The following is a 227,562-nucleotide window of genomic DNA, read 5'->3' as shown; positions in this document are numbered from 1 at the left end:
GTGACCCCAAAGGTGTGAAATCAAAAGTCAGATGCTGTGTTGGCATTCGTCACACCATTAATGGCAAGTTACCTCTTTGAAGTAGAAGAGGCTGCTGATCATGCCCATTCATGAGAATATGCCCGTCTCTACAGCTTCACAGTCAAGTGTACGGCCACTCATAAATGTGATCTCATAAATTTTCTCACAGTTTCAGTACTTCTAAGTTCAGAGTATGACACAGAAGTTGTGATGGCATCACATGCAAGGGAGGCATTAGGCATACCTTAAAAGGGAAGGAAAGAAGTGCTGTCCCAACGTTAAGGAAGACTCTGATATGGAAAGTGGAGAGAAAGGTTGTAAGAGAAAGGTAATAACCAATGAGTGGCACCAGATGTCCTGGTGCCACAATGTAGTAATCCATAGATGGAAGAAATCACTTTAAATTTTCTGGGAAAGGATTTTGTATTCAGTAAAAAGGTTTTTTTTTTAAAAAAAAATATGTTTTTCATTGATACTCTTTGTAATTGTTCCCATTTAGATCCTTGTAGAGTTCATAAGCAAAGTTTAAGATATTTCCTTCTATGTCTTTTGCTGTATCCACTGTCTTTGAGTACTGAACACACTCTGCAGTGATGACAGCTCTTGAAGTAGCTGTTTTGGAAGAGACATTAAACCCGTCTCCCTCTGTGGGTTTCTAGTCCTTTAAAGTTTCACAGTGAGGCAGTGAAAAGCTATACAGTAAAAAAACATGCAAGACAGGTAAAAACCTGCACATGTACTTAGCACAGTTTTGTAAGCAGAGGAAATGCTCTTTCTGCAACTGTGTTCATCTGCTGAGTCTGTTACTTCAGTCAGATAAAGGGGCAGAGCTCCCAAAGGAGATTAAGTTCCTGCAGGTTTTGTGTAAGCAACCTGTTAGGTGAGGAAGGCTTGTGGGTGCACCAGCTTGAAGGACCAGCAGTGGGTGAGCCAAGATCTTGCTAGATGGTGTAAAATGCACATGGGAGACAGTGTGGGTAAGTGCCCTGTAGAAAATCTCTGGTCGATGCATTCAGCCGATCACAGGAGCCAGATCAGGAGGAAAGCAGGCATCGCTCGTGTTGCAGGTGATGAGATCGCTTCTTAATGCCATTGTTTTGGAGCCCAGCTGTGGATTTTCTGTCACTCATCGTGAACATCGCCCCTTTGCCCTGTTGGCCTGTGAGGGGGTTGCCTGTGGCATTAACTGACCTAGTGAGGGAATCCTCAGGGGCTGCTCTCGGCCTCAACCTGTCTCTGCCTTTCCCCTGCCAGCCTGTTCCAGCTATTAGCCAGGAACCACTGGAAAGGAGGGCCTGAGAAAAATATTTCCTGCTGTCCGGCTGTGGTAGTGCAGGGCTCCCTGGCCAGGAGGTGGGACGCCCAGCAACTGCATAGCAATGAGCAGAGGCCATTCCAGCCTGGACCCCAACGGTCTGTTTGAGTGCCGCTCCTTACGTACATGATTTTCCCATAAACAGTGATGGTGATCTGTTGCTTCCCAGGGGAAAGGGAGAAGCAATGTCGCTTTTTCCGCTCACAGCCTGTCTGGAAGGTCACCTGGGTGAAAAAACCCAACTATCTGCTTGGATTTCAGGGGCAGCTGGGTCCGCTGGAGGTGAAGATGGCATTATGGCAACTCCCTAGTAGATAGTTATTTCTAAACCAGAGGAATTTGATCTTCCCAAAATGCTCTCAAAATGCTTAAAGCACCCATTGTGTCAACTCACAAAAGCACTGTTTCACAACACAGCACTGGCATGCTACTAGCGGTTGTAGCAGGCTCTTCCACATGGGCAGGGTCTGTGCCAACGGGTCACTGCAGCCATGGGGGCTGCCTCCAGCATCTCGCAGCACACTCCTGCTGTCTGCCTGCTTCCCCTTCAGCACCCTGAACCAGGTTCAAATTGCCCAGCGTTATGCGTGTTGTCATCCACGCGGTGGTTTCACAGTCACCAGCATCTCTTGCACATCCACGGTGATGTTTCCGATCCCGTGGGAGGTCGTCAGCTGCTGACTGCCCCTACCAAGTGTGCACCTTCAGGCTTTTATGAAGGGAATGTTACAAAAATGCAGCCTACTGAGTTCAATCCTACCTTAATTCCTAACCACACAAGCCAGAGACCCAAATTACTGGCAGGAACAAGAGTGCTTTGCCAAGATCTCATAATCTCTGTGGAAGAAAAGCAACAGACCTAGTGAGGTACCAAAGATGACAGTCAGACTGGTTTAGCAGGTAGGGATGGTGACATTCAGAACATTTCAGCTATAACAGATACACAGTTTCCAAACGGAAGGGAAGATTCTATGATTGTGAAATGGAAATTACAATCTAGCAGATATGGCTACAGCTGTGGGAACTTGTGTCCCAGATATGACCTTGGTGATCTTCTGTGAGGTGGTGGGCTGTCCTCTCACAGCCAACGGAAGCAGGAGAACAGGCATTTCCAGAGATAGTGACTGGCTGGCGGATGGTGTTATGGAAATTACGCATGCCAACCACCATAACGGTGTTCGTCTCTAGGTTTCCACTGAATCAGTAAGTCAAAAAGAGATTCTTCTATAAAGTTCTTCTTATTAATAGCACTACAGCTTGAGCTGGGTGCCTCCAAACAAAGAAATCCCTGGGCAATTATAATCTCAGTTCCTCACCCTTCACGCGACAGTTCAGACCAATAGTAATAGTAAGGTCTGGGGTCATCTTGCTTTTTGTTGGTCTGATTTGCTGCTTTGTTACTAAGTGGTTGCTAAGTGGTCATCTTCTTATACACTATACAGTGGTTCTTTTTGCTGTTTCGCATCCTTTTAGTTCAATTTTGGCCAGTTCTGTAGTTAGCTATTCGGCATGTTCTAATACAGTTGTTACAGTTCATATACCACAACCTATAGGCTTTGGCTAGCTATTAATGTTTAAGATACTAGTGCTAAGTTTTGACTAACTTTTTCTACAACAGTCCTCACTTTGTTTTTATTAACATTCCTGTTATCATATGGGAGCAGAATATCTATATTCTCTAAGGTGTGAGCACAGTTGAGTACAGCAAATGTTACAATACTGAATACAAACAGTATTGAAAAGATCATTATAAAAATTACTAACCCATAAAGAATTTGTTTTGACCAAGCTCCTAAATCTGGTGCCTAGGAGGTGAGCCAAGACCATACTTTTTGGAATCCTGCTAAAGTGTTGTCCAGTTGTACTTTTATGCATTAATTTAACTTGTTCCCACAACTTCTGGACATCGGCTGAAATCCTTCCACTCTGGTCAATGTACATGCAACAACTGGTATTAATAATTGTACCTACTCCCCCTTGTGAAGCTAACAAAGTATCTAATGCCATTCTATTTTGCAGTTTAATTTTGGAGAGTTGTGAAACCTCTTCTTGTAACACCGTAATTGCATCAGCAGTATTATTGCCAAGAATTTCTATTGCCGCTTAAATGTTAACTAAGACCTTTTCTAATTCGCTCACTCCAAACTAGGGAAGAAACCATCTAGCAAAGGGATGGGATGTGGTCGGCCTTTCAATTAGTGGATTACTACATTTGGTCCTATGAACAATTGTTTGTAACCATGGTCCTGATTCAATAGACAAATTTGAGAACAGAAATATTAGGAGTACAAGGTACAACAAGTTCCTGACCTATCTCTCGGTAATTGTGAACTCTCTTACCACATATCCAAAACCCACTCTTTTCCCTCAGGTACAGGCCAGGGTGTATTGGAAAAGTCCCCAAGTATTCCTGCTATATCTATTTTCATTGTTTACAGTCATTAAAGTTGCCCATAAGGTTAGTACCATTGTATAGGAGCTTAAAATGACTGGGAAGAGCCTGATGTTTTACACATGTTGGATATTTGCTCTTTGGTCCTGGGATTACCACTTCCCATTGTTGTGAATCAGTGGGGTCTTGATGGAAAGTAGTTATTTGGTATAGGGATCCCTAACAGGGGAATTCTTGAAGCTGAGTGACCTGGGAGGTGGGTACATACATATCCAACAGTATTCTTGGTAATTGGGCCTACGGCTTGTGACAAGTTAAAATAGAGGTTTTCTCTCCACTCATAATGGGGCTGTACGGACTTAGATATTCCCTTTACCTGTGTAATAAGCACAGCAAATGTTAGTAACTTTACTTATAAAGTCTCCATAATCTCTTCTATAAGGGTGCTATATATACCAAGATGGGTAAAGACCCTTATTAACACTCAGATGGTCCACTTGACCAGGTGTCTGGGGAGTCCCGTGTCCGAGTAGCTCTGGAAAAGAACCAAAAATAACATGAATTCTGAACTCCTTCATCCTTTGGAAATTCAAATGGTTTCAGTCTCCAAAGTAGCAATCATGATAGATTCCTCCATTGCTGGTCATTGTTCATTTACTAAATGATCCTCAGGTAGCAGTTTAACATGTGAGTGGTGCATCCAGGCTTCCTTCCCTGGAACCTTTACAGCAAAGTAAGAACTTAATAAGACAGTATGTGCCCTCCCACCCTGCCCCAATTGGGTTCCAGTTTAGACTTATGGGGAAATACTTTTATTAAAAATTTACCCCCAGGCTGCAAATCATGTACCTATATCTCTGGAGGGGTGAGTTGGTTCCACTAAGCATGCTCCCCTTTAATTTTGAAACTTTCTTGTAAATTTAGAACATAATATGTTAAAATCTCATCTCCATTCAAAAGGCTGGTTTTGGTTGGGATGTAAGTTCCTGGTATAGCTGAATGTCTCCCAAAAAGAACTTTGGCTGGTGATAGTCCTAAGGGTTGCTTTGGGGCATTCCAAATGTCCAATAAAGTTCAATTTAATGCTTCTGGCCATTTTAACCCATATGTGTGCAAATTTTAGCTATTCTCTCCTTGGTAGTTGCCTAGCCAGTCTTTCATTGCCCATGTAAGTAGTAGGACAATGCATCTGTGAATAAAACAAGATCTGGGTTTTATAAGGGGAGATCCGTGAGATCTGCTCATGGTCTACTAATAGTCTGGATTACCACATCACATCGGTGATGCGCTTCCCCTTCTCCAGGTATTGTTAGTAGTGTTGCTGGGTTCAACGTATTACAGCTCTTTAGAGTCACATTATTATTTATTTAAAATATGTATTTAAAAGAGTTAGTTTGTATTTATGTGCACTTTGTGGAGACAAGGCTTATGCCGTGTATTGCTTGAGAAGTAATTCAACTTCATGTGGCACACAGATCGTAATAGGTGCCCTAATGCTAAGGATTGACTTCTCCACTATTGTAGCTGCAGCTGCCACTGGTCTAATCCATGTTGGAGCTCCAGCTGCCACTGGATCCAGTTGAACAGAATAATATGCCATAAGTCTTTGATAAGGTCCTGATTTCTGCATTAACACTCCACTAGCCACCCCTTTTCATTCATGTATATACAGATCAAAAGGTTTTGTATAGTCTAGAAGTCCTAAAGCTGGAGCCAAAGCCTAGGCCCCTTTTACAGCTCTAAAGGCATTTTCCTGTTCTGCTCCCCATGTAATGGGTTCTATTTCTTCATTTTTTGTGGCCTCTGTCAGAGGTTTGGTTAATTCCCCTAATCCTGGTATCCACAGTTAGCAAAATCCAACTGCACCTAAAAACCCTCATAGCTATTTTTTCGTAACTGGCAGAGGAATTTCAATTACAGCTTTTACTCTTTCTGGATCTATTACCCACTGTCCTTCCTTTATAATGAATCCCAGATATTTTACTTCCTTTTGACACAGCTTGAGCTTGAATGGAGATGTGCGACGTCCCTTGGTTGCTAAGGCAGTATGTAAGTGTATAGTATCTTTTAGACAGTCATTGCAATTTCTACTAGCTATTAGTAAATCATCTACATATTGCACTAAAACTGATCCACCAGGTAACTCAATATCCTTTCAATCTTCTTTTAACATCCACAAAAATATGGTGGGAGACCCAGTAAATCACTGTGGAAGGCGAGTCCATGTCAACCGTTGTCCCTTCCAAGTGAACGCAAGCAGGGTTGGCTTTCTTCAGCTACAGGAATATTGAAGAATGCTGCGGTCAAATCAGTCACAGTAGAACACTTAGCCCAATGCAGTATTTGCAAGTGTACAGTAGAGGGATCTGGCGCTACAGGGTGTGGGACAGTAACATACTGGTTAATTGCTCTTGAAGCTTGAACAAATCGAAACTCAGGATCCCCATGTTTATCCAATCTGGGTTTTTTTACTGGTAACATTGGGGTATTATATGGGGATTCACACACTTTCAAGATTCCTCGGGCAAGGTATTGATACTCAAGGTATTTGAATATTTTCCTCTGCTTCCCGGGGATAGGATACTGCTTTACAGCAGAGGGCGCGCCTCCCTTGGTTTTTACGGGTATCGGTTGTGCCGATTTCAGCAGTCCCACGTCAGCTCCCGATTTATTCCACAATTCCCTGGGCACTGCTTCCAGGGTTTTTGGTATCTCTAGGTGGGGATCCTGGACTTCAGATATTACGCGTACCTCTGCGATTGTCAAATTGGTGCCCCTGGGTGATAGATGTAATTGTACATCCAGGGTTTGGAGGAGATCCTTTCCTAATAAACAGTCTGGGGATTCTTGTGCTCTTACAAATCCTCCACACACACCTTTATTTCCTATTGTTAATAGACACTGCTTACTTAAAACATGTTCTCCTTTTCCCGTTACCCCTTGAATTAATACCTTGTCCTGTGATACAGATCCCTTCAGTACAAGATTTAAGTGTTGCTCCTGTGTCAACTGAAAATTCAACTTCCTTTCCTTCTATTTTCCCAATTATATGTCTCTTATGATTCAGCCAAGCTTTCCACATCCCACAGACTCGAATTTCCACAGAATTTTCTGAGTCCCCTGCCTCCAGTCATTGTGGATTACTTCGTGATTTCTGTCTTACACCTCCCATGTCCAGTTCCCTTTGAGGCCCCCTCGGATGAAGCAGACATTCTCTTTGCCAGTGACCAAGTTTACCACAGTAATAACACTTTTCCTCCCAGTTATTTCCAAGTTTTCTCATTCCTTTTTCAAAACTCTGGTCTGACCTACCTCTTCCCCTGTTTTGTTCTTTTCAAGGGGGAAATCCCCTGCCTCACCACCTTAGTTGTAAACCCTGTGCCAGTGTTGCCACTAAAAGACTAGCTTCTTGTTGCTTGTCCTGTTTCTTTTCCTTTGCAAGTTCAGTTCTATGTTTTTCCTTCCACCCATCAAACATAAACACTGCCACACTTTTGTAATGTCTCCCCTTGCCACCCAGGCATATGTTCTTTAAAATATTTCCATCTGTCTGGGACAGCTTGATCAATAAATGCACTTGCCGCTAGCTTATTAAAGTTCTGCGTGGTCATTCCTCCGTATTTTAATAAAGCTCACCATAATCATCCCCAGTAGTCACTAGGTTGTTCATCTGCCCTCTGCCTACATTCCTGTACTTTCGTCCAGTTCACTCCCAATTCTCCACAAGCTCTAATAGCTTTCACTAAATCCCGAATCGCTGTCTGACAGTTGGCTCTGTCTCCTGCATTATTATAATCCCAATTTGAATCATTTGCTGGCCAAGGATACATATTTGCCCCAGCCCATCACGTCAATTCTTCATCCTTTTCAATTATTTTATCCCTTTCATCAGATCAAAATAATTCCTTCAATAATATTTGAGTATCCCCTCATGATGGGTTATATACAGTACAAACGTTTGAAAATAATTGGGCACAACAATCTGCATCTTCCCTCGATCTAGGCACTTTACTCCCCCACACAGCTAAATCTTCTGCATTCCAGGGTTGATTAGTAAATACATGCAATACTGGAGGAGGAGCATTATCTCTCCCTGCTGCAGGCTGCATCACAGCTGGATTTGGAAGAACATTAGCAGAAGCAGTAGCTGGAGGAGTGGCAGAAGCAGTAGCAAAAGATGGGTTAGAAGAAAGTGGAGAGAGGGGTGCATAGGGTGGAACAGATTCCACAAGTATATCTGTCAGATCACTTACTACTGCTGCAGCTAGGGTTGTAACCTGGGTTCTCTGTGAACTTTTCTGACCACCTTCTTTATGGTGGTCATATGCCCAGTTGTCCCATACATACCAAAAATCTATTTGATAAGGTTTTTCATCTTCCAGAATATGTTGTAGTAAAGTTCATTCCCTTTGGTCAAAGGATCCTTCACAGGGCCAGCCCCCTCGCCTTCAGTCCAGTCATCACTGGTCATTCCTCCTGGCACAATGCTATTGCTCAGATTTTTCTATAGGCTTGCAATGCCATCTATTTTCCTCCAATTTTCTAGTACCTCGACTAAGGGTGTCCCCTTCTCTATGCTGGGCATGTTCCCCATATCTCTATGCCAGATTCATACGCCTTATGCTGATCAGGCTGCACACACCTCTCCTAGCACGCTTCTGAGCTGGGACTTGAACCCACTCAAACCCAGAATGTTCAGAATTTTAATACTCACTAGGCAGTGCCTTGCATCCCCAGAGTTCCCAGGTGAACTCACCCAGTGTCAGCAGCCGGACATTTGAAGACAAGAGGGTCCAATGTCCAACAGTGGTTGCCTAGAATCCATCTGGGTCACCAAACTGTTATGGAAATTACGCATGCCAGCCACCATAGCAGGGTTTGGCTCTAGTTTTCCACTGAATCAATAAGTCAAAAAGAGATTCTTCTATAAAGTCCTTCTTATTAATAGCGCTACAGCTCGAGCTGGGTGCCTCCAAACAAAGAAATCCCTGGGCAATTATACCCTTACAATCTACGTTCCCCACCCCTTACGTGACAGTTCAGACCAATAGTAATAGTAAGGTCTGGGGTCTTCTTACTTTTTATTGGCTTGGTTTACTTGCTGTTTTGTTACTAAGTGGTTGCTAAGTGGTCATCTTCTTACACACTATACAGTGCTTCTATATGCTGTTTCACATCCTTTTAGTTCAATTTTGACTGGTTCTGTAGTTAGCTATTCGACATGTTCTAATACAGTTGTTACAGTCTGTATACCACAATCTGTAGGTTTTGTCTACTCTAGCTATTAATGTTTAAGTTGCTAGTGCTAAGTTTTGACTCACTTTTTCTACAACAATGGCAATCCAACACAGCACTGGGATGTTCTCCAGCTCACACTGTTGCCAAACAAGTCTTATAAGAAGGTGATGGATTTCCAAAGATTTGCCAGTTTTATAGGTACCTTAGTTTCCAGGAAAATACAGTGTGGCATTATGTAAGTCTTGCATAGCTGGGTCATTAAACCAACAAAGGAAGAAGGCTCTTAGTGTGTGTAGGTGAGAAAGAGAGAAGATAACAGGTTTGCATGGCATATTTTATTGAAATAGACATTACTAAAAAAAGTAGCTCTTTGTAAGAGCTTCAGAAGCACCTGTAGCCATGGAAAAGCTACAGGCATGAGCAAGGCAGCAGGATCTGCATTGCGTGTGTAGCTGGGACCCACCTCAGGCTGCCCAGCGGTGTTGGGTGGCCAGGCAGATCCCTGCCTTTGTTCTGCTCCTGGTCCATTCTGCAGGCAGGGTCACACAGGAGCCTTTGTGTTTGACCCAGCTATTTTAGAAATGTTCTTCCTTTGTGTCTGTCTTGTGACACAAGATGGTCCATTCAATTAGTTCCAGTCAGCAAAAGTTGCATGTGATCAACGTGAAGAACCATGAACCAAAAAAAGACTCTCATGAAGAGAAACACACTATGGGAAGGAAGGTGCCTGCGGCTAGTTCCACTAAGGCACCTGCACCCACTTCCCTGCAAACACCACTGCCCTTCTCACTGGCACTTTTTATTGCTGCTCTTTTATTTCTTTCTGGCAGAGAAGCCAAATTCAAACTGATGGCTCAGTGATCTACCCTGGCACCACAGTGGATCTGTCTTCGTCAGATTTTCATATTGGTTTTGATGGGAATAAAACTAACAGTTGCCCAGGACCATAGAGGAGTTGAGCTGTACAACACATCTAACATGACTATACAAGGCAGAAATGTTTTAACCTCTTCTTGGGGTGCCCACAAGAGTGTATGTCCCTCTGGTTGGGATTACCACGTTGTTGCATCCCCCGATGTCCTATTTGCTTCCAAACAGGGGTGAGAAAAGATACGTATCATATTCTCCTCGGCATGCTTCCTAACATTTTGGTGTGATTTCACAAAAACTTCCCTAGATCCACTCCTGACTAGGCACAAGGATTGGGCCAGACCGATAGCAATGGGATGCAGGAGGTGGAGGCTTTGCCTCAGGGCTTCACAGCCATCAGAACAGGGCACTAAGGTTGGGAATACTAACAATGAAAGCTGGAGCACAGCTGTTGCTTCTCTAGAAATTAGTAAGTGTTGCAGTTAAATCCAGCAACTGGGACTCAGGGGTATTATGAGGATAGGCACAACAAAGATGCAGTAAGTGGATTATCTGAAAAGTCCTCACCCCCGCTTTTTCCTCCGAGTTTCCCATTTTTGTTTAAATTAACTATTTTATGCCATATTTTTAAATGTGGCCTAAAAATGATGCAATAGCACTGCCTTTAGAAAGGGGAAATAACCTGTAAATTATGCTCACTACTTGGCATTCAGAGCTCTTCAAACAATACCTGTTTTGATAGTTGACCTTGCAAACTGGGGAAGACAGAAGTAAGTCACAAAGATTCCTGTGGGTTAAACTATTTTCCAAGCTGATTATGAAGCTTAGAGCTCAAATGGTCTTTACACAGAAACTCACAAAATACCTTTTCTTTTTGAAGGGTTATCACCACCTAATTCGTTTTACCTCTGATTTCGCATTAGAGGTGTTGTTTACTCCTCTGCTGCTCAGAAAATGCTCAGGAAGTGTGATATTATGGTCCACCCCACAAGCTCCAAGATACAGCAGCTTAGCACAGCATAACACTGCCATCTGTTCACCACGGCTGGGCTTTGTTAACGAATGTTGTTTGAATGTTTAAGAAGGGCTTTCCCTGACATTTTATTTATTCCTCAATAATCTCAATCATACTGCCAGTGATCGGGTGAAATTCTCATTGACACCGTTGCCTGGCTGCTACCGATGCAAGATTTGCCCAAGAAATAGTTGCAAAACCATGAATGCAATGTTAGGCACAGGGGCTTGTGCCGGCTTCCAGAGCCTTTTTATGAGCTTTCGTGAACAATTGATAATTAATTACAGTTCCCTGGTTTACTTTGCCCTCTGCTTATTTTTCAGGGGTGAGAGCATCTGTGTTTAGATTAAAGTGTCGGAAGGCAATGGATAAAAAATGTTTTTCATTAAGATTAAAAAGCAAATATCAAAGAGAAGTCATGGCAAAAATAAAAGGGACTCTAAAAACAGTACCTACTGGCTTAACTGATCTACACCTCACATTTGAGGCTGAAGCAGACGCTTGTTGGTATATACCCTTGATATGGAGAGCAGAGCTAGAGGAAGCACAGGGAAGGGCAACTGAAATGATCAAGGGGATCGTCTTAAAGTCATCTTACAGGAAGCAATGAGCGAGGCTGGGACTCTGCAGAGGAGGTGGCCAAGAAAGGACGTGTTGGAGATTTACAAAGCTTTGGCAACAACATCCAAGCAGAAGAGCTGTTTGCAAGTATTGCAACATCAGCATGGGAGAAACTGGAGGAAACTAGTAGGCGATTGGTTTAAAACAGACATTCTTTATACAGACAGTCATGAACTTCTGTTGCTGGCAGCTACACAAGGCTGGGGGAGTCAGACAGTATCAGCAGGTTGAAAAGGGGTTAGATGGACAATAGGTCCGTGGATGAATACTAGAAGGACTAGACCAGGACACACTCCTGAACATCTCCAGCACAGCAGTGCTAGATACAGCAGAGAAAGGGGGCAACTGGCTACAGGAGGTGGCTAGGCTCATCTGCTCTCTCTTACTAGCCTCTCCTGTTGCCTCTGCCCAGTCAAAGCCGCTACATGTGTTCATGCATACCCACTGACTTCAGCCCACTTCTTCTGATAGAGAGGTTTCTTTGCTTCAAAAAACTACTTTTTTTTCATGAACAGCCTTCTTGTCTACAGTGTAATCAACAATCTCTTGAAGACACTGACTTCTCTGCTTCTGCATCAGAAATGTCCAGCCCAAATTCATCTTCCTCAGCCAAGGTGATTTCCCAACCATCCCAGATGAGATCTTTCATGCAACAAGCACTGGCTGTGGGATCAGTCTGGCCACACAACTCTATGACATGTACTTCAATGCTGCCCATGGTGAGAGATGGGAAGTCTGCAATAAACAAAGACAGGGCTGAAGCCTCTTTTGTAAGCGGTGGAGCCAGGGAGTGATCTGAAACTGTCCTGGTGCATCACAGCAGCAGCCCAGCCTGTGACACTCCCAAGGATGGGGCAGCTGCAGCAGTGAGATTTACTGGTGAGGAGCTGGGACAGCTCATGACAGAACAGAACATCAGCAACTTATAGCTGCACGCCTCTGGGCATGCTGAGTGCCTGCCTGAATTGTGTGCCCAGGGTGTCAGGAGTAAGATGGCCTTTGGTGTCAGACCCTCATCTCCTGCTCGGTGAGCTGAAATAATGATCATGGGAGATTCAGGCACAGAAGGAAGGGAGTGCAGATAAACGTTTGAGTCAGAGTAATTTAGCCTAACCTAGGGGGCATGGGGACATGCACATCTTTGCTATGGATAGGGCCAGGCCACCACTCCAGGAGGTCCTGACCACCTAGTGATTCACACCAGGCCAGCAAATACACAATAGCTTCAGTCCAGCTAAACACAACTGTTACAGCTACAATGGGGATGGCATGCCCAGACAACGGGCAGCTTTGCTGCTCAGTAGAGGTGTATTTTAAAGCTTTTTTTTTTTAACCTTGATATCTGCCAATCTATATGAAGTAAAGATCTGTAAGAACACTATTATGTGTTTTCATATTTATTTTTCCTTCACCAATTTCCAGTTTGCCTTTTTTTTTTTTCTCTTTACCTATCAGGCTGACAAACCCAAAGCTGTATTGTATTCTCCATCTTATATGTCAGGCACCAGGTGATAAAGATCTGTACACCAAATACAGAGGCTGTGCAAGCATAATGAAGGGAATAATGTAATTCTGTAGAGCTTTTATTATCATTTCTCATGAAAGCACTGTACTTCATGACACATGGGCTACCTTAGAGTTATTACTTAGGTGAGGTGAGCATGTAAGATTGATTTGTACAATGTCATCATACTGTGATGACATTGATTCCATTACCAGTATTTATTTTCTAAGCTTTTCCATATACAGGTCATTTACCTTTTTAAACTACCATAGCAAATGGAAGGGCTGTGTTCAGTGCCACATCCGCAGCTGTACTTGGGCTCCCCCTTCTCCCTGACAGAGCATACACCCCCTGCCTGAACTCCACCAAGTGTTTCACATTATTCTTTCAGATGTGTAATGCTCTGCGTTTTGCTACAATGAGATCATTTTCTGAATTAGTAAGGGAAAAGGAAAATGTACCAACATATGTTTTTGTGTGCTCCTAAATCCTACTTAAAATTGATTGAGCAGACATTTAAAGACAAATGCAAGGACCTTTAGCACTCTTCTCCAACTCTGTCAAAGGATTAACAGAGACCGCCACTAGGCTGAGACTTTGTATGATGTTATATTGATTTTTTTCACAGCTGAGCTATATATTTCCAAACACCAGGGTTTCTAATGCAAATGCTACAGCCTTTCACCGTAGCAACTTAGAGGAGCAATGCTATGATTTTAATAAAGCTGTCAGATTAAGTGACTGCGTGGTTACACCATGATATTAATACACGCTCTTAACTGTCAATTAGTTAACTGGCTAATAAAAAGAGCCTAGCTTATAGGATTTTACTAATGAATATAATGCTTTGTTTCTGGGCAAAACATATGCTTTGGATATATAATTAGAAAAAGCCCCCCTCTCTCTCCCCCATCGAGAGAGCATGTGCAGCTGAATAAAGGAGCTCATTATACCTGTGAGGGGTCAAAGTCTGTGGATCTGTAGCTTATGGTATTATGACAGATTACAAAATCACTCTATTATGTTAGTCAATCTGTTTCCAAGCACAAGCTAGCAGGGAGCAGGGCACTAGAACCTCCCAAGCAGGGCGCCCATTGGCTTTCCCCAGCGGTCTTATGATGGGTCAGCTGGCGGTGACACCACCTCTGACAACTCACATGTCAGACCTTCCCTGTCTGACTTCTGCCTTTGTTATCACAGAGCCTCTTCACCGACAATCAATCCCTGCTTCAGGTTGCAATGAACTCCCAGTAAGAGCTGAAACAAATTTGAAATCTGTGGGTAGCCATCACTTGTGCTAATGAAAGGGAAAAGCAAAGCACTTATGCTCCAGCTGACCTCTCTCAGGCTCTTGCCTTTGAGAAAAAAAAAAATAAAAAGTTTTTAAGTAGAGAGGGGAGCAGCTAAACAGCAACAGCTGAGAGGAAAAGCAATGGTTTCAGCTTTAGTGTGTGTGTTGGTTTAAAAGGAAAAAAGTAATTCATATGCAGGATAAAGAGATTTCAGACATGATAGAGATCCTAAGAAATATTTGACTTTCCTAATCTTTCAGGGAAATGATTCTGCTGGAAAGTCTTATTCAGTCAACTCAGCATAAAACTCCTTGGTACCGAGGGGAAAGAAAATCCTCTTGTAGTCGAAAAACCCAACAGTAGTCAACACTGTGGGCACATACATTTCTGACAGACTACACCTTTCCGAGATCTGACTGAAGATGGGTGGTTCCACCACTGCCTTGGGCTGGTTGTTTCACCCTTGCACCAGTCTGGCAGCTGCACCAGGGCCAGGAGGGTCCCAGCGCTGCCAGTGTGGCACAGAAAGTCCAGGGGGGTAAACCAGAACCAACAGGCTGGCCTAGGTAGCCCCCGAGGACTGGAACTAACAAAGCCACATTTGTGCACCCTGATCTCTTGATTGTGGTGCCCCAGAAGATGCAAAGTCTGACCAAATCTTTCGCTGCAACTGGGACTTGTACAGGCTCTGTCATGTGGGATTTTGTCATGTATAATGATGAGGTCAGGCTGCAACTTTTCTGACAGGTAATTTCTTTCCTCTTCTCAGCTGCCCTTATCATGAAACTTGGAACTCATCTCTCTCTGCATCTTCTCCTCTGAGTCCAGTTTGATTAAGTTTGCCAAGAGATTCAAAAGCTAGGAGGGCATAATCTGCATTCACACCCCGTAAGCACGCAAGCTTGCTTTCCCCAGTAAGCCAAGCTCAGAAATGTGCTTGCCCTGTTATTCACTGAGGACTTTTTTTGTTGAAATACCATGTTGAGAACACACTTTTAACCATTCCATGTTTACACTGAGGCACTGAGTGTCACACAGCAACAGCAGCAGCAGCAGCAATAGCAACAGCAGCAATAGCAGCAGTTTCTCTCATGGTTAAAAAGGGACCTGTGTTAGGGCTGGCCCCAAAATGGAGGAGTGCTGCCATGCAGATACCTCCATGCTCACGCTGGATTGGGGTCAGCAAGCATTTAAGGAGTGTTTTAGCTCTCCCTGAAGCAGACACAGGGCTCCCAGCCGCTGCACAGTGGACTGCCCAGACCTCCAGGGACCACAGCAGGAGCTTCGACACCAAACCCACACAATGTCCCTCCTGGAGCCAGGTGCCACTAGAAGTACAGCACAGGACAGACACAGCATCAGGAGGAGCCACAGCCCCTGGAGGACACAGGGTGGCCAAAAAGATATTTTTGTAGGATGATGTTGGACACCATCCTGCCCCAGCAAGGAGCTGGGCACAGGGTCTGACACCCAGCAGTCCCTTCTCAGCACCTTCCTGGAGGTGCAGGGTTCACTTTCAGGGGTGGCCCTGCAAAAGCAGGTAACTGAGAAGTTCAGCATAGACTCACCTTGAGGCAACTGTCTCTAGATGGCCCTGCTTGAGCAGGGGGAGTGGACCAGATGACCTCCAGAGGTCCCTTCTGCCCTCAACCATTCTGTGGTACTGTGAGGAGGACCAGCACATATTTGATGTATATAACAACACTGAGATGTGGATTCATTTCATAGCTTGTATGAAGTAAATGCCACAATTCTGGAATCAAACCACCGTTGGAGTGATGATGGATGAATCTTCAAAGCCATCCTGTGGGCTCACATAGCAGCAGGAAATGGAGGGCTGAATGGCTGAAATGCTGCAAGAAAGCACTTGAGGGAAGAGCCAAGGACTTGGGTGAAAAGCAGGCAGAAGCAGTCGCTCACAGCACACAGTGAAGAGTTTCTTCCACCATGCAGACTCCAGGAGCTGTGCCAGCTCTCCTGCCATGGGCACACATCTGTGAAGAGGTGGACCACTGCTGGGACACCCAACCCTGAGCAACCCATGCACTGTTCTGAGCTTCTGCTCTCCCTCCGTGTGCCTGTCTGTTTCGGCAGAGATTTCCTCAGCATCGCAGCTCCCTGGGCTCTCCTGGTTCCTGGTCAGTGAGCCCCCAGGCTAGTGGCACATGGCCATGGTAAGTGGCTGTGGTTGTTCCAGGACCTGTAAAACCACCAACATTAACCTCTCCCACCAGCTCCTCCTGGATGCATCCCAGAGCTTCCTTGACTTGCTTGGTGTTCACCAAGCATTCGTGCTGGCTCTGCTTCTGGTAATAAACTTCACGGCCACTGCAAAGCACCCTCATAATTTTAACTTTGACACTTTCAATATCCCTCCAAATCAGCTAGAAAAGCTCTGAAGTAAAATATGGGGTGAAAAATTAAAGTAGGAAACCTCTTCCTTTCTCTTTGTACCATTGGCTCAGGCAAGGAGAGGGAGAATTTCCTATAATCAAGCTTTGATTTTATTATAACAAGACCTGAAGGGAATTTCCCCTTTATCAGGGAGCAGCCTTCCCTGGCAAAACCAGAAAGTCAAAATTGGAGTATTCAGAACAAAGAGAGGTTTTGAATAAAAATTCCCAAATTTTTAGAAAAGATATGGGGGGGGGGGGTGGTCCTATTAATCATCTCAAATATCATCTGTCAGTCTCTTTCTCTTGGAGAGAGTATCTGTTGTATTTCAGGAGCTAGCTTTTCTTCTCAAATACATTCATAGCTTTTCAAACACATTTATCCTATTTCTTTGCAGAATGTACAACATTACCAGTCATACAAACATCTTGTTAATCCCCAGAGGCTGAATCCAAGCATGGCGAAAGTCAGTTCACTTCCCTGGAAATCAGCAGAGCGACATTAGCTTACACTGGGCCACACTTTGGCCCATATGCTCTGATGCATTTGGCTAGAAGCCGAGGAGTTCATGACTTTTATATGTTTCAACAAAGGGCGTTGAAAAGAGCTTTTGATATGGTTATTTGGTGAAAGAGATCAAACGTTTCCCCTTTGCATTAATCCTTTTCATGTTTTCAGTATATAAACTAATTTTAAAAAAACCTCATCCTGCAGGTGTTCAGGCACATGCTTTGAGAAATAGTTATTCGGGGCATATGTGCTACTGGGGCAACTGCAGAGGAGAAATGGCAAAGGTTTAGGAAATCAAGAAGAATATGAACCAAAAATTATGAGTCCTATCCATCATGCCAGAACTGGCAGGCACAGTGGAGATGGGCTCCTGGACTAGAGATGACCCACAGGGCAGCTCTTATGCTCCTCAGTCGGCATTGCTCTTATGCAGTTGCCACCCCAAAGCTCATCCCTGTGAAGCTACAAACACCCAGGGCACGTGTATCAACAACACAAGAGATGTATCAAAGCAGCCCCATTTCACTAGTGTATGAGCAGTGCCAGGCTCCTCTGCCCGTCTGGGACTCAGCCTGCCTGCTCCTGGGTGCGGGCAGGCGTGGGTTTGCCGGTGCGCGCAGGAAGCCAGCAGCTTTCCCCCCCCCGCCAGAGCATCCCTCCCAGAGGGGACGAGGGCAGAAAGGCTTCTGCTTCCACAGGGGCAAATCTTGGGTGGGTCTCTCTGAAACTGGTGGGCGCAGGAGGGTTTGCCCCAGGGTCAGGAGAGGCCGAATTCACTTACCTACCACTCAGCACTTGTTTTCAGACCTCTGTGGCCCCTTTGTGAGCCTTGGATGGCACTTGTTTGTACGAGCACGGCTATTGTACGTGTGTGCCAGGCTTTACTGCTGTTCTTGAAAGCTGCCCCCAAAATGAGATTTACTTCTAAGAAATAATAAAACCCAGGCAGGCAATCATACTCTCTTCATCTTTCCTGGGTTTTTGATTTCTTTTTAAATGACCTCTGAAATATTTTCCCATTAAAGCAAGGTCTATTTTTAAGCTACCAATGTCATTTAATTAGTCATTTTTCACAAGAGGCACATCTGACTGGAATTTATGCTCTTTTTATTCCCTTTTAGCAGCATACACATTTTTTTCTATCAGTGAGTAAGATGGAGTCTCTTAGTCCTAGGTCTAGCAATCTCTACTTTTTTATCGCTTTTCCCTCATCTTCCCCCTCAGATGCTAGAAACGAGTACAGTAGACAGTCTGTGCACCCCCATTTCACAGATCATCTGACTGGAGCATACAGGAACTAAGACATAATGTGCTCTGAAATCAAGAAGATGCACTTAGCAGAAAAAGAAATGCATATATATATATATTTAAAAATCTATTTTAGGCATTTTTATCTGTCACTTCTATACGTGTGCATGTTGTCTTATGCCTATTGTCCCTTTGGAATGAGTTTCCAGTGTAAAAGATTAGACTTTTGTAGTATCAGACCATTAAGAGAACATGCAGCTTAATTTCTGCCTCAGTCACATAAAGGATGGTGCTGTTCCTTTACTCAGCACTCGCAGCTGGGTCAACAAATTTTGGGGAAAGAAACGTGCAGATCTTGAATTGAAATGTTCATAAATACAGACTGTAGCAGAGAAGAAAACATGGGTTTGCCCAGCGTAAGTGCCTTCAAGAGCTTATACTGATTCAGAATAGTTAGTTCAAATGCAGAGCATGTGGGTCACATCCTGGCATCCTCATGCAGAATGACCATGCATCTGAATCCCCGTGACACGGCCATTTTGCTTACAGACTTCTAGGTAACAGCAAAAACCTTGAGAAGGCAAGAGATCAGGCAGAGGCAGGTACATCTGTATATGCTTTGTTTTTTTCTTGAGGTTACCTACCTATATGCAAAACCGCTGGCTGCTGTACAGCAAGGTTCTGCGGAGTGGTCACCCTGCCTGGGGATAAACCCCGAGTCCAAGGGAGAAGCCTGGTCCCTGTCCCAGAGCTGTAGTCCCTCTGCATCATCATGAAGAACTTGTGGTTTTACTTCTTACCTCTTATTATGGAGGCTGCTTTCACTTGAACTAAAGTAAGTGGACATCTGTGTGCACAAGAAGCAGAAATTTACTCCTGTTACCAGTCACTGGGGGCCAGCTTTCATACAACCTGCCATGGAAAGCAAGAGAGAAGCTGTTGTAATGGAACTGGGCATGGAAAGCCCCTTCACTGGTTTCATTTTTGGAGCGGTTCCTCGCTATCCAGCTGTTGTATGAGACAGCTGTGCACTCCCCAGCAAGTCTGGCGCACGCAGGGCACTGGGTCAAAGCAGTCCCTGCTACACAGCTCTCTGTGCATGCTGATGGCATTGCTTCTCAGGACTCTCTAAGCCTCTACTCAGAGACGTAAAGCCAATGATTACTGTTATCATTAGTGCCCTGGATGTCTACTTACACAGCAGAACCTCATTATGCTATGTGCTGCACAACCCACGACAAATACCTGGTGCCTGTGACCCTCCCTCACGGACAGGCAGCTGGAGCGTTTCTAGCAGCCCCAACAGCAGCGAGGCTGCAGGCCCCTGACAGCAGCCATACGGGGAGAGGAGCCTATGGACGAGCAAACTGCAAAGGGGGGCCAGGTGCTTCTGCAGAGCAAATCAAACCTGTCAGTACTTCTTCAACCTCTAAACTGACACCAGGTGGGAGAGAAGAGACACGCTGAAGTTTGCTTACTAGCTTTGTGGGCAGCTTTTGCTTCAGCCCCGTGTCCCACAGGTGTGTAGGACCAGCCTCTGCTCGCTAATGGCTCCAGTACCCTTCAGCCCTCTGCAAAGCTCAAGGAGGAATGTTACTGGGAAGAAAATCTCAGTGTTTTTAGGTATAAAACTCTTTTTGGAGCATCTGGGTACCAGTGAGAGATCAGCAATGCTTCCTAATAAAAAGCCACAATCTGCTTGTGCTGCAAAATAGCAAGTGTTAAAGTGATTCTGCTGCAAGATTGTCTTTGCTCAGCACTTTGGGAGACAGTCTATGTAAACCTGCTTTCATCTCCAACAGTCTCTTTTGTCCTCTAAGGCTATGGACTTCTCTTTGCTTTCTGACACTATGATCATGAATCTCTGCTGTTCCTCACAGTCAGCTGAATAACGCTTCCTCAGGGAAAGCTGCCATAGACATTTGCATTATCATGAGAACCCATCTCTCTCATCTGGTGAAACTGCAGAAAGCTGCACCCACCCTGCTTGAATCAGGATTGTGAGTATTAAAGATAGAGCAGCAACCACAGGGTATAGAAACCATTTCTGAGATGGCAAATGTTACTCCATCACATTGCAGTAGTACAGAGCCAGAAGAACCAGTAAACATCACAGACTCTAGAGCTGGGAGACATGACACCAAGGCCTGGGAGAACAGGAGAACCTGAAAGGTGTTGACTGTAGATTTTAGAGCCCAAAGAAACAGTCAGAGAAGCTGAGGATGGTCTGGTGCAGAGCACCAGTCAGGGATGTCAGGATGCTCACCCTTGTGTTGACCCTAACAGCCTGTGGTTGAGTTGGAGCTGTGGTTTTCAACCTCAGCGGTGCCACACATTGCACTCAAGGGGTCCATGAGAGGTGACCAGGAAAAGCAAGTTCACATACCCTGTACAGCACACCTCAAATAAAGCAAGTTCAAAGCCTCACTAGTGAAAAAAAGGAGACTATCAACTGAAATAAGGTTGACAAACATGAACTAAAGACCATCTGGATGCTGAACTTGACCAAGTATTTTCAAAAATACCTTACAGTTGAAAAAGAAGGAATATTATTCAGAAATAATAAGTCTCACAGGAGCCCAAGTCCTGCATTCAAAGTAGCTTGGCTATTGGGATGCTACACTGTACTGTGGGCCAGTGGGTTTGACCACACTTCTGAAGGCTGGATTTGGACTCCCAAGTCACTAATGGGGACTCAGACATCCTAGCTGTTGCCTCGTGGATGCAATAGATGTGGGAAGAGCTGTCACAGGGTAAGATGCTTTGAAGTTGCAAGTGTAAAACCAGGCTGCTGGGCTTTGGCATGGCCCATCAGCAAGTCAGAGTCCAGCAGCTGCCCAGTGTGCGAAGATGCAGCAGCACTGCTGACAGCAGGCTGAAGCCAGAGGCTCCAGTCCCTCATGTTACCATGAATAAAAATCCAAAAGGCAGGAAGACCCATGCCTCCCAGAGAAACTACGCTCTGGCAGGTCCTGTAGCCTTTCAAGCAGTGAAAGACCCATTTTATTTAGAGAGCTTATAGCTGCTTTGCTAAACCGAAGGGTGTTGTTATATTTACTACATTTTTCATTCCTTCTCCTAACAGCACTGTTACCAGCAGATAACAGACACCATTTCTGGTGGGTAGTGAACCTCCTGCCAATGTCCTCTGGTAAGATGCTGCTGTAGGACTACACAGGGGAAGCTGGGTGCATGCCTTTTGTAGAGTGCAGCTGGCTAATATCATAAACAGGCGAGGTTGCCTTGGCCATGCCAGCCAACAGGCAAGCTAAAAGCCAAGGAAATTGTTCCAGGAACAAGAAAGAAAATAAAAGCTTAATCTTAGTAAAAATATAGTCCCTGAGCACTGGCAGGGTCAGGGTCAGATTGGGTTACGTGTTGTATAAGCCCCCGTTATACAAGCCAAGGCAGGGCAGGAGGCTTTCCCAGGACTATTCAATCCTGCTTTAACTTGCTCGGTTTCACTGTTGCTCCCTCATTCCTTCCTTCTCACTGTCCCTTCTCCTGATGCTTGCTTGGACATCAAACAGGTCAGTCCAAGTGCTTCCATGGTCATGATTTAGGAGAACACGCAAATCATTCGGTCTTTAAATAAAATATGAGTCTGGGAGCTTATGAGTGGACCTAAAGTAACTCATATGAGTGACCACAAAAGGCAGCTCCTTACATGCTGCTTATCTGTGTAACTAACAAAAACCCCGTATTAGGCACTAGGGACAGAGCCTGCTACAATGCAGAGCCATCAGACCCAGGGGCTGGATGCAAGCATCGCTTAGACCTGTGCAGTCTGGACAACAACAGCAAACAGTGCTGAGGGGACTCCTGATAATTGAGAAAAACATGTACAGTTTCATAGAAATAACATGACTGTTATTTTCATCCCCTGATCAACTTTAAACCAGCTGTTGAGGACACTCTTTTCCTCTTGAAGTATGCATGCTCCTCTCAGGGCACTCTATCCCATTCACCTTGAGATTCTGCTTTTCCATGAAGAAGTGTCATATCAGTGGTGAACTAATATCTTTGCCAACACTCACCAGTCCTCTCTTTGCATCCCAGTGCTCACCCTTCAGGCAGATGAAAGCATCTTCAGGCTATTTTTTCTTTTTTTTTTTTCAGTGCAGCAATGCAAAAGCAAGGCTGATCCTTCTAACAGACTTCCAGAGTGCATTTCCTCCTCCAGAAATAGCTGCCTTCAATCCTTCAACTTTCCCTTTACCAGATCACTTTTGAGTCTCTGTTCTATCACCGGGAGAAAAGCAGCATTCATCAGAAGAAATGATGCACTTTCCAGAGTCAGAACCACAACCTCCATTGGAAAATCTACTCCAGAACAGTGCAAACACTACTTTTGACATTTTTTCTCATTTCTACAGGTTTGAGTAATTGCTCTCAATTCAGCCCACTTCTGTAATACTATGAAGCTCATCTCTCTGGTTTTACTATTCTAAGTTTGACTCCAAGACCCTAAAAAACTGCTGAAATATATACTGGCAGCTCATCATAGTCTTCCAAAGAAATACAGCATTGCACTGCAAACAGAAAATTCACTGCAGTTTTTAGAACTATGGAGAATATATGGATGCCCTAACAAATACAACTTGCTTCTTAATGAACAAGAAGGGAAGGTAATTATCTAAGGCAGTCTTTTCATGACAGAGGGAAAGAACAAAACAGTAACCAAAACCCACTGACTTTAGAGACTCCCAGTTGAGGCTTGCCCCTGTAGTAGGAAGAGCACACAGTTTTACCTGGAGACTGAAGAGCTTAAACTTTTCAGACCTGTCCAGTATTACACAATAGAACAGACTTTCTATTATACATTATACAATACCAGACAGGTATAAAATACCTGTATCACTCTCATTTCCCTGACCCCTCCTAGAGACTCTTTTGATCTTCAGTCTTTACCACATCTATCTTAGGACTCTTGCTTGCAAAACCAAGACACCTGCTCCTTGCAGTCTGTTTCTCTTCCAGCACAGTAAACTGCTACTGTTTCAAATGCTTGGAAAAAAATTTTGATTTAAGTCCAAAGGAATATTCTGATTGCCAGTGGCTGTTCTCTCTGTCTTAACCTAGATCAGTTTGACATAAGCCATTTACTTCATGGTTAACCCCGGAAAAATCCTGCAGGGAATATAAATTCATGCATTAATCCTGCTCACCAGTTTGGTTCCACTTAGGTTTGGATGAAGGAGGTGCCGCATTGCAAACCCGACTCAAATTTACTGCTTCGAATGCTTTAACAAAACACTACTCTGGAGCCCTTTGTGATCCTCACACAAACTCTTTATTGCAGAGGAGAGAAAGAGACACCACTGTAAGTGCTGAGCATTACAATGAAACATAAAGCAGCATTAAAGTTGCTCTGTGCTTAATGCTGCAGTTTAAGCAGCTAATCTTGTTTCGGTTGAATGGCATGTTCATTACAGCAAATAAATCAGTAATGTGTAGGATTATTGAAGAGGAAAGACATATTAAACCAGTTTAGGGCATCATATTGATTTTTTTTAATTTTTTTTTAGCGTCCAATTTAGCTTGGCGTTTTTCAACAGTCAGTTCTAATAAACACTTGTACAGCACAGATTAAGCAAGTGGGAATGCTGCCCAGAAAGAGTATTATGAATAACTTAAGGCACTGGTTTAATTGCAGCAATCCATGATACTTACTGTGCTGGCACCAGAGGGGAATTTTCAGTATTGAAAGTTAAAATTTCAACCAAGCTACTAGCGAGTTCAAAGAGCTTTCCAAAATTTTCACCTCAGATGGGAGTAAGGGAAGATTTCAGAATTCATTTCACTATTTAACTTATTTCCACAACTCATTATTTTTAAAAAAGAATTAGCAGTTTACTTGACACAACATTGTGTCCCTGCCGTCCTGCCACCCAGTTGGCCCTATTCTGCCTAGTCCCGTTTGCAAGGAAGATACACAGAAGTGAAAAAGCCCAAACCCAGTTCTCGCTTCAAGCAGCAGGCTCCTTTCAAAGCTATACTATTACTATCCTATAGAGTATTCCCATATTCCTTCCCCATAGCACCAGTTCCCTGGCACTATCCTTGCCACAGCTCAGAGAAAGGAGTAGGAGCAACTTGATCCAACTTTGCAGGTGGCCCTGCTTGAGCAGGGACTTGGACTAGATGACCTCCAAAGTTCTCAAAGTAGGAGTGACAGGAGAAACACTAAAGCTTAGGTGAAAGAGCAAAGTGCTCCCCCATGTCAAATGGCCTCCCCTCAGCAACTCGTCTATGTCCACGTCCACTGATGACATTTGCAGTAAGCAAGCTCCCATCCCGCACACCATACACCAACACATCGAAGTAAGGATTCAGCAGGAAACAGGGGTGGCTAACTTGGTTTTTTGGGGGGAAAAAATGCAGCTTTTTCTTCTGTGTATAAGGCTGAAAGTAACAAAATCTCCCTGCAAAACAAAAACCTCCCTCTTCCCTCACCTCTAATCTATGCAAGGTATGAAGGTCCGTCTTCGCCCACTGCGCCTCTGGAGAAGCATGCGTGTTCATCAGTGCTCCCACACGCTCACTTTAGCCACCACAAGTCAGAAGCACCCCAGGCAGCTCCTCTGGCCCCAGAGCAGATGCTGGGGGCAACCAGTTTGGACCAGCACCATCTTTCAAGCAGAGCAGATGCAAAGAGCTGAAGCTGTGTGCCGTAGCAGAAGACACTGGTCTGACAGCTCCCTAAGCTCACACCCAATCCCAGGCACAAATCATTGCAGAAACCCTCCTGATGGCCAGCAGAGATGCTGGTATCTCTGTATTGAACACCTGTGCTTGGAAAAGGTTATCACACAACCAACTCTGGTCATCAACCACATCACCTCCTGTTTTCATCCTTTACATGTTATTTTTGCCTTAGATTAGACCAGGGTCTCGAAGATAGCAACCGCATTTCAACTCTCAGCACAACACAAGGCTACTAGTTGCACAGGTAGCAAGAGACACTGGTCACAATGCTAGGGGAAGCAAGTTCCCAACTGCAGAATTTACTGGCTCCACTCTTTCAATGTATAACTTTTTACACTGGGAAAAATACAAAAAGTGCATCAAGATCAAGCTAAAACTGCTTACACCAGTCCCAGAAGGAAAATTCACAATAAAATATGAACAAAAATTGGTAAGTTACCCATACATTCTGATTAGGAGTGCAGTGACTTCGCTAATCACACAGCTTATCATTCCAGAGAAACTCTACATTCAGGGCATGAAAACTAATGTATAAATTAGCAGAACTGCAAGAAGATTTGATGGTACTTGATGAACTGGACAGTAAGCACCAGAAACAAAACATTAGGAAACTGAAGCCATTTTGTGATTGTAGCAGGCATTTAATAAAGATGGAAAAAAGTAGCCATTGCACAAAAAACCCTATTTTTGGTTTGTTTTAAAGAAAAAGTACCCTGTTTAGTGCTAAACAGGAGTCCTCACTCAGGTTGGAATAGAACAGGAGTTTTGTAAAGAGCCTCTGAACCAGGATTACTTCAACACCACCCACAGCATCACACAATTCAGGTACCCTCCCAGAAGAAAGCAGTTGCTTTTAAGTAACTTGGAAGCAAGTCCCTGTTGCCATCCCACTACTTGCTCTCATTCCCAACCTGCACAGTCAGCCCACGTGAGTCCCATCACACACCAGTGGGGGACCTAGGCTCAGCTGCTCCATCTCCCTGCTACCAGTCCCCAACCTCACCTCCACCAAGGAGCCAGAGTCTCCCTTTCCCAGCTCAGCTGCAATCAAGGCCCCAGTTGAACCCCCTTTTACTCACAGTCTTTCAATCACCTGCGAACTTTAGCAGCCTCTCCCTCCAAAACACTTTGTTCCCAGTGTGCTTACAGACCCCCATTTCCACCCTCAATTACTCTCTGAGCCTCTGCTCCACTCACTGGGTAAATCCCCTGCTCTCCCCACTTGCCTTTCTCCTGTGCTTATTCCCTTTCAAGTCCCTCTCCCGCACACTCAGGCAAGCAGAACCATTCCCAGTTTCCCAGCTGAAGCCGCACCTCACGCAGTGGCATTACAACTCTCCCAGCCTTCCTGGAAGCCCCTTGCAAGTGATGTCCTGAGATTTAAACTCACCATCGAGATATCCGCATCCAACCACTAGTGCACAAGGCTACCACCATCAGGTGAGACACCCAGCTCTCTCCATGGTGAGGCACCACACTGCCATTTTTAAAGAAATCTTCCAGCTCAACAGCAATCCAACACCCTGCCTGCTGAAGCTGAAAGAGTGGCCAGTGCAGGCAACCAAAAGCCTCCCCACAAAGACCGCAGCTTATTCCCCACTAGCCTTACTCTCGCACACCCATCCAAGAAACTCCATTGCAACTAAACAGGAGCCTCTGCATATACTTCAGTAGGCTCTGAGTAAGCTAAAACTCCACCTTCTCTCAGCAGTTGCAGTTCATCTGTTCTGTAATTCAGACAGCACTGCTCTGAAAACATCTTTCCAATGCTGTTTTCCTGCAAATGGCATAATGAGGAATAATAAGCAGGTGCTTCTGAACATAAACCTAGAACAGCAGGAGTATAAAACTACTACAAATGAAGCAATTAAGTCACCACACTGTTCATTGTTTATTGACAATCTTTATTAGAGCTGACTTTCCGTGTTTAGAGGTTTCCTAGTTAAGTATAAACATGAATCAAAGTGCTACCCCACAGTAAGAAATCTTTATTTGCACAAAAAGATACAAACAACTAGTATTTCAAAGTTCATCCTGTTTAGTACATATAATACCAAAAAGGCAAAAAATAAATCAAGATGAAAGACTAGCAGCAAAAAGAATTCTAGTTCTCCTTCAACACAGTCTGTGTGCTTCCACATTTCTCTAGGAAATAGAGTATAAAGAGAATTCAATCAATTTATATATGAAATATCCTACCAAAAATATAACACTGTGTAAAGAAAGTTAGTAGTACAAAGTTTGGTGGGAAAAAAAAGGAGAAAATAGTAGATGCAATATTAAAAATCTCAAGTGTAAACTTTACTGCTGCTTTAAAATAAAAACCAACAAAAGTCACATGAGTATTTCCATTTGGCTTAGCAGCCAGGAAAATAAGAAAAGCTGATTTTTTTTTTTTAATTTTTTTTAAAGTGCTTAACCACCATATCCAAAAGTAATGACTTTCAGACCTACTTAACATGAATGTGCTCAAAAAGCCACTGCTTACAGTATAAAAGCTGTCCTTCTGAAATGCTGCACATACAAACTGGCTTTATCTGCACGAATGAAAGATTGCTTTGAACAGCTCTCAATCATATGATGTCCCAAATCAATGTAATGCTATTAGAGTAGGCAGCTGAATAAGTCCCAGAAAGTTGAAGTTTAAGAATAATAGATATAAAAAAATAATCTTTTTTTTTAAAGGCAGCATGCCTTTCCCAGCCGCAAAAAGGTAACTTTATGTAATAAGCAAGAGAAACAGAGTTTTACGTTATTGTTGTAAACTATCTAGAACAAACTGTTGACCTAGTAACTCACATGTTTAACAGAGGGAGATAAATACTTCTTACTGATAAAATACAAAAAGGCAATCATATGGGTGGGACTAACTGCTAACAGTATTTTACTTAGTATTAAACATACTGTCAACTTGACTTTAGAACCAACAGTATGTCCCAACTCAAAAAAAAACCCACAAAAAAAACCCCAAGAAAACCAATGACTTGAAGAGCTTTAAGACTGTTTTGTTACACTGTGATATATTTATTTGAGCCTTAGTGCAAAGGGAAAATTTAACATTGTAGGCTCCAAAGCAAGTCGAATACATAAAACTGCTTCATGGAGTTTTTTGACAGACATCAAGACACACAGATTGCAAGAGAAATTTCATTTTTTAGCTGTAATGGCCATTCATTTTCATCTCAAGGTTAGAAAACAAATTTTAAAATGGGAGCAAAGACTCTAGCATTCATTAACCTCAAGTACAGCTATAAATCATTTCAACCCCACCAGTCTCCTGAATCAGGACTAGCAAAACCAAACTGAACTGTTGGTATCGCCGCAGCCGTTGAATTGTGCCCACAGCCTGACAGTAGCGCTATCCATCCCCACAGTTATTGTATTAACTTCTCCATCAGCTTTGGAATCCTGCAAGCTTGAATTTGTTTACATTCATCTATTTCACAGGCCCAATTTTTTTATACTATTTCTTGAAAGTCATCAATTCCAAACACGGTATCTTCACTGTCCTTCAGGACAGTTTTTAAGTTAGAGAACCCTCTGGTTCATTTACCAGTAAAACACATTATCTAGAAAAGGTAACTTTTCCCCTACAAAATTCCTCCGTATTAAGCCATAGCAAGCTCTAGAACAGGAAATTCAGCATCTCCAGTGACTGGACTTTACCGCACTTGTCCACAAAAAACAAAAAACCAACCATCTTCATAATTAAAGCGGAAAGGAAATAACACAACAAACAGACAAACAGTGAAGCATCCAGTTACCTAAGCAGACATCTAAAATAAGCCTCTGAAAATGTAACATTTGAAAAGCAATTATTTTAGTGGTTAAAGTGTGCAAATGACTAAATATGTTGCCTGTTTCTGAGAACTGAATACTGTAGTCATCAATGATTACTGTTCAAGTCTAGCACTGGCAGTTCTGTTGCTTTTGTTGCTGGCTTTGGACATTATATATTAGCACTTTCTCTGAATATTTCATGCTCTTTGCCTTATTTTTTTTTTTTCCAACAGATATCCTGACTTTGGAGTAGCATAGGAAAGATGGGAACGTTTTCTTTTTTATAGGTCTTCTGTCCATCTCAAGGATGGTGAGACTGAGTATTAGGTGGAATTAAACATAACGTTTCAAGCAGGAACATCAAATATTATTTCAAGTTTTGTCTATGAAAACCACCTCAAAAAGATGTAGAATCTCAGGTTTCTGTGAAACAAATACGATAAATATGGAAAAATACCATGCAAGGAAAGTGTAGTTATTCTATGAGAAGTACAAAAGCTTAGAAACAGAAAAACACCAGCTTTAGCTCGAGATTATAAAAAAAAAAAAAACACCACAGATTTTTCAAAACCAGAGTCCATACAGTGTCACACAGCCCTGCCTTGTCATGTTTGTTAATATCCTCGCTTAGAAGTCAGACAGCATTTTGTTTAACTTGTGTTGCTCTGTATCATTACACTAAACCATAATTAACTCCTCTTTTGTGCCGGCCTCATTCCAACACAATTGTACCCACTGTATACCAGCAGCAGTTCTCAGGTTTTGTTTTGCAGCTCAGCTGTATTTTTCTTGGATGTTCACAAGACTGGCATTTGACTGGATGCGCTTGGCTAGAAAGGGAAAAATTATATGAAAATTAAACACAAAGAATTCCACAAAACTAGTCTCTCCACTCCCTCTATTTATCCGACACAGACTTGCAAACAGCTTTCTGTTCACGTCCAGAAACTTTAATGAAAAGATATGGCTGAAGCTCTTTACTACCCTTCTTGAGGGGACAGCAGCAAACTAATAGTCGCTATTAGCGCCGTCAGCACAGCTGCAGGCAGATCTGGCTGGGCCCCTTCTCCCACAAGAGCCAAGCGAGTCCCTGGCACCACCCAACTCTAACAGTGAAATGCCAGCACCATCACTTACGCAAAATGAGTATCCGTTTCTTCTGCTTTGAGTGAAGGAAGCTACTAAGATAAAAAACAATAGGTAGGAAGAGAATAAAGGATGAAACTGCAATCACTGGGACTGTATCACTGCAGGGAACTGAGCAGTTGAAAGTCCTGCTCCAAAGCTTCCGAGTGATGTTCATCTAAAAGAGAAACATAAGCAAGCCATGAAAGTGAGCACATCCATTTCTGCTGTGCAGCATGGCAAACACTCAGGCCTCGAGACATTCAAGGGTTCAAACATGACCTCAGAAAACTACACTTTAACAGATCTCCCCCCAAAAGCCAGCAAATCCCTGGAAATATACAAATAGACAATTTAAACAGAGCCAAGATTTCACATCAAAACTTTCACAAGTTTCAAAAACATACTCAGATACACTGTAGACATTGCCACATGCCTATTTCCCAGAGAACTCGCTGACAGCCTGTGGGGACAGGGCTAATCCCATACTTTCAACAGCACTCCTTTTGCCCAACCACTTAAAACCCCACAATATAACAAAGCTTTTTCCAATCATATGTCACCAATGCTGAGGACCCCTAGAAACAGCTGCTGTAATAAGGAATCAATTATTACACCAGCTAGAACAATAGCAGTAAAGCTTCACATTAAAAGCCAGAAAATTAAGAGTTGGGTTTGGTTTTTTTTTAAATCCATCCCCTTCACAGGAACAAGAAATTAAAGTGCAGCTACTCAAACTGGAATGCACTCAGGTGATCAGGAGATTCAGTCACTCTCCTATTGCACTGACTGAGGAGAGGACAGCCCCACCAAGCTAACTTCTCCCCACGGGACATCAGCCTGCCAAGGGCACTGCCACTTGTACTGTCCCACACAGAAAGGGAAAAGGCAATCCCTAGCAAGACAAGTGCAAATAGCTCAGATTAATAAAGACTTCCCTGATGAGTATTAATAAATACTTACTGCATCTTCCACATCGATACACAAGTGGGCCGAGTGCCCAGACTCACCACCTTGCCTGTTCATCCTTTGCAAGTTGTTATACAGGTCATTCAACTTTTTGTAGGTTTCGTTGCAGTTTTTACATACTTCTGTGTAGTTATTTGGTGACAAATAGATGGTTTGTCCCTAGGGTTATAAAAGAGCATTCACACAGAGTTTTAGGGCATTATAAAAAAACCTTGAAAACTAGAGTCAAGTTTGAGCCAAAACCCAGATTTCTAGCATCCTAGATTGAGTAGAGGCCTAGACAGACAACTCACATGAGAATGCAGGAGGAAAAGGGACCAATTCTAATTCACTAAGGACAGGATTTGTTTCCCGCAGATTACGTACCTCAAACTGCTCCCTGAACTAGCAGCTTTTTTTTAAAAAAAAAAAACCCACTTATTTTTAAAGTACCAGTTGCCAGAAGGAGAAAAAGAAATTACTAGTAATTAACTGTTATTCTGGAGCCAGAGATCAAGTTCCTTAATGCTGTGTTTTGGTGTTCGTTTGCCCGTACCTAACACATAACTGTTGTTACTGCTGAGCTGTACTGACAGGGACAGACTTTGCCATAGTAAGTAATCATTTTCATTTGTGGCCTTCACCACCCCTGAATGCAATACAACACACTTGAAAGCAAAAGTACCATCTCTAAAGATATTCCAACCCAGTAATGGTTGTATCAGCTACCACTGACCACAGGGTTAAGTTCTAGCTCAGACACTTGAACTGATCAATAGGCCAGTCCACACTGCTCCCAGCCAAGGCCTGTAAAGGCACATTTCCTAGAAATCATTAATAATAATTTAAAAAAGCAGGCAGTTTCCTCAGATATTGTCTCATACCCAACATTTCCCATTTTTACCACTGAATGATCCCAGAACTTGGTCAGTTTCTGATTAAAATTGAACACATGCAGTTTCTTAGGTTATTTAGGGCATTTTCTTTGAAGACAATTACCACATTTATTTCACTATGTGAATTACATTGCCTTTTCAATACAGACAAACTGTGTCTACCCACAATTTTACTAGTCAAAACAACTGTTACAATGATTTAAGGTACGGGTTCTTCTAAACTAGTCTATATTATCAAAAGGGTGTTTAAAGATTGAATTGTTAAGTCAAAAGACAACAGTTCTCCAAAGAGGCAGAAAAAGAGACTTGCAGCATGCAGACATGCTGTTTCTTACTATATAATTATCAACTATTGTGAATTCAGAAATTTTGATGTGAAGTAGCACTGCGATTACATACAAAATGAAGTCAAGGTGACTATCAATTAGAATTAATTTTAGGCTCTCAATTTGTAAATATCTGCATTTTACAGATCATTGCTTTATCTGCCTAAAATTCACAAACTCACCAGCAGTTTATTTGCCTAATACGTATCTGCGGTTTATTCAGCATAAATAAGATTTTGCTAGCAATTAGAGGATTTAGTGCTTCTCTTAAACACACAGCATAAATACCTGAAGGTTATGTTCAAAACATGTCAGAGATTTATTGAATAAATCCAGGAACTCTACAGTTGAATTTGATAATCCCTCACTGCTGTTCTTTAAACAATCTGTCAAAGAGAAAGAAAAGCATCAGGATATCGTAATTTCTAACATTTCAATAGCCAACAAGCCCCCCAGACACTCCACTCCTGCAAAAAGAGCTCTCCACTATAAAAGACAGGTCTAGTCAACACTGTGGTTTCCTTATCTGCCTGCCATTGATGTCTTAGACCTGCTGACCTAACTCTTCATCGAGAACATATTTCAGAATTAATTGTCCTTGATTAAGTGAAAGATGAAGACTATCATCAAGAGCTTTCTGAAGAGGGGGTCTGAATTATCTTTGGACTTTAAGATAAAACAAGACATTACTTTTATTTCCTACCCTGCAAATCTGGCTTTGCCCAGCAACAGTAACAGCCATTATGGGAAAGCAGAAGCACCAGCAGTGGAGATGAAACAGAGAGCATCCAGGAAACAGCTCGACCATGAACACAACAGCAGAATCAGAGTGTAGGTTATTACTGTTTAAGAAAAGAGCTGACCATTTCGCCAGCTTTGAGGGGATATCTGGGACTTTCTTCCCAGTCATAGGCTTAACCCTACCATGTTACAGCTTCCATCCATTCCACCCCACTTCAGGTGCTCTAACCAGACAGACCCTGGAAAACAACAGTGGTTTGGGAAATTAGATGTTCACCAATAGCACCGTGAGAGCAAGCCAACATCCTAGAAGAATCTCCTGAAAGAAGGAAGCACTGTCAGCGTTGAGGGTGAGCATTCAGGTAAGACACTGGGCAGGCAGCACACAGGTTACAAGCTAAGCATGGCAGGACAACACAGTCCACAGAGCTCCTCCTGTACTGTCTTTCCAGCCCTCACAAATGAAAACAAACTCTTCCGGGCTCTCAAGGGGCTCTGCAGCAAACCCAGCACCTTTAATACTCAACTCCATGGTGCTATTCCCACTGTTTGTAGTGCACCTATTAGCGTAGGGTCCCACTTCCCACACCAGGGCAACAGCAAAAAGCCACAGTTTAGCTGTAAGCATGGCACAGCAGCACGGGGACAGTGAGATACAGAGAGAGACTTGGACACCCTCCACCCATAAAGTGAAATCAAAAGCATGGCTGTGGAGGCAGATACTGTTCAACATGTAAGCATCCCAGAGTTACCAACTTCATTAACAAGGAAAAGTTTCTTATGTAAGTTTTTTTTAAAAAATAGGAAGATGAAGAAAAACAGAAGAAACCGCAATGAAGCTAAGGAAAGTCTCCAGCAAGGTCTGTAGAACACAAAGAACACTAGCAAGACTATACTTTGAAAGGATAGTCTAAAAGAAATATTTATACAACAACTAAGTTTTCTGACAGACTAGTGCCCTCAGATTTTGGCAGTATCCCTTACGGAACAAAAAGCTCTTGTCTCCTTCAGTGGAGTGGCTCTAATTTAGGATTTTTGTGTTATCTACTGACTGTATTTAAACACACGCATACAGTTCTGATCTGTGCAAATTTTTGGGGCTAAGTCATAGCAGTAGCATGAAAGCTGCAGAACGAGTCACATACTTGCACAGTTGGCTGCCTCCCAGGTTTCGTTAAAGAACTCCGAAAGGGTCACAACTATCTGCAGCCTGTCTGAGGTCAAGATGCTTTTGGCACAATTGTGGCTCTCAGAAGAATTCTAGAAGAAAGAGGAAACAACAAAAAGACCCAATCAAGTGTTAAAAATACAAAGGGAAAATTTTGAAACCTATTTTAGGCAAGCACAGCTAAACAATCACAACACATCACGTCGATACTTCCAGAATAGGCAGAGCAGAATTGACAGAACAATAAAAGTCTTTTGATCTTCCAAATCATACTAGGAGCAACACAGCTTACTGCACATGACCTCTGAAGACCTACTAGGACTGCATGCAAGTCAGTCAAAAATACATGACTGCCAATGAAAAAAAAAAAAAGGCAAGCAGAGACACAGGGCCCTCTCTGCCAGGTAGCTCATAGTCATCCATTTCTGGGCCGTTGCCCCAGGAGCCAGCACAAGGCATCTGCAGCCAGAGAGGAGGACAGGGTCATTCTCATTAGATTGAAGGAATATTTGAAGGAACTGAACCAGTGGACTGGCCTCAAAACAAACAGGAGAAAACCTCCAAATGCACTGTACCAACCTACTGTATCAGCAGCAAACTTCTCCCCCTCCCCGATGCAGCAATACCAGGAACACAGTCCTCTGCAAAGTGGTGCTTGCAGCCATTTCCCCAAGCCTACGACCAGGCTGGGCTCTCGTCCCTCCCAGACATAGGTACCAAGCTCATCTATCTTATTGAGCCACCCAACGCACCCCATCCTCAAAGCAGGCACTGGCACAACTCTTACAGCAGCTTATTCTGTGGACCATGCTCATAAAAAAAAAAATGCAGAGCAACTACGCAAGCAGTTACAGAATAAACAGGAAGTATCCCTATCAGAATTCAGAATGTTTTTCTCCTTCAAAGCTTTATTTTCTCACTCAAATCACTAATACAAAACCATGACCTCCAGTCAGCTGACTCCTGTGCTCTAGCTCCTGGTTTCTGGCTGCTAAATTGACTTAAGCACTTCTCAAAATTGCCAAAGCTGCCAAAAGCCTCTTTGATAAGTGACGTGGGACATACAAGAAAATAATCTCTTTAATGAGAAACATGTTCCTTAGAGCTTTATGAGAGATTCAGCTTCCACCTCTCTTTTTTTAAAACAGGTTTATTTTTTAAATAAGAAGTTTCCCTTGGAGATTCAACTGCAGAAGTTGAATATTGCCACATCTGGTAACTCCTACATTCACCCACTTTCATTTCTACTAACTTACAAACAGATAGGCAAGAAAGTTGTATATGCAGGAAACTCTCTGGTTGCTTCATGACAGCCTTTAACTGTGAAACCTCCTCACCAGCTGGACTCCTGAGTGCAAAAAAGCACTTTCAATCCAAAACTGAATCAAGTAAACCCATATCATTCCTTAAATATGTTTGCCTAATTTATTCTTTAATTAGCCGAGTGAGGAGGATTTTACATTTCAGAGATGTCCAAAACTTAACTTGGCTGCTTCTTTCACATGGCACTATAACTATTGTAGGATGGCGAAGATAAAAACATCAGATATCTGATTACTTGTGATCACTGATTGAGGTTGCAAGAGGTCACCTCCTTTATTTATTTGGCTAGATAATCCATGCACAGAAGGAAAGCCAAACACTAATGCAGATGTTTCTTCCAGACCACATAGTGGACCAGTCCCCCCAGGCTGCCAGCACACAAGCACAGCAGCTGCAATGAGTTCATACATATTCTAGGTACCGGGATATGTTTGGCAACCTAATCCTAGCCAGAACAACATGCTGAAAACACCCAAGAGAATTACATACACAATTTCTCACTTCCACATTACCTAGTCACTGGCATGAAACAGCTTCCCTATGAGAAACAGACCACAGGTTTGCAAACTAAAACACAAGACCAATGGCCCTGGCAAGGACAAATATCAAATAAACGCCCATGCGCTTTTCCAATACAAGCCCTGGGGTGGTGAGGGGAAACAGGCAGACAACGCAACAAAACCAGAAATACTTCTTCACATGACAGATAACTAAGCTGTGAAGTGGTTTGCAGCAAGACACTGCGGCACCAGAAGTTTACCCGCGCTTCAAGAGCAGCAGATTTTTCTTGTCAATGGCAATTCTAAATAGATTCAGAAATCCCAAAACTGAAGCACAATCCAGGGGACACACTGCTAAAAACTTGCTCTCTGCTTGTACTCTTACCAGGGCACCCACTTCTAGCCATCATCAGAGAACAGACAAAGGTCCTTTGGTCCAATCTGCTATTGCCATCCTCGTATCATCCCAGGGACTTTTACAAACAGATAAACTGGATGACAACACGCAAAACTAGTCATGAACCACCTCCAACACTACAAAATGAAAAAAAAAAGACGATCAAGCGTCTGGAGGATGTAAACAGAAGACCCAGCTTCAGTCAAGGTTTCCCACTGGTGGGGTCCAGAGACTCCAGCCAACACTCAGGACTTTAGTTTGCTGCCACACACTCCTATCAGTTTTGGAGCCAAGAACACTGTGACAGGGCTCCCCACAGATGATGTACATCACTTGACACTGCTTCAGAGACCACCAATTTTCCAAGAAGGGCCAGGCGACTAAGCTCTGGCTGTGTTCCTCATTAGTGCTATACAACAACCTGTGAGCCAGAATGCTACTTTAACCATTGCTACATCAGCAAGAACAACTCAAGTTTTTCCACTTGCACTGAGGAGCAAAGCTTTTTCTGCAGGTGGAGCTACTTGCCCCAAACCATGCCAGGAGCTGGCTGCATGGACCACACCACAACACCAGGCAGCCAACAAATGCTCCCAACCTCTGCTAAAACGCCTTACACACCCGGTGGGGCTTACTGCCTGGGAACTGACCTTCGCAGGATTGAGATCCGCTTACCCAAAACATGGGTGCCCCGCTGAGCACGTAAGTGTCACAGGTCACAGCACCAGCCACACCCAGGCCCGGCCTAATAACACACCTCTCCTCACCCTCCACGCAGGACCGGGGTGCGGAGCCGGACGAGACACCGGCCGTCACGCCGCAGGGAAGGGCGAAACAGGTGGGACCCGCCTGCCTTCCCGAGGACCCCATATCCACTTGCGTACGGCCCAGCTACGCTGGGATACAGAACTTATGTGACTGGAAGCCTCAAGGAAAAAGCCCAGGCCCCCCCAACCCGGCACCGGTGCGGGCAGGGCCGCAGGCTCGCCCCCGCCCCGGGCAGGCTCGCAGCCCCCCTCGCTCGCCCGCCCGCCCGGCCCCGCGGACGCACCCCGACGGCGCGGGCGATGTTGCCGTACTGTGCGAGGAGGTGGCGGTAGTGGCGGTGGCAGGCCTGGCAGAGCCGCACCGGGCGGGCGCGGCGGCCCAGGCAGCCCGTCAGCGCCGCGCTGCCCTCCGCGAAGGCGGCCAGGAGGCGGCGGCACTCGGGCTCCAGCTCGGGCAGGTCGCCGGGCAGCCCCGCGCCCCACAGCTCCTCCGCCAGCGCCTCCGCCTCGCCCAGCGCCTCCAGCGCCAGGGGCCGGTGCGCCTCGCCGGCGGCGGGGCGGAGGGCGAGCGCCAGGGCGGGCAGCAGCTGCAGCAGGCAGCGCAGCGGCGCCATGGCGGCCGCGCCGAGGAACCGGAAGCGCCGCGCTGAGGAACCGGCCCGCCTCCGCCGCGGGGAGCCGTCGCCCATTGGCCGAGGAGGGGAGGGGAGGGGAAAGGGGCGGGGCCTGGGCGCGAGAGGCGGGAGGGGCCGCGACGGCGACGGGGGGGCCGCGATGGCAGCGGGGGCGGCGGCGGGGGTGGCGTGGCCTTTTCCCGGGTCCGGGTGTGGGCAGGGGGCTGTCCTGCCCGGGGGTGTACCTAAGTCGGGACACATTCCGCTCCGCTCCACGAGGAGCGCGGTTTCTGTGCCATGTATTTCAGGTAACACTCTCTTCATCCGGAAAGAGGACTTAAAAGTATCTGTCATATGGAAAGTGACTTTGAAATGTGCTGAAAATACAGCAACAATTGGAAAAAAAATCCCCAAACCAGAGAAAAAGTTGATGAGGGAGGAACAAGCCACATCTTTCTGCAAACAAAGTATTTCCCATGTTTCATCTCAAGCTGGAGCCCTCTATTGGTACCTGGCCCCAAACCTTCCCATGGCCACTTCTGCATAAAGCCCCAGTCACCAAAGGAAAACTCTTCCCAGAGTGGGAGGAGTGAGTACAGCAGCAGGTAACCCCCTCAGCAGGGGCTGTAGTGCCAGGCTGTCTAACACCTCCTCTGTCTGGCAGGACCCTGACCCCGTGCCCGTCCCATCTGTCTAAGGCCCTTTCCAGCCATTTCAATGGGCTTTTGACCAAGTCTGGGTGTCTTAGTGCTCTGGTCAGACACACATCAGAGAGACAGAGCAGAGCCCTGCAACTCCCTGCCACGGTGCCTTCGGGAAGAACAGAGCAGAGCGGGAATGGCCCCGTCCGCTTCTTGTGGCTGATGTGGTAGCGTGTATGTGGCACTGGTGGTGGGAGGCAGTGCTGGCTGACGGTGGCGTGACGGTTGTGGCTGCTGCCGGGAGTTCAGTGCTGCCCAAAGCAGCTCTCCGTGCACGCAGCTGTACCCAGCTCCACCAGCTCCATGTCACCTGGCCCACCTGGCGTTAGCTGGTGCCACTCGTGCAGTAAATGTCACAGCATGGCAATGTCCAGGATGGATTTGTGCTGTCAGGTGAAAACACAACAGCAAAGGTGATGATAAAGATGCCATCAGGCAGGCAAAACACGCCCAACAGAGAGCATCTGACTGCTCTGAGCGGGCTGAACACCTCAGCTCTGAAGAAATGGCTTTCAAAACAATGGATGAAAACAAATGAAACCCATGTCACAGGTATGACACAGAGAAATGATAGAGTGTGGTCAAAAATGTACCAGATTGCCTGTACTTGCAAACTGATCAGAGCGAGGGCCCTGGTTTGGGTGCCAGACCTTCCCTGAGCCCTGCTGCCCTGTCTCCAAGCATGCCTCGTGGAGATTTTGGCTGTGGCCCGCCAATACCCCCCCCGCACAGCGCCTGCTGGTTCGGGGACCGCGTCTGGCATGGCCACCGCCCTTGGACGCCTGAAGCTGCTTAGCAGGACGCTTGCGGCCGGGTGACTCCAGGGCCAGAGGATGACCCCCTCGGTTAGTTCACTAGCAGGGGTGCAGCCTAAATCCCGAGAAACTTTTGGGCAGCACCACGCCGTCAGCCGCAGCCCCAAGACGGGGACAGGGGCCACTTGCCGCCCTGAAGCGACCCTCGAACAAGGCCACAGCGCCTCGTTTGCCCGGCGCAAGAGCACGGGGGGGCCCCCCACTGCAGCCCCACCCGCCCGGGGCTGGCCGGCGGGCAGGCGGGCGGGCAGGCAGGCAGGGGCGGCACGGCCAGCCTGCCCTCATCCCCCCAGGAGAGGGCAGCAGCGCTCCCGCGCATCGCCCCGCCGAGGGGCGCGGGGGGCTGCAAAGGGCCCTCGGCGTGTCCCACACCGCCCCGACAGCATCTGCATCCCCGGGGAGCGGTGGAATAGACGCCCCAGAGCAGTCGCTCGCCCTCTCCACCGGGCTCTCCCTCCCGTGGGCCTGCACGGGCACCGGGAGGACCGGCTGTGGGGGCAGAGCTGCGTCTTCATCTCCGAGGGTCAAGGGGGACGCGTTTTCCCACGTCTTGAGAGAGTTAAATATGCTCCTGAGAGAGAATGTGTTTTCCTGCGAGTGGAAAACTAGTTTTGGGGCAGGGGGGGAGGGAAAAAACGGGGAGAAAAGGGAAAATTTAAAAAATTAAAGAGGGGGAAGAAAAAATATAAGAAAAAAATGAAAATAAATATAAAAATAAAAAGTTAAAAAATTTAAAATTAAAATTAAAAAAGCATAAGAGTTTCAGATAAAATCTCTGAGGCATAACTGGAATATAAACATTTCTGGCATTAATAAACACATTGCTGCAGACGTCTAAGGAAGATGTCTTGTCATGAAGTACTTCTCCTTTTTATCAATAATAAACAATAATCAAAGCAAAATTAGAAAGTCACTAACTTTTTCAGCTGTAGTTCAGAAACAGGGCCTGAAGAAGGCATGGGCCTCTTCTCTGATAATAGATGAATTTTGTTACTAGGCAGAAACCAGCATTTACTCTAACTGACAACTCAGCTGTCAGGCAAACTTGCTTAGTTTTCTTTATACGAGCGGTGCCATTACCTTTTTTGCTCAACCTCATCAAAGGGGTTGTACTCACGACTAAAGCAAGCAGGATTTGGCCTTGACCAGCAAATCTCAGAAAGAAGTCTTAGAATAGCAGAAGTCTTGTGTGATTATATAGTCCTAATTATTCCTGAAAACACATTCAAGAATTGCAATACCTGCCCTGACTACAGGAAAAAATGTGTATCACTCAGCAGAAGGAAGAGTCTTACCTTAACGGTGTCGAAACAGAACACAGCAAATGAAAATTGATTTCCTCTGCCATCTTGTTGGATTTGTGGAGATGGCAGTACAAACCAGGGAAAATGAGCAGTTTAAAGCTGATTCTCCCCTCTGTTTGTCTCCCTGTTGCCTTTAGTGCTCTTTCTCCTGATTCATACCACTGTGAGCTGAGAACCTAACCCTTTTTCTCAAGTTTGCTTGTTATCTTCCAAGGGTGATGGCTTGGATAAAGTCATCCATTCAGGAGCCAAACCAAAGGGCTGGAAAAGGAGGGACAGAGTGTAAATGTCAAGGCAGTGCCAGAAAATGAAGTGATAACCTGAATGTAAGGAATAAAGAGGAAAAGAAGTCAGGGATGTCTGGGAGACTGGATGCTTGGGGAGTGCGATGGCCTCAGGAAGGGAGTCTGGGGCAGACAGCAGCTCAGAGAGAAGGAGGAAAAGGGAGAAGGGGCTCTTCCTCCCAAGCTGAAACTGCTGCCCAGGAGACAGACTGCTCATCATCTGCAATAGGGGCCAGCAGGAGCAGGGAGGTGTGAGGGTTGTCCACGGAGAGGTGTCTCTGGGGTTGTGGAAATGGCAATCATTTTTTAATCTTGACTAATTTCATTGCAAAGAAGGCAAAAGCTCAACATGAGCAAAGGATCAGCGTATTATGTCTTCCTTGCACAACCATCCCCTGCCTATGGAAAGCTTTTCTTCCCCATCTCCATCAAGTCCTGCGGGTCCCTGTTAATTCAAAGGGCCAGCGCTGGCTCCTTCCTGTGCTGTCGTGGCTGATGTCAAAGCCTAACAGTGGGTCACCCAATTCAATGACTGTTTTCCAGACTCCACAGAGCATCAGAAAGCAGTCCAGAAGACAGTTGCACACCAGTAATTAATTAAGGGCATGCACACATCCCCATCATACCCAAGAAAATGAACTTGTGAGGAAATAAATATGTTAAATAAATTATCAACATGCTGACGCACTTTTGGTTAGTTGCAAGTGAAATTCATCCCGACAATACTGTACAGCAGTCTGAGCCAATTCTTATTTTCAGAAGATTATGTGAGCTTTGTTTAAAAATGATTGACAAACACTTGTCTAGCTGCACTATTTCTGACCAGCCTGAGCCACTGTGCGTTCTAGCACTGTCCCGTTGCAGCATTATTTTTCTATGTGCATAGTAAAGAATATGAAAGCCTTTTCACTCAGGGCAAGAACATAGAATCACATCTACAATAAACCACAAAGAATGAGCAAAATAGCAGGTCAGGGGGAAAAAAAAAAAAAAAAGCAGTTGATTTACAATCATTTCAGTCTTTAATTCAGAAGAACCCCAAGATTTATCAGCGGCTTTGCAAATCAGATGCCAAATCCCATTCTTCAGCCTCAAGCCCTTGGGAGCAATAACGCTGCATTGGCTACTAGGGAATCAAGGAAGGTCAGACACTTGAAATGTGAAGATACACTCATGAACATCATTCTCTGGGTGAGCACAAGAAACTTACTATCACCAACTAAAACTTCTGGAATTTTAGACTAACAGAAAATGGCTGTCAGTGCCTCATACAGAATGCTTTTTAAGAAACACTCTGCAAATTCAGGGTTTATTCCCTGAATTACCAGATGGAATGAGGAAGGACTAATAGCATCAAAGTTTTCCAAAGAGCTGTTGACTGGATTTACTGTGCCTGACTGGCCAACTCGACCAGGATCTGCAATGTGTTCGTCTTGGTCAGTTACGTGGCAAATTGTGAAGCAGACGATTTGTTCATCTAATCCAAACCATCAGGTTCTCATTTTGGAGATTCATGAACCTCCTCCATGTCACAGTAAGGTTTAATCAGAGTTAGATGCCATCTAGTACATCCAGCTCCTCCTTATGACTAGCTGGTTCACTGGAGGGGGGGCTGAACCTCCACCCAACATCCTCAAGGGATCAAAGGTTACTTTCCTGACCACCACTGTCCCCAGAGACCTAGCCAGGACTCACCTGCATTTTTCCATAGCCACCTGCTCCTACAGCTATTGTAGCCTTTGGTGGATACTCAGGCCACCTTCAGCCAGAAGGAGCTGGGTGGAGGAGTCTTGGATACTGCCCTGTCCCTGGGGCTAAGGTATCAGAAGGAACTAAAGTGACCTGTGATGGTGAGCCAGAAAGCCAGCAATAATTTTCCTGTTTCCAAACAGATATAGAGAGAACACCGAGACAGGCCATCCATCAGCTAGCGCTCTTCTTTATTTAGCACCATTTCACTTCTGAAAAGGGAAAACAACCTCACATCTTCATACACAGGTTTTTATTTTCTGTAAGCATATAACAGTGTAATAGCTTGAGAAATCACAGATAATGCCATATGATCTTTGCTTAGACCTTAAATGTTTGCATATAATACTCCCTATGCATCCAATGCACAGAGAAATGTTATTTCCATGCACCTGTCAGAATTTTTGCTGTGGAAAGGAAAAAAAAAAGTACATTATCTTTTTAGAATCATGACTCGAAAAAATTAATTGACAGCAGGCAATCATGCCAGTCTGAAAAGATCCAGCTTGAGATAAGTTTAGGGGATTTTTTCTGTTTGGTTTTTTTTCAGAATGCTGCACTTGAGCAATTGAATGATACCACATTTAAGGTCCTGGGTGGCATGCCATTTCCTTACTCATATGCATCTAATTAAGTCTTAATTGTGCCATTCGTTATGAAATGAAAGAAGAGCTGTTAAACTGGATATCTTTCATGGCAGTAAAACAGGATGAGACTGATTGAAATAGTTAATGTATAGAAAAAGAACAAAAGTATGCAGTGGGGAAAAAAAAAGACTTTTGAAGATAATGATGTTTAAAACACAGCAGAAACATTAAAAGCAGCATGATAGTGAGATTACCACAAATAACTTCTTGGTCAACACAAATAGTATGAAAGGTACATTCTTTTTATAGCTCACTGGAGTGTGGATGACTGTCCATGCTCAGAAATACCCAGCGAGCCAAATTCTGCTTTTAGTTACCCTCGTGTCAGTGTAGTATCGTCCTGGTCTCCTCTTCAGAATGAAGCAACCCAAAACTGTTCTCTTTTGTACAGATTGTTTCTTGCTACTTGTATTGCCACAGAATTTTATCGAGTTCCCAAAGCACAGGCCTAAAACACTGCTCATAAGGGAAGAGAATGGCCAGGCTTCAGCAGACATTGGATCTGCTTGTGCACCACCCATCAAGTTTCACTCCTTGTATTGCAGCCCCCCTCCAGACGGATCAGTGGAGGACACCCCCCCAGCAGTCCCACAGAAGCAGGAGTCTTTCCCTCCTGCACACACATGGCTGGGATTGGAATGGTGGTGCAGGAGCTGATGTGAACATCTGAACTAATCACCTGAGCTAAGGGAGAACATTTTGACAGGTGTCTTCGCTTCAAATACATCTGTCCTGGTGAGTTCTTTGCTTTACATCTCTTCTTTGCATTGTACCTAGATACTTCCTTTGACCCTCAGTAGTAGAAAATGATCTATTTACTAATATAATTCCCTAGTAAAAGTTTTTCCTTTCCTCTCTGGACAGAGGATCACAGCAAGATGAGCCATAATAGAAGATAAGATAAACATGACAGGTTATTTCAGAAAGGTATCAAAATTTAAGGACTGATTATCCTACAGAGTTGCAATCTTACCTGAAGTACTCCCCATCTATGTTGATTCTGGGGAAAAAAAGCAAAAAAGAGTCTTTGGCACAATTTCAGGCTATTATAACAGCAAGGTGCCCGCTGGTGAGGAGTTAGCAGAGACACCACCAGGGGGGACAGCCTGTGGCGTGGCGGGTGAAGTTCACCATGGCTGCTTCTCACCCGGCTTCAGCCAGCCGCAGCCACCGCACCCCAAAATGGGCCAGGGGCTCTGAGCCCCATGCCACAGGAAAGCTGTGGGCTGGCCAGACTGCGGCTGTTGGGAGCTATGAGGGACTTGGGAAGAGCCAAGGGTTGTTACCGCTCAGGGTATGTCACCAGCATTAGTCCATTGCGGCTTCCACAAAGGGCCAAACTTTCTCAGCTGTGAATTTGCAAGTCCGCTCCGCGGAGTTCACTGAGGTTGCATGCGTGCAAGAAAGGGAGCACGCTCTGGTCAAGAGGCTATAAACATAATATTGAATACCAGATGGCTTTCCTTATGCTAGCAAGAGCCAACAGCCAAAGGCTACAGGCAGTTGAAGACTGGTGAAATTTTGTAAGAAGTTGCCGTCACACCTCACAGTGTTCATTGCCGTGTTTCAGTCCCGGCCTGCTGCTGTGACCTGAAAATCACTTTCCCTCTTCCAAGGGTTCACATGGAATTTATTAAAAAAAACCCTACGAATAGTATCTCTGATGTAAATATCACATGTGGTGAATGCATCTTACTCTGCTGGGATGATATTTACGGATGTTTTCTTTTTAATAGCTTCTTTTTAAAATTCTTTTTCCCATCGCGAGTGTTTTCATTTACAAAAAACATGTTAGTTCCCCCACACACAAAAAACCCCCGAAGCAACAACAGAAAAAAAAAAAAACAAAACACATAATCCATTCCCAGTCTTAAAACTGATCTAATACTGTGTACTCGATCTTTCTCTGCTGGGAGGAACTGTACAAGTCTACCTGCAGAGCCAGTGCAGGCAACCTGGCCGTCCTGGTCACAGCACGCCCCTGAAATCTCTGGCTGGCAGGATTTAGCCCTATTCCATATTCAGGGGGACAGTCACACTGGTTCCCACAAGCAAATCATCCTCTGAGGAAGGGAAGTTTCGGTGGCAGAGGAGAGGTCAGGCTGTGGGAGTCTAGAAAAGAATAAAATTTGATTTTCCTACTCTTCCTAGACTGCATTAATTGAAGTGTTTGAAAGAGGGGAGTTACTCATTCAACATGAACCTGTGAATTCTTTAGCAACTCGGGCAAGCCTTTCTCAGCACCAAAGTAACGGGTTTGTGATTGTCTTCGACTGTCTGACATGAACTGACGTCCCACCATCTTCCAGCTATTCAGAGCCTGTGTATCTTTGTCCACAAATATAAAAAAGAATAAGAAACGGGTGATTCTGGGCATTTCCCACGGCGTTTTCAACATCTTCGTTCTGGCTGAAAGCTGTGGGGGGGACAGGGATGGGGACCTGGCGAGTCCCCAGCACCGACTGGGGCCAGTCCCCGTCGACAGCCAGACACGAGCAGTAAGTAACCTCCCTCCCGAGTGCCAGGTTGCGAAGCGCCAAGCCCGGGGTCACGCGTGGGGCCCCCCACCCGTGCGAGCTCTCCTCCCGCAGCCCTCCCGAGCACCTGGGGGACGTCGAGCCGGGGGGGGGGGAACGGGACAGGCGGAGTGGTGAGGGTGGGTGAGTGCCCGGACGGACGGCCAGATGGACAGACTTCAGGTGTGCCTTTCCCCTCGCTCATGGCTGTGTCTCGACGAGGACAGTCCTGGGGCTCACCCCCCCGCAGACCTCTGGAGAGCTGCCGTGATTTTTTTTTTTTTGTCTCGGAGCGCGGAAATCTGGAGACCAGACCTGGGGCTCTTTGGGGTTTTTCCAAGGCAGGTATTCCCCTCCTCGCCGCAAGCCCTGAACTTGTCCCAGGGGAGGCTTAGACAACTCAGAAGAGGACAGGACAAGAGCCGATGAAACCCAGCACCCCACGGGTACACGCGCACTCCCACGCCCCCCCCCCCGCACACGGGTGGGGAGCTCAGAGCGTCCCGCACACGGGAGCCGGGCACAACTGCCCAAGACACAGGTGAGGTTGGCGCCGAGGGGAGAGGGACTGGAGCCACCGGCAGCCAAAAAATCGAGGCAGCAGCAACCTGCCGGCGCCGGCAGCTGCCCAGGCAGCCTTCCCGAGGCTGGGGAGGGCTTCCCACCCCCCCGCAAAAAAAACCCAAACACCCCCCCTCTCTCCTGGGGAGGGCAGGGCCGCAGTCAGGGGCTGGGGAGGGCTCGCTCGGTGCCGTGCAGGGGGTCTTGGATGTGTCCAGGCTGTCCTGCGCCCCTCGGGGAGCGGGGCTGGGGGGGGGCCCGGGGGCTGAGAGCCGGGCACAAGCCGTGTCCCACCCGGTCAGCCCCGGGGGGAGGGGGGGGGCTTTTTGGCATGGGGAGGGGACTTTTTTTTAGGAGCGGCCGCGCTTGCAGCCCCGGCGGTGGCTTTGGGAGCGATGCCGACCTCTCCTCCCCGACCCTCCCCGGCCCCGCCGCCCCCGGCCCGGCCCGCCCCGCCGCCAGGGTCGCCTCCCCTGCCCGGGGCCGCGCTGGGACTCGGCTTTTTGTTATTTTCACCGAGCAGATATTAATTAAAAGAAATACATGATTAAAAAGTAATGAGTTGAATAAAAATTATCTCCGCTCATTTTCTGATTATGTTAATTGTTAAAAACCCTTCAATCACGCTGTTGCAGTCAATGGGTTTTAATGTGAAATTAGTGGGCTCTTGATAACTTACAGTCCAGAATAATCCTGGAGGTTTAGTCATCATTCCTAATAACGAGATGTTACTGAGAACGGAGATTTTACATGATTTTGTCACATTCAGCCCTTCCCCCATGAAAGGGTCTGCCTTTGTGGCACACAACTTCAATTTTCATGCCTACGACTACTTTGTTAGTCTTAGCCTGTATACTGCTCCATTATACGCCAATTACATATTTTATGTGTCTGTGTGTCGTCTGAATATAAAAAACTGCGTGCCCGATACAAGGATAGAAAAACAATTTTGTCCCTCACGGATTTCTAATTTTATTTTCCCCCTCCAATTCATCTTGAATCTTGCGGCTGTTTCTCTGTTCTGATTAATTATCTCCCTAAGAGATAAGCACAGGTTTATACTGAAAGTATTAAAAGTAATTAAACTATTAGGGGGGAAAAAAATGAAAATATTTGGAACAGGAGTTAGGATGCTACGGACAGGCTTAAAGACTACGGGGGGGGAATAAATATGGAGAGTTTTTCCGATGGGTGATGGCAAAGAGCCCGGGATTTGAAAAAACTTCAGCCCCGCGATTCGGAAACGCTGTGAAATTCCCCTCTCACAGAGGGACGAAATGATGGCCCCCAGACCACTGCTATGTTAGCCAACGTGCTTCTCCCCTAGAAATTCGTTTAAGAAAGGTTTCATTTTCATGCAGATAACTAAATGTATCCTTTTCTCTTCGACAGCCTTGAAAATTTGCATCTAAAAACGGCTCCTCGCACCCACCTAACAATTTAGCTAAAATCTCGAGCGCTGCCAGCAAACGGGCTCCTGCCTGGGAGGGAAGGAGCGGGGCGGCCCCGGGGAGCGGCTGCGGGCAGCGGCCCGCGCTGCCAGCCCGGGACCTGCCCCGGCACCGACGAGCACACGGCCGGCCCCTTCAGGGCCACTATTCTAGGTTAAAAATGAAAAAAAAAAAAAAGGGGAAAAAAAAAAAAAAAGGTGGGGGGGGAAGGCAGCGGCCAAACTGGCGCTGTTTGTGCGTGTGTGTGCGCGCATAGCCACGTACTCCTTCCCCCCGAGACAAAGTGCTGGTGCTGTGCATCTCTCTGTCACCGCAAGGATATCTAATTACTGCTGACAGATAAGAAAAGACGTTTTCGTGCGGACCGAGGGGGGCTGGAGCGGGGGCGGCAGAGTGCGGGGCGCATTCCCGGCCCGCCCTGCACAGATTTCGGCTGGGGAAAAGTCTCCGCCACGGCGACTTGGGCTGCTGCTGGTTTAATATTGATCCCCTATTGCCGGCGGCGGGGAGCGGGTGTTTGCTTGCCTTGCGGGGGGGGTGGGGGGAAGGTCGGGCCGGATCCCGTACCCCTGGCTCCTTTGGGGTGGGGGGAGCCCGGCCAGGATGGGGCCCTTTGGGTGCTCCCCCCCCCCGGGAAGCAGGCTAGGGGCAGCACCCCCGTTCCTGCCCCCCCTCCCCGGGGCACGTCCCGGGGGCGCCGGACCTCGGGGAGGAGGGGGAAGGTTATGTCCTAATTTGTTGTGAAGTGCTTGGGGGTTCGTTGTTTGGTTTGTTGTTGCTGGGCTGTTTTGTTTTTTTTTTTTTAACTCGCGCTCCTCGTAAAAAAGAGCCATTTGTTTACAAAGCCCCACTGCCCCCATCTGAGCCCACCCCCGGCAGGGCTCCCCAAAGGAGGGGAGGCGGGGGGATCCCTCCGTGCCGGGCCCCCTCGCTGGTTCATTTCCCTATTTGCATCCGCTGCTAGCTGAAGATCATTTTAATAAATAACAATGAAAGGGGAGCGCATCTAGAGGGCTTGTCGGCAACATTCAAAAGCCAATAGAGTTTATAATTCTACTCTATCATTTCTTATTGATTAGAGTAATCAAGATAAAAAGCTAGCCGGGCTCCGAGAAGTTCAGCGGCATATCATTAAAGATAAGAGTCAGTTAATTCTGGCGCAGGGGTAATGGTGCCGGCGATGAAGAGTTCATTTGCATGAGATGCTGAGCCCCGTAACAAGAGGACAAAAATCACTAATTAGGACTGCAGAGTGTCTCGAGTTCTTCAAGCACCCTTTCGAGATGAGGGATGATGCAAAGAGACCGCACTTTTATGTAAATCCAGGGCAGGACACCGCGACCGGGGTGCTGCTCCCCGGCAAGGATTGCCGAGAGGGGCCGGGCCGGCTCCCCGGGGCCGCTCCGGGGCTGGCGGCCGGGCCGGGCCGGGCCCCGGTGTGAGGGGCCGCCACCGCCCCGAGCCCGCGGGACACCGGCTGCCCCGAGCTGCCCGGGCACCCCGGGGGAACGCGGCCGCAGTAGCAAGTGCCGGGCTTGTCCCGAAATCGGGGGGGGGGGGGGGGGGGGTACACACGAGAAGAAGCAAAAAAGAGGAGAAAGAAACAACCCCGCAGCTTTGCTCAAAGGTTTATTCGTCGGGTTAAAAAAAAAAAAAAAAATAGAGTGAAAAAGAAGCCTCGTACCAATGAAAAATAAAAAGCCTGCACTAAGGTACCCGTGAGCCTGCGGGCAGCTACGAGGTGCTAAAAATTAGGGAAAGCGCTTCTCGACAGCCTGCGAGCAGAGCCCGCACCTCCGCGGGCAGCGGGGAGCCCCCGCCGCCCCCCGCCTCCCGGGACGGCGGCGGGAGCCCGGGGGGCCTCGCCGTGGCGGGACGGGCTTGAGACCCGTCTCTCCCTCCCGCAGCCTGCGGGCCCCCGGACCCCTCCTTCCCCACGGAGCACGAGTGGGGCCAGCGCCCCCTCCTTTCACCGTGGCTACCGTCTTCCCCCTTGTCCCCCCTCTGGCCTTGCCCCCTCTCTGCCCGCACAGAGAGGCCCAAACCCGAGCAAAGCCCCTCGGCTTCTGGCAGCCGTCCGGGGAGGAAGGACATCCGTGGGGCTTTGGGGAAGCTCCCCGCGAAAGCCGGGGGGAGGTGCGGGGGGGCGCAGCAGCGGGCTGGTAGCTATAAAGTTGTTTACTTGCCCGAAAGACACCAGCCGCGGGAGGCTTGGCAGCTGGCTATTAGGGCTAACTTTGCCCCTCGCTTGGCCGGGGAGTAAAGGATTCATGGCCTTCTTTTGGCTAATCGTAGGTGTCAGCGTGGAAAGCGGCAGTGTTCGCCGCCTCTCAAAAGTCTCACTGTCTCCCTCGCCCCCAGCAGCTCCGCGGTCAGCCCCGCCACACACTGCCCTACACGCACACGCAGGACCAGGTGCCCCTGGCTTACATGCACCCTCACAGCCACCTCTCACTTACTCCCGTGTTGTTCGCGCCTTTCTCCCTCCACACGTGTGCTCTCCCACCCGCTGCCTGCGGTGTGCCCGTCTCCTGCCCACACACACGACCCATGCTCGCGGGTTTGCGCGTGGACACCCCTCTCCCCTCCGTTTCTTGCACACTCACCAGTGAGTGCACACACGCATGCGTGGCACGGATTCCCCGCACCTGCAAAGCCCCTCGCGTGCCCCTTCTTGCAGGCGTACACCCCTTTGCACGCCCCAGCGCATTCACACCGTCCCTACAAGCTCACCTGCTCACATGCCCTCAGACAGACAGACAGACACCCCACTTCACAAACCCCACCACCCCACCCACGCCCCGACACCGCTCGTCCCCCCATGCATCCCTGGAGCCAGGGCCCGGGCCTGGTGTGGAGGAGGGTGGCGGGTCTCCTCCCGCCTCGCCACCCCGTCCCTGGCTCTTTGGACTTTTGTCTGGCTATGTGGCTGAAGGCTCCTTTCCCCTTGTTCTTCCCATAGAGAATAAAGTCAGTCTGTATTTAATGGTTATGGCGGATGTGAGGAGGATTTGGCAAATGAAGAGGCCTTTTGCTCTAAAATATTGTTCCTTACGTCGTGTGAGTCTACCAACCCACCACGACCCCATATTCTTCTCTGGGTGTCTGACTCGAATGACAAACGAGCTGATTTTTTCAGTACATCGCTGGGAAATGTAGTGAGTGATAATAGAGATTTCTCTTTCATTTTTTACGCTTGACTTGGTTATTGTTGCTTTTCTTTTCCCGTGATTCCTTCTGAGGATTAGCTCTGACTTCCCCACTATTGGCGGTCAAAGTGGCCCAAACTCTGGATGACAATTGATGGGGATCAGGGGATTGCCCATTCTGTGCCTGTAAGAACTGATTTGTGCCAGAGAAACTCATCAAGTATAGGGGAAGAATAAAAAGCATTTGGGGGTAAATGTATTCATTGAGAAGGGTTCTTCCAAATTGCTTCTAAGTTTTCTTAATGAAAAGTAACGCTTGCAGCAATCAACGGCTTTTTGACGGATTACAAACCTGGGTAGGACTATGGGGCTGCATTTAAAAGTGCCCCAGCCTTAGCATGGGGGCAACTTGCTCACAAAAGTGTAGGAACGAGGGTCAGGCCGCAAAATACAAAGCTGAGGTTTGATGCGTGTAGGAGTAATGAAAGGTGCATTAATTTATTAACATGGTGCGCGCAGGAAAAGTGAAAAAACAGCCCGGTGTAAGAAGAATCATTAACTCTCTACCCCAGGGACCCACCCAAGGCTCGCCATTTACATCAAAATAGTTATTGTATCGAGAGAGAAAAAAAAAATCCCGCAGCAGCAACAGTCCGTTTAAGAGGTGGAGAACAGGAAGGAAGAAAAAGAAAAAGAAAAAGAAAAAGAAAAAGAAAAAGAAAAAGAAAAAGAAAAAGAAAAAGAAAAAGAAAAAGAAAAAGAAAAAGAAAAAGAAAAAGAAAAAGAAAAAGAAAAAGAAAAAGAAAAAGAAAAAGAAAAAAGAAAAAGAAAAAAGAAAAAGAAAAAAGAAAAAGAAAGAGAAAGAGAAAAAAACGAAAATAAAAGAAACAGAAAAATAAAGGAAGAAAAGAAAAGAAAAGAAAAGAAAAGAAAAGAAAAGAAAAGAAAAGAAAAGAAAAGAAAAGAAAAGAAAAGAAAAGAAAAGAAAAGAAAAGAAAAGAAAAGAAAAGAAAAGAAAAGAAAAGAAAAGAAAAGAAAAGAGAAAAGAGAGAAAAAGACGAAGGGAGGAAGAAGAAGAGAGGGAAGAGAAGGAGGAGGAGGTGTCAGCGGCGGTACAGGGCCGGAGGGAAGGGGCAGGGGCGCGGCGGCCCCATCCCGGCCCCATCCCGGCCCCGCCGAGCGCCGCGGCCGCCGCCGCTGCTGCCGCCGCCGCTCTCCCGGGGCGGGCGGGGCGCGGGGCCGGTCCCGCCGCGGGGCGCTGGGCAGCGGTGGCGGGGCCCGGGGCCCGGCACCGTCGCCGCGCCCTCCCCCCGAAGTGTGGCTTCGGGCGTTTAAACATCGATTTTGTTAATTAGCCTAATCATTAAGGGCCGGGGAGAGCGGCCCGGGGCGGGGGCCGGGCGGGAGGTGGCATTCGGCGGGGAGGGAAGGCTTTGTCCCGGGCTGGGTGAGCGCTCCACCGGCCCGGGCTGGGCCGCACTTCGCCTTTCCTGGGGCTTTTTTGCTTTCTTTTTCTTTTTTTTTTTTTTTTTCCTCTCGTATTTTTCTGAAGCGGTCGAAGGACACAATGAGAACAGCCGCGAAGTGAAAAGGGTTAGACCGGGAAGGGGAGCCGGGAGGAATCTCCAGCCCTTCCCCGCCTTCCCTTCAAACCCGCAAGGCCAGAATATTAACTTTTTTCCCCCTGCATCTTGTCAATGCTATCATGGCTTTGATGGGAGGGTCTTCAAGGTGGCACATTTCTGAACTTAACCCCTTTTCAAACTAACTCCCTACCTCCCTTGTTAGTGCCCAGCTCTGAACTTCTGAAGAGTATTTTTGTGTGAGTCAGGGTTCATTCACTCGGGGGCTTTTGTAGGACTTTCTTCCTTTCAGCCCTCAGTGTGTTACACCAATTAAAGGACGACGTGCTGTAAATGTAATGGGCCGAGCAGTGATTGTTTTTGACAAGCAACAAAACACATAGATCCACCCCTTAGATTAGGCCGTTGAAGGGAGGTTCATGCCGGTCAGTTTACTGAATAGTTCATGAACTGTAATTCTGAGGGCTTGTGTGAAAGAAAATGTCTCTCTCCCTTTCTTTTTTTTTTTTTTTCCCCCTCTAAAAAGAAGAAACACCGAGCATCTAGGGGGAAGGGGACGGCTGGGAGGGTGAGGGGAGTTGGAGGAGAGCTAAGGTGGCTTTGTCTTGTCATTTAGAAAGAAAAAAAAAAGAAGCTAACAGTCAAGCCACTTTATGTCACTAAACATGTCAGCCTCCTTTGCAGAGATGCTCCTCTCCGTACATCTTTAGAGGCAGCCTTCAGCTGATAAACTGCTAACTGCTCCCATCCACGCAGTATTTTTATCTGGCCCAGCGCTCCCTCATGGCTGGACCAGAAGCCTTGATGATTCTGACTTCGTTTCACAGGAGGAAGAAAATGTGGATTAGAGTTGAACCTTTGAGGAGCAGAAAGCAAAGAAAAAACATAGTATCGTGGGCCTGTTCTTCTTCAGTCGGTGGGGGGGAAAAAGGAGGGAAATCCTCTATAACCTGAAGAGGAGCTGAGTCAAAGGGGTTTGGGAACGGAAAATGATCTTTCCCCAAATGTCCAAGGGCCAAAGGGGTGCTCGGCTTGTTGTTCATTTAAGTCAAAGCAACCTGGATATTCCCAGGGAAGGGGCAGGCAGTTACAGGCTGTGGAAAGAGCAGGAAGAAAGAGAGGGAGGTTTCTTCTCGAAAAGAAGTGAGTTCCTTCAGCCTTTCCTATGAAGATTATCCTGGGCACGTCACATTCTCTTTAATCCCAGAGGCATCTGCGGTCCTGCAGCTGCACGGGTATCACGTGCGGGTTTCTGAAGGGAACCACAATAGTGCAACTCTGTCATGACAGGGTGGGAGCAGATATGACACCAAAATGCCTTCAGAGCCCTTTGGGAGAGGGGTATGCCTTAGCATGCGACCCCAAAAGCCAGCCTGTGGGGTGATCTCTGGGAAGAAAGCTACCTCTGGAGCTTCTGCTGAAGAAACCCAGTGCGATCTGCTCTCCGCTTTTGCCTGGACATCATTTCACCCTTTAACTGATAAATTAAATAAATAATCTGTCTTGCTTTCAGATGCACTGTTTCTCTAGGGATCTTTTAGCGACTCCCAGGGTTTGCTAAATCCCTGTTAATTCCTGCAGGGCCTCAGCAAACCCTGATGACACTTGCAGAAACGATGGGGCTAGCTCTCTCTCAAAGATCCAGAACTACTGCCGTGCAATAAGCAGATCGCAGCCGTCTGGGCCTAGGCAGCAGCGCATAGCAAATTTTTCTAACTCTTCTTCGCTTCAGTTCAATACAATGGGACCTAATTCCTGCAACACTTTTTTTGGATGCAGCAAGTTATTTACACTGGTAATAAGCGTACTGTATGCGCTGTAAAATTTGTACTTGTTACTGCAGGAGATTAATGAATATGTGAATCACAGCTGAGGAGTTTAACTCTCATTGACTTCATTATGCAGAAGGTATCAGGAAACAAAAAGACACGTGTGCTAACCCATAAACAGAAGTACATCACTAATTCCAGTCTGCAGGCCCCACTAGAGCAGACTTTACATCTGCTCCCCCAAAAGGACTGTGTGCTGCTCATGCTGGCACACAGACCGCAGTCATTTGAGGCCGCAAATGCCACAGGAGATGAGGATTCTGCATGGACGACAGGCAGATACCAAAGGGGAGCTGGCTGACTCAGGGATGTGAAACCTGCTCCTGAGGGAGGCAGATCAGCGAGGACCGAGAGATGCCACTCACTGCATGCCCTTGCAAGGGAAAGATCACCGTCTGATCTGCGTTTGATTAGTAACAATGCAGAAAGCTGCCAAATACTATGGTACACACAGAAATACGTAAAAGACCCCTCTCCTCTATTTCTCACCCTTCTCAGCAGCGGGGGGGAGAAAGCTCCACCTGGTAAAATGAGGTAGAGGTATTTCCACAGACAGAGGCTTCCTGAAGAATTTCTTCTTGTTGTTCCTTTCCAACTAGAACTTCCCAAAAGACTTAGCCTGGGAAAGCTAAGGAAATCCTCTTTTTCAGCTTGGGAGAGAATATTCAAAACAGCCAAGTAAAACAAGTTATAAATTTGTAAACATTTCTGTCATGCAAACAGCCTGTTCTGGTTCCATAGCGGTAGGGCGATTCTCATTTGGGAGAGAAAGCATAACCCACACAGGGGTTGCCAGTTGTACGTAATGTAGCCGTCCTAAGCCCGTGCCAAACAACCTTTCTGCTATGCCAAACCATCCCAGATTTTGTGTAAATTTATTACACCAAGCACACAGCAGCTGTTTAATTGCAGAGAATTTAGGACAGGAAGTGAAGAATAAATCTGCATCCAATTGAATCCACAGCATGTAATTATCTGGAGCACAAATGGGTAAATAACTAAAACTAATGTGTCTAGGAAAATAAAAGCACACATATAGACACATATTTGTGTGGGGAATGGAAGTGTGTTTCATTCAAGTAAAATGACTCACTCGCAGCATTCCCTTGATCTGGCTCCAAGTGTTTGCAGCGTGCCTTGCGATTCTTGCCTGAAGAGTGCTACATGACTTCAAAGCACGGTAACTTTTTTCCAGGTGTTACAGGATATTTTACAGCAGCAGATCTCCATGACCTGACAACTCAGAATAGTAGGCAGGAGGAAATTAGCCTGTAAATTCATCACAGAAATTAGTGGAGATTTGTGCTGTATCAGACTGGCCGTACTCTCTTGCAAGGGATGTAGAGGAATGAGAAAAGGCATCCACTTTTACCAGTGAAGAAATTACTGTGTTTGTGGCTTCCACAGAACTGGAGAAAATGAGGACCTGGAAGGATTCATGTTTATGTATCTCCTCTCAGACATGAGTACAGCATTTTTTACACTTCCTTCAATTCTGAACTTTTCCTAAGGAGAACAGAGGAGTGTGGGTGTGCTTTCTCAGAACAGATTTTAATTTTTCCTGATTGCTGTGAAAATTCATCTTTGAAAATGGACCAGCAAAAAAGTATACACTCAATGAAGGCAGACAGACTGCAGTAAGCTGCCCCCCCAAAAAGTGGGGGGAGTGTTCTGGCTAGTAGGTAGATGATTGGCAAGTAATGTAATCTCCCGGGGAGCTGGTTTTCAGATCTCCTCCCCGAATAGATGTCGAAAGCACGGTCCTGCTCACCCAAGTTAATAGGGTATGAATACAGCACTGGGTAGCTGCATGCAGCAGGACAGCTGTAGTCTGAAAAATCTGTAACCGAGATTTAGTCATAAATGCAGTATCCAAAAAGACTACCTACTAATCCGCTCCTTGCGTTTTCCCTCTTGTCCTCTACATAATTTTCCAAGCTTGCATAACCATTTGGACACTCGTGTTAATATGTATACCCATTCCCAAAGCTATGAGCCACTTTTGCAGTCTTCTTAACCCCCAGGATTTCTCAGACAACCCACTGCAGGGGAAAAAAAGTTCTACTGAACTAATCATACACATTCCTTTTGGTGGCAGAGCTTATTAAAGATTTTTAATTTTTATTTTTAATGGAGGTATTTTTTGGAGATGAAGTAAATGGAGGGGATCAAAGCAATTTTTCATTACTGGGTGGCTGAATGATGGTTAGTGAGACTAGAGGAGATTGACTGTTTTGTAGAGAGATTAGCAGAATTCACATCACTGTTGAATGAAAGGTAGAGGAGGCAGAAACCCTAAACAAGTGAATTCAATTACTTCTGAAAGGAATAGGGTAAATGAGGATTCTCTCTTTGGGTTTGCTCCAGCAAATATTTCTGAGAAGTTTGTTGAAGAATACCAGTCATCCAAACCCTAAGTTTGCTATTATGTAAAAACTCCTCACTTTGTGGCAGCTTGTGATTTGGAAATGCTTCCCTTGTTTTGTGTACACCGTTGGCGTGTCACCTCTTCATTTAATTTCGCTCTCAAATTACACCACCCAGCGCAACTTGTTTGGGTTTCAAAAGGAATATAAACCTGATCCCAAGCCCACCGGAGTTAAAGAACAGATCCTCCCCAGCTTCCCTGGATAACGGCCCCGGTGGAGGGAGCATTGAGCTGCCCATGCGGGCTGCGGGCTCTCGGCAGGGCGGTAGGCTGGGGTGTGATTGCTGGCGCTGGGAGGGATGGCTTTGGTGTGCGCTGGCACAGCCTGTGACAGCCTGGAGTTCACGACCTGGGGAGTTTGGATTTTCAGTTTGTTTGCTTTGTGGTGATTTTGTGGGCAACATGGCACAGTAGGAAGTGACATTTTTTCCACGGACTGTTAGAGTAAGGTCTGTTGATTAAGAAGCGGCATGTTCATTGCCAGCCTGTATCTCTGTTGGGTCTGCCTGGAAGAGGAGAGCCCCCCCCAGGCACACAGCACTCTCCCCTCTTTCCTGCTGCATTTGAGGGTGCTAAGCCCAGAAGGCCTCTCAGCAACCCTGGGACCTTCAGGCACTGCCAGTGCAAGGACTAGGAGCTGAGACAGTGGCTCCTGCAGGGCTAGGTAAGGAGGGGGTACCCCAGGGACCCCTCCTCCCTCATCCTGATGTGCCAGAAGGCATTGCTGAACAGACACAGAGTGGAGAGAAACTGATTTTCAGATGTTCTTTCCATGCAGAGATTCCTCCTTTCCACACCTGCTGGGCCCCTGCTGTACCCAGCATGGTCTCTTAGCGCTGCAAACCTGACATACCCCCATCTCCTTCATACCTCCCACCGGGCCTCAGTCTGTACCTGCCAAACTCTGTTCCCTCCCCTGTGGGTGCCTCTGCCCCTCCCAGATCCCCCAGCTCATGGGACACATTTTTGGTCCTACCAAAAATCCTCTCCTCAGTTCTGGATGCCATAGAAAAGCCTCACAGTCTCTTGGCAGTCAGAGTTACTGGGTGAGGAGCTGTACAGGAGCAAGGGGAAAACTGGTCTCTGCCCTACTCTGTCTCCTAGGTCATGCCCTCAGTTTATCCTATCCCCTCCCAGTCTTTCCCCTCATCCATTCTCACTGCAGCAGGGGGGGTTACCTTTTATTCTCTCTAACATAACTATAACTTTTGGCTGTGTGTTTTGGGGAGGTAGATGGGGATTATGTCGATCAGAACAAGGTAATCTCTGAGGATCCATCTCAGCTTTTTTTTCTTCCTCTCTGGAAAATTAAACAAAATTTTCTTCCCGAAACAGAGTTTAAGGTCTTACACACACCACAGACCTGTCAGGAGTCAGGAAGGCAGCTTCTTCTCTGCATCAGAATATAAGAGAACTGCCCTAACCATGCATGCTGGATTGACCTCAGGTGCAGGAGAAGGTGAGAAAGGGTGGCTGTGTAAGGAGCTGTCTTCCCATTTCCAAGGTCTGCTCTTGGAGAATGTGTCTTGCTCTTCTCCCAACCCCTACAGCAAAAAGTAACACCCAGAAAACCAAGTTGCCAGGAAAAACAGCTCACTTAGCAGAGCAGAAGAGCATAGAGGAGTCAGATCTGCAGCTGGGGGAAAAGGGTGCTGTTCCATGAAAGTAAATGAAGCTGTGCTGCTTTCTCCCAGCTGATGATGTGACCTACAGTCCTTAGCTGTGTAATACATGTATATTTGTGCCATGTACAACCATGTGGCAGACTCCCTCATCGGGTATGTTCCTGGTTGCAGGAGGAGTTCAGAGGACTGAAAGAAAGTCTTGGGCTTCCTTTCTACATCCTTTGTCTAATAAATCCTTAACCAGCTTCTTCCTTACTCCCTGTCTATTCTATCCCAACAGCTTTATTATTGCAGAGAGCTCATATCTTGCCAAATTTCTTACGCTTTTTTCTGGTGCTTTACTCAGCACAAATCCTCTAATAGCTTGCCTAAGATTTTTTGCATTCTCCACATATCTAGCAGTTTCAAAACTCTTGTATAGCTCAGGATTGAGCTATGAGGTATTTAGGATCATCAGCTTGTACCAGAACCATCACTGGATAAGTTTTCCCACATTTTACATAATTTTTTCTTTAATCTCTGTCACAATGACAGTTCTCCAGTACTCATGGATGAGTACATTTGCCAATGGATTTTCTGGTTACCTGACATGCTACATCCAAGGTGGAGTCTTTGGGAAGAATCTACATTTCTCCAGCATATCTGATTCTGTGTCTAGTAGTATTTAGGACATGCACCAGAAACCTTTGAACCTGAACATGTTATGGAAGTGGAGGGACAACCTTCTCTTCTAGAGTACCTCTCTCGAGCAATCTGGCTCAGGGCAACATTTGCAACTGACTTCCACCAGGCAGCTGGGACAAGGTGTCTGTAGTGCCTTTCTTATTCCAAGATGTGGGTGTGACTACAAAACTCCAGCACTTTTCCCATTTCCAGGCAAACTGCCTCTCTGAACTCCTGTTTACAAAATCTCTGTATTACTTAGACCATTATTGATATTAGATCTTCAACTTTATAAATTAAATATTAAATCTTCAAATTTACATATCCTTTGTGGTTTTGTTTCAGAGCAACCTCCTGTTTGCAGGGACTAGCATCTGGGCCTACAGGGGCTATAAACTCCCTAAACGGTTTTAAAATTGGATCTGCCAAGACAAAAGCAACCATAATTCTGAAAGTGGTTAAGTCTCACATGCCACTGCTGTTGGTGTCTCTTTCTCACCCAGTTTATGTAGCGGCTCTGCAATATTGGCAAATTCACAGATAAGTCCTTCATAGTAAATTCAGAGCCCCACCAAACTCTGCACATCTGTGACTGCCTGGGAAATTGCCCGGTCCTGTGCACAGCCATATTTTTCTTTTTGTTAGAGAAAACTCTCTCTCGTTGGGTTCTGTGTCCATGAGAAGGTGCCTCTTTTCAGAGCAACTCTCATTTCAGGAAGCTCAAGTTCAGTGGCAGCCTTAATCTGATCCCAGGCTGGTTGTAAATGCAGTCTTTCTTACCAGCAGTTTCTGAGTGTGCCCAGAGCCATCTCGGCACAGCAGACAGGCTGAGAGGGACCTATTTTGCAGTGACTGCTTCCAAGATCACTCAGTGTCAGCCAGAAGCCGGCACTTTCAAGTGCTGCTTACTGACACAGTAGAAATGCTGTCTCCTGCCCTTCACTCCTGCTCTTTGCTTCCACTGCCACTTGCCAATTCTTCTTAAAACCAAGTATGAAAACCAGACTGAAACACTGCAATATCCAAGGTGTTATCCCTTCACAACAGCGACCTCACCTACTATGGCATTATTTCTTTCATCATGTTCTACTTTGTACCGAGGCATGCACTGTCATCTCCCTTAACCAGACCTGTGGATGACATCCAAGTTACTGCTGAAGACACCTTTAGGTCTTCAGTGGTCTGTACAATGCCTTCTCCCCAGACAGTATGGGGCAGTTTAATGGGTCAGTGACTCTAAAGATGAGCCTTGAGTCTTCATTGTGAAGTAAAACGAGTGACTTCAGGACTCAGAACCATCCTTGAAGCTTTACCAGAGGCACAGCTTCATAGACTTTTGCATTAACTAGAGCCATTAAAAGATGTCCTGACCCAGCACTCACCCTTTCTCTGTTTGCTACCCATAACTCACAACTGCACAGTTAACATGTCCTCTGTCTGTGTCCGTGTTAGCAAGAACTTTGGCTCAACAGAGAACTGAAACAATTATTGGCCTCCAAATCTACACTGTATGCAGCCTGGGCGGTTTCTTTCATATAACATTTAGTCAGCTTCTCTGGACCAAACACTCCATCACACAAGTGGATGGGATGCTTAAAGCATGTTCAGTGAGCATCTGAGCTTCCCAAGTAGTGTTCTGTGAGAGGAGATGAGCTCATACACACTACAGCTGCTCTGTCACTGAGCCAACCTGCAGCCAGTGCGGGTCATCACAAGATTAGCTTCAAAGCTGCACTGCTGCTCCAAAGCAACCTGCTTATGCAGGTGCCGGCCCTGATGCACAGCAGCATTCACTGCCAAGGTTTCCCAGATCTCAAGGCACATCTTGGATCCTCCTCAGGTTTCTTTTACTAGCAGAGCACACTGTATTATGACACCTTCTTCTCCTACTAGCAAGGTCACTCATGCCCTACAGATCAGATACTTTCAGCTCATCTACTTCATCCATGCAACATCTGCAAGGGTGGCAGTCTAGATCCCACTGTTTGGAGACTGGCCTTTCACAACAAGCCATGGAGCAGGCTGCATGGTCCCCGCCATGGTCTCTCTTCACTTCAACCCATGCCCACCCAGTGACCTGTATGCTCAGCTAGTGCCCACTGTCCACAGAGCTGGTAACCCCTCACACATTTGACCACAGCCAATCCACCTGCCTAAGATGCCTAGGTCAGCAGCTCTGACCCTTGTACTTCCACACTTCAACTTTCAGGTCAGTTAGCTCACCTCTTCCCCTTCAAAGCTGAGCAAGAGCTTTCACTGGGTACCATCAGTTACTTCATTTTGGCCACACTCCAAGCTATCCTTAATGTGGTATTTCGCTACCTGCCCCCCTTAAATGAGTAGTTAACAGGGCTGCTTCCCTTAGCAACCATTTTCCTCATCACACAAATTGATTGTGTCATTCCTTCTAACCACTCGGAAGTGCCATCAGGAGGATTCCCATCCCGTGTTATCAGCCTCTTGCCCATACTCACCGTGTCTGCAGTGCTGAGGTCCTGTCTCTCTCCCACAGTGATGTCCCCTTTCAGCATACAGCTGCACCCAAGCCCCACGGCAAATTCCAGCACCTCTCAGAATGGCTCTGGCCTCCTTTCACTGATCTTTGCAGGCCAGGCCAAGTCCAGCTGAGTCCCTCTAAACTGGTCCATTGCCAAAGTATCTTGGCAGCCCTTGCTGGAGGGGTGCCAGGAGGGAAGGCTCCTCAGGTTCCCCCTCAGCTTAGGTAGATTCTCCCCTTCTCTTCTCCAAGATCCCTGCTGAGCCCCAGCCTACTAGGCTGGTTTCTGGCTTTGTACTGTGTGCCCTGGTTTGGAAATGGAGTGGACAACTGAGTCTTTTTTTGTTGCAGGTAATGTTTCAGACCCATTTAGTTCCTGGGAAACACTGTTGCTGTCTATCTTCTCTGACATAAAGGTTCTGGGCATACCTCCTCAGATCATTCACTGCAATATTTTTTTTGGCAGCTTCTTATATATTGGGACAGGTTGTTTGACTTCTTCCCTTTTGGTTTCTGCAGTTGTGACAGTGTTAGGTAAGGCTAGGCAATAGAAGTCCTTTGACAGCCTTAATTCCACATCAGGTTTCTGACTTTTGCAACTTTCTGATTTCCTTGTGCTGTTGGTATTTTTAGCTTTTTTAATCCTCACTGCTGTCCTGCTCAGTTAGTAACCTCCAAGCTTGCCAAAGATTCCTTGGCCTCCTCTGTCCCCGGAAAAGCTGCTGGTCCTCAGCCATCTGGTTACTGGTTCCTTATTCATCTATTTTGAACTTGTTCCAGCTTCTGCTGCCCCCAAAAAATTTTACCTCCAGTCTCAGGCCATCTCCCAAGCCTTTCAGCAAAGCCTTCAGATGTTGCTTTAATCCCTTCTGCAAGGTCTCATGCTCTTTTCTTGGGTCTTTAGACCTCATTTTAGTCACTTGTGATAGCCTCCATTTCTGCAGGTTTTGTTCACAGAATTCCACAGGAAGTCTCAGTGCATGGCAGAGCACAGCATTCCTGTTTTCCTTTCTCTACTGGAAACAGCTCATTTGATATAACCTAGAATTGCATTTGCCTACTTGGCAACTCTATAACTTTAGTGTCTCATGGTCAGAGTATGGTCAGCAATAGAAGGGGGTCTTTTTTTTCCCTTTTGCTTTTCTACGTAATGAACTTCTGGCTTCAAGCAGAAATCCTTCCAATTCATCCTTAAGGGCATTTCACATAATTACAAATCATTTTGATCCTATTTGTAAAGGCCATCAGCTCTTCCTGTTTGATATTCCTGTCTTTCTCTGTATAGTTGATGATGCTGTTTTACACCCAGATATATCTTAAAAATATAAACCTTCTTGAGAAACTCCAGGAGTGATTTTCCATGATCTCATAGCTCCTGTTTCAGTGTAGCCAACTGTCTCCTCTTCTCTAGTCAACTTCTTTTCCACTTCATAGCTCTCCAGTGACTCTTCATTCCACCCACAGGTGTTACATGTTGGAGTCTCTTCACTAGAAAATGCTTCTGATTTAGCTACAGCACTCAGTTTCAAGGTTGAGCTTAACTCAGATGACACTGTTGTCCAGATCACCTTTATACACCAAGGAGGGGAGTAGGCATGTTGAGGGCACAGTTCCTCTTGTCTTGACACGAGAGTCTGAAAAAGGTCAAAAGAACAAGCTTTACAAGTGTTCCTTTGCCTCCCTTAATTAGTAAAAGACACTTGTGAAACTAAAACAGGACCAGATGCCTAAAGTTAGGTGGAATTATCTACTCTCTAGATACCTGAACTTTCCCAGAAATTCCTTCCATGACATTTTTAGTGAAAATGGCAGGGAGAGAAACTGCACAAACAGCCAAAAACAGGTTCCTGGACATTCAGAGAATTCCTGCAGTTTTGACTGGATGCTTTTGACTTGTCTCCTGTACTGATTCCTTCCTGTGCCATTTTAGGAATTTTTCCCCCTTCTCAGTCCCTTATGAGTGCTGTTACATTGAACATAGTTGAAAAGTTATAGTAGTAGTGCACCTTTTACCAGCCTTCTCAAAGCTGCATTAACTGTGAAATCACTGTAAAATTGTGTTTGCAATGATTTGTGTTTGCTTTGCTCCCAGTCAGAGCCACCAAGGGAAAAAAAAACCCACATGAAAAATCCAGTAAAGTTCCATCACAAGGATACAAATTTGGGCTGCAACTCCAGGAGCATCAGCTGAGAAAAAAGCATCTGTAAGTTCCCTTCTCATCCTTCATATGCTTCTTATAGATACAGCTACAAGAATCTTCTCCCACCCTTGAGATTTCATCCTGTCCATACTCTCAACAACATCTCAATTAGTAATGCACTCCTTACCAGTGGCTTTGTACGAATGCTGTTCAATATTGACAGAAAATTCATTGCAGGAGTTCTGAAGTTAACACTGACACCAGCTCTCCACCCTCACAAGCATTTTAATATGGAAGCTACAGTGTTACAAAAATATGTCTAAGCAACACAGACCCTGTGTTCACCTTCCCGGAATGACTTCCTAAGCCTCCCAAAGATGCCACCTTAAATTTAGGAACCCTCCTCTAGTCGGAGACCAAAGCTCTCAAAGCCACAGGACTGCTACTAGAAGACAAAAGGCGGTAGGAAAACATATAAAAATCCACAGTAACTCTTGAACAGCCACTACTGCTCCATAATAAAAGAATAATAGTGTGTGGCCCTCTTATAGCACTTTATCTGGAGATCTCAGTGGCTACACAATGGGTGAGTTAGTTTGTCTCTTAGCCTAAAAGAGAAAAAGGTCCAAAACAGAGCTGTGGGAACACAACGCCTCTCCAGGTCAAATCACAATTCTCTAGGAGCTCTTCAAAGTATGGAGAAAGCCTTACTCATGGAGTATACTTTGCTCCATCTCCCTTTTGACATGAGAAGAAGAATGCAGAAAAGCTGAGGATCTCATGGAACATGTTAGAGGCAGCTTGGCATTTCTTTGCTACTGTTTCTGTGATGATACTTGCTTTTAATATGACACATTTTGCATGTTAAAAATGCTAAGTAAACAAATTATTTTATGGGAGAGCTTGAATTATAAACTATATATTTAATAAAGTACTATCTACTGCAGTGTACAGAAAGATATAGGCAATAAGGCAGATGTATGCCCTGCGCTTATTAAAACTTATTTCTAAAATGTAGTAATTTTTTCCTGGTATTTCACATTTGAATTCTTTTTGGTAGAGAAATTCATGCTAATGTGAAGAAGCTTTTTATCAGAATATGAGGTGCAAGAATAAGAACAAGATTTTTTAGTAGCTTGTTGGTCTTTAAGGTCCTGGAACTGTATATAATTTATCCTGATGAAGACCAGTCAATTAAAGTATTATTCATCCAACTGTTTTATTTTTCAATCATTCTAAGACATTTTGTACCACGTGTTGCATAGGATATAATCCTCTGGATAACCAAACAGCTCTTGATTCCATATTTTTTGAAAACCTCAAATCAATGGCTCTAGGCAATAGGTTCCACAATGTCAGATCTGGGCCAGAATTGCTTTAACATAAACATTCTAGACTGCAGTCACCCTTGTCTTTGCGTGTCTCCCCTGGAAGGTGATGGCTTCCCATGTTCAAACAAAACACTTCTTCAATGCTAGGTCACTTTCTTCATTACAACACTGAACAGGCTGGACTTGCTGTAATCACTGTCCTTGACATAGCGTATTCAACGTGTAGAGAAAAATGTCAAAACTAAACCAGTAAAGACCTCCACACAGCCAATTCTCACATTAGGTTAAAAAATATACATGTTAAAATGCCAGGACTGTCTAACGTTTCACTTGAAATTCTCCATAGCAACACCACTTTGGTACTGTAGTGGGAAAAAAAAGAGTATAAAAAAAACCATCTAAGTCTTCAAAAAGGCCCTTCAACTTTAAAGTGAATGTATTCGTGGAGAAATGAAGGGTCTGTTGTGCAGATGGCTGTTTGCTCTCATTGCTAGAAGCAGACAGTCTTCGGTTAGGAGGGAAGGGGAGTCAGATAGCGTATTACCATGCAAAAGCAGCAAGCTCTGCCTATGATGACTGCAATATTAACTCCCAGGGCTTCCTGCGGCTGAGAGGCAGCAGCGGCAGCAGCAGCAGCAAGTTTCACTTGCCCCCTGCCCCCCACCCCCAAGCTTCCAGGTTCAATAAAGATTACATCATGGAAAAAGTATGCCATGTAAGCCTGAGAATCAAAGCCGTCACAATTGGCGGCTGTTTAACTGTAATGTCGCTGAAACACATACTCCCCCTACACGCACACACACTTTCCCCCTTACCCCTCCCATCCCACCCTGAACCCTCTGCATCTCCTACGATTAAGGGTAGTATTACTGGGGAGAGGAAAATCTGATCAAAACTGTCGACCGCCAACTGCCGATTTTCTATGGATTCAATAAAGGCCACCTTAACGATTTCCCTAATTAATGGATGACATCTTTGGCTGGAGGAGAGGCGCTGTATTCTACTCTGCCTTAGTCTTTGTTAACCTTCTAATTAACTTTCGTAGGTCACCCAGGTCTCCCAAACCTAAAAGTGAAGAGAGCCATTGTGCTAGGAGCAGTAAACTTACTTTTTCTGCCTGGGTACTTAAAAGGGAGAACGATTACAGGCAGGGAAAAATAACTCCATTTAAACTCTTTGTGACTGCAGAGAATGCATAGGTCCCTGCCTTAGAAAATAATTGAAACACCTTTTATACCAATATTTGCATGCATAATAAACCAAATTAGCAAATATGCATCTAAATTCAGCTGCGGTTTCAAATTGATTAGGGATTTGGAGGGTTTTTTGGTCTCTTTTTTTCTTTTTGGAATGTGAACTTCAGTGGGTCAACAAAAGGAATTGGATTTCTTGAGCAAATTGCAACTGCAACAGCTATCAGCTTTTACACGGCATGATCTCCAGCAAAGACTCTGGGCTAATAGTACACACACACGCATTCTAATACTATAATATTAGGCCAGATTAATCCCTGTGGTAAAACCATTGAAGTCAATGGAATTGTATCAGAGATGAATTTGGTTCACTGCCTTTTGTGGAATCTAATATGAATTGACCATTGAGCTGGAGGCATCAAAGATGATAAATGCAGCCCTCTTTCAAACAGTCTGATGCAACCCAAAAAAGGGCAGGCAGAAGGCATTTAGGATGGGTGGCCTTTTCTTCTGTCTACAGCTTTCTCAGGGAAATTCTGCCCTCATTCACGCCCATTGACTGAAGTCAATTAAATTATTTTAATAAATTGTAATTAAAATTCACAGTGTACAATGAAAGATTGAAACTTCATAGCCCAACTTGACTAATAAAGCTGAAGTTAATTGCTTCTTGAAAGTAAAGATTGAGAGTGCTTCTTTGGCTTACGGAAGAGACATGAAATTAATTGTTCCTAGTTTTCACTAGTCAGCAGAGAACAACAGAGCAGAGTAGAAGAGAGTAATAATTGCTCCCCAATATAAACATACAGATGTACATCCCTGCACAAATATCTGAATGTGCAACCCGTATTCCTGGACAGAATGTACTGAGCATAAGATGTATACTGAAAAAAAAAAAAAAGAGAAAAAAAATCTAGGACAGAATACTTTAAGAAATTTTTGGATTAACTGAGGAGGAAGCATGATACGGTCATTAAAAGAGGCCTGATAATCAGGCTATCTCCAGTCTTATCCCTCACTGCCATTGGTTCACAGTGGAAAATGGTCGCTTCGACCTTGATTCATTTTCTCCATCTTTAGAGGAATGATGTTTCACCAAAGCAGCATTTAAAAAAAAAGACCTTGAACTGATCAGGTCTGAAAGCTGTAGACATGCAAAATGCAACATGCCAAACCAAAAGACTGAGTTTTTGAACAGCCAAATTCCTTTTTTAATGGTTTGATTCTTCTACCAGGTACACATTTTCTAATGGAATAATTGACATGTACGGTGGCATCTACTGCTTCTTTGCTCTATTCTCCAGTCAGGTGGTACAAAGTATATTAATCATCCTCCCAATTTTCACTTGTATGTCCTAGGAACAGCCTGGCAGTGGATACATAACTCTGAGGAAATTTGAACCATATCACCTTTCAAAAATATCTTCAGTTAAACACTCCCTCTATATTTCTGCCTGCAAGGTCCCAGAGGAGGTTGGCATCATGTGGGTTTGATTGCTTGTTGTGGTTCAACCCCAGTCAGCAACGAAGTCCCACACAGCCACTCGTTCACTCCCCCCTGGTGGGATGGGGGAGAGAATCAGAAGGGTACTTGTGAGAAAACCCGTGGGTTGAGATAAAGACAGTTTAATAGGTAAAGCAAAAGCCACGCATGCAAGCAAAGCAAAACAAGGAATTCATTCACCACTTCCCATCGGCAGACAGGTGTTCAGCCATCTCCAGGAAAGTTGGGCTCCATCACGCTTAACAGTGACTTGGGAAGACAAATGCCATCACTCCGAACAACCTCCTCTTCCTTCGTCTTCCCCCAGCTTTATATGCTGAGCATGACATCATGGAATATCCCTTTGGCCAGTTGGGGTCAGCTGTCCCAGCTGTGTCCCCTCCCAGCTTCTTGTGCACCCCCAGCCTACTCGCTGGTGGGGTGGGGTGAGAAGCAGCAAAGGCCTTGACTCTGTGCAAGCACTGCTCAGCAATAACGAAAACATCCCTGTCTTATCAACACTGTTTTCAGCACAAATCCAAAACATAGCCCCATAGTAGCTACTATGGAAAAAATTAACTCTATCCCAGTGTTATAGAAGAAATCTGTTTAACTGTATTCTCTCTGAACAGTCTCGTTTAGCAATAGTGGCTTAGCATTAGCAGCTAAAGTAGCTGAAGCCTTAGGCTGCAAGAGCTGACTGAGAGTAAACTTTTTTGAGAAAATTTATGCTGCTAACAATGAACTAGTTGAATTTAGCAGATACAACCAGAATGAGGAAGATAAAGACCAAGGAGACAGTTTCGAGAATATAGTAACTTCAGAAGAAGGCCAGACCACTGACAGTAAAAATAAATAAGAAATCAAGAGACCACTGACCAGAATTAAGTGATTGGACTTGGGGTTGGAGTTGGGGATCCGGTGATGGGTGGAAAACGTATAATTGAAAGGCATGAACTGGGGTAGGGTTCCCTCTCCAGAGGCACCCACCTTGAGCTGTAACCTAAGAACTAATAAAAGACTAATTGGAAACCTTCACTTGGACTTGACATTCTCAGTGGGATCCTAGGGGCGGACCCTGTTACAGTGGCAGGTTTGTGTTAATCCATAAAACCCACTCAAAACCAGCACATTCTCTACTCCCTATTCCATACATTTATGTCATGCTCAGGTCCCACACTATCCAATACATCCTCATTAACCACACCCCCTCCCATCCTTTGATATAATACACAGATATCATTCCCTTAGTCTTTGGACCACCCCTGTAAAATGTCCATAAAATGCCATAAAATGTCCACAAATGTCTACAAAATGCCCATTCATTTTCTCAAAAAATTTTACTCTCGGTCAACTCTTGCAGCCTAAGGCTTCAGCTACTTTAGCTGCTAATGCTAAGCCACTATTGCTAAATGAGACTGTTCAGAGAGAATACAGTTAAACAGATTTCTTCTATAACACTGGGATAGAGTTAATTCTTTCCATAGTAGCTACTATGGGGCTATGTTTTGGATTTGTGCTGAAAACAGTGTTGATAAGACAGGGATGTTTTCGTTATTGCTGAGCAGTGCTTGCACAGAGTCAAGGCCTTTGCTGCTTCTCACCCCACCCCACCAGCGAGTAGGCTGGGGGTGCACAAGAAGCTGGGAGGGGACACAGCTGGGACAGCTGACCCCAACTGGCCAAAGGGATATTCCATGATGTCATGCTCAGCATATAAAGCTGGGGGAAGACGAAGGAAGAGGGGGATGTTCGGAGTGATGGCATTTGTCTTCCCAAGTCACTGTTAAGCGTGATGGAGCCCAACTTTCCTGGAGATGGCTGAACACCTGTCTGCCGATGGGAAGTGGTGAATGAATTCCTTGTTTTGCTTTGCTTGCGTGCGTGGCTTTTGCTTTACCTATTAAACTGTCTTTATCTCAACCCACGGGTTTTCTCACAAGTACCCTTCTGATTCTCTCCCCCATCCCACCAGGGGGGAGTGAACGAGTGGCTGTGTGGGGCTTGGTTGCCGGCTGGGGTTGAACCACGACATTGCTGAGGAAAGACAATTAAATGACATGTACAAGATCAAGATACAGAAAAGTACACCTTCCCTCCCTCTGGGAGTCACTGCCACTGGGCAACTGAAGGATGAATGGAGGCCCAGGGCTCTACTCTGCTCCTACCGAACACTGCAACTGGGCAATGTTTTACCTGACCATTCAGAGGACATACATTTTTGCAGAGAAGTGATCCCACATCAATGGTTAAGTATTGCCCTTTATAACTTAATGAAAGCTTTCAGGGTCCCCACTATCAGGCTCTGCCTCAGAAGGAGTATTTGTACTAAAGCAAGAGATCTTCAGAGAAGGATGTCACCGCTAAGGTTCTCAGGAAAACTGGGTTCATTATCAGGCACCAACACAAACCTCCCATGTGACCTGACTTTTAATATCCATGTGAAGATTGAGCCTAGTGAGACTGGGTGCTTTAAGAGTCAGTGGAAGGAAAGATGTCATAACAACTACTAACACAGAAGTGCCTACTTTGGATGTCTGGTACAGGAAGGATGAACCATGCTCCAGAAGAGTTTTCCCCCAATTGACTATGACAAGTCCACATACCAAACATGAACATTTGCAGTTAGTACTGATTTGTGGTCAGATGAATCCCACCTTCAGTCCCTCTGCACTTCTCTTCCCCATTTGTGGGAAGGAGATAATAATATTTCCATTCTTCTATCTTTTGCCCTTTTTGTCTTCTTAAACAGTAAGGTCCTTAAAGACCTGTCTGGGTTTACCTGGCAGGAAGTAGACAGCTACTTTAGGCTGTCTACTAAATTGGTACTTTTACAATGCAATTAACCTCGTCCAAAAGTCAAAATCTAAAAAGGATCTGAGGAATGCATCATAAAAATGCCCTTTTCTCAGCTGAAAGGGAGATGGAGATAACCAATTGTGCAATTCAGATTTCTAAAGTCAGGTAAAATTATTCTTCTCTGCTTGTTTATACAAAGCCGACCACAGCAGAGGGCTCTGATGAAAATAGTTTGGATGTCTCGTAATACTGTTTTAACTGCCTTTGCATCTTAAATAACCCAATGACTAATTGAAAAAAACTGGTTAACACTAGAATAAATCAAAACACATTTTCCTCAGTAATGAACATAACAGACTCTTTAAATCTTGTTATTTCAAACTAAATAAATTATCTGTGGAAATAGTTCACAGAAACTGAAACATTATCTCTCTTCTTGACACAACTCACAGGGTTGTGTGTACCCAGAACTGGCCTTAACTTTCTGACTCTAACATTAAAGTTGTATTTCACAGCCCGTGAAAGAGGCAGCATCTGCAGGGTGATGCCTCCCTCCAGCTCAGCCTAACCTTTTCCAGAGGAAATCAGATATTTTTACCAGATAGCCTTGCAGAACCTGGCAGTGTGCAGTTAAATTAAATTATCACAGAATCATAGACTCACAGAATGGTTTGGGTTGGAAGGGACCTTAAAGATCATCTAGTTCCAACCCCCTGTCAGGGGCAGGGACACCTTCCACTAGATCAGATTGCTCAAAGCCCCATCCAGCCTGGCCTTGAACACTTCTAGGGAGGGGGCATCCACCACTTCTCTGGGTAACCTGTTCCAGTGTCTCACCACCCTCACAGTAAAGAATTCCTTCCTTCTATCTAATCTAAATCTACTCTCTTTCAGTTTAAGACTGTTACCCCTTGTCCTATCACTACACTCCCTGACAAAAAGTCCCTCCCCATCTTTCATGTAGGCCCCCTTGAAGTACTGGAAGGCCACTATAAGATCACCCTGGAGCCTTCTCTTTTCCAGGTTGAACAACCCCAACTCTCTCAGCCTGTCCTCATAGGGAAGGTGCTCCATCCCCCTGATCATCTTCATGGCCTCCTCTGGACCTACTCGAGCACATCCATGTCCTTCTTATGTTGGGGGCCCCAGAGCTGGACACAGGACTCCAGGTGGGGTCTCACAAGAGTGAAGTAGAAGGGGAGAATCACCTCCCTCGACCTGCTGGCCACACTTCTTGATGCAGCTCAGGATACAGTTGGCTTTCTGGGCTGCAAATGCACATTGTTGGCTCATAGTTTTCTATCTACTAACACCCCCAAGTCCTTCTCCACAGGGCTGTTCTCAATCCACTCATTGCCCAGCCTGTATGTGTGCTTGGGACTGCCTCGATCCATGTGCAGGACCTTGCACTTGACCTTGTTCAACTTCATGAGGTTTGCATGGGCCCACCTCTCCAGACTGTCCAGGTCCCTCTGGATGGCATCTCCCTTCCCTCCAGTGTGTCGACTGCACCACACAGCTTGGTGTTGTTGGCAAACTTGCTGGGGGTGCACTCAATCCCACTGTTCGTGTCTCCAACAAAGATGTTAAACAGTGCTGATCCCAATACCAACCCCCTAAGAATGCCACTTGTCACTGCTCTCCACTCAGACATCGAGCTGTTGACCACAACTCTTTGAGCGGGACCATTGAGCCAATTCCTTATCCACCAAGTGGTCCACCTGTCAAATCCATGTCTCTTCAATTTAGAGACAAAGATGTCATGTGGGTCAGTGTCAAATGCTTTGCACAAATCCAGACAGATGACATCTGTTGCTCTTCCTTTATCCACCAATGCAGTAACTCTGTCATAGAAGGCCACCAAATTTGTCAGGCATGATTTGCCCATATTGAAGCTATGCTCGGTTATGCTCAGTTGTCATCCAGAAACAACAAAAGTGTCATACAAATAACCATAAAAAGAATTTACAGGTAGAGAGTGTAAACCAGGGCTCCTGAAATGTATTTAATTTGTCTTCTCACAACACAAAAATGATCTTTTTTAGGTCAAACTAGTAGCAAAGTCCTGGGCACATAGCTTATTGAATCCAGTTGCCTTGGCAAGACTGGAGCTGGACCTCAGGAACTGCAAATGTTCCAACTCCAATATTGTTGACTGGACTAGAAATTCTACCTTGACACCTTCTCAGCCCTGAGGGGTGTAATGAGATGGCTTCCCAGACCAGCAGGCTTGTATGGGTTTTCTCTGTCCACTGAACTTTTCTGTGGAGGAGCCCATGGACTCAACAGAAACAGAGATGTCAGCCTTTGTCCTTTGCAACTTTAAGTGAGCTCAGCTCTCAAAAGTCACTCTATACAAAGCAGAGCAAGACTGCACATTTGTTACTTCTTGGTGGTTTCCATACCAGATGTGTTTAATTTACATGAAAAAAAGATAGTGTCTCTTTCCCTGCTTGGCACTCTGGCAGAGGCAGCCTGGGCTCTGAGAAGCAGTAGACTTGATCACCTCTGATCTCCTCTATGCTCTGAAGCAGTCTTGTCTTCACACTCAGCTGTCTCCACACTGATGTTACACATGTTTATGCAATGGGGCTGAGAAGATGGCCCTGCTTGGGGTGAGCACAGTGCAGCCCAGTGCAAATGGTATCCTGGTCCGTACCATAGCATCTGCATGTCTGATAGACATGAAAAATCAACTCTACCCTGTTGCCTAACTTGTGCCAGCAAACACAATGCCCAGTGGAAGGATCACCTCAGTAAAGTTTCGATGCAATAGGCCTGCTTCTCTTGGAAGCCAAAAGCCATCCATACAGTTCTTGTGATATAAAAATACACATCTCATGTTCTTATTTCTCTACAGGCCCCTTTACATTGTCAGAGCTTTTGAGGATGAGCTGGACTAGACTTACAAAGCAGTCTTAGACACAGAGTGACTGAGCTGCTCAGTATTGCCCAGTAGCAGAGATTTAGGGAAAGCAAAGGGTTTATCTTCAAATTCAGGTATTTTAAGTGCCTCCAGGTTGATATAGGCACGTGTATGTTGATCTTGGGCACTGAAGCGAAAACCAGGAGTTGAACGGAAAGCACTTTGCTCAGCCCTAGCAGGAGAGCCCATTGCTGAACACTGGACTCTCTAGGTAGGGAGCAACTATGACAGGCTCAGGAGGCAGGTCCATCTGTCCAAGATGTAAATCCTGATACCTGAGAAGTTCTGAGGGTTTCAAGGGGTTTATATGAATGAAAAAGAAAAGAAGAGAATCTATAGATTCTTCCCTGGCTGTTGTAGTTTTATGTGAAGAGTCTCCTGGATATTTTCCAACTACACCAACTGAGGCAGGACTACGGGATTTAGAAACCCTTATGACCACACCTGAAACTAGATTCATTTGTCAAAATGTTTTGTACATAATGGCACTGCTGTCTCTCCAGTTCTCTTTGCCTCACTGTGAACTCTGTTGTCTGCCAGCTGTGGTGCCAGTCCCTTTCTCCCCTGGTTTCTTAGCTTCTCCTCACTGTTGATTTGGTTTCTCTTATTGATTTTTGCAGCTCGAATCCTATTTTAAGAGCTTCAGGTTTCAGCTGCCAGCTCAACAGAGAGTTACTGACCTCACTGCATAGCTGCTTCTGCCTTTTACACCTTGTGCACTCTCCAGTTACCTTTTGGCTGCTCTGATTTCTTTTTATTTGTCCTCCCTCTAGCCCATCAATCCAGTGATAGTCACTCTTAACTCTCGTCTCGGCTTCCCTTGTTGCTCTTCCACACCCACTAACTACTAACTCTGCCAGCCTCTACATTGCCTTATTTCATCCAGGCACATGGTCTGGTGAATGTCTCTGGATCCTTGTGTTCATTCTCTGCGTCTTTGCATTTATCTTTGGAAAAAATATCCTTTCTTCATCCACTCCCTGCTAGGGTCCCTTCAGCCACCTCCCATCCCTACTCATTCTTTGATTAGCACTTTCCTTCTCCAGACTCACCAGCACACTCTTTCTATATATCGCCCTCTTCATCTGTTTTCAAATAAGCCTCTGAAGTCTCTGCAAAAACAACCGTCCTCTACATACCATTATGCTTTTCTCATCTCCTTTACCTCTTATCCTTTCAAATGACTAGTTTACTCCCATTCTCTTGAACTCACCTCTCTGACACTCAGCAGTCTGGTTTTCAGCCACTTCACTCTGCAGGAATTGCTCTCTCTAAAATCACTAATGATGTCCTTCTAGTCAATTCTAACCGCCTCTTCTCCAGCCTCTTTCCCTTTGATTTTTCCAACACCTTTGACATATCAGACCATTCCTTCCCTGGAGTTCCCCACAACTCAGCTGCTCTGCTGAAAATTGCCATCTTTAGTTTTAGGAGAGCTTGGTAGCTGACAGCCAGAATAGCAAGAATAGGGGCACAATGTAAAGGATAATTCTTTGTATTGTCTTCTGCACACTAATGAAGCTCCTCTTAGGAAACCATGAAAATTTTAATGGCGTACCCAACAGTAATGAAAACCCCAGCACAGGATCTCTATGCTTCCTATAGACCGCTATGCCAGACTTAATGCATAATAGGAGAGATTTCACCTTTCATATATTCATAGTTTTCTTGGTGGATTCTTGTAAGGAAGAAGAAGGAGAATAATGAAACCAATAATTTCAAAACCTTTCTACAGATCTGTTGTTTCAAGGCTCTCTCTGTTTACTAATAAAATCAGATATGGATTAATTCTGAACTATATACAGATACACCATATAGACAGAAAGAGGATCAGCTTGAGAAGGCAGCAGAGTCTTTCCAGTGTCGGGTTAGCCGAAAGCCAAAGTACATTTACAGGGTAAAAGCAAATGCAGTGGCATAGTGAAGGTCACAGTCAAAGGTTCAGGGGAGTGTTAAATCTTACAGCTCAGCAATGAAGCCAGAGGCTCTTCTCAAGTTAGGCTATACTTGCAGAGCTACATGGATAACATGAAAGATATTCCTACTGTTTGGCTTTCACTTTTCTTTTACAAAGATAGTTCTACTTGAAAAGTGGACAGAATAAAATCCATAACCAATTTATGTGGACCTTAAAAAATCAGAAGTTCGTGCGCAGAGTGCACAGAGATGTGACACATGAGAATTATCATGAACTTCAAATCAAACTGCCACACCCTGTACCCTTCTACCCTGGTTTCAAGCTTTGTTTGACTACCATATAGTCTGCAGCAAAGCTGTGGATGACAAAACATGTTGTGTTTCCCATTAAAGCAAAAACAAGATGCAGAAAATGATGTTTAAAAAATCAGGGGAATAAACTTTAACTGTTGGATGCACTACTCCCTCCCCCGTGTGTCAAAGCAATTAGTGAGAGTCAGGTCAAAGGATCCGCTCTGCAGAAATGACAGAAATAGAATCCAGTGCGAAATGTCCCCCTGCAAAGACAAAACATATGCAAACAAATAGCAGGTAACTAGGAGATCTGATACTATACCACCGCCAGGAGGAGAGGGTCAGCAGTTACATCTGGTAATAGCCTCTCTCTTTTGTTTGGGGATCACTATTTTCCAAAAGAAAAGTTAAATATTGATTAAGTGATATCTCAAATATCACAAGATTATCAAACCAATCACAGGGATTAACTTTCCAAAATGCTCCAGTATAACCTCAGCTGCAGAAACTGTGCCAACTTGGTAATGGCTATTAACATCTGTATGCACAAGAATAATCCCCTGGTTTTGTTTCATTTTTCCTCTCTCTCTCTCTCTCTCTCTGATTGCTCCTATATATTTTATTGGTTTTCTAAGTGTACAGGATGTACCACTTGGGAACTTCATTCTGCATTACCTGGTGGGACCTGCTTAGAGTCAGAGGAAGCCAAAGGTTATTCAAGGAGGACACAAGACATCTAGTTGTGTTGCCCAATTTCACATGAGAAAACCTTCCCTTTAGAAGAGGGCAGGGGACTTTGCCAGTCATGAAGTCCTGTATGGATATGTTGACTTCGATCACACCAGCATAGTCTCATTCCCCGATAGCACTATCTACCTCAGGATTGAATGTGCTGCAGAAACCTTTGAGAACAGCATCAGACAGCTGAGAAGTTTATCTCCACTAAATAAGAGCACCAGCTGAGTCATCCAGCACAGTCACAGAGTCCAGGCTGTTTGGTAGCTTTCTATCCCCAGAGCCCACTCTCACGTTCACACTGATGGGGACGGCTCACTTTAGCTTCCATTTTTCCGCTCTCACTCTTCTCTTAGGGGGAGAAGCAACTTTAAAGCATGGGAGAGACAGACAGAGAGAGCATGACGCCCTATAATCCAACAAGTCAACTTCCCGAGCTCAAACATGAACTGATTTTTTTTTTCTTCCCTCGCCTTATAAAAAAGAAATTGACTTTTGTTTAGAGTTTGTGAAAAGTGGGACTCGGGGCCCAGTCAATGGGGCTCCCCGCAGCGCGGGCTGAGTGGAGCCATCTCGAACCAGTCAGCCGCGGCACCAATTAATCCGCTCTTTGTCACAGCCCCGGCCTCAGCAGCAGCGGCAGCAGTAGCAGCAACACATTTGGCCATTGTTCAGACCTTCATGCAACGGGATTTACCCTTTCAAAGAGGCAGTTTTGTCCCAAAGAGTTCGAGCGGAAGTTTCTCACTGACAATTTGCCCCAAATAGATAGATTTGTCAGCAGCAACTTTTAAAAGCAAAAAGCCATGGAGGAAAAAGGGGAGAAAAAGAAGTGTGGGGGAAAGAGCAAGTGCATCCTTGTCCATCCATCTGTCTGTCTGGGGGTCTGTCCTGAGCAGGTGGGGTGGGCGCAGGGCCTGAGGTACAGAAGGGCGAAATGGCATTGATGGGGGCTCTTGTTCATCTCAAGGCAGATGTAGCAAGGGAGCTAACAAGCTCCCAGGCTGTTGTATAGCTGCTCTGACTTCTGAAAGCCTTTCAGGGAACTTCTTTTACATGGCATTGTCATGCCTACTACACAGCACTGTGCTAGGCTGGCCAGGGTTTCCCAGCCTCAAATACTCCACCAGCAGCTCAACTCTGAGAGCAGCAGGCCTCATTCTCTGTGGTCTTGCCACCAAAATCTACATTTAAACCAATACAAGCAGGTTTTTGTACACAGGCTGGTGTAGCTTTTCCTATGCAATGGGGCCCATATCCCAGGCAGAAAAAGGTGAAACAAACCCACAGGTATTTCCTGCCCCCACACTAATGCCGCTGTGCTCCTTAGGGGCACACTCCTCTTTGGACTTCACAACTGTTTGCATGAACGGAGGGTCGAACCTGCTCCGTTGCAAACTGCAGCCATTCACATGCACTGCTGTTGCTCCCACCTTCAGATCATAGCACTGCCCAATATCCCTGGCTCACACGTGGGACCTGCCCCTCCCCACAACACCTCCCCACATGCTCCAAAACCAGAAAGGGAGAAAGCGCAAGAAACTCTCTCCCCAGCTTGGGCTCCAGCAGATCCAGGTCCATATACACACAGCCTCTCCCAGCAGCATGGAGACAGCCTTGCTCTCACATTGGAGAGCAGCAACTGGGAAGTTCCCAACCCTGTCAGACTAATCTCTCTTAATAGCACAAATTTTGGGAAAAATGGAAAATGTACGTCTAAAATCTCACCCGTGACTCCACCTTCTGTTACACCCAGTGGGCGGGTGGCAAGGAGGTGGCTAGCAGGTTTCTGTGAGCACCATGGTGCCTGAAACTAGGCCCCTGCTTTTCCCTAGGAAAGGCTGGAAGAGGTTGTTCAGCCTGACATAGGTTGCCCTTTACATACAAGAAACTATCATCTCATCACCTAGACAGCAAGTATAGCCTGCCCTGCCCCAGAGGCCTTTGACCAGCAAAAAAGCCAAATTCACGGGAGAACAAGTAGTTCTGCTGTAGTCACAGTGCTTATCTACTGCTATGCAGGCAGTTTGGCTTCCCAAACAAAGCTGAAGAAACCCAGTTCGTTGAAGTAGATCTGCTGCAGCTATCTGACCAAAAGGAGATGCATGAGAAATGGAAGCAAGGCAGCTATACAGCCCTAAAACTTTGCAATGAACTCTGGAAAATCCATTGCCGGGTGACAGCCAGTCCAGCTATTCTGTCAGACTACTTTGTCTCGCTGTATCTTAAACGGATTTGATCTACATTACTCAAAGAACCTCATTGTTTGAGTATTGCCCAGCCCACTGGTGTTTATTTGATGGCCTTCCCAAGCCATTTCCTGAAAGACACAAGAAAAATGAAGGCCAAGTTCAAACTGACATCAAAAATGTCACCAGCCTGCTTTATATCCACCAAGTTCCCCTAAGCCTGCTTACACCTGCTCTTGGAAAGGAAGAAGGGTACAAGTGACTGCAACCTAATAATAAACCAGCCAGAAGCAGGGCTTATTTACAATTAGGTTAGGGCTATTCCAGGTGAATTTGTTTACAGCAAAACCAGAACACACTGAGCTAAAACTGAAACATTGGGCTCCAGGCTTGAAGACACCAGTGGATGTCACATGTTCTAGGTAGCTTTCAACACAGCAGACAAAGAGGTCAACAAACAGTTTCAGAGCAGCAGTGTCTCAGTTGCAGCAGGCAGGTGTAAGACCTAGGACCTTCTCCATCTGCAGAGGAGTTTTAAGAGACCATAAGGGCAGGTGAGTAAGGATGGACACACCTTGCAAGGCACTGAGACAGGCTAAAAGTCAAGTGGTACAATTACAAATATGTTCAAATACAGTTTTCTCCAGGAAGTTCAGGAGAGAGACATGCCCATGTGCCATCTCTCCGGTGGAGGCCTCACTCATTCAACTCTCCTGGAAATGCACGAGTAAATTAACACTGCTCTTCTCTGGCATGGGAAGAACGCTGCTACCAGGGTCAATGGTATTCCCTAGGAAGCTTAGCTGTCCCACTCTTTATTCCTTTAGCATGACTAGCCCTGGTCACCAAACAAATTGATGGGGTTCCCAAGACCAGAACTCTTCTTCCTCCTCGAGTAATGATTTTGCTTGTGATTTCCAATAGAAGAAAAGTCCAACTACTGGATATGAAGGAAAGTATTCTACCAGCTACCATGTGTTTACCATGTGCACAGAAAAATAAACAGAAGAAGAACCCATTTGCTCTGTTTGTCTGTCAGGTGCTGAATCACATCAACCTCATGCCACCAAAAGTTCTAGGTGGATTTGAGCAGCATCAGCCAACACTGACTGCAATGACGATATATAGAAAATGTCAATAACAATCAAACAAATGCTCCTAATAGCACAAAACTGTTAATCAACCATACAGTAGATTTCAAACAACTTTTCATTGTGTATTTTCAGCCATACTGCAGTATTTGGATCACTCTTGGGATTTCCTAAACATCGTGATTTAATAGTCTCTGCACTTGCAATTGGAATAAAAGCATTGTTGAGCAATAATCTATGCATTGGACTTCTACTGCTTTAACCAAGTGATCTGCCACACAACTTTGCTTACCAGTATCAGCACTACCACATAACAGAGTAATTATGAAAAGCAGTTAATGTAAGCATTACTAGTTCTTATTACTCCACATACACCATTCCATGCTGAATTGCCATCCATGTCAATCCTCAGAGTTCTAGATTCAATGCTTCAATACTTTGTGCTCTGTATTGCAGCACAAAGAACTAAGTCACAAGATAAAGCTCTGACCTGCATTTCCCATCACACATTCCCCTGATTTATATTCCTTTACAAGAGCTACTCCTCATGGAAAAGAGGGACATACAGTTACTGGATCACATCTCACCAAAGAGATACCCTCTCCCATATTCAAGCACCTGTGATTCCCTAATATTTATGGTGATACAATGTTCTTGTGACAATTGCAGCAAAACTGCATCTGGCAAAATCACATGAGGACATGAAAATAGCTGAAGTCTCTTTTAAGAGTACTTAGAGCTTGGAATCCCTGGGTCAGAAAGCACTCCAGGCACCAGGGGTTTGTGAACCACCAGAATACATTGCAAGTTCAAGGGCGTGCTTTGTATTTGAACGGTGAAATCTTAGTTGAGGACTGACAGGACTCTTCAGGTCAGATAGGCTGCCTAAGACTTTGATTGTTCTTGACAGATTCTGCAGATCTTGTGCACACCAGCAGTCCTGTCAAGGCCATTAAACTACTACCTATTTCATATTTACAATGGAAGACCACAAGATCAGAATCTGCCTCAGTGGTGTGTTTTTATTGGACTGCATTTTCTGTTCAGGTAGAACAAGTACAAATAGCTGCAGGAGTTATATCATTTCACAGAGGAACACAGCAGACCTCTGCTTTCCTCTTTTCTTAGAAGTAAGAGTGCTAGATTTTGTTACACAGGCTCAGGCCATGGTTTCTAAAGATCACCATCCTGGGATCATCAATGTCTGAAATCTCAAAAGGCAGAAGACTCCAACCAACCTCATAATACATCTAGCTAGTTGCAGAGTGATGCATACCGTGCTCTTCTTTGCTCGGACTTGCCAGTAATTGCTCTACCTGCAAAGATATTCTGTGACCTATATTTTACGAAGTAAGAGATGAAGCAAGCATGTCTATAAATGTCAGAGACAGTCATAAAACTATCATCTCTTAAAAATCTATCCGCACCAACTGACTCAATACTTTCAAGCAGCACTGAATGAGATATGCTGACTCAATGCTGCATCTGGAAGTATTTATTTTTGTTGGTTCTAAATTTGTTTCCTGAAATAGATACCACAGATCTGGTCTCCAGCCAATATCAAGAGATATAGCTAAATTGAAGTCAATGGAGCTGAGCCATTACATTGCCATCCAGAAGTACGGCCCTTCCTAAGTGCATTCTTTGCTGCCACTACACAGTATTTTGTGCAATTGCCTCAAAGGTCAGCTTGTTAATAGGCTTCTACAGCAAAATTTGGGAGGCCAATCTACCATAGAAATGATTACGCTCGAAGTGCAATCAATCAGGGTCACAGCTGAGGCAACTGTTTCCTACGCACACACAAGTGCTTAGGACATAACCATAGCTATTCATTTAACGTATCAGTAAAATGATTTTTAAATGTCACAGCATAGCTCCAAGATGTATTTATTCCCTGTAGTCAGCATTCCTTTGTTGGCATTTTAAAACTGTTAAAGTACAGACCAAATCTTATTTTAAGTTTTCTTTTACTGAGATAATAATATATTTGCCCTCGTATTCGGACCTTTCACTAGTTTTATACAGCTGTGTCTCTACCAGCTTCAGTATTGATACTGTCTTTTGTGTTCATGTCAGGAAAACCAAAATGAGGCTGTTTCTCTCTAAATTAGATTGCAGCTGCTGCTACATCATTGGCTTATTACGACACTTTGATTTATATCTAACTAGCAAACTAACAAATAAGTCAAGTTACTAACTGGAGCTGCTTTGTTAAGCGCTTGTCTCGCATTGTCTAGATGGGATCAGGTACCAATGTAGGCGTATAAGCCAAGCCTGACATATCCCTTTCAAAGGCATACGTGATTAATGGGGCATTTCATTGCTGCAAGTGAACTCAGGCTTGTTCCACCCCTGAATACAAGTATTGAGAAGAAGTGCCACAACTTACGGAGATACTCTTTTCTCAGTTATCTTCCTTAGGTATAATTTTCCCTGCTATTCTGCACAAAGTGGCTTTGCTAACACACACTCATCAGATGCATGTGTGGAAATAGAGCTATATGGTCACTGTTTCAATGCAGTCATTAACTTATTTAACCAAGCGTGCACACACACAAGGGAGAAACTTGCCACTTTTTCAGTGGCATCTGTGGGGAACACGGGCCTTCCCCAATTTTCTGCAGGATGGATTACTCAAGGTGGAGGATGGGCTGAGAGATACTCAAGCCCAAAAGCCCCCAGAGGTAACTGATACGTTCACTTGGACACCTCAGCATGCGGAGGTCAAACACAGGGTGCCACCAGCCCAGGAAAGTCATCCCTGGCTGCAGCGGAAAGGTGGCTTTGCTTTACAGATGATACATAAACACGAGGAAATCCCTTCTGTGCCAGGAGAGGGGGAGCATTCACAGGACAGTCTTTTCACTGGGTCATCTTTCTGTGCCTTGGATTTTCACATTTTGGAAAAAGGCGTTTTTTTGCCCCGCCTGGAGAAAACTCACAGCATGAAGCTGTGGTGGTTTGGGGTTTTTTTTAATTAGCCAGGGCTCTCAGCACAGCCCTGCAGCCCTGGAAGGTGCCCAGCCTCAGGACATCCATGAGATGGCATCAAGATGGCCGCCAGGGCAGTTGACACACAGCGTCCTCAGCCCCTGGTGTCAGCCATGTTGGGTGCGATGGCCGAGGCAGGGCATGGAGAAGGCCAGCGCCACCATCGCTGGGTGTGGGGCCCTCCAGGGAAGGGGTCTGTGAGGCGGGGGCTTCACAGGGAAGGCTCGATACCGCAGAAGAGTTCGTTAGGTGCATTTCCACCACCCGCATTGGGAGCAGCCAGAGCTGGGCATCACGCACAGCCATGTCACAGGCCAGGAGCATGACCGGGCAGCCAAAGAGCAGCACGGTCCCTTCAGTGGCCTTTGCGGTGCCGCTGCCCATCCATCTGCCTGCAAGTGGATGCAGAAAGGGATTTGTGGCTGTGCTGCAAAAACACGGACTGTGACCTACAAAGATGTAAAGGTGCCTCAGACTTCAGGGGGGATTTAGCAACCCAAAAGAAGTAAACCAGGCAGGTATTTATGCTGCAAGGGTGCTGCTGTGCTCACCTCCCTGCACGGGGCCACCTGGGGCGCTGAGGGACACCCCCAGCTCTTCCCTGGCACGTGCACCAAAGGAGGGGAGTGGAGATAGCTTCTCGAGCGCCCCAAAGCAATAGCAGCTCCCTCTCCCAGGTGAAAATATCTCTATCCTTTCCTTCCTTATTGCCTTTCCAAGAAAATGGGTATGTTAGATTTGCCTGATCTTACCCACCTGCTTCCCATTGAGAGAAATGGGTGAAAACAACACATATTTATATTCTGCTGCTACATCCATAGACCTCTGGCAGCTTAAATTTTTTCCTCACCTGACCTCCTTCACTTTTTTCTTTTTCCTTTTTTTTGTTCAATTAAGATCTTTTGGCTCCCCATCCAAAGAGCAGAGAAGACGAGTGAGGTAAAGGCTGAAGGAGTGGTGTACTTGAAGATGGGTCACACGTTGGATTTTTCTTGCTGCTAAGACTCCTACATAAGAAAAGGTACCTGGCAAGAAACTGTGGCACAAAGCTGAGAAATGTCACTATGTAATTGTAGTCATAGTCCAGAGTCCTGAAGGAGATAGGGTGAAAAGGGAACACATGCCAGCTTCTGTAGCAGGATTGATACTATTTTTACTTCCAAGGCATTACAAGAAAACAGTAAATTTCATTACTATATTAGCATCTTCTCTATATCTAAGACTGCCTAATAAACAAAATGCTAAATACAATTGTGGTTTCACCCGGCAGGCAGCTAAAAACCAGAGCTGTTCGCTCACTCCCCCCCAGTGGGACGGCAGAGAGAATCAGAAAAAAAGTAAAGCTCATGACTTCAGATAAAGACAGTTTAACAGGACAGAAAAAGAAGGGAAAATAATAATAATGATAAAAGAATATATGAAACAAGTGGTGCACAATGCAGTTGCTCACCACCTGCTGACTGATGCCCAGCCAGTCCCGAGCAGTGGGACGCTGCTCCCCGGCCAAACCCCCCCGTTTTTTTTGTTCAGCATGACATCATATGCTATGGAATATCCCTTTGGTGAGTTGGGGTCAGCTGTTCTGGCTGTGTCCCCTCACAGCTTCTTGTGCACCCCCAGCCTCCTCGCTGGCAGAGCAGCATGAGAAGCTGAAAAGTCCTTGACAGTGTAAGCACTTCCCAGCAACAACTAAAACATCATCATGTTATCAACATTATTCTCATCCTAAATCCAAAACACAGCACTATACCAGCTACTAGGAAGAAAATTAACTTTGCCCCAGCCGAAACCAGGACAATGCTGGTAAATGCTAAATGGTAACAATGGTAATAATGATAAATACTAAATGCTAGCTATAATTTCCTGCCTTGTTGGAGCTGGACTACTTTTCCACCAAATGAACATGGAAACAGCTTTGATAGAAGCTGCAGCGAGAAGCTGGAGTGGAGAGAGAGCTCTTCCCTTTACTCTTCGAGGATGCAGCCTGCTTTCACTTTTAAGGACTGAGATATCTCTGTCCATCACAAAAACCCCAGGAAAGGCTCTGCAGAGACAGAGGACAAACCTCAGCTGGTGCAGGATTGCAAAGCAATACCAGGCACAGCCCAGGGGACAGGGAAGGGCTGATGATTTGCTCCCTCCCTCAGTGCCCCACAGCCCCAGCTGGCGCAGAGCCAGCTTTGGGTGTCTGAGTTATGTTAGTGGAGTTTTGGGTGCAGAGGTGGGTAGTTCGAGTTCTTTTTCTCTCTTGGCAAAGCCCGGTGCTGTACGCGGGAGAGAAATCCCTGCTTGCATTTATAGCAGCCTGTCTCAGGTGTGGCTGGAACCTGTGGACACAGTTCGACCAACCTTTGCAGTGTTTTCCAGGTGTCTTTGACTTTACAGGGCAAAGAATTGTGGCTGCTGTAGGGCCAGAGATCTGCCTCGCTAGTGCAGGGAATGCCCAGGGCCAGGTTTGGGCCCTGCTGCCATTTAATCCTCCCTCTCTGCTTTGGCCTCTGGGCCCTGCTAATGTAGCATGGTCATCTCCTTCCCTGTTGCTTTGAATGAACTTTAGCCTGCCTCCCTGGAAGCAGATTTGGAGTGAAAAACTGTCTGCGTTCCCTGATCCACCAGTTTCTTTGCTTTCTGGGATCTCCCTGAGCAACTTCCCAGCCCTCTGGACAATGTCCCTCAGTGTTAGGCAGGACCAGGCTTGTCCTGGTTCAAGGCTTCCTTCTGTGCCGTGGATGTGCTGGTCCCATGGGGAGCAAAGAGCAGAAGGTCACTGGGATCCCAGTGCTGCCCAGAGTCATGCAGCCCTGCAGCACAGGTATAGTATAGGCACAGGAGGAATCACCCATGACCTGGGACAGAAGGATGGAAGGACGAACTATGAAGTACAGAAGGACAGGGACAGTGTGTTTGAGGCTGGGCTGAGCACCACATTCCCTCAGGATCACAACCAGCAAGGGGGCAGTCAGTTGTGATGCATTAACACCTCTCACCGGTGGCAGGGATGAGAAAGCAGGGACCGAGGGACATTCGAGCGCTTCACAAGCTCCTCAGCAACTGCCGGTCCTGCCCTCTGGTGCCACTGCCCACCCCAGCTTGCATCCGCAGGAGAGATGCTCTTTCCTCCCTTCCCAGATGCCCACTTCTCCCCCCCCTCCCCGCCCTTAGGCTGCTCGACCAGCTCCCGCCTCACAGACAGTTTCCAACAGGAGCGGGAGAGCCCGGCAGCCTCTCGGTGAAACCAGAGCCTCTGAGTTGGGAGGGGGTCCCCCCTCTGGCCCCTCGCCGCGCCCCTGCACCCCACTGCGGGCTTCGGGCTGCAGAGGCGCGGCGAGGTCGACGGTGCCCGGGGCTCGGAGCAACCCTGCGGGGCAGGCGGGACCCTCTTCTACCCGCCCGCCGGGCCCGGTGTGGGTGGCAGGAGGAGTGACCCTCGGGCACGGCCGCCGTGCAACAGGTCCCGGTGCCGGGGAGGGGGAGCCGGGAGCCGCCGGCTGCGGGGCTGAGGCGACCCCGGCTCGGGGCACGGGGAGACGAGGACTTTTCCAGGCTGGGGCAGGACAGAGCGCTCCCCGCTTCTTCTGAGGGCGAAAACAAATCCTCCCGCCCTGCTCCCCCTGCAGCCCCGCCGTGCGCCCCCGGGAGCAGCCCAGCCCCGCTCCCCCGGTGCCAGCTCCCGCGGCAGGAGGGGCGCCCGGCCGCCTGGCGGGTAGGCTGGCATCCCTGCCCGCCCCGGCCCAACCAGGCTCGGCCCGGCTCGGCTCGGCTCGGCCCGGCTCGGCTCGCAGCCCCGGCCCGCTCCCCGCCCGGCCCCGCCGGCCGCCGGCAGAGCCGCTGCCCGGGCCAGGGCAAGGGCAAGGGCAGGGGCGAACCGCAGGCGGGCCCCACCTCGCCACGGGAAAATGCAAAATAAACGGGATCTTGATCCGTTCTTTCTGCTTGTCTTTTGTCTCGTCTTTTTTCTTTTCTTTTCTTTTTTTTTTTCTTCTTTTTTTTGGGGGGGGGGTGTCCCTTTTTATGACAGCGAGGGCACAAGGCGAGTGAGGAGGCGGAATCATCTCGGCAGCCGCTGCATTTTGTGTGGAAGCCGCTCGGGGGTTCATTAATATCATTAGCATTTAACCCCCTCCCTGCCCCCTCCCCTTCCCAGCGCAGGGTGACGTCACGCGGCGGCAGGAGTTGGGGGGAAAGCAAGGGAAGCTCAGTGGGCAAGGGGCGTCCCTCTCCCCTCCCCGCCGCTGCCTGTCACAGCCTCTCAGCCGATATTATAGGGGCCGAAGCCTGGAGCTCAAAGCGCAAAGTCAGCCAGTGTAATGAACTTCTGGAAACCTTTCCCTTTTTATACCATTCAGTTTCTGAGAGGCAGAGACAGCCTCCTCTGACGCCTTTTCCCCCCTTCCATTATTTTTCCAGGCTCTGATCTCCCTGCTCGCTGCACCGAGGCGCTCGGCGCAGAGCCCCGCTCCCCATCCTACCTTCTCCGAGTCTCATTGTTGTCCTGGCTGCTGTGGCTCTCGCTTGCCTTCCAGGAGCGCGGTGGCGAGCCCACTCGCACCCCCCTGCACCCTCCCGGGGTCCCGAGAGCACCTGCTCGCAGGGGGGCAGCGGGTGGCCGCCGACTTTGGGTCATTTCGTTTCTTTTTTTTTTTTCCTCCTTTTTTTTTTTCTTTTTTTTTTTTTTTCTTTTCCTTGCCGCTTCCCCGCAGCGTGTCCCCGTCCCTCGGGGAGGACATCGCCGGGGAGCGGGGCAACGGCGAGGATGTGCCGGCCCCCGCGGCGGAGCCAGCACTGAGCGCCCGAGGGAGGCACCTGCCCCGCGGAGCCGCCGCGGGGGGGGGAGGGTGGGGGGGGCAGCGCACCGCCTCGCCCCGGCGCCGACACTTCGCCCCGAGTTTAACGACTCCCGGGGGCTTCGAGCATGAGCAAGCCGGCGGGATCAACAAGTGGGTAATAACGCGGTGGAGGCTTCGAGCAGCCTTTCCGAGACGGGCTGCAGCCTGGCCTGGGGGGGCGGGAGGTGGAGGGGAGGGAGAGGAAGGGGTGGGGGGGTTGCGGTTTGGGTTTGCGCACCCACCCCCCACCCCCCCGCAATTAAAAAAGAAGTGTATATTTCCATTCGGAGTGGCAACGAATTTATAGGCTCGGAGTTGCCCCGGTGGAGTTTGGGCCCGGGGCTTACAAAAAGCCGCTTTCCAGCTGCCTACCCCGGGTTTCCGCGCCGGGAACCGGGGGGGCAGGAGCCCGGGGGCAGCGAGCCCCGGGAAAGGCAGCGGGGAGCGGGCTCGTCCCGCCGGGGCGCGGGCAGTTGTCTGCGGGAGTCCGGTACCGGGGCGGAGGGACGAAGGTTTGGGTTTAAAGGGCATTGCGGAGTTGAAACGTGCTGCTTTTCTCACGGACTTTATGCGATCTTCTGCGACATAATCATTTCTTTTTAAGAGTTTGAAACTCCGGTCACTCAATTGCACGGAATCGCGTAAGCAAGTCTGTGAAGGAGGATTTAAATGCAATACTTTGCACACCATTTCCAGTTACAACAAATAATCCTGCAACGAGGAAAGCAGAAACAACTTAAAAGTCACATTTTCCTTAATCCTAAATCCATGCACCTCATAACTGGGGAATTTAAAGCATGACTAACCGCTCGTACAGAACGGCTCAATCCGCATAATCCCAACGGGACTTTCGGAGTTTGTAATATGGATGGAGTCAGTAACAAAGGGGGGAAAAAATACCCAATCCAATTTAATGTCTGACAAGTGATGGATCGGACAGTTATTTCCTCTCCGCTCCGGCGGGCTCCCGGGGTTGCGGAGTGGCGGAAAAAGGGTGGCCGAGCCGGGAGGGACCCGCCACCGGCGGTACCTGCCGCCGGCCGCCCCCCGCCAGCCCCGCGGCCTTCTCCTTGCCGCTGCCCTCCATTATTTTGACCCGGGTCCGCCCTTTGTCCGCGGGGGCCGGGAAGCCGGGGACGGGGACGGGGGATGTTGGGGTGGTGGTGGAAGGGAGGGGGCCGCGGCGGCGGGGCCGGGGGACAGGCGGGGGCCGCGGCGTGGAAGTCGCGCGTGGAGGAGGCGGGCGGCGCAGAGCCCCCGCGCTGCGGCCGAGCTGCCGCCGGTTCGGCGTGGTTTGCCTTCTATTCCCGCGGGGCTGAGCGCGGCATTTTTCGGCGCCAGACACCCCCCCCCCCGAGGGGAAAAAAACCAAACAAACAGAATAGTAGCGGGGCCGCGGTGGAGGTAATAATCGGGCGGGGGGGGAAGGAGGCAGCGTCAAAAAAAAAAAAAAAAAAAAAAAAAAAGTGGCGGCGGCCGGGGCTGCTTCCCGCCGGCTGCGCTGCCCAAACTGCCCGGTAAGTGCGAGGGGAGCCGGAGCGGGATCGGGCCCGTGGGCAGCCGCGCCGGGACGTTGTCGGTGCCCCTGGCAGGTTTCTGAGTGTCGGGGAAGGGTCAGGAAGGGCCGGGGAGCCTCTGCCCAAAAGGCCGGCGGAGCTTCTGCCGGAGACATTTTGCAGAGGAAGAAACCCGCAAGGCGGGACCGCGCCTGCGGCCGCACGGTGCTGGGCGACCCCCGGCCCCCGCCGCCGCGTTCGCTGCTGCCTCCGACCCCCCCAGACCCCCGTGCACCGCCCGCAGGGGACCCCCAAGCCTGACCCGGCCAGGCCCCGCGGGGACGGGAACACGCGGGGCTGCGGGGCCCGAGCCCGGCCGGCCTCGGCAACGCATGCGAAAGCCCGACCCGCTGTCCCGGGGCCTGGGCGCCCGTCCCGGGGGTCCCGGGGGGCTCCCGGACAAGGGGTCTCCCGCCTGGCTTGTCTGCCCGCCGGTGGGCGTCTAGCGGTGTCAGCTGCGATGTCTGCCTGGGTGGTAACAAGACCCCATCCCGCCGTCCCCAGAGCCCAGCCTAACTTCTTTCAACAGCCTCTGATGGTAATTACAGTAATCGGGGCTGCCATATATCCTTTAAGCAATTATGACACACAAAATAGCCCCCAAGGACCCCCTGTCGTGGGATGTTCAAAACTGTTTCCCAGCTGAACAGAAATCCCATTTTCTTAGCGCTAAACTTCTGAGACGAAGCGGTACCTCGGGGAACCGGAGCGCTTTTAAACCGCGTTAATCAGTTATCTCATGACCCCGTGTCAAGCTTACATTTTTTTCTTCCCACCCCCCGCCCTGCCTCTTCCCCGTCTACTTATTTCATATTTCGCCCTGCACGAAAGTTTTCTCATAACAGCCCCCGCGGGGAGGGGATGGGGGGGTGGGGTTGGGAGGTGGCGGGGGGGCAGAGAGCGGCCGGGATTGCGAGCAGGCGGCGGGACGGAGCGGGGGGCTCCAGCCGCTCCCTCCGCCGTGTCCCCCCTCCCCGTCCTCCGCCTCGTCGGGGGTCGCGGAGCTGATCGGGCCGGCCGCGCCGCTCCGACGGCTGGAAACGTGGTTATTTGGGTTTGGCGAGGTGCTCCAGGTGCTCGGGTTTTATAGATGGAGTATGTGGACGCGTAAAGGGTACAGGGAACATATGTTTACATGCAGGGTGTGGGTATGTACGTATATAATTTGTATGATTTTTTTAAAGCGGCTCTCAAACTTAAAATCCGTCTGGGGAAACCTGTTTTGTAAAACTAACCCAAGTTCCTTCCTTCGCTGCTGCCCGCGTTTAGCGCCGACGAAGCCGCAGGCCGGCCGGGAAAGCGGGGACCCCTGGGGCTGCCCGGAGCCCCAGGCGGCGGCTCCACGGCGGGCCCGGGTGCGCGGCCGGGGCTGGGCCTCGCTGCCGAGGGACGGGGGGGCGGGGGGTCCCCCGGCGGCGGGAGCGGCGGCGGGCCGGGGTGCGCGGGGGCAGCGCGGCGGGGCCGGGCTCTGTACCGGGATGCACCACTGCTGCACGTACCGCTTCAGTGTCTCTCCCCCCACCCCCAGTCTGCCCCTCCTCCTCCTCCTCCTCCTCCTTTGTGTGCGTGCGTGTGGACCCTCTCTCTCCCCGTGGATGCGAAGGGCTGGAGAGGGAAGTCGAGCGCTTTCCCCTGTTGGCATTGTGCGATATCCGAATTCCCATGCTACACTTTTTGACGGGTCACTGGTGCCCCAATAGGCAGGTGGCAAGGAGGGCTTGTAATTACACACTCCCAGAAACCGTGCCTTGGCCTCAGCCCTCCTCACGGGCGCCTACCTGCAGCTCCAAAGCCGCGGCTTGCTCGCAGGCAGTGGGGCGGGGAGGGGGGGCTTCCTTTCGCTGCGCTCCTTATTAATTGCGTAAAAGTTTTCTATTCTTTAACCTCTCTCCCTCCCTCCCACCTTCCCTCCCTCCGCCACCCCTCCCTCTCGCCGTCCCGAACCTAATCCCCGTCCCTCTCGCCGTGTTGTGTATAGCAGCTGTCGGGTTTCATTTAGGGGAGAAGCTGGCAGCTTGTGCTCATTGGAGGCAGTCAAACGAGTTTCAATGGGCAAAATCATTAAGTTAACACTTTATCTAATGTCCCCATTGTCTGCCAGCAGTCATTGTCTTAGAGCCTTAGCCTAGACATGTCTGGAAGTATCTCGGACTCCTAAATTCTCTAGGGAGAGAGAGGAGCCCCTGCGACCTGTTTCCATGCCCCCCCCCCCCCCCCGCCCCCCCCAGCACCGCTCCGCACGCTGTCGCCTTCCCCCTTCCAGCCCTGTCTCCCCCCAGCCCCCCAGCCGGGGCTCTTCCCTGAGCTACTTCCAAACAAAGATAGCGGCCCCGAGCGCTTTCCGTCGGAGTTTAGAGACCAAGGTTGGGTGAGAGGGACTGAATCTCCAGCTTAAGTTCTGGTAGGAGGGAAGAAGGCTGTTTGAGGCAGAGAAAAAAAAAAATAAAAGGAAAGGAAAGGAAAGGAAAGGAAAGGAAAGGAAAGGAAAGGAAAGGAAAGGAAAGGAAAGGAAAGGAAAGGAAAGGAAAGGAAAGGAAAGGAAAGGAAAGGAAAGGAAAGGAAAGGGAAGGGAAGGAAAGGAGGAAAGGGGGAAAGGGAAAAAGGGGGGAAAAGGGGAAAGGAAAAGGGAAAAAGGGAAAAAATAAAAATAAAAAAGGGAAAGAAAAAGGAAAAAGAAAAAAGAAAAAGAGAAAAAGAAAAGAAAATAAAAGAAAAAGAAAAAAGAGAAAACAGAAGAGGGAAGGCGGAGAAAGGGCAGAAGCCGAGCGGCGTTTTGGCGGGTTTCTTGAACCGGGCGGCAGTAATCTCTGTCCGAGTTTTCACAGCGCCTTCAGAGCATTTGCAACTCTAGGCAAAGTCGGTGCGGCAGCAGCGCCCGGCGGAGCGGTGCGGAGCGGTGCGGAGCGGAGCGGTGCGGAGCGAGGGGCGCTGCCCGCCCCGCGCCCCAGCCGCCCGGAGCTGCCCACAAAGGGGAGGTGGAAAGTTGTGCTGCAGGTTTTGGGGCGAAGAAAATGGCACGCCTCGTCTGCGGCAGGAGCCAGCCCCCTTTCGCTGGGGTTGCTAGGGAGGAGAGGAGGTTACTTGGCTTCCCGGTCGTTTTATTTTGTTTTGGTTTATTCTGTGCCTCGGTCTCCTGACTGCACTCCTGCCCAGGGAAAGTGCCGTCCTCTGTTTGCCGAGCGCCAGAAAGCGAGGGGAACGCCCCCCGTGTCCGTCCCCCCCCCCGCGCCAAGTCTCCCCCCTTCGCATCCCCACTTCTAGCAGGCAAGTCTGCTGCTCCCGCTGCTGTAATCTTCCCTTCCAAAATGGGTCTTGGCGATTATAGGAGATCCAAATAAACGTAGCGGGGCATGAATAATGCTCATTGTAGAAAACTGACACTTGCTCAAGGAAAAGAAAGTTGGCTATAAAATCACTTCATTATTTGCTTGTACTGCGGCTCTGGGGCTAATCCCTCCGGAGGTCAGATTGCTGAGCGCTCGCTCTCTCCCTCTCTCCCTTCTCTGCTTTCAGGTCGCATTTTAGACATCCCTTGCAAAGTGTGTGGGGACCGCAGCTCCGGGAAACACTATGGGGTTTACGCCTGCGATGGGTGCTCGGGATTTTTCAAGCGGAGCATCAGGAGGAATAGGACCTATGTTTGCAAATCGGGAAATCAGGTACCAGCCGCAGCGCGGACCCCTCACCGCCTGCACTTCTTACCCCGCGATTCCCCAGGGCCCCGCGTTGCCCCCCCCCCCAGCCAACAGAGACACCTGCGGCAGTAAGATCCAGCGGCCACGCAGCCTCACTCCCACCTCCCCAGGGGGTCCCCGGCCGAGGCCGGGCGGTGGGTGCCCCCACCCCCCCCCCCGCCTCCCCCCGGCACGTCCCCCCGCCCCGGGCCGTGCGGCCGCAGCCCACCGGGGGTGGTGGGGGGGATGCGCAAGGGGCGGGGGGGCGTGCAGCCAGCTCACCGGCTAATTACACGAGGAAGCGGGGGACAGCCCCTCGGTAAGCCACAATCCACAGCCGGTCCATGGACAACCGCCCCGCAGCGCGGGAAGAGGCAGCTTCGCTTCTTCCCTTTCCCGCTCCGGCCGCGCTCATTTCCACCCGCGGACCGTCCCCGCGGGGATGCGGGGCCGGGGACGCGCCGGGGGGGGGCGGGGGGGGCACCGGGGACCGGGGCGCCCCGAGGGGGCGGTGCCGTCGTCGCTGTCTCGGGTGCTGAAGGCGGCCCGGCCCGGCCCGCCCCGCCGCGGGACCAAGCGGCACGGCACGGCACGGCACGGCACGGCACGGCACTGCCCCGCACGGCCCCCCTCGGCCCTCCCCGCCGCGGGGCCAAGCACCCCGGCCCGCCCCGCCCCTGCCCGGCCCGCCCCGCCGCGGCCCCCGCCGTCGCCCCGAGGGGCGGCCCCCTCCGTGCCTCCCGCCGCCGCGGGGAAGGCGCCGGGGTCGGGCGGGGTGAGCGTGCAGCCCCCCCCGGCCCGACGGCTGGCTGTGTTACAGGGAGGCTGCCCGGTGGACAAGACTCACAGGAACCAGTGCCGGGCCTGCCGGCTGAAGAAGTGCTTGGAGGTCAACATGAACAAAGACGGTACCTGCTCCCCCTCTCCCAGGGCCGGGGCGGCAGGGTGGCCCGGGCCTTGCTCTGAACCGGGGAGCGGTGTGTCACAGCAGGGTTCCCCCCCCCCGGCCCCTAACGACCCCCCCATCCCACGGCAGCCTGGCCCATTTCTCCCGAGGCACTCCCTTGGGCGGGAGGCACGGGGCCGGCCCTAAAAAACTGCGTGGAGGGAGGGAAGCCCAGCAGAGCAGCGTGGGGTACCCGTGGCGGGGCCCCGCGGTGACCCCCTGGCCTCTCCTTGGTGCCCCACAGCGGTGCAGCACGAGCGGGGCCCCCGGACGTCGACGATACGGAAGCAGGTGGCCCTCTACTTCCGCGGGCACAAGGAGGAGAGCGGCGGTGCCCCACACTTCCCTGCCGCCGCCCTGCCGGCACCCGCCTTCTTCACTGCCGTCTCCCAGCTGGAGCCCCACGGCCTGGAGCTGGCCACCGTCGCCGGCACCCCCGAGAGGCAGGCTCTGGTGGGCCTGGCGCAGCCTACCCCAAAGGTCAGCCACTGCCCCGGCCCCCCGCGGGCCTGCAGACCTCGCTGCTGGGGTGCCTGCAACCCACCAGCTCCTTCCCGCCTCTGGGGTAGAGGTGGCAAAGAGGAAGGCTGGAGGCCTTGTGGGTGGTGGTGGGGACTCTTTTGTTGTGCCCCTAAAAGCTCTGAAGATCCGAGGAGCAAGGGGTAGGAGGCCCTCTGCAGAAGGGATAGGCAGAAGGACCGACTGATAACCTGCTCTGTACAAACCCCGTCTCTCCTACATCCTTACACCCTCATGGTTGCAGAGGGGCTCCTCCTGCCTGGAGCCCATTCACAAGTCATTTTAAAGCTTGTTTCATGAGGATGAGCTGCAATCACTGAGTTTTCTTCAGCAAAATGCCCATCTGTAGTGGTGTAGTCCAGAAAGTACTATCTGTACTGACCAAAGGCTGCAGCTTGTCCACAGAGACACAAACGTGTCTAAGCTGGCTTTGTGCTTCTTGGCTGTGACATTTCCCGAGCAGCCCAGTCGAAGCACTGCTGTGGCCTCAACTGCACAGGAATTAGCCATAAGATGATGTTTTTCATTAACCTGTTTTCAATGACATTTTGCATATTTACAGCACCTAGAAGATCAAAGAAGAGACAACTTAAATAGTTCTCTATTTCCAGAGTTGGTAGCTTGGGAGAATCCATCATGAACACGATCACAACAGACAGTTTTATATTTCAATTTTGGAAAATACTGAATCAGAAATTATTTAGCAAGAAAACAGCACATGCTTGAAAACATAACTTCATTCCAATCCTGCATACCTTTTAGGTAGTTATTCTTAGCTCTACACATCTGCTTACAGCTTGTTATGATCAGGGAGCTAGATGAAGGTTAAGGCTGAACGAGTACTTACTGCTTTGCTGAGCAAGGCTGGAGTGCTAAATCAGCTTCTGAAGCACAGGTTACAAACCACAAATTCTTAATCAAATTTGTATTCTTCTAACTCTGCTACCTGAGCTGTGCTATTGTGTAACAGGTTAAAGGATGACACTGCATTTTGGTAATATTTTTCCCCTATGTAATAATTTCATTCCCTCTTCAACCTCCTCCGGAGAATGGTTTCGGTAGTTCAGTTCATCCACATGGATGAGCAGCAGAGAGCAATTTGGAGTGAGCCCACTGAAAGCAATGCCCTCTGCTTGCAGAATAAGAGAGCACACTCTGTATTGGGTATGAACGTGATGCACTGAATGGTGGCTGTAGGGGAGAGGAAGATGAGGCTGCCTTGGTGACATTGTATGAAGTTGCTTTATTTTCTTTTTGACATTAGTACCCACATGAAGTCAACGGTACCCCTATGTATCTCTACGAAGTGGCCACCGAATCCGTCTGCGAGTCAGCAGCCAGACTTCTGTTCATGAGCATCAAGTGGGCCAAGAGTGTCCCAGCCTTCTCCACCTTGTCCTTACAAGACCAGGTAAGGCACGTGCAGTGGGAGTGGCATCAGCCTGGCCTGCCTGTTAAAGAAGGCTCAGAGCTCAGACTGGGTCCTGAACCTTCAGACCTAGACCTTTAAATCCATAATGGACTTCAGCAGTTCTGAAGTTCAGTGCAGTTTTGGTCTGTCCCTGAAAACCAGGCATTGATTTGGAGACTGCTTTCCTGCAACTTTTATTTCACAAAGCAAGTGAAAATCAAGCCAGAAAAAGATCTAATATAAAGTGGAGGATGAGTTCTAGAGGAAAAGTCACCAGACTCCAGACCAAGCTCAGCGTGCCAAAACTGCTTCTCTGCTTGTGGGACAGCTTTCTCCCCATAAAACAGGGAACAGCATCTTACCTTGCTATTTTGGGATGAGAAGTGCTTAGTTAAGCATATAGCCTCAAGATATGACAGAGGTGATTTCTGAAGACCTCCCCTCCCTTCCCCTCCTCTCCTCTCCCCTCCCCTCCCCTCCCCTCCCCTCTCCTCTCCTCTCCTCTCCTCTCCTCTCCTCTCCTCTCCTCTCCTCTCCTCTCCTCTCCTCTCCTCTCCTCTCCTCTCCTCTCCTCTCCTCTCCTCTCCTCTCCTCTCCTCTCCTCTCCTCTCCTCTCCTCTCCTCTCCTCTCCTCTCCTCTCCTCTCCTCTCCTCTCCTCTCCTCTCCTCTCCTCTCCTCTCTTTTTACACAGCCAACATTTTTTCTTTATTCATGTTGACTTCAGTGAACTTACAATTACATCAACATGGTGGAAGCAGAATTTGGCCAGCCCTCAATATTTTTCACCATTAATTAAAATCTACTCTAATTTGTCTTGTTTTCCTCTATGACAATTTGCCTTTGCCTCAAGTAAATCATATGTGAACCATACGAGCTGAAGCAATTTCTTAATGACTTGATTCTTGATGAAGACTCAGTGTGCTTTGTATAATGCACTAATTTAAAAAAAAACCTAATCAGATAATTATAAAATGGAAGGGAGGAAATCTATGCAAAGCTCCAATCATAAAAGACATCTAATACTTTGATATGATTGAGCTAATTTCCCCAAATGGTAACTAGAAACGTTGTGCCTTAGATGTTACGTAGCAGTCATCAGAGGAACTAGTTCCTTTCCATGGATGCATGTTGCAAGTGTTGCAGTTGATATGCAAATACATATTTTGAACTGAAAGAAAAGAGCTTCTTAGGAAACTGATAGTGTTTTCTACCTAAAGGTAAATCATGACGGTCACAATGTGATATAAAGCTAAGGTACATTGACATGTTCCTTTTCTAGCACCAGACTCATGTTTTCAAATCCTTGCTGTGAAATTAGACTAAGGGGGACACTGCTCAGCTCTGGCAGCAGTACTGCTATGCAGTGAGCATGAGGGGAGCAATGAGATAGGGCCCGGGAGGTTACACATACCGTTAGGAAGACAGCAGTCCCAGTGCAGCATGCTGCTCTCTGATGTCTTCTGCTGCCACTACTCCTGTGGAGCACTGGGTCTGTCATACCAAGCAACCAAAGAAACAGGCCCAAATATCAAGGACAAGCAGCGAGCGTGCCACTTCAGCAGCAGCCTCAGCACATGGGAAGAGGCTGGGTCCATCTCTAGACCAGTGATGCTCACAGGATGTTCCTTAGGTGAAAGCTTTTTTTGACATAATACCAATGCATTTCCCACAAGGTCATCTCTGTTAGTGTGCAGAGGTGGAGTCAGCAGGATCTGGGAGCAAGGGAAGTCTCCATTGCACATGACCAACCATGTCTCAAACAGCAAGGCCTGCTTATCTATCATAGATACCAGAGTGTTGCCGTTATCTTTAAATAATCCACTGCATCTTTCACTTTCACATCAGGGACTGATGTTAGTTAATTACATATTAAAATCCCAGCCTTTCCTTAACATCACCTTGAGTTGCTGTACCTCATTGTCAACCAGCTTCCTCAAAAGACAGCTGCTCAGCTCTAAAGCTTGGACCTGGGCCTCTCTCTGCATGATTCCCCTGTCATATTCAGGAGAGCTGGAGAATAAATAACTCTGATTTTCATCACTTTATTTCGTAAATAATCAGGCAGTTCATTTTTATAATAGTGCCATTGCGTTATGTAATTTGACAATGGCCTGGCTGTAAATGTCTGCATTTCTCTTTCTTTTTGTATCCCTGACATCTGCCTGAGGAGAGTCAAAAAACCTCTTCCTGGATTTTGCTTTTGTTTGTGCTCTTCCGAAAAGGCAGGTGCATTGTGATTGCAGCACTTTGTGACAGTTTCATCTCGAAGGCAAGGAAATAAGTAGCAACCAATTTGCTGCCAAAACACAAGTCTGAGGATTGCTGTGTCACTAGCCTCAGCAAAACAGAGGCTGTGTCCCTTCCCCAGCTCCATACAGCTAATCCCATTGTGGATTGGAAGCCACACAACAAAAATGCCATGCTTCAAGTTCTGCTGGCCTGCACACTTGCCCAGCTTGTCTGTAAGACAGGTTGGTCCAATGCAGGTCACCAACAAAAGGTTGTACTTACAGGATGGGGTTGATTAAGAAGCAAAAACCAGTCCTTCAGGAAGCCTGGTATTTCTTGCTTCTTTGAAGAAGGAGGGCTGAGCATGACTTCATCATGAATTATTTTAATTGGTGGTTTTACAGACTTATGCATAGGCATGAAGAAAGATTCAGCTATTGGAATAGTCTCTTATTTCTAAAGTCTTCTGACTTTAAAGACTTAGTGGAAAAGAACATATGAAATAGATATCATCCAGGAACCACCGTTCATTACCATTGTATCTGCATGAATGAATGACAAAAAAAGTTTTACAAAAGCAAATGAAAGGCTGGTGAATCATTTCCTATGTCATAAAGAAACCTGCACACCCATCAGGCAGGATTATCTGGAGGAGGGGCTGGGTTCGCAGGCTGCAGCAGTTAGGAGACTTACAAGCAGGTTCAGCAGCTCTCAGAACAGAGCTGAGACAGGCACCGCACCTAGACACCCCCCCCCCCCCCCTCATTTCATACAATAACCTGGGCAGCTTCCAGTACTATAAAATCCAATTTAATTATTTCAAACAGTAATTGTATGCAAACAGAGACAGAAATACTTTTCTGTCAGAATTTCCTTAGGATCTCCTTGTAGAAGTTCTGCAAAGCATATGGCACATAAAGGCACAAAATGGGCATAAGCCTACAGTGCCAAGCTGAGAGCAGAGGTTCAGAGAGCTCTTCCTCCCATTCTGATCAGAACAGGGTGGTTTAAAACTCATAATACTGTTAAGAGTTAGCACATAGATAAAGGATTCAGTTTTACTGTATGCTTTCTGTATCATCTATTACTTTCACATATCTGATTCCAAGGAAATAATAATTCATGTGGTACAACATATTTTTTTGCTTTGTTCTTCCTTACAGACTCTTATAGACTTAAAATACCCTCCTTCCTATTTTCCTAAGAAGCTAAGCTGCTGATGCTTTCATGGATCACAGCAGTATTAACGCTTGTGGTTTGGTGGTTTTTGCTGCATGCGTTTTGGGCAATCTGTTTTCACTGCATGGAGCCACCAGATGATACCTCCTGAGTCCACTACAGTTCCCACCCCTCCAAATCTCTCCCACTCTACTGAGACACATGAGGTCCCAGCAATGTGTACACACCACAGCATCTCCTTTAGGCCCTGAACTTCAGCTGAACTGGGGTCCCGCCAAACCCTCTCTTAAGAGTTGGTCTGGCCCACAGGCCATAGATGCCCTCAAGACTAGACATGTCTGTTCTGGCTTTGCCAGTCTGCATTACCAGGAGTCTTGTTTCCTCTTCAGATGCACCACTGCCTCTCCACGGAAATCAAAGGCATTGCCTCCAAACAGAGAAAAACGCATCCTCCATACAGCCAGGCAACATACAAAAATTGCAGAGAACTAGCAATGCTGTCAGCGTAGGTGCTTGGATACTCAGTTCTCTGAAACAGCTCTTAGGGCCTGGAATTTCTGAGTCATTTTAAGCAAAAAGCAGGAAAACAGTTGACACTGAGAAACCATATGTGTGTCTAGATGCTGTGCTTGAAAGAGCTAAAGACTTGCTTAGTAAGGAAGGAGTTAAAAGATACACATGTGCTCTAAAGCAGCGCTCCCTACAGAGTGATGTAGTTTCAGGACATTGTCCAGGCTTTTCTTCACAAATCCTGCCTTCCTGAGGGAAAGGATGGTAATCCCTAGAGAGCAATAGGAGAGCACTCGTCCAACTTGTCCTAAGACAGCTCTATGTGCCGATGGGGAGGAAGAGAGAGCCCACCCTGTGCTGAGAAACAGGCGAGTGTTCCTGTGGTGAACAAGCTCTCTGGGGTGGGAGTTCTCACTCTCCTTTCTCTTTCTCCTCCCTTTTGGTCCACAACATGGTGCACAGTGAGTCAACCCTCAGTGCTTTTCTACAATGCATAGACTTATTTCTAGACACCTTCTCAAAAAGCTAAGAGAAGAGCTAACGAATGCTGTGGGGAAAATACCATGACAGGCATTTAAAGTAGTTTTTAAAATAACAGAAATTTACATATTTAAATTGTTTATAAATCTATAAATTATACACTATGTTATATTGTACATCTATTGTATGACAGCTGATGCTTTTGGAAGATGCTTGGAGAGAACTGTTTGTTCTAGGAATAGCACAATGGGCCATTCCAGTTGATGCTAACACTCTACTGGCTGTATCTGGTAAGAATTGCACAATTTAATGACTTTGTTAGAAAAATTACCATAAAAATACATTACTGAAAAAAAGAACAACATGTAAAGAATAACAAATTCCTACTGAACAATAGAGCATACCTGTCATTTATAAATCTATATTTAAATGCAAATAATGTTGTTTTGTTGTATTCATGACTGCTTGCATTGTCATTTAAATGCAAATTACTGTGTTTGTTATCATCCAAGAGAAGATTTTATATTAACTTTCATACAATATAGTCAGTTTACATGGAACCAGATAGACAAGTGTGACAATAGAGTGGATATTGATACAGAGGATTTTGTCAGAAATCAATATAAAATAAAGCAAATGCGTTTAATATTATTTATTTCATCTGTTTCTGTTTTAGGCATGAATGGTGACAATACAGATTCTCAGAAGCTGAATAAAATTATTTCAGAAATACAGGCTTTACAGGAGGTTGTGGCTAGATTTAGACAACTTCGGCTAGATGCTACCGAATTTGCCTGTCTCAAATGCATTGTCACTTTTAAAGCTGGTAAGCAGAAAGAATCTCTTGCTCGTCTCACCTGATAACTATGAGGTTGCTACCTTAAAGCAAAAATTATGTTTTGAACCAGACATAGCTTTGTATCATCCAACAGGTTTCTCGGAATTGAATTCCAATAGTCAGTGTTGCATTTTGAAAGGCTGACAGTGGAGTGCTGGGGAACTAATGGGAATGTTTAATTTCCATTGATAGCAGTAGCTGAACTGTTTTGACCCATCCAAGAGTCAAGCTGAACTAGTAACTGATATGCTTTCCAGTGCCTACACACAGTGGTTCCGAACTGAGGAGTTTCCGAAATGCTGCCGCCATAGCAGCCCTTCAAGATGAAGCCCAGCTCACTCTGAACAGCTACATTCACACCAGGTGAGTGGTGTCTTTGCTCAATACTTCTCGCAGGTGTAGGGGTAAAATCCTGCTCTCACTGTAGTGAAGGTGACATTTCCACTGACTGAAATGGGGACCAGGCTGTTACAGCAAGTATACATTGGCTGTCAGCCTGCTGGGATTTGGCATTCCCTGATGAAACAGAATCATCAAATAGGTTGGAAAAAAACCCTAAAATCATCGAGTCCAACCATTAACCTAACACTGCCAAGTCCACCACTAAACCATGTCCCTAAGTGCCACATCTACCAGTCCTTTAAATACCTCCAGGGATGGTGACTCAACCACTTCCCGGGGCAGCCTGTTCCAATGCTTGACAGCCCTTTTGGTGAAGAAATTTTTCCTGATATCCCATCGAAACCTCCACTGGCACAACTCGAGGCCATTTCCTCTCATCCTATCACTTGCTACCTGGGAAAAGAGACCGACACCCACCTCACTACAGCCTCCTTTCCTCGCTACAGCCTCCTTTCAGGCAGCTGTAGAGAGCAATAAGGTCTCCCCTGAGCCTCCTTTTCTCCAGACTAAACAACCCCACTTCCCTCAGCCACTCCTCACAAGACTTGTGCTCTAGACCCTTCACCAGTTTCGTTGCTTTGGATGTGCTCCAGCACCTCAATTTATTCAGACAAATGGAAAATCACTAAAAGGTGAGATCTTCCCCTGGGAAGTGATACCTGCTGTGGAACACTTTGCAGTTCAGAAGGCTACATTTCCCTCTACATTTTATTCCATTAAATACTGCTAATAGTGATGCTCAAAACCTCACATCACACAGCTGTATGAGTGCTTTTCACCCAAGATCTCCAATCCCCATATCATTTCCCCCATTTTGCAGACACAGAAATTGGGACACAAGGAAGTTAAATGGCTCTTCCAAGACACTACCTTGAGTCTGTTCTCAGGTTGAAATTAAAACCTCAGAACTTGTGAATCCCATTTTGGTGCTGCAGCAGAGTGATGCGAATCATTGTTTGGGAAGAAAATATTCTCCCTTGTCTCATTCAGGATAAGTCCCATGGGATACAGAACTTTTTAAAACCTGCTGTAAAAGCTGTAGCTGTTGTCCCATGAAGTATACAGGGGTGAGCCCAGGAATGCACAAAATGTACTATGCAGAGTACAACCCCACACTCTAGAACCGCTGGTTGTGAACAGATCAGTAGCTGCCTCCTATGGACCACTTCAGAGTGGTGGGACTGGGGAGAAGCCTGAAGAGTGCACCTAACATCTGCAAGAGCTGCCCTGGTTGGTCCAGGATCAGAGCTGCGTCTTGTAACGTCCATGTTGAAGTCCTTTAGCTGCAGTGGAGATCCATGAGACTAGCACAGTGGGAGATAGAGCAGTGGAAGAGAAACTTTTATACTATTTTCTTCCTTCTGAAACTTTAATCTGTTCTCCTACTAGCTCTGTCTAGCAGAAGTCAGCTCAGTATCAGAGATTAGATGGCAGCAGTCTCTGAAGCACTTCTATTTAGTCTAAAGGGAATGACCTGTCCGGGGGCCAGGAGCAAAAATGCAAATACCATCCAGTTACGGCTAGTTCAGAGCAAAAAGAGTAACAGCTGCATAGCAACTCTTCCTGTTCTTACAGAAGGCCTTTCCCATGAAGATTGTTCCCTGGAGACGGAGTGAGACAAGGCCTGTTAGAGAGAGAAGCCAGGGAGGAATGGTTTTACATAGACACGGTTTCCATTCCAGGCATGGCAACTTTTCCATGGCTTTTCTGCGTTGCTGGAAATATTTAGCTACTGGGCTAAACAGTATCTGTTGTAAGAGATAACCTTTTACAAGGAAAAAAGTGCAGTCCACTGACAGGACTGTCACATTGACTCCAGTGGGATAGGGCTTTCAGCTTGCCTTTCGCCCCCAGGCTTGAATTTACCTTCCTGACAGTGTTAACAGCAGTATCAGCCCTTTGATCTCAGTGGAGTCTCTCTCAACAGGACGAAAGGGAGGGCAGACTGGAGAAGCAGAGTATTTCTCCAAACGACCTACTCCTTCTTTTAGGGAGACCACTGTAAGCAGACGTTTGAGGATCATTGGTGTAAAGTCAGTGTAAGCACAGCTACAATACATAGCCTATGTTATGTTGGCTTCAAAAGCTGGGTGAAAGGATGGAAAACATTCCATTACACAAACACATTACCTGGTGATAAAACAGCTGCTTTAACCAAAAAAATTTGTCTCCAAATTTCAATTGGTATTCAATGTGTATGGCAACCAAAAGGGGTCAAAATGATTACCATGACAATCCAGCTAGGATTAAATTTCACTTTAAATGACAGGGTATGTATTGTAGGTCAAGCTCGTCCCTGAACTGCATCTAGAACATAGTTGTTCTATGAGGGACAAGTCAGAGTGGATCCTGTCTCCGTATTGCTACTGCTCTGAGGGAATAAACAAAGAAGCTAACAAAACTCAGAGACATTGGTCTATATTCTGCTAACTTCTATTAAGAGAGTTTTCCTTAGGGTCAACCTTCTTGCTCATGTGAGTACAAAACACAGGGTTTTAACACAGGTAGCACTCATCTGCACAATTTGTTGAATATTGGTGGTTTCTATAAAGTAAAAGACTTTCTTTGAAAAAATACTTAAAAACTTCAGTAACATTTTTTCTCTCTGTCTCCCAGGTATCCCACACAACCCTGTCGTTTTGGAAAACTCTTATTGCTTTTACCAGCTTTACGTTCGATTAGTCCATCTACAATAGAAGAAGTGTTTTTCAAAAAGACCATTGGGAATGTACCAATTACAAGACTGCTTTCAGATATGTACAAATCCAGTGACATATAAATTACCTTAAAATAAACAGTCAGGATGGACAGTTTGAGAAGAACTTTTATCTATGGAGAATAAACCTCAACTAACAAAATCTACAGGAAGCATAAGCCTGGGAATGTTTAGCCTTTAAACCCATTGACAAAAAATACCCCAGTAGATATGATTCTGCTGCTCTGAACAGAGTGATTTAGATCATGGAGAGAATGCTTTGTTCTACAGAAAAAGTGAAAGTGGTTGGAATTTGGCTGCTATTCCTGTTACTACAGGATGAAGGCAATTCAGATGCCAGTCATAGTTAACAAAGACTCTGCTATTCTCTCATTTAACTGGCAGATCTGAGACAAAATGTGAAAGAAGGTACTTTAGTTTGTTCAGTATTTGGAACCGGGTGACCAAACTTGGCTTCTGTTGTAACATGAGATGTGGCCTTCAGAACTGTTTTAAAAGTAGCCTATGTTGGGAAAATGTTTTTAATATGATAGGCAACGTTTAAGACCAGGTTACCAAAACATTGCTTCTGCTATAATACATCATGAAGTGGCCTTCAGAACTGATTAAAAAGTAGCTTATGACAGCAGCTCCCTTCTTCCTGCAAAATGAACTGGTGATCCTTGATGCGGATGTCACCACAATTTGTTTGGTTAACATCTCAAAGACAGAAGAGCTTTATACGCTTCCTCCCTGACCTTCCCTCCTTCTTCTTCCACACACACTCACATTCACACACACACCTGAAAAGATGCAAGTCAAGAAAGGAAGACTAAAACAGCAAAACCAAATACAATGGAGATGACCGCTTCAGTGACCTGCTGGCTGTCCCGTTGGCACAGTGCTGAAACCAAAGGCAACGGTGGCCAAACTCTTTGTCAATGAGATGTGCAGAGAAGTGAAATGACTATTAAAAAAAAAAAATCAATGGAAGGAATTTTATTTCAAAAAAAGAAAGGTTGTTGACTGATCCAATGCTAACAATTTCCAAAAGTCTCCAATGCCTTTTTAGAAAACTCCAGGTTCTAATTTTGAAGCCTTGTTCGCCTACACCCTCTTACACACAAAACCGTTATAAGCTGCTTATTTGATGTATGAAAAATGTAGAAAAAACATTTAAAGATAGCTGCTGTACTTTTCAAAATTTGATTTGTTATTAGGAACTAGCACTGAGAAAAATCAGCACTTGGACTATCATAGAATGAGTAAAACTTTTCCTGTACAAAGTGGATTAACTGATTTGTGAAGTTAAAAAGTTGTACTCATTGTATTTACAAAGAATAAAAATATATTGAATTTAAATTACTTTCCACTGTTCTTTTAATGCTTGTCCTTCTATTTCTGAATTAGTTTCTTCCACTGTAGCCTACTAACCATGGAACAGAAATGTTCTCTACTAAAATGGATTGCCTTGGATGCTGTGGGATCTCCACCATTAGAGGTTTTAAAAAACAAGTTAGACAAACATTAAAGGAATAGCTTAGGTGATCCTGCCTTTGAGCAAAGGGACTTTGAGGTCCCATCTAAAACTGTTTTCTGTAATTCAAATATACACCTGCTGCAAGGTTTCCTTCTCAAGGAGCTGACACAGAGCTTTTTCTAGGACACAATACTAAACGGATCAGAGGTCCAACCTAGTAGAAGTCTTTTGTTTCACGTTACTACAGTTTTTAATAGCAGTGAATCGTGCAGCTAACAAAGGGTGATGAGTATAAAAACACTGCTTCAATTAAAAAGATTCTGAGGTTTTATTAATGTGTCCAATTGTGTAATCACACCAAAGAAAGAGGTAAGCAACTCCCAACGCACAGAACAAGTGGGCAGTAGGAGAAGGGAAATATACCGTTCATATGCCAATGAGTGACCGAAGAGTCATGCCCGCTAAAACGACAGCTGGAAATGTACCGTGTATATCAATGGCTCATTGGCTTTCAGTGTCAAGGAATACAGATCACAAGGGAAATCCTAGCTCTATTGACTCCAAGCACAAAAATCTCACGCGTTTCAGAGGTCAGAGTTTTCACCCCAACTCTCTTCCATTTGCAGTCTGCTAGGTCTCACATTCTAGCCTTTCCAAGACAGCCAGACCATAACGCAGTCTTTTGACGAGTCAGGTGAAACAAAAGCACGGACTTCAAAACATATTCTATACAAACTAGCATGGAGCACTTGCGAATGCGTTTACCACAGGGCATAGTGCATTCTGAGAAAGAAACTTTATGAAGTGTTCCTCCTGTACCTGCAATAACCTTCAACAATTTTCTGCTCTTTACGCTAAAAAGAACTGGGCAGAAAAATCAATTGTGGTTCTTCACTCTGTGACAATTCAGTTTATGAGCTAAAGTTGAACCCAGTGCTGTGCAGAACCCATGACAGAACACTCATTTCAGTAAGATTTATGCTGCTGTCCTGGAACAGCAACAAACATGAACTGCATCCACGCTGCAAGGCAGCCACACTCCGCAGGGTGCTGAAGTCCCAGTCCCTAGATCACCCAGGCTGGAAGGCGCAACAAGAGAGTACTGACTTTCTCCCTGTTGCAAAGCAGGCAGGCAATGGGTGCACACCCACATCTCATCCTCTTACCTGTGGGACCTAGACCAGTTGCAGAGCAGACTCACAAGCTGGGAACAATGCTCAGATCCCTGTGGTGTAGGCACAGCTAATCTAAGACCACATCTTCCTCCCACTACTGCGGATTGCAGAGAAGCAAAAGCAGCTACACTACACGAGAATTAAGGTCTCTAGTTAGCCTTGAAGGACTGAAGGGGAGGTGAAATCTGAGTGCATCGCAGATGTCCTGTCAAGTTCAGAGGTTAACACTCCCAAGTCCTCAGTTTGGAAATAGGAACACTTTAACATCAAGCATGCAGCTTTTCCCTCTTCAGCTTAATTCTTTTTTTTTTCCCCCCCACAGCAGATAATACAGATTGTGTCATCATATTTTAGGGATAAGATGGGACATTTACTTTGATTTCTGAAGGAAACTTCTCTCAGAAAAGAACATTTGAGAAAAGAAAAAGAACACTTTCTATGTATCTAAACCCAAATAATAAAACTTCATATACATTTAGCCCTTCTTCCCCCTTTCTAAGAGTAACTCAACTTTTAAGTGTGATACAACAAGCACAGGGAATTTTAGGATTGATTTTACATTGTCAAAAACTTCTTGAAAACCTAGACTGTGTTGAAAAGCTAGACAGCTCTGAGCTGCAAGTGGGCTCTGTCAGTTTTGGTCCCTGGTTTCATGAATAGGACTGCTGAAGAGATTCAGCACCGTCTTTGTTAAGTATGAGGGGGAAAGAGCAATTATTTGAGCACCTAACCATTCGGTGTAGCTAGTCACTAGTACTACATATAATCCAGTCAGCCACCACTGTTTTCTCAATTCAATCTTTTACATCCAGATTTCCATAAGTGAGGCTAATGGTCTTAGTTAAAGGAAACAAATAGCTTTGCCAGTAAGTTTGTAGGATGTTCTCAACAGTGATATAAAATGGAAAAAACAGTGGCATCAAGTCTAAGCCAACATGTACTGTTACCAAATATCACAAAACACTGGATCAGAGTGTTACTAGTGTTCTTGAATCTGTTTTCAAGAGCATCTGGTTAGGTAACTCCCATGTCACATTTGGCAGCACTAAGAAAGCTTCTCCAGCCATAGAAGCATCTAGTGAGAAAGAAGACTTCAAGTGTTGCTTGTGAACTGCAATTCAAGCATCAACCACCTGCATTTTACCAGTGGTCATACAGGCACAACACTACAGCTTCTCCTTCAACATGTCTATGATCTTACAGCCATCTTATATAACTTCATGTCCCTAATTGTATTTGTAGAACAGAGCTACTTTAATCTAGGACTGAAGTTATAATATATTATAGGTTATGTGAACATGCCTTTCTCCGTAGGATGGTGTAATTTTCACTTGCTAGTTTGATGCTTCTCATGCCAAGTAGAAAGGTACTCTATTCCCAAACTTATTGAAGCCACAGATCTGTTGACTGCCTACTGTGATTGGGGTTCCAGCTTCAGTTTCACAACACAGGAACAGCCTTCAGTATCTTTATACGTTCTTTAACACTTGAGCAGTGAGTGCCAGCATCTAAGGGTATTTAGTGCTGGCTGTTAGTAACACAAGACTACATTGCAGAAGAGCATCACAGCAAGGCTGAAACACCAGTTCACTTAGTATAGTCAAGTCCCTGCTTCTCAGAAAGCATGAGATACCCCACTCAAGGTCAAGAGTGACAAAACATTTGAAGTGCATTTTCACTTTTATTTCAAAACTTTAGACAAGTTACTTTAGTATATAAATTTGATTTTTTCCTCTTACAGAATATAAAGATAATTCCCTCATTACTTCAGTATAAAGTGTTTTACAAGCTTGAAGACAATTGCATAAGTGTATCTCACACAGGGTATCAGAAATAAAGCAGTCTTTCTACAGAAGTTCAGACAGATGACTACCTCAGAAACAGCATAGCAGTTTAGTCAAATACAAGTGAACACGTGACACTACAACTGTGCAAGTTCAAGTAAGGCCAAGTCAGTAAACATTGTTAAGTCATTGCAAATAAGAGTGGAAAGGTTTGTGAGACATTGCAAGGGATGGATGGTCTCATAATATAATACTCTTAAATCAAGGATTCAGAGGGATTTACCTAGAAGACAAGTGAGTTCTTTAATGCTATAAAGCATATGCAAAGACCAAGCAGTGTACTGATGTTAGTGGAGACTTCGTGCCTGTTTATCCTCAGCATGCTAAGACAAACTACAACCTCTTAAAACCAAGCATAAGAAGCACTAATGTTTGAGAAGACAGTTTCAGAACTCAAGTATGCCTTATTTTGGATGGTGTATAGTTTTTGTCTATTACTTCATCTTGTAAGAACATGTGAAGACAGCGTTCGTTCTGTGCCAGTGGGTGGCCTGCAACCCTGGAGAAGAAAAAACATGCATTAGTGCTAAAAAATCGAGTCTACGTGCAGCTAGCCAGCAGAGCAAGGTTTTATACCAATAACCCATGGTTCTGCACTTCAGCATAGATCCCACTTCCAGTTCACTGTTGGTGACTAGAATGATGTCTGGCAGCAAGATTTGTCATTCTGCCCCAGATGAAGTTAGTCCATAGGAAGCCTGAGCTACCTCTGATCATCTGGAAACATGTCATCTGTCACCTGCAACTGAGGGGACTATCAAAGTGCCCATCCCAGCATTAGGAAATCTAGAGTTAAGCAAACCAAGCGTATTTTTACAGGCCTTGATGCCTTTAACACAGGACACCCTTCCAAAGGCTGCTTAACCCCTGAGTTCTCAGTTTAATTCCACAGCAGTTAGTCCAGACACAGTTAAAGACTTATTCATTCCACCAGGGGGTGTGAAGGTCTTCTGAAAGCTGACACTACTTAAGAGCAGTGACATACCATGGTCACCATTCCTAGCATGTACAAGCAGCACTGATGCACAGCCAGAGGGTACTGGCCATTCTGTTAATTGCAGATGTCTTTAGATACGAGACACAGGAGACAGAGCTTGTCTGCTCTAGAAGAGACTTAGATTTAGTTTTGTTCCACATATAGCCTGAGCCACCATCCTTTTAAGAGTAAAGAATCTGAAATTGAGTTTGAAGACACTCCCAAGCTTGGCAGAAAGCCACAAGATATTGCATTTAAATCCTTAAAATACCATGCAGCCTTTTGGTAAAAATCCAAGAGAATTAGAATCCCTGGAAGCTGATCACTTACAGATATGAAAACCTAAAGCAGTATGGTTTGAAAAGAGTTATATCCAGTTTGGTCAATCAAGACAGGCTTCTTCCTTTAAGAGAGAAAGTTCCCCCATCCTCCCTAGGGCAGCTTATGTCAGCCTTATAGCCTCCATACCTGTCAGAACATTTCTAGTCTAAATGGAAGTTATCTAGTTGAACACGTGTAATACAGTCAACTCCACCAGTACTTCCAAATACTTTTGTGCATCTTCTCCAAATGTATCCATTAGTGCTTATTTCACCACAGGACAGACTCACTTGTTGCTACTCACTTGTCATTGAGGGTGTACTTTAATGATGATTCTGAGCTCTCCTATTCAGCACTGATAGATTATTTCAAGTGCAGTCATAAAACCTATCAATCTTGCCAAGTTCTAGTAAATGGACACCAGTCTCAAACACTAGTTCACAAGGAAAACAGTCTAGGATAACTAGTTTGAGTTTCTTACCCCCATCAGACTGAAGTTGCTGGCCTTGAACTTCAAGAGAAATATATGCAGGACAAGATGACGAGGCAGCAGCATATTCCTTCTCCCTTTCAGGAAAGCTTGCAAATTGGTGACTGAACTGCAAGACTAGATCTGATCTCTCTGATTCAGCTCTTGGTTTCACATGAATACCTCCCTCTGCATTGACTTTTCCTCAATATTCTTCACTAAGGTGACCCTTACACATAGCAGCTGCTACTTCAAGAATTTTTCATGTATCCCAAAGTCAGGTTCAGGCAGACAAGAGTACTGCAACATAGCCACACCTGTGAATGTCACTCTAGTTAATGTTGATGGTGGGGCCAGCAAGTCAGCTCTCTTGGGCCAGCTTAAGTAAGCCACACTGCTGTGTAAGCTTCTCAACAACATCGATCTTAACACTCCTGGTTATCAAGAACTGGCCTCGGTGCACAAAGATCTTTTTTGGATACTGTGATACTGGTTATCTGAGGGACTGTTCTCTAGTTCTAGAAGCAAAGACCAGCTTTGAGAAAAATTACCTTCAGGTCTAAGTTCAATAGTACTCAAAATACTTGGTAGAAGCCTTGAAGCTTCTACCTAGTTCAAAGTACCTTGTTTGATGAGACGGTCATGCCATTAGAATAAATTGATGAAGTTGAACACCTAGTTGTGCCTGAGGAGCCTTGTTCCAGCTGTACTCAAGTCTGCCACTACATGAATATCTACATTAACAGTCTGCTTTTATGTTTCAAAGGAGGAAAAAATTGACCAAGAAGTTTTACACTTCCACAAGATCAACATATTACTTGCTATAGGACTGAAGAAGTGATACAAGCAAACTGGCCACTCTGTCAGTTATACTGAATTTTTCAGAGACTCCAGTTAAGATGACTGTTTCACTATGCTTCAGAACATACAGCCCCCTTCCCCCACATATTGCTAGACTCAGCATACAAAACTTTCAGTAAGTGCATGTCTTCTGCATTTAATGTAGAGTCCCAAGCCTGCATGGATAAAAGTTGTACTTTACAGTCATGACTGCCTTGACTGTACAGCCTTAAAAAACCCCCCGCTTTCCATCTTACCATAAGCACATCTGCCTTCATGTAGTGTAAATGCAAAACTAAATGTCTTGGAAATTCATTCCACTTGTCTTGTAACAGAGGAAAGAGCAGTCAAGCATTTTACCTGCTCAGAACCATTAACAATACCTCTAAACTGAGCTAACAAGCAACTATGTGAAGAAAAACTTAAGAGATTTCATGTAGTCACACTTACTTGCACAAAACAGATAGTTTTAGTAAGCTAGTCACTCGCAACTCCAAGACACATGCCTGAAATGACTAACAGTAACTGATGAGCAGATTCTGGTAAGTTCTGGCTTCACTCAGACATCCTCTGTCCCTGTTAAACAGCATTACTATTGAACAAGATTAGAATGCTAGGGCAACTGACAAGCTTGAACTTTCAAAGGGAGCAGTCCCAAATCTAGTTGGTCTGAACAGTGCTGGCTCTAGAGACCAGAGCAGCTGGTTAACTGACAATATTCCTTCTTACCCACCGTCTAGATCGACATTGTTAAAGAGACTAAAGTAGCTCTTTAGGTCAATATACAGAGAGTGATTAGTAGTGTCAGATGGTAGAAAAAGAATCGTAAGATTTTGTTACTATAATTTCTGCTTACTCTTTGAAAGGTAGTGACAAAATCCAAAGTGTCTATTTCAAACTATATATGTGCATACCTCAGGTAGTGTTTTTACATCTTCAGAAAGATTCTCATGATTAGAGAAAACATGCATCATTACACAAGCTGATAATATCTCCCATCTGCAATCAAAGTAAACTGCTGTAAGCCCACTGTAAGATCCATTGTTCACCCAGAGGAGGTTACCTTTTCAGAAATGAAAAAGTAGAACCATTTTGAACACTATAATTTTAGTAGTAATTTGCATAAATTATCACCACCAACAACATTCATTTCAGTTGTTCAGGTAAGCATTAAGATATCCAAACTAAACACTGGATGAGCAGTGTTAGTATATTCTACTGCAGGATTATGTGAAAGTCATTATTCTGAACCTAATGCAGCTACCATAGTTAGAGGATTAGTAGCTTTAATTCAGTTTTCCAGAGCCGAGTTCTGGGTTTGTCTCCAGATAACTAGACCCAACACTTACTTGTTTATGAATTGTTCGAGAGCCTGCTTCCTTTCCTCTATAAAGGAATCATCAAATATGCCATCATCTCCTCGGAAGGGGAGCTGACGGAGAAGAGCTTTTCCTGGTAGAGGTGGTACCACGACCTGAAAGATTTAGAAAAGTGTCCTTAAGTGCAGCCTGTAAGCAAGTTGATACATGTCCTGTGCCACCTCTTCCTCCTAGAGGACCGAACTCAAGCACATCTCTAGTGAAGTAATAAACATGACCAGAGAAGAACAGTATCTGCCCATAGAGGTAAACTGACTACAAGTAGTTTAACTCAAAACCATTAAACAGCCTCTAGCATTGTATAACTGGGGTTTGCTGAAAGACTGACACAGTGGTTTAGTTCTGGACATTTTCAACCACAATATCTGCTCTATATGATATATATGCTTTATAACATAATGATAACATTTCAGCATCACTACTCTTTATGTCTATGAAAACTTTACCTTTCATTTTACCTACCTTGCTTTCCCTTTCTAGTTCATTCCTTAGCCATTCAAAGTCACTGTATCTTCTTCTGACTGTAGATTCTTTCAATTTGAAGATTGGTAGATTTGTCTGAAAACAAGGACATATTGATTAGACAAATTAGAAGTTTTGATAAGCAGAAGCAAGAAACAAACTGTTAAGTTACAAATTAGTTCCACTTAAGCACCAACAACAGTATTGAGAAACTCAAGATACAGAAATACAGATAAAGCTTTGTAAGCTACACAAGTAAGCTGTGCCTCAAACTGCTTAACAGTGGGCCTTATTTATATGGCATCCTAATTACTGGTATTTTGCCACCATATCACCTAGCAGAATAGCAGATTTGCTGGCCACTTAAGCAGATATTCCTAAGGTTGCACAAGCATCTGCTGTTCTTACTGTCTCAGAAGCTGGATTTCCAAAATATATGTACAAAACTGGAGGGGGAGGAAGAAAGGGGGGGGGGTGGGGGGGGGGGGTGGAGAAAAAGTCAGCTTAATCCACAGGCTCCTTTTATTGCATTCAAGGGAGTGTTTCAGGTACCAGCATAGGACATTAACCAAGCTTCCTGTACTTTTCTGCCACCTGATAAAACATGGCCTCCAATATCTTTAAAAGCAAACCCAGTAAGTCCTACAGAAAATCTATTCAGGACAGATAAAGCTGAAGATTTGAGAGTACAAGCTGCCAAGTTTGGAGAGCTCCAAAGTCAACAAGGCTGAGATGCAACACAACATTCAGTGCTGATGAGATCAGACTGTTTTGCTACAAAGTTAAACCAGGCAGAGCTTGATTAGACAGAACTTTCCTGAACAAGGCTAGGAGTCAGCAGGCAACTCTAACACCCTTGAAAGAGACATCAAATGGGAGTCAGGCTATAATGCTGCACAAGACCATGTTAACTACCAAGCACCCTGATACATGTCCTTACACTAACTTGTGTGAGAGCCAGTACTACTTCTGTACATTCTTGGGGTGCAGTGTTATCCCATTGTTGTAATCCAACTCGCATGTAATTTGAAGACCAGACATTGAGAGAGCACTCTCCTAATGACATCCCCAGAATGGAAAGCTCCAAGACCACAATCTGAAGCTTAAGTGTCATTGAGATGGCAAACTAGGTAGAGTGTTACAAAAATGTCTGTAGGAGTTATGACCTACTAAAAAGCAAGACAGAGTCTGTAATTGCCATATACAGCCAGCAGTAACAGAATAAAGCTTACTGTTGTCAGATGGAATATTCACTAACTGTCTTAATATACCTTTAAAGACTCTTGAGGAGTACCCTGGAAGCTGATGGTCACATTGGACTGCTGTTATGCCCAGTTTTCCTGTTGTCAGAAGCACAGTAATCATTCTCAGCTAGTGTCTTTGTTGGGTTTTTTTTGTTTGGTTGGTTTGGGCTTTTTTTTTTTTTTAAGTTGTAAGCCACCTCAGAATCATAGAATGGTTTGGGTTGGAAGGGACCTTAAAGATCATTTAGTTCCAACCCCCTGCCAGAGGCAGGGACACCTTCTACTAGACCAGGTTGCTCAAAGCCCCATCCAACCTGTCCTTGAACACTTCCAGGGAGGGGGCATCCACAACTTCTCTGGGCAACCTGTTCCAGTGTCTCACCACCCTCACAGTAAAGAATTTCCTCCTAACATCTAATCTAAATCTACCCTCTTTCAGTTTAAAACCATTACCCTTCGTCCTATCCTTACACTCCCTGATAAAGAGTCCCTCCCCATCTTTCCTGTAGGTCCCCTTGAAGTACTGGAAGGCTGCTATAAGGTCTCCCCGGAGCCTTCTCTTCTCTAGACTGAACAACCCCAGCTATCTCAGCCTGTCCTCATAGGGGAGGTGCTCCATCCCCCTGATCATCTTCACGGCCTCCTCTGGAGTCACTCCAACAGATTCATGTCCTTCTTGTGTTGGGAGCCCCAGAGCTGGACACAGGACTCCAGGTGCGGTCTCACGAGCATGAAGTAGAGGGGAGAATCACCTCCCTCAACCTGCTGGCCACACTTCTCTTGATGCAACCCAGGATACAGTTGGCTTTCTGGGCTGCAAATGCACATTGCTGGCTCACAGTCAGTTTTCCATCCACTACTACTCTCAAGTCCTTCTCCTCAGGGCAGCTCTCAATCCACTCATTGCCCAGCCTGTATTTGTACTTGGGATTGCCTTGACCTGTGTGCAGGACCTTGTACTTGGCCTTGTTCAACTTCATGAGGTTTGCACAGGCCCACCTCTCCAGACTGTCCAGGTCCCTCTGGATGGCATCTCCCTTCCCTCCAGTGTGTTGACCGCACCACACAGCTTGGTGTTGTTTGCAAACTTGCTGAGGCTCAATCCCACTGTCCATGTCTCAATAATTTACAAATTATGAAGTACAAAACAGTATTTTGTTATGAAATCTCTTATTGCTAAATACTTAAAAGTATTCAAGCTCTCCTTCCCAGGTAAAACACTTGATTGTACTAGCAACTACAAATAAAATTGCACTTAAGACTATTATGTCAGAAGTCAGGCTTCATAAACAAACACTCTTGTCTTGAGGATAAGAATACTCTACTCAAGAGTGAATAAAGCTAGGTCCCCTGGAGTGCATGAAGGAGATTCCCAGAAGTACTGGATTATTTTTCTCTGATTTCAGCTATTGGCTTTTTAACCAAGTTCAGCCTTCAACATTACAACATCAACTCTTTGTCAGTGTCTCGGGTAGAAAGTCCTTTACAATATTTAACATATAGGCTCTCACCTGCAGAAAATATTCCATTCTCCTCTCAAGTTACTTACAAGAGGGATTAGAACTGAATAAAAGCAGCTAAAAACCAATGAGTTCCCAGGTCTTCAGGAACTCTTTTCATGCTTCTGGGCATGAAGTCTATAAAGTTAATCTCTAAGCAATTTATCAGGCTTACAGGTACAATGTGAGGGTAGAAGTGCCAATTGAGCTCATTTTACCTTCTACATTCCCTTTTGAACTTTTGACATGCTAGCCTAGCTAGCACATTGAAGAAAAGGACAGTTAGAGTACTTGTTTTCACTTCAAATTGAAAAAAGTCTTCTCCAGTTTCGATCATAAGCTCTAGAAATGTTCAAATTGGATTTAATGGGAGCTTTCTAGCATGCTTTTAAGAGGCTTACAAGTCACAACTTGACAACTACATGGTAAAGGAAAGTGTGTGTCCCCTGTCTCTTGGTCTGGATATGAATTAGAGCTACCTGGTGAGATCAACTTCTAAACCTCACGTTTCCTAAAATCCAGAAACAGCAGCAACTCTCCTTCCTCTAGAAATTAGTACTGATAAAGCATCATTCTTTAGATATGCAGCTGTTAGAAAGGATCTTTTTAAATCTAATTAAATTGATCTATTTAAAAAAAGCATTGAGAATCCTGTTTTACACTGGTTAATCTATAGGTCCCTATTTTTATATATTCACATCTGAAGTTACTGTATGTGCCTTTCTCATCCTGGTTTCAGCTGGGATAGAGCTAATTTTTTCTTCTTAGTAGCTCAAATAGTGCTGTGTTTTGGATTCAGTATGGGATTTGGTATGAGAAGAATGTTAATAATACACTGATGTTTTCAGTTGTCGCTAAGAAATCAAGGACTTTTCAACTTCTCATGTCCTGCTGGAGTGCAGGTACACAAGAAGCTGGGAGGGAACACAGCCAGAGCAACAGACCCAAGTTGGCCAATGGAATATTCCATATCATACAACATCATGCTCAGTATATAGATGAGGGTTGATTGGGAAGTTTGCTCTCACTTCTGAGATTGCAGTTTTGGGATTTTCTCTCCTCTCGGATCACTAGCCAGGAATGGGCTGGGCATCAGTCAACAGGTGGTGAGCAACCACATTGTGCATTACTCATATCTCATTATTATCATCACTATTATTTTATTATTTTATTTCAGTTAAATTGTTTATCTCAACCTACGAGTCTCCTTACCTTTACCCCTCCAATTCTCTCCTCTGTTCCCTGAGGCAGGGGGAGGTGAGCAAGTAGCTGCATGGTGTTTGGCTGCTGGCCAGGCTTAAACCACAGCACTCATTATTACGCTGTTTGGGCAGACCACTTTCCTTCAGTTGAAAGGAGTTTCTGCATGTCCTATCCACGGTAGATGGAGGTAGTAGATGTTTTTCATTAAGCAAGCCAGACAGCTGCTGAAGCATGGGCTATCACTGGGCAAGAATTTGGCAGAAGGAGACAACCCAAAGGTGTCAACAGAAGATTTCAATTTCTATTGGAGCATCAACTTCAAGACCATACAGCATATCAAAAAAGTTATGTTGAGAGTTATCCTTGTTTAATCACTGAGGTGCCAGTAGCTATTCTGAACACTTAGTGCTTTGTTTGCCTACTAGAAGAGAGATAAGAGTAAGGCACAAAACCTGAAGTTAGTCTTGTTTCATTTTTAAACATTTCTTCCCATGTTCATTCAGCATTATAGCGTCAGCTTCCTGGCCTGCTGATCCACAAAGTCTACTGTCATGAAACTCATGACCCAGTTTGGCACAGCCCCTGGAGCATAGCTCATTCCTCCAGCATAATTACTGGCAGCAATTGTTTCTTCTACAGTATAATATTTACTCTCATTTTTATCAAAAACATTTTCAATAACTTCCTAATCCAAAATCGTGCCTCTTAGCAGTTTGAATGCAAGCCCTCAGCCAGAAAGGATTATGCATTACGCAAGACATTAGACAACCAAAAGTCAGACTTGCAGATAAAGAATTATTCCAGAAGGATGAATAAACCACATCTGCACAAATCCCACACAGCCCCAAATCCTAAGCATAGGAAGATGCTAAGACAAGACAGATTCTGTCTAGCACCGCTTCTCTATCAGACTATATGTAGACACGCATTAGGCTTTCTCTGGCTACTGTCAAACTGCGTCTGTATTCTGCTGGGTGAGTTAATGGCCGAGCCAGTACACTGGAACAAACACTGTCAGAACTGGTGACAAGTTAAATTACATAGTTAAACAGCAGATGACAAACCCAGACCCTTAAGTCACTCCTGCATTCCTCCACTCATATGCCAAACAGGTTTCTACAGTCATTTGGCTAGTGGTTCAACAAACTGGTAACGGGAAGCAGTGGTGGCCTGCTAATACATTTCAGGGCAAAACCTGTATTCAGAGTAAGCGTGTTTCTTCAGCTACATTTATGTTATTATAACATATTCAAACTACAAGTCCAACCCCAAGCTCAGGAGGTTCCCAATTCACCTCAGCAGCAAATGACAGTCTTAAGACAGTAGTTTGGATAACCAGGTAACAGTCGCAGCTAGAAGACTGTCAGTCCCTGAGCTATGCCCAGTTAGTTCAAAAATTGTTCATGTATAAAAGTGAGGAGATTTTCACAGGCAGAATGCAAGTAGTTTGAGTACTAGTCAATACTGTCCATTCAGCCTGGGATACACAGCCCTCCAATGCAGCTGTTCTGGTATACAAGTTACCTTAAATGCAGGAGGAAAACTACAGTACTTTATTTTAAATACATCAGTTTAGAATTCTAAGTAATTTTAAGAGTTCTGTATCTAGACTAGATTAATTTATCCAGTGAGTGGAAAAAACCTTGTGAATAGCCGGACTTGCTCCTACAAATTTGTTTGCAGGTATAAATTGAATGCAAATAGCAGTTGGGTTCCTTCAAAGAGCACACTGACACTCCACAAGATTGACTCTGAATGTCACTGCAGCCCAGTCCACCCCCACAACTGCAGAAACTCCACAGCTGTAGTTGTCCAGGATAGTTTGAGGTAAATTTGATTCATTTCCTCATCTGTCAATGTAGCACTCAGCAGCAGCACTGCATTGCCCATGTCTCCCACTCCTAAGTGACTGAGAATAAAGCTGCACTGTTGCCATAGCACCTACTTTGATGTTGTCTTTTCAAGTAGGTTATGGTAGCCTTGATACAACTCTATTTCCATTAAAATAGAGTGAAAGAAAGCACTCAGCTCACTTTTGATAGAAGTTTGCGGCCTTGACTCTTAGAAGCTAAATTCAAGCTTCTTACTACCTCTTCATACAAGCTGTAATCTTTGTCAAGAGACTACACCCTTTGGCTACATTTACAGTCAGCCAATGGAAGCTCTGGGGTATTACAGTAAGTAGCATTCAGGGTGGATAAAAAAGTATTACAGTTTTCTTAATGCAAGAGCCTGCTGTCCTTTAGTACAAGAAGTTGGCTGCAGCAGTCCACTGTTACTGCATAAACCTTGCCAGTGGTTTGTTTCCTTCCCAACTTGACTTAAGCAGCTACCTCCCCATTTCCTACAATTATAAAAAGCAAGAAGGCAAACATGCTCTAAACTTCAGTTGCCAGAAGTTTAGATTTTTTTCTGAAGGAAAACAAAAACCTCTTTCCCCACTGGAAAAGGTCAGATTAGAGGTTGCTATTTTTCTAAGTTTCAGTCCTTTTGATCAAAGCAGAGCTCTCCTTTTATCACTTGGTATCCAGATCTACTTGAAGATACATTACATGCAAAAATTCTAAAGTTAATAGAACACTGAAAAAGCTGATCATATGTACACACCCAAGCTTTAAACAATGCTGACTTCAGCTGTACCAACTATAGAGCTTCCCACTTCACAGTACTGAGACATGGAGCCAGGATGTTTTCCATCTTAATGACTAAGGCAGTGAAATCCTAACAGCAACACAACAACAAAGACTATCAGTCTTTAGCCAAGAGTTAACCTTTGTCAAGTCCAATGCCTTGATCCCAGAGCTGCTCTATGAAAATTAGTGTAGGGATGTCTGGGTTTTTTGCCAAGCAGCATCTATCATCACCTAATCAAGTTCACCAACATCATGAACACCTGAATTAGTGTGCCATGGTCAAAAGGCTCAAAGTAGGGTAAGTCTAGAAAAACAGATTGTTTAGTGATTCTTTATTCTTCAGGTTCCATGCTCAGAAGCCAAAGGTAAAAACAGGAGCCCACTTTAAGAAGGACACATTCAGGCAAAGGTTTTTACAACACCCAGACAGAATTAGTAACTCTAGATAATTATTTTACGGTTAGCAAGCCAAAGCCTCCTTTGAAATACCAAATAATTTTTGGGAGGAGAAGGGATTGTTACTTTTACACAATTGCAAGGTATAACTGCCATATGCTCTGGTTTGGCCTACTGTAATGTTCATTCCATTCATTCCTCATTGAGAATGACTGAAGAGGGATCACATTAAGTTGATGCTCTAGAATCATTAGCTGACATCTACCAGCTATGGTCAAATGGGGCCAACAAAATTGCAGTGAATTGCTGCAATCAATAGGTTTTAACCAGGAACAAAAGTTTTAATGGGCTTTGCAAGATAGAGACAGTCCAGTATCCCTACAATACACAAACATGCAAGAAACAAGACAGAGAAATAGATAGAAGTGTACGAAGTAGCAAAAAATTATCTTCAGATCTCCAGTTTTATTGGAACAGCAACATCCACATTCTTAAGTAGCCACCTAACAGCTGCAGAAAGGCTGATAGTGCCTGTTCATTAATTTGTAGCTTAGGCCCATAGAAATAGTCTCTGAAGCTTTATTTCCAGGTATAGAGGTGGCTTTAAACCACTTAAAATACAGCTTCATTTCTTCATTTTCTTCTGGATTTTAGAGTAAACCTGCTATACACTAGCTTATAGTTAAACTTTCAACATTGGCTTCCTGGCCAACACAAACTATACTGTCACATGCCCCAGAAGATCACCCCATGACAGAAGTTTTCAGCTGGATTTTAAAGAAATAGCCACAGAAGGAATACGTTCATGGACCTGTCTTCATTTGGTAAAATATTTGGTTTTTACACTTTGACCAGAAGGTTAGGGCTTCTCCATCCTTCTCGCATCAAAAAAGTTACAGCAGCTACAACAACTTCAGACCCTTCACTTAGTGCTATAGCTTCATAGGGCATTCAGGATTATGTACTTGCTAAAACAGCCTCCAGTAATGCAACTGGCATTGCATTACCAAGTGAAAAAACTTTAAAGAATAGTTCCCCTACAGTTAGAAGCTCATAAATCTACACTGCATTATTTATTTCCCCAGATGAAAAACAGTTGAGACCCGATTGCTCTGAAGTTCAAGCTGACACTTTTTTTGGCAAATCATCTAAAAATAAAGATGTGTCAAAATACTCTGGCATCACATGCCTACCTGGATCACAGCCATCTGTCCTACAAAGATTAGTCATTGTTCCATTTGATTTGGTCTGTTCAGCACTGTACTAGAGTGCACTCTTAATACATGACAATGAAGGCCTGCATTGTATGCGCAGAAATAAAAAGAGTCCAAGTCACCAGCTAAACTAATATACTAATAAGAAGCACTATTCAGACTTGGTTACTTTATTTACACAGTAACAGACCTCAACGCCAAACTAGTTCAGTACCTTTGGACTAGGTTCTTGAAACTAGTTTAATCAAAAACCTTTACAGAAAAATCAGCTGCTCAGACCAAATACATGTAATAAATTTGTAAATTCACTCCCCTTACTTCAGAAGTTTCTTTCATCTAAGCCATTCCACTTCTGTCTCCCTAGCCAATTTCCTGGGAAGTTCTTAGCCTTCCAGATGTCCTTTTCTGAATTACTGATCAATGGAACAGTTAATGTTTGTAAAGGTGCAGTACCTGGGCTGTAGAACAGAAAAACAAAGTCAAAGAATAAAAATTTACTGATTCAGGTGAAGAGGAGTCTAAAAATATCTAACTGGCAGCAGTGTCTAGAATAGGCTATTAGAAGAGCAATTAACTACAGTTAGAGCATACTTGCAGTGTGATGCAAGATTTGCAGTAGTAGAGAAATAGAGAATTAGTGCTGATTATGCATCCCTAAACACATCCACACTGAGTCAGTGTTTAGTCATTACTCCACCACAAGCTTTACCGACTAGGAAACTGAACAATGCTGAAGTCAACTATGTGTACCAGCAGATTTGATTCTTCTCATGGTGGGAGAAGAGTCTGCAACTTCAAACCCTGCCAAACACAGGAAGAACAGGAAATTTGGTACTGTTGAAGGACAGAACATTTCAAAGACACATTCAACTGATCAAGACTACCACTTTGCAAAACCATAGCATAAGACAAATGCTTTCTGGGCAAGTTATACTTTCCGTTCATTTACCATCTTACTCTGACTTGATCACAGAAGTCAGACTCAAATCAGTCAGTCACTCAAGTCAGACTACTATAAATATGCTGAAATGCAAATACTGTATCCAAGCTAGATTTTGAAAAAAATGGATGAAAATGAGAACAGACTTTCAAAAACAGCTGAAGTTTAGCAGGACTTTGATATACTTCCCCAATCCTTTGTAACCAATACTATTCTTAACACTGCAGGCACTTCACAGCCTGTGTCTTCATTTCCTTCCCCACACTGGGCCTATGTAGTCAAGCACCTCTCCTTAGGTCTACAGAAGTCTTTCTGCAGAAGATACAGGAAAGGTGACTGCTGCCTTCAAGAGCACTGGTGTCACCCAAGTGATGCATTTCACAACATCTGGAAGCACAGCAGCAAGGCGTTACCTTTCTACACCACAAGACAAGCCACTGAGCTGTGGAACCTTGAGAAGCTAAGGTGTGCCTTAGTGCTGAGTTTCATCATACTGATTAGAGGCAACAGGCCATTCAACATTAAAGAATAGAATTCAGAAGACAAAGGCTTTTTGTTTAACTTCAGTTTGACTAAAAAGAATTCTTTAACTACTTGGACTAGTAGCTCCTGTATCAGGTATTTTATTTTAGTTCTAACTGTCAGTTTGAATATTAATGACTTCTCTGCAAGTTTTCACTAACCATAAACAGATAATTTAACCTTCTACTCTAGGTGACAAACCCAACTAAAACAGGCAGGATAGAAGTCACTTTTACTTCTACAGGAACAGTAACAGATGAAATAGTGTTAACAAAGGGATATTTTCCCAAATGTAGCAAGTTCTTGTGTTCCTCTACACTTTGTTGACAGTATTCTAACCAATGTGCTTATCTCCTATGGCACTGCTTTTGCAGCAGGTGTATGGCTCAGAAGCGTGTCACCAATTGCTGGGATCAAAGTTAGCTTGTAAAGCTTAAGTCTTGTCTCCTTAAAGGATTTAGCAACTGAAGCTGTTGCACAGAATCTATTTGTGCAAAGATGTTCCTGGTGACGCACTTGCCAGGAAAACTATTTGTCTCAACTACAGTAAAAGTCTAATGATACCTGGAACTGGATTGAGGCCTGCAGACATGCTGCAGGATAGTAATATGACAACTGTCATTTATTCTACATTTGCTTCCTGAAATTCAGAGAGAGGACTGGCTTACAGCCCATAAATAGTAACAGGTATTCACATGCCCTTGTTGAAGAGTGTTGACATTGCACAAGCCCACCCTGAAAAAGCATAACAAGTAGAAGAGAATCACCACCCCTCTGGCAGTAGCTCCTAAGTGAACAGCTAGTAGAGACTCCCAAGAAACAGCATATGGCATGCAAGGATATTTACACTGAGAACTTAACTGTTGGTTCACACTTTTCCTCAAGAGGTAAGGGCAGTGAAGCAGTTTGTTGTATTACTTTAGCAGGCATCCTAGTTGATTATGTTAGTTTTAATCACAGCACAGTTGCCATACTGTGAGCATCTAGATACCTCTAGATGAGATGACTACTCAATCAAGTCTTATTTCACTAGAAAAAGCACTTGGAGCTTTATACCCTACTGCATTGTTCTCCTTTTTAGCTTACCCTAAGCCTTCACACAAAGGATAGCTTATAATGGTACAAACTCACTTCCTGATGCTGCTGATGGAAAGCAAATTCTCAAGTACCTTGTCAAGAACATGACCCACTCAAATTTGCTATTTTAGCACTGCAGGATGGCATTTTCTATCATTTACCACTACTGAACAAGACATTTGACTGTTGTTGCCAAGCTGCACTGTAGCAGCATACCACCACGTTGTGTGCCTTATACTGGTTGCTACAGTGGAAAGCTTCCTGTCATCACCTTGTCCAGTTTGCCAAGAACAGAATGTTATTTAATCCAAGGTCAGGCTCAGAAGGTCAATACTTTGGCCAGCTGGCCATCTGTGAAGTAAGCTGCCCCACTGGAAGTGCTGTATAGGTTGTATCTGCAGCACTCGGAGAGCTTAACTGCTTGTGAAAGTATCATGCATTTACCACAACACACAGCCATCCTACTAGCCTGCCCAGAGACACACACCGTGAAAAACTTTCCCAAGTACTGAAATACAATTGACTTGCTTATCCAGTACTACACTGTTGAGCAGTCTACCCAAAACTTGTGAGTTCCCCATTAGGCTTTCCAACTTCCACCAGAAGTTGATGAGTACAGCAATACAAGAACTAAAGCATGACGTTGTTCCACTTGTTGCTTTCCAAGTAACAGATACGCTTCAGCTGCAGTACCAATAGAAAGCTTGCCAACAGAAGCTTTAGGGGAACTCTGCATATTTCACACAAGTACTTTTTGCAAGATTTTTATCAGACATCAGTTCAGGAGTCTGCTAGCAAGCTCAGTCTTCCCAAAAAAAAGTTCAAACTTTGAGATTCAGACAAAGCAAAGACAGAATTACCCTTGGACTGAGTTGGCAAACCCCATGACAATGATACAAGTTTAATTGCTTCAACACAAACTTGAATCTCAGTGTCCTCTGGCAATGTTTCTGGCTTAGCATGGTCTCCAGTCATAACATGAGGCTATCCAATAGCTTTTACCAGACCTTGACAGCAGTTAAGCCATCCATTTCTGTATCTATTAACATTTTAATGTTGTGTTAGTTGAAGACATAGCTTTCCAGGTATGACCCAGGTAACTCACTCCATCTCCTCAGGTTTGTTCAGCTGCCACTGCTGGGGGAAACTGCACATGTTAGCTCCTACTTTCTGTGACCACAAGCAGTTGTCAAACCACAGAGGCTAGCTGATAGCTCCTGTCTGCCACACTCGAAGCAGCAGCTTATACTAGCTTATATACTACAAGGACTACCTTTTAGAAATACAATACTACAGCAATTCAAGTTCGAACTCTTCTCCCATGCTGAAACTTGCATATTAGCAACATGGTCTGGATTCTGCTGAGAAGCAGTTAATTGATACAAGTTTAGACAGCGAACATAATTCTGCATGACTTGTATTACCTGCTCTGTAACCTTCTAGCATACAGAGACATAAAACTCAATTTTACAGTTCATCATAGCTATGAATGTATACAGCACGGATGCACTACGGGTACAGTAGAAAGGGAATGATCATGTATTATAAGAAACAGTCCTGTATACAGGCATGCACAGATGCAAGTTAGGAGGGTAAAGGATGCAATGTTTATATAGTAGTTGGACTGAGAGGAAGAATAGAAGGTCACTACTATCATAGCATATGCTTGTTGAAATCACTTCTACGTCTTCATTACAATAGGAATCCGGAATTTTCTACCCCAAACAGCACATGGGCTAAGAGTAATCCACCTCAAAAGCTGTTTTTCTGCTTTCCTTCCTGAAGAAATTCAGTTGGGGATGTAAAAAAAATTATTTTCCAATCTGAGCAAATTTGGTCTAATTCCCAAGGCCATATCATGGCTAAGTCCCTTTTGTATCATCTTCCTTGGTTCCAGCAATTCCAAATGCTCAGTCTCACAGAAAGAAAAGTCATCAGAAACTTAAGGCACAAACACTTCCCAGCAAGGTAGAGTTACATCTTTCTGCTAGGTGGACAGTTAGGGTCCTGATAAGGGCAGTGTAACACAACGTAAGTCGTCAAGTTCTGGTTTGTCCTCACACAGAGACCAAACACAGGCTACAATTGTTTCAGTTTATTCTGCCTGCCCTGTGGACACATCCTGAAACATGAGAATAGCTACTGGACATGTCAATTTAGGAGCATCAGAACTAAGGAAGTATCCTCCCTAGTAGCTTTAGATAAGTGTTGATTTTGTTTTTTTAAGTAAAGTCACACTAAGCTGAGAACATAGACCTTTAGTATCAGAAAATCCACACAGGATTTCAGTCTTGTCTGAAGAATTTTAGCAACCAAGGCAGCAGCCCTCAGCTAAAGCCTCTCCTGCCATGAAGGTATGCATGTGCACTCCATGGTGCCCAGTGAAAGAACTCATATTGCAGAGAATGTGTGCAAGGGGTGAATGAGGCTTCTTCCCCCTCTATTACTGCCTGAAATAACTGACCAGGTTTAATCAGCTGTGACAGAGTAAAGCTGTATGAGGTAGTAGACTCAGACACAAGTTATAAAAGATAAAATTGTAAGAAGTCATCTTTCTTAACCCAACTTATCCCTGACAGCACAGACTAAAAGGGTGCCCTGCCTCAAGTCCCTACCAGCCACATTCAAGGACGATGCCACAGATACTGCATTTTTCTGTCTACTCCTCCAGGCCCTGTTTATTAAACTAGAAAGATCAGGGAACATCGTAATGATTTCACATAGCTTTTCTGAAGCTTAAGACTACTAGCCTTTGGGTCAAGTCAGTGAAGACAGCCCTTACAGCTAGGAAGGAGTCTAGTGCTACTAAGAAAAAGTATTTAATAGCACACAGCAAGAAACAGGTCTATTTATTAGGCACTCAATTTACATTTCAGGTACAAAAGAGGAAGCCCTCCCCCATATACACTCACCTTATCACTTCAGTTAGCTTTGATCCAGCACATGTGCCCACTAGACTTATTTACACATTCACTACAGGTTTTTGAGGCTGCTAGAATCCTGAACTTGACCTCCTTCTCATGGCAGATCCGCCCATATTACTGTACCTCAGACAGCTGAGTCTGCCCTCTTTTATTTACTTACAGACAGACAAGCAACTGCTCAGAGTACAGCAACATTTCAGTCTTAACAGCAATTGTGCACAGCAGTGCTGAAAGAGCAGTTGCCCTTTGGTTATCTTCACTGAGATGTGTTGTCTCAGCTACCGCTAGACCAGGAGAGTTATCAGCTCCAGTCGGCTGCAGAAGCTGGGCCTGCTCAGGCCGAGGATGAAGTCCACTGCTGCTCAGCCATCGCCGCCCCACCTGCCGAACCGGCCCTGAAGGGCACGGCGGCGGCAGCCCGCCACCGCCACCCCGGCCCGGGGGACACCCCCGCCGCTTACATAAGGGCCGGCCGGAGCCCAACACCGGCACACAGGCTCCGCATTCACCTTCTCCAACCTTATATTTTTGCTCCCGAGGCGCCGGGCCCCGCCGCGGGAGGTGCGGGCACGTCCCCCGCGGAGCTGCCCGCTGGGCGCCACCGGCCCGGGCCAGGGCGGCGGGGCCGGCCCCTCGGCGAGCAGGAGCGGGGCGGGCTCCAGCGCCCGCCGCCGCCGGGCCGAGCCCTCACCTTGACGCGGATCTCGTAGGTGGTGAAGCGGCCGCGGCCCACCCCCACCGTCTGCGGGTTGCCCACGTCGATCTCCAGGAAGTTGCTGGGCGGCCCGTAGGCGTCGTTCAGATTCTGCGGCTTGCTGATCAGCCGCCGGGTGTCCGCGATCGTCTCGGCCATGGCGGAGTGCGGCAGGAGGCGAACGGGTGAGCGAGCGAGCGAACAAGCGAGCGAGCACCGAGCTCCGCCGCCCCGCGCCGCCCGCCCTCTTATCGCCCCGCGGCCAGCTGACTGCCCGGCAACGCGCACCCACGCCGCCGCCGCTGGCGGATGCGCCCGCCGCCCGCGCGCAAGGCATGCTGGGATTTGTAGGCCTCAGGGGCCGCCCGCTCGTTACTCTCGGCGCGGCCGCCTGCCCTCCGAACTACGGATCCCGGTGGGCGCGGGAGATATGGCGCGGCCGGCCTGGGGACCGCTCTCTGGGGCCCGCCCGCCAGGCGGGCGGTGCCACGGGCCGGGCCGGAGCGGACCGGGCCGGACGCACTCTGTGGGGCTCGGCCCTCCTCCCGCCGGCTGCGCGGGGGCTCCCCGGGGCGGGGGGGGGGGGGGTGGCTCGGTGGCTCGGTGCAGGCGCTCCCCGGTGAGGCCGAGGCCTCTGTTGATGCGGTCTCACCGATCAGGAACATAAACAGACAGCGGCGGTGCGATTCAGTCAGCGCAGCAGCAAGCTAGCCGATTTTTTTTAAACTAGAGAACGTTTTAACAACATATGGCAACAACAGGACATAACTCCTGGCTGCGACTTTTCACGTGCAGTCCATAAAAGAGGGTTCTGGTGACGCCACGTTCTATGTCTACACAATACTTTATCCAGGTAGAATGAGACTGTAGGAAAACTCAGTTACATTTTTTTTTCTTAAAAATTTGTGTCTAGGCAGTAGGCAAAATAGCAGGCTGTCCACAAATCACATCCAAGAGGTTCAAAGTTAACATCTGGCAAGTTTGGGTAGCGGTTGTCTATGTTAAAAAGATAATCAGAAAGCAGAGATGAACCCAAGGTACAAAAATAGACCATCCACATAACCAGCATGCTATAGGTGGTTTGCTTCGTAACTTTTCTGTGAATTTTCTGCTCATCACTCCTCCAGTATTATTTCTCCCCCTTACAAGCGCACCTTCCTTACATCCTTTCTTTCTGCTGCTAATAGCCACCAACTATTCACTTTATAAAGAGAAATGAAGCTGACATTTTTACAACGAGGGAGTGAAAGGGAGCCTTACCTGAACTGTACTAGTTATTAAACTGGTCTTGCAACAAGGCAAGAAAAAACTCATTAATTCTACTGAGATTACATGTGCATGCATCTGGATAAGCTTTTGTTGTTACACAACCTATGCTGCCACATCTGACTGCGAATATGAAAATATGGCACAGCACTGGTATTGTCTTAAGTATAATGTAGTCTGCCTCCTGGCCAAGCCTGATTTCATTACCTATTCCAAAGAAACAAAAAAATTGCCTAATATTGTACATTTGGGAAGTTGAGGAGCCTATGATGAATCAAGAATATAACTTGTTCTCACACTGGGTAAATAACTAAGAGTGAGGCTTAAGTTGAATGCTTTTCTCACTGCATACCATTTTAGCACTATTGTTCTGCCTGCTTTTCCTCACAGAGATAACTCATGGTGGAGAGCTGTATGGAGGCAATCTACAGGGAGTGAACTAGTGCCCATGTGTCAATAGCATTGGTAAGTAGGGTTACAGTGATTTGGTGGTCTTCCATCCCTGTTTTTTATACTGAGGTCAAATTCAAATCCTCTGACCTGCGAGACAAAGGGGAAGATGCCCTGCTTCATGACTAGCACCCCTTACATCATGTGAAAGCATGCATGCCACACTGGCTAATGAGGCAAAGAGAAGGAGTGAAGGTGGGGGAAATCAGAGTCCTGTGAGACTCCTTGTTTCTTTCCAACCCACAGAAAATGCATTTGTTTATTTTGAATTGTGTTTCAGATGGTTTTTACGATCCATCAGGCTGGAGTTACACTATCTGTAGTTGTTTCTGCTTGCTAGAAAGCTTCTTCTCTCAGGAGAAGAGGTGATCATAAATTCAGAGAAGCAAGTTTTAATTCTGTTTCTGACATGAACTTTGGGCCAAATTTCAAATCTGGAGGAAGAGAGGTCAGCTGTGTTTGTAGGTCCAAAGATTAGATGCAAGAAATCAAGCGTTTAGAGTAACAACCAAGAGTTTAGGTACTCGTGGGTTTGTTATTACACATTATTTATTCAAGTATGACACAAAGATTTTCTGTCATAACTTCAAGTGGCAGGATGAATACCAGAGTCTCACAGCATGAACCCACAGAAAGCAGGTATTAATGGATGATTAATTCTTAAATTTGGTATAGTAATACCTCTCAAGTAGCTTTTTGTTTGTTTCTTTGTTTTTAAAAGAAAAGGTCCCATTTAACTGAAAAGGAAACGAAATCTCTCCATTATCCAGTTAGGACTTTCCAGCCTTCTGACAAGTGCCCAGGTTAACACATTTTATTCAACACAGGCATATTTTGTCAAAACTTGTGGGGAATGCTGACTCAGGATAAGGCAAAACCCACAAGGCATTGAACAAATTGTGCAATGCTTTATGTGGAAAAATTACTTCCTGATCCCTGCACTAGCTGACAGTGCTTTGAAACATGGTGTTTGAATATGTGCATTGTGTACTTATCTGCCAGATAAAAATATTAGGATTATAAATATAATTTGCAATATCCACATTTTATATATATATTTGTATTCAGATTTGACTATTGCATTCAATTCCTCTTCTCCCTTTTTACACAATATTAGCCCTTTCAACAAGGGATGATTCTCATAACACGCTTCTAGATTCCTTAATATTTAAAATGTCCACCTCACAGCATTAATTTCTGTGAACTCTGTGTTCTGAGAGATGCTGAGTAGTGCCCATGTAGCTGGAAAACTGCAATGAATGTCTAACACATTTAACTGTTTGAACTGACTGAAATGCAGATAGTGAAAATGGCTGTAAGTCCCTAAGTCTGGGGACATTTATGAAGCTTTATTAATCTAAGGCTTTATAAGCAATGTAGACTATTAATAGCATACTTGATTATCTCAAAATAGAGGAAGTTAATACCAAGTTTACCCCAAAGGGTTTTGATATAATCCTAGGAAAATGGCTTTTGATGAAGACTGTGTTGATGAAAACTAGCCACAAAATCCGTTTTTGTAGAGTAGGCTGAATGGTCAGTTCTATGTAAAAAATTTGAGCGCCAAAGATGTTTCCCATGGTGGGATTATCTTGGAGCTTTGCAGGCAGGTAAAACTTGCCCTCTTTCTGCAGAAACTCAGAGAGGGTCTGGCAGAGACCCAAAGACCCTTGAACATATACATCCCCATAGGGTTCAGCACATCAGGATTTCTAAAAGGAGTGTAGTTTATACCACTGGAGGCAAGAGGGGGCCTCTGGAGGGGTTTTCTTATACCCCTGATTTCTATTCCTGTTAAAGACAACCTGTACTTTTGGCTAGCTGGCAGACTAATAATGCAGCTGTGTTGAACAAGTGTCAGTTTAATTTCTACACAGTGGCAATGTCATATTTTTGGAGGTGAGCAAAGGGACAGGTACAGGGAATGAAGTATACAAACGTACTACAGAACGGATCTGTATCTGTTACAGGATGTTAACCATGCTAATCTACAGAAGTATACTTGAAAGTCCTGTTCTTTTAGGTTAACACCAAAACATGTTTTTTCCAAGTGCTTACAGCCAATGCAGATTCAGCTCCTGGGGTGTGCCATGCTGTGTATGGTGGCACTTCAGAGTTTGCCAGTGTATAGGAAGGCTCATAGCATTGCAGAGGGTTTATTCACTTAGGTAGAAGATGTCAGAATAGACCCAAATGGGAAGTTTTTCTATGCTGCCTTGGATAACAAGGTTAAGAAAAAAACGGTGACAATTTAAATAAATCAGATGTTTTTGCTGAAGATTATGCTGTCATTTTCTCCAATTATTCTTGACATTTCACCCATTCGTATTGTGATCTGAGTTAATAATGGAAGAAAAACCGTCTCTTGTTGCCTTGTTTATTCTTTGTTCTCAAGGAGATAAGCTGTTTATAAGGATAACTTATTTGTTATTTAAATCACTTTTACTGAAGTTGTTTGTTTCCTTGTTTGAGTTTCTAAAAATATTGCAACAATTGTGATGCATCTTTGAGATGTCTATTCAATTCACTATGATTTGTACTGGGAATTCATTCCTAAATGGGCACAGGTGTTGATAGCTATAACGTGCTAGAATGAGTCAAAACCAATAAATGCTCAATAAAGGAAAGATGAAAGAAAATGCACTGAAAACAGCTCTTTTAAGATGTGATAAATTGGCATTTTAGTTCATGACTTAATTAGGTATATAGCACTGAAGATGTGTCTGGAGCAACTACATATTTTAAAACAGCTGAACATGTTAAAACATAACTTCAATCACTGTTAATATTTTCAGGATCATAAATATTATTTTTAAAATTAGTAATACTATTCAGGATATAATCAACTTTTGTTTGCAAACTGTTCTATAGTGCCCTGATGCAACATTTTGCTATACTTTTATAAACAAAAGTTGATGAATAGTCTATGAAAATTTCGTGCTCGCTTTCTCATGTTGCACAGAAGTGTCATTCTAGAATAAGACATAGGAATTCCGACGTTGCAAAACAAAAGTCAGTTAAAGTATTTGTTTTGTGCTTTTACCATGAGCAGACATTTTGTATCTATTTCTTTCACAATGCACTCCACAGGCAACATTTGAAGCCCCATCCTGACCTTTGGGTATGTTTTGGATGGGAATGGCTGGCCAGCCAGCGAACAGGCAAGTGTTACAGTCAGCAATTCCCGAGTGCCAGTGACTTTCCCGTGGAGCGCAGGCCTTTTGCATTGTGCTTTTCTGTCAAAAGAGCTTTGTAGTCATAATGGAGGTGGTTGGGTAAGACAGTTGGGTACCTACCAAAGGAGGCAGGTGGTTGGTGTTCTCCCGAGGAGCGATCAGGAGGCCCACGTGGGTATCTCAGGTGATACTGCCAAGAACAGGCTTACCGTGTGCTAAGCATGCACCAGACGTACGGGACTGATTCAGCCTCTAGTTTTGTATTATCTTCAGGGAAATCTGCTTTTACGTTAACGTATCTTGCTGTTGTGGTTTAAATGTATGTTCGTAGGCATAAAAGTGGTTGTACTTCTAATGTGCAGATAGGCTGTAACTCTGGCCAGGAATATTTGTCCTTAGTGTTTTATGGTCCATGCTTTAAAAGATAAACAACACGAACTAGAAATCATCGACAAATGCACATTCAGTTGCCAAAACTCCTCAGTGACAGCCAAGCTGGCCTGAAAGCTGCTGCATCGGATGCAGCCACGAGGCAGCACGATACAAATCACAGGCGACAAGCAAGGTGTTTGGGAAATGTGAGTGCGCGGATAGGGCACTAAGGGACTATAAACGGCACCAGCGTGACACTCGGCGTGTCTGTGAAGGGCGGTTTGTGCCGGGCGGCCGCAGCGGCTGCGCGGGGAGCGCGGCCCTGGGGCGGGCGCGGCCGGCTCCCCGGGGGCTGCCCCACCGCCTGCGGCTTGGTGTGGGGGGGGGCAAGGGGAGGGAGAGGGGAACCGGGGACCCCCGCTGGAACGACTCGCCCGGCACCGGCCGAGGCCCAGCTGCCCCGCAGGACCGCGGCCGTTGCCCCGGGGGGCGGCGGGACTCCATTTCCCAGCGCGCCCCGCGCCCCCGCCGCAGAGGCCGGGCCGGGAAGATGGCGGCTCCCGTGTCGCCCTTGGTTACTGCGCGCTGCCTGCTGCGCGCTTCGGCGCGGCGCGCCGCCCGCCTGCTACCGGCAAGGGTCGTCGCCCTCCAGAGAGGTCAGTCCCGCCGCGGGAGGGGGCTCGCCGGCCCTGAGCCCTGTCCTGCCTTGCCCTGCACGCAGTCGGGCGAAGGGAGGGTGGGCGACAGGCTATGGGGGCACCGCGCACGGAGGGCACCGTGGGGTGGCCGTGTCCCTCGTCGCCGCGCCGCCGGTCTCCCCTCCGACGGAGGAGGGGCCGGGCCGAGAGGAGCGGGGCCTGCCGGCGCGAGGAAGGCGGCAGCCGGCGGGACGCGCACCGGCCCGGCCGCACTGGCGTGTCCCGGCCGTGTCCTCGCGTTCCCCCGCCTGGGCCGACCCACCCCCCGGAGGGGCCCCGCGTCCCCGGGCGGCGCGGCCGGGGGTTGGCGGCGGGGGATCCGTGAAGGGGGCCCCGTGGCTTCCCGAGTTCACGGTGCCGCACAGGGCTGCCGTGCGCTGCCTCGTTAAGCGCACGGCGTGGCGGCGAGCGCGCTAGCGTCTGCCAGAACTCCTACTGTGCTTTAGGATGTCTGAGGGACTTTTTTCCCTTAAGGATCCTCCGATGTATGCGACAGCTGAGCTCCATCTGGCAGCCTTGCTTTGAAAGGCCGTACAATACACAAATTTATGGGGAACTAGGTTTTGTTGACTTGAGGCTTAGGTTAGAAGCAGAGGTCTGGTGAGAGCTACTCATCCTCTGTCAGTCTGACAGAAGTGTGAGGATTCAGTTGACGTCAGGTGGGTCCCAGAGGTCTGAGAGTCAGTCAGCAGATCTAGGAGGATTGACAGATGTTCACATGCACATGTTACATTGTGATTGTACAATACTTATAGCTCCAACGGAAAATAGACAAGCGCTGTAGTTGTGTATGTTTTATTTGATATTGGACTAACACACTAAATCTATGTAGATTGCTTTTTATAACCAACCTATTACCATTTTTAAAAAGTTGTCAGAGCAGATCCAGTGGTGTTAGGAATAGTTCTTCAGCTTCCACGTTAAAGGGATGGTAGTCCTTACGTATGTTATTTGAGGACATCTGCAGGGGTGGGCAGCCATTATTGAATTGGTTTATAATCTTGTTTTTATGATCACTGGTTTATAGTCTTTTCTTTGTTTTTGTGATTTGCTTTTCACACTTTTGTACCTTTTCCCTTAATTAAAAGACTTCACAAATAGCATTTGCATAAAGTTGAAATTTCAATGATAAGCTTTTCTGTCTTTTTCTACTTTAATCTGTAGGTCAGATTGTTAAATGGCGTGTGTATGGAAATAGTGCAAGTAATCTTATTTCAGAATAATGTCACAGGCATGTGTGCAAAAAAGCAGAATTTAGTTCCAACTCATATGTTTCTCTAGAAGCTTAAATACTGCTTCATGTACTGCCCGTAGTGGACTGTAAGAAGGCTAAATCAGGGTTCAGTGATTCATTAAGGTCATGAAGATGGGAGGACAGGCCAAGTTCTTGTTCTTGTACCTTAGCTGTAAACTGTCTCTTCTGATTTGAACTGCTCACTTCAGCAGGTGTGGGTTTTTTTTTTTTTCCCATTTGTTTTATGTAATATTGGCCTAACATTTTCAATTTGTGCCAATAACTTAGCTCTTTCACCCCCTCCCCTCCAGTATGGTTCGTTGGACTTTGCTTTTCTAAGCATTCTATTAAGCGTTGGAAAGTAAATATTTTTTTTCAGATGGCCTCCTCTGCCATTCTTCTCATTAAGCATTGTAAAATATTTTGAAAGGAGCAATTGTTTGGTGTTATTATAGGACTATAAGTGTATTTTCTGCTTTATAACCAACACATGATCTCTTTCCTGAGAAGCTTATATGCCAAGTCTTCGTTCTTCTTGCAGGTTGACGCATGTGCTGAACTTACCCAAATCCTTGTACACCATGGGGCAATTTACCTATTTGAGACTGATTCTGCAAAACTTGTACATATATTTAATAAACGAGAAAAGAGAACCTGATTTTTATTATCTGCAGGTACTAGCATGCAAAAAAATTGTCTTTTCTGATCCTTTGCTACCTTCAATCCCATTCTCCTGCAGGAAAATAACCTTTGGAGCTACAGCTGTACTGTTGCCCTTCCCCATCACTGTGGTATCATATAAGAAGGAAAAATTTTGCAGCAGTTCTGTTATCAGCTTAATTATGAATTTAGTGAGGTCTCTGATACCACCATCTGCCTGTTGATAAAAGTGCCCTCTAACCTCACAGTCATTCTGTTGTGGCTTCATTGTGACCCAAACTAATATTCTGAACTTCTATCTTGGATTGTTGAAAACAGGACAGTTTTTAAAAGTTGCTTTCTATAACCTCCCCACCTCTGCTACCACCCCCCCCCCCCCCCCCCGGCGAATTCCAGTGTTTGTGAAAAGCTCTCAAGGCAGAATTCTGTCTGCAGAGCAGTAATTGATGTGATTTCTGTATGTTGCCTTAACGCTAGTTTAGCAGAAGCTGTTCCAGCTTCTTGATTGTGACTGCAGCAAAGGTGGCAGTTGGTGATTTTTGGGGTCGTTAACTTTGGCGCAGTTTTAACCTCCATGAGTTTGGTTTAGATGCAGTTCTTGAACTTAGTTGGAAATATTTTTTAAGACAAACAGTAATTAATCATTACAGCAGTGTCATAGGAAATAGTTAATTCTCCATCTCTTATGTCTTCAGAATATATTTTCTTCAAAATATGCTGTAATTGAGCACAATTCTTGAGTGTAGTTTAGGGGTAACTAGATAAATTTATCTTCCCTTATAATTCGAAAGATCAGTGTTGTCTTCCGGACTTAAATCTCCATGAATGAAAACTATTTCTAATCATTCCTATGAGGGAGTGGTTTGCAGCATACATACAGCACAAGGATTAAAGGTGGGGTGTTTTATTTCATTGTCAGTCTCCTGAATGCTTGTTTTGACTTTGTTTCCAGAATACACATTTTCACATGTACAGTATGTGAGTGACCCTCTAGTGAGGTGAATATTGTAATATGAAGCATGACTTACCTTTTGCAATAAAAGGAGTTCAGTTCCATTTGCTTGATCTTTGCTTCTTTAGCTGGATATTATCTATCTGTCATGGTTTTTCTTTTTCATATCATTAAAAGTCTACAATTCTGATTATGTGTTTAAAAGATGTTTAGTTCAAGGGCAGTAAGAGATCTTGCAGACCAAATCTGAATTAATCTGTGGAAGTACAATACTTTTTCTCTCCCAGAAGTGAATAATCTTAAATTCACATGCAATCTTTTTGCCTTACTTGAAAACTCACAGATTTATAAATTCAAAGATGTCAGTTTCTGCAGTCATGGAAAGATAGCAAAGGTGAAATTCATGTCAAGGAAGCCCAGGTTCTTTTCCTAGGCCCTGAAATATGGGGGAGACAAGGACCTGCTAGGATTTTTGTCATGGTAATTATCTTCTGACAGATTTTAGATGTCATAGTTGAAAACCTTACATAGTGAATTCCAACTACTTAGGGAAAAAAGAAGGATTATTAGGGTGAGTGATGTTTATCTCAGTTACCCTTCCATGCTCTCAACCTCCTGGCTGTTGTCAAGATCACAACCCAGCTTCCATTTCAGATTGTCTTCTTACATAAGTCTCATGCGTGCCTCAGCTCTGACTGTTGCTTTCAAAAGTGGTGTCATTGAAACTCGCATGCCTTTTTCCTGTGTCATCCCGGACATCAGTTCTAAGTGGCAGTAGGAAAACTTGATAAAATAATGATTATTTTTTCAATTTGTTGGTCTTTTCCAGAGCAGAAGGTCCCTGGAGATAACACTTCTTATATTTTTATGTAGGCACCTGTTTTTGCAGTGGTAAATTAATGCTAGTTTACTGAAGGTGTCTTAAGTTCCCCACTTTAAAGGAAATTTTTATAATTTCAGATTGACATTTTCATCAGCCATTTATACATTAAGTTTTTTTGGCTTTGATGAGTTTTTCCCCTTGGATTTCTCCAAGGGAAGACTTTTTTGTGCGTATCACTAGGTCTTCACTGCAGCTTGTTCTGTGATCCTTGGGTAGGCAAGCAGAAAGGCAAATGCAAGCAGCTAATTTTATGTCCTGAAATAAAGTGAGATTGCACTTAAATATGTATGTTTTAGGAACAAGATTTAGTAAAAAGTTGCAACCTGGTGGCAACTCTTAAAGAAGCGTGGAATGTCAGGCTAAATGTGGAAACATCCAACACTGACCTGCATGCTGGAGGCAGAAAAGATAGGTTATGCATAAACTCATGTCTGTAGTTTTACACTGTTTAGTGTAAAACTACGTGAATAATGAATTGACACTGCCCTTTTCTATAGTTACATTTGGAACGCTACATAGAGATTGAAGGTGCTTTTTCTGTGTGTGACAAAGATTTCAGAAGGGAGCTAATAAAAATTGAGTAACAGTTTATGTAATACAAAGATTAGATAATGAAACAGGAAGAGATAAATGAAACCCCATCCTTTGCATTATGGAGGAGAAGGCTGTAGGACTGTGATTAATGCTCTGAATCATAGGTGTTTCCTACTCTAACAGTAGTTTCCTTGATGTAAAATTATGGAAGATAGTTGCCTGGTATTCCTCTGCTATGTATTAAAATTTCTGAAGTTTCATTTTCCTCATCAGCTCAGGAATAGATTACTATGGAAGCATAGTTGTGTGAATGATTATGTGAATGATTTTTCAATCTATCCCACAAAATATGGGTTGGAATGGAAGACTCCAATTTTTTCTGTCTCTTAGGACAGTTTATCACTTGAATATCTGTCTTCTGTTGACTTACCTCTAAAACCCCTACACGCTTTTTAAGAGCTTATGCCATTGCTTTGCAGGTACAAGTTTTGAGTTTATCACTTACCAGTTACTGGGTGTCTCCGGGTAGTGTATTATAGTGTACTCCCATCATACTTAAATCCCAGTGTTCAATATTATTTTAGGAGAACAGTAAGTAATTTGTCCCATGACACCCTCTGTCATCACTTGTGCATACTCTCCATCTCTGCCATGTGTTAGTGATGATGTATTTTCTTCCACTCCCATGTGTAGGTACCTGTAATCTGAGACAAAAAACGTGCTTCGGAGCAGTCCTACTGGTGTGCTTTGTCCATGGCCACGAAAGTCATGAGCCACAAACCCTTTCTTATTCCTAAATCACCTTTTATTTTTTCCAATCTTGGGGTAAGCAGTAGGAACTGGTGGCTTTGTAGGTATAATGGGCACTGGCTGTCCCTCACATTGGCGATCTTGGAGCCATCAAGCTCTACGTGTTGTGAAGGCACAGATAGTTTTGAGGTACAGATCACAGGTCTGAGGTTGACTTTATGTGGAAGTGAAATGGTTGAAAACAAGATGAAAAAACTTTGCCTTTTCCTCTTCCCTTTGGAGGTGGGTCGGGTATTGCTGACCTGTTCCTGACAGATTTTTGTCAAACTTATTTTTAAAATTCACTCCCATCAATTAAAGTTTACAACTTCTAGACTATTAATTGATTTCACTGCCTTAATTACAGTTATTAAGGTAACTGTATAAATATGGTTTAATTCCTTTTCTGAGTACCCTGTGTGTATCTGGAGATAGCTGTGTGCTTTTCTTTATTCTTCTCTAAAGATTTTACTCAAATTTTTGCAATAACAGACTTTGAACTTGACTCTCTTTATGTGATCTCTTTAGGGATGAGCTAATTACTTTTAATTCATAGCAGTAACTCAATTCCTTCAGGGCAGGAGAATTTGGTGTAATTATTGGCTGCAGATGTAAACGGTGACTGCCTTGCTTTGGGAAACTAAGGTGTTACTTGCAATAAATAAACATAATTTGATCTAATTGTTCAGTTTTATCCTCTTTTATAACTATATTCATTTTATGCTTCTTATAAGAATTTAAAACTTTTCATGTGCCTGTTACAACTTCTCTGTGGGTTGTGACCCATGGTTTGACAAACAGTCCTTTAAATCATCTTCTATTCTCTGATTTAGTTCATATCTGTCATAAAATAGGATGTAAAAATTGAAAAGTGTGTTCCAGGGCAAACTATACCAATATTGAATAGAATGGGATTTTTTCATGTGTGCTTATATTGCCCCTCATATATATACATTGGAGTACTTGTGGCTTTTTACTTCATTTTTCCTCCAATAGTGTTATGATGGTGTCTCACTGTCAGTTTGTGATCCGTTGTAGCCCCCAGATCCTTTTCTGTAGAGCTGCTCTTTAGCTGGTCATTCTCCCTCTTCAGTTCAGTTATTTATTTCCCCTAAGCACCATACTTTGTCCCTGTTGAATTCCATCCTATTAGTATTAGATTCTTTGTCCATTTTATCAGAATTGATTTGCCTCCCAGGGTGTGTGCAGCCCCCTCCTGACTTCTCCTTACTCGTGTTCCCAGTCCATGTACTTTATTTCGTCATATGCAGGTTGTGAATGGAAATTCTGGATTGCACCAAGCTGACATTCTGAGCCTGCTCTGAAACTCTACTGCAAATATACACCTAGTTTAACTGTAGTAATTATTCATTACATATAGTTTTTCTAGCTGTTTTTGTACCTGCTCAAAAGTAATTTAATTTGCAACTTACTTTCCTGCTTTATTTATGAGGATGCTATGTGACCCAATGACAAAACTGTTACTGCAATGAAGATATTTTTCCTCTGCCCACCAAGCGTGTTACCTGGTCAGAGAGGTAGACTTGTTGATCTCACCCTGTTCCTGAGGAGCTGGTGTTGCCTTTTATTTGTTATGTTGTTATCTTGTTAGGTGCTTTATTAAGCAAACAAACAAACAAAACCCAAACCCCACCTGCTTATACTAGTTCCAGTATTTTTGAGTGTTTTGAGGTTGTGTTGACTATGAACTTCTTTCTAAAGACAAATTGTTTTATTTTCCTAGTGTTTTGGAACCTCACCTGCTTTCAATGAAGCCTCAAAGAAAGCTGTTAGAGGCCATAGTCTTGCTTAGGAAACTTACCTAAAACATTTAGTGATGAAATTACTTAGATCTCACCATGTTAAAAATATCTAACTATGTAGTCTATGATATGCATTTTTCCTACTCAGATCTGTTTCTTTTACTATTGCTACAAAACATGTTACGCATGATTATACTTAGCCTTTTAAATGACAGCGCAAGCAAAGAAGATATTTAAAAGACCTTTTCAGTATATTCCATATTTAAGATTTCTGATCTTACCAAGTTAGCAAGCCTTCTTTGTAATATGTATGTTCTTTCCTTTCCTAGCTATATCTCATTTTATGCCCGGCAATTCTGACTTTTTTTTAAATATAATTAAATAGAATTCCTGCTTGGGCATAGCTTTGTCTCTTCCAGGCAGAAGATAATGCCAGCAGACCAGTCTGTGGCATTGCAAGGCTTCACAGCTATTGCCTTGCTTATTGTGATCTTTGCCTCTTTAAACTTGCTTACAAAACTCCTATTTTGGTCTCCTGTTATCTGGCTTTTAAATTCTTTCTGTCTAGTTCAGCCCAACTCTCTCCGAAGGATTAATCTATTCAGAGAAATGCACTTTGATTGAATTTTTAAATGGTTTTGACCCAATTTGCGGGGGGGAAAAAAAAAAGTCAAAACTCCCTTGCAACAGCTCATCCAAATCTTACCAGTTCTCTCCAGCTGGGCTTTTTTGTGTGTGTGTGTTTGTTAATAATAAAATTGAAAGTCAAAACATATTACTAAAGGTGTTTACTACTAAAGTTAGAAGTTGATTTAATAAAAAACGACAGGGTAACATACTCTAGTGGTTGTATAGGTAAGTAACGTATATATGTATTTGTGTAAACTATTAAGAAAGTGTGGTGTTTATGAACATAAGAGGATGCTTTTCAAAACTTCTCTGTTAAAAATCTGCTTTTCGTTTTACAGCATACACAGCTCAGGCAGATGAGAAGACAGTCCCTGGTACTCCTACAGATGCTAATGCCAGAGCCTTATTGGTTTGCAGTGGACCTTTAGAACATTACGACTTTCTGATTAAGCAAGAAGAGCTGAGGAATGATGATCAACAAAGAAGAGTTGTGCAGCACCTGCAGAAGTTGCATGAGAGCCTTAGAGGCTACAGCATCAGTTCAAAAAATCTTCTCTCAAAGGTGAGGTTTATAATGATAAAAATATTTTTTTGCAATTATATTTGCTTATAAGAATGTGCTTAAAAATATATAAATTTTTATCATTAACATGAGTTATTTTTGCAGCTAGGTATTTACAGATCATTATTTGTGTTTGGATCTCTGTTCTTTCTTTTTTGGTTTGTAAAATTCCAGGGGTACTCTAGAAGCGACCAAATAAAATATTACTGAAATAATTCTGTAAGAAAATCTGATCTGATTTTGGTTGTGTCCACTGTCTTCCCAAAATGTCATTTGGCTATAGGAGAGAGGGGCCTAGACCAGGTTTTAACTCTCAAGCACTGGTATAACACGTGTGTTTGGGTTACACATACTGAACATTGGTGTTTCTTCTAATAGATCTTCCATGAATATAAGTGAAATTAGTCATCAGAGTCTATGTAATCCAAGCTAAAAGTTTAGCTTTGCAAAACATAATATTGATCAGACATGACTTTTTTTAAAAAAAAGTCCATTCTTTCCAGTGTTGTTAGTCTCCAGCTGAGGTAAGGAAAGAGGGCAGAGGTGTGATCTGCACCCCAGTTCTGTTTTGGGGGGCATTACAGCTCCTTTTGAAAGTATTAACAAAAATTTAGACATACCTTTGTTGCACAGCGCCTTAGCAACCATAGCACCTTGGCATTAGTAATGCTAAGAGCCTGCTGTTGCAGCTCTGTCACTTTTCCCTGAAGCTGTTGAAGCAGTGTTTTCCAGAGCCTCTGTGGCAGTATTTTTCATGTCTTGTTCTCATGCTGTTATTTTCAGATTGTTGATCTTGTGGCCTTGCACCTGCAAATCTTGATATCATTGTTATGGTGGATTCTCATGGGAAGCAACTAGAACTGGTGTGAGAATCCCCCCTCAGCTTTCCTTGCCTCTTGTTTTGCAGATTTGAGTTTATATTCCCAGAAAGCCAAACATAGTGCCCAGCAAAGTAGACAAGACCTTTAATTACTTGGTAAATATTAGGCAATCATAGATTTGCACAGAAACTGAACAACCAGTGAATATGCTTCATTTACACCTGATTAACATACTCCAGGCAGCTCAAATAGTCATAAACATGGTGATCAGAAACAACAAGAAGAGGGCATTTGAGTCTGATAAAAGTATAGTGCTGGGAAAAAAGCATGGCAAAATATTCATTGCCACCATCATCTTCACTTTCCCTGCCTGCACTGGAGAGACACCTCCCTACCCCTAAGAGGAGGATGTCTGAAAGCTGTCACCGCTCTTTCCAGCCAGCCACTGAGTATTTTTCTTTTTCCTTGTCTTTCTCTTGCACTGCTTCTAGTTTTGTTTGTTGTTGTGTTGGTTTTTTTGTTTGTTTGTTTGGTTGGTTTTTTTCTGGTCAGAAGTAACTTTCTCGTTTACAGTCAAGTATGCCATCAGCTGCAGACCTTGCTAATAAAGCTCCATGTCAGCCTTTCTAACTGTACTGAGCTTTTTACCTAACCATATACTCCCCATTACAACCCCAGATTCTCCTATTACCTGGCACAAAATTTGATTGTGTTACAAGCTTAAATGATGTAGCACGAGATCAGGGGAGCCAAAGCCTACAGGGCTCAAATGCTTCTAAATGACATGCTGTCCTCTACTAAAGGCACCAAATGACAAGTTACCGCTCTAAGGCTCTTGAGATGTGTATTAGCTTAAGGGCATGAAGAAAGTAGAGAAGAGAATGCTGGTATGGGAACAAGTATAACACCTGTAAATGGCCTGTGTTATACCTGTAAATGTGCCTGTTTCAAATAGGCAAGTGTAGCTGGGTGCAGAGCATTAGGACACATGCTTGCCTAACAGACTGTGTCCAACATCCCTTGAATGCTTTAAATTCAGATATGTAGCTGGAGATCATGTATTTGCTAATCATATGCTTGACTGGAAATGCCATAAATGTCTTTCTGCCTCCTCATGAAAGGAAGCAGGCTAAACACCTAGGAAGGAGTTCTTTTTTTATTGAGATACAGTGTGAAGAAACCTGAATGTGAAATAATTCCATGGAGCAGAAGTCAGGCACTCTGAAAGGAAAAACATAAGAGTGGTGAAGTACAGGAAGTGAGGTGCTAAGGCAAGACTGCTCCTAGAGGGCAACAAGAGTGTCTTTGGAAGTTCTTTTCTAGAAGCGGTTGACCTGATCATCCTTATGGGTTCCTTCCAACTTGAGATATTCTATGACCCAGCTTTAAAAATGGAGTTTGGCTGCACGATCCCCTGAAGTCCCTGCCAACCTAAAGCATTCAATGATTCTAACTCTGATGTGGGAATTGGAGCCAAACAATGGTTTGGGGTATATTTTTGCCTGCTCTGGCTGGTGGGTCAGATCATCACATTACTTACCTTTTTACTTTCAGGTTTTCTTTAATTAAAATGTTTAAAACCACAAAACCAGTGTAAAAAAATATAGCTATAGTCTGAAAACTGTATGTTTATGGTAATTTAAAACACTTATTTGTATTTTATGTGGGTGTGTGCCTGTGGATCCATGTTGTCTTGATGTCTTTGTAGGCTAACTCTTGAGTCTAAACCAGCCTCCTGATTCAATTTGGGAAAATACCAAACAAAAAATAGAAATTTCCTCTTTCAAAAATGATTATTGCTTATCTTTGGTCTCCAAAGCAATATGGCAGCGTGCCTGAATGAGAACTGTCTTTGTGTAAGTGTAAGGAGATCAAGCTGGATTCAGCTTGCCAAACTACCTCTGTAAGGGTAGTCTTGCAGGCCAGAGTTTTGTATCTTGAGGATGGTGGATCTGAAAAGTTTGACCTTTTTTTTTCATCAGTCTGGGCTTCGTTTTAAGCTTTGGTGTTGGGCTCTTTTAAATCGCCTGTCTCAAAGTTGTCTTTAGACACTGTACCTGGACTGTAAAAGAGAAGGTCACTCAAAAGGAAGCCAGTTATCTGGCTTGCTCCTGCATTATCTTTTGGACATACTGCTAGACTTTTATTCATTTTCATTCTTTAGAAAAGATGTTATGATGAAGGCGTTCATCTTACTGTCAAACCTGAGGATCAGTAGACTAAAGCATTTTGATCTTTTCTGGTAAGCTGTTTTGGATATTCTGTTCTAAAAGTGCTGCCTTTGAGAATAGTTTTGAGAGCTGACTTGTGTTAACTGGAGTGCCCTGAGTCATTATAGTTGTTAGAGCAGGTGTTTTGTAATGGCTTTGTAGATCGAGCATTATGTCAATTTGCTATTTACTGTTTCTTTGATTGTGAAGCATGAATAGGGAAGAAAGTCTCTATTGCAGAGAACAAATACCAATCTTATTCTATTTAGGAAATTGTGATGCTACTTTGTCCCTGTATAACAGAGCTAATCGCAGTAAAGCCAGACTGACTGACTCTTCCTTAAAAGGAAAAAGTCAAATGCCATTTTTTGGGTTGAGAATGTGGTTTTCACTAGTTCCTGTAAAGCAATACTCCTTTTCATTTAACATTGCTTCAATTCCATGCTTTAATTTTAATCCAGCTTTTAAAAACTGCTGCATGGCTCACCGATACCTGGGGACTAATGCCACAGTCAGTGACAAGCAGATGTAGAACTACTTGCTATTGCCATGTGTTGTTGCAGTTTAAGGTTTTTCTTCTAAAGCTTGATATCTCTGTGGAAATCTTAAGATCGATAACCAGGTTGAGCACTATAGTGCTGTACCATACATCGAAACCCCAGAAAAGGGGGAGAGCAGTGAGTTTTGTGTAAATCTGTTAAAGCCTGCTAGCTAGTGTAATTAAATCATGATTCACGATGGAGAAGATGTCACAGCAACTTTGTTGTTCTTCAGCTATCTTTAAGGAAGTTATTCACCAGTTCAAACAGACCTCCTTTTGAGATAAAATGACACCAAATAAAGTATGGTTTAAATTCTAGTGCAGGCCAGATTTTGCTTTGGCAAAGTTGTAATCAACCTCCTTAATGAAGGTTTTCCCCAGAATAAGTCACATGTGTGAATAGGTAGTTGGTAAAATCATAGTCATCAAGCACTGTACCAGCTGTAGACAGTGGCACCATATGCTTGTCATATGTCTGCATCTGTCAAGGAGTTTTTGAAGTAAGCGAAATACGTGTTTTTCTATGATGGACTTTCAGGGTAGGGATGCTGTTGCAGAGTTGGTTCAGTTTTGAAGAGTAGAACTAAGTCTTTTAGTGCCAAGAAGAGGTGGTGAGTACTGCTCTCTGGAATGGCCTGGGTTTAATGGGATTTGTGTAGGCTTATGAGTGGCAGCAGTTCACATAACTAGTAGAAGGCATCTCCAGGAAGTAATACTGCTGTAGGGTGCAGGTGAAGCCTGTATTCATGGATAGCTCATTGGCACTCTCCTCCCATGAAGGCCTGGTACTTTGTAACTTGGAATATGCTAGGAAGTGAAAGATAAACCTTATGCTATAGATGTTAAGTTTTTATGATAAACGATTAGCATTGGTTTTGCTTAACGTTTTATATTTAATGAGTTTTAATAGATGTAAATGAAACAGATGGATGTATTTTAAATTACTTAAGGACTTTTGGAAGTAAGTCAAGCACTTTAATTAGTTGCACATAGTAGTTTGTAGATTGACTTTTTGCTTTTTCAGGAGGTTTCTAGCAGCTTGACTAACCTACTTTTTAGTATGAAATTTCCTGCTTTGAAAAGAATCTACTGTCAGGTTTTAGAAATAAAAAATAGTGGTACTTGGCATTTCAAGCATGCTCATTTTTCCTGGCTCTGTCATTCAAGAGAACATGGTTGAGAGGTTGCAGTGAAGAAAAGGGAAAAGAGAGAGAGAGAGAGAAGCCTTTCTCTGTCAGCCTCTTCTGTAGTCTGATATTCCTTATTTTATTGCATGATCTCTTCTGTGAAAGAATTTCAGAAGCCTTTTCTAGAATAAGTTATTCCAGAAATAGAAACTTCTTCCACTTCTGAGCCATTACAAGAATGGTTTGCTTTGGTTTTAGTTTTGTTCTTCATTTGTCACTTGTTATCTAAATAGTTTTATTCACTAAAAATATGGTGAAAGTAGGATTAGGGAACAAATATTTATATCAGATACAATAGAAGCATTTCAGTGTTTATCCAGGAGACTTGCATTACTTCACAGGCCAAAGCTTTTTGAAATCAGTAGTCGGTGGGGGGAGGAGTACATGACATTAGCCATTTCCTTTATGATAATAAAGCTCTGGTTTTTTATGATGTAGGTTTTCTGCAGCATCAGCATAGGATGAATTTGAGGGGGAAAAACCAGTTAGTCTTGCTGAAAACCAAGTAGGCTTCTGTTTTTCAAAATTATTACTCAAATTTGAACAATGACTTTGATCTTCAACTTGGTGAAAGCATGGCCTTGTATGCTGAGATATTTTGAGATCCTCTGAATTGAAGTTCAAGGCCATAAGGGTTTGCATAGACATTTGAGATCTCTAGCTTTTCAAAATAATACGGATTGGGACATCTTAAGAGCTGTTGAGTTGCTGTACTAATGACTTGAAATAAGCTCAATTATAAGTGAGGTCATGTTTTGAAAAGAGGTATGAACAATAGTAAACACCATTCAAGGCCTTGAAAATGTCTACAGCTACAACAACAACCAAAAAGGAGGCCTGTAAGTGTAGGAGAAAGAGGCAGTTTTGTTAGTGTCAAAAAAAAAAAATCTGCTGTTGAAGACTTGTCTCTTGAATTTTGCATATTTTAATTAACTACTTTAGTACTGTCATGCATTTTCACTTAAAAGTTTTTCAAATCAGAGTGTAAATATTCCCAGGAAATGAGTTACTTGCTTCTGGTGTCTGAGGTGGGAAGCATGGGAGAAGGTGGGAGGACATCGCACATTATTAAAGCTAATTAAGAAAGAGTAGAAAGTTGTCAGAATGAGGGAGATGTTTTGACCAATATAATTCCTTAGATGAGGTAGGATGTTGATTGATGAAAAGTGAAGTTTAAACAAAAAAGAAAAACGGGATGCAATAGAATCAGAGCAAGCCATGCAGTTTTGAAACAGAAATGTGTAAAAGATTTTGGTAGTAGAGGAGACAATTCAGTTAATGTGGGGGCACTAATGTGTGTGTCCTCTTGTGGAATTGTAAATATTTCAGCAGATGAATGATTTTCAAAGGAAGGTCTAAGTCAAGCGATCTATAAATGGAAAGAAGGCTCCTGCTATATCATGTCCTGATGATGATGAAACTTGGTGAAGCACTTAAGTTATGTTTTCTTAAGTTATTGCAAAGAATGTGATGGGAATTAAGAAACTTGGAGGACTCAAGGGATTTGATACATTTGTGGTGATGTTTGAAAGGATGTGGTGAACATTCAAAACATACATCTAAGGATTTCAAAATTCTCCCCTTCAAACTCAAATTTTGTGCATCTGTTTAATATCTTTGGTTTTGTGCATTTTAAATATTAGCTTTAACATCCTTAAACTTTTTGTTGCATTGTTGCAAAAGCAAATTTATTGTCAACCAATTGAACATTATTATACCAAGAACTCAAATTGCCTCAGGATAATACGGAAGTGAAGAGCAAGGAGAAGGTCATTTATTCAGTTTGTCTTTCTACATCTCCTACTTTTCTCTCTTCTCTCCCTGAAATAAACAAGACTGTCCTTATTTTAGGGTGACTGGAGGATCTTCTGCATTAGATCTCCCCCCTCCTTCTTTTGGAGTGTGTTTCAATAGAACCAAGATTACTCTTCTGCTTTTTCGCCCCCACATACCACCGACTTTCTTGACTGCTTGCTGTGCTCTAAGTTGAACCAACACCACTGAGGGGATTTTATCAGAAATCCTGTTGGAAGTTGCTCTTTTTCTTACGCAACTTCCAGGCTTCAGAAGATGCATGAGAATAATTTAAAAAAAAAAAAAAATAATCCATTTTATGATCATGCAGAATAGCTTGAGACCAGTAGGATGTCTGAGTTTCAGTATTAAAAGTCTATTGATGAAGTTTACTTTTTAAAAATAAAACATATATTAAAAAAACGCAACCCAAGAATAGAAAAAAAAAAATTCTTAGTGTTATACAATACCTGACCAGATTGAGGAAGTGAGTAACCTAAAATTGTCAATAGTGTCACTTCTGGTAGAAGTATACGTAAAATATTTCCTATAAACTACTTAAATTTTTATCTTCTTTGAGCAATTATTCTGGCATTTGATTTGCTTTTAGAGATGATTAGCTTCGGCAAATATGTTTGGGTCTGCCACAGTATCTATCCATTTTTTTTTTTTTAGCAATTAGATATCACCCAAAAGCCACTGTCTTCACAAAAAAACAAATTCAATTTTTTAGATCAACCAGCAGTTGATTTAGACTTTTATGGAGCCTAATCCATTATATTTGTTTCCTTTAGCCAAAACCTTTTTCTGTAATGTGTTTTCTAGAAATGGTAAGTATTGGAGTGAGAATAAAATACGCCTAAAAAGACGAACTTCAAGATGGTTAAATGTAATTAATAAACACTTTGCAATGAAAAAACCGTATAAAAATGTAGGCATTACTACTTGTTCTGGTTATATAACCTTGACAAAGACAGGTAAAGCAGTACTGCAAACACTGATTTGTTTTTCTAGCTTTGTGTCATTCCTTGTAAAACTGAAAATCACATTAATACAGCCATTTTATGTAATAAATTTAATGTGATAGTCTTTTATCTGGTTAATCTGAAATTAAAAATAAAGAAATCCTCTCTTGTTTGGATTTTGTTTCCGTTTCTCCTTTCTTCACTGTGTAACTTGGAGCATCAGTAATTTTAATGAGTGCAAGCTCTTAAAAAGTACACACTGAAAAATGTTCGTCAATTAAATTGTCTTGCAGTGCTTTCAAAGCACTAGCAAATAGTTGCAGCCTTGTCTATTAATGGAACTGTTTCAGAACATCTGAAACCCTGTTCAGCCACAGATTGATGATACAAATTTTTGATTATCCTATTAATACAGCTCTAAATTAAATCTATAAGTGGGTCTTATATAAGAGCTATGCTTGCATATTTTCTGAATAAACTGGTACTATAGACCTGAGACATTATCCTTCTACCTTTTGGTCATATATTTCCTTTCATATTTAATTAGTGTTTTGCTACTGACTCCCCCATTTTTTTAACATGGCACTGTATTTTGAAAAGTGCTTTAGATTCAAGTTGTTTAGCAATTACCCAGCTCCAAATGAGACCACAGGGTTGCAATTTTAATTTTCCTGTGTTTTGGCTCAGTTCATAGAACTCTGAAAGTGGAGCACTTTAAAATAACCAAATATTCTTCTGCGGTGTTTTGTGGATGTCAGTTCAGTTTCGTGGGTTTGATGAGAGTCGTAAGATTTCAAGTTTTTCAGAACCAGTTTCTTTTTAAAATTATACTCGGAAGTGGCTATGCACAATGCTGGGGAGGGGAGGACTCTCTCAAATTTAAAGTCTTGATGTTATTTCAAATTTTTCCATTAAAATACATGTTTCAGTAAAATAGAATAAACCATCAGTTGTCATAACATATGTCATGAGTAATATTAATAGATTAAAAATTCTGAAGCAGTATTCGTTCAAGATAAACGTAACTCACTTGAAAAAATGATTAATAAAAGACATACTTTGAAAATAACCTTTTATATATACATATATACACACATGCATATGTATATAGGTATATATTTTCGCTGTGGCTCCACTGATTCTAATCATATTTAAACCAGAGATAATTCTGCATTTAAGATTCAAAGTGAAGAGAAGGGGGACCTACAGTGCTCACTGGCTTTGCAATACTGATTTTCTAAGTCCTAATGGTTTATATCTTAAGCAGAGCTGCTTTAATAGGTATATAGTGCATATATCTGAATACTACAATACTGCTTAATTTTATATCCTTTTTCCTAGGACTGTTTGTTCAAATGGCTTAATGAGGAAAAGGATTTGTTTTAATGATGATGGATTGGGAAACATTTAATCATTTTATATGTGTTCTGGTAAAAAGCCTTGTGTGCTAGAACTGGAGATGAGAATATTTTCACAATGATCTGAAAAAAAAAAAAAAACCCAAACCCTGCATGTGTGTTTGGCCTCTTTTGTAGAATTTGCACAAATATAGAATGAAGGTTGCTTACCAATTCTGAGCTAACGATTTATTCAAGGTTACACTTTACTAGCTAGTGCTACTTTGGTAGTTAAGTGTAGCTATTTTCTTACTTTGCCACAGCAATGTGCTTGCTTTTATTTTACCCCATATTCACACTTATTATTTTTCTCTTGATTTGCAGCTCTTTGCAAAAAACAAACCCCCAAAAGGTCTTTATGTCTATGGAGATGTTGGTAAGTTTCAGTTGCATCAATTCTAATGGAATTTTCTCTAAATGCAAGTTTATTCAAATTCTGAAGTGTCTAAAAGCTTTATATTTAGGTAGTGTTACTGCTTTAATGAATTTTTCCGGATTAGTTTTCTTCTATGTTACGATGTTATTTAATACAATTACACTCTGAATTCTGGAAGCTGTTGGATTGGACTACGTTACCACGTGTAGTTTTTTTTCAGTGTTATCCACTTGCTGATATTTAAGAATGCAGTTTAAGAATTTGGGAGGCAATTGAGGGGGCCACAGACAGAATTTATATATTCTAATTGCAACAATGCAGCATGGAAACATACTTGCTTCTCAAAAGGAAATACTAAGGATGTTTTCTGGATGCGTATGGAGCTATTTGTGCAACCTCTGGGCCATCTCTGTATGGATCAAAATTTTAAAACAGAAAAGTAACAATGTTGTTGTTCCAAGTTTTTGAACAGAAGATACAAGCAGTCTGGTCTTGTACTTATTCTGCAGAAGAGTATAGTTTCATTAGTTCAAAGCTAATGAACAGTCATTATTGTAACCAGTACATACTGTTCTTAAATTAACTACCTGTTTGGTGGGTTTTTTTGTTTTTATATGAAGGCACAGGAAAGACAATGGTGATGGACATGTTCTATTCTCACTTAGAAGTAGAAAGGAAGAAGAGAGTCCATTTTCATGGCTTCATGCTAGATGTACACCAGAGTAAGTGCAGACACAGGTATTTACAAGAATTTTATGAAATATGGTATCTATAAAACAGTCTGTCTCATTCTCATGTTCATATTAATCAGTGTAACTTTAAGTATTTAAGCAAAAAAAGTAAAAAATAGGAGAGACATTAAAGGATTTTAGCATTGTTGTGTCATACCAGAGTAGATATTAATTGCATATTATTTCTCAAGTATCTTTTATCAAAGATTCTGTATATCTAATTGTATAAGACTTGGTTGTCTATTTAGGATTAAATCCTTAACTAAATGTTTTCCAGTTGCCAGTTAGCTTACATACAATCTGAAGATGACAATTGCTAAAACTGAAGGTTTTAAGTAAAGGTTAAATTCAGTCTGCATTTTGAATAAGCAATAACTGAATTGGGTATAAATGCCAAGGAGAATGAGAACTCTTCTGGTTCTATCAGTAATTTATAGGAAAAAATAATAGGAAGAAGTTCACCCTAAGTTTCAGAAAATTTTCTGACAAGGTGAATAAGGTACTTTGTTTTGATTGAGATACTGGTTTAGATATTATAAATTTGCTTCTGTTTCTAAATTCTCTGTCTAAATTCTATGACCTTAAAATACTGTGAAATTGTTAAATAATGCTAAATATTAAAAAAAAAAGTAATTTACAAGTATTGTGACAGCTGCATTTTTATTGGGTAGCTTTCATCAATGTAAGAAACTTCTGCCACTTTTAGTGCCTTCTTTTTTATCATTGTTGGGTCATTGTTGAGATTTTCTGTTTCCATTTCTTGTCAGTTGTGCTTAATCTTAACAAAAGTAGCTTCTTACTGCAGGATCTTTGTTTTCCAAATGTTTGTTTATAGTCAGATGAAATACAATCCATAAGACAGTGAAGTATGGATGTAACAATCTTACTTTGTGCCAGTATCATCTTTGCATTTTAAAAACTGTGTTGCTATGTTGTGAGTTCTTTTAACTAAATGCATTCTAAGTATACCTTCAGAGCATGCAGTGCAAAGAGCTGTGCCATTGTTTTGTAAACACCATAAGGGTTTTTCATACTCGGAGAGAGGATTAAGACAGAAAATGCCAAAATACAAAGTAAAACTGGAACTAAGGTCATGAATTGGAGCAAGATAAAACTAATTTATATCAGTTTTTAAAAGATAAAGAATAGGTGCATAGCATTAAAGGGTTCTCTGATATTTGTTTTACACATTTCTAAACAAGAAAATACAAATCACAGAATCTGGGAGCTTTTAATAGTTGCCTGAATGTAGTCGAAAACTGTTTGTCCTCTTGAAATTGGACTAAATTTGAAGATTTCTTGTTTTTACTGGACTGGGTTACTTTTTATTTGGTAGCTAAGTAATTTTGTTCTCCCTATCTTAAAAAAAGAAATAAGAAATATTTATTCTTTTCTGTTTTATCAACTGAGGAATACATCGCCTTAAGCAGAGCTTGCCAAAAAGAAAGCCAGGATTTATGACCAAATCATACGACCCAATTGCACCAGTAGCAGAGGAAATAAGCGAAGAGGCCGCTCTCTTATGTTTTGATGAATTTCAGGTAAGAAGTCAGAGATTACTCCTTGGCCTCAAGGGAAACATCATAAAATTACTTTTAAAGTATGACAACTGTTACTGCTACTACAGTATTTGAATTACTGGATAATAGTGAACTGTAGAAGTTGAAGATTATAAGTCATTTTACAGTTTTGAAAATGGTTGGTTTTTGTTTGTTGATTTGTTTTTTTCCTGGGAGGTAAGATGCAAGTCAGCAATGTAAGTCCCCTTATGGTGCTTTCATTTACCGGTCTGGTTACTGGTTATACAAGGGGTTATTAGAGTTGGGTGACAGGCTCATGAGTATTTTGGGGCAGGGACCATCATCCTATACTGAGTCTGTACAGTGCCTGGGTGGGTAGTCACCTGACACTTGCTTGGCATGCCTGGTCTTTGCTGTAGTTCATATAATGTGGCAGAATTGTCTCAGTGTGATTAAGAACATGGAAACAACATGTCAAATTCAACTTAAACTCTAGGAAAGAGTTATTTGAGCCATTAGTATGGCAATGCCAGATCAGATCAATGTAAGTAACATTTTAAGAAACTTTTGTTGAATTAAATGTGAAAATTAAACTCAGAATGATCTTTGCCTAAGCTAACTTGGTTGATTCATTTGTTTTACACAGCTTGTGAGCTTTGTTTTACAAGCATGTCACAAATCTAAGTGTAGAACTACTTTGTAAAAATTTTTAGGAGAAGACTAGAGGTATTGGGCAGCTCTAATCAGCTGAGATTTCTAATTCAGAGAGAAAATGCAAAGCAAGATAAGAACAGATCTATGTTAGTTCTCAAGTCACCGGTAGTAAAAGAATCCTCTATTAAGTGTAAATTGTCTGCATTATGCTCTTAAATTAATACATTACCAAAATGGATAGATCAATTTGTATCTTCTAGCTACTATTTTACAAGCCTGTGCACCTGAGAAAATAACTAGTTTATGACCAGCTCCCATGAAGGGGATTTTTGTAGCTGTAAAGTAGTAGGTATTTTTGTTTTAAGTTACTCTTGTGTTTTGAAACAAGGGGTAGTCCTTTGTTCTGTGTTTTCAGAATGTGTGGAGTCATTACAATCTCATTTGAAGATGTTTAATGAAAGTTCTATTTGAGATATATTCTGCAGTATTTCAGTATGTTAAAAGAACCTGATCTGCTGCTAGAGATTGTTAATTTATACCAATGACTAAGGATAAATTATAGATTATCAAATTATGCAGCTAAGTACACGAACAAGTATGAGAAAGGCACTGTATTGTGTTTTGTCCCATGTTAAACTTTGATTTCTGTTTAGTATGCTAATGAGTGTAAGACAATAGAACGTTTTCAAATTCTGTCTTGAGGCACAAGATAAGAAAACAGTATTCTTTTGAAATCTTGCTTCCTGTGAAAATTTTGTAGAAGTGGTGGATTAATTATGTGTTGGGAGTTTTTCAGTTATGAGCATCAAACATATTTTGGTAGAATACTTTCCCTAAAATGTGTAAACTTTCTCAGAACTGTTTCAAATTATTATGCAAAAGTTTATTGCCTCCTTTTTAACTAAAAACCTTCAGATTGTGGTGTGGTTTTGTTCTTTGCCTTTAACTTTGGCAGTTTGCAGTAAAATGTATAGCAACCGAGTTTAAGAGTGGAGATAAATTCTAACTAAAATTCTCATGGTTTTCTCAGAAAAAAAAAAAAAAAAAAAAATCATAGTCTTGAATACTTTCTAGATACTTAAAGGCATATATGCAGTGGGAGTTATGTTTGCGTATTCCAGTCAATGTACGTGGTATTTGTTGATACCAGTCCAAGTAGGAGGCAGGTAGATGTCTAATGAACATGCCCTTCTTTCCTCTTATAAAAGAATTCTTAGTATTTTCAAGTTCTTCATTCACAGATGAGATCATTATCTATGTCTCCTGTTTGTTTTAATGTCAGTCTTCTCCTATCATCAAAACCCCCCCAGTACTGTACAAGTTTTAAAATGGCTTTAACATCTAGTGGTTTGTTTTATGTGGGTTTTTTATCTATAGCTTTTCAACACCCTTTTTCATATTTTCTGTTTGAGTGTGCTTGCGCAAGTGAACATGCGAACTTATTCAAGTGCTGCTGTTTGATCATTTAAATTGTGCTTTTTCTAGTGAACATGAATACCAGGCTTCTGAAACTTGCAGTATAAAATTGAAATACAGAGAGAGTTGTATTTATGCTATGAAGAAATGGGAAGGTTGTTGGGGGGACGGAGAGAAGTGTTAATTGTCTTGACATTAAATGCTCAAATGGTACAAATAGACATCTTTGCTCTACCGTGTATTAGTGTAAATACCTGCTTTTCTGTATAGATGCCCATTCCTTTCATTTCCTAGTTTAGCTGTATTTCCAGACTGTCATATTTCCACATTTTAAGGGGAGAGACTCTGGTAGTTTTTGTTTCCAAATTGATTGCTCCCCCTGCTGACTTGCTTGAGGTACATCAATCACTTCAGTTGTAAAAATCACCTGTGTTTTTGTCGGTGGGTCACAGTTGGGAAAGTAATACAAGAATTATATTTTAAAGTGTGTATCTAGACACTGCATTCTTGTGTGAATTTTAAAAATCTACTTGTTCTGGATGTACAAATGTTCTAAATTCACAGATTTCTGAATAGCTGTATTTCTTGACTGATTTTCTGAGCATGGAACCATTACACAGAATTTGCCTACTGAAGAGGAGTCCCAGCTTTCAGAAATTCTGTAGAAGGCACTGAATTTGGGATAAGAAACCTTCTGCTTAAATAGTTGTAAAGTAGTGCAGTGACTGGCAGAGCAGCTCATGTGGTGACACAATTAACATTGATAATAAAGAGCCATCTCTAATTCAAGATGTTTGCAGCTCCTTTCCCCAGTGGAGATAATGGCTAGATTTCACTGTGATCTGATTCACCCGTATTTGAAGAACTGCTGGATTAAAATGAAACTGGAAAGAGCTGGAGACTCAGAACATACACTGCTCTGTCTTGCAAACAAAGCTACTGTCTGTTTTGACAGATGGAATGTCAAGTTGGGTCTGTTCTACTTTGACGAAATACTTGTGTGTGAGGGAATGATAAGAAGACTATTGAGATTTGCTTGAAACACTTCGGGTTGCTTTCAAATGCCTGTTGGAAAAAAAGGAGAATAAGCTGAATTTATTTATTTCTCTTAAGATCAGACACACAGATGAGTGATACTGTAACAGGGACAGCACAAAGTAACATTAATGCTCATATTTTAGAGGAAACCAAATGCAGAACTTCAAAAGATGAAAGCATTGCTGAGGTTGCACATTCCTCTGTCAGTGGGCTAAAGCAAAATAGAAGTATGAAGTGAATCTTGTTGCAAAGCCTGGAGAACTGTCGAACAAGTGGAGAGTTGATTAATTGATGTAGAAAAATATTTCAGTACTTTTAAAAGTGATTTTGTGTGTTCCAAAATATTGTCATATTAAAAAAAATAATGACTATGTCTTAAATGTTTCTTTCTGCAAATACTGTGTGATAGCCAGGACCTTAGTGATTGGCACTAAGCAGCTTCTGAGTTTGTCCATTCTGAAGCAGGTGTTTTATCAGCATTTGCCTGAGCTGCAGGCTCTTGGGTTATTAAAGCATTGCTACTTCTTACTGATCTTTGTCATACAGTTACTGTAAATATCAAAGCCTTTTTTTTAATCATGGAAGTCTTAAGCCATTCTAAAAATGTGTCCTCATTTTGAAGAAAAACACTAGAATTAAGCCATTCCTAATTACAATTTTGATGTTTCAGAACACAGAGTTTGGCCAATAAAAAAGACTAGTTATTGTTTAGTGATCAGATAACTATGCACAGGTAATTAGAAGCTCTAACTTTGGTGTGTGACTGTAACCTATGTTAGTGAGTGTTGATAATGAAAACGGAATCCCTACTTCTTGGTAAGCTGAATGATCATACAGTGTTGGTCTTTATGTGCCATTGGTACCACTTGGACTTAAAGCAAACTACAACTTAGGGAGTTTTTACTAACCTGCATGCTATTAAAAGCCTCTAATAAAAATTAGGCTCTTATTTTTGTGCTAATACTAATTGCTGATAATACATGCTTATGTTTGTCATTCATTACGTGGAACTGTACCAATCAGTGGCTGACAGAGTCTCAGGCACTTACACATGTAAATTAACTATTAGTCTAGTGTTTTTTCTGTTTTTGTTTTCTTTTTCCTTTTTTTTTTTTTTAACGTGAGTCATAATGGAAAGCAGCACTAGGTCATAAAAATCTTTTCTCTTAAATGCTAATGAAATTTCTCCATTCTCTCCATTAGCAGGCTCTCCTTATTGGTAATTTGTAGCTTTTGCTTTTGTTCCCTGTTGCAATGAATGCTGGATACAGTAAAAAACATGAGAAATGACAGTGCTTTAGTTACTGTCTTCTACCCGCTTTACCTTGTAGGAATTTTCTGTCTTTGCCAAGCTGTTTTAGATAAACAGAGCTCATATTTGCATCCCAGTTCTCAAAATGGCTCTTGCTTTTTGACAGAACTTTCGAGATTTGTGGGTGTTTGTTTTTTTTTTTTTTTTTGTGATGGAGTTGAAAACATCAGATTTCCTCATCAAATTAATAAGTTCTCATTAATAAGAGAGTGTTATTGTTTTCGTTTATGTGAGCATTAATATTCTTTCCCTCTCTTGTTTTCTAAAGGTAACATGCCTTGTAGTATCTTTAAAGAAGAATTTGTATCTAAATGATTTATATAATACATTTTTAAAACTTGGCTATTAGGTTTGCTTTGTGATACAACAAATTCAGTTATCCCTGAAATGCTCATATATGCTGATTCCTTCTGTGTCTTGTTTTTTAGGAACAGGGAAAGTTCCTAAATTTTAGTACTCAGAAGAAATAAATTAGCAATAGATGGGTGCATAAGCAGATACATTAGACATATAGTACAATAGTGAATTACTACATGCTTTTTGGAATATTGGATCTTAGTGATCAGAGATATGCAAATCTGAGGGGTGTGTTACTGATTGTGTAGAAGTTTGTTTTTGAAAAGCAAACCAATTTCCATATTAATGCATTCCATAGAAGAAGGAAACTGGTGTTTACATATGAACATTATTGTTTCCAAGCTGGCTGTCAGAAATGTAACTTAAGTCTTTTACTGTCTCTAGAGTAGAATTAAATTTTTTTTTTGCTGCCCAGAAAGGTCATTTAGAAATGGAGCAATGATGGGAGGGGTGGAGTGGTGGTGTAGCAGGGGAAAAAAGTCATACTGGTTAAAGTCTTTCTGTAGATGTATTACTATCACAACATACACATCTAAACTGTCAAGGCATAGCAATCTGTCAGTGTGTTGAGTAATGAGTGTGTATGACTCTCAGCATGCTACTGCTTTTTTATTTCCTCAGAATTGGGGTCTGTTTTAGTAACTCAAAATGCAACAAGTGACTATATAGTAATCAGAGGGAATGCAGGAGGAACAAGTGTAATGATAATAAAGTTGGTTTACTTATTAGGATTGCTCATCTCAGCTCATGAACTCCTGTGAAATATAAAATGCTGTTGTAACAATGGGGGCTTTTTGTTTGGGAAAAAAATTTCATTTTTTTCATTTGTACAAAGTGGTTTCTGGTTTGTGTTCCTCTCTTTTCTTGGTAATGTAAAGCAAGTTAGTTTAGCTTAACTTAGATATTTAAAGAAATTTTACTTTATGGCTTATGTTTTAGTCTTTTTTCTTTTTTTTTTTTTTTTCCCCTCCCCAGTATCACTTGTCCCACCCATTTTTATTTTTTGTTAGTATTTTGTGCCTGAAGGTTAGAAGAGGCTGACTGTGCTGGAAGTGACTGCCGTGCCTTTTGATTATTCATGGACAGTAATAGAAGGCACTTAAAAAGAACAATGAAATTGCTTATTTTTGTGATGGGCCATCTGTTGAATTGTTTTTTGCAACAATCACACAATAGTATCTATGTCATATCATTCTATTTTCAACAGCAGCTGATTATGTATAGTTGGCTACTTGTCTTTATTTCTGAAGTCCCATGACCATTTAAATTCACCTCTGCAAACCTTTGCCTCAAAGGTAATAGAAATGTAAAACAGCTGGCGTGTATTTTCTTTCTGTTTTTTTCCATGTTGTTTCTATTTAATTAGGCCTCTTAAATGTTTAGGTCTGTTTTCTGTGTCTCCCACCTGTAGTTTTATAATAGAAGTTAACATGGAATCATTTAGCAATTGGTAAAGAAATGGTGGAGTTCGGCAATAAAGAATGGGCAAGTTTTGAAAGACTGTGGTACATTCACTGCTTATTAATTATCCCTTTTATTTTTTTCCTCACCAAGCAATAATTAGAATCTTTCTCCATGGCTTTCACTAACAAGCATTTTTCCTAGCTATAAAGCCACTTGCAGATCTATTGCAGCAGAAGCTGAAAGCAAGATGAAACAAATGTGTTGTCTTCTACAGGTCACTGACATTGCTGATGCCATGATTCTGAAGCAGCTTTTTGAAAATCTGTTCCAAAATGGGGTTGTCGTTGTGGCAACATCTAACAGGCCACCAGAAGGTAAAAACAAACATGCTATTAAGTATTATCCAAATACAACAAATCTCAGTATCCTACAAAACAACCATATTAAAATCGTATGGTATTTAATAATAATAATCTCTCTAGTCTTCAAGAATCTAGGATACTGCAGTTTGTCCCCTGTTTTTTTGTGTTCTTAAGGAAGAAAGTTTTTTCACTAAGTCTTACTCCTTTCTTCTCTCAAACTCAACTCCCTGCAACTCCCCCCAGATCCTTCTGTGTTTTCTGATCTTCTCTACTCTATCCAAACCAGTGGGAGGGTATTTGGGGACAGGAGATTTGAAGAGGGGTGAAATACTGCCTCTGTTCTGGATGTATTCCAGGGTAGGAAAAGATCATATTCTGCAGAAGAGAGGAGAAATAAGAGTACAGTCCTTCCTGGTTTCTAACTTGGAAACTTGCAGAGTTGATCCACCAGCTCAAAGGAGAATCCCTTATCAAGATGCCATTCTCACAGTCTGGTTTGAAATCACTCACTGGAAGTTACTTAGGTGGAGTGTTGTTTCCATTTCTAACGATATTTTTAGATAGAGAGTGACTAGCTAGGTAGATCCTTCTACAAAGTCCCCAAATCTGTATGGGTTTTAACCAAACAGTAATTTTTTTGTAGAGGAGAAAAATGTTTCTTGTAGTGTAGCATTAGTAGTTGGCATAATGCATAATTTCTATGCAACTTTTATGAGACTTTAGATTGATCAATTTCAGATGTTTGCAAAAAATACTGAAGAGTTACTGTATGAACTGTAACTACCAGTTAAATTTGTCTACCCAAATTAATTGAGTAAAATAAAATCACTAAAGTTTTACAATGCACTTTATCTCAAAAAAAAAAAAAAAAAAGAAGAAAACACTCAAATGTCTTTACTAGAGGAGGAAATAGTTTTCCATTGGTTTATTTTCCTTGTTTGAGCAAACAAGATGAAATCATAACTGTTGTAGTTGGATTAACTACAGATAAACTGGATGCTGGTGCCTTGATTGGGAGCCATCCTTGTGTTTTTTGAAGCACTACTCTTTAAAGTTCAGGACAAATTTTTATCGTAACTTGGGAATTGTATCCCACATCTTAAACTGAGATGTCATTTGTGACCATTATTGTTGTGTGGGTTTTTTTAATACATATTAAGTCACTGTGTCAGCCTGAAAGACATCCACTTGTACTAGCTACCCAACAGAGAATATCAGGAACAGTGTCTCTAGAACTGAGCTATGTTGCAGTCAATGCCTGTCCCTTCTTCCCTTCTCACTACTCCTGTGTGCTCACAGAGTGTCTGAAATCCTCCCACAGGAAAGAAGATTTGGGTTAGTGTAGCATGCTGCATCAAGGTTTAAGACTGAATTGAGAGATTCGTTTCCTGTGAATACAAAGGGAAAAGCAGCTTTTTCATTAGAGAGCAGATGTACCCAGCTGCTGACCATTGGTGATACGCTTAACCATGTTAAACTTCTGCCCTAGGGCAACATGAAGGGAAATAGGTGCGCAGTTTGAGGAATCCTGGCTTCATTTCTCCACCAAAATTAGTTTATTTTTCTCATCCTCACAAAACAGAGACGTAATGCAAAACTCAAAGCCTTATTAACCAGAAGAACTAACAGAAGTAGCTGTCTTATAGTACTGTTAGATGTTCACTAATTTTTGCAGGTAAATATGTAATTGGTTGCTGTTTCAACATGTGTATAGGTATTGTGATTTGCAGAGTTAGGAGTGAGAGTGATACATGGCTTCATACAACTTTGTTAGTAATTAGAGTGCAGAAGCACCTTCACTGATAATTTTCCTAAATGTTTCTGTGTACATATCCAATTTTGTGAAAACCATTTTGTAGGTGTCCTCTTGGTTACTCATACATACTGTATCTTCTGTCCACTATGAGATGTTGGTAGAGCATAAAAGCTTTAGCCTAGTTGTAGCTTTCAGGCATTATGGAGAATGTAGGTGCTATTAATAACCTGGCATGGTCTTAGTGGGGAGTTTTGGTGACATTTCTGCCAGGTTTCTGTATTCTTTTATTTATTCTGCCTGTCAGTCATAGGTGCTGTACTGCCTTTTTATAAAGCTTCCTAATATTAATGAAAAGGAGCAGCCCATCATGTAGTTCAAGTGATAATATTTTAAAAGAACAAGTCATTCTGTTCTGAACATGTTGGGCAGTTGGATAGTTTCCAGAGAAGAGAACTCTATGATGTATAAAATGTAGAGATAAATAACATACAAGATGCTGCTTTGCAGTTCGTTTTTATAATTTGTCTTTTCTTTGAGTGTAGATTTGAATTTTGTTGCGTAACACTCTATTTTTTAAAAAATTCAGTTATATTTTTAGCAACTTTGCATAAGTTTACGTATTTATTATTTTTTTCCCTTAGGGATGACCCTTTTTTTTTGCTTTGGAAAAGGGAATGTACCTGGTAGAATTGTTAGAAAATAAAATATACCACAGTACACTGATTAAGAACGATAGTAACTTTGTAAACTCAAAATAATGTATTTTTAGTTTATGCTGGGTTTTTCCCTTCTTCCAAATACTTGGGACTTAGCGGTTGCATAGTTTTGGCCTTACAAACATACCAATGTATACCCAGCATTACAAATCCTTTTTTTATATTCTCACTTTAAAACAGATGCTGGTCTTACTACTTCTGCTAAAATCAGTTATATGTCATTAGAGGTTTAATTCATCTTTCACTTCCTGCCTTTTTCAGACTTTCTCACGATGTTCCTTTCTTCGTTAAGAATGTATTGAATTTTCATACAGCAAAAGAAGATAAATCAATTTCAGCTCTCTTTTTCCACCTTTCGTTCCTCTGTAGCAACACTGAGTTTTATTTGCCAGACTAAAAGACAAGCTGACATTGTTATTAAGACTAAGTAGCAAAATGGTACTGATTTCCTTTCTTTCAGATCTCTATAAAAATGGCCTTCAGAGAGCTAATTTTGTACCATTCATTGCTGTGCTGAAGGTAAGGAGAGTCACTTTTTAAATGCTTTTCAATTTCACCTGCTGTATTAATAAATTAAGAGATTTGCACAGGATTGCTTTGATAGTAGTTTCCAGGTAAGATGTATATGCTTTAACTGGGGCAAAAATAATTGAAGGTAAGGCAAAAAGGAACTCTTCCTCTCTAGAATTAACACTTTTTGAAAGTTGGACATTTTTAGTATGCCAAAAAGTTATCTTTTTGTCTAAGGTAGCAGAATTAGTTTGTTTGGATAGGACTTTCTCACTGGTGTATATATGCCGTGTAATACAGTTTTCCTCTAACAGTTATACTGTGTTGTACTTGTGGACATCTTACATTTATTATACTACAAAATCTTGGTGTTGGTAAAAGAAAAGTAGTGTTTGGTATGTACCCCTCAATTACCTTGTTTCTGGGGGGTCCTTCTTGTGTGTAAGTGGTTTCCTGGATGGGTATTTGTGAGGCTTCACATCATATTCAACACGCAGTAGTTCTGAAGTGAGCTTCCTGGAGCCTGCATGTTGTGGTGTGGCAGGCCATAAACTTTGTAATTGCTTCATTTAGATTAAAAAATGGAGCATCCTTTCACAATGTGCGTAATCCAGTCAGTGCTTATTTTACTATTAAAAAGAACATATGCTGAACTCACACTTTTAAGTTCTGGGCAAGTTGCAGATATTTTTAATTCACAAGCTGATTGTATTGTTACGTTATTGAGGGCTAGCATTCAGCTCCTGTCTCCTGCTCCACCAGGATTGACATGACATGTAAAATGAAAATAACAGCACTTCACAAAAGTCTTACCAGCATAAATACATAAATAATGTGAACTGTATCAATATCTAAGATAAAATAAAGGTAAGGTAGAGTTTAGGGTAGGTTTGACTTAGTGAGAAGAAATTTAGAACTGCTGAATAGATGCATTGTTTGGATGTTTCTGTTAAGATGGTCAGGAGTAAAGCAGTTGACAGTGCGTTGGGTTTTTAGTGGGGCATTTTGGAATTGTAAGATTGCTTACGTGCCCAAGCACCTTTGAAAATCCCATCTAATGTTGACATTTGAGCAACTACCAGGTTTTCAAGTTAATATGCTGTTGACGTGAGTGCAGCACTCCTATGTATCTCAGAATGGCTGTGTATAAAGTTGGGGAGGTTACTACTGGTTCTTAGCTGGGTGGCTTTAGTAAAGTAAGAAACATGAAAATAAATGAACAACCACTTCCACTTCATTTTCTTGAAGTTTATTCTGTAGCTGATTGCATTGGATGCAGGAGAGGTCCTGATCATAGAGCATTTTCAATAGTAGTAGTTTCATAGGCATTTGCTTTTTGAAATGCAGCAACCGTGGCAAATCTTTCTTTTCTATATATCTTGTCTTGTTGACTCTTAGTTTTCTTCCTTGATGAGTATAAGGCTCTTTCACTTCACTGATGATCAGACTATATTATAGAGTATCTTATCATGTATGCTTATTTGTAGTTTCCTTTTTTCTCTTTTTGGCTAGATGAAGATAAAAAGTGAAATGTAGTTTATGCATACAGAACACCTAATCAGGACTGGGAAAATGATCTAAATTTTTGGAAGGGACCTTGTGGATAGAATGCTGAGAGAAACCCTAAGGGTGGATTGGTTTAGAGCTGCAACAGAGGATCGAGTAGTGCAAAAAGAAACAAGTAGCACAACCCAGACTGGAGGTAGACGAACATTACCATAATAATGAATGAAGGGAAGAAAAAGGGTTCACTCAACACTCTATTCACAAGGGCCTTTCTAAAATTCTGGATTATGTGTTGTCTTTTTTTCCCCCTACATCTTTGTGTTTTAACACTGCTCTAAATATATCTGCTTTTAATGTCACTTCAATAAATGTTGCCAATATAACATGATTCTTTCCCGAAAACATAATGCCTGAAAGGTGGATCAGAGGAAGCTTATCAACAAATGCCTCTCCAACCTTAGTTGGAAAATGGAAGGGTAATGGCAAGGTATTAAAAATAGTAATTAAAACAATCTACATTTTGAATTCAACATCAGAAGTAGGCATTAAAAAACCCACACTGGAATGCACTTTAAAGTAAGATTTTAACAGGTGACCTTTACATTACAAAGGCGTGGGTAGACCTAAGATGATACTCTGGCAGTGGTGGTTTGAGAAATGCAGATTTAGGCCTCCCCAGTGTGTGTATAATCTGTATCATGGCACTGGTGTTAATGGATGGAGTAGCTGCTTCTTCAGCTGTTTATAATTCCATGTGTGACTTTAGGAAATGTAAAGATATATTCCAGGGTTTTGCATGGAAGTATAAAGGAAAAATATCACATTGGATGCTTGTAAATGTTTGACTTACTGTCTTCTCTACCTTTACCTCACTCCAAGCCATGTGTGCCTGCGGTGGTAGTGTCAGTCTCATCTAACCTGTTCCCTGGCAGTGGCTTTGACAGCTCAGACTAACTCCTGTCTTAGTTTTCTCTGGGCTCAGAGCCTCCTGCAGGGCTTTTGTTTGGGATTTAGTGGGGGTAAATGGGTGGGTTGGTTTTGTTTGTTTGTTTCAGAAATTAACTTTTATGATCATAAGCCTTTAAAATAAGGTTTTAGCACTAAAAGCAGTTCAAGTTCAACACAGGAGCTTCAAATTCCTTTAAATACTCTTGGGAAGATGGGATGAATGGAAAGTATTGACAGTACATTTCTGTGAAGAGATGCTTCACTTGAAATAGATTTCAGGCTATTTCCATTCTTCATAAATGGAACGCATAGTTCCTAGGTACCTTGGTAACTATTACACAGAAATCTTTCCCTGTCTTCAAATGATCAAAAGAAATGGTTTCTTTCCTAGATCTAGAGTTACCCATGGTCATTCTTGATTTTGTTGTTGTTTTCTTCAGACTCTGTAATTCCAGTATCTGTATTTGAGTTCCTATTTCTTAGAAAGATAACTACCAACCAATTTCCATGGAATAAGCAAAAAGGTGAAACAACACTCCAGGGAGGGTACAGTTACCTTGCAAAGTTTGCCCTCATTGCCTTTCTAGGTGGTGGATTACTGGGGCCAAGTGACAGCTGAATGCCTGCAGTGGGAGGTGCAACTGAGAAGTTCTGCTTTTTAGGGCCACATGAAAGTTCCAGGTCTGTGTAGCTGGGCAGGCCAGTGAGACTATTGGCAGCTCTTCCTGCCCCATGTGTGTCCCCTGCCCAATTCCAAACCTATCCCAGTGTTGTGATCTTTCGAAATCTTAAATAGTTTGAGATCTAATTTTTCAGCAATTCTTTAATCCTATAACTTAAAGGGATAGTTTTCATAAACAGGGAGAAACTCTCAATTGATCAATTCATTGTTGTGGCTAAAATTCTTTGGGACACAGTATTCTTTATGGAAGGGCTTAGTTTCTGCAACAGATAAGAGTGCTTCTTCAGTCAATGAAATTTTACAGAGATAAGAAGTATTAAGAAGGAAAATCTTTTAATTCTATAATTGCAATTAGATTCAGTCCATTCTGATTGAGCATTTAATCTTGCAGCATCTCTTACTGAACATCTTAAAGTGCATGGAACTCCTAAGTGATTTGTTCGGGTTTGGTGGTTGTTTTTTTTTTTTTTTTTTGCCATGGCAGTTTTTGAAAAGAAAACCATTCATTGCTCACAGTTACTTTGTTCAAATGCTTAGAGCAGAAATACTCCAAAAATTGTTAATCTAAACCTGTAAGAAATATAAAAATTTTCTAAACATTTTAAAACTGGTTTACAAATAAAGATATGTATCTTTAACAACTTGATGTAAGATCTGAAGTGAAGCTCTTCAAAAAAACCAGAAAGCATACTTTAATTTACTGGTTTGGCAGTAGTTTTGGCAACATTTCATTAAATGTCTGCAAAAATTAAAGATATTTACATCAACCCTTAACTGTTCTGGAATCCTAATTCTAATTCAGTGACTAGTTCGATGCTTCGTTCTCTGGACAATCAGGACGGAAAGTTCCTCAAATAGTTTGTTGTGTAGTCTATAACTTAAATGAGCAGTTCTTGAGCTTCCAAAGGTTTCCCAAAACCGTAGCATGAAGTTTTAAAATGTCAAGCTGAGTCAAAATACCAAATATGTAACTTCTGCATTTTGTCAGGTTTTCTTCATGCATTAGACCTGCACTGCAGTAAATTCTAGCTGAATGTCAGGAAGTTTTAGGGCCTTTCATAGCCTGAGTATACCTTGAAAAGGTACAGTTTTAAAATAAAATGTTTGGCTTTGTCTACCTGCATTTTGCTTTAACTGAAGAGAAGGAATCAACCAGAAACCTCTTGTCAGTAGGACATGAAATTACTGTAAGCTTCATACAGTGAACTTCTTTTCTCCTTCTGTTTTTAGGGACTGAATCATTATTTATTTTAAAACTATTTGATTAAAATGATTCTTAACAGTAAGCATTGTACACTCCTCTCAAATAGAAAGCAAGGTATTTTTATACGTTGTATTGTTCACCATCTTTCTCAAAATTGGTTATTTATTTACATTGATTATTTATTAACATTGTTGTGTACTCTGGTTTTAATTAAAATATACCCTTTCTTATAAAGCAAGAAATGAAGGAATTTAAAAGTATTTTCACTTTTGAATAGCTTAGTTTGAATATGCAAAAAAATACTTGTTTAAAACATTTAGAGCTGTCCCAAAGGAAATTGTGGGAGTTAGTTTTGCACAAAGGCATTTGGTAGATATAAAATGTCTTTGATGGTGCACTCAGCTTTTGTCCAACCACCTGTGTGAGAAATGCAGGGATTTGTCGATTGGCGGATCTGCCTCTCCCCCACCCCTCACCCCCCCAAAAGTCATCTCCTTGATGAAATTGATTTGTCAGTTTGTTCCAGTCTAATGGTGTGATAGCCCAGCAGCTTTCAGTATGTTGAATAGTTAAAACCTGCTTTTGAGGTCAGTGTCAGCCACTCTGACCCCTGTGAACTGTCACCTGAGTCAGAATTGCAGGGATTAGGCCTTTGATATTGTGATGGCTTTGCCTATCAATTGACTTTTTCATTACTGAAGATGTTGGGCCTTTTGTTTCCCTTCTTAGCATGTAACCAAGCAAACTCCTAAGTAGAAGGAGCATTTGTTCTTGTTCTCTCTCTCTGCAAGTAATAGAAGTAATCATCTTTTGTGAAGTGTACCTAATTAAACATAGAAAAAAGTAAAAATAGAAAATATAGCGTGATTGCAAGTATTTTTGTGCTGAACATCAGTATAATTTCTGGGTAATTTTAGTTTGACAAATTTGTAAGACTGTCAACTAACAAAATGTTGTCTATGGAAAGCAAGGTGTTAGATTAGAAGTTACCAGCCCTTTCTGCACTCAGCCTTCTAAGCCTGTGTGTGTGTTAAATTTAAACACAAGGATTATTTGAATTCTGTAGTTCAGAGCGCTTAACTGTTACAATATTTTATAAAGTATCTATTGCTTTAGTATGTTCTCTAGATATTAAGCTGTTCAGTTTGTTTGCCTTCTACATCTGTCTTACACACACACACTTGCTCCTAGACAGTTTATTTAGATGCAGATCGAAACTTTATCTAAGGATAAAATAGTTGCTACTGTAGCTCAGTGTTGGGCTCTCTGCCTGCACTTCCTTTACTTGTTAGGGTTTCCTGAGTTCTTGCTTGGTTTGTTTACTCCTTGATTAAAATGAGTAAATCAAAGCATATCATAGATATGGAATAGTTGATTCCTGCTGTATCAGGGTAAATTAGTCTAATTACACGTGGCAGTTTTATTTGCTTGTGATGTAATGTGAAATGAGGTCCTGCCTCCCCCCAAAAAGCCCGAGCCAATTAATAAAGCTTTTAAGCTCTTTGTCACAGGCCACCGTGGAGGTCTGCAGAGAAGAACTTTAATCCAATAAACATTTCATTTAGATCATGAAAAGAAAGCATGAGGAGAAGCTCCTACAAGAGAGGGTGTTACCAGCAATTCTAGCCATGAAGAGATGTGAGGAATTTGCCAAATTAACCAAGAGGCCTTCATATTTAACACATAAATGTGTCAAAACTAATAATAGAATAATTTAATTTGAGTTGAACCTTATATTGTTAAAATTCTAAGAAGCCACAACTGTTTTCTTCAAAGACTTTACTGTTGAGTTGGATGGACAGGGCAAGGGGAGGTTGTGAGAAACCCAGATAGCAAATAACACTGGCCGAAGCTGGTGGAAAGAAAAAAAAAAAAAAAGGAATAGATAATTAGGTGTAATTAGCGTGTATGAATTGTTGTCTCCCTGCCCTTGGCTTGAATAAATTTCGGAGAAAAAAACCCCTAGTGGTGAAAACGCTTTGATGTAAGAAGAGTCATTGTGGTTTGGCAGCATAAAGGCAGTGTTTTATGCTTCTTACATAATGGTTGTGATACAGAAAGAGTGAATGGACCCTGCACCCCCCAGCCTGCTTTACAGCAAGGACTTTTGGATTCCCTTGAAACAAAATGCATCAGAAGTTTTCAGTTGTTGGTAATGAGGTAGTGGACCTCATCAGAGCTAAGCGTAAGCCATCTTTAGCCTTTGTTTAGATCTTAATCGCTTTTTTTTTTTTATTCTGGGAAATCCAGTTTTGTAAATCAATACTTTTTTTTTTTTTTTTTTCCCCCTGCCTGCCAACATTTCTGGCAGGAGCAAAGGCTAATACTGGGAAAAGAAATACAAATCAAATGTTAAAAAGAAAAACAACAGCAAAAAGAAATCTAGACAAATAACTTCATCCAGGGTGTAATTCCAGTGAAGTACATGTATTAGGGGTGAATTTGACCCTTAGCTTATGAAACATCATGTTATAAATTTGGAGTGAACTCTTGGCATTTGTTCTTCATGGAACACCACAGCTTGAAAGTTACAGTCATTATTGATTCTTTAGCAAGACTGAATACAGTGGTTTGTGGATTGGTTTTGAGTTGGTGGTTTGAGGTTTTTTTTTTTTTGTATTTATACTTACTCTGCAAGAAAGATTTTTTTTTTTTTTTTTTTTTTTTTTTTCCCCTCAGTGATGTGAAAGGGGGAAGAGCTGTTCAGTGTAATTCTTACTGCGTGGAAGTTTACTCTGCCATTCTTCTGCTCCATGACGGGGAAAAAGGAGAGGCTACTTGTCTCCTATGCAGCACAGCCACATCTGTACCTCCTGAATTCTTTCACTTTTGTTTGAGTATCTGAAATACTATTCACAGAACAGTACATTTTAAGAGTCTTCTGTCTTTATTCATGCACCATTATTTTACGAGTTAATTGTCTATTTTTCCTCTTCTTAGGGGGTAGCTGATTTGTAGCTAGACATTAAAATAAGTTATTGAAAAGTTGTACAATAGATCATATGTTCCTTGTGGTAGCAAGAATAGTGGGGTTTCTTAGTTGTTAGAGTTTTGAAGGCTGTAATGTAAACTTGTGCAACTTGCACTGAATTAATTTTACCTCTAAATTTATCTCTGCTAAACTCTTCAGTTTAAAGTTTAAATGTTCTTGTCACAAGTGTGAGAAACAGATTAATTAAAAAAATTACATGTGGCAGTATTTCACTTCACAGATCTTTGTGCTCTAGGTCCATTTAAAAATAATTCGCAAACAAAATGTTACCCAGCATTAACCTGAGCATGATTAGTTTCATTGATGTGGTACAGTATACTTGGATGACATTTTAAAAGTTTTCCTCTGAATTTGTTAGTGTAGTTTTTTGGGTTTGATTTTTGTTGTTGTTACAATGTTTAAAATTGGAACAAGTATGAAGTGTCTAAGGCTATTGTAGCAATTTCCCATATTGTTATTGCAGGTAATGAAGAATATGGGGGAAAAGACTGTAAAAAATTCAGTTAACCCCTTAAAGTGTTTCACTGTTTTGTAGAACAAATAGCCTTTTGTACTTGAAGTTGATTTGATCTGTGAAAGGCAACACCTGAATATCATGCAAGACTAAATAATTATGCCTGATTGTAAGGAGTTTTTTTAGTTATAGGTCATAGGAAATTCAGTTAGGATAGAGTATGTACAAAACTAAGAAATATGCAGATTTTCTGTTGTAAGATTGTGTAAAAATTATTTACGGTTAATACTTGCATAAAGGTTAGAAAGGTTGATGAAGTGATATTTAGTTTTGCTTTACTATTCACTGCATGTCAGAATGTAATTATGACTGATTCATGAAACTGTCTTAGCAATGAACTGTCTTTATTAAAATGCTGATCAAGACAAGAGCTGACAGTAATAAAGAATAGAACATTTTAGTCTTGTTGCTTTTGAATGATTGCTAATTACCCCAGAGGTCATGTATAGAGCTTATGAGGATTCATTGACATTTTCTTTAAAGTCTACTGTTTCAACAACATCTGAACAGGGAGACAACTACTGTATGCACACCCAGCAACGCTTGGACCAAGTTTTTATCTACCACCAAATACCTGATGATTCCCTTTCTCCTTCTCCCTCTCACTGAGTACATCTTGTTCCCATGGATTGGCATAGCAGAAAGTTAGGAGTGTTACAAACTTTTACTCTTTCCTTTTAAATTTTTTTTTAAAGCATGGATAAATGGAACAGCCCTTTGAAGGTCCTGCACCTGTACCATACTTGCTTGTGACTAATGGTCTGCTTGATCTCCTTTTAGAGCTGTGCAACAGAGGGGAAACACTGAACTTAACTTTATATGCTTCTCTCAGCAGGCTGTGGACAGACCTGCCCAGCTCGTCAGTCCCAGCTGGACCAGTTTCACATTCTGAAATGTGCTGGTGATTGTCACTTGCTGATGACTTAGAGAGTATGCCAGAGTTAAAACCTGTGGGTATGCTTTGTAGGTCAGAAATATTTTTTTCATGACCGACTGCATTTTTACTTGAGAAGATTCTTGTTCTACCATAGTTATGAATCATTTGGGAAAATGCCAACTGTAATGGTATCCTTTGGATGAAGAAACCTTTTTTGAAATCACTTAAGAAATAATTTTAAGAAAGAAGAAACAATATTCTAGATGATAATATAACACTACATGGAGTCCAATAATGAAAAATAAAAATGGTTAAGTCTAATGAGCTCTGTTTACCTGAGGAACTCTTCCTCTTGCTGGCTGAGGGCTCTCATCACATGTGATGTAAGAGAATTTTTCTCTCTTGGGCTGGATGAAAATGTATGAGAAGAATGATTGCAAAGGAACAATCTCATTATTTTCTGATTTGCTGGGGAGAAGGAGTATTAGTGATCCTGTGTATTGTTAGTGGAGACCAAATCAGCAGGACAGGTGTGGGGTGGTGGTTTTTTTGAATATAAGCTAATGCAAAGAGTTGGAAGCTGAGGATACATTTGAAAAGGGAAGACCTATGTGGAAATTAAGATTCCTTTTGCTCAGAAAGAGTGGTTAGAAGTTGCATTTCTAAGTTAAGAATGGCTTGGTTATTAATAGTAGGTGTTCTAATGTGCTAGTTAATACTCTTGGCCTCTGGTGTAGTTCTGAATTGTGCAGCTTTGCATGCCTGGGGATAGGACTACACTTGCCATACAAGCAGAGTATATTTGATAATGCAGATGCAGTTCTACTGCTGCATTTCCAGGTGCCTGGTTTGACCGGAGTGTGAAAGGCTGAGGAAACTCAGCAGGTGTGGGAATTAAGGTAATGATCATTCCAAGCTGAAGCACTGTCACACCTTGGTTCCCCTACACCTTCTCTGCAGGTACTCAGATAGGATCCATCTGATCCTGTGGGCTGACAGAGTGATTTGTATGATTTTGTATGCTGGTTTTTGGTGTTGTTTTTTGTTTGTTTGGTTGGGTTTTTTTTAAATGCCGTTAAAATTCAGAGCAGAGAATTACAATTGGGTTGACTTATGATGGTCTTCAATAAGGTTAAGAGATATCTACTCACCTGCATTATCAAGGGTCATGAGCTGATCACAATACTTGAACTCACAGGGACACACGGTATTTAGCACACTGTTTAATGTCGACCACAAAGCCATCGTTAGCATTTCAGGGGTTTTTGTGACATATGGGAAACACACGTCTTGAGAACTTGCAGGTTATCCAGTTAACTTTGACTACCTTTTGAAATTGTCTGAAATCTTTGCTCCTCTACTTAACGATCTATCATGTCATGTACTTTAATTTCTTGAGCAGTTAAACATTTTAATAGCTACCATTCCTGACCGCAGCAACAAAGGAATATTAGAGGTGCTTACAGGAAGAAAAATGTATTTCTATTAGTCTGTATTTAATAACTTTCTACAGTAGGTATACTGAAAGTCTAATTTTATCTCTTCTATCCAAAGATTGTCATTTTAGGTATTGTGTCTCGAGTTGAGCCTTGACGCTTTGTCTTTTTTCCTTCTGGAATAAAAAGTTTTTCTGCCACTTCACTAGAAATGAGTGCATGATCATGCTGTATTTTTAACTTACTAATTGCGTTTTCAACTCTGTAATTGTATTTGTTCTTTGTATACATAAATACATAAATGACTTCAAAATAAATTGCATGACTAATTAATTTTATGCATTTGAATTGAATAGGGTAAGTCAGACTTGAAATATCTCCGTAGAATAGAAAATCTGTTGGAAACTGTGGAGGGTTCCACAAGAACAGACTAGACTAACTGTAGCTTCAATTTTAAGTGTTTATTTCAAAAGAACAGTAGAAGTTTACCCCAAGTAAATGAAATTGGAAAGTTTAAATCTCCATCTTAAAAAATGGAAACCAATAGTTACAGTCGTGGCTTTGACAATTAAGTACTAACAATCTGAGCACTCCAGTTAGTTCTTTGGCTGTTGATTAGGATTCCGTGGTGGTGATTAGTGAGTGTGAGGATGCAATCACATCTGTAGGGTTTAATCAGTCCAGTGCTGGAGAAGTTAGTCCAAAGATGGAGAGAGAAACTAGAACTTCTGTATCTAATCTTAGTAGGGTTTTTCCCCATACTGCAAAAAGATGAGGGGTAAAAAGTAGGGAAGCCTACCTTTCCACCACCACCCCGAATTTGCAGGGTTTGTAAATGATAGTATTGATTTGCTAGTTCCGTGATGCAGGAGTATAGTGTTGTTGATGCCTGTGAAGGGGAGAGAAGATGCATGGTGGTACCTGCGTCTGCACCCTCTCTGAAGTTCAGTGTCATTCTTACACTTGTGAGCAGTACTTGTTTTTCCATACTGTGCAACCATGCATCTGGTTTTCATTTTTGTAAATCTAGTATTTTAAGTGGTTAGCTTGAACATATACAATATTTTGGTGTGCTTTATTTTCTTCTATTATACATTGAGATTATATGCTGTCTTTTTATTAACATTTGAAGCATTTCTCTTGAAAAAATTATTTACAAATATGAACATTTCGCCTCTGTGTTCCTGTGAAGCAGCAGATAAGGGAACCTTATCTACCTTTCTACATAAACACAGAACCACAGTGGGTATGCTTGGCAGAGGAAATCCCAAAAGAAAAAAACTTTTGGATTTCTGCTTAGCACATAGCTTCTCTGTGACCTTTCTGACTCTGGCTTTGAGTAAAGATGACCATGTGCTGATTCCCCCTTTAGAATGGTCTCCACCGGTCCATTCTTAACTTGGAGGAGAATGCTGCTGTTACTGCCTGGCAGTGGAAGCAATCCTCCTGTTACTGCCCTTCAGTTCACTGGCGCTGCCATCACACCCTTTCTCTTCTCTTCCTCACTGCATAGAGCTCAGTTTGTGTAAATAGCAGTGCCCACACCAGTGCATGTTTATATGCTGTTTTGTTAGCATTAATTTCTTCTGCATTATCATTTCATGATCAATTGCTTTATTCACACTTGTTTGATTTTTTTTTTTTACGTTATTTTCCAGTAGCACGTACAGATCTGTACTCTAATGCCATATATTCACATAAGGAGAAGTTTGTTCCTACCCTACAAAGCTTATAATCTAACAACAGCAACCATGTTTTCATGGAATGTTTTCTGGGAGCATGTTGCTTCACAGATGATAAGATTTTGTTTTAATGGCAGGGGCCATCCATTTTATGTATATTTATACAGTGCCTAATAGAAAAGATGTGAGTCAGCTTTGAAGTTTCCTGTAAAAATAATGATGAATGGTGGTAGGTGTTTATTCACATGAACATATAGAAGGGTTAGGAAATTCTTGTGGATGTTCTATTTTTATTCAGAACATGGGCTCTAAATGGCTGGAGTACCTTGCTGAAGAGAGCATCAGTCTGGAGAGGACTGAACAAAAAAAAAAAAAAAAAAAAAGAAACTGTCCCTGAGGTCCAAGTCAGTGGTTCTTGAGGCAATAATGGGTGAAAAATATGCTAGACATTCAAAATAAAATATAAACCAGGATTTTACTGAGAATGCAGGTTTGAAAAATAGGAGACAGAACTGTATTTGAAAGATAAGACAGAATTAAGCCAAAAAAACCCCTGAAACCAAACCCAGAAATTAATTAGGAACATCCAAGGAGCAAGATAGTAAAATGCCAAATCTTTTCCAAAAGACTAAGTATCTCTCTGTTCCTGTTAACTGACTCCTACTTTTATACTTATATCATGTGTTACAGAAAACTGCTGTATATCAGAATTCTCTTTTTCCATTTTGTTTGGTGCAGTTGACTTTCACCTACTAAGGAAGGAAAAATTCAGTAGGACTGTAATAACTGTATTTTGTATATCTCTGAATAGGATGCTGCTATTGCCTTTCTGGCTGAAAGGTTCTATAGCCCAGAATATCTAACAATATTTTTGAAATAAACTGTGTAATATTACATTAGAATGTTACATTAGAATGTAATGTCACATTAGAATCAGTAGTAGTACATTACAAGACAAGGTTTATAGGGGAAAGAGCTGACTTTCATGTAGGCAACTTCTTGTAGCTTAAAAAGAGCCCCAAAACATCAATAAGCTTTTGAGCACACCAGCTCTTCTTAACTAGCATCACTAATGATAGTGATTCTTCCTGGATAGTGATAATACTAACAACTTTGAAGAAAGAGAAAAGGGAAGGAAGACAGAAGAAATGCATCTACTTCATAGTTAGATTGGTAATATTTACATCTACAGTTCTTACCTCCAAAACTTGTACATTGTAAGGTTAAATCACAGAGTCATAAAAGGCTGTCAGTGCATTTAAGGAGTGATAAATTTGTAAGCAGAACACAAGTGGACTAAAATACTGTTGCACCAAGTGCTGATTTATATTTCAGTGAGCCTCAGTGACCTGCATAATATAGCCCAGTATCAGTCTGTATTTGAGTGCACAGCATGTCTGCTCTACTCAGCAGACATTAGCAGCTGAGCCACAACCACCGCTGTAAATATCAGCACAATAAATTTACACCAGCTACAGTGTTCAGGTGCACTTCTTTCAACCGTACCGTAACCATGCCACACTCTCACACAGTTCTGTGTTTGCTCTTCACTCTATATGTAACACAACACCCTGAGAGAGCGATAGAGTTTGTAAACCCATCTTGAAGGCCAAAGACGTGAGGCTGAATTCGTGCAAAATTTCCTATCTGTTGTTTCCAGGAAAAAAACCCGTAAATTATAAACGGTGTTACTAAATATCTGAGTATCTAAAGTTAATCTAAATAATCTCATAGTCTGCATAGCTGTAGTAGCAATGGGGGGGGGGGGTGTCCCTACTAACATGAAGAAAATAGTACTTGAGCTAATTTACTACTTTGGAAAAATAAAACATTAGGTGGAAAGATGCTGAGCATCAGTGCCTGGCAAAGAAAAGCAAAGTACACCAGCTTTGCTGTGAAATTTCAGGAATCTTCCTTCTAGCCTTGAGTGTCAGACTGATGCTGAAGAAAAGCTTAAACATCCTCCCTCCCTTGTGCATATTATTACATGCCTCTGGAACTTTTTTCTTCTGCTCTGTTATTCTCTTTCTTTGTAAGCTTTCACGAAAAGAAAGGGAACAGATTATAATAATATTGTAGCACCAATGCTATTGTGTTTGCAGTAGCCTTAGCCCAAGATAATGATTTGATTAGCATGGCTTTTTCACTTAGCGGAATTAAAGATCCATGGATTTTCCTGAGATTCTGTGCTTTCAGGATGATTTTTTTTCCACCTTCTGTCTTCAGCTGTATATCTTTGCAGAGAAGTTGGAGGTTTAAAATAGGTATAGAGCCTTCAGTAATAGCCAAGGGCAAAAAATTAGCGTAGTGAGTCATCACAGTCACTCCTGCAGATATTTGTAATCTATAAGTCCCATGCAATGCATTTGTTCAAAAGGGCCATTGTTCCTTAAATCACTGATGATAGTTCTAAAATTTCAGGGTTTTTTTTTCCTGCAATGTAGTTGCTATAAATGAGATTTGACATTTCCAATTTTGTTATTTGAATGGCCTCAAGGAGGCTTTGGAAAATTTGACACGCAGAATATGAAATGCTTAACAAGAGTATTAAAGATAAACTGATAGTTCATAGTGCAGTGAAGAAGCAGAGTAATTTAGCAATCCAAAGAATCGTGTTGAATTACCTAAAAAAAAAAAGTTTTATTTCTTTAATTAAATTGTTCATAGAGGTATATTTTCTAAAATATTAAAACTTTTCCTCCCTTTCTTTTTATAGCTTCTTTTGTTTCTAGCTATATAACACCCAGAAGTTGTGTATGTTGGCAGTATTAATAACAGATAAGCAGAGCTATTCCCTTTGCCAGAGGGTGTAAAATTTGATCCCACTGAGGTTACAGAGGATTTTGCTGTCAGCCTCAGGCCTTGAATCAAAAAAAGCACCCTTTAGTAGAGCTGGTTTTGAGTTTTCTAACAGAAGCAATTATTGTGACTACTCAGGGACATCTGTATCACACTTGGTATCTTACAGGTTGTTTAGAGGGGGGGAAAAAAAGATCCTTTTCTGAGTCAATTCAGACATTACAAAAATGAAACAAAATCTTTTTGATATATGGCTTTGTTTATTCCCCTTTATGCTTTGGTCCGTTTTGCAGCAAGTCTTGGCATGGTTCATATATTTGATGTTTGACTCATAAAACTTTTAATCTTCTTAGTAGAAGGAAACGATAAAATTATTTTTAGTTTATAAAGTAGAAGTAGTTTGAGTTGTCTCTGTTCCTAGAATTTGATTGTGGTCTGTTAAACTTTTATTGCTCCTAATTTTCTATTTCTAAATGTATATTCTTTAATGTGAAAATATTTATTTTTACACACTCCCCCAAAAAAGCACTACCTAGAGGGAACGATCAATATTCATCCTCATTTCATTCTGTGTGCTTCTAATCTATATTAATTTTCTAGTTGATGGACTTTTGAAAGGGTTACTTTTTTGTTTTGAATATTTGAATTATTTCTTTGCTTTGATAATTGTAAAGAGACTTAAATTTTGTGATCTTGAATTTCAGTTTTGCAGACGATATTCATCTGATGGTTTATCACAGCAGTGTGTCTTCTCTCTAACACAGACAATAGTAAATACAGCTTTGGCTTGAGGAAGGCTATTCTTTTTTTTTTTTTGTCTCTGTAGAAATACTGCAGCACAGTCCAGCTTGATTCTGGAATAGACTACAGGAAACGAGTGCTTCCTGCTGCTGGAAAACTTTACTACCTGTAAGTTTATCTATGATATGGTATTTGCCCTCTTTTTCCTTTTTATTAGCCAATAATTTCCTAGTCAGTGGGAAATGAAAAATGTATAGTAGAATTAGCAGGGTGTGACTTTTCCTTTCTTTGCCTTCTGGTCCATTTTGTTCAGCAAACCGCCTTCCATTATGCCTTGATATTAACTTCATTAAACTACATTTTCAGTATCCACACTAGCATCATTTATAATGTGTGACTGAATAAAAACTAATTAGATTTTTTGGGGAGGTGTGGTGTTTGGAGAACTGAAGTGACAGATGGTTAGAAAGTAATGAATATCCTCTTGTAAGAGATTGCACAATTCTCTTATAATAGAAGAACATCCTTATTGTATTTAAGTAATTAAGTATTTATAGAAATCCAATGACAAGGATTCATTTAGTGTTGGGTGTTTCCAGTGCTGTGGATTAAAAAAAAATCAACACACTCCTATTTTGACAGATTGTTTCTGTTTATCATGACAAAATTTCCTTAGCACTTTATTCTATATTTGCAAATAAATATATTATAAAATACATTCACAGTTGTGCTTATGGTTGCAGCATATATCTACCTAACAGAAACATCCTCTCTTTTTTTTTTTTAAAATACTTTGAAAACTTTGCATTGTATTTTTCCTATCTTGTATTTGCTCTTAAGAGTATTATTTAATTGATGAAAACCTGAGCAAGACAGACAATAGCTTAAAATGAGATTTATAACCATTGTATCTTTCAACACAACATACAATATTGATTTAAAAATCATGTTTCCATTAAGAAAGGTGCAGAATTTTCACTGATGTGACAGGTATTTGAAACAAAGTATGTCCATATCACTTTATTATAAAGTTAGAAACTGTAGTTGTTTGTCTGGAAGGAGGAGTACCGCTTAGTAGAAATACAATAGGTAACTCTTTCTGCTTCTGGAAGGAAACAACAGAATTTTACATATGGAAAACAGGTCTAATGCAGGTTCTGTATCTTCAAAGCGTGACTGTGTGAACTCAGGAAAAGTAACTCTCACTCTGTACTCTTGCCTGGGTCCACTTTTGTTAAGTTTTACGCTGTCTGCTCTGAAGTACTGTTTGAAGCTGCTGCTGTTATCTCAGCATTGCTCATCATGGCTGTTGTTCTGATGTCTACGTAGCCGTCCCTGCTTACGGCTCTGCTTATTATGCCCATTGCACTCTGTGGTGTTCTGTTTGATAATTGTGAAGAGCACCTACCATATTCTTTCTTCACTGTCTGTGCTCTAAAGAAAGGAAGAGCACATATGTGGTTTCTGGCAGGTAATAGGCTAAATGCGGTGCCTATGACACCAGAGGAGAAGAAATACAAATAAGTCCCAGGAGTAGTACCCAGCTGAAGTATTTCTTGGTGTTCTGCTGTAAAACAAGTGAATGGCAGAGATTGGTGATAAGTGTGTCTCATGTTCTCTCATTGGAACAATGTTGGTTACCTCTAGAACTTGTGTAAATCATTAGGAAGCAGTGGGGAAAAAAGTTAATTAAAAAAAATTCTGTAGCTGCCGGTGGAAATAAGATACTTATTTCATTGTCCTTTCTTTTTCTGAGAGAATCTCAGTAGTTCTATTCAAACTTGTTCATTGGGGCTTTCAACCTTGCAGAACTAGCTTAGTATGTGGGAATTTTTTTGTTTGTTTGTTTTAAAATTAGGTACTATACAGTATTTTGCTACAGATTTTTTTAAAATTTAGTTAACAGTCTTGCCCCCCCCAAATGTTCTTGTCCAACATGTTTACATTCCGCTATTAATGGTCACCACTTTTTTTTTTAAATTCTATTGATGCTTCATAATTTGTGTAGTCTTTTCTTCATTTAAAATATGCACCTGAGGGTTGCTTAAAGCTGTCTGATACTCATCTGAAAGCAGTCAGTGTACCACAATTACAAGATTTCTGATCAAAGCAACTTTCTTGACCTCAGTCTCAGGTGTCTATTTTCAAAACAAATTTTCTTGGCAATTAGGTGCAAATATCCACCTAGGCATCATATTTGGCTGTTTCTTCTTGTAGCCTTTACATCAAAATTTTTGATAGTTATCTGCATATATGTGTACATACTCTGATATATATATGCACTCTTTCCCCTCTTTTATGGCTTTTTTTCTGGTTTTCTCTGTTCCTTTTCATTTATCATTTTGTCAGAGCAGAGCCACACACAAATATTAGTGTTGAGAGAAACTTATTTTTCTGAAGTTACAGTTTTATGTAATCTATTCAGAAAAGGTTTTTTAAAGTGATTGAAATGGCACTTACAGAAGTTTGTGGGTTTTTTTCCAAATTCTTTGTATCTACAAGGTTTGTTATTGTTAAGCTTGAGCTAAGAAGGAGTTATCTCAGTTCTGCTATTAACATTTTCAGGGTGCTTAAGGCCTAATGAACAGGAAGGTAATTGTGTAATACGCTGATTGTCACTTGTCATTTAGAGGAGGTCTAGAACTGTGTGAAGCGATGCAACTTGAGTGCACCCACTATCTATAAAGTAGACTTTTCACACCAAATGAGATTATACAAACTTCAGTGAAGTGTTATATATCCTCGTTCTAGTTTACCTACCGTAGCATTAATTTATTATTCTCAGCTTTCAAACTCAGCTAGAAGTATTATCTATCTAATCTAATCTAATCTATCTATCTATCCGTCTTTAAGAATGAAACATGGCAAGGTTGACCCTCTAACCCATTCAGTGACAAAAAATATTCTCTGATCAGACTGATTTGTAATTCTTATGGCAATTGGAAGATGATTATAAACTTTACATCAGCTCTCAGCACAGATATTTTGCATTTTCACTGTCTGTGGTTGATCTTTTCCCAAATAGTATAGGGGACAGAGAGGGGAAAACGGATAAAATTATTAATGCAGAGATAATGCTGGTATTTTGAATTTCATAGTTTAATTTTGCAAATTGTTTGATCAATACAATCAGTTGACTTGATTTTTCTTCCTCCCACCCAAAAGCTGCTCCAATATTTAATTTCACAAAGTTCCCTCTCAGACATTTCAAAGGATACTTCTTTAGGTGCTTGACTGCCTTGCCTTGTCTATTGGCTCTTATTTTGCATGCAAGATAGAGCCAGAAGCCTTTTTTCTCATTGTGTACACATAGTGTTAATGGATCTGCTCTGCCTGTATTGCCTCATTACTGGAAACAGCTCAAAACACAGAAGTCTTTCAGTGTATGCAAATAAGGCAGAATCATCTACCTGAGAGTTAATATTCTCTACTTTTAAGTGTATTCTAAATCTAATGTTTGTATTTAGAGCATAACATCCTGTTCTCTTTTTTATGGGCAAAAAGCTAAGCGGGCTCAGGCAGCTGTTTGATGTTGGCTTCAAGTGTTATTAATTTCATATTCTATTATTCTTTTCACTGTAGCACAAGTGAAGCTGATGTGGAGGCTGTCATGGATAAGTTGTTTGATGAGCTGGCTCAGAAACAAAATGATTGTACGTAAGTTAATTTCTCTTGAAAGAGAATACATTTAGAACACAATGCCCAATCTCCACTGACCAATTAATAAGTTCCATTGCTGTATATGGGTTGATGCCACACTCAAGTGGCAGTCATTGTATCAGCATTTTGTCTAATTTATGTGTTGAATCATGTGCTATTATTCATCAAGCTATGCATTTCCTATCTGTAAGAGATGAATTTTATAGTAATTATCCAGAGAAGATTGAGTCTTTGTTCATGTTCCCATAGTAACTAGACCAAGGATTCTAAAAGTGCAAGGCAGAGAGCTGAGGCTGAATAAAGCGTGTGGAACCATTGCAGACTTCACGTTTGAAGAGCTGTGTGACAGAGTGAGTATCCAGTCAAATCTAGATCAGTTAATGCTCAGACTTTTCACAGTTTAAAAAAAAAAATCCGAAACACAAAAACTTGCTATTTTCCCTAGTTGTACTAAATTAAAGGGCTTTTTTTAACTTGGCAAAAGGATTTTGAATTTAACAGGGGGAAAAAAAAAACACGTCCCCAGAAGAACAATAACAATTTTCTTTTTAATGATACAGTAAATTCAGTCTTAAGTATATTGCAGAATGTCTTCAAAAATCCTAATACAGTATGTGCCTGGGCTAACATCATTGTTGGAGTATTAGTAGTCATAGCATATCAATATGTAAATAGCATTCAAATACTGGTTTTAAAATCTGGGGTTTAAGTTGATACTCAAGCAAAGGAGTAGTAATCCTGGCACCACTAAAGTAAAACTGTTGTTGCATGCCTTAGTTGTTGACTGGCTGTACAAGGGCTGTTTAGTCCCAGGCCTTCTCAAAATTTGCCGAATTTTGCTAAATAGCGCTTAATTCTCTGCTAACATATGGGGTGTGATTCCTGAAAAGCTCTTCTTGTATATGACCTCTAGTGGGTTGGAAGACAGTCCCCCAGAATTTTGAGTGTACTTCAGTGACCTCTTTGCTGGCACATGAAGTTACTGTTAAATGATCACAACTGTAAACTAGACATTTGATTCAGGATACTGACCAGTCTTTTGGTTACACCACTACGTTTTCACTTCCTTGTAGCTACCATGTTGATAACTATTTGGACAGAAATTTCACTGGTTATGTTTCAGACTGTAGGTTTTAGGCTTTGTTGGTTTCTAGTTTCAGACAAAACCAGTTAGCCATTTGTGAGAATGGAGGTATGTCATGGGTAGAACAGCTTGCTTTTCACTAAAAGTTTTGAGACTTTTTCTTCATTGTGCCTCTTAATGTCTTAAGAAACTATGCTGTCAGCAAACACTTGTAAAATTCTTTAGTCCCATAAATGCCTTATGTACTTGAATGGGATGATAAATTGCTTCTAAGGAGAAGTGCTCTGGTAGCTCGCGTGGCAGCGGCCACTACTTTGGGTCTGAAGGTTCTGATCCTGTTGAATTATGTGGGGTTCAGACCACTTCGGTGTAATGGAGCTGAGGTGCTTGGTTTGCACTCAGAACAAGTAAAGAGAATCATTATGAAATGTTAAACATCATTTAACAGTATTGTTCTTGTGTTGATCACCCAGGACTTGGGAAGTCATGTATCTCAAGTCAGATACCTTCTGCAGATATGTTATGATAGTCTCTAATAGAATAATCCCATGCTTAAAACTAAAACAACAGTGGCAGACAATAAATGTTTTTCTTTAACAACTTCCTTGGTTGTTGCTTACTTTCTTTGCATATGCCTCTATTTGTTTCTACCTTTAATTGTTATATACATATATATTGTTATTTTTTGCCATGATTTTTCTCTTTGGATCACTGATGTACCTTCAAAAATATTACATTAGTGTACTGGTAAGGTGGTATCACTGTGCTCACCTCGTAGATAGAGAGGTATAGTCATGAACTTCAGAATTGCCTATTAAATTTGGATAAATGGCTTGAGTTGCCTCTAATACGATTTTTTTTTTTCATGAATGTAAACTTTCATAGCACTTCATAGCAATAGTAAAAAACTCCCATTGGTATAAGCTGCATATAAGATGTTGCCTGCCCTGTTGCTCCATTTGCCTGCCCTGTTGCCATTAAAATCTGCTAAAAGGCAAAAGAAAAATTCAGTTGTCAAACTGTGAAACAGTATTCCTTTTTTTTCGTGAAATCTTTTAACTTTTTGATGGAAAAATTTATACATGCAGTATCTTTTTTTAACAGTCATAATGGGAATTAATTCCCACTGATTCCAGAGGAGAAATAGGTAGGATCCAGAAGAGTGCAGTGGTGGTTTGTAGCCAAAATCAACCCCCAAGTCAGGAGACATTCAACATGACAGGAAGTATCCAGTCATTCATAGGTATTCAAGTAAGCTGGCTAATAGTGGGAACTATTTGTGCAGGGATAAAGCAGGAATCTGTAGGAGACATAGCTACAAGGTATGTGGTACCGCTTGTGGTGCAAAATGGTAGATAAGTTGACAGGCTTCATGAGTGCACCTATTAAGAAAAAGGAAACTAGGAGCCTGAGAAAGAGGTAATGAAAAGGAAGATCCACAAAAGAAAATAGTGGAGGGCACTTTGTTGGATTTGGCTAGAGTGAATCTGCAGGTTTCTTTGTGCAGGACATGGGGACAAAGTCCCATGGGAAGGCAGATTTTGTGAAGGGACACGGCGTGCGGATTCTTCCTAGCTGGAGCCTGTGGCAACCAAGAAGGGGCTTAACGTGACAGCCCAAGCAAAGCGTCCTAGGTAGGTAAATGCGATTTAAAGTTGGTGTCATAGGAGCCAATTAAACTTACAACAGAATTGAAAACAAGATTTGCAGTTGGTTTTATATCAGTGATAAGACCTGGTGACAAGCATGATAAATGGGAAGTTCTCATTAATGGGGAAAAATGAGAGGTAATTAATATTATTGAAATCTCTTGGGACAATTCATAAAATAAGAATGTGGAATCAGTGCTTACAGCCTACTTAAGGACAGAGTGGCTAAAAGGGGTAGAGGACAGTATGCAACATTAAAGACATTGGTACCTGCCTTAAAGTTAATTAATACAAGGATCTTGAATATATATCAATCAGCCTACTGATTAACAAACCCAAGAGGGTAGTACTCACAGGGGTCTGTTGCAAAGGGAGAATGAGGTGCATTGCTTCTTGAGCACTCAGCTATAAAAAGCATATAAAGAGAAAATGCCATTGTATGGGAAGCTTATGCTGTAGATGAAATGCAGAAATTGGTGAAATGTAATTAGCCCTAAAATTACAAATGATAATTTTCTAGCATAAAATGTACTACATCCAGTACAAGGTCGTTTGGTTTGAGCGGCTTTATGGGAGCTTACAGTGATGAATTCATCTAGAAATTCGTGTTGCGTAGGGACAATCTTTTCCATAATTTTCTAACGTTCAGTATAACCAAAAGGTACTTCCAAACAATGAAATTACATATTTGAGTGTTCAGGAAGAGTAATTTTCAAAAGCAAAAGGGAAGTATGACCAAAACTAACTGGAAGGAGAAGTGTAAACAACAACAACAAAAAGAACAAGAAGGTCTTTTTGAGGAAGAAGATAATAAAAGTATGTCCTGTGTCACTGTCGAGACAGAATCAGGTAATATAGAATGAATGGAAAATAGTTATAAAGTGCAGAAAAATTTAAGAGAAACTAAAGGTCATCGGCAGATACCGTGTCTGTTCAGCTGTAACACTTCTTAAGTAAAAAGGGAGTTTTGATATGGTTTATATTATCTGAATATTACTGGCTTATTCTTAGTTGGAGATGGATGAACTTTTAATAATGATGTGGAAAAAGGAAAAGGTTTTGCAAAAAGTACTCATTCTAGGTGAAGCAGAATGAAATATTTGTATCACTAAAGGATAATAAAATAACTTTCAGTCTCTTAATAATTAGCATATGTTAAAAATAACCTGCAAATACATTTTGAATTACTGGAGCCCTGGAAAACTAGGCTGAGATCTCTTGACTAATTTTTTATTTTTGATAAATGTTGGCGTGCTAGAGAAATTCCACAGTGCTAGAGGAATGTTACTATGTGCCAATATTAAAAAATAAATAAGCAAAATCCTCAAAAGTGTGATGACTGGTATAACTGCAGGCTGTCAGTCAGTTTTTGTTCCAAAAAGAGTAGTGGAGAAGCTGGTTCTGGATTCACACAGTGGATAACTAAAGAATGTAGATGAAATTAATTCCAGTCTCCCAGATTTTGTGGAAAAGGTTGAGTTTTGTAGATGCTGTTCTTAATAAGAAATTGGCATTATACAGTGTCAAGAAGGTATTTGTTAAATGGATTGATAAGTTAACTAGCATATAAGAAGAATTATTACTGAAGGATTGTTGTGAGTGTAGCATTTCTAATGAGCACATTTTTATACTAAGCCCAGTACAATAGGTTTTTTCCCCCAGCGGTTTGGAATATAACATAAATGCTAATACAAATTTGCTGTAAATACAAAGAGTGATGTGTGTATGGGGGGAGGAGCAATCAAAATGAGGATGCTATGTGCAATTTATTTCTCAGCAGAACTGAGATTTTGGGGAGGAGAGAGAGGGTCTGTTTTATTTTAACTTCTTTAAATCTAAGCAAACACAACATTTTACATGTAAAAATTGGGAACAGAAGTCATATCCACAGGAGGAGGAGACTCTGTCCTAGGCGTAAGGACTTGGAAATAGATTTAAGTGTTGTAATGAACAAGCAGTCCAAAAGGAGCTTTTGGTCCAGTGTTAGAGCATTTAGACCTAATTTCATCTCAGATGGGTAGAGAGGAAATGAATAGGAGGGTGGAAAGATTATTTTAATTTTGAAAACATCTCAGATTGATGGCAGAATGTTAGGTGTGGTTTTGACATCAGAATTTTAGAAAAGACATTGAAAAACCTGAAGAGGCTGTTGAAAAAGCCACAGATCATTTGAGCTGGAGAATTTGTGCCCTCAGGTGACAGACTTACAGTTCAATTTGTTCAGCTTATCAAAAAGAGGACTGGAAGATGATGATATAATGTACAGCTGTTTTCACAGGAAAAAAAAATACAGGTGTTAATGGGTTCCTAAATCTAGCAGAAGGTGGCATAATGAAAACCAGAGACTACAGAGAGATCCAGATTTAAAAAAAAAAAAAGCAGCAGCGGTGCCAATTCACACATTTGAACCAGTGAAGGAAGTGGCAGATCCTCCTTGTACTGCCTTTTGGGTCAAAACTGGGTGTCATTTTAGGAAGAGGTGTTTGTGTTTGAACTAAGTGCTAGTTCTTAGGTTTAGCTGTCTAAAACTCAGGAAATTGGAGGATCTCATGATCTCTTCTGGTCTTAAATTGTCTAAAACTAGGGATGTGAGAGAGACAGGGTCTCTGCTGCCTGTTGGCAACTGTCTTGCTGCACCTGCACGTGCAGTAGAAGAGTTCAACAGATGGCAGGGGAACGGGCCAGTCCATGTCAAGGAGATAACCTGCACTCAGCCCCCTCATGCTCTTGGGAGTAAATACTTAGTCCTGTCAGTCTGTGCAGTGAGTTCAGACTGCGTTCTTCCAAGGCTTGTAACCTGGGTTTGAGTGGGGTTTCACAGGACATGTATAAGACATTTTCCTGATACCAAGCAACCTTTCTCCAAATTTGACGTTCCTGGTCCACAGCATGGAAGCACTACAACTTCTCACTGAGCCACTACTAAAGAAAAGTCTAATTTGTGGAGCAAGGTCTATAATAGCCTTACTCTCAGAAATACAGTAACTGACTGAAACTTTTACAAATAAACATTTATTTACACACACAGGTGCTTATTCAAATGAAGTCACTGTGAGGCATCCATTCAGAATGGGGAAGTTTTAAGATGAAAACTAGTTTTATAATGGAAGGTGGATATCAACTCTGTTTAGACTTTTGTTCACGTTTCCCATCTAATAAATACAAGATAGCAACATTATTTGTGTGTGCTAAAAAGTTTACGTTGCCAACATCTGACAGAACAACTCAAAATATCATATAATCTGATTTAGTTAATGCAATTAACTTTGATTAAATTTATTTTCTCTGTTAAATTTGGTTCGTAATTCAAAATACGTTTAAGGTAAGTAAGTGTAATGAAGGGAATCGGTTGTTTTGGGAAGTTATTTTTGATAATTGTTGCAATATTCTCTTGAAAGATATTTTCTGGAGTTTTCTGAAACAGGCATATACCAGTGCTCATGCGATTCTCGATAATCATTGTGGCATGAGCAGACAACATTGTACTCCAAAACTTGATGAATTGATTTCTTTGGCTATCCATAACCCTTAAGAAAGAAGAATTTAAGTTTTGCAAGAGTCAGTGTGTGCAAGGATGGATGCTTTTGCTATGTTGGAGAAATTGCTTTTCACCCAGATGAGTCTGCTTTCGCATCGTTGCGACAAGGAGTCTTCTGGTCTGGTCTTGGATAACTGTTACAGTGCAGTGTAGAGTAAAAACTCTATTTACATTTGTTGGTGTAGGACTAAGGAGATGTGTTTGAAATTTCTCCGACATTTATTTAGACAGTAACTTTTGTAATATGATATTTCATCTGAACAGTCTGTAAAACTTTTTCAAATTCAATGATATTTCCTTTTAAAACAGAATTTTGATATTATTTCAAGGGAGATACTAAAACATTTTCCACTTTGGTATCACAGAATTTCATGAAATGTCAGCCAATACATAATAGATGAAAACAGCAAATCAGCAATTGGTAACTTTATACCATCTGAAACATCTCCTAGCTTTAAGTGGAATTTTCAAAATAGCTGCCTTGGTAATTAATACCTGAAGACCTTGGGAGATAGAGTTGGTGCCCTTCAAGTATTACATTCTTTCTTTTCTTGTTTCATGTGTGTTAGCATCAAATTTTTTCATGTCAAGAATATAAGGAGTAATTTCTGTCTAAAGTAAGGCATCAGATGGTGGTAATTACCAGTTGTCCATTAATGTTTATAAAAATAAAATCCAGAGAATATATTGTATGCAATGCTGATGTGACGTGCAGTTGACTTGGTAGAAAACATCTTGTTACATTATTGTGTGCATGAATTTTTAAATCATAGTTTCCCAGTTGAGGAAAAATTTCAAGTTTTAGCTAATTTAGTTAAGATCAAATCCATACACTTAGCTTTTTTGCTTTACTGGCTTATGTGAACATGTGGAAAACTACAGAATGCTGGATGAGAGGATATTGATCTATTTTAGTTGCTTTAGAGCAAAACGGGAAGCAGTTTTTCAGATCCAACACACCAGGGTTTATGGGGCAGTATGGCACACGGTAGCTTTTGTGGTGGCTTGAAAGTAGTTACCTACCCCCTAGGGTGGAGTCCTGTAAATGTGCTTCTCCAGTGTAATCATCCAGGAGAAATATCAAAATGTTTGTTATTACACCATCTTTTCTAAAGCCTCATAAAATGAATAAATGTAGCCAGAGAAGGCTGGGAGAGGCACTGAGCAGAATACCAACATGTAGTTCCTGAATTTTGATGCTAACATTAACTTCCTCCATTCTTTGTGGCCTTTAATTATTTCTTCCTGTCAGTTTCTCCATCTGTACAAGGAGGGATACATTTACCAATGGAGTTAGATTGTTGCAAACATAATTAGTTAATTTTTTCATTGAGTTAGTGTGTGAATAAAAGATCACCATGGTAGTGCATTCTAAGGAGCTGGTTCTTGACAAGTAAATACAGTTTGTAATTGTCCTTAGAAACCTAGAAGGCTTTTTGGAGGGTCAGATCTGATAACTTGAACTCAACCAGTGGGTTTATAAAAAAACTTTTTTTTCCTTATCCCTTTTCTCGGCAGTTGTATGCATATCCAAAGTTCAGACTAAAATACTTTTTAGAATAAAATGTACGTATTAACTTGATTTTAAAATCTCAATGTCATAAACTAGCAATCATACAAATGTAAGTCTTACTACCCCATCAGAGTAGTTTCATTTCTCAGTGTTTACACATAAAGGTCAGTGTTCATATGCCTTAGAAAAATCACTCTCTGCTAGTCCTCTTTCTTCACTTCCCTTTTAAAATTTTGTTTTAAAACTGGTAATTGTGACAGTTTGGCTTGAATCTTGAATTGGTATAAATAATTTAGACAACGGTGTACTGTATATGTAATCTTCCAAGGTCCTAAGGGAGTAAGGAGATACAGTCTTCCTCACAGTATTATCTTTTAAACTCTTCTTCTCACTTGAGCGTAGCAACTACTGCCCTCTGCTGGGAATGCTGACTTCGTAGTGTGCTCAAACATATTTTAGCCTTTTCTTTACAAAGGTTGAATAACTTTGCTTCATGGATCCTATAGTCTTTTAATTAGGTAATTAAATATATCCTTTCATCCAACTTCCAAGTACCAATGAACATTGTGTCTTAACATGATAGGAAAGTATATTTATAAAACTGATTTTGTGGATGGGTAAACTAAAGACAAGCAGTCATGTTAAATGCAAAAGGTTTAATACCAGAAATGCATGGAAGTTCATGAGCAACAAGTCACTGGTACCTGGGAAAGTATATCAGCACAGTATTGCCATATGCATACCCTATTCCTATATTCACTCTAGACAACTGCTTCTGGCCACTATTAGAGGATATGGGGCTAGATGAATCTATGGGCCTTACTATTTTTAAAGTAATTTAAATAAGGTCATGTTTTCAGTTTGAGCTGGAAAACAGAGCAAGGGAATTTAGGTTACTAACCATTAGTGAACATACTACAGCATAATAAAGCTAAGAAAAATAAATTTAATATCTGTTCTAAAAGATTGTCTTGCTGTGATGATTTTTTTTTTCCTAGAGGTTGTTTAGCATTTCTATAATTGGTAACGTAGAGTGTTTCTGTAGATTAACACAAGAAAGAAGAGGCAAACAGTTTCTGTTAGGTTGTTTATCCATTGCAATAGGTGCACTGCACAGACTAGGAGGAAGATGTGGTTCCTAACTTGAATAGCTTGTACTTCAAGATGAAAGATGTAACTAAGCTTTTTTTTTTTTTTTTTTTTTTTTAAAAAAAGTCACCATTTTCAAAGTCAAGTGATCTTGGAATGCAAGTGTCTGTCTTTAAGTCAGTTGAATGTCTCCCCTACATGATGACACAACTCAGCTGCATTTGCAGTTTAATGATTCTGAATAATTTTGAGGAAATTACCTTCATTAAAAACTACTAAATGTATCCACTGTATAATTTGGTGTCATCTTTAGGATTGTTGGATTGCCAGGTGTAGCTGTAAATAAACATACCATGGAGTTGTTCAGAACTGAGCACTATTTTCAGTAACATTTTAGAATTGAGAATTCTTAGAACTTTTTAGTTTGATCTTGATCCCAGCTTTATTCGCAGCAGGAGATTAGCTTTTGCACCTTCAGCTCTGGACTGAGAGTCTGTCTTTCATGAGCTGCATTTGCTTTAAGAATTTAATCAGTTTCTAAACACCCCCAAAAAGTTGCCTTATGTAACTCACAAGTATGTTATATGAAATAAACTTAAGAAACTTATTTCAGGTAGAAATATTGTAATATAGTAATATTGTTAGTCAAAGCTCCTCTCTGTTTTGTACCTTATTTTATGTATATCAGGGCTTAATTTTTGAAAGCACTTCCTTCAGTGAAAGGTGCATAAACCTTGAGGTTTTAGATCTTATACTTTATAGACCAGGGAATACACAAAGACAAGATTTTTGAAGTCGATTGTAGTTTTAAGGGTTTGCCTCTTTAATTCAATTTTTTATTTCTTAAATGCCTGAATGTACTTTTTTTTTTTAAAGCTTTGTTGACCATGGTTTTGAAATCTCAACAGTGAATGCCACTATTTAAATAGACCTATAAAGAGAATGACCTATACACCTAATTCCCATAGTTTCTAGGTTCTTTTGAAAACTTAAAAAAATCCCAAGATCACTTGAATTGTGATCTAGTAACTTATTTAAGGGGAACTTACATGTAATTTTGATGTATATACACTTCTTTCTTATGACCTTTTGTGGTTTACCTGCTTATACCCGTTGAAATTGTTTGTGGGCTTGTTTGCTTACTGTACAAAGCAATAGAAACATTTTTTTAATCCTTAACTATTATTTGAGACCTTTTTGTTGACAAATGCCATACTTTCTGGAGTTGGAACTGGAAGTTTGGCAGTGAGAGCTCTGTGAGCAGAAACATGCCTTTTGCTGTTCCTCCAGTCTGTAGCCAGCTTTCACCAGCTGATAGGTCTTTGAGACATCTCACTTCTTGTAGGTTCAGCATGGATGTCTGTGGCTATTTAGTAGATAAGCTCTTCTAAGGTGGGAGTGATTGTGCTGAATGATGAATGAACATAGGAGCATGTTCTAGTGAGACTGACATTTCAACTCAGCTGGGATAAAACTGGGAAATGGGCAGATATCAATGACTAAAGCAGTATTCATCTGTATGCAAGAAAATGAACTCAAGCAGAGTGGGTGCAGAAAAGGTGTACTTGGGAGAGTCTAGGCTAGAATGGCATGCATGTTCTCCCCACAGGAAGAAGAAAAAAAAAAAGAAAAAGAGAACCTCATCAGTCACCCCAAATAAAGACCAAGAATGGAAAAACACTATTTCAGTTAGTAGATAGCACTGTCATACTTAATATAAAATTGTTTATGTTTACAAAAAAAAAAAAAGCTGAAAGTTATAAGCATCTTCTTAATCAGCAGAAGACCAAAGGTCTGAAACAACTTTCTACTATGAGAAATGTGACTAAAAAAACTTCTGCTGTAAGATCAAGCAAAATCAGTTCTTACCAGGATTCTGTGATGAGGTAACCTGAGATAGCAGGGGGCTGTACTTGATGCAGAAAATATCTTCTACCCCAGGATTTATAGATCTCAGATTCCTGCTCTACTGATCATCCATGTGGGTGTCACAGCTGGAAAACAACTTGCACAAAGGATGCACAGTGGGTATAAGACAAGGTGCTATCAACACCAAAATGCAGTTAGGAAATTACAAAATGACTGTTGCTTGTGTTTTCTGAGTTTGTCCCTCCTTCTGCATAGGCACTATGATAATAATCAGTGCTATGTGATACTGTAATTTCATGATCACATACAGCTGAATGCTGCCTTGCATAATTGGCTTCCATCATAGTCCACACCAGAGTTAGTGCATGATGCTATTCTTATTTAAAAAAAATCAAAACAAAAACCAGAAAAACCCGACCAAAACCCCACCTTTTCAGTGTTGGCAATTGTAATGTTAATTTTCTGGACATTCTTCTTGAGGCACTGAGTCCTAGACTGCCGTAGTCATGGCTGTAACTGAAGTCAGCCAGTGTTGTACTTTGAATTGGTAGTGTTCTGTGAAACCTGAAAAATCAACTTTCAGAGGTCCTTAACCTGGCATCAAGAGCTCACATATGCTTTTAGCTTTAATTTCTCTGTCCTCTGTGAAATGGAGATAGTATCACTTTCTTGATTCACAGCTGTAGTTGTGGAGACAAATTCATTACTGCAGGTGAAGTACCTAGCTGTTGTGGTTACAGAAGCTGAAGAAGAAATGCATAATTCTTCATCCACACAAACACTGGAAAAGTCCATGAAAAATGAGATCTTGTGACACACCAGAAGTGAGGACAAAACACGTGTTGATAAGTGTGCACTATATGAGAACCGCTGTTCTGCATACTTGATAGTTCAAGGGTCCTGGGAGAGGGGGAAGAAGCATCAGTTAACCTAAGTCAAGACTATAGCATACGTCCAAGAGATGAAGATGAAGGGTGCACAGGCAACTGCTTTCTAACATCAGAGTCTGAATTTTCAGCTTTAATAATGTTTTTAGAATATAGCTTTCATTTGTGTAACTACTGCTGGAAACATAATTGTTCTGTTTATTTTTGGTGTCTTCCCTCTTAGTAACTAAAACATACCTTAAAGAATATTTTACAAGAAAGAATAATGCATCAATTAGTGATTATTTTAACAAGTTGTATAGCCTCATGTCAAGTAGTGTTCAAACAAGTTAAAATAATGATTTTAAAATTGCAGGCCAACTCATAGTGTTTAGTTAGGAAGCTTCAAACAAAACTGCATGTTATTTTAATCTTTCCTCAGTATGCCATCTGATGTCATCTTTAATTACACAATGACATGCCTTTTTTTTTTTTTCCACCAGAACCTTCAGTAAAACTTGATAAGAAATTGCCTTCTTAATTAAATTCTCAGTTTATTAATAATGTTTCAAGTGAACTTCTCATCTTTGCCTGTAACTTACAGAGCTTTCCAATAGATTTGCACTGCCATCAGTGTCTTTAAATTTTTAACCAAGTTAGCCATGCCCTAACTATCTTATATTTTTATTTAAACATGCAGCTGCATCACTGATCATGCCTTAGGTTTTTCTTTTCCTTTCTTGAATTATGATCTTGAAATGTTACCTCAGTGCTCTATATTCAATCAGCCCTACTAGTGATAGAGTCTAGCTCCTTTGGAAACAACAGAAAGAGCTTTGTAATTTTTTGTTATTACTTAATGTCTAAGTTGTAAATATTATCTAGTCTTAAACTGTGTTTTGGTTTTAGGAAGTTTAGGAAGTTGGACCATCTGCATTAAGTTGTAGTTATTGTCAATCACAACTCTTCAGGATGTTATTGGAACTGATCCTGGAATATCTTCCAACATCAACAAAAATAAATTTTCTCTTGAGATGAAATATCTTTTTCTAACGTACATAAAGCATTCTGTATTCTTCAGACAATCTCTAAAAGATGAGCTCCTTTGTCACTGATGAGTCAACAAAGAAGAAGGATGCTTTATACTTTAATTAAATGGAATATATAATAGAAACAGGAGACGACTAACTCTTAAAACAGTCCACAGAGAGCTCCAAATAATAAACATCCTACTTGAACTGAGATGATGATAGCTGAAAATGCATTAAGTAGACAGAGAAACAAAAACAAATGAAGGTGAGAACTCAGTCAAGCAGGCTGAAGTGGAGTAAACACTTTGTCAGGAGGGTAGCTCACGTTCGTGCTAATGCGTTTTGCATTAGTATGATGCCTATAAAATACTGACTCCTGGCATCAGAGTTAATGACAAAAATCTAGAACAGTTTTACCTTATATACACATGCAGGAACAATAATACCATAAGAAAGATTCTTAGTGTTTTTTTCCTCAAAAAATAATTGCAGCATGTGAAAGAACTGGTGACAAATGGTAAGTAACAGTTGTTACATAAATGTGTTATGGTTCTGAAGCTGATTTTTGATCGATAATTGATGAAACAAAAAAGATCAGACAGTACCAGAAACACACACCAGATCAAGTTGTTATTTTTAGAATATTGTTCAGAGGACCAGATTAACCAGGCTAAACTTCTAATAAGAGGATTACATATATATGTATCAATATTAGGAGGATTTGTAGCTTCATTAGCAACTTCAGAGGAAGTAATACCTTCATGTGTGCTACTGACTAAAATGAAATACTGTCTGTGACTGGCTGAGGTTCATAAAATAAATTTCAGCCCTGGAGGGTTATGCAGAGGACAAAGCTAAGCGTCTAAAATCATTTGCCACTAGTCTTGTTACCTAGTCCAAGCCTGTATTGTTGGCAGTCAGAACAGAGCTGCATGATTGGGAAAAAGGGCCAGCAGGCCATACTGTAAAGGTGAGGGCAGGGCTGCTGAAACAACAGAAATCTGCTCCTCAGTGGAGCTTCTGTATATGGACAGTACAGACAGAATGTCTAGCGGTGCTGTAACCTGGCCTTGAACCCATTTCCCCTGACTCTTTCCTGTGTGAGACAGAGTTGGTATGTGGGTGCTTGTACCAGCCTCATGCCGGTTTTGCAAGGGCAGGAGGCCGGTGAGAATGTGACTTGAGCTGTCAGGGTGCCCCCACATCATGGGCTCCTGCATTTGGAGCATTTTGAGTGTAGTTGGTGAGTTACAAAAGCTTTGAAGCAATTGCAGGCAACATGGAAATTGGGCCAATACCAAGGTTAGAGGTATACAACGAGGGCTTTAAACTGTCCCTGGAGCATTTGCAAATTTGCTGGTGATTCCTTCTTTTTACAGTGAGTAGAGTAAGGCAGAAGAAAATTAAAGGGCTTGTCCAAGGTGAGAGTAAGTCACACTGAGAACAAGATTAAAAGATTTGTCTTCGTCTCCAGGGTTATAGCTTTCTAAACTCTAAAAGGAGAGAGTTTGAGAACTCCTCTATATAAAGAACTACAGCTGATGCCAGCTGAGCCATATATAACAACAAACTGGCTGACTTAGTTTCAGTTACGTCTCACCAGAGTTGAGTCTTGGCAGGGAGGTACAGACTTACTCTATTAAGATACTCATGGCTGCTAGGCTCAGATCTTTCTGATCATAAGATTTTGGAGTCTCCAAAGACACGTTTCTGCCAACATTTACAGAATACTATCGCTTAGTGCTGGTGTAGGTGTTTCAGAAATTCTTGTTAAACAGCTTGAAATGATCTGCCTTTTATGTCCTTAATTAGAGTAATGTTTTGAATTGCTGGTTTTGGACACTGCTGAACTAGATTGAATTCTTGTTTGGCTGTGATAAAGATACATATTGTAACCCTCTATGAACTGTGGTTTTATGACTATAAAAAAATCAAAAGAAGTATTCCATCTTCTTTTCTTCCCATTTGAAATGCATTAGCCTTATTTTTGCCCTCCACCTGTTTCCCCCTTCTGACTCCACAGGTTTTTCATTTTCATGTTTGGATATCCACCAAGGTGCCCACCAAGATCTTAGATGTATAGCTGAGAGCATGGCTGCTTCAGTTTGTGGATTTTGCAAAAGTTTGAAGCCTTATTTATTTATTTTAGGAATCAGCTTTTAATCTTTGATGCTTTGCATTTGAAATGAGGAGGGTATATTCATATGGTTTGGGTGAGAAAGTACATCCCATTGGGGCAAGACAGAATAATTCCTCAGGGTTTGGGCTTTGGCAGAAGAATGCTTGGGCTCTTCATGTGATAAAAGAACAAACCTGAATAGCAGTGATTTCTGCCATTTCTTACCTAAAGAGAGACATAAGAAATTATTTCCTTTCTCACGTGCAATTAGGTCACTGCTGTTGTCCCAGAACATGGGCATACTTGATCTCCTCTGTAGTTAACAGTACTTCAGTCTTAAGTATGGAATAAAAATTACCGTTACCTGAACCGTTTGTTTACCACCAATCTTAAAATCTCCAGCAGCATCCTAGTTGTGCTGCTTTTAGTGCTTCCATTGTTTTCTTTTGCACTTGATACGATCGTTGTCCAGCTAGCTATCACTTGTGTCTGATCGTGAGAGATGTGGTGGGCTCGATCTGTAATCATCCAGCAGTTCCTTTCATTTTCTTGAACATTTTCATGCTTTATTTCATCAAAACATTTTGAGTTCAGCTATTCTTTGTCCAGATGAGGTTTTTTTCAGAGGTGATGCACAAAGCTGTTGCTAGTGGTCTTCGTGATAATTAGTTTCTTGGTTTCTGGTTAAGAAGTCCATAGTAGTGGCAGGGGGACTGAAATGGAGGGAGAAAATAAACAACATATATAACTTTGAGGAGAGGATATAGTATATACTGCTCTTAAACTCTGCTAAAAACACTTGAAAGTTTCTGTAATGATTCTTTTCCATAGATGTCAGAGGGAGGTTGTGTGGTTGTGAATGGGAAAGCAGGGTGATTCATGAGACTGCAAATGGGAGAACTGGCTTAGAGGCTTTAATACCTGCCGGGGGGGGGGTCAGCTGGTGAGAAGCTCTATCTTATTCCCATTAATTTTCAGAAGAATTTTTGAAATGTCATCAGGGCTTCACTCTCCTGTGCTTGTGTATAGACCACTTCTACGGGTTTTTCATTCTTGCATCTAAATAAAACCCAAAGTCCTGGCTATGGACAGCTATTAATCATTGCTCAAAATAACTTCTTGCAGAAGGGTTATAGTTAAGCAGTTGTGCTTGGCCTACAGCAAATTTGTCTAGCAATTTCAGTTGGAGAGAGAATTTTTTACTGGTTTTTAATATATTAGCAGTATTGCAGTGCTTTATAACCATATTATACTGTTGGTACAGCACATTTCATTAGCTGGGAAGGCAGTTGTGACATTATCATGCAAAATGCTGCTGATCTTGCTCTATGGAGTAGTTGTGTCCAAGGTACTGAAGTTTCAGAAGTATGAAGTTTCTCTGCTAAATACGATGACTTTATAGCTACTGCCTGCAGTACTGATAGGGTAGAGCTTGCGGAAAAAATTATCTTCCATGTAGTGGAAAAAGTAATTTTAAATTAATGTATTTGAATGTATACTTGAATGAGCTGCCACTATTTGTGCGTATCTTCTGTTGATGGTTCAGGTACACAAATAGAAAATAGTAAGTTAAGTATTTTTATTTCATCATTACAGGTGTAACCATGAACAAAGGAACTGCTACAAAATTGTATTTTTATCTGTTTCCTGATGCTTTCAGGGTTAGTCTTGCATGAACTAAATGCAGGTCTACTTATGCTTTAGTAACTGGCCTATGCATTTGCATTTAAAAATCTTGCTGCTGGAAAGCATCCTAATAGCTGTTCAAATTATTTATGCTTTAGATGACTTTTAACCATGTTTTTTCTTTTCTTCCGTGAATTATGGTTTAAAGTGATTATTTTGTTTGAGGTTGTCAGAGAGATCATAACATTGTCAAGATGCAGAAGAACCACATTTTTAACTATTCAACACTGTTCAGGTAAAGCTGACAGTATGAATGAACACCCATGTAGACTTATGTCAGTAAGAGCAAACAAGCGTTCCTGAAGCAAGACATGAAGAAACAAAAATAAGAATATGATCAGGACTTTACACCCTCTCTTCTGTAATTGTAGTATTTCAAGATACACTGTTTATGTATCATTCTATCACAGGTTTCCATTTCTTACGGTTTGTTTTGTTTCAGCCTCTTGGGGCCAGTGACTATTTGGAGATATCAAAGCATTTTGACACAGTCTTTGTTCGTGACATACCACTTCTTACAATGGCAAAAAGGACACAAGCTCGTCGTTTCATTACTCTTATTGATACCTTTTATGAGCATAAGGTGAGAACCAAAACTTTCCTTTATGTATAGGTGTAATATTGGGAGCCCTAAACCCTGACTGTTGTAATTGGTTTGAAGTGAGGCTCTCTGTAGTGATTTGGAAAACATAAGCAGAATGAAGTAGAACTGCAAAGAAACCATCATTCCAGCTTCACAAAAAAGGCCCCATTGCAATAAAGGCAATTAAGCAGGTTTGGGGTTTTTTTTATTTCTGTATTAAGCAGGACCATAAATATAAGCCTGAGCTCATTTGCTTTTCTTGAATAGGGATGTTATTTCTTTCCTAACCCAGGAAAACCACAGAAGCCATGTCATCATTTTAATAATAAAAGATTGTGCTGCCAACCGTGCTGGAGTAAATTTAAATTTTTAAAATTTTAATCTGTATGGGCAGTTGGTCAGGAATCAGTGCCTTCCTGAACAGGGTACAGAAGAGTTAATAGCATAGTTAAATTATTAAGTTTAAAGGAAACAGTCACTGTAAGCTTTACATTAGGTTGCAGAACTGCTAATGGAATAGTAATGATAAATGCAGCACATCGTGTGGATTTACAGAGGTTTCAGTCATGGAAGCAAAATCAGCACTACAAAAACAGAGAGAAGTTCACATTTAAGATTTTTTTAAAAGTAATACCAGTTATGAAACGCTGTCTTACGTGTGACTATATATGCACACACTTAAATATTTATGCAATCAGAAAATATCGATTGAGATCTTTTTTTTCAAGAAATGTCCTGGCAAGATGATCAGAAAGGCCCTGATTCAACAAGGTACTGAACTAACTAAACATATGAGTAGTCTCATTCAAGTCAGCTAGATTCTTTGTGCTTTATGACTTGGAAATGTTTCTAAGTTTCTAAGAGGATATGTAAATATTTATAAATTAATAATAGTGTGTTAGGAATGGGGTGGGGTGTGTCTGCTCTGTCTATGTGCTATCATTAAGAATTGCAAGCAAACCGCTGCTTTCTATTACTTCTTCCAAAGGAAAACCATAAGTGTTAAATTCCTGTCACAAGTAGCTGTTTGGAAAAAATACCTGAGAGAGCGTATTTGCGGAGACCTGTCCACAATGCAAACATTCTGCCTGCATGCTCTCAACAAGTGTCTCCTGTAATAATAGTTCAGTTTGTCTTCATTGCAGCCCCCTGGAGATACTGTATTTCACTGCACATTGTATGTCCAGCAGACATGGAAAACAGCATCATTATTTTTATTAGCAAATAATGTGCACTTGAGTAGCATAAGTGAAAGCAAGAGTGGCTCCGCTCAGCCTTCTGGGAAATTTGGAATTTAAATATTCTTTAGATGGAAATACGTGTGTGTGAAGTGCACTTACCTACTGAGAGGAATCTAACTACGGAGGAAGAGAAAGCATTGGTTACAAATACTTTACAGCTGTTATTTTAGAAAGTAAACTTGTTTGTGAACTCATTGCCTGTATAGCAGATATTCTGAGTATTTAATAGTTCATTTATCCTGTTCTCTGAGTAAAATTTACATGAGTTGTTATTGAGAAAAAGATCCTGAAAGGTTAATGTTCTAAATGACTTAAGGTAAATCTGTAACAGTAGCGCTAATAAGAGAAGGTGAAAAAAACAAGGTTGTAATTTGAAGTTTGATTTTCATAAAACATGTATTTTATCCCTTTTCTGTAAAGCTCAAGTGATGATATTGTTGTCTGTTTTCTTCTCTCAGGTGCGTATTATTTGTTCTGCAGTGACACCTCTCCAGAGCTTGTTCCTGGTAGAACATGACAATGGTGAGCTAGAGGACAACAGAGTGTTGATGGATGATTTGGACTTGAGCCAGGTACATGATATTAACATCGTTTCCCTTTTGTAACAGAATTGGTTTTGGTCTCATAATTACAGCAGCATTTTAGGAAGAGGAATCAAGTAAACATTTAACTACTGATCTGCTGCTTTTTCTGCAGTGTATCTGTTGCTTTCATAATTGCATGTTATGTTACTTATTCATAGTCAAAGAAAATGTCACAATATATAGAACCATTTTGCGTAAGTTTTAGGGTCATTTTGATTGTTAATCATTGTATCTGTTCAGTCAAGAATGATTTACTGATTTAAGTTTGGCTCCTACATTTAAAATACAGAAATAAAAGACCTCTTCCTAGACTATATAGGACTGCCTCACAAATCCTCACAAACAGTACTATGTTGCCTGTTGCTTATTCTGTTTTTCCTTTTCCCTGTAACCTAGTTATTAATGAATTTTTAAATGATTTGTCTAAATCAATACACAATTAGTCAACAGAAAAATGAAAATAGATGCTTAACGTGTCATCATGTTGCTTTAAACCCAAATTATTGTTTTGCTGTGTTCCTTCAGAGGATTACCTGGCTGAAATAGGTGTTTTTCTTTAATTTTTGGACATTAATTTTATTTTTTTGGTGCCATGCTGCTGTCTTGTATTGCCAAAGCCTGTAAAGTACTCAGCCTTAGGAGTTAGATAGCTGTACTGAAGTGCATCCTATGTCTCTCACAGTTCTGTGGTGCTGTTTTTGTGTGTTCATGTAGGATTCTGCCAAAGAACTCTCCATGTTTACAGGAGAAGAGGAACTCTTTGCCTTTCAGCGTACTGTCTCACGGCTTACAGAAATGCAAACTGAACAGTACTGGAAAGATGGGGACAGAAGCAAAAAAACATTATAATTAAAAGTTTAATAAAATCGCCAAGAAGTAAAACTACAGAATTGGAAAGCTTTTTAGCACAACTGAAATAATTATTGCACTTTATCATCTGGACCATGTTTTCTTTCATCAGTTGTTTTTTGTGCTGAAGAGATGAGGACTTGGTTATTTTTCTGTACCACCAGTGTGTGGACATGTGAAATTTTGCCTTCATTTTCTTTTCTGTAAAATACAACTTTGATGTTCAGGAAGTTTAATGGGATTAGGATTTTTCTGGAGAATTGGTCTAGAGACAAAGTTAATGGGCTGTGCAGGGTTCACAGTAGACTTACAATGTCACGTGAAGAGGGCCCTTTGTGGTTCATGCACTGCCTCTGTCATGTACAATGCAGTTTGCACAAAAGAAAAATCAAATGCTTTCTTTATGAAACTCCTGATATTGTATAGGTCCCTGCTAGAATCCTGGAACTGCTCTGTCATGTATTCTGGGGTTTTTTTCCTATTATCTGTGTGTAGCCATCTGCTGACTCTCAGGCTCTAAGAGTTTCTTATAATCAGACAGTTTTCAGTGAACCAGACTGAGCAACAAACAGTTTGAACCAAGAGAGAACCCTGATGAGGAGCTTGAAGGTACTTGAAACCACACAGGATTAAGTTTTAAGTAATCATGGATGGGAAAAGAAACTATGGTAAGACAGGGTATACTGTAACATAAAAGTACAAGTTAATACTCTTCCTAAATTTTGCAGTTCTTGCAAGCCTGGATATGCTGCCTCTACACCAGTGACATCTCTCTACCCTGAATTTTCTCAGGTTTCATCAACACCAAACCTTCCATTGCTGCTAGCACACTGGCCCTGATCTGGGGCGAGTAGTACACGGTACTACTGAGGCAATTCATCATGTTACAATAGGAATGTATTTTATGGAAAAGATGGGGTATTAACTGATACCTCAAAGCACATCACCCATCCTTGTGTTTGTAGTTGTAAACTTTCTTTTAGTTAAAAAATGCAGTTGTGTCATTCCTGGTTTAATCTAACTGAAACAAAATATGGTATTGTGCATATTGGCTTATAGTGGATTTTTATAAAAAGTCATTTTAAGAGCACATTTAGAAACCCTGAATAGGGAAAAACATTATGCAGGTGGACTGAAAAGATTGTCCTAATTTCTTAGGGAGGATATATATAACACGCTGTCCCCAAATTTGAGGGGTTTTCTTGGGTTTTGCAACATGACCTTTTCGTATAATGTATCTGTTATCAGAAATATTCTTCTCTGTCTTTGTTAAGCCTCATTAAATTGTTTCAATCGTTGCTCCCATCACAATTACAGAAAGCTTTTGAAAAGGACCTTTGGGGGGCAGGGAGCACTGGAGAGGTCCTGTGCACTTGAGTGTGTTACAGCAGTGCGTATGTTTTGGAGCCACGTGCTCAAGTCTGGTTTTCTGTTCTGATCACTTCTGGTTGTCCTGGGAGTTACTCATACTGGCTATACCTGTTGTTCAAAGAATGTTTAAAGCCTGTATTTATAGTTTACAACTTACGCAACTATGTTGTTATTCCCACAAGGGTGACTAATGCGTATTTATGAAAACCCCAATCAGAATACATTGCTTATACTTAAAAATATCAAAATAATTGATGTATATTTTCAGAGATTTGTATTAGGTTTCTCAACAGAGGGACTATTGAGATTCATGCATGTGTGTCTGTATATACACACATATGTAGAATTAATTTATACATATATAAAAATATGGATAAAACTAATATATATAATTTAAGTGTGTGTGTTTCTATATTTATACATGGCAGTCTATACTCATCAGCCTGGGCCTTCACTGATAACTCTCCTGAAGCTTCAGTCTTGCCTTTTTTTCTAGTAGCATTCAGATGCCTCTGGCCTTGTCTGAACCAGAATGTATTGTGGGAAAATGGAGGTGGTGGTAGGTACCCTAAAGCACCTTGCATCTGGTTATTTACTTGCATTCCTTTAAAAACTGTTTATATGTTTAGCCTGCATGTCCTCTGTCATGTGGTAAGTGCATAAGCTTGCAGAACACAGGTGAGACGTTTGGGACATGTGAGAGAGGAGGTCCTGACAGGTTCTGCATTCCCATGGCCAGGGAAGTGAAGTGTTTCTCCACAGTCTGTGTGGGTGGTGACCAACCTCCTTTAACCAGGGGGCCCCTGGAGCCCCCTGGGCAGATCTGTTCGTGTTCAAACTGGTGCAGCTTTGCCTATTGGTATTTGAGGCTTTTCTGCAATCAGAGCACCCACGCTAAACTTAGATACCCCAGGTTTTTGAATGCTCCTAAATGCAGTGGGACTGATGTATTGTTGAAAGCCTCTGGGAATGGAGGGTGAGCTTTGTCAAACCACAGGAGGGAAGTTCCCAAAAGCTTCCAGAGCCAGCGCTGCTTCCAGGGCATATCGCTAAATAAAACCATAGTTCAGTCTTTCCTTGACCAGCAAGGAAGCTGTCTTTGGGAGTCATTGGTAGGCAGCAGCAGTAATCAAGGAGAAGAAATGGGGAATATTCCAGCAGTGTTTTGGGGCTGAAAACAAGAAAAGCTGCTTAAATCACTGTGCAGTATTTGTGGTTGTGCTGCAGAGTGTGGATTGCCATTTTCAGGTCAGGACCACAAGGAGAGATTGATGGGACCAATTTCTCAGCCAGCACAGAAGCCAGGACAGAGATCCCCCCGCAGTAACCACAGAAGAAGCATATTTATGTCCGTCTACTTCCCTGAAGAAAGTGAGGTCCTATATGCTTATTTTACGATGCTGCTAATGATGTTGTAGCATGTGTAAAGTCTCTTTCCAATAGTGAATTTTAGGGGGCTTCTTCTGAAGTCGGGCAACTGGTGCTGGCTAGAATCTGTCACTGGGGCACGACGGACAACACTGGGTATGTCCTGCCCCAGCAGTCCTGTCCCCTGCTGCCTGGCCTGCTCCTCAACGCTGTGAGACAGCAGCGGTCTGTGATTTTTTTTTTTTTTTATTCCCACTTTAAGATGCTGTATTTGCCAAAACGTAAACAGTGAGATGCCTGTGAATTAATTATGCACACTCCTTAATGGCCTTAAAATTGCTGGATTTATGCTGGATGTTTCTATCCCAAGTTCAAGTATTGGCGTTGTAGGTTTTTCTTAACTTGCAAGTTCATGTCATCTGGGATCTGCAACCAGTTTTTATTCCCCTTTTAGTCATTCCGCCAATGTTATTGCCAAGATATTTTTAAGGGTCTTTTCAAGTAACCTTATTGATGTGGTATGGTATTTTGCTGTCACAGGAATTAAAATCCTTGTGATTATGGACAATGTGAAATGTTTCATGTTGGTTTATAGAGGCTACATCCTTGCTGAGAATTTATCAGCTAACTTGTTTCACATACTTGATTGACAAAGGAATGATCCCAATGCCTGAAAATTTAAATTACAGCTTCTGTGAACATAGTTACTCTATCCATATAGACATTTTATCTTTAAAGTTGTATTTTCGTTTTGCACTCTTGTGCAGTAGCTCTTATCTTTTTTAAAATAAATAATGCAATTCTGTCTTTCAAAGTTACTGTTTTTCAGTACTTACCTTTGCACAGATTGAGGGAACAATTGCAGTATTTTGGGTATAACAAGACAGCCTTCCAAAGCTCTTTGGAGAGATTGAAGATGCACTTCTTGCTGTTGTCGCTTTTTGATCTAAAAAGGAAAACCATTAATGGCTTTTTTTGAGTAAAGGTGATCATAATGACACTATAGCTGGATAGATGTCACCTATTTTGCAGCAGTTTAAACATGAAAAAAACTGACTAGGTTTCAAACAGTGCTCAGCACGGTCACCAGCCATCTAACAAGGAGGGAGACTCCATCAAGACCTGTCTCTAAGAGTATCAAGATCCAGGAGTTTTCTTTCTGCAGTTGCCTGGATCTCAATAATCCCAGTGCCTCAGTTTCCCTGTTGATAAAATGGGAATGATGTTACTTTCATGTTTGCTAACGCTGGAGTGCTGCCAGGCTTCACTCATTAATATTCTAGGATGCTTGCTGAGACTCTGGGATGAAAATACTTCAGTAAAGTATGTAAATAGTGCAAAAAATACTTCAGCTACTCAGAGTGGATTAGTTTCCTTGTTTGGGTTACAGAATTAATGCCGTCCACTAAACACCACGTGCCTCTTTGTAGTGATGATTTTTTTTTTAATAATGCATCTATTTTAAAGAAAAATATTCTGAGGTTTGTGATTAAAACCCTAACCAATTCATGTAGTTTTTCTTCTACCTGTAATGAAATGACAAATTTCCTATATGATTCATTACAACCTTAGCTCCTGTACTTGTGAACTACAGTGGCTTTGTAAATTCTGTTGGGATTTTCCTTGTATACTGAGAATTTTTTAAAAAACATGTCATTCTGAGTCTAATATATAACAAACTGAACACTGTTAAATCCTTCTGTTATTTGAGAATAATTCATGTTGTAATAAAGAAAAATTAAAATCCAGATTTTATAAACATTTCACTTATTATTCACACTGTTTTAAGGTATGTGTTCCAAACAGGCCTTGTGTTAATTACTTAGTGAGGTTTTTTGGTTTTATCTCTGTCTACAGGGATGAGCTGTAGCTCTGCAGGCTGTTCCCCTACACCTGGCTCAGCTTTCAGTAGGTGTATCCGGGGCTTGTCAGAAAGGTCCTCCTCCAGAGGCAGTTTAGACTTGCCCTCCTTGGTTACTGCTGCAGGCAGTCCTAATTTTTGGTTTTGGAACCTTTTTTTTCCACCTCTCTGACTCTTTTCTCCAGCAACTTGAGGGTGAGGCTCTCCAGCTGAGTACAAACCACAATTAAAGTCCTCTTTTTTTTTTTTTTTTTTTTTTTTCCTGTTAATTCAGGATTCTTACTGTTCAAGGTCTGGTTTTGCTGTCAGGTGTTTAGTTCTGCGGTTAGTTGTTACAGGTTTTACACAGCTTGGAAAATTTCCCCTGGGAAGTAGTTAGTTAACATTTAGGCAGAGAAGTCCCTGCACTGATGGGTTGGGAGGTTCTGAGGGCCACTGGAGCAGCCCAGGGCCGGTGCCCTGTGCAGCACCTATTAGTGTGAAGGGGAGAGCAAGGCTGCAGCATGGCACTCCTCCATGGATGCTCATGGCCATTCTTGCTGACAGATGGCCAAGTGTTTTACAGTTTGGGCTTGAGAAACCAATGGTGTAAAATTTTTTAGGAAGGGTTAAATTTTGGAGCTATTTCTATACCTTCTACTGGAAGCATTCAATCTCTCCACTTCTTGAAGAGAGGGATTGTCATATTGAACATCAAGCTGTGACCAACTTGCTCCAGTATCCTGCTTGCAGCAGTGCAGTATCCAATGTTTGAGAAGAGCATCCAGAAAATTTCTTAATATCCCACTGCAGCTTCACATAGGTTTGTGAAGCAGAGGCTGTATCCTCACCAATGGTTGTTACTCATGTAAACATTAGATCCTTTTCCAGACTGATTTAAGATCCCTTTTTTTTTTTTTTTTTTTCCCCATCAAAGATCCTGCAGCAGTGACTTGTCAGGGCCTAATTAGAAATTTTACTCCAAAAAAAGTCCCTTTGCATGCTTTGCTGCCTCTTCCAAAATACTTCAAGAACAGATGCAGCCAATCTGCCTTTGTGGTTTTGTTTGTCCAGTGGATGTTTCTCTTGTATCCCCCTGATCCTTTCAGAGATGAGCAATCCCCAATGTGTCCGTCTCTTGTCAGAGAAAAGCACTGCTCATCTTGGGATACTTAATCTTTTTCTGTTGTTCTGCAACCTCATTTCTGACGTAGGAACACAGGTTTGTGTGTCTCAGCTTCCCCAAAACCCCTGGGCTTGGAGTTCCCTGCTGCTTGGCTTTGGGCCTCAAGAGCTCTGGCATATGCAAAATATGGAGTGTGGGGTCTGGGGGTGCATTCATGCCCCTGCAGAATGGAAGATGTTCCTGACCCTTGGCTTGGGGCAGTGCCTGCGCTGGCCTTTCTGTCTGCAGAGAAGGAGGATTTGCAGTCGCAGTCCCTTGCATGAGAGTAGAGGGAGGATGGAGCAGATGGAGGATGCAGGCCACTTGCTCCCTCTCCAGCCTTCTGCATTCTCCACATATTTGTAAAACAACTTTTGTTTTAAATTGAATTGAATTCTAAGAGCGCCATTAAAATACAGAAATGCTTCTCACTGACCTATTACTCTGCATTCATGTTGGTAAAATTTTGGATGAGTTTCTATAGTCCTCCCGCCAGTTCTTTGTCAGGGTGAAGGGTTTAGTTGGCTCTGTTAATCCACTCTCTAGCTGAAATTGTGCATTTAAATCTTTATAAAAATCCACTCTTTTCCAACGCGAATCCTATATTCCCAGATTCAAGTACTGCTGCCAGTGCAAAGACTTCAAATTCTTTGAGTACAATCACACTGTGTCAGTCCAAAGCCAAATTGCGAACACTTATCCACAATTCCCCTTACTCAGCTTTAAGCTAATTTTTCCAGCAGGCAACAATAGCCATAAAAGTATAGGGAAAGATTATTAGAAGAGTTTAAGAAATGGTTGATCAATTCCTTCACAAGCTGGGGTATAATTCTACCACATCCTCTTCCTGCAAGAAGCAAAACCTTTCATTCTGTTACCTAATACATTTTTAGCACGCGGTTCTTCAGTGTCACAGTAATTAAGAGTGATCACAGCCACTGAAAGATGAAGCATGGAACAAAAGATCAAGTGATTGTTTAAGCTGAAGTTAACTGAACCAGGAAAAGTAAGCTCACTGACATGAAGAAAAAAGCTTTCTTTTTATTCCCTGGTCTTTCACAATTAGCAAAGCCAAACACACTTGTGTAACTTTTTCTACCTACAGTGATGGACAGCGTTCAGGTCACAACATGACGTGTTGGGTGGTGAGGGTTTTTTCCTGCAGGCTTTTTAAGAGCATCACTCACGTCAGGTCTTTCCCGTACCTGAGGTGTGATGCACCCAACAACACTTCCCTGTTACTCAAGGTTCAGGAATGCTCAAACAGCTAACAAAGTTAGTTGGGGTGGGGGAGAGTGAAGTTTGTTGAAAACATAGGCAGAGGACCAGTTTCCTCCAGTTGCGGTTGGTATCTCCTGAAAAGTAACATTTCAGAGGCCAACGGAGAGAGAAGCAATTACTGTCCAGCAAAATTACAATCTGAATGGGCTGCCATTTTCAGTGCTTCGCTAGGATGGCCGTGATTGCTATAGAAACTTCTGAGAGTGAGACAGAGAGGTTTTCCAGCACTGGAAATTGCGAATGGAGAAGGTTAGACTGGGTGCAAAGCCCATTCAGTCAGGCAGCTGCCAGTTGAGCCTCTTTGCCAAGTAGATTGTAGGAAATGTGATTAAAATGTCCACTGAACGCACCAGGCAAATTAAATTTCAGTCACAGCCGCCTGGCCAGTTTCGGTGGGAAGATGGCTCTGGCGCATGGTGCACCTGGGCTCGCTCTCCCCCCCCCCCACAGCCTCTACCACAGGCGCTTGCCCTCTGCTCACAGGTATGGCAGTGATGCTGCAGCAGTGATGCTGCAGCCATGGCAGTCTAAGGACACAGGTGACATGAGGTTCGTGGGGAAAGGTGGTAGCGGCCAGTCTAACAAAGGATGTCTGTGGGGAAAAAAAAAAGCACCAGACATTGTTCCAGGTGGGGGAGCAGTGTCCCTCCCCACCCCAGCTTTGCCATCTCACCCAGGGCACAAGCTCAGCAGATGAGGGCTGCTGTCATGTTCACCTCCCTCTGACTGGGCTGGCACCCCCGTTTTGTCTGTGTGTGTCCCTCCCGTGTTGACATATAACTACAACTGCTCTCTTTGAACGCATTGCCTGCCAGCCCCTTCCCCTCCAAACAGCTGAAACTGTCCCTTCTGGGCAGAACGGCTGTCGGTACAGCCAGAAGCCCGCCACAAACTGGGAGACAGGGCTAAGTCTGCAGGAGGTCTTGGTGCTCGGGGCTTCCCCCTCACCACCTCTCCAGCAGCTTAGACAAGCCCCTGAAATCCACCCCCCACAGCACATCAGTCCCTGGCTTTGGTTGCACACCCAGGTGCATCTGCAACTCCAGTAGCTTCTCTCCTTAAGAGGCTGCTCTTACCTCCTTTCAATATGCCCACTCCCCAGTCCTTTAATCTATGCTGGGGGAGGGTTTAATATCTTTTTGTTTTCATCACTGGCCTTGGAAAAGCAGCTTGTCACCCTTCTAGCAGCAGGCTGGCAGCAGTTATTCCAGTACCTCGCTCCCCAGCGATCCCCTGAAGGACCATGAGTATTACTAGGGTTTATTGCTGCCATTGTTTCATTGCCTCCTCTCTCCTGCCTCTCCTCGGCCTCCTTTGATTTAACTCCAGGCAGTCAGCCAGAAGAGTCTCAGGCAGGTAAGCTCAGACACATGTAATGCTGTGACACAGTAACATGGCCCCGTTCCTTCTCCTCCACAAGTTGGGTGCAGCCGCTGTGCCAGCTCAGGCAGCAAAGCCTTCAGCGCTGTGCCCCTTTGCAACAGCTCCATTTAGGACAGTTGCTTTTCCAGTTGTGCTTGGCTCTGAGACAAAACAATAAAACCACTTTGTGAATCAATGGGATTTCCTACCTACCTATACTGCAGTTACCTGTTCTTCATAGGCTGCGCTTGGAAAAAAATGTTTGCATTTAAGTACAAAAAATTATATGGCCTGTATTAATAAGAGCAATGAGATTTGTCTTGCAGTGTAAGGGTGAACAATGTAACAAGTCACGGCTTATAACATCCATGAAATGTTTGCTGCATGGAATATTTTTTTTCAGAAAAAGAATTATGCACTTTTGGTAGTAACTATAATTGGTATTTTGGTCTGATTGGAATTTTGTTCATTTACAATTTCTCAATACGCAGTTCTTTAAAAGTCAAACTGACTTCATCCTCTGTTCTCAGAGCACCTGAAGACAGTGCTCAAGCATCAAGACATCTGCTCAAGCCAATGCCTGTCACTGTCAACTTAGGCTTTCTACATGCATTGGTTATTTGTTTTACTAATGGATAACACCAAGCTGTTACAGCAGTGTGTATGTATATGTGTGTGTATATATATATATACGTACTCAAGGACCTGTGAATGGGTTTCGCAGTCCTTGTGGCCTGTAACTGTTCCCATAGCCATGAGTTAAGGCTTGGTTAATGGATGCCAATCTGTCAATTCTTGAACAATTTAGGAAATTAGTTATTGACATAATGGAGAAATTATCTGAGTGTATCACAGCAACCCATACTTGAGGACACTTCCATCTGCTAAGGTTGACCCTAATAATTAACAGCCTTACCCAGTGCCCCAGAGGTGCTTTATAAGGCACAAGGCTGAAGGTTAAATAGCTTCTGTGCATCAGATGTGCTCATTACACCAGTATGTCTATAACAGCTTTCCAAAGCCACAGCAGCTTGTTAATTGATTGCTCTCATTTTATGGCCCTTCTAGGGTCCCCTGTACCATTATAAAGCTGTGCCCTTGTCCTTGCCAGATTGCCTTTTCCTGTTCAGCCTGAGAACTAGTGTCCCATCACTGAATGGGGATGCGTCTGCCATCCCTTTGCTTGCCCTTGGTTAGCTGTACGGTGCTGCTGGGGCACCCTCCGTTTCTCTTTCCCCAGCCCCACTCCTCCACCTCAGCTCTTCCTTCTGTGAAACTCAAAGGCTTGATAGCCAGCCACCTCCTGTTTAACCAGCAGCCCTGCAGTTCTCCTCTGTTTGGTCCAGGGTTTATTTAACTTAAAGTTTTCCAAAATGAGAAGGCGATGATGAATCAAAGGCTGAGTGTCATAAGTGACTTGGTGTGGAAGAGGGACAAGGTTTGCAAGGAGAGCACAACCAACTGGTAAACCACCTGCTTCTCCGATAAACTGCTACAGCTGGAAAGAAAACAGAAGAACTTTCTGGGCTGAGGACACCTTTGCCAGCTCATTCAGAGCCGGAGCCATTGAGCTGTTAAAGTCACATAGTCCTGCCTATGTTCCAGGTGAGAAATGAGCTGCAAAAGCCTCAGCCCTTGGGCTGAAATCCTCCAATGTACTTGGGTACCTGGCTAGAGTGGAAGGTAGGTCCCTACAAAGGAGGAGCTGGGCTTTAGCACCTCCTGTCTTTTAAACAGGAAGATGGTTGAATATTTGTCTTGTGTATAACAGGGTAAGCACAGTCTAAAAGCAGGGGGAAGTAGGTTTCAGCAGAGCTTCCCATTTCTTGGTTTAAAACAGACACAAGCTCCCATCTTCCCATTACCTTCACTCTACAGCTCTCCCGCGGTCATGCAAGGGGGATGCACAAAGCCCTGTTGCACTATGGCTCTTGGAGAGATTTTACTGTTTCTCTTGGGCTGAGAAGCTCCTGATGAAGGGAGAGGCTAGGCACACCATCAGGATTTGTGCCTCCCTGTCCCCTAACTTTGGTGCATTTACCATCAGTGGCAACAGACAAGTTCAATGCTGTATTTAAGTGACTTGAGGCATCACTGTTCAATAATCTAGGCAAAATGGAGAACCCAGGCTAAGATGGGATAAGCAGTAAATTAGCATGAAAGGCTGACTCTGAGAAGAGAAAGCTAGTCCCTAATCCTGTTTTGTAGGAATACTTTTGTACTTGGTTGCATCATGCGCCATCATCTAGCTCCACCGTGCGTTGGGATCTCTCCTCTTGCCACAGAGAATTTTCTTTTTCCCCTCACTCTTCTCCCACACCAACGTGCAAGCACTAACAATGCTCTCTCTTCAGCGGGGTGTTTCAATAGTACAAAGCAGGCAATTTCACATAAATCACACTCATTATTTGTGCGGTTCAGCGGCACTTTCAATTGAAACCTGTTCTCCTTTGCTCATCTTCTCCAGAGAATACATATGCTGGCCTCTCCGATGGAAAAAATTAGCAAGCTGGGGCTATAAAATCCATCTGGGCAAAGATATATCGGGATACCTGTCCCTAGGATAACAGAAGGAGACATCTGGACAGTCCATGACCCCCACAAAGCTTGTATCTAGTGGGATGCTGAAAACATGTCTGCTTGCTCTGTCATTTCCCTGATGATAAAATGGACTGCGTGAGCCAGGACGGTGCCTCAGCCTTTCTCCTACCCTTATTTTTAAAATAGCTGTCATACTTTAAAACTGCTTTGGAAAACTTATGAGAAAACGCCCGCGCTGCATGAGCACACCGCTGTGCTCTGAGCCGTGAAGGCCGCCTCGGAGGTGGCCTGCAAGGAAGGCGAAGCCCACAAGATGGCAGGGCCGCATCACGGCACGGCGGGCCCAGCCCTGCTCTCGGCCGCTGCCCGGGAAGCAGATGCCACTGCACAGCCTGTTAGAGGCTTTCCACAGAGGTAATTCTAAAAAGAAGTCGATAAAATAAGCCCAGACCTCCACCTTGCCCTCAGACCGAAAACAAAGTAAAATAAATATACCGTACTAGCTTGGGCAGAGATTCCTTTCAGGAAGCGCTGAAAAAAACTGGAGACTCCACATACCCTGCTCCTGGCATGGAATAAAATGTTTAGGTGCCTCCTCAGTGCCCTGTGGCAGCAGCTCTGGGGCATGCTGCACAGCTCGCTGGGGGCAGAAGCCACGCGTTCGGTCGCAGCAGGTGCTCTGAGGACACCCTCTATCCTGTGGGGACACCCTGTATCCCATGTCGGGCAGGGCAGTCACAAAAAAGGGGGGCAGAGGGGTCACATGGGGAGGCTGTTGTATAGGGTAGTGTGGAGCAGGTGGGCAGTGGAGCCTTATGCAGGCCTGGGATGACGTGACCCTCACCGTGACACAGAAGATTTATGTGTTTAATACACAACCAGTCAACTATTACTCGGTTTTGGGAAGCGAGGGCTTCCTTGGGAGTGCCTTATATTCAGGTAAATATGATATTTCATATTGCTTGATCCTAACCCAGCCTTCCCCCCCATGGCCAGATTCTGCCTTGTGATGGCTCGAGCAAAATCCTCCCAGCTGCACCACCACGCAGGATCCCTTGGTGCAGGGTACAAGGCATGGGTGTTCCTGAGCGAAGCGACGGGCAGGCTCCCAAAACAGTCTGGAAAGCCCCAGGCTCCTGCATGGCTGCCTTGTGACTTCTCAGGCAAGCACATCCCCACCTGGATTGCTGTCTACCCTTTTCAGCACATGTTGGCACCATGTTGGCTTGGTGATGGGAGGCTGTCTCCACCCTGGAATGCAGAAGCTCAGGGGAGTGTGCGTCTGTCATTGCTGCCCCTGCATGTGGGGACTTTTTGGCAAGTGGAACTGGTGAGTAGTGCCAGCCATGCCTGGGATTTTAGTTAATTCTGGGATGTTCATTGCACAGACAAGTGGTCTTATGAAAAAGGGAGAATCACCCAAGTTCAGGTGCAGCTGTGAATTTCCCAACTTCAAGGGCAGCTGTGATGACAGGTTGCTCTCTGTATCTCAGTGAAGAAATCTCATTAGTGCCATCGTCTTCATCTGCTGGGATCCTGACACTGTTCTTAAAAAAATCACAACACCTGGAACCAATTTGGAGCTGATACAGACTCATTTCTTCCCCAACAGTAAAAACCAGTGCCCTTCCAGGTGGGAGGAGCCTGGCTTTTAACCAAGCCTGAAACCCCCACACGCTGAGATTTGGAGCACTTGCAGGATTTGGCTTACCATGGACTCCTCAAAGAAAACCACATGACTGTGCCTTTTATAAAAAGAGATGGCCTTTGCTTGGGCTTGCTATGGTTAAGAGCTTCAGGAAGCTCCCCAGTCCTGTTCTGCCACCCCTTCACCACCACAGTCTCTCCAATCCTCCTCGCACATGGTTCAGCTTGCATCAGTCCTCTCCATTGCCAATATCCTGAGGAGAAGGTGCAGGCATGCAGAGTATACTCTCCAAAAACATGGGCAAAGAATTGAAGAAGGTACTATAGGAAATCAGTCAACCTCTGTTTAAAATTTCATGTTTAAAATTTCATGGTTCATTTTTAAATTATTTTGTTGTTTGGGTTTGGTTTTTTTTTTTAATAATGGGAGCAGGTCTTGTCTATTTGGGCTTCCCTGTGTGACTTCCCCTTCCAGGCTTATATCCTCTGTTGGCTGGTGCAAGCAGCTCCTTGTGCAGTCAGGTTCCATTCTTTTGAGGCACCAAACTCTCCCCATATAGAGTGCAAGCACACCACATGACATTCAGTGAGCCAGGCATTTGAATGCTTGGTGTTGTCATATATTTAAGTACCTTTTAGCCTGTATCTCTTAATCCTCAAGCTCTAAAAAATGCTAAATTAAAGTGGAAAATACAGACAAACTTGTTATGCCTTGGTCCCTCTGTGGCTTGCCTAGAGGCAGAAATGACGTTGAGACTTTTTCAAGTCAAACTATTGTAGAAACATGTTGAAAGGAGGAACATAAGAAGAGGCTTTTACTGGAAAATTTCACTCCTGTAGAGAACCTGCTGGAACAGAAGTTGGTGATATGTAGAAAAATTACTCCAGTGTTTCAAGAAACAAAAAAGATGATCAGTCCAGCTAGAGTAAAGAAGAAACAAGAGAAAAAAAACCCCTCAGCTCCAATCAAGCATGCCAGGACATAACCCTCCCTGCAGATCTCTTCTCATAAGGGCCCAAGCCCATGAAAAAAACTTGCAATCAATGGATGCTTAAGTTTACTGAAGGAGCGAGCAGTCCATTGATATAACAAGTCAATGAACTTTGAAGGAGCTGACTTTTCTGGAAAATTAGCTGGATCGCCAGGGTAACCAAATCACAGAAGGACACAGGACACAATCAACACACAGAAGGATAGAGACATTTGCTGAAAGGTTCTATGGGCATGACAAAATTAAATGAAACTGGATGTCCTAGAAAAGAGTTTTCACTTTCATCATGTCTCTTGGCTGGATTCCACAGCATCACAGAAATGTTTCTACAAGAATTGATTACTTCTCACATTCTGGGCCCTGGAGAGCTTCCCATGCTGCTCAGAATAGGTAGGTCTTTTTGAGTATGGGCTTAGAGGTGACATCTAAACCAGCTGGGCAAAGCCACCATCCTTCAATTACACATTACTATGCATATTACTAAATCCTATGATCAACAAGCTGAAAGGAAAGAGAGTAAAAGGACTAGCTGCTTATTTTACCCACATTTAGCAGCAGGATATGCATATAAAAGCAGATAAACTGGGGGGGGGGGGGGCGGCGCTGGCAACAGTAAAATAATCTAAGCCAGAGAGCAAGGGTAGATCTTTTTCTGACACTGAGAATAACCTTTATCTGGTTGGTGACTAAGCAAATGGACCCGAACTACAGAGTGAGGTCAAAACCAGCATCTCCCCAGAGTTTTGAAGAAGTTTTAGACTCATGGGTTCAGTTCAGCCTAAAACATGGGTCCTTCAGTTCCAAAACTGAATGTTCCCCAAAGGCTGGGAATAGTCTGGATCAGCTCTTGCCTGGGTCTGTTTTCAGTTGCTGTCTTTGCAAGTAACAGCAACCACCCCAGAACTTCACCTGGTGCCCCGACTGAGCCATTTCCATCTCTCCAGCTACAGCCTTATTCTTCTTACATCCTCTGTATCTTCCTGCACTGGAGCTCTTTGCTCATGCAGATAACTTCTACTGCTTCCCAGAGGCATGTGGGCCTCTGGAAAACTGCTTGGAAAACTGCTTGCATTTCCTCAAAAAAAAAAAAAAAAAAAAAAATTGAAACATTTCCTATTCTTAAAAAGTATATTTTTTTTTCCACATAAAAATAACTTCAGAACTCTCACTTAATATTTGGAAATCTTACTTCAAACCCCTGCTCTGCCTCTAACTTTCCATGTTCCAGAGTCCATGCACCAGGTTAATGGCTTGTGGGTATTGGTGACAACTGGATGACAACTGGACAACAACTCCACCCCTTCATTTGCCTTGTTTCAGCTCTGACTTTGTACAAAATCACCTTCTGGAGCAAGGAGAAGCCAGCAGACTTGACTTAGGGCTTGAGAGAATAAAATTCTTGCATCATCCCAAGCAGATGGGGAGGAAGCAGGAAAGCACTGGGACCCCAGAAAAGGCAACAAGGAATGAGAAATTCTTGATTTCCACCACCAACTGGTTTTCCAGGAGAGAAGTCTTGTTTTTAAAATGAGATTAGAGCACTTTTCTAGATACAGATTGCAGGTATTTTGCAGATACCTCAGTGCATTCCTGTCAATAGCTACATCTAGAAATTTATACTTCTGGATGAAAAGCACTTTATGAAAAAGTTCCTGACAAGCTCTTATCTACACAGCACATCACTGACATACCCATCCTGTGTGAAATCTGTGCAAGAAAGACAGGGTTCTTTTTGTCACATTATGAGGAACAAATGGTGCCAGACTGAGTAAGAAGCAGCCTCCAAGATGTACTGCACCACAGATTATCAACACAGCACAGTGCACTGATCCTGGTGGCAAAGGCAATACAAATAAACGGATACTAGGGAAACAAGGAGGCATGGAGAATATGCGAGTCCAAAGCTCAAGAAGATGAAGTAAGAACAAACAAAAAGGAAACTACTTATCTGAGCTACCACATGAGCTACTGCACATCATGAATTTTTACTCATGCTCTCCTAAGATGAAAGACACTGACACCAACCTGAACAGAGGGCTTGTGGGCTGGAGAAAGATTGGTCTTGCAATGGATGTTGAGAATACATTAGTAAAGCCCCAAGCAGGTGAAAGATACAATCCTTGCAGAAACAGAGTGCACATTAGTGTGCTAGCGACAGGGCTGTCATTTTGATTCTTCCCTTCTGCTTTCTGCTAAGTGCTGTTTTTCTCAGTTTCTGAGAGGTTAAGGACAGATGGGAACCATTAGATCTTCGTGGCTCCTTTGGGAACTGTTAGTCAGACCTCTTGCATATCACAGCCCTTCAAACTTCACCTGGTTACCTTGTCTGAGACTTGACTACAGTGTCACTCACACTTTTAACTGCGGTTAGAGCACATCCATCAGAAACAAGCCTGTCTTGGCTCGGACACATCTGGAAAACTCGCCATCCACCCTGACAGCTTGTTACAGTGATTAATCACCTTCATTCCAATAAATTTGTGCCCAGTTTTTCACATGAATGTATCTGGTTTCAGCTTGCTGCTACACATTCCCATAATTTGCTAGATTAAAGAGCCTTTCAGTACCTGATATTTTTCTCCCAAGAAGTTCCTTCACCACCATAATCAATTCCCTGCTCAGTCTTTTTTGATAAGCTAGAGAGAGAGAGTGCTTCACATCTCCCATTACAAGACATTTTCTTCAGGCTCTGAATATTTTGTGTGGCTCTAATGTTCCACCACCCGTTTTTCAACATCAATTGACACACAAGTCATCCCAGTGCCGTTCTGTGCTCATATCCAGCTGCTTGTCCCTTAGGACTCTTAAAAAAAATAAATCTATTCAGAGTCTTAGGCAGATGCAAGCCAGCTTCCTTCTGGCTGGCATTTAGACCAAGCAAAAACCACCCCTAAGTCACCTTCACTGGTGCTGCCATCTCAACAGGTAAAGAGAAAGCACAACAAGGATGTGTCCCTGCTTGTTCACCATGACCTGATTCAACACTGGAAAGCAAGGCTGCCCCTGCGCAGGGTGCCACTCTGAGCACCGATTGCCCCAGGCACACCCAGACCACATCCATGGGGATAAACTAGTCAACAAGCACAGAGTAGCTGTGTCCAGGCTGTTAAACCCTCTTGCCCATCAAAGTGGAGTGGCTGCAGCCAAACATTTTATGTCCATGCCTGGGAATTGTTTGGGAAAGTGCTATCAGCCTGGGCCAACACTGTGCCAGGGACCATTTTGCAGTGTCACCACGGACACAGCTGAGCTCAGTACCTGGGAGTGCTCCCCACCACCGCCCCTTTTACCAAGAGAGATAAACACCATCTTAACACAGAACCAGCCTCCAAAGAGGGAGAAGGATGAAGCAACTCCCTCGCTTTCTCCTTCTGAACCCTCTTTCCTGACAGGTCAGCAAGGCTTCAGATCACAGAGGCAGCAACAGGCTGGGGCACCCTTTTCCTGCTCAGTGGTGGTCTAAGGACTCGCACTGACCCTGGAGAGACAAGACTTCCATCGCAGCAGAGCCTCTGGCAGGCGCATCAGGTCTCTCAGCGCAGCCTCATGCAGCTCAGCAAGAGAAAGGACACAGGAAGAAAAGGCAAGAAATAAGGAAGAAAAGGCACTTTTGCATAAGCTCAGAGAGGAGGGCTTGTGTCTGAGGCCTTGCATCACCATGCAGCTGGGACCAAACGCAGGCTGGCAACCTCACCCAGGCTGATGCTTTAGCCCTGGTGGGTCCCTGAGCTGCCTGTCCTGCATCAAACATTCACCCAGCAGCAGCACCCCGAAGCTTTCTCATAGCAGGCCTGTCCTGCTGTCGCTTGTCAGAGTCAAAACAGCAGTCACCCAGGTATCCAACGCCAACAAAACTGGTGGCACTTCATACCCATTATAGATAGATGAGGTGTCCAGGCTGAGCCTAAATACCACTTTTTTCTACAATTCCAGGGTTCTCAGATCAGGAGGTTGAAGGAAGAGTGATTCTGGGAAAAGATAATCTCCCCCGCAACTCAACAAAAGGGAACAAAAATATCTGATGGCTAGTATTTTAATAATTTTGACTAGAACAATAGGAACTTTCTCTTTTTCCACAGGATTTTCCCCTTTCTTATATTCTGTCAGTAGCAGAAAATGCTGAATCACAAACCTGGAGCTTTAAAAAAAAAGTATTTCATATGCAGAAGAAACATATCTTACATCATTTCATGCTTCCTGCTCAGCACTCTGGTGTCACGTTCCTCATTTTCAGGCTGTTTTAAAGGTCAGCTTCACAGAACAAATCCTGACCTCAGACATGGGAAATATGCTGCCTCATCACTCCAGGATCTTTTCTCACATGATTAGTCCCAACATTCCTGCAAGTAGAACAGTCCCCATCACTGCTGCCACAGCCAAAAAAAAAAGGCAAGATATTTTTTCTTTCCATTCCCCAAGTTAATATTCACCACCCTCACAGCCTCATTTCATGGGCTGGGGGCTACTTCAGCAGTGTAATGCTATTGCCATCTATGGGCAAGTAGCAGTCTTACCAGTCATATGTACAAGTTAAAGTTGGAATACATATCTAAACTGACAACTACTCCCAGGAAAGTTTTAAAGGACTTTAAAGAGGATTTTATTTACGATTTTTCAATGGCTAAAATACTGGATCTGGATAAAAGTTAGTTAAAGACAGCAATTACTTCTCATTATATTTGTTTTAATCCTTATTATGTATTCACTGGCTTCATTTTGCCTAAGAATTTTATTCTGATGCTACAATTTGAACAGGCAGGAGAGGTCATTTTAAGGTGTTGATCCAGAAGAAGCATGCATACTCTTATTTATTTTGAACCAGAGATCTGAATTTATTTGAAATTCCTACTATCGATTATCAAATGTTTACAGAATGATGGAAGGCACAACAGTGATGAACAAGCTTCAGTGTTACAGGAAAGCTGAAGATTAATTTACTTGCTTAATAACTCTTCTAAAAATGTAAGACTTCAACCTTAATAAAAGAAACAATCTACTGGTTATAAATGACAAATATATACTCATGAAATAGTTTGATTGACATATAAAAGTTACTGCACACTCCTTTTACCTTGCTTAGGCCTCTAAGAAAGAATCTGGCTCTTCTTCAGTAACCTAGTGGGCCACATCCATATGAGAAAGTTTTTGTCAGTATCTGTAAGAAATACAAAGCAAAACTGAAGCTCCCACTCGTCGGGAGACTCTACAGATGACATTTAAAAGAAAGCACAACACCACAGCAAGATGAAAAGTGGGGTTTGTGTTAAATTGTAACTAGCCAGACCATTATACTGCTCTCAGGTTCATGATAAAGGCATAAAGATTGCCCCCCAAGCCTGCAGAGCTCACTGCCAGGTTGCATGAACCATGCACGGTTAACTTGCCAGCCTCTTCTGGTTGGTCCCTGCTGAACCAGTGAAAGGAAAACGCCCAGGCCCTGAGACCAAAGATTGCCCCACGGCTTGTCACTCAGCAAAAAAAAAGCTGCTAAGGCATCCAACCCATCACAGTCCCTTGCCAGAGGAAGGGCACCGTAAGACTGAACCTTGCAGAAGTCGTAGGAAAAGAACCAAAGCGCAAAGTCCGCCTCTAAGAAAGTCAGAACAAAAACGTTTGGATAGGATTTCTGGAAGAAAGAGCCAGAGGTGTTTGTGAATAAGCACAAGAATAGGCACTTCCAGTGACCACAGAACTACAAACAAAAGCACTTTTGTGCACTCCTGGATTACTTGCTCTTATTTTCTCTTACAGTCACATGCTTATGTGGGCCTGTACTGTTTGAAAACATGATTCATTAAGACGCCTTAAATTGCAAACAAGTATTGTGCTATCAATACTGACTTCGTTTTAACTTTCCTGTTACTTAGAATAATTTGTTTCATAACTGTATCTCTTACATGACCAAATCCCCACTGAATCCTTTAAAAGTTTTTGTTGATATGTGCACTATATTTCCAAAGCACTTCAGATTTATGGGCTTCCCCCCCACCCCCGTCATTGTTTCATTGGTTCAGGGACATCCCCTTCTTTTCAGCAGATTGAAACATCCAGTAATCTGAAACAGATTTGGTGACCCTATAGCATTAAATCATGCTTTGTGGTGCTTTATTCTGGCTCCAAAAGACTTTATGCATTAGCGGGTACATAAAATTGCACCAGAGACTGAATACATATTGAAAAGTAATAAATGATTCCATATGGTCTTAATTTTTCAAAGCAGTGCACCACTGTTTTAAAGCAAGAGTGTTTAATTTTCCAATTAGGAAGATTTTTAAATAGCCCTTCTAACCCACAGATATGGGAACACTCTCGCTTCAGATATTCTCCCCAGCTGAGAGATTTGGGTGCAGCAACAATTTTCACAGTCAAATGGTGTCCTTGGTTAGCTAGCTAGCAAGGGTACAATTAGCCAAGGCAGTTAATTTCTTCCTTTTATTCAAAAAAGCTTGTGTCATCATTACTGCGAAGACACAGGTCACAAAGCCTCTCTGAGCAAACTGAATAGCATACGTTCTTCTTTAAGCTTCACGTACTTGAACATCTGTCAGCTACAGTTCCTCCCCAGTTTTCTTCCCAGGAAAAAATATATTTTGGTAAAATAAGGCTTATACCACCTCTACCTAGAAATGTTTTAAGCTTAACATGTCTATTATGAAGAGTAGCTACTGTATTTAGAAACAGTAGGCTCTTCAGCAGATCAGTTCTCAGTGTGTATTCAATCACATGTGCTCACTTAAATTGTACCCCCAAAAAATAATTAAAAAAATAAAATCAGGCCTCACTCTTGCTGTCATTGGCTCTCCACAGGTAAAACAGCAGTGAGCAACTTAAGATGTACACCTTTAACACAGTGGTGATTTGCTAGACTGAAGGAAATTATTTTGCAAGGCAGGCAAGGGTGCATACGAATGGAAGAATTCAACTTTTCAGATTCCAGGAGGAGTTTGCAGGGCAGTTAGCTATAACTGCATGCCCTGAGCATGTTTAAGTGACATTCACACAAGCCGCAAGGAATGTAAGGCCTTTAATACCAGAAGCAGGACCGGGGCAGAACTAAGGCACTGAAGTTCAGAACTGCCCTCCCAAAGGCCCCTGCTCAACCGATGCCTAATCCTGGAGGCTCTCAAGTCTTATTTTTAGGTTGTCAGCATCCCAAGATACAGGCCATTCTGCCTTTCGCATACCCAGAACCACCCCACGTTGGGCAGCTCCCTGCCTCTCTTCCCCTTGGGCCCAATGCTGGAATTCAGAGCTCAGACACGTCTCCATGCAAGACGAGACCCACAGCCCCAGCCAAGCAGCCTGCTCAGAGCACATCCAACACATACCAGCGGGCTCCAGTGCCTTACAGCACGCTGCTGGGATCACTCTTCCAAGAGGGGACAGCAGGTAGGAGGTGTCCGTCGCTGTCCCACCACTCACTGCAGTGTGTTGCAGGCACTCAGGAAATGTGACCCCTTTCCCATTCCTCTGACTTGATGCAGCTCCTGAGTCAGCAGCCACCCAGTTCCTCCAGGGTGGGAGAGAGAACCAGCTGCAAATGCTTATCATTGACTTCCCCACCATGTGCTGAGCCGCTGACTGCTTTTGCTTAACACTCCACCAACCCCTTTCAACCCTTTCTCAACTCCCCAGGGGGGGACTTCCTTCCCCCGTGTGCCTTGCAGTGCCCCCCATGTCAGAAGACCCAGGATCAACTTCTCCCTCTTCTGCCCGATGGGGTTCAGGTGCCTCCCTCTGACCTTCCTGAAGAGTACCTTACCCAGGAGGTAGGCTAGCCTGAAGGGTAACTTACCCAGGAGGTAGGCTAGCCTAACACGCACTCCATTTTCATCCAGCCTGTTGAACCCGTACTGCTGCCTGGGGGAGAGGGTGGGGATTCAGGATTCATGGGAGCAATCAAGGAGAGGACATGACCTAGCAATAATAACATTGCCATGGGGAAGGGAGGGGAACAGCCTTGGATTTCAGTCCCCTTTTCAAAGTCTGCTCCATGTACTTTACATCAAACATTTGTCAGAGGACAAAACACAAAGTTCTGGGAAAAGGACCAGGAGCCACATCTCCAGCTCCTAAGCAAGTGCTTAGATCACTGGAGATAGAGAATGACAGGGGGAGGGAGGTGCTTGGACTTCTTCCTCCAGGGGCCGCATACAGGAGAAAATGATTCTTTGAAGGAACTGAAATAGGCTGTATGAGGCACCTGCTCTCAAAAGGAAAGGCCAAGCTGCCAGCCTTAGCAAAGGGAAATCCTTTCCTGCAGCCCTCATTCTCTTCCCCCCATCCCTGATTAAAGCCTCTGCTACACAAGCGTGCCTGATGTCGGCAGGTAGAGGGAAGCAGGACTGTGAAAGGTGGTTATTTTAGGGCTGTGGTGTGTCAGCACCGCTACAACGAAGGCTGTATCTCCCTGCACAGCACCGTGTAGACAGCCCAGCCACCTCGGGGACATTTTGTGTCCCATGAAGACAACCAACAATGCCCCAGTTTCAGAGGTGCAGCTTTCAGGTCTCCCCATCGGTGCCCCACCTCCAGGCACCTAGCACACTGGATCCTGCTGCCAGGCACGTCCCCAGTCCCTTTCCCTCAGGCCAGGTACAGACCTCCACTGCCTTATGCCGGGCTGCGCGTCCCCTCCAGAGGTGGCTTCGACTTAGCTCTGAGACAAGGGCAACAGGAAAACCGAGACACAGCTGCGCTCGGCCCTCGGTGCAGCCATAGCTTCTGGCTGGAGGTAGTTTTGAGTGCGAGTGTCACAGTACCTTCAGGAAGGGCTTTTCTCCCAGCGCCGCGGCAGGCAGTGCCCGGAGCCTGCCCGCAGCCTGCCCACGCTGCCCCGCAGAGCGAAGGGGACGCTTCCCGGGACGGGGCCCGGGCAGGGCTTGCAGGGCCGTACCGGGGCCCCCCGTCCACACCGCCCGCCAGCCAGGACCTGGCGACCGGCGCTCAGCCCGACAGCCCGTCGCGCAGCAGGCCCGGCCTGGTGCCCGGCGAGCCCTCCCGGCCCGCCACCGCCTCCCGGGAGCGGCCCCGGCCAAGCCCGCCCAAGGCCATCACGGCGGGGGGGGAATGGGGGGGAAGGTGGTGGCGGTGCCCGTACGCTCCGCATCAGGACGGCACCGGCCGCCCCGGCCAGGACACCCACCACCACCCCTCCCCCACCTCGCACCCCCTCCCCGCGCCGCATTTTACTCGATTGTTTATTATTTTCCAAGGGGCGGTGGCGGGGTGGAGGCGGCGACCAATAGGAAGCGCGGCTGCCCTGACGGGCGACGGGCGGCGACCAATAGGCAGCGAGGGCGGGCCCCGGCGGTCACGCGCGGCTCTAGAGCATGACATCATCTGTTTGCACGGCGCAGCCTAGCTTGGTGAGGGCGGGGCGGGGGCGGAGGGGCGGGGCGGTGGGCAGGGGGCGGGGCGGCGGCCAGGGGGCGGGGCGGCGGCGAGAGGGCGGGCAGCCGCGAGAGGGCGGGCAGCCGCCGCCGCGGCGGGACTCGGTGGAGCTGGCGGACGGGCGGCGGCGGGCCCTCGGCTTCTCTCGCCCGGCTGCCGGGGAGGCAGGAGGGCGTCGGTAACCCCGGCTCACCGGGCGGCCCTCCAAGCGGCCGGGGGCCGTGTCCCACCGGCGCGGAGCTGCAGCTGGCCTTTGGGTTCGCGGTGTGCAGCGTCTCGGGTGGGGTGTGTGTGTGTCTGTGTGTGTGTGTGTGTCTGTGTGTGTGTGTGTGTCTGTGTGTGTGTGTGTCTGTGTGTGTGTGTGTCTGTGTGTGTGTGTGTCTGTGTGTGTGTGTGTCTGTGTGTGTGTGTCTGTGTGTGTGTGTGTCTGTGTGTGTGTGTGTCTGTGTGTGTGTGTGTCTGTGTGTGTGTGTGTCTGTGTGTGTGTGTGTCTGTGTGTGTGTGTGTCTGTGTGTGTCTGTGTCTGTGTGTGTGTGTCTGTGTCTGTGTGTGTCTGTGTGTGTCTGTGTGTGTGTGTTTTCTTCCCGGCGGGTGCCCAACAGCCGGTTAAACGCCCCGCTGAGGTAACCCCGCCTCGGCTCCTGGGGCACGGCCGCTGCCCCCCGGGGTGTGGGCAGAGGAAGGTGTTAAGTTATAATAATGGCGTAATTAAGCGATAAGTGGGTATAATTAAGGCCCTATGGGGTAACCGAGACAGGTTAAGTGACATGCCCGGGTTGCGCAACAAGTCAGTGGCGGGGCAGAACGGCATTTGGCCACTCGGACCAGCCCGAGCCAAGGGGGAGAGCTGTCTGTCAGTCTGTACAGGTATCGGAGAGGTCCGTGGAGGTGTCCTGATGGGGCAGGAGGCAAGGGGGGATGACTAAATGTCACCTTGGATCGTTAACAGAAACTGCCATTGCAAACATTAAATCCTTTCATATCATCCAAGATCAATGTAAAAAAAAAAAAAAAAAAAAGGAGTTTCTTGCTGGATCTTAGCAGTTTGATTTCACCCTAGTGATATAAACTCAATAACTGCATGTACTCCCAAGTATTCAAAAATTATGATGTAAGCTTCTGAGTAGCATAATGTCAGCTTAAAAATCAGCTTTAAAAAGGTTTTAAAATATGCAATTAGGGTTGGGGTTTTTTTTTCTACTTTCTTCCTGGCCTTGAAAGTATACTTGGGTCGCATCCACAGCACATCAGGAACTTGGCTATTGGTTTAAAATGGAAGCTGAGATGCTCCTTTAATGGGAATTTAAGAATAGGGATTTCAGGAAAACTATTGCAGGACTCAAAGCTGAGAGAGCTGGCAACACTGCTATGCACTATTTGTGGCTGTTAGTAAGTGAACGAAACGCTGTTAGAAACCTGCTTCTATCAATGAGGAGCCGAGAGTCTTTCTTGGCCTTACAAGGTGCGGCTTTTTAGTGGGCCTTGGCAATGCAGCTTCAGCAGGTGTAGAGGCTGCTTTAATGACAATTTTTGAAGCTGTAGGGTTGAATTTTCCCATTTCCTAAGCTTCACAGCTCCTTATTCAACCCATTTTTTGTAAACATTGTTTCTTCCAGAAAGGTGAAACTGCTTTTTCATGTAGGTGACTGCAGTCACCATACTCCACACAGTGAAGAAATGGGTCAAGAATTCTTCAGCAGTGGGTGCTCAGGTTTAGGTGTATGCAGAGCCGAATGCTTCCAGCCTTAGAGTTCAGTCCCCAAACTGTCAAGATCACTTGAGTAAAGAGTTCTTCTCTCCACAGTAGTAATGTCACCGCTTCCTTCTGCTACTGCACTTCTCTTCCTTCCCCTCCCCTCCGTTACAGGCGTCAGTCAGCCAGTTCACAGGCTGAAGTCCAACTTCAATTGATCTTTAAATTGCTGTTCATCACTTTGAGGAAAATTTTATAGTCAGAACTCTGTTGCTGTCTTTGGCAAACGCTTCATGTCTCCACAGCACAATTTGGACCCTTGCTCTGTGTCTATCTGCCAGTCAGCCAATCTCCCTGTAATAACTGTGGAACCTATTAGCCAGTTTTAGCCAAATTGGGCAGAAAGGTTAAAGTCTCAGAGTATGAAGTCAGCTGGCACATAGACAACGTTTCTTTCTAATCAGCACACAGGTTGCTCCGAATCAGCTACAAAACTACTGCCCTTTGCCCAGTCTGTGTTTAAAGGACATAGTAGGGCGCTGTGGGAAGAACAAAAAATACACTGAGGGAGCCGCTCTCTCACAAGGTGGATGGGAGGGGTAGTCAGGGTTGTTGCAGTGGACACAAACTTCTCAGAGAGCAGGCTGCAGGTGGCTTATAAACCAACCGTCATATACTTGGTCGTGTGAAGTCCGTGTAGACAATGCAGCCATTGTAATGTAACTGCAATATAACATCGTTTTATTGAGTGGCACTACACTTTACAGTAGATTTCTACAATGATGTAATGATGAGAAGCCCCAGGCCCCCCACCCCCCATGCAACTTTAGCTCCAACCATGTTTCTGCAGTACAATACTTGTGAAAGAGAGGTAAAGCCAGAAATGTGACCTGCACTTCTCTAGCTACTGGCCCGAGAGAATGTAGGTTATGGCAGAAGAAGGAGTGATCATATGTGGGTTACCACCGTGAGCTGGTACACTCTTGTGGGAAGCTGATGCTCTGAATCGACAAAATGGAAGAATGAGAATGAAAACTGAGCTGATGATAGCCTGCTGTAGTTGAACATAGAGCTCGAAAGAGTTCATCTCAAGGCAAAAATCACTTTATGAGGATTCCCACCCAGAGTGCTATCATATGAACATTACTCTCCCCGAAGCAGTATGCCACAGGCCCCACGTCTCACAGGTCTTGCGTCGTCCACGTATGCCTGAGATCACCCACAGAGATGACTCGGAGCTGCAAAGTAACTGTGACCCCGCCAGAGCCGTGTAATTGGGTACTGTGACAGGTACACGTGTTCTCAATATAAACTTGAGCAGGCATAGTAGATAAAATGAGATGCAGAGGAAGACACAGCACTGCACAGGAACACGCGCAGTCTAAGTAGGCACAATAAGTGAGCGAGGCTTTCAAATGGCCTCAGGGCTGGCCTAACTTTATTCCTGTCGAAGTCAGCGATAAAACTCCCATAAATGGAGCCTTTTTGAAAATCCCACCCTTGGGGCATTAAAGTACTTAAAGGAAGAGACTGGAAATCGTGCGGGCTTTAGATTCAATTTTGATCAGTTTTTACACGTATTTCAGTGCACCCAGCCATGGAACGGTGATTAGAAGGGCTCCCCTGTCTTTCTGTTTTGCTCATGCACATTTGGTAAATAAAATGTGTAGGAACAATTACACGCTTTCCATTCTGCCTCTAAACTGCAATATTATGGGCAGCCACGTGCTGTGTGGAGCTGTGAAGAACTGGTACTGTGCCTTATGTGGTAAAGGCTGTATGGCTGATATACCAGTGAATTCTGAGGAGGGCAGGTAATCTTGCAGTAAAGGCCCAGGGCTGGCACTCAGGAGATCTAGTTTTATTTTTCAGTTCTGACATGGGCTTCCTGTATGACCGCAGCACAGTCACGTAATTGCTCGGTGCCTCAGTCCATCATCTCTTTAATAGGGTTACTACTTACTT

At 43.0% G+C, this 227,562-nt stretch overlaps 4 protein-coding genes and 1 long non-coding RNA gene across 9 annotated transcripts; 2 read left to right on the top strand and 3 right to left on the bottom strand.

The window, feature by feature from the left end:
- Positions 1-27,011: 27,011 nt before the first annotated feature.
- OSTM1 (osteoclastogenesis associated transmembrane protein 1) lies at positions 27,012-37,722 on the bottom strand. The gene is made up of 6 exons (XM_074819395.1): positions 37,384-37,722; positions 34,090-34,204; positions 32,492-32,589; positions 30,997-31,161; positions 30,046-30,211; positions 27,012-29,738 (listed from the first exon to the last, which is right to left on the bottom strand). Exons 1-6 carry the CDS (start codon positions 37,711-37,713, stop codon positions 29,683-29,685), a joined length of 930 nt encoding a protein of 309 aa, XP_074675496.1. The 5' UTR covers positions 37,714-37,722; the 3' UTR covers positions 27,012-29,682.
- Positions 37,712-105,966, top strand: NR2E1 (nuclear receptor subfamily 2 group E member 1). Its single transcript, XM_074820554.1, has 10 exons — positions 37,712-37,923; positions 87,309-87,549; positions 92,458-92,649; positions 93,485-93,572; positions 93,855-94,090; positions 95,394-95,540; positions 100,133-100,229; positions 100,616-100,765; positions 101,035-101,140; positions 103,796-105,966. Exons 1-10 carry the CDS (start codon positions 37,712-37,714, stop codon positions 103,956-103,958), a joined length of 1,632 nt encoding a protein of 543 aa, XP_074676655.1. The 3' UTR covers positions 103,959-105,966.
- A 2,224-nt stretch (positions 105,967-108,190) lies between these two features.
- SNX3 (sorting nexin 3) lies at positions 108,191-127,463 on the bottom strand. Of its 2 annotated transcripts, XM_074819392.1 has the most exons (5): positions 127,164-127,463; positions 112,821-112,916; positions 112,329-112,453; positions 111,894-111,978; positions 108,191-108,872 (listed from the first exon to the last, which is right to left on the bottom strand). In XM_074819392.1, the coding sequence occupies exons 1-5, from the start codon at positions 127,323-127,325 to the stop codon at positions 108,813-108,815; spliced, it is 528 nt and encodes a 175-aa protein (XP_074675493.1). In that variant the 5' UTR covers positions 127,326-127,463; the 3' UTR covers positions 108,191-108,812. The 2 variants fall into 2 exon arrangements, with proteins under 2 accessions (XP_074675493.1, XP_074675494.1); XM_074819393.1 differs by lacking the exon at positions 111,894-111,978.
- A 5,446-nt stretch (positions 127,464-132,909) lies between these two features.
- On the top strand, positions 132,910-205,431 carry AFG1L (AFG1 like ATPase). The gene is made up of 13 exons (XM_074819391.1): positions 132,910-133,086; positions 140,912-141,135; positions 150,375-150,426; positions 151,047-151,148; positions 152,568-152,698; positions 159,133-159,232; positions 162,153-162,211; positions 177,669-177,751; positions 181,166-181,236; positions 181,493-181,593; positions 198,130-198,270; positions 199,970-200,083; positions 200,810-205,431. Exons 1-13 carry the CDS (start codon positions 132,981-132,983, stop codon positions 200,942-200,944), a joined length of 1,419 nt encoding a protein of 472 aa, XP_074675492.1. The 5' UTR covers positions 132,910-132,980; the 3' UTR covers positions 200,945-205,431.
- Positions 191,533-223,681, bottom strand: LOC141921191 (uncharacterized). 4 transcript variants are annotated; one of them, XR_012622577.1, is made up of 5 exons: positions 219,583-223,681; positions 218,694-218,851; positions 204,520-204,629; positions 196,227-196,714; positions 191,533-192,885 (listed from the first exon to the last, which is right to left on the bottom strand). It is a non-coding gene; the product is annotated as an uncharacterized LOC141921191 (long non-coding RNA). The 4 variants fall into 4 exon arrangements; XR_012622578.1 differs by lacking the exon at positions 191,533-192,885 and having other exon boundaries at positions 195,741-196,714; positions 219,583-219,666; positions 221,840-223,681; XR_012622576.1 differs by lacking the exon at positions 191,533-192,885 and having other exon boundaries at positions 195,741-196,714.
- Between the last annotated feature and the right edge of the window lie 3,881 nt (positions 223,682-227,562).

The sequence above is a fragment of the Strix aluco genome, chromosome 3 (genome assembly GCF_031877795.1).
Source record: "Strix aluco isolate bStrAlu1 chromosome 3, bStrAlu1.hap1, whole genome shotgun sequence".
NCBI lineage: Eukaryota > Metazoa > Chordata > Aves > Strigiformes > Strigidae > Strix > Strix aluco.
Note: the sequence above shows the minus strand (reverse complement) of the source record. Positions and strands in the feature narration are given on the sequence as shown.

Excerpts from the sequence above, each read along its gene's own strand:
- NR2E1 (XM_074820554.1), top strand. The coding sequence starts at position 37,712 with ATGGCGGCCGCGCCGAGGAACCGGAAGCGCCGCGCTGAGGAACCGGCC. Across the intron at positions 92,650-93,484 it reads TTTGCAAATCGGGAAATCAG|GGAGGCTGCCCGGTGGACAA; the intron begins GTACCAGCCGCA and ends GCTGTGTTACAG. Across the intron at positions 101,141-103,795 it reads AACAGCTACATTCACACCAG|GTATCCCACACAACCCTGTC; the intron begins GTGAGTGGTGTC and ends TCTGTCTCCCAG.
- OSTM1 (XM_074819395.1), bottom strand. The coding sequence starts at position 37,713 with ATGGCGCCGCTGCGCTGCCTGCTGCAGCTGCTGCCCGCCCTGGCGCTC. Across the intron at positions 32,590-34,089 it reads GGAGGCAGCCAACTGTGCAA|ATTGTTTAAAGAACAGCAGT; the intron begins GTATGTGACTCG and ends TCTCTTTGACAG. Across the intron at positions 29,739-30,045 it reads GAAACGGATACTCATTTTGC|CCAAGCGCATCCAGTCAAAT; the intron begins GTAAGTGATGGT and ends TTCCCTTTCTAG.
- SNX3 (XM_074819392.1), bottom strand. The coding sequence starts at position 127,325 with ATGGCCGAGACGATCGCGGACACCCGGCGGCTGATCAGCAAGCCGCAG. Across the intron at positions 112,454-112,820 it reads AACTAGAAAGGGAAAGCAAG|GTCGTGGTACCACCTCTACC; the intron begins GTAGGTAAAATG and ends TAAATCTTTCAG. Across the intron at positions 108,873-111,893 it reads ATGTAAAAACACTACCTGAG|GGTTGCAGGCCACCCACTGG; the intron begins GTATGCACATAT and ends TTTCTTCTCCAG.
- AFG1L (XM_074819391.1), top strand. The coding sequence starts at position 132,981 with ATGGCGGCTCCCGTGTCGCCCTTGGTTACTGCGCGCTGCCTGCTGCGC. Across the intron at positions 159,233-162,152 it reads ATCTAACAGGCCACCAGAAG|ATCTCTATAAAAATGGCCTT; the intron begins GTAAAAACAAAC and ends CCTTTCTTTCAG. Across the intron at positions 162,212-177,668 it reads CATTCATTGCTGTGCTGAAG|AAATACTGCAGCACAGTCCA; the intron begins GTAAGGAGAGTC and ends TTGTCTCTGTAG.